Below are 282,645 nucleotides of genomic sequence, written 5' to 3'. Positions count from 1 at the left end.
GGCAACCTCGGCACCTGCAGGAGTGTACCGCCGGCCTACTGCAGGGGGCAACCTCGGCACCTGCAGGAGTGTACCGCCGGCCTACTGCAGGGGGCAACCTCGGCACCTGCAGGAGTGTACCGCCGGCCTACTGCAGGGGGCAACCTCGGCACCTGCAGGAGTGTACCGCCGGCCTACTGCAGGGGGCAACCTCGGCACCTGCAGGAGTGTACCGCCGGCCTACTGCAGGGGGCAACCTCGGCACCTGCAGGAGTGTACCGCCGGCCTACTGCAGGGGGCAACCTCGGCACCTGCAGGAGTGTACCGCCGGCCTACTGCAGGGGGCAACCTCGGCACCTGCAGGAGTGTACCGCCGGCCTACTGCAGGGGGCAACCTCGGCACCTGCAGGAGTGTACCGCCGGCCTACTGCAGGGGGCAACCTCGGCACCTGCTGGAGTGTACCGCCGGCCTACTGCAGGGGGCAACCTCGGCACCTGCAGGAGTGTACCGCCGGCCTACTGCAGGGGGCAACCTCGGCACCTGCAGGAGTGTACCGCCGGCCCGACTGCAGGGGGCAACCTCGGCACCTGCGGGCGTGTACCGCCGGCCTACTGCAGGGGGCAACCTCGGCACCTGCGGGCGTGTACCGCCGGCCTACTGCAGGGGGCAACCTCGGCACCTGCGGGCGTGTACCGCCGGCCTACTGCAGGGGGCAACCTCGGCACCTGCGGGAGTGTACGCCGGCCTACTGCAGGGGGCAACCTCGGCACCTGCGGGAGTGTACCGCCGGCCTACTGCAGGGGGCAACCTCGGCACCTGCGGGAGTGTACCGCCGGCCTACTGCAGGGGGCAACCTCGGCACCTGCGGGAGTGTAGCGCCGGCCTACTGCAGGGGGCAACCTCGGCACCTGCGGGAGTGTAGCGCCGGCCTACTGCAGGGGGCAACCTCGGCACCTGCGGGAGTGTAGCGCCGGCCTACTGCAGGGGGCAACCTCGGCACCTGCGGGAGTGTAGCGCCGGCCTACTGCAGGGGGCAACCTCGGCACCTGCGGGAGTGTAGCGCCGGCCTACTGCAGGGGGCAACCTCGGCACCTGCGGGAGTGTAGCGCCGGCCTACTGCAGGGGGCAACCTCGGCACCTGCGGGAGTGTAGCGCCGGCCTACTGCAGGGGGCAACCTCGGCACCTGCGGGAGTGTAGCCGCCGGCCTACTGCAGGGGGCAACCTCGGCACCTGCGGGAGTGTAGCGCCGGCCTACTGCAGGGGGCAACCTCGGCACCTGCGGGAGTGTAGCGCCGGCCTACTGCAGGGGGCAACCTCGGCACCTGCGGGAGTGTACCGCCGGCCTACTGCAGGGGGCAACCTCGGCACCTGCGGGAGTGTACCGCCGGCCTACTGCAGGGGGCAACCTCGGCACCTGCGGGAGTGTACCGCCGGCCTACTGCAGGGGGCAACCTCGGCACCTGCGGGAGTGTACCGCCGGCCTACTGCAGGGGGCAACCTCGGCACCTGCGGGAGTGTACCGCCGGCCTACTGCAGGGGGCAACCTCGGCACCTGCGGGAGTGTACCGCCGGCCTACTGCAGGGGGCAACCTCGGCACCTGCGGGAGTGTACCGCCGGCCTACTGCAGGGGGCAACCTCGGCACCTGCGGGAGTGTACCGCCGGCCTACTGCAGGGGGCAACCTCGGCACCTGCGGGGCGTGTACCGCCGGCCTACTGCAGGGGGCAACCTCGGCACCTGCAGGAGTGTACCGCCGGCCTACTGCAGGGGGCAACCTCGGCACCTGCAGGAGTGTACCGCCGGCCTACTGCAGGGGGCAACCTCGGCACCTGCGGGAGTGTACCGCCGGCCTACTGCAGGGGGCAACCTCGGCACCTGCGGGAGTGTACCGCCGGCCTACTGCAGGGGGCAACCTCGGCACCTGCGGGAGTGTACCGCCGGCCTACTGCAGGGGGCAACCTCGGCACCTGCGGGAGTGTACCGCCGGCCTACTGCAGGGGGCAACCTCGGCACCTGCGGGAGTGTACCGCCGGCCTACTGCAGGGGGCAACCTCGGCACCTGCGGGCGTGTCCGCCGGCCTACTGCAGGGGGCAACCTCGGCACCTGCGGGAGTGTACCGCCGGCCTACTGCAGGGGGCAACCTCGGCACCTGCGGGAGTGTACCGCCGGCCTACTGCAGGGGGGCAACCTCGGCACCTGCGGGAGTGTACCGCCGGCCTACTGCAGGGGGCAACCTCGGCACCTGCGGGAGTGTAGCGCCGGCCTACTGCAGGGGGCAACCTCGGCACCTGCGGGAGTGTAGCGCCGGCCTACTGCAGGGGGCAACCTCGGCACCTGCGGGAGTGTAGCGCCGGCCTACTGCAGGGGGCAACCTCGGCACCTGCGGGAGTGTAGCGCCGGCCTACTGCAGGGGGCAACCTCGGCACCTGCGGGAGTGTAGCGCCGGCCTACTGCAGGGGGCAACCTCGGCACCTGCGGGAGTGTAGCGCCGGCCTACTGCAGGGGGCAACCTCGGCACCTGCGGGAGTGTAGCGCCGGCCTACTGCAGGGGGCAACCTCGGCACCTGCGGGAGTGTAGCGCCGGCCTACTGCAGGGGGCAACCTCGGCACCTGCGGGAGTGTAGCGCCGGCCTACTGCAGGGGGCAACCTCGGCACCTGCGGGCGTGTAGCGCCGGCCTACTGCAGGGGGCAACCTCGGCACCTGCGGGAGGTGACCGCCGGCCTACTGCAGGGGGCAACCTCGGCACCTGCAGGAGTGTACCGCCGGCCTACTGCAGGGGGCAACCTCGGCACCTGCAGGAGTGTACCGCCGGCCTACTGCAGGGGGCAACCTCGGCACCTGCAGGAGTGTACCGCCGGCCTACTGCAGGGGGCAACCTCGGCACCTGCAGGAGTGTACCGCCGGCCTACTGCAGGGGGCAACCTCGGCACCTGCAGGAGTGTACCGCCGGCCTACTGCAGGGGGCAACCTCGGCACCTGCAGGAGTGTACCGCCGGCCTACTGCAGGGGGCAACCTCGGCACCTGCAGGAGTGTACCGCCGGCCTACTGCAGGGGGCAACCTCGGCACCTGCAGGAGTGTACCGCCGGCCTACTGCAGGGGGCAACCTCGGCACCTGCAGGAGTGTACCGCCGGCCTACTGCAGGGGGCAACCTCGGCACCTGCAGGAGTGTACCGCCGGCCTACTGCAGGGGGCAACCTCGGCACCTGCAGGAGTGTACCGCCGGCCTACTGCAGGGGGCAACCTCGGCACCTGCAGGAGTGTACCGCCGGCCTACTGCAGGGGGCAACCTCGGCACCTGCAGGAGTGTACCGCCGGCCGACTGCAGGGGGCAACCTCGGCACCTGCGGGCGTGTACCGCCGGCCTACTGCAGGGGGCAACCTCGGCACCTGCGGGCGTGTACCGCCGGCCTACTGCAGGGGGCAACCTCGGCACCTGCGGGCGTGTACCGCCGGCCTACTGCAGGGGGCAACCTCGGCACCTGCGGGCGTGTACCGCCGGCCTACTGCAGGGGGCAACCTCGGCACCTGCGGGAGTGTACCGCCGGCCTACTGCAGGGGGCAACCTCGGCACCTGCGGGAGTGTACCGCCGGCCTACTGCAGGGGGCAACCTCGGCACCTGCGGGAGTGTAGCGCCGGCCTACTGCAGGGGGCAACCTCGGCACCTGCGGGAGTGTAGCGCCGGCCTACTGCAGGGGGCAACCTCGGCACCTGCGGGAGTGTAGCGCCGGCCTACTGCAGGGGGCAACCTCGGCACCTGCGGGAGTGTAGCGCCGGCCTACTGCAGGGGGCAACCTCGGCACCTGCGGGAGTGTAGCGCCGGCCTACTGCAGGGGGCAACCTCGGCACCTGCGGGAGTGTAGCGCCGGCCTACTGCAGGGGGCAACCTCGGCACCTGCGGGAGTGTAGCGTCGGCCTACTGCAGGGGGCAACCTCGGCACCTGCGGGAGTGTAGCGCCGGCCTACTGCAGGGGGCAACCTCGGCACCTGCGGGAGTGTAGCGCCGGCCTACTGCAGGGGGCAACCTCGGCACCTGCGGGAGTGTAGCGCCGGCCTACTGCAGGGGGCAACCTCGGCACCTGCGGGAGTGTAGCGCCGGCCTACTGCAGGGGGCAACCTCGGCACCTGCGGGAGTGTAGCGCCGGCCTACTGCAGGGGGCAACCTCGGCACCTGCGGGAGTGTAGCGCCGGCCTACTGCAGGGGGCAACCTCGGCACCTGCGGAGTGTAGCGCCGGCCTACTGCAGGGGGCAACCTCGGCACCTGCGGGAGTATACCGCCGGCCTACTGCAGGGGGCAACCTCGGCACCTGCGGGAGTGTAGCGCCGGCCTACTGCAGGGGGCAACCTCGGCACCTGCGGAGTGTAGCGCCGGCCTACTGCAGGGGGCAACCTCGGCACCTGCGGGAGTGTACCGCCGGCCTACTGCAGGGGGCAACCTCGGCACCTGCGGGAGTGTACCGCCGGCCTACTGCAGGGGGCAACCTCGGCACCTGCAGGAGTGTACCGCCGGCCTACTGCAGGGGGCAACCTCGGCACCTGCAGGAGTGTACCGCCGGCCTACTGCAGGGGGCAACCTCGGCACCTGCAGGAGTGTACCGCCGGCCTACTGCAGGGGGCAACCTCGGCACCTGCAGGAGTGTACCGCCGGCCTACTGCAGGGGGCAACCTCTGCACCTGCAGGAGTGTACCGCCGGCCTACTGCAGGGGGCAACACCTGCCCCTGCAGGAGTGTACCGCCGGCCTACTGCAGGGGGCAACGTCTGCCCCTGCAGGAGTGTACCGCCGGCCTACTGCAGGGGGAAACCTCTGCCCCTGCAGGAGTGTACCGCCGGCCTACTGCAGGGGGCAACCTCGGCACCTGCAGGAGTGTACCGCCGGCCTACTGCAGGGGGCAACACCTGTACCTGCAGGAGTGTACCGCCGGCCTACTGCAGGGGGCAACCTCGGCACCTGCAGGAGTGTACCGCCGGCCTACTGCAGGGGGCAACCTCGGCACCTGCAGGAGTGTACCGCCGGCCTACTGCAGGGGGCAACCTCGGCACCTGCAGGAGTGTACCGCCGGCCTACTGCAGGGGGCAACCTCGGCACCTGCAGGAGTGTACCGCCGGCCTACTGCAGGGGGCAACCTCGGCACCTGCAGGAGTGTACCGCCGGCCTACTGCAGGGGGCAACCTCGGCACCTGCAGGAGTGTACCGCCGGCCTACTGCAGGGGGCAACCTCGGCACCTGCAGGAGTGTAAGGGGACAGGACAATACCTGGCCTGCTATCAATCAGTCAGCCTGAATGGACCAAGCCCCACCCGGTCGGGTGTCAATCACCCTCTGGGATATAAGCCTGCGCTGGCCTCCAAAAGTCTCACTCAGAATTACTGCAGCTACAGCCAGCGCCTGGCTCTGTGGAAGTCTTGGTGGATTAAAGCCTATTGTACAGTCTTTACCTTGTGTGTGTCTGATTCTGGCTAACAGCACACCACATAGAGCCAGTCCTAGATACAACTGGTCAGCCAGAATGGAGCATGGACGTATGTCGGGGAGTACCTGTGTAAACTAGTATGCTGCAATGAAGTGTAAATATCATCAAGATTATGTGCATGGTCAAGGGACTTCCACCTGTGATATTGTATCATTTTGGGAAAACATTAATTACCAAAACCTTGTAACTCCTGTCTGAATAAGCATTAAGCTGAATGTGTTAAGATGAACACACTGGAAACTTCCGTCCAGTTGGTCACCTAGCTTTAGGAAGGTGCAGGAGTGGTTTGCCAGTATGATTTCTGGTTGGAGGAATTTCAGCAATGCTGTTAGAAAGGAGAGATTGGGGTTGCCTCCTTGTTGAGGAAACTCCATACAGGTGAACAAGATCATAATTGTTTCAGATGGAGATAAGCGATTCCTATTCCTGTTAGTTTGGGGGCGGTGGGGGGGGAGGTTCAGAAAATCAGAGATGCAGGTGTTACATTTTAGGCAAGATAGTATATGAAGGGAATGTTTTTACACAGAAATAATAGTGATCTTGGATTTATGCCCAATAGAAGTGGTAAAACAGAGACAATCAGTGTATTCGCTGGGATAGTGGGGAAATGCAGGACTGAGATTGATGGGATTTCTTTGCTTGGAGGAGCCATTGTTTCCATTAGCTAACTAATTTATTTTCACATCGTAAGGATTTAGTACTTTTATCCAGAGCTTCTACCAACATTAAGTTTGCTGAATTCTAAATTTTCTTTCAGAAAAAGAAATGGATGGAAAAATAGATTTGCTTCAAGTGTCACCTCATGATCTGGACGGATATATTTTCACCTTTCTCCAACCTGACGAAAGATTTCTGAAGCAAGTGGGTGAGACCATCGACAAGATCTGTTCTTTCTTAAAGGAATTAAGAAATCCCTCCATTAAAATTGGGAAAACTGTGAAGGTGAGATCAGCAGAATCATTTGTTGGATAAAAATACACAATGGTCCTACATTGTAAACAGAGAAGGTTCTCAATTAATGGGGTGTCTGAATTGTGCAACCTCAACTAAGGAGCAGCCCGGTTAAAAAAGTGTTTTGTCCTCGCCTGGATAGGGGGGTGGAATCCTTGCTAGTAACACCTGCTAAAGTTATTCACAAAGTAATTAATCTTGGTCAAATGACCTACAAATACCTACTGCCCAGGTCTGTGTGGGATGATGATCTTTTTAGAAGGTCCATGCCACTTTGATTGTGTCAATTTCCAGCTGAGTTTCTAAATTTATGTTTCTTACATCAGCAGGAACAGGCTACCAAGTTCTAATTCTTCAGTACAATTTTGGTTAATCTGTATTTAAACATATTCAACATCCTTATGTCTTGTATTAAATATCTGTCATTCTACCAATGACCCAGCATATACTGCCTACTATGAGAGAGAACTTTAGATGTCCCTCAACTAATTTTTGTAAAGAAATATATCTTAAGTTCACTTCTAAATGAAAACTTGTAATACTTTGTCCCCACCAGGGATGGTAGAATTTCTGCAATACACAAACATGCTGGAGAAACTCAGCAGGTCACACAACATCCATAGGAAGTAAAGGGTATCTAATATTACGAGCTTGAGCCTTTAGCAAAAGCAGGCACGCATCCAAATAAAAAAGTGTGGGGGAAGGGTGGAAGGAGCAAGTTACCCTTTACTTCCTATGGATGCTGTGTGACCTGCTAAGTTTCTCCAGCATGTTTGTATTTTGCACTCTATCCCAGAATTTGCAGACCTTTTTTAACATGATAAAATTTCTGTAGCTCCATTCTTAATCCCTTACATTTGTGAAATATCTCAATCATTTCCCCGTCTAATTTAAAGCAAAATGTAAAACATAATTCCATGATCTCACCCATTTTCATCAACTTCCACCAAGACATGCATTTGATTTAAGACAGCCATTCCAAAGGAGGACATGGTCATAGGTTACCAGATATATATGTATATACACAGTGTGTTTGCATTTGTTTGTTTGTGGTTAAATGGTATTGAAAAAAACAACAAATGCAAACACAGTGTGTGTGTGTATTTTTATGTAAATGGTAACCTATGGCTATGTCCTCCATTGAATGGCCATCTTAATTTGATTCCATGTGATTAAAAAGCACGATACAAGATTATGGCCCCAGAGTATGATTTTATTTCTAAATGGAGTAGGGTTGTGCTTTCCAAACATTTATCTAAACAGTTGTGTTGCTGTTTTGCATTTTATTAAAGGGTGGCTCCCTTGGAAAAGGAACGGCTCTAAGAAATGGCTCAGATGCAGATCTAGTCATCTTTCTCAACAACTTCAAGTGTTTTGAAGACCAGAAGAGAAACCGGGTTGAGATTTTGATTACAATCCGTATGTTGTTGGAGAGCTGTGAGAAAAGACTTGGGCATGAGATCATCATGTCAGAGCCCAAAATAATTCCCCCTGGTTCTTCTCCTCGTTCCCTCAACTTCCAGTTTAGATCCACAGAATCATCTGATTCTATTGAGGTTGATGTTCTTCCAGCATTTGATGCTTTAGGTATGAGTCTGACTGCTTTGAAAACTGGTGGTTTGATGAAAAATTTGCTCTTTTTTTTGTACTTTTATCAATGATAATGCCTCTTGTGGATTCATATTGTCCCAAATTTTTTTTGAAGTGTGATCTCCCATGATAATTCAGTAAACTGCAAAAATTTACAGACAGCTGTAACGGCACTGATTTAACACAGCTAACAAACAAATAAAGTATACACTCATTAGTTTCTTTCAACATCCATTGAAGTCAGCTTTCTTTTTCCTGTGGAAAACTCACAGGCTAACATTTCACCCAGCAAGTTCCCTCAACCAGCAGCAACATAAGATAAATTTTGTTTTCTACTATGATGGGAGTTATGGAGAATGAATCTCTTGTTTTCATTAAAACAGGAATAATGAGGTCTTTTGCTCTCATTTGATATATAAAGTGAAGATCTTGCCTGAAAGATATGCGGCACACTTGGTCTTGAAATCTCTAAAGTGGGATTTAAACTTGCAATTTTTGATTCTGAGGTGAGAGTGCTCTCGGTTGAGCTAGAACCTATTTTGTGAGTAAATCCTATCTAAACCTCTCATAATCTCAGATACTTCCTTCAGGTCACCCCCTTCTCTCCAGAGAAGAAGTGAAGAAGATTTCCCCCAATATTTCCCTTAAACATTTCACCCTTTAGCCAAGTCCTCTTGTTCTTGTCTCACCCAACCTCAGTGGAAAAAAAATGTTTGCATTTATCCTATCTATGCCCCTCATAATTTTGTTTACCTCTATCAAATCTCCCCTCATTCTTCGACGCTCCAGGGAAAGAAGTCTTAACTTATTTCCCCTTTTCCTGTCATTTGTCTCAAGTCCTGGCCACATCCTTCCAAATTTTCTTTGTTTCCTTTCAAACTTATTACATTATGTTTCCGATTATCTGAAAACCACTTTACCAAAATTCTCAGTATCTGAAAAAAAATTTCAGCAGCGACATGACGTCACAAGTTGAATTTTTTTTTACCCACTGTGCTCAAGTGGAACTCTGATGCACTGTTAACATCATGTTGAATCCAACAGAGCTCTCGTGTACTCAAGGTAAGAAATAAACTTTATTTCATGCTTGAAAACCCTTCCCTTGTTCTTTATTGTTGTTTTATGCTGATGCTACTGGGCTGGGATTGGAGAGGTGACCTTGGACTTCTGGGCAGGTACGGCGACAGTGGTGGTGATGTGTCCGGGATAGGAACAGTGACTTTGGGCTCCTGGGCAGGTTCGGCAATAGCAGTGTGGAGGAGTCAGGGATCAGAGCAGAGACCTCAGGCTCCCAGGCAGATTAGCTGATGGCAGTGGGGAGGTGTTGGGGATTGGACTGGTGACCTTGGGTGCCTGGGCAGGTTCGGTGATAGTGGTAGGGAGGTGTTGTAGATCCGAGCAGGGATTTTGGGTGCCTGGGCAGTTTCGGCGATGGCGGTGGGGAGGTTTTGGAATCAGAGATAGCTGATACAAGTTTTCTTCTGCTTAAAGCCATTCCTCAAATATTCAGAAAATGCAGTTAACTGATGCATGTTCAGTCCCGAGCATTTTGAATCATCGGAAATGTACTGTAATATCTTTCCTGCAGGCAGGTGACAAACTGCACATAACACTCCAAATTCAGTCTAAATAATGTCTCATATATCGGCAGCATAATATCCCAATTCCTGTACTCAATGCATTGATTTATGAAGGCCAACGTGTGCCAAAACCTTTTTTTAATGTCTCTATCTATTGGTGACAACATTTTTAAGGAAATGTGTATATGTATTCCCAGATTCTGGTGTTCTATCACCCTCTGCAGTTCCATATCTTTAGCGTGTAAATCTACTCTGGTTTGTCTTCCCAAAGTGCATCACCTCGCACTTGTCTGCATTAAATTACATCAGCTGTTTTATGTCCCATTTTTCCAGCTGGTCCAAATCCTCCTGCAAGCTTTGAAAGCCTTCCTGCTGGCTTCTGCAAAACCAGTACCTAATCCAATTTACTACTTCATCCTGGATAACAAGTGACTGAACCTTCTTATCCAACCTCCCATGCACATTTGGCTGATGTACGGCTCAACAGTCTGTAGTTAACTTTCTTAAATAAAGGAAGACTATTAGCTGTCCTCCAGACTATTTTACGCCTTAGGCTGGGCTGAGCACAGGGGGTGGTGTTGAGCGGTGGGTGCAATACCTGATGTGATGATCGACGTGCGCCTTACTACTTCCTCCCTCTGCCTTACCAGACAAACACACATGCTTATAGCATGTTAGTCAAAATGATGCAGAGTTTCCGGATCAGTTGGCCTAATGGTAGCGCAGGCCCTGCCTCTAGTCTTCTGGTACCTTACATGTGGCTAACAAAAGGGCAAAAATTCCTGTCAGGGCCCCAGCGAACTCCTTGTTTCCCATAGGATTTTTCAATTAATCTTACTAACTCTGAGGATTTATGTGTATTTAGTGACATCTAAAATCCTCCAATATGAAATAACTATATGTTCTAAACATCAATGTATCCCTGCCAGAACTTGCTATTATCCGTGTTCCCCTTGGTGAATGCAGATGAGATGTATTTAGTTAGGACTTGCCCACATCACTTGACTCTGAGCAAAGATTACCCCTTTGTACCCGAGGGGACCTACTCTTTTGCCAGCTACCCTCTTTCTCCTAATGTAATTATATCTGACTTGGTGCTGCAATAGGACTGAACTTCTGATCCCCTTGCAAATCACCAAGTAAATCATCTCAAAATATATACATTAATTTTAAATTATATATATGTATGTACTCTATTTGATTACTATGTACTGTGTATTGTGTGTGCATCGTGGTCTGGAGAAATGCTGTTTTGACAGGTTGAGTATGTCTATTCAGTTGATAATGAACTTGAAATCACTAGAGGTCATTTTGAAAGAAGGAGAGACAATAATAGAAGTCAATTTTAAGTTCCCATAGTAACTCCTCTGCCCTTTTGTCAGTTGATATACTTCTCCATGGGATAATCCTGCATGGACATTTGCCTGAATTGGGTCAATGGCCTTTATAGGGGCATGCCAAAGATTAGACTTGTAGTTGGGACCTTGTCCTGTTGAAAATATCTGAATTTCCTCTTGATGTGATTTTTCTTTTGTTTGATGTTGTCAAACATATTGGAAAAGTATTAAATTGGGACTTTCTGTGATCGCTTGAAGAAATTTTGACAGACACTTTGAAGTACCACAAATGGATCCTCCCAAAGTGTTCAACTGAACTTCTATGAATGACCAATTTTTGTCATGTTAAATTTGATAATAAATAAATTGTTTGTACCTAACCATTAAGATTTCACCATTTTGTCCTAAAGGTCAGGAAACATGGATCCCTCCGAATCCTTGGGTCTATGATAAACTGATTAAAACTAGAGAACGTGGAGGAGAATTCTCAACATGTTTCACTGAACTTCAAAGGAACTTCGTTAAGACCTGTCCTGCTAAACTTAAAGGCCTCATCCGACTTGTGAAGTACTGGTATACTGAGGTAGATTTAGAGGCTACTGCTGAAATAGTTGCATGAAAAGGTCTTTGAAGACATTTAAATTGAATTGTTTTCAGAGGAAAATCATATTGTTAGAATACAGTTGGGCAATCAAGTCCAAGTAGAATAATGTTGTCAGTCACATATCCCTATTGTTTGCCTGTAGCTCCCTGCAAGGGCCGGATTAAGCTAGTGTGGGCTCCGTAGCATATGTTATAAAGATGCCCTAAATTTAAAAAATACACATAAATATTAAAACACATAAACCCGTGCCTGTGCGCACGATACTTAACCATGTGAAAGTACATTCTTAAAATTGATTTCTGCAAGTATAGACCAGCTGTTGTTTATAAATTTTATAAAATATATTTTCATATGATTAAATATCACGTGCACAGGCACAGGTCATCATGTGAGTAAACAGATAATTAAAATGCATTCTTAATCAGAGTGTGTACATTGGAGATACAACATAGAATTTGAAAGACAAAAATAGGTTGTATTTTAGAATTCAAAGAATTCTGTCTGCGATTTGAATTGAAATATTCACATACCCTTGACACGGGTAAATAGAACGGTGAAGATTCACTGCTTAAAGTATCGAAGATCCCGTAGTTATGCCCATTACAACAAACAAATAATCGTATTCTGTAGCAAATTCAATAAAGGGCACTACTAAAGGTGAAGTCGCTGATGGGGATGGGGGGGGGGGGGAGGGCGATAGTTCGTTGACTCACAGGGACCAGGTGGAATTTTGTTTGGGAATGCCACCCTAAGACTTTAGTGGCTTTATGAAAGGCAGCTCAACTAATTATGACAGGACCCACATTTAATATTCATCACGATCTTCTATCTTTATCATATGACAGATCCCAAGCCGAACCCTGGCTTATTCATATGCATGTAGCAGCCAGGAATTTATTCTCTTCCTTGTTTCATTTCTGCTACAACATTGATGTCACGATGGAATTAATTGACTTAAAAAAAAAAGGGTTAGGGTTAGGGTTTACAAATTTCTTCATCTAATCTATGCACACTCATGGGTTGGCTTCATTCTCTTCACACGTCACCCAGTACAGCCTCCATGAAAGGAAAACTTCATTATGAATTACTGAAAATCCCTGCAATCTTAAGTAGGGAGAGAGGTGCAAAGAGGGACTTCGTGGGGCAGACATTTACTCTAAGAGCATGGTACTACTTATTTTGTCCTGGTAAATAAATTGCAAATGACACATGCAGTTTATGCACTCGATAAGTGTACTCAATTTAAATTGTGCTGACAAAATGTGGAATTGCTTCAAGGTAATAGTAAAAGGCCTTCAGCTTCAAAGACCTTATTTATGCCTCATATATGTATCACATAGATACCACACTCCCATTAATTACAGTGTTAATAACCCCGATTAAAGATGATAATTGGCTAAAATCGCTAACCTTAAACACCCAGTCGTTCATAAAAGTTGAAGGCAGTATAGTGCAGTACTAAAGTAACAGAGCAAATATTTAGCATGGGGTCCTTGAAAATGCAGGGCCTGTAGCATATGCTACTTTTGCTACTACGTTCATCTGGCACTTCCCCCTGAAAATTATTCTCTCTGAAGTACCATCCAGTTGCTTTATGATTCATTCTGTTTCCATTATATTTACATACAGTGAGTTCCAGAATGTAACAAATATTTGCCTGAAAGGTGTATTTTTTTTGCACTCTTTATACTTTTGGGTTAAAATTTAAGTCCATCCCCTGGTCCTTGAACCAATCAGTGATGGGAGTAGCTTACTTTTTTCCATGCTATCTACACTTGATCTGAGCCAAAAGGCCGAGAAGCAATACTCTCTATACTATCTAAATGGGTCATGAATCTTGTGCCCTCTGTCAAATGGTCTGTTTTGGTGAGAAGGAAAAAGCCCTTCATTTCTGCATTCTAATCCCATAATGGAACCTCTCAACCTTGGAAAATTCCAGTGAGTATTTTGTGGTCTCTCTCAAAGTCCTTCAAACACTTCCTAAAATATGATCATCAGAATTTACACACAATTCTACTTCTGGCCTAACCAATAATTTTTACAGTTTCAGTATAACATTATTTTCCAATTATCTATTAAAATCTATTTCACTGGTTACTATTGGATTTTTTTCTAGCCCCCTCCCTCCATCAACAATGCATTCAAGATGTTCTCATTGTATCTTATAACTGAATACAAGTAATGTTTCCTTGACTTGTACCACAATCATGCAAGTATTTGGACTGGCTGTGTTACCTGCTAAGATTTTAACTTAAAGCAGGAAAGAAATAGGTCAAGGACTACAGGTGCAAAACTTGATTTCTTTTTATCCAACAGCATGTACGTCGTCAATTCAAATGCCAACTGAACAGAGGAGAGTTTCTCCCTCCAAAGTATGCTCTAGAGCTGCTAATCATCTATGCATGGGAGAGTGCTAAAATGGGCAATAAATTCAAGACAGCAGAAGGATTTCGCACAGTTTTGGAATTAATTGTCCAATACCAAAACCTGTGGATATTTTGGACCACAAACTATAACTTTAACTCACACCATGTTGCTGAGTTTCTGAAAGATAAACTTCAAGAAAAAAGGTAAGGTGTGTTTACATTGTATTTATCCTTTCTGGAATTGTAAAATGAAGCAGAACATTGGGAGCATAATTGGTCCATTATGCTTTTGAAGGAGCTGTCTTATTGTGGTCACTCTCTCCCTGTAACCCTACAGTTCGGCTTGCAGTTTGTTTTGAGAATTATTGTTGAACCTGCTCATGATAATCTGCATTTAGTAAAGGAAAATAATTCTTCTCATAGAAATTGCAGGGTCTCTGGTGGAAATATTTAAAATGTCCTTAGTCATGGGTGTGGTGCCAGAGGATTGGAGAGTAGCCCATGTTGTTCCGCAGTTTAAAAAAGGCTCCAAAGTAACCCTGGAAATTATAGGTCGGTGAGCCTGACGTCAGTAGTAGGTAAATTATTGACAGGTTTCTAAGAGATCGGATATACAATTATTTTTATAGCCAGAAATTGATTAGGGATAGCCAATATGGTTTTGTGTATAGTAAGTCGTGTTTAAACAATTTTATAGAGTTTTTCGCAAAGGTTACCAGGAAAGGATGAAGGAAAGGCTGTGGATATTGTCTACATGGACCTCAGTAAGGCCTTTGACAAGGTCCCACATGGGAGGTTAGTAAGGAAGGTTCAGACACTAAGTTTTCATGGTGAAGTAATGAACTGGATTTGACAATGGCTGGATGGGAGAAGCCAGGAAGTAATGGTGGATGATTGATTTTCAGACTTGATGCCTGTGACTAGTGGTGTGCCTCAGGGATTGATGCTGGGACCATTGTTGTTTGTCATCTATATCAATGATCTGGATGATAATGTGGTAAATTGGATATGCAAGTTTCCAGGTGACACTAAGATTGGAGGCATTATGGACAGTGAAGAAGATTTTCAAAGCTTGCAGAGGGATCTGGACCAGCTGTAAAAATGGGCTGAAAAAATTAATGCACATTAGTGTGAGGTGGTACATTTTGGAAGGACAAACCATGAAAGGACATACACGGTAAATGGTAGGGCACTGAGGAGTGCGGTAGAATGGAGGGATCTGGGAATACAGATACATAATTCCCTGAAAGTGGCTTCACAAGTGGATAGAGTTGTAAAGAGATCTTTTGGTATATTGGCCTTCATAAATCAAAGTATAGAAGTTGGGATGTTATGGTAAAGTAGTATGACATTGATGAAACTAAATTTTGGAGAATTGTGTGTAGTTCTAGTCACCTAACTACAGGAAAGATATCAATAAGGTAGAGTCCAGAGAAGATTTACTAAGATGTTGCCCGGACTTCAGGAACTGAGTGACAGGCAAAGGTTAGACAGATTAAGACTTTATTCCCTGGAGTGTAAAAGAATGAGGGGAGATTTGATAGAGATATTTAAAATTATAAGGGGGGGATAGACAGAGTAAATGTAGATAGGCTTTTTCCATTGAGGGTATGTGATATACAAACAAGAAGATATGGGTTAAGATTGAAAGGGGAAAAGTTTAGGGGGAAATTGAGGGGGATCTTCAGAGTGTTGGGAGTATGGAATGAGCTGCCAGCTGAGGTGGTGAATATGGGTTCAATTTTAACAAGAAATTGGACAAGTTCATGGATGGAAGAGGTTTGGAGGGCTATGGTCTGGGTACAGGTCAATGGGACTAAACAATAAACAAAATGGTTCAGCACAGACTAGAAGGGTCGAAGGGGCCTGTTTCTGTGCTGTAGTGTTCTATAGTTCTATCTAGCCTTTGGTTCTTTTGCCAAAAGCTGCAGACAAAATGAGTACATATTGACTATACAAGGAAGGCGATATTAAGAGACTTTCATGATGGTAGAGTGAGCCAGCAACTGGCTCAGGCTGAGAGGCATTTCAAGGCACCTTGTTCATTCAGATACTGTGGTAAATTAGAAAGAGTGTGCAGGAGACAGAGGCTGACATGTTTCAAGGCTCCTTGTTCATTCAGATACTGTGGTAAATTAGAAAGAGTGTGCAGGAGACAGAGGCTGACATGTTTCAAGGCTCCTATGATGGTGACTGATTTTGCAATCTGAGAATTGTGCATTTGAGGGCTGGTTAACTGATCAACTGGCATCATCTTGGCGGTTTTCTGCTGAGATATTGTAGGAAGAGTTTCAAGGGTTTGGGATAAGCTGCAGTCAGAGAGCTAGAATGTTGGAGTACTCAAGTGGAGAGAGAGTTGGGAATTAACAGGCAAAGAGCTGAAGGTGAGGGGTCTCCCCAGCCCTTCATTCAATGTTCCTTTTATTTTCATGTAATAATAAATAAAAACAAAATATACATGATATACTTCAACTTTTGTCTACTGTAAACAAAGAGTCACTGTGAGCAACCCTAACAATAAGAGAAAGAGAAGCAAATGAGAGTCCCTTGGCATCACTGAGTGTCCGTGGATTTGCATCCAGTGCACTCGCAGCCTATGCAGCTGCACAGAATCCTGTTCAAACCATTAGTAGCATGAGCTCCAGGTCCACACCTCCAATACATTCAGGAAGCCTTCAGCACCCATGGCCCTTCATCTTGAAGCATGCGGCTTTTTTCAGGGCTGGAGAGAGAGCGAAGGCGTGGGGAGGACTCTGGATGTGGTAAGGAAAATTGAGAGCAGAGGGCCAGGGGAAAGAGGAGGTGAGGTGTACCCATTGCAGGGAAAGATGGAGAGGACCACTTATTTAGAAAGAATAAAAGGGAAGTGGGGAGTGAGAGGAGATTGAGGGTTGGCTGGACGCTTATAGAGAAGAGATTCATGGATGGGGATGATTAGCAGGAAGGTTGGATGGAGGATATAATGGGTCAGACTCCCCTTCCCCATCTTTGTGCATGTCCGTATAGTCTCCAGTCATCAGGAACCCTAGATCACAATTTTAGGCTATTTAGCCCATTTGATAACTGGTATGCAACATCTATCCCATGTAAAAGAAGTCTCTCAAACAGCTTCCATACCTCAGTACAGAGTTCAAGATCCCTGTAGTGATGGACTCCACAAATTTATCCAGTGAATGTGATTGCTTTAACATTGCTGCTCTGAATGAGAATTTAGAAGATCAAGGCTGTTAGGTCCATCACATTCAGGAAGTGCAACTGGAAGAGGAATGTCATTTTCACAAGATGGCTCCAACATGCCTAGAGATCAGCAGGAAGGCAGAGGAAACTGGTCTTAAAACTTCCCTGGGAATGTCCAATACTAGGAATCCTTGTGCTATGATAATTCAGAAAAGATCATTTAAGATGCTATTGAGAACCCAGAATTCCTTCATTAGAAACATGCAGAAACCCAATGTAAAAGTGGAGGGATCGCACAATCTTCTGCCTGTTCCATTAAACACCTCTGCCTGACTTGTGATGAAGTTTGTAGGTCTTGCATCATCTACCTCAGAACTGGACCAGAAGTAAGTCATCATCAACTGTGAGAGAAACCTAAGCACAAACCATTCTCAGGTGGTTATCCTCCATGTAACCTCTCCTCCTGACTCACCATGGACAGTGTATCCACTGAGAGGAATGTGAATTGAATTTGATCCCATTGAAAGTTGTGTGCATCGTGTTTTAGCCTTTGTTTCTGAGGTGCATACAATAACGCTATTTCAAACTAGATTTGTATCCATTTTGCTTTATCTTTGGTTAGAAACTGATATGGCATTAGTCCTAAATACAACAATGTACACCTGAAATTGGTGTTATCCAATTGCTAGTCAATTGTCTCTTACCTGGGGGAAGTCACATGAAGGAGTAGTGGCTGGTTGGGGAAAATCAGCCCTCCACAGAGAAAAGGAAAAAAATGAAGCTGAACAAAGAAAACAGATGAAGATAAAGAAACCAAGAAGGCCCAGGAGGTGGCTCCAAAGAAGGAGAAGATCAGAGCGACAGACAAAGAAGAAGAAAGAAAAACACCAGAAAGAAAAGAGGTAGACCTTACCAGTACACTGGAGCAGGGAGCTCCTGTTGAGAAGATCGTTCGGCCCCTAAAGCCGACAGGCACCCAGCAGAGTGGCGACCTCTCCCAGAGTGGACTGCAAAAATGGCTCGCAGAGCCAGAAGAAGAAACGCAACTGCCAGCGGGAGAGGGACCCAGCAGCGGGACGTGGCCGAAGTAGCTGAGGGAGTCGGGCAAGTGACATCGAGGGAAGAAGAGGCACCAAGAAGACAAGAGAAAGAGCAAGAGATGGAAGAAAAAGAGGAAGACAAAACCTACATGGGAAAGAAGGTTAAAAAAAAGATAAGCAATTAATAGATGGGGATTATTTTGATGTGCAAATGAGGACATTAAAAGACATTTAACAACAGAATTTAATACAATGATAAAAATGGAAAAGGCATAAGATAGAATGCAGAGTATGGAGCTGACCATAGCAGAGATAGGAAAAAGAGTAGATGAAGTAGAAGAAAGTCAGGCAGCTGTGGAAATAGTGACAAATAAACTAAAAGAAAGGCTGAAAGATAAAGACAAGGAAATTAAGGAGATGCAAGATATATTAATTCAAAAAATTGATGTATTGGAAATTATAGCAGACACAACAATATAAAAATAGTGAGTGTACAAGAAGGCAAAGAAGGGACAGACATAAAGGGATTTATAAAAAGATGGATCCCACAAGTCTTGGGAGTGGAAGAATTGCAGGAGGAAATAGAAATTGAAAGAGCCCACAGAGCATTGGCACCAAAGCTGCAACCAATCCAAAAACTGCACTTCATATTAATAAAGTTACTAAGACACATGTCGAGAGAGAAAATATTGGAGTGGGCAAAGGATAAAGTGAAGGAAAAATAAACAACCACTGGAATACAAGGGACAAAAAATATTTTTCTACTTGGACATTAATTTCGAGCTCTTAAAGAAACAGAAGGAGTTCAACTTGACAACAGAGGTATTGTGGAAGAAAGGCTTATAACAGGGGTGTCAAACTCAAATTCACAGAGAGCCAAACTTAAAAACTTGGACTAAGTCGTGGGCCAAACTAAATATTTATTGAAAATTTTCAACAACATCTGCATGTTTTCTCTTCTTTCAACATATGTAATGTTAAACTTTTTCTTATTAAAATAAATGTTTAATAATAGTTTTGGTTAAACTCTTTCCAGAAGAAGCATTAACAAATGAGAAATAAAATATTCAATAAATAATATTTCTCTATAGTCGTTAAGCTCCTTTTAAATGTTTTTTTTCCATAAGCCAACAAGCCAAACAAAAAACAACTTGCTTCAATGACAAACAGGTTTGTCTTTTAAAATGATGAACATAGAGTCTGCCTCCCACCTGTCTTGAAAAGTCCTGTTTTCTGTCTTTCGTTTGGCCATTTTTCGTAAGGGATTTATTACATGTGAGTTAGGCGACAGGTCGCAGATGCTAATGAAAGTAAAGAGAGGAGGTGGGGGCGATTAGTGGGCTGAGGGGCCGGCGCCAATGCATTTGCAAAGCATTCTGGGATTTGTAGTATTAGCTGTGGATGCGCTATACTGGCACGGCGGCCAGTGGGCCAGCTCTAATACATATTTGATATGATCTTGCGGGCCAAATATAATTATATCACGGGCCAAATTTGGCCCGCAGGCCTGAGTTTGACATGTGTGGCTTATAATTTTGTGCTACAACAGCCAGCAGCACTAAAAGTATTCATTCCTGGGGAGTGGAATAGACTGTTCTCAGATCCAAAAGAACCCCATCGCTTTGCAGAACGATTGCCGAACAGACAACGAGATGAGGAATATTAAGAAAGACTGCCAAGACAATGTATAGAAATAAGTTGTAAAGATGATAATGTGAACATAGAAATTTAAGGTTGAAAAAGATAAGGGGAAAAGAAAAAAAAGGAACCTTGTTATATTTATGTGAAAATGTATAGTGTTTCTCTGGGGAGGGCTGGGGAAGGGGGAAGATCTGCTACTACAAAATCTGTTTACACTTGCGGTTATTATCGCAACCCAAGTGGATAAGTGAGTTGTGGTTGTCAGGCAAGGAGTCAAAGACAACCCAATGCGGTGGGGGGGGGGGGGGTAATGTTATTTTGGTTTGGAGTATATTATGTGTTAGTTTTTGTGGAGGTTTCTGGGGTATTTTGTTTTTTAGTCATGTCGTTGTGCATCGGGATGACTAAGAATAATTTAAAAGAGAAATATTGGAAAAAGGGAGATGGAGGAGTTGAAGAGGTGAGAGAGAACTGAAACGGAGGTATAAGATGGGTACATTGAAATATATGACCTTAAATATCAACCAAATTAAAAGGAGGAGGTTACATTACTCAAAAAGGAAAGAGTGAACATTGCATTTGTGCAAGAAACACACTTAACTGAGATAGAACATAGTAAATTGAAGAGAGACTGGGTAGGTCATGTAGTGGCATCATCATACAATTCAAAAGCCAGGGGAGTAGCTATACTAGTTAACAAGAATTTGCCATTTAATATAAAGGAAATATTAGCAGATCCAATGGGCAGATATGTAATGATGAAGTGCCAGATTTATTCAGAATTTTGGAATTTGCTAAATATTTATGCACCTAACGAAGAAGATCAAGAATTCATGCAGGACATCTTCCTAAAGATAGTGGATACACAGGGACATATTTTGGTAGGGGGGGATTTCAACTTCAACCTGGACCCAGTGATAGGTAAAACTGGGAAGACAATTAACAATAAGAATGAATTCATGCTAAACTCAATGCAGGATATGAAATGAATTGATATATGGAGAAAGCAAGACCCAAAAGAAGAAGAGTACTCATATTACTCAAATAGACAGAAAACCTACACAAGGATAGATATATTTTTCTTTATGGCCCATATCCAAGGGAGAGTTAGAAAGACCGAATGCAAAGCAAGACTATTATCTGATCATTCACCCTTGTTATTAACAATTGAATGAGAGGATATTGGACCAAAAACATATAGATGGAGGCTAAACCCTACATTGTTTAAAAAGGCAAGATTTCAGGGAATATATTGAACAGCAAATTAAAACATATTTTGAGATAAATATGGAGTCAGTAAAAGATAAATTTATATTATGGGACACAATGAAGGCCTTTATTAGAGGACAAATAATTAGCTACACAACTAAAATTAAAAAAGAATATAACTGGGAAGTAGAACAGTTGGAAAAAGAGATAGCAATTATGGAAAAGGAATTAGCAAAAAAAGAAGACATTAAAATGTGAAAACCTACATAAAGTGGAGAAATGTATAAAGTGGAGAAAAACATAATGAAAACAAAGCAAAGATATTATGAATTGGGAGAGAAAACCCACAAAATGTTGGCCTGGTAACTTAAAACAGAGCAAGCTAAAAGAACCGTACTAGTGACAAGAAAAGATGATAAATAGATCACATACAACCCATTAGAGATAAATGAAAATTTTTTAAAATTCTATAAACAATTGTGTCAAACTGAAAATACAGGAAAGAATGACAAAATTGACGCGTGTTGTTTTTATCTAATATCGAATTACCGCAACTACAAGTAGAAGATTAAAACAAACTGACAAAACCCTTTAAGATTGAAGAAGTACAGGATATATTAATGAAACTACAAACAATAAAATACCAGGTGAAGATGGATTCCCTGTAGAGTTTTATAAAGTATTGAAGAATCTATTAATCCCGCCTCTCTTATTAAATGCAGATTACAAATTAATAGCAAAACTACTAGCAAACAGATTGACTGTGACCAAAATTGGTAAAGCAGGATCAATCTCTTTAAAAAAAAAGACAAGCAGCAGATAATGTTTGTAAACTTATTAATTTAATCCATGCAGCACAAATGAATAAAATGCTAATGGTGGCTGTTACACTAGATGCAGGAAAAGCCTTCGACAGGGTAGAATGGAATTATTTGTTTAAAGTGCTACATAAATTTAAACTACTGGAAAAATTTATTAATTGGATTAGAGCACTATATAATGAACCATTAACAAAGGTAGTGGTAAATGGATATGTGTCAGATCATTTCACATTGAGCAAGTCAACAAGACAGGGATGCCCATTCTCCCCTTCACTGTTCGCTTTGGTGATAGAATCATTGGCGGAGCTGATAAGGAAGGAAACTATGATAAAAGGAATAAAAATAAAAGAGAAAGAATAAAAAGACAGCCTATTTGCAGATGACATCATAGTGTATTTAACGGAGCCAGATGGATCAATGAAAAGGCCATATATGAAACTGAAAGAGTATGGAGAAATATCAGGATACAAGGTTAACATTAACAAAAGCAAAGTGATGCCAATGAATACAGAATTTAAAAAAGAATCCCCTTCTAAATGGCAATCACAGGCGATACGTTACCTTGGTATCAGAACAGATAATAACCTAAAACATTTATATAAATTACACTATGAACCACTAATAAAAAAAATTACAGGAAGATGTAGAGAATTGGAAAGAGCTACCGTTAACCCTAATAGGGAGAGTAAACTGTGGAAACACAGGTACAATATCTGTTCCAAATGTTACCAATTCCCCTGACAGAGAAATTTTTTTACAGGACTGAAGAAAATAGTAAGGAAATTTTTATGGAAGGGTAATAAATCAAGAATAGCGCTAGAAAAATTAACATGGTGATACTAACAAAGAGGGCTGCAGCTACCAAACTTCAAAAATTATTATAGGGCAGCACAGCTAAGATATTTATCAGATTTTTTATCAGGGGGAGAAAAACCAGACTGGACTAGAATAGAATTAGATAAATTAGGAGAAAATGTCCCAGAACATGTACTTTATAAATGGGATGAGAAGCTGGTGCAATGCAACAATTCACCAGTATTACATCACATACTTAAAATATAGAAGAGAATACACTTGGAAGGAAAAAAGATAAATTATCAAATACCAAAAATGTTATTGACACAAAACCCATTAATCCCTTTTAGAATAGATAATTTATTTTTCAAGGAATGGGCTAAAAAAGGAATTAAGAAAATAGAAGACTGCTTTTTGGGAAATAATTTATTAACATTTGAGCAATTAAAAGATAAATACAGAATAACACAAGGTACAATGTTTGTGTATTACCAGTTGAAAACTTATTTAAAAGATAAATTGGGAAATAGCTTGAGATTACCAGAAAGTAGCAGCTATGAATATTTAATCACAGACACAATGATGGTAAAAAAATTTATAACCAACATGTACAACAAACTGCAATACAAGGAAGAGGATGAAACAAGGTATAAACCGAAACAAAGTTGGGAAAAAGATTTAAACAGGGATAAAGAATGAAACATGGGAGGAGTTACGTACAGGAACTATGAGGAACATAATACATACTAGGTTACGTATGATACAATATAACTGGCTACATAGACTATACATTACTCCTCAGAAATTAAAAGTGTGGGACCCAACAGCATCAGATTGATGCTTCCGCTATAAACAATAGATTGGAACAATATTACATCCAATTAGGACATGTCCAAAAGTGAAAACTTTCTGGGGAGATTTAAACCTAATATTCAACAAAAATCACAAAACAAATATACCTAAAGATCCAGAAATTTTTCTGTTAAATAATGAGACAAAAAATTAGGACTAAAATTAGACAGAGCCCGACTAAGATTTATTATGATAGCGCTGGCAGTAGCAAAAAAGTGTATTATGACAACTTGGAAAATGGAAACAAGCCTAAAAATACAATAGGGGTATACAGAAATGAACACGTTTATTCCATTAGAAAAAATTACATACAATCTAAAAGACAAGTATATATTGAACAAATTTGGGAACCATATATAAAATATGTTAGAAAATGCCGACCTCAAATCTCCATCTCTTAAAGTGATATGAATATAAACACGATAAAATTTAAATATGTAGAAGTGGGCGATACGACTTCTTTGCTTTTTCTTGTTTTCTTTGTTTTATGTGTTTTATTATTTATTGGTTTTTGAAGGGGGGAGGGATGAAAGGGGAAAAGGGAAAGAAAAGAAATGTCACTGTGTATATTTTAATGATGAACACGTAAATATTGTTATTGATATGATTCATCGTGCAATAAATAATTTTTTTTTTAAATGTCCCTTACCTGTATCACCAGTAGATCACCAAGCAGCTTTAGAAAGATGCCAAAGGGATAGTTCCCAAAGCTTTTTATAGTCCATGTGTTGAGCAAATAAAAATGTCTCTGACTGTTATTTTCATGTTGCTTGAACACTTAGGCCAGTGATTCTCGACCCTGCAGATCCAACAGGTAACGTTGCTGGAAATGCTCGGTGGGACCTAGTTGCAAGGGCAGCCTCTGAATGTTTACAGTCAAAATGTGTGGAATACGTCAAATCCTGGGATGTTCAGGTAAAAAAAAGCCATAGAAAACATGCATTATAACACCAACATTCAGGAACTCCTAAGAATAAGCACAGCATGCATTACTTGGCAATATACTCACTGTGTATTCAATGAGATTTTGTGTATCAATCCTAAAATCGTGAGGGTATAATCTGAACCATAATTCTGCAATGCTTTGTGTAATCCTCATTGAAGTTCTGATTGTTGCAGGCTGAAAATGTAAATTTTGTTGCCTGGGTATTGACTCCATTCTATTTCCAGGCAACGTAGTGAGGCTGAACCAGACAGTTTGCAACCATGCCATTTTATTTGACCTTGAGCTGAGCTTCTAAACCCATGTCCACTTCATCACCAAGACCAACTACTTCTCTCACCCGCACCCCCCCCCCCCCCACTTCTGCAGTTCATCTGCCACTGAAACCATTTCTGTGCCTGTTTTTTTCTTCCAGATTCACATTTTCCAATGCCCCACATCTCCAGCTGTGTAAAACTGGTCTCATTCAAACCTTGGTGTCTGTGTCTGTCTTGTACTAAGTTCTGTAACCTTGATTTCCCTCTTGTTCCAGCTCTGCAGAATCTCCCTGCTTCTACAATTTTGGCATTTTGTATTTCTCTACTTTCAATTGCTGCATGCTTGATATATGCAACATCTGGTTCCTTAGCTCGAGTTCCCTCCATTTAACAGCTTCTTTTCTTGGTAATCTCCTTCCAAACATAAGTCAACAAGGTGTATTGATTCTCTAATTTTGATAGCTTGATTGTCCCTGAATTTAAATTGTCCACCATTGATGGTCTTGTTTAAATGCTAAATTATCCAGTTCTCTCTCATAGCTCTTTTTGCCTCTTCATTTCCCTACTTCTTTCAAATGGGAATTGGGCCAAGTTATCTTGTGTAGATTGCTATCAAAATACCTCTCATGAAACATCTTGGGGTACTTTATTACATTAACACACTATGTAAATGCACATTATTGCTGTACTACAGTTTTATTTATGAATGTTTCCCCCTCTGTAATTCTAGTGGCATTGACGCGGAATCATGAAGAGATACAACACAATTATTGGTCCATTGTGCCTGTGCTAGTTCTTTGATAGTGGAGGATCAGTGTCTGGGGTGAGGCCTTTATCAGCAGTTTACTCTTTGGAGGAATGGAGGACTCAGACCTTTCTTTAGCCAATTTCCAGAGGATTGAGGAGCTTCCCGAATATACAAATGCGAGTTTAAATTCTCTAATGCTATCTGACATTAACCAATCTCAAAACAATCACCCCCTAGCCAGCAAGTATTATCCCATCAGCATTAAGCAATGCAATATCCATCTACAAGTTGCACCATCTTGTGGACCAATCACCCAGACATATCCAGCTCCCCTCAGGCATTTTTACAGTTTTGGTTTCCAAAATTCTTGTAAGTCACATGATTCCAGAGAGAAATGGAACTGCTGGAAATTTATCAACTGGACTAATGTTATCAGGCAACTCTCATTCTGGAGCCTCTTGCTGTCCTTGGTCAGGGCCAGTAGAATTTCAGCTTGGCTGTCATTGCCAGGCAACACACATCCTAGGCCCTCTCACTGTCCTGTTATCTGCAATCTCCAGCACAAGTACTAACCAAGTTATATTTATGCATTAATATTTTGGTTAATTAATGTCTTATTGCATTTGATGTATTCATCAACATCAATCTAAACTTAAAAAAGACCCTTACTTCTACATGAATTAGCCTGACTTGCCTGCACTTTCACCAAAGTCCTGTTTTGCTCCCAATGTTGTCTAATTCATTTTTGAAAATTACTAAGGAATTCACTTCCACCTTAGATCACAGCAATGTCTTTATTTTACAAATAAGCTATTTTCTCCTGTCTGTTTTGGTTCATTTTTCAAAAGGACCAGTAGCAGTTTCTCTTCAATTAATCTTTCATTAAAAAAAATGATCTGAGTTTAGAATGTATTTATCATGCGTACTTTTGAACTTTCCTGTCTAAGAATAATCTAAGTTTTTCTAATTTCTCTACTGAACCTTCTTAATCTCTGGTACTTTTCCAGTAAACTTCGAATGCTTGTCCTGTCAGATTTGTGCTGTGGTATGGGCCTTGGCAATTTTTTTAGTAGTAGCCCATAAGTGCACTACTTTGAATGAACCTTGACAGTGTTTCAGTAGCTCATAGGATTGTGAAGAAGGTGCATTTAGAACTGACCCAGGTGTACCTTTTTCTGATCTTCAAATGTGTCATATTCTTGCAAGGACTATAGATAGCTATCATTTGATATTTTCTTTTACATGCATAGTCTACATGCATTAAGGTCCAGATTTTTTACTGGTGTAGATGTTATGGGCATTGATGTTGCATGGACATAAATTAGTCTGATTGGCTTATAATATTTACCTGGGAAAGCATCAGAAGCCCTTTGATTCATTTTTGCATTATTACGATCCTGACTGTCTTATATAAGGCATCTAAAGCATCCTAAACTGTATTAAATAAGGTTCCTTCAACAAGAGTGAAAGACCAGCAAAGTTCAAAGTCCAGAACTGTAATACTTCTGTATATTTGAGGAAGCACCATTTGCCATATTGTGCTATATTGTACAGTATTCTTTTTGTTCTTCATTCATTTTCGGTATCTGAGCTTTGCAGCAAAGTCAGCATTTATTGCCATTGCTAATTACCCTTGAGGAATTGGCAGCTCACTGTCATAATGATGGGGAGAGAGTTGCAGGATTTGGATGCAGTGATAAAGAAGGCAGAGGAACACATAGGTGAAGTTCCCAAGTGCTGGTTTTACCTTTGTCCTCTTGGGGTAGATATCTTGGGTTGGAAGCTGCTGTTGCAGAAGCCTGGGTGAATAACTGCAATGCAATTTGTATATGGTCCACACTGCAGCCACTGCGTGTCAGTGCCAGAAGGAATATTGCGGCTGTGTTATAGATGATTAAGACCACCAGTTTACAATAACTTGATCATATGCTGTTGGCATTTAGGGACAAACTAACAAGTGATAATAGATTTATTGGCATTTTGAGTGATGGTTAGCATAGTGTTATTGCAATGCTGTCACAGCATCAGTGACTTGGGTTCAAATCCAGTGTTGTCTGTCTAATCATGTCTGCTGGGCTTCTTCTGGGGCACTTCTGTTTCCTTCCACCCTTCAAAAACATACTGGGGTTGTAGGTCAATTAGGTGTAATTGGGCAGCATGGGCTCATGGGCCGAAAGGACCTGTTACTGTGCTGTATGTCTATGTCTAAATTATGTATATTGTAGAGAGTGAAATCCTGTGTTATTTTACCTTTGTGTTTTTATAGCCTGTGAAGAGTATTTCAATTTCTGTGAACCCTGGGCTCAATCATTTTTCCATCGACCCCTTCAGCCGCATTGAAAATATTAAGCAAAAAGTTGAAACTTGCATTGGAAAACCAACGTCCCAGTTTGACCTGGAATGGAATGGCCAAATTCTGCAAGAAGCATGCACATTGTCTGATTATAGAATTTTCCATGATGTTACCCTCTTACTGAAAGAACATTCCTTTTTATGCATCTTGCTGTAATTCGTGTTTGCCCAAGGAATCAAAATGAGCTTAGGAGATAAATGTCAAAATGCCAAACAAACACAACAATACATTAGCCTGATTAGCTTATAATATTTACCTGGGAAAGCATCAGAAGCCCTTTGATTCATTTTTGCATTACTACGATCCTGACTGTCTTATATAAGGCATCTAAAGCATCCTAAACTGTATTAAATAAGGTTCCTTCAACAAGAGTGAAAGACCAGCAAAGTTCAAAGTCCAGAACTGTAATACTTCTGTATATTTGAGGAAGCACCATTTGCCATATTGTGCTATATTGTACAGTATTCTTTTTGTTCTTCATTCATTTTCGGTATCTGAGCTTTGCAGCAAAGTCAGCATTTATTGCCATTGCTAATTACCCTTGAGGAATTGGCAGCTCACTGTCATAATGATGGGGAGAGAGTTGCAGGATTTGGATTTGAATTTTTGGATGTCAATTGGATTTCTTATTGGGAATCTGGCAGAGGGAGTGATGAATATGGGGCATTCTTCCCACAGCAGAGCTGATTAACTGGAGACTTGTAAAGGTGTGTGGTTCTAATAGGATGAAACTATGGGCAGGAGGTTAGTAATCAGGGAGCATGTACCTGTTAGATGTGTCTTGGTGGAAATGCATTTAAAGACATTTCTTTAATTAATGTAATAATTGGGCAAATAGGGGAATTCTGCTCACTGATGCTAAAAAGGGTGCAGGTCTTCAGTTCTGGCTCTTGAATGATGGTTCACATGGCTTCATTATCATTTCATTTATATCCTACATAAAGAATAAACTGTTGCAAACTATATTCCTGATGTATTCAATAAACACAATTCTATGACATGAGTAGTTTGGAGGTTTGCCTCATTCACAGCCAAGGCTGCGGTGGATGGTGAGAAAACCAATATATAAAAAATAACCTATTTCCTATTTCACCTACAAGCTATTTCTCCTTGTCCCTGCCAATCCACCTAGTGCAAATCCATCTGACCATTCCACGAACTCAAGTCCTACACAATGAGATCAAGCAAACTGTTTTGTTTGGTCCAAACAAATGTTGAATCCAGAGTAGAACAAGCGATACAAAATAGAGTTGTCATTGCTGTGCTATAACCAGCATCAATTCTCGGCATCATCATGTGAAATTTCATCACTCTTTCGATGGGTAACTGTGGTGTGCTGTTAACCAGATTCAGACACACACAAGGTAAAGACTGTACAACAGGCTTTAATCCACAAAGACTTGGACAGAGCCAGGCTGGCTGTGGCTGCAGCAACTCTGAGTGAGGCCTCGGGAGGCTGGCTCCCTGAGGGTGATTGACACCCGACTGGTTGGGGCTTGATCCATTCAGGCCGACTGATTGACAGCCGGCCAGGTGTTGTCCTGGCCCTTTGCACTCCTGCAGGTACAGAGGTTGCCCCTTGCAGTAGGTCATTGGTTACCACCACAGTATCCACTGCCTCACATGATAGAACTGATTGAACACTCAGTGATAAAACATGAAATTTGTGCCAGAAATTGGTTTTAACAATTTTTATCATGTATAAACCTATTTATCATTTTTTTCCTCACATGCATAAAAAACAAATTCATGGTTAATAGCAGGCTATTATGTGTCACATAGTGCCCTCTACTGTTTGCAGTGAAACAACGAAACAAATTGGAGAAACCTTTGGAGCTGGAAGAATTTAGAGATGTCAATATCATATATTGTTTGAGAGGACAAAATAAAATAACGCACTAAACCTCCCATATTAAGAACTTGCCTTTAGATGGTAAAATGTGGCAGTACTTGTGTAAATTACCTCTTTATTTTCAAAGTCACTCTGAAATATACCAATCAAAATCCATGACTAATTTTATCACAAACATCTTTAGAGTTTTCTGAAGCACAAAATCTTTGTAAAGTTTCAGATCTTGTGGTTTTCCTTCCCACAAAGTGAATACAAATATAAGTTAATGTTGCTTGGGTTTAATTCTGTAGAACTCTGTAGTCACCATACCAGTCTGATTCTTTTGCATCTTAGTTTCATTTCAGGGATTCTGTGTAATCAGGTGATGTAATCAGGTGATGTCAATATGCATGTGTGCTGGACCCAGAAAATATTCAGACTGGTGGAGTCAGACAAGCTTGCAGTCACTACTAAACTATTCCCTTCAGAGAATAGTAACAACTTTCTGACCTGCATTTTTACTTTAGCATCACAGGAGACAGGTTTTATTGGTAATGGTCATATCAGACCATTCAACTTACATGATACTCAATATTACTTTGATTCCTGGAATTTAAAAATGTATAAATACTTAGAGCGATACTCAATATTACTTTGATTCCTGGAATTTAAAAATGTATAAATACTTAGAGCAACACTCCCTGAGATTTGTTTGCAGAAAAGGGAGAAAGCCCTATTTTGCTTTGTTCAGTTAAATGGAGAAGATACTACCCTGCCCAGAAACAATGACAGTGGAGGAGATTTGGTTTACAACATCACGCAACAATTGGCCGCTTACTTCTGATACAAAGCCAAATAATGAGTAAAGTGCATACAGTCCTTTACCTGGAAATTCTACTCTGTCCTTTGCACTAAATTCATTATATTGCAATAACCAGACATTGAACTGCCTCAGAATTTCATTCCATTGAAGTTGGGACTAAATAATGCATTTGTTGCTAAGAATTTCTATATGGGCATCTAAATGACAGTTATGGAATGTCATCCTCCTTAAGTTCCCAAGGTATTAGATCTGACCAACAATTTAAATTCAATTTAACTCTCCTGGATTGAGCTTTAAAAAGGAATTCCTTAATATATCATACATCTTGCTGGAAAGTGAATGTTGAATGTTATTGGTTCAAATGGCATTTGTATAAAGCACTGGAATATCATACCAAATGGGGGCAGTGTTCTATTGTAACCAGCAGTTGAAAGAAATGTCCAAGGTGCTGTAACAATTCCAAGAAACATGAATCGTTCAGTTTTCAGTGACAGGTATAGAAACATATTTGAATCTAAGTGCAGAAATATCTTCTTGAACATGCCTGCATGCTCTTCATTCCAGAAAAAGGGCATGTTTGAGCAGATAAATAGCAAATGATTGCCATGCCACTTCTGCCAAATGATCACTATCTCTAACAGGAGAGTCCAACTACCCCTTTTTATTTGAAAATATTATTTTTCATTTTTCAAAAAAGAGTATCAATTTTGAAAGCACAGTCATTTTTAACATGCTTGCACATTCTTAGTACAAATTGCTTCTGAGTTTCAGATACAATATCAATTTACTTGTAATTCCCCTCCCTCACCCTCCCCCCAACATCAAAGGAAAAACAAAGCAACTAAAGAGGCAGAAAATAGTAACGGAAAGAAAATAAAACTTCAGTGTACCACCAGTCTTTCTAATCTACTTCCACTCTTTGAGGTGCTTCACTGCTGGTTTTATGTTTTACCAGATTTTTCAACCTGTGAGCTGTCGTTATAACTGGGCACTGAAGTGCTCCAGATAAGGTTGCCATATTTTGGGAAAAATGTCATTTATTTCTTAAATTATATGTTATCTTCTCCATGGGCACACAGTTGTGCGTCTCCGTAGTCCATCGAGTGATGATTGGGAGTGGGGGAGGTGGGGGTAAGTCTGGCTTCCAGGTGATTGCAATACTATCTTTTGCTATTGATGGAGCAATATCTACAAACTTAATTTGGAATTTTGTTAATTTTCTGTCTACATCTTCCAAATTTCCCAATAAATACAGCTCCGTGTCCAGCGGGATGTCAAGTCCTGTAATCGTAGTTAATACGTTAGATAATACAAGCCAAAAGGGTCTCACCTTTGTGCAGGTCCATGTGGAGTGTTTAAAAGTGCTAATTTCTAACCCACTCATAAAACACATTTCCAATATCCTTGGTTTTCCTTTATGTAATTTTTGTGGAGTGAGGTAAAATTGGTGTAAGAAATTATATTGTTCTAATCTTAGTCTGGTGTTGATCACCGATGTTACACTTTCCCTACATAGATCTGACCAACACTCTTCATCAATCATTATTCCCAAGTCCAACTCCCACCTCTCCTTCGATCTTTACGGGTCCGGCTTTGGGCTCTCACTTTGAAGTACAAAGTATATTCTGGATATAAATTTGGGTGCACTTCCCAATCGAAGTAGTCTTTCCACCTCGTTCCCTTCAAATGGGGTCATAGTGGGGTCCCATTTTTCCCTAGGAAGGATCTTAATAGGAGAAAATAGTGAAAGGTTCCATTAGGCAAATTATATTTATACTTCAGTTGTTCGAAGGACATGAGCTGTCTATTTTCATAGCAGTCCTCAATAGTTCAGATCTCCTTTTGGTGCCAAATATCCAAAATTTTGTTGCCTAAGTTTCATAGGCATCAATTCATTGCGTATCAATGGTGCTTTTGGTGATATTACAATCTCTTTACCGATACAATCATTAATTTCCTTCCAGATTGTTATAAGATGTTTTAAAATGGTGTTATCCATTCTTTTACCAATTTGGTATTTGTCTTATAGATGAAATCCTTTGCCATAATTACCTCTTCTTAATACCTACAAGTAATGTCCCTTATAATATCATTGAAATTTTGCTGTGCTTTTGAATTTGCACAGTAGTGCAAACAATTTACATTTAAGGACTGAAAATGAACATTGCTATGGTTGTTGTCTCAAAATTATGGCCCGTTCCTTTGTGTCCTATTGGATTGCTTGGTGCAGTGTAAAGTGCACAGAGGATGATGAAGTAATAAGTATCACCGAGCAGGTGAGTTGATTAGAGACATACAGGAGATGAGGGGGGCATGGTGAGATGGCGTAGAGACTAGACGTGTAATCCCTGTCCTTCCTGGTCAGACTTTTAAGCACCCATTTTTTAACCCTTTATTTTCAATTTTAAAATTTTAATTTTTAGTTTGATATTTTGGTGAGGCATTATGGCTGCTAATGTAGGTAATTCACACCCAGTCTTTTTAGGGAGTTACTACCTTTTGGTAGTTTTTTGGGGGTTTTTTTGTTGTTTTTTTTTATTAACGAATATTACTTTTATTTGAAGGGGCTATATATTTTAATTTGGGGGTCCTATATATAACAATTTTTTTTTGTTATTATTAATTTTGTGATTATTTTTGGTATTTAGTAATTGTGTTAGATATGTCAAATTTGAAATTTGCTACTTTTAATGTTCAGGGATTAAACAACCCGATCAAGCGTAAGAGAGTTTTGGCTTATATCAAAAAGATGAAAATTGATATTGCTTTTCTACAGGAGATACATTTGAATGAAAAAGAAAGTATGAAATTAAAGAGGGACTGGGTTGGACATGATTTTTTTTCTTCATTTAACTCTAAAGCTAAGGGAGTAGCAATTTTGATACATAAAAATTTACCCTTTGAATTGCAATCAATGGAAATGAATGCAGGACATATTCTTAAGTTGAATTGTAAGATTTTTAATGAATTTTGGACTTTACTCAACATTTATGTGGATGATGAAGCATTTATTTCGGATGCATTTTTGCTTCTGGGACAAGCCAATGAAAATGTTCTGGTTGGAGGAGATTTTAACTGTGTTCTGGAACCTTTATTAGATAAATTTCAAAAAAATGTTAAAAAATCTAAAATGGCAATTCAAATTCGAGCTTTGATGAAAGATTTTAATTTAGTGGACATTTGGCGACGTCTTAACCCAACAGAGAAGGATTTTTCTTTTTATTCATTTAGACATGAATCTTTTTCTAGAATTGATTTTTTTTAGCATCGGCACATTTACAGGGGAAAATGCTGCAAGCAGAATATAAAAGTGGGAAATTTCAGATCATTTTTTGTTGTATTTTACTTATGAGAGTTCTGAAAAAGTTAGTGTAGCTTCTTGTTGGAGATTCAATATGATGTTGTTAAAAAAAGTGGAATTTATTGAATTTTTAAAAAAAACAAATTAATCTCTTCTTGGAAGAAAATGTTAATTCCATTCAGAGTAAATTTATATTGTGGGATGCTATGAAAACTTACTTGAGAGGTCAAATAATTAGTTATACCTCTAAGTTAAAAAGAATTATTCGACCAAGAGTCTTGAATTAGAGAAACAGATTGATGAATTAGAAAAGGAATTTCAGAGAGATGTGACAGAAAATAAAAAAATAGAATTGTCTAGATTGAAATTGAAATACAATACGTTGCACTCTTATCAATTTGAATGCTTGATTAATAGATCTAAACAATGGTATTATTAATGGGGTGAGAAAACACATAAGGTGTTAAAGAAAGAACAGGTATCAAGGGTTATAAATGCAGTTAGACAAAATTTGACTGTTACTTACAAACCTCGTGAGTTCTACTCATTTTATAAGAAATTATATACTTCTGAGGAAAAACGGGAGAGCGGATCGATTGACTTGTTTTTATTGATTTTGAAATTACCGGTATTAGAAGAAGAAGATATATTGGAGCTGGAGGCTCCTTTTACTGATTTAGAAATTAAATTGGCTATGTTGGAAATGCCGAATGGAAAATCACCTGGTGATGACGGGTTTTCGGTTGAATTTTATAAGGTATTTTATGATGATTTATCTACAGTGTTTGGAGATGTGGTACGACAGATTAATGAACATTATGATTTACCTGAATCATGCTCTGGTGCCTTAATTACTCTAATTCCTAAGAAGGATAGAGATCCGTTGAAGGTGTCTTCATATAGACTAATTTCTTTATTAAATGTAGACTATAAAATAATAGCTAAAGTATTAGTGAATCGATTGGCTAAATTTTTACCTAAGTTGATACATGTTGATCAAACAGGTTTCATAAAGAATAGATATGCTTCAGATAATATTCTTAGAATGATTAGTTAGATTAATAAATATCGACAGTGCCCTGACCATTCGATGGTGATATCTCTCGATGCAGAAAAGGCTGTTGATAGAGTTGAGTGGAACTTTTTATTTAAACTTTTAGAGAAATTTAAGTTTGTTCCTTTTATTGGTTGGATTAAAGCTTTATATAATAAACCAATAGCCAGGGTATTGACAAATGGTCAGATCTCGGAACCTTTTAAATTAACTCGTTTCACTCGACAAGGTTGTCCTTTGTCTCCAGCTTTGTTTGCGTTAGTAATTAAACCTTTAGCACAGCTGATACAACAAAATACACAGATACAAGGTATGAGAGTTTTAGATGAGGAGTATAAAATTAATCTATTTGCTGACAATGTACTGGTGTATTTAACAAATCCAGCTCAGTCACTTTTACACTTGAAGGAGTGTTTAACATAATATGGATCTTTGTCTGGATATAAAGTTAATTGGGAAAAAAGTGAAATTTTACTGATAAGTAAAGGAGATTATTCAGTTTATAAGAATATTATCAATTTGAAATGGACTGATCGAGTTAAATATTTGGGTATAAATGTGGATGTTGATTATCAATCTTTATATAAATTAAATTATGTACCGTTAATGAAAAATATCGAAGCTGATTTGATTAAGTGGAAGGATCTTCCTATAAATTTAATTGGAAGAATAAATACAATTAAAATGAATATCTTTTTCAATCTTTCTATTATTATTATAATTTATAAACACATACAGTTCAAAGAGATATGAAAAATACATAGTAAATAACGAATTAATACAGAGATATTAAACAATAATATTGCAGAATAAAAATATATCATAAAAAAAAATTTTAGATCAGTTTAGAGTATGAACTATCTCTAAAAAAAATGATATAATTAATAAAAATATATAAAAAAGAGAGAAAAAAACCCCAAAAAGGAAGAAAAAACAAATCTGAATTAAAAACTTAAAAAATAGAAAAAAAATACCTACCGATATAGCTAAACCACGCCGATCACTCCGATCTCATCTAGCAGCCCAATTATCATACATAATCATAAGAAGAAAACAGAGCCAGATCAACTCACCACAAATGAAAATATTGAATAAATGGTCGCCAGGTTAACTCAAACTTAGAAGGGGATTCATAGACAGAGTTTCTAATTTTCTCTAAATTTAAACATAGTATAGTTTGGGTAAACCATTGGAAAACAGTGGGAGGATTAACCTCTTTCCAATTCAATAGTATAGATCTTCTAGCCATTAGTGTAAGAAAAGCAATCATATGATCCGCAGGAAGAGATAAATAAGTCAAATCTATCATAGGTAATCCAAAAATTGCAGTAATGGGATGTGGTTGTAAATCAATATTCAAAACGGTAGATATAATGGAAAAAATTTCCTTCCAATAATTCTGTAAAGAGGGACAGGACCAAAACATATGTGTAAGGGAAGCTATTTCCAATTGACATTTATCACATATAGGATCGATATGAGAATAAAAGCGATGGAGTTTATCTTTAGACATATGAGCTCTATGAACAACTTTAAATTGTATCAGTGAATGTTTTGCACATAGAGAAGAGGAGTTTACCAGTCGCAGAATTTTATTCCAATTTTCATTGGAAATATGAAGGTTGGGTTCTCTTTCCCAATCATTTTTAAACTTTCCAAAAGTCCCAGAATTTATTTTTGTAATTATATTATATAATTTAGATATCACACCTTTTGGAGGGAATTTTGAATATAGTATATCCTCTAAAACAGTCGTAGTCTCCCGATTGGGAAAAGAGGGTAAAGTCGAAACTAAGAAATTCCTAATCTGCAAATATCGAAAGAAATGAGATCTAGGTAAATCATATTTCATGGATAATTGTTCAAATGACATGAAAGAGTTATCCAAGATTAAATCCGAAAAGCATGTTATACCTTTAACTTTCCAGAGTAAATAAGCTTGATCAATTAGAGAGGGATGAAAAAAGAAATTTAGTACAATAGGGGTTTCCAAGATAAAATGACTTAAGCCAAAAAATCTCCGGAATTGAAACCATATATGTAGTGTATGTTTAGCCATTGGATTATCAATTAGTTTATATAGTTTAGTAAGAGTAAAAGGGAGAGCAGCTCCCAAAATAGAACTAATTGAGAAATTTTGTACCAGTTTAATTTCTAAATTTACCCAATGGGAATTTATAGATAATTCTGAATAATTCAACCAATGCCTTAAGTAACTAATATTAATTGCCCAATAATAAATTCTAAAGTTGGGTAATGCCAATCCTCCCTCCAGTTTAGATTTCTGTAAATATTTTTTTCCCAATCTAGGATTCTTGTTTTGCCAGATATATGAAGACAATTTAGAATCGACCTTATCAAAAAAAGATTTAGGAACAAAAATAGGTATAGCTTGGAATATATATAAAAATTTAGGTAAGATCATCATCTTAATAGCATTAATTTGGCCTATCATGGATAGGGATAATGGTGACCAATTGGTAAGTAAACTACCGATCAGGTCCAATAGAGGGAGAAAATTAGTCCTAAACAAATCTTTATGTTTTTTAGTAATCTTAATCCCTAAATATATAAAATAGTCTCTAGCTATTTTAAAAGGCAAACTATCGTAAATAGGAACCCATCCATTAAAAGGGAATAATTCACTTTTACTTAAGTTCAGTTTATATCCCGAAAAATTACTAAATTGGGCTAATAAAGATAAAACTGCAGGAATAGAATTTTCAGGATTGGAAATATATAGCAATAAATCATCTGCATATAGTGATACTTTATGAATATCCCTGCAACGAATAATACCAGTAATATTGGGTGCTTCTCTGATAGCAATTGCCAAAGGTTCTAAAGCTAAGTTAAATAATAAAGGGCTAAGGGGGCACCCTTGCCTGGTGCCCCGAAGTAATCGAAAATATGGCGATCTTTGGGTATTAGTAAAAACCGAGGCAACTGGGGAATTATAAAGAAGTTTAATCCAAGATATAAATATTGGACTAAAATTAAATTTTTCAAGAACTGTAAATAAATAAGGCCATTCTACTCTATTGAAGGCCTTCTCAGCATTCTGAGGACTTATGTGAAGGGGTGTAAATAATATTTATCAATCTTCTAATATTAAAGGAGGAATAACGATTTTTAATGAATCCAGTCTGGTCTTCAGAGATAATATATGGTAATATCTTCTCTAGCCTTGTCGCTAGAATTTTAGAGAAAATCTTAGAATCAACATTCAACAAAGAAATTGGTCTATAAGAAGAACATTCAGTCGGGTCTTTATTTTTTTTCAAGATTAGAGAAATCGTAGCTCTGTAAAATGATTGTGGTAGTTTACCCAATGTGATAGATTCATCAAACATCTTAATAAGCCAGGGAGAGAGAGTAGAAGAAAAAGCTTTATAAAATTCCACAGAATATCCATCGGGACCTGGTGCTTTCCCCGAGTTCAGTGAGGAAATAGTATTATTGATCTCAGAATCTGTAATGGGTTTACTTAATTCTAAGTTATCTTGAGGTAATACTTTTGGGAGTTTCAAATGTTCTAAAAAATTAAACATATTACTAAGGTCTTGAGGGGATTCTGAACTATATAAGGATGTATAAAAATTTTGGAAAGATTGATTTATCTCTTCCTGGTTAACAGTCAGTTCTCCATTCTGTTTGCGAATCTCCACAATTTGGCGTCTAACTGAAATATTCTTCAGTTGATTAGCCAACAGTTTACCCAATTTCTCACTATGCACATAAAAATCAGATTTAGATCTAATTAACTGGTTTTCAATCGAAGATGTAAGTAACAGATGATATTCCATCTGCAGTTCAATTCTTTGTTTATAAAGTTCTTCAGTAGGATCAGTCACATATTTCTTGTCAATGTCTTTAATCTTCTCAACCAATAGATGAATCTTGTTTTTGATGCATTTCTTCAAAGCTACTGAGTAAGAAATAATTTGACCACGAATATAAGCCTTGAATGTATCCCACAATATTCCAAAAGAAATTTCCGTAGTGTAATTTGTTGAAAAAAAAGTTAATTTGTTCTTTCATAAATTTAACAGTCTAAATCTTGCAATAATGTAACATCAAAACGCCAGTGCTTAATAGTAGAAACAGAGTCTTTGAATTTAAGAGAGAGTTGTAATGGAGAGTGATCCGAAATGGCTATAATGTCATACTTACAAGCAGTTACAAGTGAAATAAAAGGTGAATCAATAAAAAAGTGATCAATTCTCGATTATGAGTGGTATACATGAGAAAAAAAGGAAAACTCTTTATCTGTCGGGTGAAGAAATCTCCAAATATCAACAGCTCCGGAGTTAGTAAGGAAAGAGTTAATATATGTAGCCGATTTATTCGGTAGGAACTGTGAAGGTTTCGACCTATTTAGCAGGGGATTCAAACAACAGTTAAAATCCCCACCCATTATTAAATGATATTCATTTAGATTGGGTAAAATAGTAAACAAAGATCTAAAAAACTCAGGGTGATCTACATTCGGGGCATAAACATTAAGCATGACAACCTTAATATTGAATAATAGCCCAGTAACCAATAAAAATCTGCCGTTAGGGTCTACAGTGATGTCATGTTGAACAAATGTAATAGAGGGATCAATAAAAATAGATACACCTCGAGTCTTAGAGCATGAGTTGGCATGAAATTGTGGGCCTTTCCAAGATTTAAAAAAACGCAGATTATCCTCCTTCCTCACATGAGTCTCCTGTAAAAAAATAATCTGTGCTTTCAGTCTCTGGAATACTTTAAAGACCTTCCTCCTTTTAAACAGGTGGTTTAAACCATTAGCATTCCAAGAGACAAAATTAATGTTTTGATCCATTACTTAGGTCAACCCTCCAGTATATAAAGGGTTAACCAAAGCAGGAACCCATGCGCCCGGAAGAAGAATTAAGATATAAGGAAGGACTGGAAATGACGACGTGTCAGCCATATTTGTAGTTCTTTAAAAAAATCAAGAAAAAACGAAAGAAAATGAAACATAAAAACCTCTGAAAGAAAAACAAAACCCACCCCCCACCCACAAAGCCCCCCATCTGACCAGAGAGCGATCAGAGAAAAAAGAAGAAATAACACTAATCCTACCCCCATGTCTTCAGACGGCAGCTCCTATTATTAAGGTAAGATCCACCACCTAAACTTATAAGAAGGATAACTTAAGCTAAAATCAAATGCTAAATATTGAAAAAAATATATTTAAAAAGAAATAAAAGAAAAATCGTAATTGTGTAGAACCTGCTGATAAAACAAAGTCATAAAGAGTTAAATCATTTTAAAATTACTTTATGGAGAAAGACAAAGAGAAAATGGCGAATGTAAAAAAAAAACTGCGAAAAGTTTTAATAAACAAAAAATTTTAAAATCGCCATTTTCAGTAACTCAGAAATAAAATAGTAAAGAATATAATCATATTATTAGTATAGATTAATATAAAATTAAACATACACTTATATATTAAAAAAAATTTCTCACAGAGGAGAAAAATATATATATAAAAATGTGTTAGAGATGAACAGGATAATTAGAGCTACAATGATCTATTACTTTTCGAATGGTCAGAAATCAGAGTCTGACTATTAACCTGAAAAAGACCGATATCTACCGCATTTTTTAATCGGTCACTCGGGCTGAGAGGTCGCGCTAGACGGGAAATTAGCCGACAGGTAGTTCCGTGCTGCAGACACAGAGTCGAATATTTGACGAGCTTGGTTCTCCGGAGAAATTCTGAGCCTCGCAGGATACAGGAGTGCAGGTTTCAGTTTCTTCTCAAAACATTCGGACATCAGATCTTTAAACAGTCTTCGAGCCCGTACTACCTCCGGACTAAAATCTTCATAGACTCTTAGACTAAAGCCACGAACAGTCACATTTCCAAGTCTTCTGGCTGTACGACTCAATCTATCCTTTGTACTCAGGTAGTGCATACGGACCATCACCACTCTGGGTTTAGAAGCTTCAGCATTTCGGTTCCAGATACGATGTACTTTATCGAGTAGCGGTGGATCAGCAGGGAATTCGGATGGGTATGCTTCTTTTAATAGCTCAGCAAAAAACGTCAGGAGATCTCCTTTCTCAATGCCTTCAGGAATTCCAACCAAATGAATATTTTGTCTTCTGGAACGGATCTCTGAATCAATGCTTTTCAGCTGGAGCGCTTCTAGCTGTTTAATTGCTTTGGAAAGTTTCTGTTCGACCTCAGCTAGTCTAATCTCTTTTTGTTGTACTTCAGTCTGAAGAGCTGCAATTAAGATATGTTGTTTTTTTGGTTTCAGCTTCTGAGGCAATTAAAGCTGTACGAAGTTCAGCTAGGTCTTTTTTGCGACAAACATCTTTGAATTCATCACAAAAAAATTTTAAAAAGTCAGTGAAGGTCATCTCACTTAGTTTAATGTCTGGTTGTTTCTTCTCTCGGCCGTCACCTTCTTCTGCCCGGGTTTTTAGCTCGTGTAGCTTTTCCTTCAGTCATTTCTTCAAAATTTTCAGACTCAAGTATAAATAGAGAAATAATAAAGATCTTTCTGACTTCTGTGAAGTTAGTTCAAAGGTGGATACAGGTTAAAATAGTATATTTTATGGAGCAAAAACCAAAACATGTTCACTCCATGAGCGCCACCTGGAGACTCCTAAAATGAATATCTTTCCACGTATACAATATTTGTTTAAGTCAATTCCATGTTTACTTTTTTTAAAAATTTTATTTAAAATTTTATGACATGAATAAAATAAAAATTACATTTAAAGAAATAATAAAATATAAGATAATAAAAATTAGAATACTACATCATTAAAATACACAAATTAACCCCCCCAATAATTATAACACAACATTAATCATCTAATTTAAAATTAGTCCAACCCTCCCCCCAAAATAAAGAGTGAAGAATTAATTAACAATATTGTAAATAAAATAGAAAGAACCCCCACTTACAAAAAAAGGATAAAACTTAACAACAAAAAAAATTACTAACAACAAAAAAAATATCAATACTAAAATAATACCCTTAAACATATATTTAAATCAAACATAATACATGTATTTAACAAATGAAATCCACTTTAAAACTAAGTTCAAATATTAAAATCATATATCAACCACATATCTGTTATACAAGAAATCATAATTAATAATACATAAATACAGAATTTCCATTAATACCAAGTTTCCTTTATAATTCATCGAGAGAACAAAAACATCCCTTAGAAAAACAATCAGATAAACTTTTTATTCCCTTCCCCTCCCCTTAAATAAAAAAAGAAAAAAAAAGAAAAAAGTTCAAACTCTTATAAAATTCTCCATATTCTTCATTTATAACATCTTCAAAATTCTCTATCGAAACTAACTTAATTTTATTAAACTCTTCTTCCTCAATGTATTTGTACTTAATTTTCTTCTTTTTCTTCTTATCACCTTTCCCCTCATCTTCCTCTTCATCTAATTCAACATCCTCAATTTTTGACTTATCTTCTGTGACATCATCCTCTTAAAAAAGAAAGAAAAAAAGAGAAAAAAAACCCAAAAAAAAGGAGAGAAAAAAAACCTCCTAATTCCCTCTCAATTACAATCAGAAAACAAAAAGAGTTTTTAAAAAAATTATTATTTTAAAAAATAATTTAAAAAAACCTTCACTTCTTAACCCAAAAATTAAAAAGAAAAAAAAACAGGTCGGAGGTCACAACTACCTCCTCCTGTTTAAACCGCCCAAAGCGGTAACTCCCCAAAATATTGGGTGTGAGATAACTCACAGGTAGCTGATGACTTCTGGAAACTAGTGCCTACCCAGTTCCCTCTCCCAACTCCCATTTCATTAAACTATCATCATTATTTAAACTCTTCTCAAAAAAAAGATAAAAGATTTATTTTTTTAAATCAACGTTACCACTTCGGTCACCATTGCTTCCATTTCTTTTAAAAAACTGGATCCCACCTTACATCTCTACTCTCTTTGGAGACCTTGAAGGACTACATCGTTCCTGAAACTGCATGATTGGTAGAGACTGAGCAAAGTCCATAACCTCTTTAGGATTGTCAAAGAACTTTGGCTAATTTCCATCCTAAAAAATCTTCAGTACCACAGAATACCTGAATGTTCCTTTATGTCTTTTTTTCCACAACCGTTCTTTCACAGAATTAAATTCGCATCATTGAAACATAATTTCTTGACTCAAATCTTGATAGAAGAAAACAGGATTATTCTGAACCATCAAAGGAGATCTATTTTGCTGGGCATTTCTAATAGCCGTACGTAAAATTGTCTCTCTGTCACAATAGTTTAAACAACGGATTAAAACAGATCTTGGATTCTGTCCTGAAAAAGAATTTCTTCTTAAAACTCTATAAGCACGTTCCAGTATTAAACCTTCAGGGAATTTATCCTGTCCTAACACTCGTGGAATCCATTCAGTAAAAAAATTTCTTGGATCTGGTCCATGCCTTCTGGCAAACCAACAATTTTCACGTTGTTCCATCTAGATTGATTCTCCAAATAATCAACCTTTTTTGCTAAATTTTTATTTTGGATCTGCAATGTTTCAATTATTCTATTTTCATCTTGCAGTTGATCCTGTGCATCGACTAAACCTTGATCACACATTTCAAATCTTTCAATGGTTTCAAGCTTAAAAGCTCCATTAATGACTTCCGCCATCGCATTAATCTTGGAAATAAACAGGTTCACAAAATTAGCTAAGTGACTCGATACAGAATATATCTTATCTTCAAGATCCTTAACAGACATTTCAACAGAAGTAGATTCAGGCATAATGGGGTCTTGCTGTTCCTTAAAGACCATGGGATCTTCTGTCCCTTCCCTTAATTTAGTATCTTTTCTAGCAGTTTGACTTCGTATAAAAATCCCTCTCAAAGTCCCCCCAGCAATGCCAGGAGACTGAAGATCAGAGTTATCTTTAAGCCAAATCTCTTTAATCATCTTCACTGAATCGATGTCTGGAAAAACCGTTGTAATTGAAGATGCATTTTGCAGCGCCACCACTACAGCAGTCGAATGACAACTCTTTAACTCTCCAGCTGGTGGCGCCCCAGCTGATTCAACTGTCAAAGCCTCAGCAACAACACCTGCAGTGGCCACTGTGTGAAATACTGGCACCCGTCCAGCCCCTTGTTCTGAAAGCTGTTGAATGCGACCTTCAGAGAGCCTCACCGGCTTAAAACGAAGCTTCAATGCCGAACTCTGCACGTCCTCCTCTGGATCCATTCTACGTTAAGTCCTGGCTTCTTGTAAACAAGTAGGCTCAGACAATTTTGGAAAATGTAGTATTTTAACAGTCTGTTGATATTTTGTTTTACCTCTTTTTTTGCATATAAACCATTAGGCACTAATCCAACACCTCTTATTATTTATAAACTTTTAAAAGAACTTTAACGGGCACTTAAAGACAAAACAATGAATCAGAGTCAGGAGAGGTCTGGAAGGCACGTCTGTCCCCTATGCCATTTTGCCACGCCCCCCCCCCCCCCCCCGTGTTTACTTAATAAGTATTTTTTTTCCAAGATTTAAATAAAATGGGTAAGGAATTTTTATGGAAGGGTAAATTTCCGAGAGTAGCTTTGAATAAGTTAACTTGGAAATATGCATTAGGAGGATTAAGTTTGCCACATTTTCAAAATTATTATGAGGTAGGTCAATTTAAATTTATTAGTTCTTTAATGGATTTGGAGCGGCCCCCTAGTTGGGCTAAAATTGATATGGTGAATATTTTTGATTTTGAAATTTTTGTTTTGGTGGAATTTAAATTTATTACAACAATATAATGTGCCTATACTAAAGCATTTAATGAAGTTATGGATGAGAAAAATAGAACGATAGGTTCTAAGGGTAAATTATTGATTTTAACACAATTATATAATAATCAACTTATTCCTTTTTCAATGCATAATCAGTGTTTAAGACATTGGAAATCTAAAGGTATAAAAAATCTGGGGGATTGTTTTAAAGAAGATGAATTTTTATCCTTTAATCAAATGAGGGAAGATTTTGGTATTAATGAGAATTCTTTATTCATTTATTATCAACTTCGATCTTTAGTAGTTGGTAGAAATATAATATTTGGTAGAGATATGACTTTACCTAAATTGACTAAATTTGAATCTTTTCTTGTGACTGTACCAAAGAAGGGATATATTTCATTGATGTACCAAATACTACAGGAGAGTATGGGAAAAAAGGGATGGGATAGATCTAAGATTAAATGGGAAAATAATATTAATTTTATTTTTTCTGAGGATGACTGGTTAGATATTTGTCATGACAGTGTTACTAGATTGATAAATGCTCGTTATGCAATGGTTAATTATAATTTTTTACATCAATTGTATTTAACACCTGAAAAGTTAAAAAAATATATATGGTTTTAGTGAATCAGACTCTTGTTTTAGATGTGGTAATTCGGTTGGAACTTTTTTTCATGCTGTTTGGTTATGTGTACATGTACAATCTTTTTGGAAAGCAATTCAATTGTTTTTGGAACATTTGTATAAGATTAAAATACTTTTAGACCCGACAATATTTTTGTTGGGTAAATTGAAGCCTTTGAAAGATTTGGGATTAGATAAATTTCAGATTGCTTTTGTATAATTAGCTTTATCTGTAGTAAAAAAAATGTAGAGCAAGTACATGGAAAAATGCTAATGTGATTGATATTAATAGATGGCATAATGAGATGAAAACTTGTTTGGTAATGGAAAAAATTACGTATGTTTTACATGATAATTATTCTTTTTTTCTTAATAAGTGGTCTTTATATTCAGAATATTTACATTTAAATTTACTTTGATTAGATTTTAGTAAATATTTTTTAGTTTATATTTTAGTTTTCTTTCTTTTTGGCTCTCCTAAAGAGAGCTGGTTGAGAGGGGGAAGGGGGGATTCTTTTTTTTTTCTTCTCTTTTTTTCTTTTTATATATAAATTTTTTTTATTGTTCACAATATGTACTTTTTCTACTGTATGTAATAACCTTGTTGAACGAATAAATAAAGTTGTGAAAAAAAAACTTACAGGAGATGACAGATGCTGAACACAATCTGCTGGAGGAGTTCAGCAGGCCGAGCCAAGCAGCATCAGTGGGAGAAAAAGAATGGCCAATGTTTTTGACCAAAACCCTTGATTGAGACTTGGAGTGGATTTATCCCCAATTACACTTTGGTCTGTCCAAATCCTTCTGATTTGGTTGCTTCACCATGTTCCTCAATGCTTACTTTCCACATTTACCTTTGCTATTAATTTACAATAAAAGGTTTCTCACAAAGATATTTAATTCTTCTCTCAACCTCTGCACCAAGAAACTTCCAATCTGGTGATTTTAATCCCATTCCATACTCATTATAAATTAAGGCCAGTCCCTTGACTTTGCCACCTTGCTATTCATACATCCGGCTACTCTTCATAAACTGAAGCTCAGCCTTCAATACCAAAATTCCTTCAGTGCTGGTCAACAAGGTCGAAACTCTGGGCCCCTGCACCCATCCCTTTGCAACTCATCTGAAGACTACAGAGGGCATGAATTGGAAACAATGTCTCCTCCTCAATGGCAATCAACACAGTCAGTAGTCACACCTCAAGGATGCACGCTTAGCCCACTGTTCTACATTCGTGACAGCAGCTCGGCACAATCCAATTGCTTACTGCACATTTGCCAATGGATACCATGATTGTCGCAGAATCATAGATGACAATGGGGAAGCATACAAAAAGGAGATCTATCAGCTAGTTGAGTGGTATCACAACAATGACCTTGCACTCAATGTTAGCAAAACCAAGAGATGATTGTAGACTTCAGGAGGAAATCAGGAAACATGAACCAGTCCTCGTCAAGGGGTCAGCAGTGGAAAGGCTCAAAAACTTCAAATTCTTCAATGTCAACATCATTAATGATCTGTATTGGAGCCTCCATGTCAATCATGTTGAAGGCTCGCCAGCCGGTATACTTCATGAGGAGTTTGAGGAGATTCAGTATGTCACCAAAGACTCTCAAAAAGTTCTACAGGGGTACTGTGGGAGAGTATTCTATCTGATTGCATCACTTATGGAAGTGCCAATGTTCAGGACAGGAAAAAACTCCAGATGGTTGTTAACTTACCCTGCAACATCACAGACACTAGATTGTACTCCATTCAGGACTCTCCAAGAGGCGGTTTATTATGAAAGCAGCCTCTATCCTCAAGGACACTCACCACCCAAGCCATGCCCACTTCACTCTGCTACCATCGGAATAAAGGCATAGGAGCCTGACGATGAACACAAGGACAGCTTCTTCCCCTCTGCCATCAGATTTCTGAATGAATAATAAACCATGGACACTATCTCTCTTTGTCTTTATCTTGCACTAGTTTATTTATTTTGAAATGTGATTTATATAAACATTTGCACTGTGATTACTGCCACAAAACAATGAATTTTATGACATGTTGATGACAATAAATTCTGATTTTTGATACTCACTTTCTCAAATGCAGACAGAGTAACTTTGCATCTTTCCATCAAGAGATCTCATACATCCCCATCAAAACTTTACTTCCTTCTGTATCCTTCCAAAGAAGATCTCTCACAAATCACTAATAACAGTACATTCAAAACTAATTTTCTTGCCTTTGGCCCCCTTCGCCCACTTAAACTTCTGCAGTGACTGAATTGCACAGCTATAAATTTACCTTCACCTTTGATAACTTTGTCCCCATTCAAATCATTGCTGTCTCACTCCCTGTGGTATCCCCATTTCTTCCCTATTATATAGAAAGCTTAAACAGAAAAGGCAGCAAGCCAGTTTACTCGTCACTGCCACATGGCATGAAGGGCTCAAGCCTGAAAGGTTGGTGATGTTGCTTTACTTTTGCTACATAAAGGCACTGTTTTACCACTGCCACATGGATCTTGCTGTCATCTTTAAAAAAAACTGTTCGCTTGTCCAAGATCTGTCTACAATGCAAATTTGACTCCTGACATCCTTTCTTTATTTTGTTTGTTTGGCTGACAGCAGGCAAAGGTTGAAGTATATCATGTATGTTACATTTTTAGTATTATTATGTGACAATAAGGAATCTTGAATCTTATTGCTGATCATCTTGTCACCTTTCTTCCCTTCACCCCCAGCAATAAATCTAAGGGCCAAATTAAATCATTCATTGCAGGTTGAAAACTGCATGATCTGTGATGCCCTCTGTCTCCAAGGTCAGTTATTCCCAATCTCTTTGAATGAAAACTGACTTGTTGATATTCAGTAAGACATTCACTCGCTACCATCATTTCCAGGCAATATCACAGCTCCTTTAAAAGGTTTGGCCTGTTCCAGTTATTTATTTTCTGTCAGGTTTCTAACTAAATTACCTTATTAATATTAAAGCCTCAAGGAACCCCACCACCCAAGCCATGCCCTCTTCACTCTGCTACCATTGGGAAAAAGGTACAGGAGCCTGAAGACAAGCACTCAGCGGCACAAAGACAGCTTCTTCCCCGCTGCCATCAGATTCCTGAATAATCAATGAACCATAGACACTGCCTCAATTTTTCTTTTTCTTGCACTATTTTTAATTATTTTGTAAGGTGGTTTATATGAATGTTTGCTCTATGATGGTGCCACAAAATAACTAATTTTGTGACATGTTCATGACAATAAATTCTGATTCTGAACTCCCGAGTGTGTCATCCCTCTCAGATTGCAATCCTTCAGTCATGACACTAAATTCCAATAGTTCACTAACTTTAGCATTGAACCCTAAAGATTTTCTCCCACTTTTTGTACTTTATGTTCTTTTTTAAATTTTTAAATTTTTCACACTGTGAACCATATCAATCAAAATATGTACAAACGTATCTCATTAAATTTACACAGTGGTCTTTTCTCCCCTTTTCCCCCCTCTTTACCTCCCTCCCCTCTACCCACCCCCCTCCAAAACCCATAAATATTCAACATATACAATACAATAAAACCATGAAATAATATTTTCACACAAAGGAAAATAAACAAGAAAAATGCATCATCTATTTATTACACATTGAATCTAGTCGTTTTGTCTTATCATTTTCATTCTCATTTTAGGGGATGGAGGTCGTAGGCAAGCCCTCTCTGTTATGTTCCATGTATTGTTCCCAAATTTGTTCAAACATTGTGACTTTATTTTTTAAATTATATGTTATTTTTTTCAATGGAATACATTTATTCATTTCCATGTACCATTGCTGTATACTTATGCTCTCTTCCATTTTCCAAGTTGATATTATACATTTTTTTTGCTATCGCTAAGGCTATCATAATGAATTTTTTTTTGCACTTTATCCAATTTGAGGCCTAATTCTCTACTTCTTATGTTACAAAAGAAATATCTCTGTTTTTTTTATGTTATTTTTTGTAATTTTATGTAGTATCTGCTTTAATTCTTCCCAAAACGTATTTACTTTCGAACATGCCCAAGTTGCATGTAATGTTGTTCCCATTTCCTTCTTACAGCGAAAACATCTATCCGATAATGTTGAATCCCATTTTTTTAATTTTTGAGGAGTGATATATACCCTGTGTAACCAATTATACTGTATCATGCATAACCTTGTGTTTATTGTATTCTTCATAGTTCCAGAACATAATTTTTCCCATACTTCATTTTTTATCTTTATGTTTAGATCTGTGAAATATAAAGTGTTCACAGTCACTACTCTGAAGACAAAGTCTTGGAGAACAGGTTCAGCTTTATTTCGAGTCTGCAGAGTTGGGTATCCCTGGTCTGGAGACGCACTGGAGGTTCAGAATCATCACTCCTTTGTACAGTCCCACGCTCAACATCACCCCACTTTCATTTACCTTCTTCCAATCAGAATTCCAATACATTACAACATTCTCCTTCTCCCTTCCATCAATCCAGGTATCACTCAGTTCCTCCCTCTTCATACATCGCATGTTATTTTAATTAGTTAATTCCCTCCTTAGGGGCGTCTGTTAATATTCATGTCTCTATTAAGCAAGTGCAGTACTAGCAATAGACTACCTTAGGTCACTGTACCAGCCTAAACCAGATCCTTGCATCCTTGGGGCTCGAGATAAGAAGGCGCCCACTAGCTAGTACTGTCTATTCTCAAACTCTAATCTACATACTTCGCATTCCATCATTTTTCACAGAATGGTGCGAGTTTAATCACATTTAACTATTTTTCACAGATCCTTTTCCCACTTCTGCTTAGGTTTATAGTTTATTTCATTTTCCTTATCTTGCAGCTTAATGTACATGTTCGTTATAAATCTTTGATTATCATTGTGTCTGTAATCACATATTCAAAACTGCTTCCTTCAGGTAATCTCAATCTGTTTCCCAATTTATCCTTTAAATTAGCTTTCAATTGATGATATACAAACATTGTACCTTGAGTCATTCCATATTTATACTTCAACCGTTCAAATGTTAATAAATTATTTCCCAAAAAACAGTTTTCTATTCTTTTGATGCCTTTTCTCTCCCATTCTCTAAAGGAAAGGTTGTCTATTGTAAAAGGGATTAGTGGATTTTGTGTCAATAGTAATTTTGGCATTTGATAATTCATTTTTTTCCTTTCTAAGTGGATCTTCTTCCATGTATTAAGTAAATGATGCAGTACTGGTGAGTTTTTATATTGTACCAGCTTTTCATCCCACTTATAAAGTATATGTTCTGGTACCTTTTCCCCTATTTTATCTAGTTCTATCTTAGTCTAGTCTGGTTTTTCCCTTGTCTGATAAAATCTGATAAATACCTTAATTGTGTGCTCTGTAATAATTTCTAAAATTTGGTAACTGTAAACCACCTTGATTATACCTCTCTGCTAATTTATCTAATGCTACCCTTGGATTCCTCCCTTTCCACAAGAATTTCCTTATTATTCTCTTAAGTTCCTTAAAGAATTTTTCTGTTAAGAGAATTGGAAATGTTTGAAATAAGTATTGAAACTTTTGTCCAGTTTTATCCAACATTGGATCCAAATTAAGGTTAAAATCCCCTCCTTTCAAAATATTTCCTTGTGTGTCTGCAATCTTCAAAAAAATATCCTGCATAAACTTTTGATCCTCCTCGTTAGGTGCATATATATTGAGCAAATTCCAAAATTCTGAGTATATATGACACTTTATCATTGCATACCTCCCTGCGGGATGTATTATTTCCTCCTCTATTTTGATTGGCATATTTCTGTTAACTAGTATGGCTACACCTCTAGCTTTTGAATTATAGGATGCTGCCATTACGTGTCCTACCCAGTCTCTCTTTAGTTTGTTATGTTCAGCTTCAGTTAGATCCTTTTCCTGCACAAATGCTATATCTATTTTTTCCTCTTCAATAATTTTAGTAGCCTCTTCTTTTTAATTTGGTTATGTATTCCATTAATGTTTATAGTCATATAGTTCAACATGGCCATCTTATATCTTGCATTCACCTCTTTTCCACCTCCATCCCCCCCTTTCCCCATTTGCATCTCTTAGTTTTCTCTTATTACACTTAATGTATGACAACACATTTAAGACATAAAGTACCCCTGCAGTTCCCACATCCACTAATACCTTAAACCCAAAAGTTCTCCCCCTCTCTGAGTTGCCCCATACCCCTTGCCGGGCAACCACAACTCCCCTTTTCATTTGGATTGTGATCTTGTTCTCAGCGTCAACTGATTTTGCAGTGACGGTTATTCTCCCTCCACCTAGCCCTCTCCAGAAAACACTTTTTTTTTACACATATAACAAAGCTCTATCTCTTATTTTCCCCCCTTACTCTCTTCCTTCCCTTCTCTTTTCCCTCTAGTTCTTTACATATACATCTTTATATATACTTTATCGCCGTTCTTCATTATTGTTACATCTCTTCATCTCTTCTCCTGTCCTGCAAATGTTCTGCGAATTCTTGTGCTTTCTCTGAATCCAAGAACAGTCTGTTTTGCTCCCCAGGTATAAATATTTAAAGCACGGCTGGATGTCTTAATATGACTTTGTAACCTTTTTTCCACAAAGTTGATTTTGCTGTATTAAATTACTTCCTCCTCTTTAAGATTTCAATACTTATGTCTGGGTAAAAAAAAATTTTTTGAGCCTTGAATTCCAATGGTTTATTATCTTCTCTAATTTTATGCCTATGCCAGTATATTTTCTCTTGTCATGTATCTCAAAAATTTTACTAAGATGGATCTTGGTTTTTGATGTGTCTGTGGTTTCAGAGCAAATGCTCTGTGTGCCCTTTCTATTTCCATTTCTTCCTGCATTTATGTCGTTCCCAGGACCTTTGGGATCCATCCTTTTATAAATTCCTTCATGTCTGCGCCTTCTTCACCCTCCTTCAGGGCCACTATTTTTATGTTGTTTCGCGTACTATAATTTTCTAACATATCAATTTTCTGAGATAACAACTCTTGTGTCTCTTTAATTTTTTTTGTCACTTTCTTCCAATTTTTCTCTTAAATCATTCACTTCCATTTCTACAGCCATTTCCTTTGGGATTTTGCATTTGCATTTTATCTTTTGTTCTTTTCATTTTCCTTTTAATTGCATTAAATTTAATGATAACCATTCTTTTAGTGATCTCATTTGTTCTTCAAAAAAGACTTTATCTATATTCTGTTCATCAGTTTTACCTTTTATTTCTCTTTGTCCATCAATTTTACCTTCTATTTCTCTGTGAAGATCTTGGTCTTCCTCTTCTTCTGTGTCTTTATCTGTGTTTGTGTCTTTTTCTTCTCTTCTTTGTCTGTGTCTCTTCTGTTTTTTCCTGCTTGTATCTCTTTGGCGGGCCTCTTCTTGCTGGGCCTCTTGTTGCTGTTCCTCCCCTCCTGGGCTGCTCATCTGTTGTGCTTCCTGACGTTGGTCTTCTTGTCGGTCTTCCCTCCATCTGTCTTCCATGTCTGTTTCGTCGCACCCTCTTCTGCTCTCTTCCTTTTTTCCTCCGGCTGTGAGCCCTGGTGTCAGGCGTCCATCAGCTGCTCGCTCTGTGACAGTCTGCTCCTCTGCTGAGCCCCCTTCCCGCTGGTGTCCTCTTTCTCCTTTGATTCCGCACTGCGCATGCACAGTTGTGCACTTTTATTTGGCTCCGAGAGCCATTTTTGGCTTGTCATGACTCTGTAGGGCAGGCACTGACCTTGAGGGTCGGGCGCTCCTCATCACCACAGTGTCCTGTTCCTTCCTGCAGGTAAGGCTTTATTCTTTCTTCTCCGGCAACTTTTTTTTAACTTTTTTTCCAGTTGTTCTTACTTTCTCCATCTTCTTTCTCTTCTCTGTATCTTTATCTTCTATTTCTTGTACTCTATTTTTGTTATGCTTTGCTTTTTCCTATTTTCCTGGAGAGGGCTGGTTTTCCTGACCGGCCACTACTCCATCACGTGACTCCTCCTGTACTTTATGTTCTTAAGGCACACTTCTATTCCCAAAACCTTATTCCAATTCAATCATTACTGTCCCTCATCCTCCCTCCGTGACTTGATATTGTTAATGGTTCTCTCCTTTCAATATTCTGTCATTACTTCTCTACTTAAACATGTTGAATCTCTCAATTCTTGCAACTTTCTCCCCCACCTTCAACCTCCCTTTGCATTTGTTGATCCATGACCATGCTGTTTCCCAAATTCATGCCCATCTTAAACTTGGCACAGCTCAGTTGCTGGAAATCTTGTGCACATCTTGGTTACCTCTGGTCAACATGTATCATTCTAGGCACAATAACGTTGAGTCTTGCCTCACTTTTGGAATCTTGGGTCCTGGTTTGCAGGGTGAAATCATTGGTCTCGAAAGTGGAGGAAAGGAAGAGGGGGAAATTATGAAATTTGGGATGCGGACTGAGTTTTCCAGAAATTTCAATCAATGTTTGAAAGGCCCTGCTCAAAGAAAAAAGGTTCACACATCAAATGTCACAACTTGTTTTGCAAACATGAATTCCTTTATTCCATCTGCTACTTTTGGATCAAATTTCATAAGGTTGAACATTGTCAGCCAATCCTTCGGAGGATGACTTATGGCATTTTGTGAATATGGGTTTGTTACCAAGTTCAAATACCGGTTTATTATCATCCAATTGTACAAGTACAACCCGACAAAACATGATTCTCTGGTCCTCAGTGCAAAAATAACCAAACACACATACAACTGTAACACACATACAGAAAGCCGCTACGTATGCAGTACATATATAAAGATATATTATTAAATAAATAGTAGAGTCATGGAGGGTTTGTATATGCAGTTATTCAGCAGTCTCTCAGCCCTTTAGAAGAAGCTGTTTCTCAGCCAGGTGGTTCTGGGTCTGATACTCCTATATCTCTTTCCCAAAGGGACTACAGGGGTAGTTGGAAGATGCTGCCTGCAGGGTGACCCCAATGTTCCTCTTTGCCCCTCATGTGGTCCTGTGGATTGACCTCTGACCCAATGCTCTACAGCAACCATATCACATTGTGATGCAGCCAGCCAGGACGTTCTCAATAGAGCTCCTATAGATACTTGTTAGGCTGGTTCCTGGTAGCCTTGCTCACCTAAGACTTCTCAGGAAGTGTCGTTGCTCTTGCACATTCCTGACAAGTGAGGATATGTGTGTCCACTTCTTAAGTGGACTCAAAGGAACTTGTTACTCTCTCCTCTCTCCACTACTGAGATATTAATGTGTAATGGAGGTTGATTGTCCCTGGTCCTTCCAAAGACAACAATCATCTTTCCTGCCATGTCCACGTTGAGACTCAGGTTGTTATTCTCACATTTCATGTGATTTTCCACCTCTTCTCTACAGTGTGACTCATAATTGTTGCTGATGTGGCCAAATACTGTTATGTGATCTGCAAACCTGATGACTCTGTTGGAGGTTGATTTTGCATTGCAGTCATGGGTCAGTAGTGTGAACAGGAGTGGGCTGAGCACACAGTCCTGAGGTTGACAAGTGCTCAGCGTGACAGTGCTCAACGTTCTGCTACTGACCTGGATAGACTTGGTCTTTCTGTTAAGAAGTCCAGAATCCAGTTACAGAGAAGGGTGTTGAATCCCAGCGAGAACAGCTTCTCCACCAGCCTCTGGGGAATGACTGTATTAAATGCCGAGGTGAAAGCAATGAACAGAAGCCCGGCATATGAGGCATCATTCTCTAGGTGGGCTAGGATGGAGCGGAGGAACAAGGCTATAGCATCATCAGTGGAACAGTTCTATCTATAGGCGAACTCATCAAAGTGTGCCTCCCAGAGACACTGGACCCATTTCATCACCAGATACTCGAAGCATTTCTTAATGGCCAAGGTCAGTGCCACTAGGCAGTAGCACAGAGTTCTGTTACTGTCACCTTTTTTGGTACTGGAATGATGTCCTGAAACCCCTGGGGATGATGTTCTGCTACAGTGACTTGTTGAAGTTGTCTGTCAGGACTTCTGTCAGTTGGTCTGCACAGCCCTTCAGCATTCGACTAGGTATGGTGTCTGATCCTGCTGCCTTGTGAGGGTTCACCCTGAATAGGGTTCTTCTCACCTTGGCTGCTGCTATGCAGGGGGCCTGTTCATCAAGGGTTATATCAAGTGATCCACAGTATTACAGTGCCAAATGATTATATACTCTTTTTTTTTATGATTAGGAGTAAATTATAAGAATGTTCTAACAATTTAGCAATGATTGAACTTGCTCTTTATTATTTCATCCTAATTATTCAAAGGATACCTATGAAGCAACAGGCAAATATTTGCTGGAGGATTATTGTTTGCCTTCTTACTGACATGTCTTTATTTGGAGCTTAATTACAACTTGGCCTCAGGTCTTTAATTCCTTTTACAGGGAAGTAGGCTGTCACAAAGCCTCTCAACAGGTTCTACCCATTTGAGTCCTTTCCTCATGATATTCTTTTCACATTTCCTCACTAAATAACCATTTGCAGTGTAGAAACAGGCCATGTCGGCCCTTCGAGTCCGCACCGGTTCACTTGAACAACTCCACTAGCTCAACCCTCCCACTCTCTGCCCATAACCCTCCAACCACCTCACATCCATGTACACATCCAACCTTCTCTTAAATGACAGAAGGAACCCTGCCACAACTATCTCTTTTAGAAGATCATTCCATTCTGCCACCACTCACTAAGTGAAAAACCATCCTCTAATATTTCTCCTAAAGCTTTGCCCCCTTACCCTTAACTCATGCCCTTTTGTTCCAACCTCTCCTGCCCTCAGGGGAAAGAGTCTGTTTATGTCTAGTCTATCTATTCCTTTCATAATTTAAAATACCTCTATCAAGTCCCCTCTCAGCCTTCTACATTCCAATGAATAAAGTCCCAGTCTCCTTAATCTCTCCCTGTAATCCAGATGCTGTAACATCCTTGTAAATCTTCTTTGCACCCTCTCCACCTTATCTATATCCTTTCTATAATTTGGAGACCAGAACTGAGCACGGTACTCCACAAACCTGGCCTCACCAATGCCTTAAACAGCCGCAGCATCACTTCCCAGCTCCTATACTCTATGCTATGATTTATGAAGGCCAGCATACCATATGCCTTCTTAACCACCCTGTCTACATGGAGGTCCACTTTCAGTGACCTCTGTACCATAACCCCTAGATCCCTCTGTTCTTCTGCGTACCTCAATGCTCTCCTTTTAACTGCATATGTCCTATTTTGGTTATTTTTACCTAAATGTAGCACCTCACACTTGTCTACATTGACTTCCATCTGTTACCTTTCAGCCCACTCTTCCAAACAAACCAAATCCTTCTGTAATCCAAGAAAACCTTCCTCACAATCCACCACTCCCCCTATTTTCATATAATCCACATATTTGCTTACCCGGTTAACCACACCCTCGTCAAAATCATTGATATAAATGATAAACAATAAGGGACCCAGTACTGATCCCTGAGGCACCCCGCTTGTCACAGGCTTCCAACCTGACAGACAGTTGTCCACCATGACTCTCTGGTGTCTATCTTCCAGCCATCTCTGAACCCATGCCACAATCTCTCTACTAATCCCTAGTGACTGAACTTTCCTTATTAACCTTCCATAAAATAATTTCTGGCTCCAATGATTTAGAACTCTGTAAAAATCATGCCCAGAACTTGGCATTTGGAAATGTTTTCTCAGTGAACTTGACCTTGGAAATCACAGATTCCTATCATAATTAGAAGAATGAGGAAAGGTAAACAGCATCAACATCAGGGTCATTGATCTATATTTCTAACATTCTATTTCCACCCCTCTGTTTCCCCTCCACTGTTTCTACCCCTCTGTTTACACAACTCTGTTTCTACCCCTCTGTTTCTGCACCTCTGTTTCTGCACCTCTGTTTCCCCTCCATTGTTTTCCCCCCTGTTTCTCCACCTCTGTTCCCATCCCTCTTATTCCACCCTTCTGTTTCCTGACCTCTTTTTATACCCCTCTTTTTCTAAACCTCTGTTTCCACCCCTAAGTTTCCAGAGCTCTGCTTCCCCACCTCTGTTTCTACTCCTCTCTTTCCAACCCTCAGTTTCCCCACCTCTGTTTCTCATCCACTGTTTCTACCTCTCTGTTTCCAATCCTCTCTTTTCACACCTCGGTTTCTAACCCTCTGTTCCTACCCTTCATTTCCACTCCACCGTTTCTACCCCTCTGTTTCTACCCCTCTGATTTCACTCCTCTGTTTCCCCACCTCTGTTTCAACCCCTCTGTTTCCACCCCTCTCTATCCATTCCTCTGTTTCTGCCCATCTGTTTCTGCCCATCTGTTTCTGCCCATCTGTTTCTGCCCATCTGTTTCTGCCCATCTGTTTCTGCCCATCTGTTTCTGCCCATCTGTTTCTGCCCATCTGTTTCTGCCCATCTGTTTCTGCCCATCTGTTTCTGCCCATCTGTTTCTGCCCATCTGTTTCTGCCCATCTGTTTCTGCCCATCTGTTTCTGCCCATCTGTTTCTGCCCATCTGTTTCTGCCCATCTGTTTCTGCCCATCTGTTTCTGCCCATCTGTTTCTGCCCATCTGTTTCTGCCCATCTGTTTCTGCCCATCTGTTTCTGCCCATCTGTTTCTGCCCATCTGTTTCTGCCCATCTGTTTCTGCCCATCTGTTTCTACCTACCTGGTTTCACCCCTCTGTTTCCCCACCAATGTTTTACCCATCTCTTTCTACCATTCTGTTTCTACCCCTCTGTTTCTAAACCTCTGTTTCCACCCATATGTTTCCAGAGCTCTGCTTCTCCACCTCTGTTTTTACCCCTCTGTTTCCCCACCTCTGTTTCCCCTGCACTGTTTCTACACCCCTGCTTAAACCATTCCATTTTCCACCCCTCTGTTTCCAACCTTCTGATTCCACCCACCTGATTCCTCACCTCTATTTCAACCCCTCTGTATCTACCCCTCTGATTCCAGCACTCTGTTCCCAACCCTCTGTCTCCAGTCCTCTGTTTCCGCACATTTGTTTCTACCCATCTGAGTTTAGCAATCTGTTTCCACCTCTCTGTTTCCCCTCCACTGTTTCTACTCCTCTGTTTCCACCCCTCTGTTTCTACCCCTGTTTCTACCCCTACATTTCCACCCCTCTGATTCCACCCCTTTGTTTAACCACCTCTGTTTCTACCTCTCTGTTTCGACCCCACGTCTTCCACACCTGTGTTTCCAATCATCTGTTTCCCCACCACTCTTTCTACACCTCTCTCTCTACCCCTCTGATTCCAACCCTCTGTTTCCAGCACTCTGTTTCCAACCCTCTGTTTCCCCACCTCTGTTTCTACCCATCTGTTTCTACCCCTCTGTTTTCCCACCTCTTTTTCTACGCCTGTTTCTATTCTTCTGTTCCACCATCTGTTTCCACCCCTACATTTCCACCCCTACATTTCCACCCCTGATTCCACCCCTACATTTCCACCCCTACATTTCCACCCCTACATTTCCACCCCTACATTTCCACCCCTCTGTTTCCCCACCTCTGTTTCTACTCCTCTTTCTACCTTTCTGTTTCGACCCCACATCTTCCACACCTGTGTTTCCAATCATTTGTTTCCCCACCACTCTTTCTACCCCTCTGTCTCTACCCATCTGTTTCCACCCCTCTGTTTCCCCTCCACTGTTTCTACCCCTCTGTTTACACAACTCTGTTTCCAACCCTCTGATTCCACCCACCTGTTTCCACACCTTTTTCAACACCTGTTTCCATCACACATTTCCCTACCTCTGTTTTTACCCCTCTGTTTCCATCCCTCTGATTCCACACCTCTGTATCCTCACCTATTTTTCCCCTCCTTCCAAGTCAGGGGCAGTGGCAGACCATGGGGCAGAAGGGACCATCAGGGCCCATTGGGGAAGCGGGAGCCATCAGCGGGGTCTGGCAGGGCAGCTAGGACCATCGGAGCTGTCAGTGGGGGCCGTCGGGGCTGCAGGAGCTGGCAGGGCAGTCGGGGGAGTGGGGCGGCCAGTGCAGTCTGGGACAGCCACACCAGGCCACTTTGGCCTTCGGGGCCATTCTCTGCAGCTCAAAAATTGACCATTGCTCTGCCGCATATTTTTGACAGGTTGTGCTACAGCACCAGTCTCCCCAACTCCGTTGGATTCGGAGAGTGCTACGAGGCGCCTCTGGATATGAATGGTACGCTGGAGGAGGCATTTAGGGCTGCTATCTGAAAAGTAAGTTTCCATTTTTCCATCCCTCCGTAGTCGGCCTCAAGGTAGAGGCCCAACATGAAATGGCCTACAGTTGCCTCACCCTCCTTTTCAAATGCTGCTTCTTTTGGATGAAACAACCCTGCATCGTTTGAATAATTCCCAGAAACTCCTGCTCTACCGTCTTCCCTGATAGGATCACTTCCAATCAACTTTGGCCAGCTCCTCTCTCATTCCTCCATAGTTACCTTTACTCAATTATTACCAATGCATCTCATTTTAGCTTTTCCCTCTCAAACTGCAGAGTGAATTCTTTCATACTGTGATTACTACCTGCAAATGATTATTTTACCTTAAGCTCCCTCACCAAATCTAGAATCCCTTTTTAACCTAGTGGGCTCAACTGCAAGTTGCTCTAAAAAGTCATATAGTGGGCATTCCATGTTTCTTAGTTTGGTCTACACATACGAATGTAGTTCCTTTCTGAGTAAGATACTAAACACTTCTGAATTTTACCTTCCAGATGTGAAAATCCATCCATTTCCACTATGGCTATTCTTTCCAAAACCAGATATCTCCAAAGGATTCTGAAAGTTTGAACCCTTGTATTTTTTTTAACCAGAGGAGCAAGAAAGAAACAAGAGTGAAACATTTAACTACACGGGCTCTCTGTAACTATATGAAAAGTGTTTACAGATGATTAGTGCTTTAACTGTGAAGGCTTAAATGCTACTTTCTGGGTTAAATGAACATGAGTTGTATTTTCACAAGATAAAGGAACAGAAGCAGGCCACTAGGCCCATCAAGTCTGTTCCGTGACTCTACACTAAGCTGAACTATGCTCACACCTAGTTCCAATTTCCAGCATTTTCCCCATATCCCTTGATACCCTTACTAATGAGATACTTATCCATTTCCTGTTTAAATACTCTCAGTGATCTGGCCTCAGATCCACAACCCTCTGACTATAGAAGTTCTTATTCCTCTCTGTTTTAATTGGATACCTTCTGATTTTAAGACTATGACCCCTTGTCCTCGAGGGAAACGTCAAGGGAAACATCTTATCTGCATTCGCTCTGTCAAAACCTTTCAATATTCAAAATGTCTCTATGAGATCCCCCCTCATTCTCCTATATTCCTACAAATACAACCCAAGAGCTCCCAAATGCTCCTCGTATGTTAGGTCCTGCATTCCAGGAATCATCCTAGTAAATCTCTGTACCCTCTCCAACAACATCACATCTTTTCTAAGGGACCCAAAACTGTACACAGTTCTCCAAATGGGGTCTCACCAGTGCCCCATAGAGTCTCATTAACATCTCTCTACTCTTATACACTTTTCCTCTTGAAATGAATGCTAGCATAGCATTAACCTTCTTCACTACCAATCCCACCTGGGCATTAACTTTTAGATTACTCTACATGAGGACACCCAGGTCTCCTTGCACCTCCGAGGATTGAATTTTCTCCCATCCAAATAGTTTCTGCCTGTTTATTTCCACTGCCAAAATGTAGAACTGAAGACTTCTCAACATTGTACTTCATCGTGCCCCATCTGTCTATATCACTCTGCAATTTTATGGTTTCTTCAACACTTCCTGTTCCACCACCTATCTTGGTGTCATCTGCAAATTTGGCCACAGAACCATACATTCCACAATCCAAATCGTTAATATAAATTCTAAACAGCAGTGGTCACAAGAACAACCAACCCCTGCAGAACACCACTTGTTACAGGCAGCCAACCTGAACGGGATCCCTTAATTTCAACCCTTTGATTTCTGCCTATCAACCAATTTTCTATCTAGTCTAATAGCGTCCCTGTAATTCCAATCGAAAGCCTTTTGAAAATCCAAATATATAACATCCACAGCCTCCCCTTTGTCTATCCAACCTGAGATTTCTTCAAAAAACTCTAATAGGTTGGTCAGGCAGGATCTACCCTTTTAAAAAACCATGCTGACTAGGACCTATCCTGTCATGCATTTCCAAGTATTTCATAACTTCATCCTTGAGGATTGACTCTAAATATTCCCAACCACCAACATCAGACTTATCGGTCTATGGTTTCCTTTTTTCTGTTTCCCACATTTCACATTTGCAACCTTCTAATCCCCTGGAACCATGCCAGAGACTATTGATTTCTGGAAGATTGTCATCAATGGATCTACAATCTCCAAAGCCACCTCTTTCAAAACCCATGGGTATACCTTGTCCAGTCTGGGAGATTTATCTATCTTTAATCCATTCAATTTACCTAGCCCAATTTCTCTAGTAATCTTAACTGTATCCAACTCTACTCCCTGAAGCCTCTGTCTGTCAGGGATATTACTAATGTCTTCCTCATTGAATACTGTCATAAAATATTGATTTAATTCTCTGCCATTTCTTTATAACCCATTATAATTTCCCCAGCATCATTTTCTATCGGTCCTATGTCAACACGTGTCTCTCTTTTATTCTTTATATATTTTTTAAAATCTATTATTTTTTATATTGTTTGCCAATCTCCTTTCATAACTCATTTGACTTTCTTTATTTCTTTCTGTAAGTTTCGAAAGGAATACCAGTCCTGAATTCTTATATTCCCTCCCCTTTGTTTTTATCTTAGCTTTCACTTCTTTTGTTAGCCACATTGGTACCATCTTTCCTTTGACTAATTTCCTTTTCCTTGGAATATATCTATTCTGCATGCCTTTTATTGTTTGCAAAAATATCCTCCAATCCTGCTCTTCTTCCGATTAGTTTGCTTTTCCAGTCGACTTGAGCCAGTTCTTTCCTCATACCACCATAATTTCCTTTATTCAACTGAAAAATCAATACATCCAATAACATTTTTACCTTTTCAAATTTGACATTGAATTCGACCATGTTGTGGTCACTACTTCCTAGAGGTTCTAAGACTTATAACTCCTTCTCATAGTCCACTTCCTGGCTGCTTTTGGGGGCCTGTATACAACTGCTAATGTGATCTTTTTACCATTGGTATTTCTTAATTCAACCCATACTGATTCTACCACTTTAGACCCCATGTCCCTTCTTTGTATTGATTTAATGTCTTTACTGATCATCAGAGCCCCCCCTCCAGCTCTACCCTCCTGCCTATCTTTCCTATAGACTGTGTATCCTCGGATATTGAGCTCCCAATCGCACGCCTCATTGAGCAGCCATGTTTCAGTAATGGCCATGATGTCATACCTTTTGAGTTGAATCTGACCAACCAGGTCATCTACTTTGTTTCTAATGCTACATGCATTTAAGTATTGTGCCCATAAGCCCATTATCGATGTCATTTGTGCTGTATTCCTGTTGAACAGCTCTTTCTCCTGTCTGCTCACCTGCCTTTCCTTCATATCGTTATTGGCCATCTCTACTATTAATTTCTACCTCTGTTGTAACTCCCTGTCTCATTGCTATCCTATTTTCTTTGCTCTCATTTTGATTTCCCTCTGCCTGCAAAGCTAGTTTAAACTCTCCCCAATGACTCTAGCAAACTTTCCTGCCAGGATATTGGTCCCTTTCCAGTTTAGGCGCAGCCCATCCTCTTTTTTTAAAAGAGGTCTGACCTTCCCCAGAAGTGATCCCAATGATCTAGGAATCTGAAACCTTTCCCCCTAGACCAACTCTTTAGCCATGCATTCATCTGCCATAACTTCCTATTTGTACCCTGTCTAGCATGTGGCACAGGCAGCAATCTGGAGATTACCACCCTCGAGGTCCTGTCTTTTAACTTTCTACCTAACTCCCTATATTCCCTCTTGAGGACATTGTCTCTACTTCTGTGTATGTCATTGGTCCCCACATGGATCACGACATCCGGCTGCTCTCCCTCCTTTCCAGAATGCTGCTGAGATTATTTGAGACATCCCTGACCCTGGCACCTGGGAGGCAACATACAATCCTGGAGTCTCTATGCATTCCAGCAAACTTCCTGTTTGCCCTCCTAACCAATGAGTCCCCTATTACTAATGTTCTCCTCTCCTCTCAGCCCTTCCCTTCTGAGCTGAGGAGTCAATCTCTGTGCTAGAGACTTGACCGTCTCGACTCGACCCTGGTAGATCATCCCCACAAACAGTATCCAAAACAGCATACATATTGTCAGCAAGAATGTCCACAGGGGTAACTCTGCATTACTGGTCCCTTCCTTTAAACTCCTCCCCTGACAGTCACCCATGTATCTGCATCCTGCCTATTTGGGGTGACTGCCTCTCTGTAATTCCTTTCTGTGACTGCCTCAGCCTCCTGATTAACCTGAAGTTTGTCCAGTTCCAGCTCCAGTTGCTGAACTCGGTAACCAAGGAGCTGGAGCTGAATGCACTTCCTGCTGGTGTGGTTGTCTGGGACACGTATACTGTCCCAGATTTCCCACATCCTGCAGCTGGAACAATCCACAGCCTTAGCTGACTCCATTAACTTGTCAAATAATACCCTTGACCAGACTTACTTTCTCCCCTTACCTTGGTTGCAGCAGTTGCTCTCCTCAGCCTCTGTTTGCCGAAGCCTCTCGAGCCAAAGCCTCAGAGCCCCACTCCTTCTCTGTGCCACTCACTCTCTGGGCCACTCCTCTCTGGCTGCTCCTTTACTTTACCCTTGATCAATTAACCCTGTCACTCTCTCCTCGCCCCTCCCCGTCTGGACATTGCCAAACTCCGACTCCTTCTACGCTGACTCCTCGCTCAAACCAACTAGTTCTGAGCCCTGGTAAGTCCCTGTATTTAAGTCCTTAAATACCTGCATGAGTCTAAGTAGAACCAGGTGACCTTGGACGTGATAAAATCTCTATTGCAATTCTGCAAGCTTAACCATTACTATATCTTGTATAGCTTATAGAGAATAATTACCTAAGATCAAAGACACTTGAACAACACCAACTCTGGCACAGTAAAGAGGAGCACTCTTGAAGGAGAAGCCCCAATATTTGACACTGCATCGGGCCTAGGAATTCTGCAAACTGCCTTCTTCTGTGATCTTTTGCCGATGGGAGAGCTGGTGCAGAGGAAACCAAAGCAGACATAGAGAGAACATACAAACTCCTTACAGACAGGTCCAAATTTGATCCTGGGTCGCTAGTACTGTAATAGTATTGTGCTAATTGACTATGTAAAGCGGGATCTTGGGGTGAAAGTTCATAGCTCTTTGAAAGTAGGGGTGGGGGCAGGTAAAGTTCAGTTTCCTTTATAGGCAAGTCACATTGTTTTATGCAGCTGTATTGATAAGGCCATATTTGAAGTATTGTGTGAAGTTCTAGTTGCTGTCTCACATGAAAAATTTAAGGACTTTGGAGAAGATGAGGAAGAGGTTTGCCTGGATTAGAGCATATTAGCTATGGGAAGATAAACAAATTTGCATTATTTTCTCTGGAGCATTCATGGCTGGTACATAATGTTTATCTTCCCTAATGCTTACCGCTACCTAATAGAAGTGAATATTGACTCTATTTCCGAGGATGAAAATGTTAAGTTCTAGATCAGTGATTTTTCAAACTTTTTCTTACCACTCAGATACCACTTTAAGTAATCCCTATGCCATCAGTGATTAGTAAGGGATTACTTAAGGTGGTATCTGAATGGGGGAAAAAGGTTGAGAATCACTGCTCCAGAACCAATTGTTACTGAAATATTTTGCTTTAGAAAAATTGTCATTGGCCCATTTCCTTTGGAGTTATGAAACCGTGCACATAACGAGTCAATTAGGTACGATTAAAACAGTGGTTTCAAACTTTTTCTTTCCACTCACATACCATCTTAAGCAATCCCTTACTAATCCTATGCCGTAGGTGCTCTTTGGAATACTTAAAGTGGTACGTGAGTGGAAATAAAACATTTGGAAACCACTGTTCTAGACATAGTGGCTTTAAAGTGAGAGGGGAAAAGTTTGAAGGGTGTTTACATGGCATTATATTTTTTTAAAGAGTGGTATGTGCTTGGAATCCAGTGTTGGGGAGAGAGTGGAAATACAATGGCAACATTTCAGAAGCATTTCAACAGGCAACAAAGATGGATGGATGGATTGTGGACTGTGTGCATGTACATGGTATTAGATTAAATTGGCATTGTATAGATATCAATGGCTGAAAAGCCTGTTCCTATTACAATATAATGTATGGTCTAACGATGATAAATCAAACAGACCCTTGTTACCAACTGTACAGAATAAAATATTCACAAACATCTCTGAAAACCAAACCCAAGCTGAAGCTTACACTCTAAACTTTATTGTTTAATCAGAATAAAACTTTTTTTAACATTCTGAGCGCATCATGTTTCACAGTTTATTTCAGGCAACAACATAGAGGGACACTTGCACGTAATGCACCCAGAGGAATTTTAGCCAGCTAGTATTTAGATCTCAAAAATATGCTGCGCCTCAAAAGCCTACAGAAAAAAGTGAATCCAGTAACTGTAAGAAATTCTTTATAGCCAATGTGTTTATGTGAAGGCTTCATGATTTTTTTTTAAAAAAATGAACAACTGTTGCATGCCTTGGTCCTAATTTGAAATCCTATCAATATTTTTACCTGTGATGTCAAGACCTCACCGTAAACAAATTAGAAAGAGGTTAACAATTTTCACAAACTCAGGGTGGAGCAAAATTACAGCTAGGGCACTGCACACAATAGGAATAAAACCCAATAATAATGTAGTTTGGACAATAGTGTATTACAGTAAGTGACTGGTGTAAAATGCCATTTTGTTGTTGATCCATCAGTGGTTTCTTTTTGTTTTGTCATCACATTCTAGATGCCAGCCCATATGTTTTCTGAATTAATTCTGATCTTTGCTAGATATATGTTCATCTTCTTCTTTGGCTTGGCTTCGCGGACAAAGATTTATGGAGGGGTAATGTCCACGTCAGCTGCAGGCTCGTTTGTGGCTGACAAGTCCGATGCGGGACAGGCAGACACAGTTGCAGCGGTTGCAAGGGAAAATTGGTTGGTTGGGGTTGGGTGTTGGGTTCTTCCTCCTTTGTCTTTTGTCAGTGAGGTGGCCTCTGCAGTCTTCTTCAAAGGAAGTTGCTGCCCGCCGAACTGTGAGGCGGCAAGATGCACGGTTTGAGACGATATCAGCCCACTGGCGGTGGTCAATGTGGCATGCACCAAGAGATTTCTTTAGGCAGTCCTTGTACCTCTTCTTTGGTGCACCTCTGTCTCAGTGGCCAGTGAAGAGCTCGCCATATAACACGATCTTGGGAAGGCGATGGTCCTCCATTCTGGAGACGTGACCCACCCAGCACAGTTCATACAAGAGACCTTTTCTACATTGAAGAATCCTTGTCCTTACTGATGAATCCTGATCAGAAGAGTTAACTTTTTCCTGACTTATTGATACTGGCAATACTCATCAATGAAATATGGCTAGCAAAGCTGAGTGTGGAAAGGCATCCAGTGCCTGGAATTATTCATTAACTAAAGCCAGAATATTCATGAGAAATAAAAGTAAAATATATTGTGCAATGGTGTCCATTCTTTCAGGCCTATTTTATTTTTTCACATCAATCAAATTTAAGTTCACATTTGCTTTTCAATAATGTTGATTATGGATGAATTTCCATAGTCAGTGCAAAGCAAACTGAACCAGAGGGTCTGCTCTTGAGAGTGTGATTAAGGAAATCACTGAATTACCCCACACCTCATCTTAGCAGCCACCCACACTCAGGCCCTGGAATTGATCAGAAAGATGAATGAGAGCCAGCTTCAATTGTTTAATCTGTGAGAGACTGTGGACAAATTGCATATGCAAATTGGAAGCCTTGGAATGCAGTCAGTTTAACTTAAATGTTAATTTATTTGGCAATCATAAATTAAATTGGCTACCACCAGCCAACTCATTTTAATTGGGAGTTGATTGTTAAACAAAACAGCTATGTTGCCTTTCTGCCATTTCTTAATGAGGTGAATTAACTCATGTTTCAGAATAGCTCAGTCACCCACCCATAAGCCAATGGGGTTCTTCACTAGGCTTCTTCAGGTGCATTCTCCATCAAGAATTCAGACCTGTGGAATGGTCATTCAAGTGGTAGCGCTGAAAGACAGCTGCATGGGAGGTGCCTCGGAGCGCACTCCAGCTCCTGTCCCTTCAGGCTGTCAGGGTTGGGGTGGCTAACTGTCAGAGCTGGGGCAGCTGGCACGGGATGTCCCCACACTGATCCCACTGCCCTGTGCTCTCCCCACAGCCCTGTGTCAGTCTACATTGTTGGGTGGCCAGCGCAGGCTGTCAGAGCTGGGGCAGCTGGCGTGGGATGTCCCCACACTGATCCCACTGCCCCGTGCTCTCCCCACAGCCCTGTGTCAGTCTACACTGTGGGGCGGCTGGCGCAGGCTGTCAGAGCTGGGGCGGCCCCTGGTGACCGACACGGGGCTGTGGGAAGAGAGTGGGGCAGTGGGATCAGTGTGAGGACTGACATGGGGCTATGGGGAGGGAGTGGGGCAGTGTGATCAGTGTGGGGATCGACATGGGGCTGTGGGGAGAGTGGGAAAGTGGGATCAGTATGGGGTCTGCCCCAGTGCTGATGACCCACGCCAGGGACAGGGGCAGCGAGAGGGGGGCTGTCAGGCGCTCACCAGCTGATTGTCATCCCCTTCGAAGCCGCTTGGATGCATTCAGGTGCCAAGGGACCTCAGTGCTCTGGTGATTATCCCCCCCTGGAGGGGGGTTACAAAGTTCGCCTCGCATGCGCCTCCTGCGCTTTCAAGTGGCGTCCCAACAGCCGCATATAGACATAATATGGGGCTTTACATCGGGTGATTTTGACCACCTGAAAGTGCCTACTGAAAATGCACATCAGGGTCCAATGATGTCATCTGCACGTGACTCAAATGTAACTCTGATCTAATTGGAGAAGGTGATGCACCATTCACGGCAGGCAGAGGTCATTTGAAGCTTGCTGGTCCAGAGAGACCAGACAGCAGGGATTCCTGACCCAGAGAGAAAAGTTTGGACCTCCTAGATTGAATACTTCAAAGGAATACAGATTCAGGAAGAATGGGAATTCAGCCAAGAAACAAAATGAGAATAAAGTGCAGGGTTCAATCGCGTCTCACGTTGTTACTCACTGTGATTAATTTGGTAACGAAATGATTGCATCAACACAACAGCTCTGGAGGCTCGGATAGGAGTTCAACTCCACATCAAAAATAAGGCTTATTGTTCTACATCCCTTTTCTCTATGAATAACAATTGTAATTTGTGCTTTGCTGAGCAATGAGAGTGGAAAGACATATTTTACTTCAGTGTGGTTTTTGGTGATGGTTGTTGAACAGGTTTCAGCTCCAGGTTTGTACTTCCTTCTTCAGATGCCAATGTAGCCGTCTTGACAACAATGCTTCTCTCTGAAGTCATTCCTGTGGTCTGGCCTCCCCTTGCCCGAGCACTGGTGCTTGGAGACCTGGAGGGATGATTTTTGCTACTGGAGAACTGTCTTACCTCATCAAGCTTCACACCAACAGCCTCGTCCTGAGAAGTTGATTGGAAGAGTTTTGGAGATGAGCAGGGATGCTGAGCATTATCACCATCATGTGCCTGCAGGACCTGGTTGCCAGGCCTCCCAATGCATCTGGTAGCTGGGTCAGTAACAGTCTGGTCTTTCCCATGAGTTTCTGAGTGTCTGATTGCAGCTATGGCTGAAGGTGAGGACACATCATTAAGGGGACCTTCAGGGCTCAGGACATTTCCCATTATGACTCTGACTTCTGGCTCTTTGAGATGTTTGTCTTTCGACAGCTGACTCCCCCGTGGCGAGGGACTACGGCTTTTGCTCTTGTGCTTGGGGCCCACCCGGAAGTTGAGGCCTTGTAGGGACCTGGCTATTGGGATGACTGGGCTCTTACTCCGACTCCTGCTCCTGCTCTTCTTCATTTTACCTGGACTGGGGCTACGGGATTTAGGGCGGATCAGCTTCAAGGTGCTCATCTCTTCTCCGTCAGAGCTGGAATCAGAGCTGTCGGACTTGCTGGAATTGGAGCTCGAGGAGGGCAGAATTATCTGGAGAGAAAACAAAAGTAAATCACCTTTGAATTAGTCACCATGCAGTTCTTGCATTACCTCTTCCTACTCGTGGTCTCTTGCTATTGGAGCAAAATCTGGTTGCTCGTCTGACTCTCTGCTGCTAAGATCAAAGTGTCACATTCTCTATTCTCCGTAGACCAGTCTCTGTCGCACACTGATCTACAGAGCACCCCCCCCCCCCATCCCAGATATTTTGGAAGATAAAGGACATACATTTCTTTAAGCCCCTTATTTTTCAATACTGAAATATTTTACAATTGAATCCTACACTGTATTGAGTGGTCAGGTAGATTTCTGGTTTTTCTATGCCTTGTAACAGCCACTATGCCAGCCCTCTCACCCCCTGAGCCAAAAATCTTACAGGGCTTGGTACAGTCTCAAAGCAAGTGCTTGGCCATTCAAGAAGATGAGAAGGCATTTTTTTTTTCCACCCACTGAGTTGTGAATGTTAGGTTCGTGGGCTCAGTTGCTGATTATCTTATTAAGCGAATCAGAGATTAGTCAGCTAAAATTTATTTGTCACAAGATACCTCGTAAAATAAGAAGGGTTCTTCTGCAATCAGACTAACCAGTTATCTCTAGCAGTCGCAAACTTTAAAGTACAATGAAAAGGAAGATCAATTAGCATCAAGCAAGGGCAGCATGAAAGCACTGTTATGAAAGGCAGGAGGCTGCAGGCAAGGAATTGTGTGTTTAAGCCTGTTGGTATGATGTGAGCTCTCACACTGTTAAGCCTTCTCCCTGATGGAAGGAGCAAGATGAAGTAAAGCGTAAAGTGTGTCCAGGATGTGATGGCTGCCTTTCCTCAGCAACAAGAGATGTAGATGGTTTCCACAGAGAGGAGGGATGTCATGTTCTGAGACACCTTTTGTTGCTTCTTCTAATCTTGAGCCAAGCAGCTTCCATCCCACGCTGTGATGCAACAAGCAAGTATGCTTTGGATGGTGCACCTGGAACGTGGGAGTTGTACAGAAAGTGGAGCTGAGACAAAAGATCAACCTTGATCTTACTGAAAAGAGCACATTGTAAAGTGGGCCAAATGGTTTACTCCTGTTTCTTATATTTTTTTATGACGGAAGTTGTGAGTTCAAGACCCATTCCAGGTACAATATGAGGTGATATTCAAACAAGATCACTCATCAGTGGAATGCTCCTGGTCAGGCTTAACCTTCGACCAATACTAAAGAAAAGATTATCTGAACCCGTGTGATATTTGTATTCGAGGAATGTACTGAGCAAAGTACTGGCTGCTGCATCTACTGTATTTAGTAAACACATAAAATGCTATATAAGTGCAAGTCTTCCATTGAAACATGTAGGAAAGAGCACGTCTCCCAATGTCTTGCAAGCTTTAAATGACAATCTCAACAAAAGTTGAATGCAGGCCATTCAGGCCCTCTTCCACATTGATAGGCCTGATAACCTCACTGCTTATTTTTAAGCAGACTGAAGCCACAGCTCCTACTTCACTGGATAAAGATGCTGAGCTGCTGTGGGTACCCTGATTGTCACTGGAAAAGCTTGCACACTAAGAATGGTCAATTGAATGAAGTATCAAAGATTTTTGGGGCTCACAGAAAAAGGAAGAGTCAGAACTTTCAGGAGAGGGAGAAAATTCAATTTTTCAAGCAAGTTTTCTTTGTAGTTGCACAGGATTTATGGGTTTCCAAAATTGGTAAGAGGGTCATCAGCTTCTTTTGAGCAACGAAGCAAGTTATTTGCCATATCACACTATTGGGTTGTAGAATCAAGGAAAGATTTGTAATGCAGAGCAAGTGTAGAGTCACCAAGCAAGTCTAACTCCTGTTTTACTATGGCATAGTAAATGCTTTATCACCATGCTAATTAGTGCTTGATTGATGCTAGCCACTACAGCACCCCGTGGATCACAAACCAGGACACTAGCGCATTTGTCTACATGCATTGTAATGCTCATTTGTGAAATACGTTCTTGCACACAGTAACACAAGCACATGCAGCAGGGACAAGTGGTGAAAAGTGGGGGCCGTTCTTGGACTGATTGTTCTGACCTGGAATGGTTCAGTCACTCCCACAATGCTGTTGAAGTTGTTGCTGTAGTAGCACAGGATGTACTCCCCGGTGCCCTTTGGCACGGAATCCTCACTGAACATGACCTGCAGAGAAATGGAAGAAATTCCGCAACAGATAATAGCATGGAATTTGACAGTCTTCAGTTTGCTTATGGTGTTTGTTGATTTTTTTTTTCTCCATTTTCAGAAGCGATCCTGACCTTCCTTTGCTTTATCCATCACTGTTTACATGGGAAAGACTGAGAGTGCAAGGACCATCAGGCAGGTCACTGTGGAGGCCAAGTTCTAGCAGTGCCACGATGACCACGTACTAGAGCCATTGAATACTGTGGTTTCCACTTCTTGAAGCCCAGGGTAATCTATAACTGGTGCTGGCCAGGCTGTGAGTCTTTATCAAGCAAAATGCTTGTTTAATTTATCTCCAAATCCTGACTCACTTTAAAGAGAGAGGCACACTGTCTTCATTTAGATTCAAACATACACGCATCAAAGCCAACTTACTAAATTCACTACCTATTATAGAACAGTTGAACATCCACACAAAAAAAATGACTTGCTGATCTCTGAAGTTACAGGGCCACAGTTAAGAGAGAGAAAACATGAGCTAGCATTTTTGTCCTTGGGCACTGACAATCTTAGAAAGAATGAGTTAGTGTCTTCCCATGTAGAGGGGCAAGAACAAAGACTGATGTTCCACAGGGACATTCTCTATCTTTTATTTGGTGCCATTTTATCATTATTATTGGAGGAGGGGTCTGCCCGGTTGTTAATGGACTTTCTCACTTTGATATAAACAGGCAAGATAGACATTTTAATAAACTAATGAGCTAATTAATCCTTGATTATAAAAAAATGAAATTATGCAAATATATTTTGATGCCCATCAAAGTATTGTCCAATTTAGATGTCGATTCTACCTTATCCCACCAAATCAAGAATAGCCCAAGTGTATTATTCAAGGTAGCTAGTTCAATACTAAATGATGCTAAGTTTGTGCAATAAACTCTCACCCATTTAAAATGGTGTGAGCTTAAGCAAAGAGTTTGGTTTGGACCATCATAGTCAGCAGAGAGAGAGGAGACTTTCATCTAGACAGGGCAACACAGATCTTCAGATTTGAAAATAACACATTCAGAAAAAAAAACCAAACACATGTCAAGGCTTACTCTGAACTGCTTAATGATACAAGATAGTTTCTTGAAACAGGATACATTACTCCAGCCAGGAAAAGGGCCATATTCAATTTTGTATTAGGAAACAAGTCTAGAAGGACCAGCTGATCGGAATTTCAGAGGGAGAATGTTTTAGGAACAATAATCACTACTCTATAAGTTTTAAGACAATTATGGATAAGAATAAGTCTGCACCTTGGGAGAAAATGCTAAATTGGGGAGAGGCATATTAAAATATTATTAGGGACTGGGGAGAGTGTATTGGGAACAGCTGTTATTGGGTAGTCATTTGAATGTGGGAGTCATTCAAAGACCAACTAGTCAGAATTTAGTACTAGCATGTTCCAGTGTGGGAAAAAAAGACCAGGAATACAAGGTTCGAGATCCTTGGCTGATGAGAGATGTTGTATAATGCAATCAGAAAGAAAAGGGAAGCATCTAAGAGCTTTGAAAGCTGAAAGCAGACAGAGTCCTTATGGAATATAAAGAAGAAAAGAATTCAAAAGATATGTCCTTGGTGCATATATTAAACATTACAGAAGCTAGGAAGATGCTAGGTCCACTCAAGGACAGAGGAAGGAACTTATACCTGGACCCAGAGAAAGTGGGTGGGGTATTAAATGAGTACTTAGCATTGGTATTCACTAGGAAGGAGAATATGGAGAGTAGTGAGATCAGTGTAGGGCATGTTAATATTCTAGGACATGTTAATCTCAAGAACAGGTGGTGTTGGGACTACTGAAGACCATTGACGTGGGAAGAGTTCCCAGAGTTTGATGGAATCTATTCCAGGTTACTGTAAGAGGAAAGAGAAAAGATTTCTGTGGCCTTGACAATAATCTTTGTATCCTATCTAGCCATAGGGGAGGTGTCAGAGGACTGGAGTGCAGGTAATATTGTTCCTGTGTTCAAGATGGGCAATAGGGAGAAACTGCCAGATTATTGACTGGTAAGCCTTACATCAATGATATGGAAGCCATTAGAGAAGATTCTTATGGATAGGAGTTTACTCACATTTGGTCTTAGAAGAGAAAGTCAGCATGAGTTTGTGTGGGGTAGGTCATTTTTGTTTTGAGGAAATTATGAAGATGATTGTTGAGGGCAGAACAATGGATGTCATTCATGTGGATTTTCGTAAGGCATTTGCCAAGGCCCCTCATGGGAGGCTGATCCATAATATTAATACACATGAGATCGATGGTGACTTGCCATTCACTGGCTGGGGCATTGAATATAAAAGTTGCCATATCACATTGCAGCTGTATAAAACCTTGATTTGGGGTGTTCTGGATGTTGCATTACAGAAAGGATGAAGAAACTTTGGAGAGTGTACACCAGGATATTGCATAAATTAGAGAGTATTAGGTATAATGTGAGGTTGGGCAAACATGGACTGTTTTCTCTGGAGAGTAGGAGACCGAGGCGTAACCTGACAGAAGTTATAAAATTATGAGAGCAATAGATAGGGTAGATAGTCAGTCTTATTCCCAAGGTGGAAATGTCATATGTCATAAACTACAGCACTTAGCTTTAAGATGAGAGGGAGAAAGGAGACATGCAAGGCTTCTTTATGAGTGGTAGATGTCTAGAACATGTTGTCAGGGTGGGCAGCAGACCATTTCAGAGGCATTTAGATAGGCACATGAACATCTGTGGAATGCAGAGTTATGTATCATGTGCAGGAAAATGCAATTCAATTTGGCATCATGGTCAGCACATACATTATGGGCTGAAGGGCCTGTTCCTGTGCTGTACTATTCGATGGTCCTTGCTCTATAACATGCACTCATATCTCATATCTCTACCTTGTATCCCATTTTTATTCATTCAATATATTTTTGAAAGCTGACAAGTTTTTTTTGCCTCAGCCACTAATCACAGTCTAGCCAATTGCTTGATCAAGAACAGGTGGTGTTGGGTCTAGGTTTCTTCTGCTTGATCAATCCATCTTGGTTTTGAACCCATCAGTGGTGGGAGGTCTGTACCAAATGCACCCCACCATTCATTTTCCTAGGAGGGCAATCACTGCTTCCAACTTTCTTGCCAATATTTACCTGATAGCACTGCTTGTCTGAATCAGCTTCATCATGCTTTGCCCATACATATGTAATGTAGTCCTTGTGATGTTTAAAGCCAACCTGTAAGTGTGGTGAGGGAAAAAAAAGCAAAACAGGTCTGTTGTTTAAAGCTACTAGTCTTTGTAATAGCTCTATCCGTGACTGAGGTGAGGCCCATACTGAATCTATACAAGGGAAAGCCTGTTCTCTGGCTCAATCCACCAACCTGGACCTTGTCCTGGTCCAAATGGTCGCAATTTCAGAATCCAATCACTGAAACGTGAATTTCACTGCAAGTTCTCCAGGTACACAAACATTCACCACTAGACATTCAGACATCACTGGGGAAAAAGTGAAAATTCAGCTGTGCACAGCTCAGAAACAGGTAAATTTAAAGAGTAGGTTGCTGTGCATCATCCCTTTAGGGCAGACCCAAAGGGCCTAGGAGTCTAGCTTACGCTCGGAGCAGAATCCATGGACCAGTCAACAGCTTGAGCTGTTGACCCAGAGTCCATCACAACAGGAGCGACAAGTGGTCCAGACACATGGGTTAGAGCACAAAACAAATAGGCATTCATGCAGTTTAGTAACAGCATTCCACAGATTGGGAGGATAAACTATTAGGGAATGGAAAGAACTGGTTCACCAGAACATTGATTAGATTAGTGAGTATTACATTTACACCTCTGAGTTGGTGGGGGGGAATGGAGGTCATAGGTTATACCTCACTCCCAAGGTGCTTTCACAGATTCCCTTTAAATACATTTAATAAACCTTTGTCTCTAATAAGTGAACACAAATGATCCCATGATGCTTTGTGGAATCTTGTCTGCAAATGGCTGCTATGTTTCTCTCAAAAACAGTGACTGTCCTCAAAGTATTTTGGGACATCGAATGTCATGAGTGGACGTTCTGTTTCTCACTCTCCATGAATGGACATCTTTGACTCAGAGACCGAGGTTGAAATGTATATATTTTAATGCAAGAAGCATAGTGAACAAGGTAAATGAGCTTAGAGCATGGACAGATACTTGGGGTCATGATATTGTGGCAATTAGTGAGACTTGGCTACAGGAGGGGCAGGACTGGCAACTTAATATTCCAGGATACATTTGTTTTCGATGTGATAGAGCAGGGGGTAAAAAAAAGGGGGGGAGTTGCTCTGCTTGTTAAGGAGGACATTACTGCCGTGAGGTGGCAGGATGGTCTGGAGGGATCGTCCAGTGAGGCTGTTTGGGTGGAATTGAGGGGTGAATGAGGCATGAGGGTGCTAATAGGGGTGTATTACAGTCCACCAAATGGGCCAAGAAAATTAGAGGAACAAATTTGTAGGGAGATAACGTATATGTGTGAGAATCATAAGGTAGTGATCATGGGAGATTTTAACTTCCCTCACATTGATTGGGATACCCATACATTTAGAGGGCTGGATGGGCTAGAGTTCGTTAAATGTGTTCAAGATTGTTTTCTAAATCAATTAGTAGAAGAACCGACGCGGGAAGGTGTAATACTAGATCTCCTGTTAGGGAATGAGCTCGGTCAGGTATCGGACATTAATGTTGGTGAACAAATTGAGTCTAGTGATCATAACTCTGTTAGTTTTCGGGTAGTTTTAGGGAAGAGCAAGGAGGGGCCTAAAGTTGAGGTTCTGGTGGATTGGAGAAGAGCAAATTTCGAAGGAATAAAAAGGGATTTGGGGAGTATTGAGTGGGACAGGATATTTTCAGGTAAGGATGTAAATGAAAAATGGAGGATATTCAAAAAAGAAATTTTGAGGGTACAGAGTAGATATGTCCCAGTGAGGATCAAGGGAAAGGCTGGAAGTCATAGGGAGGCTTGGTTTTTGAGGAATATTGAAAATTTGGTTAGGAGAAAAAGGGAGGTGTTCAAGAGGTATAAAGAGCAGGGAGCTGAGAGTTTGAAGGAGGACTACAAGGAGTGTAGAAGGAATCTTAAGAAAGAAATTAGAAAGGCCAAAAAAAGGCACGAAGAGGCTTTGGCAGACAGAGTAAAAATAAATCCAAAGGGTTTCTATAGGTACATTAAAAGTAAAAGATTAGTGAGGGATAAAATTGGACCCCTTGTAGATAGTGAGGGTAGGCTGAGTGAGAAGTCAGAGGAAATGGGGGAAATTTTGAATGATTTCTTTGCCTTGGTATTCACTAGGGAAAAAAATATTGAACCAGTTGAAGTAAAGAAAAATAGTGGGGAGGTCATGAAGCATATAAGGATAACCGAGGAGGTAGTGATGGCTGTGTTGAAAAAGATAAAGGTGGATAAATCTCCGGGACCAGACAAAATATTCCCAAGGACACTCAGGGAGGCTTGTGGACAGATAGTGGGGCCATTAACAGAGATATTTAGGATGTCACTGGTCACGGGGGTAGTGCCAAAGTATTGTAGGGTGGCACATGTGGTTCTGCTGTTTAAGAAAGGGTCCAAATGTAAACCTGGGAATTATAGGCCCGTGAGTCTGACGTCTGTGGTGGGTAAGTTGATGGGAAGTGTTCTGAGGGACGGTATTTACAAATATTTGGAGGTACAGGGATTGATAGGGAGTAATCAGCATGGTTTTGTCAGGGGTAGATCATGCTTGACAAACCTGATTGAGTTTTTCGAGGGGGTTACAAAAAAAGTTGATGAAGGGAAAGCTGTGGATGTTGTCTATTTAGACTTTAGTAAAGCTTTTGACAAAGTTCCCCACAGGAAGTTAGGAAAAAAGGTGGAGGCATTAGGTATGAATGAGAAGGTAGTGAAATGGATTCAGCAATGGTTGGATGGGAGGTGTCAGAGAGTAGTGGTAGAAAATTGTTTGTCCAATTGGAGGCCGGTGACTAGTGGTGTTCCTCAGGGATCGGTCCTGGGTCCACTATTGTTTGTTATATATATTAACAATCTGGAAGTAGGGGTGGAGAATTGGATAAGCAAGTTTGCGGATGATACAAAGATTGGTGGTGTTGTGGACAGTGAGGAAGATTACCGTAGATTAAAAGGTGATTTAGGAAGGCTGGAGGTGTGGGCTGAGAAATGGCTGATGGAATTTAATACAGATAAGTGTGAGGTGTTACATTTTGGAAAGGCAAATCTAAATAGGTTATATGCATTAAATGGTCGGCTATTGAGATGTGCAGAGCAACAAAGGGATTTAGGAGTGATGGTAAATAGTACCCTCAAGGCTGATACTCAGGTAGATGGTGTGGTGAAGAAGGCATTTGGAATGTTGGCCTTCATAAATCGGAGTATTGAATTCAAGAGTTGGGATGTTATGATGAAATTGTACAAGGCATTGGTGAGGCCAAACTTGGAGTACTGTGTACAGTTTTGGTCACCAAATTATAGGAAAGATATAAACAAAATAGAGAGAGTGCAGAGAAGGTTCACGAGAATGTTGACAGGATTTCAAGGTTTGAGTTACAGGCAAAAGTTGTGCATACTAGGGCTTTTCTCTAGAGCCTAGAAGATTGAGGGGGGACTTGATAGAGGTGTTTAAGATTTTAAAAGGGACAGACAGAGTAAATGTGGATAGGCTTTTTCAATTAAGAGTGGGGGAAATTCAAACTAGAGGGCATGGTTTAAGATTGAAGGGGGAAAATTATAAGGGGAACATGAGGGGAAATTTCTTTACGCAAAGGGTGGTAGGAATGTGGAATGAGCTTCCGGCAGATGTGGTTGAGGCGGGATCATTGGTTACATTTAAGGATAGACTGGATAGTTACATGGAGAGGAGAGGACTGGAGGGGTATGGACCGGGTGCTGGTCAGTGGGACTAGGAGGGTGGGGATTTGTTACGGCATGGACTAGTAGGGCCGAACTGGCCTGTTCTGTGCTGTAAGTGGTTATATGGTTATATGGTTATATGACTGCAAAGCCTGGAATCTTTTCTTGGCTCAGCATTCACCTCAGACCAGTTCTCAGCATGTGCTGAACTGGCTCAGAGAGACTACAACGTGTAGACTCATTTAGGCTGAACAAGGACACTTGGGTTGTCAGGGCGAAGAGTGAGGCAAAAGGAATTTTTGACCTATAGATTTGCCCACTTATAAGAGCTACAAAAAAGGGACACAATGGCAAACAGCATGAATAGTACAGTATTTATCTTACCATTGCCCTTAAATAAGATTGTAAGGTCATTATATCAGACCATTAAACATGCCACCTTTTTATTATCTCTGATATCAATTTTACACTATTGTACTGCAATTAAGATGCAAAATTCTGTATTTGTTTTTAATGGTAAAAGTCCTGTGATGTATACCTGATTCACTCAGATTTCTGCTCTCATGTGATATAGTACCCCATGTCAGAATTGAGCATGGGCTGTGAAATGTTATATTTATGGGGCAAGAGACAGCCAAAACTTCAAATATCACTTGGGGAATTGGGAGGAGTCAGTATGTGGACGGGTCCACATGTGGACTTATGGACAATTTTGCACTTTAATTAACTAAAACTGCCAGTTCATTAGAAGCTGTGTGGAGAGGAAACAGTGTAGGTTGTTACCTAAGCCACTTAAACGCTGAGGCCGTTTAGTTTAATTTTGACATACAGCACAGTAACAGGTCCCTCTGGCCCATGAGCCCATGCCACCCAATTACATCCAATTAACATACAAGAGTGGGTGGAAACCAGAGCACCTGGAGGGGAGACTGTACAAACTCCTTCCAGACAGTGCTGGGTTCGAACCCGTCCCTGTTACAGTACTGCACTAACTGCTACGCTGACCATTTATTTCCAGTCACAGACAACATTCCCTCTTTCATTTCCTGCTTCTTGCTTTCACAAATAATGAGGTAGGAAATAAAGCACTTCCACATGTAGTTAGATCACAACTCATGTTCCTTTTACCCCTAAATTTATACTTGTCTTGCATTGCTAGAATGTGGCATGAGCTTATTATTGTCTGTACAGAAACCATAACCCCATAAATGAGTGCACCTCCTATTTGTTTCAGTAATACTCAGCTGTATAAATAGGACCTATCCCTTTGTCTATTTATGTCACTGTCTCTTTTGTAATAGTTTTTCCACCATAGGCAGGACATCTATGGGAGGAGGGCAGGATGAATGCAGTGTCCTGCACATTGTCTGTGCAGGGAGAATTAGAAGCACACTCTTCTCCATCTACAATGTCCTGACCACGAAATAAAATATGCGGCAGTGAAGGTATCTATCATGTCATCATAGTACCGACTCATATAATTATTGTATTCCTGTTCAGGAGAGTAGAGCTGGAATTTATCATCCCCTTTGTTGACCTAAGGAGGTAGCAAAGTATTGAACCACAGCTTGCTTTGCTGCTTCAACCATATTCACCTGCCAATGGAGATGCACAAGAGGCAGACTGGAAAAGGAAAATAGAATTCACATGACTGAAACAATTTCCCTGCTTACTTCTTATGCTCCTATACAAAATCTTGGATCCTGGAAATACAAGACAGAAATGTAAAATGCTATCATTTCAGTCTTGATACCTTGCTCCTCACTCCCCCAGGAGTCCTGAGGATATTATCTGAACATGACGCAGCAGATCAGATGGCAGTCTGTGGCTGAGCTTTGATTTCTGATCGTACATTTCTTCCCGAACTCACACACAGTTGTGCTGTGAAGAGCTTACCCTGTACAAACCAAGCCAGTCCCACGTACTCTTAGCATAGGAGCCTGCCATCCTGTAACGCACGACAGCGTCCGATGGCTGGTTCCACTCATCCTCCACCTGTAGCTGAATTAATGGAGTCTGTAGCTTCTGAGAAAACTATAAAGAAAAAAAATGCAAAAAAAAAAAGGAAATACTCAGAGTTTTAAATACACAAGTTTAGACCAACAATAATCAGTTCCCAGGGATAATGGCCACAGTGAAAGACAACTCTTACTTTAACATTTCCAAATTGTAGTATCATGAGTTTAAATGCAAGGCAGAAATATGTCTCCTGGGGCAGAAAGAAAAACTATTCTGAGCATGACTATTTGACTATATATCAGCTCTAAGACAGATAAAGTTTTTGCATATTGTTTTCATATTCCAGTTCTCTACTCCCATACAGTTCCAATGCTGGTATCCATTTTACTTCTTTGAGCAGCAATGACTCACCTTCAAGCAGAAGATGGCACTGACAGGTTTGTGGTCACTGATGAGGTACTCCATGTGACTACGATATGCGCGCTGGAACACCTCAATGGGCCTGTGCTTGCTGGCTGAGGAGTTACTCGATGCCAACGATGTGGAATTCTGCAGTAAGTCGTAGCTACCAGACATCTTCACCCTCCAGAGAATCCGATCTGTCCAGGCAGGTTTGCGTTTCTTAGAACTAGGAACCAGTGGAAAATTGCAAGGGTGAAATTGGAGCCTTCGCTGGCCATGATGTCGCAGCGTGCAATGTCAGGCTTCATCACAAATGGTCAAGAGTCAAACACTGTGCTATGGACTGGTGTTACATATAAACCAACCTGAGTGAAAACAAATGATTTATTTCCCCTAAAGGATATGTGTGAATGAGTTAGGTTATTACATCACTATAACTTTTTTTTATTAATTCTAGATTTATCTCATTAACTGAATTTAAATCCCCCAGCTGCTATAATGAGATTGTGAACTGGTGTATCTTTTACGTTTTGTCAAACCTTTAGATGCTACTGTTCATATTTGCTGAACACAGCAATGTTGCTTTCTGGCTCCCATTCAAGTAACTCAGCATTGTGAAATTCCATTGGGAATATCTCAGAAACAGACTAAACACTGCTAGAAATTAGGACTTTCCTGTTCTTGTATAACCAGTATGGTTATTATTCTGCTAAATCTTAATTATTGCCAAGCTCCAGGACTTATTTTTCCTTAAATAGTCATTGGAGAATTATGAAACATTGCTTTTCCTTTTCCCTCCACCTCTTTCACTTTTCATCCAATCTTTCTTCCTCTAGTTACAAGATGGTGCAGTTAGTGCTGCACCAGCAACCAGTTTCAGTCCTGGTCTTGACTGCTTACGGTAAGGAGTTTTCATGTTAGACAGGTACATGAAGAGGAAAGGTTTTGAGGAATAGGGGCCAATTCAGGAAAATGGGTTTAGCTCAGATAGATAGCTTGGTTGTCATGACGACTTGGGCCGAAGGGCCAGTTTCCATCCTGTTAACTCTGAAACACCATTTTTCTCTTCTATCCCTATTTCCCATTATTTCATTCTATCAATCTCTATTTTGAATGAACCTAATGATTGAATCCTCAGAGTTCTTCAAGATAAGAGAATCTATACATCAATACAATACATCAATACAATTCTCTGCTCTTCAGTCCTAAATTACTTATTTTAATACTTTTGATACTGACCTGTGGTTCTCGTTTGCTTGGCCACATGAAGCATCAACCTACACCCACCCTGTTGAGCCTGCCATAGTTTTTTATATTTCTCTGAGATCATCTTTCAATTCTTCTTATCTCAAAAGCACATAGCTGCAGTCTTCATCATCTATACCTGTATGGTAAACCTGTCATTTTGGAACAAATTTAGTGAATCTTCACTAACGATGTGGAATTCTGCAATAAGTCGTACTTGCTATGGCAAGTATATCCCTTTGTTGGCTAGAAACACTGTACGATGTATTGCAGTATAGTCACACACTGACTCTACATAATTACCAGAAGTTCCATGTACCTATCTAATATTCTCTTAAAAGATCCTATTGTATTTGCCACCACCACCATTGCCACCCACCACTCTGTGTGAAAAACTTACTTCTTTACATCCCCCCTGACTTACTCCCAAGCACCTTAAATCTATTCCCCTTGTGTTAGCCATTTCAGCCCTGGGAAAAAAGACTCCGGCCATCTTCATAATAAATGCCTTGATGAGATGTAGTTCTATCAACCCACCCCACGTGCATTGATGCTCCAAGGACGTTTATTCATAAAGGATGATCTCTAATCCAGATAACATCCTTGTAAATCCCCTCTGCACCCTGTCTATAGTATCCACATCATACCTGTAGTGAGGTGACCAAACTGAACAGAATGTTCGAAGTGTGGTCCAACCAAGGTCTTATGTAGCTGCAACATAAGGAATAATATCTGCTTTGCCTTCCTGACTGCTGCGCCAGCATACTGGCTGTCTGTGATTCATGTAGGAGCACACCTCAGTCCTTTGGAACATTAACATTACTCAAATCTCTCAGGAATTGTTAAAAGATTGTTTTTCTATTTTGTGCACCTGCTTTCCTCATCACATGGCATCTGCTACATTCTTGCCCACTCACTCAGCTTGTTAATATTATCACACCTTCCTCCCACAACTCATGATCCATCCACAGCAAACTTGGAAATATATCATGGGTGAATAGCTGGGACCCAAGCTTCATTCCAATGGCTGCAGTTGGTTCCACTCTCTGGTTTCTATTCAATAAATAATTCTCCATCTATGTCAGCACATTATCTCCAATGTATGCTCTAAACTTGATGAACCTCCTATTTGAGAATTCCCATTGAAATATAGCTGGCATTTTTGATGAACTTCTTTTTCCAGTGGAAATGCGTGTGTCTTGGGATAATTTTATATCTGTTGATTGATGTATGAAATTTGCTATTTCCTGAGATTTCCTAATCTGTAGTAGGAATAGCCAAAGGATGTTAACTTAGACGAATGGTCAATGGGATAGGGCAACACTACATCTCCAGATGTCACAAGGAGAGAATGACTGAGTTGTCCTACCTGGTGTCAAATGTGTTTGTGCCCACGTCGTACTTGTATGTTGGCCTGAAATTGAGGGGCCCTTCTTGAAATCCATTCAATGAAGGCTCAATCACCTTTGCAATGTTCAACTGACAAAGACAAGTAGCATTGTTAATAAGGTGTGACTAACCATGGCAAACAATTTATTTAACATCAATTGCTAAACATGGCTCAATGTCAGCAATCTTGCCACTGTATCAGAAGGTCATATGTCCCAATACTTAAGCACATAATCAAGCCTGATTATCATAATTGAGAAAGGGCTGTGCTGTTGGAGATGGCAGACTGTCAGAGACATTAAACATGCCAGTGAGCAAGGAAAACAAAGCAAACATTTTAGGGCACTGAACTGTAATGTTACATGGTTCTTTCCCCGCAGATGTTGCCTGACATATTAGGTATTTCCATTTTGGTTTTCATTTGTTTTCCAAACTAAGCAGTAGTTTATTTTTGTTCCCTTTGATTTATAGTTTGTTCAGATCTGATGTGCTCAGGTTAATTGTAAAGATATTAAAATCAAAAATATTCAATCAGCAGGAGTCGACTAAAAAAAAAATAAGAATCTGCAACATCGATTCAATTTTAGTTTAATTCATGATTATCAAAAAAACACTGGATTCAAATTTTTACATCATCCAGATTTATTTTGCTGCACCACACTTTAAAACTTTGAATAAAGATAATTATTTTTATAGATCTGTCTGATTACATCTGCTAAGGGTAGCCTGCACCTCAATTATAACATCTGATTTGCTGCATTGAAACACAGTGCACTGGGAGCTCAGAACCAGCAGAGGGCACTATGGGTCACAGCATCAAACTGAAAAATCGACCCTTTGGCCCAACTTACCTATACTGACCTAAATATCCCACCCACACTTGTTCCACCTGCTTACATTTGGCCCATATCCTTCTGAACCTATTCTATTCATGTTTCTTCCCAAATATTTTTTAAACATTGCAATAATATCTGCGTCAATCACCTTCTTTACCAGCCTGTTCCATACACTAACCATCCTCTGTGTAAAATAGTTACCCCTCAGGTTCCTGTTAAATCTCCATATTCTCCTTGTTTTTTTGGTTATCAAGTCCTTACTCTTGGCAAAAGACTCTCTGTGTTCACTCAGTCTATTCCTCTATGATTTTGTTTTCTTTGGCTTGGCTTCGCGGACGAAGATTTATGGAGGGGGTAAAAAGTCCACGTCAGCTGCAGGCTCGTTTGTGGCTGACAAGTCCGATGCGGGACAGGCAGACACGATTGCAGCGGTTGCAAGGGAAAATTGGTTGGTTGGGGTTGGGTGTTGGGTTTTTCCTCCTTTGCCTTTTGTCAGTGAGGTGGGCTCTGCGGTCTTCTTCAAAGGAGGTTGCTGCCCGCCAAACTGTGAGGCGCCAAGATGCACGGTTTGAGGCGTTATCAGCCCACTGGCGGTGGTCAATGTGGCAGGCACCAAGAGATTTCTTTAGGCAGTCCTTGTACCTTTTCTTTGGTGCACCTCTGTCACGGTGGCCAGTGGAGAGCTCGCCATATAATACGATCTTGGGAAGGCGATGGTCCTCCATTCTGGAGACGTGACCCATCCAGCGCAGCTGGATCTTCATAAGCGTGGACTCGATGCTGTCGACCTCTGCCATCTCGAGTACTTCGACGTTAGGGGTGTAAGCGCTCCAATGGATGTTGAGGATGGAGCGGAGACAACGCTGGTGGAAGCGTTCTAGGAGCCGTAGGTGGTGCCGGTAGAGGACCCATGATTCGGAGCCGAACAGGAGTGTGGGAGTGTGGGTACTCCTTTATGAAATCACCCTTCATCTTCCAGCTCTCAAGGAATAAAGCCCTTGCTTGCTCAACCTCTCTCTAAAACTCAGACCCCCTCATAACCAGCAAAACTCTCTCAGAACTCAGGAACAGAAGAAAGAGCACAAAGAACAGCAGTAAATAAGAACATAAAAAAGAAGCCCATTCGGCACATCAATCTTATTCTATCACTTACAGATAACCTCCAACTTCAAAACTGTTTCCTGTCTGTTTCCCAAATCCAGAAATCTATATATTCCTGCTTTGAATGCGATCAGTGACTGAGACTTAAAGGATGCAAAGATTCACCATCTTCTTGGTGAAGAAATGTTTCTCCATGTCAGCCCAAAAAGCCTACCCTTTATTTTAAGATTGTGGACTCTAGCTCCAGGTGCATCCCAACAAGGAGGAGAAATACTTGGAAGTTATTGTGTGCAGGTCAATTAATGATACAGTTTGACTGCACCCCATAGAGTTGTCCCAGATGCACATGATGTCAGGCCAACAACCTGAAGGGAGTCATACATTAAAAAGATGAAGGAAACTATGATATTTCAAAGGGCATCTCAAACACTCCCCGAACGCTCTACACCTGAAGTACAGAACTGTTGAATCTTCCTTCACATCTGCACTGTTTTTTAGCACTAATTCTCTCTTTATTTCAACTGATGTGGCTTGTTTGTTCTTGTAAGACAGAAAGATAGAGAACTTTCTATTTAGCCACAGGGCATCTGATTTTCAAAATTTTGCATTTCCCAAAATGGACTTGCTGTCATGGCAACACACCTGGTGATCAGGCCCCATTTCCTTGGGCAATGACAAAAGGGGCAGCTGCATGTGTATGATTGATTGTACTGAGGTAAAGCTAGGCCAAGAACACAGGGAGGACAGATCAAGCAGATTGTGCTTTGAGTCTATACTAACATGTTAACTCACTGTGTAAACCCACTGATCACTGTCCTGCCCTGTTAATCGGAGGTTCCACTGCCTTAAGCAGTGCAGATGCTCTGAATACCGTGTGTGACTTGGCCAGAAATCTTCCACTATCTCACTGGCAATCAAACTCCCTTGCCAGATTTACTTGAACAAACCTTGGAACTGAGTTTGAGAGCTCGAAGAATGGCACATTGGCATGGAATTACAGCAGCTTGGGGTAACATTACTACCTGCTGAACTCTTATGCTACCTGAGTTTGCATCATGCTTCCCCCCCCCAACCATACACATTGAATACATCAGATGCTCTGTTTCCTCTGACATCCTTTAGAAGCGATTACCAAATATACTCATGTAATAGTCAAGTTTTGGGGACCAATTTTTAGGGTAAAATTTAGGGGGTCATCTATTACAAATATACTACTTTTGACTGCAGTTAAACCTGTATTGTTTGAGGCGTTGGAAGCTCAGATGGTTGGGACAAAGTCGTAAGTCCACTTTCTGAGTGTTGGGAGCTCAGATAGGGGGGTGGTCGAGGTGAGGATCTGTGGTTGGGGCATCGGGAACTCAGATGGGTGGTGATAAATCCATGTTTGGGAGTCAGGAGCTCAGATGGGAAGGCGGATGAGGCAAAGATCCGCGGTTGGGGCATTGAGTGCTCCAGTGGGTGGGTGGCCAGGGCCTAGGTGAAAGATGGCGGTAAGGTCAGGAGCTCAGATGGGCAGACAGATGGCGAATACATGTTCAGAGCGTCGGGAGCTCTGGTGGATGAGCAGTCAGGCTGCTGGGAGCTCTGGTGAGTGGGCGGTTGGGACATTGGGAACTTGGATTGGGAGACGGTCAGGGCCTAGATGAGAGATGGCGGTCGGAGCATTGGGAGCTCCAGTTATCGAGTGGTTGGGATGTCTGGAAATTGGATGGACAGGTGGTTAGGGCCTAGGCAAAAGACAGCAGTTGAGGTGTCAGGAGTTCGGATGAGCAGCCATAAATATGGGGGTTGACTTTTACACGGTATCGACTATTAAGTGGTCACTGTCAATTTTTCCTCCCCCTCCCTCCCCCTCACTTCCACCCCTAGTGTATGTGGTGAAAGGAGAATCAGGGTTTGGGTGAGACAGGGGAATTGGATTACTCCAGGAGACGGCCTGGATTGAATGGGTTGATGGCTTCCTTCATAACAAGATCTAAGAAATGTGCGTGCTATTGGTTGTACCTGGTCCTTCTCCCATAGGACACCCAACTTATTCTTTTCGATGGCATTTTTGACGAAACGAATATCATACTGCTCGATTCGAAAGTTCAGGTCACCGAACCAGAAGACAACACTGTTCAGAGACACAATAGAGCAACAGTTGATAAGGAGGATCTGTGTTTCTCCCATACGACCCTGACACCAAAAGCCTTTATTGCTTTTAAATACAACCTCTGCCTTTTCCACCCATGACTTCCACCAGCACCGCAGCTCAGGTCACTTTCTCAGCAAGTCTTAATCTGCAGGCCCTTTGCCTTCATTATCTTACCCTTGCGACACAGCAGATTTAACACTTACCCCTTCAGTCCAATTTCCTTTCCTTAAATTGACACACATGGGAGCAACTCATTATAAAAAGGCTCCAGTTTCCGTTCACCCCCTTCCCTGGTCTCTCTCTTTCTTTCTTCCTTCCTGCAGCTCCTACCCCCTTGCCTCTCCTCTCTTATCAGAGAGCTCCCCTTCTTAGCCCTTTGCTCTCTCCCCTATCATTTCTCAACTTCTTTATCTTCTTTACCCTCCCACCTAAATCCATCTATTACTTCTTCCCGTTAGTCTGTGTTCCTCTCCCTCCCCCACCTTTCTATTCGGGGTGCTGCCAGATTTCCAGCTCTTCTGTCGAAGGTGTCAGGCCCAAATCATTGACCTCCTTTCACTCCCCATGGACGCTGCATGTCCTGCTGAGTTTTCCAGCACTTTTGTGCACTGCTCCTTTAACAATCCCACTTTTAGAAAACATCTGTGTCAGGCACTCTCCTGCTCTCCTCCTAGAGGGCTGACGGCTGCTGGTAGTGAGGCCCCGAGGGTGGAGCTGATACTCACTCATGATCGAGGACTCCACTGGCGATTGGCCCATTAAACTGCTGCAACTGGAGGATGCTCTCAAAGTCGTCCATCCGCTGCTCAGAGTTCTCCATGTGAGCCGGCAAGTGGCAGTTGAGGAAACAAATCATATGCCCACACAATGCCAGCCGGACACTGACCGCTCCCTTGTTCCCCTATTGCATAACATTGGACAGAGTCACTGACATGAAGACATGGTCCCACACCTCAGTGGATACTACACCAATGCCCAGCAGGGGACAGGACCCTGGAACATCACCACCTCAACTCTTCTATTACTCAGGTCCGGGAGCTGAAAACGATGGGCAACTCTGCAAGGTTGGAGAGGCAGAAGCCTTGAGCAAGATGATAAAAATAATCGAAAGCTGACTTTCCTGAGCTATTCAGAAGGGATTGGCTCTGTCTTCACTTGCTGCCTTTGCCTTCAAGATGATTGCCTGTTCCAAACAAGTGCAGGGATCATCAGGCTTGTGAGGTGATGTTCGAGGGCTGTCTGGTCTCAGTTCCAAGTACCATAAAATAGTCTCTTAATAGATCCTAGTGAACCTACCTCCACCACTATTCCGTGCACCCACCACTCTTTGAGAAAAACCTACCTCTTACAACCCCCCCCCCCCCCCCACCCTGCACCTACTCCCAACCACCTTAAAACTATGCTCCCTCTGTGTTAGCCATTGCAAGCCTTTGGAAAATCCTTTGGCCATCCAAACCATCAATGCCTGTCATCCTGGACAAACAGATGCACAGATGAACTTGGACATAGACACAGTCAGTCATATATTGGCAGACAGATATTTAGAATAAGAGATGCATACTATTATTTCTCTCTCAGTAAATCCAGGGTCGATGACGCAGTGCTGTCAAGTATGTGTTACAGAATAGATTAACTGTCTGCAAACAGTAATTAGTGTCTAGATTCGCATTCACTTCTCTGACATAATGAGCTACTTCCATTGGCAATTGACAACAGAACAATGTGGCAGGATGTGAATGAGTGGGTACCACAAACAGCTACCGACCTTATGCACCATAAACAATGAATGGTTATCACTGAGCAGGGAGATCACTGAGGATTCTGAAGCAACTCTAACCTCTCACCAGCTTCCTCATCTTTGTGCTGGTGTGAGGATGAACATATTTCTGAGATCTATTATGGGGCTCACAGAGGTAATTTGATTATTTATTGTGACAGAGTAGGGTGGGAGGAATGGCTGTAGACTTTAGGAACTGAGGTCTTTCTGGTGATTGGTCTCTGCTTTTAGTCAGAGATAAACAGAACAGTTTACCTCTGGTAACCTATATGTGGTTTGAGTGGCTAGTAGATTCAGGTTTAGCCTTAAGTTTGGGTTTCCACAGCATTTCACATTTGGTAACTGCACATTTCATGCACAGTCCAGGGCAAGCCAGGTACAATCAGCAGTTTATGGTCACCTAATTATTTGTATAAGAGTTGACCTCAGAATCCCAGGGTTTGGAGTGGGTTAAATCAGCCAACTGCAGTCCTGAGAATAAGCTTGCCTGTGATGCCCTCAGGATATAATAGTCTACTCATCTTCATGCTCCAAACTCATGCAGGGAGTACTGCCATGAAGCCAAGATAATGGCAACCATGAAACATCTCCAAAGAATTAATCAGAGGGTCGGGGTATGGCAAGGGAAAACAGTGGTCGCCTCAACAATATTTGAATCATGATTTTAGATTGTTTGTCCTGGGAAAATAAAAATCAAATAATTCCTCCAAAGATATAGATTTTTTGAGGTTTTGACGCTTACCCAGTATCCTCCAAGTCCTGTTCTGGTGCAGTTTGTCTGGATATCCTGCAGATTTGGGAGGAGGTAGTACTTGGCAAACAGCAAGAGCAGCTGCCCCTGCATCCTCTCAGAGGTTACCTGGTCCAGAAGAAAATTGGAAGCAATTTAAAATCAAAGCAATTTGAGTCAATGTTATTGTAGCACTATCAATTAAACCTGACAGACCAGAAGTTTAGATTAATAGGCTTTAATCACTATAAACTTACAAGCATATCTTTCATGCTCTTGGCCTGATTCCAAGGCAGTATTGAGGGAGGGGATTGGGCAGTACCACTTTTATTAGAAATCCTGAGGGGATGGAGTTACAGTATCAGGGCAGGCCAACCAGTACAATACATGTATTACACTGTTCTACCACATTTTATTACAAAAATACTACTACCACTTCATTTAACATTGAAACATCACTGGAAAAGATGAAGCATTTCCAGCCCCACAAAAAGTTCCACGGTGCTTCTGCACACAGGGTTATGTGGGCTGGACAAAAAAGATGCAGAGGAGCAGGAGCAAATATTCATTCGTCGGGCTCATTTGCAAGGGAAGGGTGATTGTCTTAAAAGAGGAGGAGGAATTTGAAGTTCAGGATTTTAGGGAAGGACTTCTGAAGTGCAGGGCTGAAAGCGAGTTGAAACCAAAATAGTAAATAGTCATGTGAAGGAAGGGAATTATCATGAGAATAGTGAATCTTTTCCCAGTTTTGTCATCCCACCATTACCCTCAGATATCTCTTAAGTACCTATCCCTGGCTCTCTCATCACCTCATCTACATAGCTGTGGGATGTTTGCTTTTGGAATAAACTGATGAACTTTTTGCAATGTGGGGACTTTAGGAAAAGCTGATATGTAACACTCATCATCCAGGATGTCAGAAGGCAATAACAAGTCAACGACATAGTGTGGACTTAGAGCATACTGTATGTTCGCCAACCATATGCTATGTCATATAGTATGTTTCTGTCCCTAAAGGACATTGGTGATCATTTGGGTTTCATGATAATCTAACATCCTCAAGGCCACTTAAACTGATATCAACTTTTTATTTTCAGTTTCTTTTTAAACAAGATTCATATACTTCAAATGCCAGAGTGAGATCTGGCATTTTGGTCAATACCTCTGGATCTTGGAGAGACCCTCAGGATCTGCTTCCAACCTAGTCTGTGGGCTCTGAGGGGACTGATGGGAACCATTGACTTTGCCACAGATGTTGGGAGGTGCAGCTGGACACTGTGGGAGGTGGGAGGGTCCTTGCACTGTTCACGTTAAGCACTTGACATATGAACTCAATGTTCTCAAAATTATTCTGAATCCTCCTTCACCTGATGGGAATCTTGCATTTTTTTCCAAAAGGAATTTTTGAGTACATCCTTGAACCATTTCCTCTGCCTGCCTGCTAACCCTTTAGAATGACAAGAGCTCAAAAGAGTGTAGTTCAGAAATCTGGTGTTGGGGATGCAAATAGCATGTCCTGCCCATCAGAACTGACTGAGTCTAATGAGGGTCTCAGTACTGAGATGTTGGCCAAGGAGATGGCACAATGTTGCTTCATTTACCCTTTCAAGAGATTTGAAGGGTTTTGCACAGGCAACAATGGTAACATCCCTTCAGTACTTTGAGCTGCCTGCTGTTGGCAATCCATGCCTCTGAGCAAGAATTGTTGCTGCCTCAATACAATTTCCTCATCAACTGTACCTCACCTCAAAAACTACACAAATCTAAACCAGAAATCTCAGAAATGTGCTTTGGGTGTGGTGTGGAGATTGGAACCTTTATCCATTCAACCTGGCTGTGAGGTCTTTCTGGGAGAACCTGGGGGACATTCTGAAAAAAATTACAAAGTTGGATTTTCCACAAGATCCGGAATTGTACCTTCTGGGGAACATTATGGACATGGGTTTTAAACTGTTCAAGTACCAAATTCAGTTTATGAAGATCACCTTGTTGGTAGCTAGGAGATGTAAAGCAGTCATGTGGAAGTCCGACTAAACATTATACAATGGATATGTAAATGCAGAGTTGCCTTCCCCTGGAGAAAACCACATACAATTTAAGGAGGAAAAATGACACATTCGTTAGAGTAAGGCAACCTTATCCCCTTCAGAACAAGGGTACTAAAACAATCCATCCCAGCATTTGGATCAAGGAAATGGGATGTGCTCTGCTGGTAAATTTTTTCTTTTTATTCATTACCTTTGGTTATTCAGTTATTTTGGATTTTGTTTTCTCTCTCCTGGGGTTTTTCCTAGGTTTCTGTAGGGTCAGTGACCCCATTGGTATTTCTGTTTTTTGTATCTGTATTATGATTTTATTCTTAGTTGCATCAGGGCAAGGGGGCTGTGAGAAGGGTGTAGGGGAGGATAAAAAAAAAAGACTATGCTATACTGGTGTTGGAAGAGATTGTGTGTTTAAATTTATATGACACCGTGAAAATCAAAAATATTCAAAAAGAATTGTTGCTGCAAGATGGACTAGGAGTTTTGTGCCATGGTTGATAATATTGACTTTAAATAGTTGTTTTCTTTGAAGGATAAAAGGCTGCGCTGATTGACTGACAGCCACAAGGAGCTTCAGCACTGGAACATCTTTGCCGAGAGGTGGGACTGGGTTTCATTATGACCAGGATCTTTTAATGGGCGGTTATTGATGAAGAGTGGTGAATGTTCCCTTCAGCATTAATGACCCATAACCAGAGGTAGGTTACTGAAGTTTAGTATCCTTCAGTGAATAATTGGCTAGATATATAATCTGCCTTTTTTCTTGGCTTGCCACATTGTTGCATCCTCTGTGCCACCACTTGTTAACTCATCATGGACTTGGTCCTCTCCCCAATAATTCTAACTTTCTATCTGTAGTCTTGACTAGATACAAGCCGTTCAGAACCCTTATCCAAAATTAGCTGAAATTCCAAGCCCATATTCTCCCAATCTCAAAGATTGCCTCTGTGGAGTAAGCACCTGCTGCTGAAGCCTTCACCCCTTCTCAATTCGAATCCTCTGTCAGCTGCCACTGGTAGGAATCATGGTTATTAAACTAGGGTAAGATTCAACTCAGCTGCTGTGGCCATTATTGAACCTTGTGGGTGCGCCTCACACATAATGAAGAGGCAGAACAGTGTTTGGGGAGTTTATCCACAGTGGAGGAGGAAAGGAAAAGATCATAGATAGAAGTAAGGTCTCTCAGTATGGCAAGTATTATTAGCAAGGGTAATATCCTTGCAATACTTTTGAATATTTATTTTAAACTTACCAACACATAACCAAAGGGACTAAGAGTGTCCATAAAGATCTCACTCCATTGGTCAGTGAAGATGGCATCCTTCAGTCTTTTATTTATCATCGAATTCACTTCCTGCAAACTTCAAACACAAAAAAAATCCTTTTATATATATATATATATATATAGAATGTGTTTCCTCACCTGCAGGTGACCATCTGCTCCTACAGCACAAGGATCTGGGGCAACGGTCAGATTTCTATCTCCTCTTACCAGCAGATTTCTCCATGTGGAGGTGTTTGAATTAAGGGACTAGCATGATGCCTCCAGTCAGACTGGGAAAGGAAAGTCAGATTCCCTTCTGTTGTTCAATGGCTTGCTGGGAATTGCAGAAGTTGAGTGAGATTGGGTTCAGCTGGAATTCTATTGGTGGCTGCCAATGTCTCTCCTCCAAAAGATGTGATGGAAAGGCGCTTGGGTAAGGTTCTAGTACCCTGAAGGTTCACATGGCTTTTACACAACATTGGAATGCTTGTCTGTGGCCCCTGAATTTCAATTCCAACAACCTGCTCAATTATGGAAGTACTACTCCAGCAAGAGATTAAAGTATTAGATGGGCATATCATTTCATCAAAATAGCCAAGGGAGCAGAAGGCAGATTGAATCAATTTAGGTACCTGTGTGATATTTTGTGATACTTTTAAAGACTATCTTCACAGTGTTACAGGCAGACATGGAGCAAACTGCTGGCCCATGGAGATAGAACAAATGCCCACTTTTTAAATCATTCAAAGTTTAGATTTATTGTTCGAGTACATACATGACATCACATATGACCCTGCGATTCTTTTTCCTGTGGGTGTGGCAGAACTACCACTTATTGACATTGCAAAAAACACTGTACTCAATGTACACATGTAAACAAATAAAGAAATGAGAGTAAACTGCAATAAATAAATTTTAAAATTCAATAAAATCTAAAAGTAAGAGTTCTTAAATGGGTCTCTGATTGAGTTTGTTGTTGGGGAGTCTGAAGATGGAGGGGTAGCAGCTGTCCCTGAACCTAGTGGTGTGAGTCTTGTGGCATCTACACTTCTTTCCTGATGGTAGCAGTGAGAATAAAGCATGTGCTGGGTGATGTGGATCCTTGATGATTGCTGCTGCTCTCCAACGGCAGCATTCCCTGTAGATGTTCTTGATTGAGGAGATGGTTTTGCCTGTGATGTTCTGGGCCTTGTCCACTACCTTTTGCAGGGTTTTATACTTTTGCAACCCCTTCATTGCCTCCCTCTCTGCCATTTGGCTTTCACTATCCAGTTTTACAATCTCCGGACTTTCCCAAAAGTTGTATAAGCAGTAAGTCCTTCTTGAATTCTGTTACTTTTCTCATGTGGGCAACATGCAAATCAATTTGGACACAGCGAACTCCCCAAAATACTATCGCAACAAGTGAATTGTTCATGAGTTTAAGATTTTTACTAAGACATAAATTATTGGTCAGGACAGAAGGAGATTTTTGCTGCTTATTTTCCAACAGTGCCTTGGAATCTTTAATGCCTATCTGAAGGAGCAGATGCACTGGTTTAATCCAGGGCCCTGAGGAAAAGAGGTAAGGGAGGGATTGTGGAAGATTCACAGAGCAGAACAACTCATCAAACCAGCATTGCGGATTGACTGATTTTTACAGTATTTTGTATACTCAGTCAGATAGCCATAGACTTAATATAGCACAGAATCTGAACTTTCCACCCAACTTGTCGATGCCAACCACCAATGCCTACTTGCGTTAGTCCAATTTGCCCGCATTTGGCTCATATCCCTCAAAATCTTTCCGAGGCGATTAGGAACTTACGGGATGATTTTTTAAAAATATATATACACACATCACAGTGTTATGATCTGGAAACCTTGGAAGGAAAGGGTTTAGAAGCAGATTGGAGGTGAATTTCTAAAGGGGAGGTAAATTCCTGTTTAAATGGGGGAAGGGGTTGTTAGGCTGCAGGGAAAGAGCAAAGGAGTGGGACTGATTGAATCTGGTGGACTGAATAGCCTCATCTGCATTAAGTGATTATTGTCTCATTTTGAGATATAAAGAGCCTTTTGCAAATTAGGACTGAAGGGTGAATGTAAGGGTGACATACGGCCTATGGTTGTAACAAAATGGTCTATTGCCTTCAGAGAGAATGTAAGGTTGCAACAACATTCTCAATCAAACTGGAGATAATCCACCTTGCGATGTTTTTTAATCTGAGCACATCGTTTCCTACTGCATATTTAATAGCTAGAAGGTGTACTTCTTCACTACAGGATCACATGCCACGTAACCCACAAGCTGTTCTATAATTACTAATCTCCTGTTGTTTTGCAAAAACATATGAGAACCATATCTCTACTGTTCATCTGCTCTCCAATTCTTTTCATGATGCTGTCGTCTTTAGTCTCTGTAAACCACCACAAACCTACTCCACTGTCTCTCCCTCATTCTCTCGGGAGGCCTTTCCTTCCCTTGTAAATCTCCAGTGTGTCTGCGTGGCTGTGACACATTCCTTAATTTCTCTCCTGATTTACTCACAACTTTACTGTCTTTCAGTCCTAACTGAAAGGAATGTTTTGATCAAAGATAAGTCCACTTCATCAATTCCATAATAACAATAGGTTGTGTTTAAATAGCATCTTTAACATTATAAATGCTATAAGATACTGGTTTCACTGGGGTTGTCAGCATTGAATAAATACTTCTTTTTGCTGCTATTCTGAATCTTTCTTAGTTTATGTGGCCTTGATACTGACATGCAAACAGGAATACGTGCCGATCTTTCAATTGTGAAGATAAGTATGAAACCCATGTTGTTTCCTTATCTAACTGACAGCTCTAGAGTTCTGTCACATCAGGTCATGAATGTTGCGTAATAGACAAATATGTCACGAGGAGGTGACTTTAAGTCACAGCCAAACATTTAAAGGAGGGTCTGGGCAAGTGATCCTGAAACTCCCTTCCTGAAGGGAGTCCGGAACTGTCAAAGGGCAATAAGGGTTGGGAAATAAGAGTTTTGTCTGTATTGCCCTAACTGGAAAAAAAGAAACCACCCAAAACATTCACTGGAGGGAGCTACTGGATTACTCGATGCTTATTAAAAATTCCATTAAAATCCAGTAATGCAATTATTTCCCCTGAAGCTAAAGGCAATCAACTGGAGGGACTCAGTGGGTCAATCAGCATCAGTAGGAGTTGATGCTTAAAGTCGAGACTCTTTATCAAGACTGATAAAGGTCTTGATGAAGAGTTTCAGGTTAAACCATTGGCCATTCTTTTCCTTCCATCGATGATGCATAATCCACTGAGTTCCTCCAGTAGCTTGTGTTTCGAGTCAGATTCCAGCAAACTGCAGTCTGCTGGGCATCTTCTGTTTCTGATATTCTGCAACTGGAGAGTTTCAGAGCCAGTTGATTTACATTCTCAGCTTACAGAAGGACATCTGTGATATCTGTTGGAGGACAGTGTCATATTAGAGCAGGTGCTGAGTATGGAGTAGCAGTGGTACAGAGTAAGGGAAGGTTTATGAAATGGCAAAGGAACAGCACAAAAGTAAACATTTGCTCATAAATACAATACCTCTTGGAAAATTGAACCAGGTCAGAGAAACCTGATTGGTGGCTTCATTGACTAATTTCAGTCATCAGAACTGAGGCATCCCCACAATGTGCTGCAAATTCCAGGCTGAGGGAGGGTTCTCTGACATTAACTATTGCTCAATCCTGGAACCCAATTTTCTGAAGTTAAATTATTTAAGGAATTGTTTCAGGTATCAATATATAGAGGTACCAACAAGAGAGGATGCAATACTTGATCTATTAGGGAACCAGACAGGTCAGGTGACAGAAGTATGAGAAGGCAAACATTTTGGGTCCAGTAGCCATAATGTCATTAGTTTCAAGTTAGTTATGGATAGGTCTGGTCTTCGAGTTGAGGTTCTAAATTGGAGAAAGGCCAATGTTGTGAAAATGAGAAACAATCTAGGAAGAGTGAATTGGGACAAGTTGTTGTCTACCAAAGATGTGGTCAGTAAGGGGAAGACCTTCAAAGGCAAAATTTTTGTGGGTGAAGAGTTTGCATGATCCTTTCAAGATTAAAGGCAAAGTTAACAGGCAAAAGGAACCTTGATTTTCAAGGGATGTTAGCAATCTGATAAAAAAAGGAAGAGAGAGGTGTATAGCAGGTATAGGCAACAAGCAGCAAATGAGGTACGAGAAGAGTATAGAAAATGTAAGAAAATACTTAAGGAGGATATCAGGAAGGGGAGTCACTTGATGCTGAGAGGCTGAAAAGACGTTCCCAGAGAGTTCAAGATGAAAAAAAAACATTAGAACAGGGGGAAAACACTGTTAACAAACAATTTAAACTCACCTTCATGGAAGAAAAATGGGCAGGCTGTGGAAGAGTGGGACCCATTGGAAACAGTTGAAACATCAAGCGAAAGTTCACTCGACGCTAGCAACCTGCAGGCTCCTGCACTTTTAGTGGGGCCTAGCGCTGAAGGTGCGGGGACAACACCTGCGACATCAGGCTCCCCGATCAGGCTGTACAGGCCTTTTGTCAGTAGTGCGGTCACTAGCAGACCAGATCAGAGAGTTGGAGCAGCGACTGGACGCCAGGGTGAAAGATGAATCCGAGGTTCTGCTCAGCCTGTGGGCTCTGACTAATCGCGTCAGGGTCCTGGGAAACAAGTTGGAGGATGTCCAGGACAGACAGGAAAAGCTGTAGAATATAATTGACGCACAAGTCATCGAAAAGAAGCATCTGATGGATAAGTTGGAATATTTAGAAAACTATAACCGGTGCAACAATATTAGACTACTGGGCCTGAGAGAGGGGGAGGAGGGGAAAGACTCCAAGGAGTTCTTTGACCGCTGGATCCCTGAAGTGTTGGGAGGGGATCGATTTAGGGTCGCCATAGTCATAGAAAGGGCCCATCAAACATTTGGACCCTGCCCCTAATCAATGCCAGAGGCTGGTTCTGATTTGATCTGTTAACATCCATGACCAGTGCTGAGGGCAGCAATGGCACTATCAAGGGAGATAGGGGGACCGGTGGAATTTCAGGGGGGGGGTGGAGAAAGACTGATGTTCTTTCCCGATCTGAATCCAGTGCAGCTCAAACAGTGAAAAGAATTTGACCAGATCAAGAAAATACTGCAAGATTTAAAGAAAGACTATATGATGCTATACCTGGCCACTCTGAGAATCATATTACTGGGAAGGGAGAGAAAACACTTTTTTTTTTTTTTTTTTTTTTAAATTTTTTATTTTTCACACCATAAATCACAATAGCCATGATATACACTTTTTCTTTTCCACACATTTACAGTGACTTTTTCTCCCTCCCCCCTCCCTCCTCCCAAGCCACCCCCCCATCCCCCCCCCTCTCATCCATTTTAGTTATACAATCTAGGTTGCATTAATTCAGTTAGACAATGTTGTCATTCAACAAAAATACACCAGAAATTCTACTGAGTCCATTCTTTTCTTTTCTTCTCCTTCCATCAACTTAGGTAATGTTTGTTCCCGGTAGGTTTTCGCTATTGTATTTAATGTAAGGCTCCCATACTTGTTCGAATATTTCAATATTATTTCTTAAACTATATGTTATTTTTTCTAATGGAATACATTTATTCATTTCTATATACCATTGTTGTATTTTCAAATTATCTTCCAATTTCCAGGTTGACATAATACATTTTTTTGCTACAGCTAGGGCTATCTTAACAAATCTTTTTTGTGCATCCTCCAAGTCAATTCCAAATTCTTTATTTTTTATGTTACACTTTAAGAAGCTATGGGATGCCATGACATGTGCCCAGAAATTATCAGAAAAGGTGCAAAACCTGCAAGAATGTAGACTTGAACTGAATCTCTGAAAATAACTATGAATGGAATGCTTGAGGAGTTACCGAACGAAATTTGGGATGTTACGGACTTTATAACACTGATCTGTAGAAACAAATGATGCTGCTGTTATATATAGTTGTTGGGGTCTTGATAGAGTTTTATAATGATTGGAGGGTTGCAGCCTTTTCCTTGTTTCAAAATTGTATAAATGGGAAAAACAATGGGAGCTCAAGGCGGAAGTGGCTACACAAGGTTGTGGAGCAGACCGGGCATGGGAGAAGATGACGCACGAGGAGACTCAAAATAGGAGGGACAGTGGTGCAGGAGGAGAAAGGAGGGGCCCAAAAACAGAGGACAGGAATATTTTGCTTGTCAATCATGATATATTGGGGTTTTTAAAGGTTTATTTTACATTATATAGGTTTGCTTATTGGGAGATGGGGAAGGTTTTTTCATTTTCTTCTTTCTTTTCATTGCTGGTATGAATGTCAGCATGGAGAGACCATGGATAACAGAGAGGCGTGAAAAGGGCGCTACACAAGACAAACAGGGGTGCTATGGAGGTGAGAAGGTAAGACATAGAAATACAAATGAATAAGACTACCAAATTTATCAGTTTCAATGTAAATGGCCTAAACAATTCCATAAAGAGGATGTGGTTCCTGGCTCACCTTAAAAACTAAGAGCAGATATAGCATTTTTACAGGAAACATTTAATGAAAAAGGAGCACGATAAACTTAAAAAGGATTGAGTGGTCCAGGTGTTCTCTTCCTCCTTTAACTCTAAGGCTGGGGGAGGAAGGGGGTAGCCATTTTAATACACAAAAAAGGTTCCGTTGGTGGAGCTATAGACCAGGCTGGGATATTTGTAATGGTACTCTGCCAGATTTTATTCAGAACCATGGACATTTCTGAATCTCTATGCATCAAACTTTGATGATGAACAGTTCATGCAAAATGCATTTCTAAAGGGTGCAAGGGAAAACAGAATATTAATTGGAGGAGATCCAAATTTTTGTCTGGACCCTATTCAGATAAGACAACAAGAACTCTGATGAGGTCCAAGCCAGCAAAGACCACTCTGGCCTTTATGAAAGACCTAAATTTGATAGACATATGGAGGCATCAGAACTGGCAGGCTAAGGAATATTCCTTCTACTCTAAGCCCTATGACTCTCATACTAGAACTGATTATTTTCTGATGTTGGCCAGGTTGGAAGGCAGAGTGCTTGAGTCAGAATATCTAGCAAGGCTATTGTCAGACCACTCACCGCTGACCTTGTAAATAACAATGCCTGAAAACAAGCAAATGCCTATAGGTGGCGCCTTAATTCTACGCTGTTGAAGAACTCAGACTTTTGTATTTTTATAAGGGGCAAATTGCTCTGTTTTGTGAAACAAATTGTCCTTCAACAAACAATAACTTTTTAATCTGGAACACACTAAAGACCTATCTAAGGGGGAAAATAATTTCATATACCAAAAGTATTTTTTTAAAATTGAACTGAGCTGGAGACACTGGAACTGGAGATCACAAAATTGGAAATCCGGGATCGAATGAGAAATATCAGGAATTGGAAAATAAACAATTTAAATACAACTCTCTGCAAACATACAGAGTGGTAAAAAAATACTCTTGTGATCCAAGCAAAGATACTATGAGTTAAGTGAAAAAACACATAAAATTTTGGTATGACAAATGAGCGCAGAGGAAACTTCAAGGACGATAAATGTAGTTCAATCAGGTCCTGACTTGGTAACATATAATCCAAAAGAAATAAATTATAACTTGAAAACTTTTTACTAGAAATTATATAAAACTGAGGTGCCAGGAGACTTAGATAAAATTGATGAGTTCTTGGTTGGGTTTGAGTTGCTGAAATTGGCCCAGGAGGACCAGATGGAATTAGATGCCCCCTTCTCCAGTGAGGAAACAGAACAGGTTTTGGGAATATTACAACCCTCTCCCCCGAGTTCTAAAAGGAATTCAAAGACCTATTGCTACCTTTGTTAATGGGTGTAATGAACCAGGCAGTGGAGATGCAGACTCTACTGGAATCTTTTTCAACAGCTATTATTACGGTGATACCCAAAAAGAACAGGGACTCATTAAAGCCATCTTCTTACAAACCTATCTCACTCCTCAATACAGATTACAAAATAAAAGCCGAGGCACTGGCCAATAGGTTGGTCAGTACCTTCCCAAATTGATAGAGCCATATCAATTGGGCTTCATTAGGAAGAGGCACTCTGCTAACAACTTGAACAGACTATTCAACATTATACATTTGGAACAAGCAAAAGCAGACCCAAGCATAATAGTTTCGCTAGATGCAGAGAAGGCCTTTGATTAGTTAGAGTATCCTTTTTTGTTTAAACTAATGGAAAAATTTTGAATGGGACAAATGTTTATTAACTGGATAAGAATAAATTATGACAAACCATGAGAAAAAGTTAGTACAAATGGACAAATATCACCAACATTCCCTCTCAGTAGGTTCAGCAGGCAGGGTTGTCCTTTGTCTCCTCAGCTGTGCATCTTAGCAAAGGCCATTAGGAAAGATCCAAAGATAAAGGGATAAAGCTACAGCACAAAATAAACCTAATGGCAGATGACATGCTGCTGTACCTTTGCCCAGACTACTTACCATACTGGATGATTATGGTACAATATCGGGCTATAAAGTCAACATAGAAAAAAGTAAGATCATGCCACTGAACAAATTTGACCTCAAAGAATATCAAAGGAACAGTAATTTCAGTTGGCATGTAGGAGGGGTGAAATACCTAGGAATCAAGATTGATAGCAATCTGGAAAATTTATATAAACCTAACTACCAATCCCCCCAAGGTTGGATAAACTTGAAGGTGACTTAATAAGATGGAGGGACCTGCCCATCGCCTTAATGGGGAACATTAACTGCAAAGAGATGAAGGTGATGCTGGCATTCCAATACCTCTTCCAATCTTTACCAATTCCATTACCACAATCCTTCTTTAAAACATTGAATAATAATATATGAACATTCATCTGGAATAGGAAAGTGCCCAGGATAGCCTTGAAAAAACTGACACGGGACTACAGCTTGGGGGGGGGGGGGTTTAAGGTTACTTGATTTTAATAAATATTATCTAGCAGCTCAGTCGATGTTTCTTTCATCCTTCTTTGAGGAGGGGGAACCACCTACTTAGATGCAAATGGGATTGCATGCAATAGGGGAGAAGACAGCGAAGGATTTCATATACATATTGGAATGCCAAATTAATAGCAAAAAAATGGATAACCCCATACTGAAACATCTGACTAAAACTTGTAACAAGATCAATGAATATATTGGAGAGAACATGGAAATATAGCCAAAGGTGCCACTGACTCAATGAGTTGATGCCCATGATCTTGGGCAATAAAATCCTGGAGATTTGGCATCAGCAGGGATCTGATATATTAAGGACTGCTAGGAGGGGAGACAGCTTATGTCCTTCGAGCAGCTAAAAGGAAAATATAATTTGTCTTATGGAACCTTTCATGGTTTCCTCCAGTTAAGATCGTTTCTAAGGGATAGGTGGGGCCATTCAATGACCCCACCTACACCTGGTGAGGTTGAAGGGTTGCTTCAGCTAGGAAATGCACCAAAATTTATTTCAAGAATGTATTTGGTACTCCAAGGTGAAAGCGCTAAGCAAGGATACACGGATCAAGAGAGGGATGGGAGTCAGACTTGAGCATCGCAATTGACGAGAGATGCTGGACAGATTGGTGTAGAGACAGTGGGACAACAGTTATTAATTCTAGATACAGACTGGTTCAATACAACTTTCTACATCAGCTCTACCTCACACCACAAAAGATTCACAAGGCAAAACTGGAGGTGTTGGACACCTGTTTCAGATGTGGAGTTGGGAACATTTGTTCATGCAACCTGGTCCTGTGCAAAGGTGGCCCCATTTTGGCAGGATTTGGAAGAAATACTAACCAGGATAGCGAAAGTAACTTTTCCACCAGGCTCAAAATTGTATCAGCCAGGGAATCTCATGGACATAAACTATGAATTAACCAAATTCTAAATTCAATTGGTACTTATTGCTTTGCCTGTAACAAAAAAATGTTTAGCGATGACCTGGAAGTCTGGCTGCCCTCTTATAAGTAGGTGGACTACAGAGATGCATAGCTGTATTCCCATGGAGAAAAATCATGTATAACCTTAGAAAACAACATAGCACCTTTGTTAAAATACGGCAGCCATATCTGACATACACGGAGCATAGTTATAGCCATACCCCGACAAGAATTACCAATAAGTGGTTAATTAAAGAAATTACATAAGTGGATGACTCCATGGCCTCCCTGGATATTCATCGGATGCGGTGACACCTAGCATTCTCTTTTTCATTCTTTCTCTTTTTAAAAGGGGTAGGAGAGGAAGGGGGGAATATGACATGTACATAGATTGTTGGGGGGTGTCTGTATATTTTGAAGCAATGATGGAAAACAAAAAGTAAAATATTCAAAAAAAAGAAGGAAATCAGGAAGGCAAAAAGAAGTCATAAGGTTGCTTTGGCAGATAATGTGACGGTAAACCCGAAGGTTTTCTACAATTATGTTAAGAGTAAAAGGATACTATGAGACAAAATTGGTCAGCTAGAGGATCAAAGTAGTCATCTATATGTGGAGCCTCACAAAATGGGAGTAATCTTAAAGTTTTTTTTTCCATCAGTATTTACTCAAGAAACTGGCATGCTGTATAAGGAAGGAAGGGAAAGAAGCAATAGTGTTGTAGAACATATAGAGGTTAAAGAGGAGGAGGTGCTTGCTGACTTACAACAAATAAGGTAGATAAATCCCCCGAAGCAGATAATTCCCTTGGACCTTGAGGAGACTAGTGTAGAAATTACAGGGGCCCTGGCAGAAATATTTAAAATATTTTTAGCCACGGGTGAGATGCTGGAGGTTTGGAGGATAGTTTATGTTGTTCTGCTGTTTAAAAAATGCTCTGAAAATAAACTAGGAAATTATTGGAGGGTGTTCTGAGAGATAGGATATCCAAGTATTTGGACAGCCAAGAACTGATTAAGGATAGTCAGCATGGCTTTGTGCATAGTAAGTTGTGTTTAACCAATCTTAGATTTTTTTTTTAGGAGGTTACCTAGAAAGTAGATGAAGGAAAGGCTGCAAATGTTGTCTACATGGACTTTAGCAAGGCCTTTGACAAGGTCCCACATGGGAGGTTAGTTCAGAAGGTTCAGACACTAAGTATCCATGGAGAGGTTGTAAACTGGATTCAAAATTGGCTGAATGGGAGAAGATAGAGTGTGGTAGTGGATGATTGCTTCTGCAGCTGGAGGACTGTGATTGGGGTGTGCCTCAGGGATCAGTGCTGGGACCATTGTTGTTTGTTGTCTATATCAATGAACTGAATGATAATGTGGGTAACTGAATCATTAAGTTTGCTGATGACACTAAGATTGGAGGCATTGTTGTTAGTGAGGAAGGCTTTCAAAGCTTGCAGAGGGAGCTGGACCAACTAGAAAAATGGGCCAGAAAATGGCAGATGGAATTTAATGAGACGAGTGTGAGGTGTTGCATTTTGGAAGGACAAACCAAGGTAGGACATGCACAGTAAATGGCAAGGCACTGAGGAGTGCAGAGGAACAAAGGGATCTAGGAATACAGATAGATTATTCCCTGAAAGTGATGTCACAAGTTGACAGGGTTGTAAAGAAAGCTTTTGGTATCTTGGCCTTAATAAATCAAAGTATTGAGTGTAGGAGTTGGGATGTCATGGTGAGGTTGTACAAGACATTGGTGAGGCCAAATGTGGAGTTTTGTGTGCAGTTCTGTTAGCCAAACTACAGGAAGGATATCAGTAAGATCGAAAGTGTGCAGAGAAGATTTATTAGGATGTTGCTGGGTCTTCAGGAGTTGAGTTACAGGGAAAGATTAAACAGATTAGGGCTTTATTCCTTAGGTCATAGAAGAATGAAGGGAGATTTGATAGAGGTTTACAAAATTATGAAGGGAACAGAAAGTGTAAATGTGAGTAGGCTCTTTCCATTTAGATTGGGAGAAATAAATATGAGAGGACATGGTTTTAGGGTGAAAGGTTTAGGGGGAACATTTGGGAGAACTTCTTCACTCAGAGAGTGGTGGGAGTTTGGAATGAGCTGCCATCTGATGTGGTAAATGCACGCTCACTTAAGTTATAAGAATAAATTGGATAGATACATGGATGGGGAGGGTTAGGGAATGGGTGGAGGTCAGTGGGACTAGGGAATGATGTTTCAGCACAGACTAGAAGGTCTGAATGGCCTGTTTTGGGTACTATAATTTCCATGGTTCCTATTCATAAGGGTCCAGATCACTTTCCTGGTCTGATCCCCTGGAAAACCCTGTCACATCCTTGTGTGGATGATCACTTGCCAGAGGAATTGATCACCACTCAGGAACTGGCTGAGGATTTCTGTATGCCAGGTGCAAGTGAAGGAAATTCAACTCCTTATCAATAAATATACTTCCAAAACTGAGATTAATTGTTGGTAAGCAAGGCTTTATCATTACATTTGTCTTGCTGAAAAAAGTCATACTTGTGTTATGGAAAAATTACAAGGGTTTTTCTGAAAAAAATTTTTTTAGTCACACAAAAAGTTTCCAGATTTTGATCCAGTGAAAATCATATCACGAATGGATGGGATAGAGGCAGGTACAATAGGGACATTTAAAATCTCTTAGATAGGCACTTGGTTGTAAGAAAAAGAGGGTTTATGGTATGATGGAGGGAAAATTAGATTGTTGTAGAGTAGATTTATATAGGTTGGTGCAACATTGTGGGCTGTAACGCTCTGTGTTCTATGAATAGTGACTTGCATATGTGACCATTTACATTCTCAAAACATGGCACAATTGCAAATACGTTTATCTAGGTTTGTTGTTATGTTATCTATATAACTACGCAGAAGGAAGCCATTTAGCCCATGAGGTCCACGTTGACTCCTCAGGGAGAAATCCTATCAGCCCCATTCCTCCTCTCCTTCGTTCTCTGTAACAATGTAACTTCTCTATCACACCTGCTTTTGGACTTTCTTTGCTGTTAACCTATGCCAAAGGCAATTTACAGTAGCCAATCAATTTAATTGAACATCCTTGCACGAAAACTGGAGCACATGGAGAAAGCCCACACGTGAACAAGGAGAAATGCAAAATTCCCATGAAGAGAAATGAAAGTCAGAATTGAACCCAGGTCCCCGGAGCTGTGAAGCAAATGCCTTGAACTGCTTCATACCACCAAAATGTTGATGTTCTTTGTCGACAGTGTAATTTGAGGGTGAGTCATAACTGCTGGAATCCATGCAAGCTTTTAGGGGCTGAGTATAGACATTTGCTAAAAATACCATTTCACTTGATTATGTTTCTTTGTTCAGTGTAATGATCAGATGTGAGTGATCATGCAGGCAAGATAATGAGGGATCAGCTTGAGATCCCCAAGCTGTTTTACATAGAACAATATGACAAAGAAATAGGCTCTTCAGCCCACAATGACTGCGCTGAATACGATGCTAAATTAAATTTCTCCTGCCTGCACATGATCAATATCCAGATCCTTCCATTTCCTGCATATTCATGGGTCTATCTCAGGGATTCTTTTATGCTATTGTTTCTGCTTCCTCCCCGGTCCCCTCTCTGTGCATTCCAGGCACTTACTGTTCTTGGTGTTAAAAAAAAACTTGCCTTGTACATCTTTAAACGTCACCCTTCTCACATTAAATGCATGCTCTCTACAATTTCACACCTAGAGAAAAAAGATTTCTATTGCCTGGCCTACCTATGTCTTCTGTAATTTTACAAACTTCCTTCAGGCTCAGCCTCCAACGCTTCAGAGAAAACTCAATGTGTCCAACCTCTTCATATATTCTAAGTGCTCAACTGGTTCGAGCTGCGAGAATGTAATTCATACAAAACACAATGGTTAAAGGACAAGGTTCAAATTTTAACTGGGAAAAGCCACTTGATGGTCTCACAGGTGGAAAGGCCACCCAGAGTTTCTGCTGGAAAATGTGTGCACATAAAGCTAGCTGAACATAGTCTGAACTGTTATACACAATCATTCCCTACATCCACCTTGCTAATGATGCCAAAGCTCACAGATCTGGGGGCAGAAGAGGTGGGGGGTGTGCCGTGGTTATGCTTAGCCTCTAAATTCAATGGAAATATTGTCTGAAAGAGATTACAATTTCAAAAAGGTTCCAGAATTTTCTGGAAGGAGCAGAGCAAATGTTCTTTGGCTTGGCTTCGCGGACGAAGATTTATGGAGGGGGTAAAATGTCCACGTCAGCTGCAGGCTCGTTTGTGGCTGACCAGTCCGATGCGGGACAGGCAGACACGATTGCAGCGGTTGCAAGGGAAAATTGGTTGGTTGGGGTTGGGTGTTGGGTTTTTCCTCCTTTGCCTTTTGTCAGTGAGGTGGGCTCTGCGGTCTTCTTCAAAGGAGGCTGCTGCCCGCCAAACTGTGAGGCGCCAAGATGCACGGTTTGAGGCGTTATCAGCCCACTGGCGGTGGTCAATGTGGCAGGCACCAAGAGATTTCTTTAGGCAGTCCTTGTACCTTTTCTTTGGTGCACCTCTGTCACGGTGGCCAGTGGAGAGCTCGCCATATAATACGATCTTGGGAAGGCGATGGTCCTCCATTCTGGAGACGTGACCCATCCAGCGCAGCTGGATCTTCAGCAGCGTGGACTCGATGCTGTCGACCTCTGCCATCTCGAGTACCTCGACGTTAGGGGTGTGAGCGCTCCAATGGATGTTGAGGATGGAGCGGAGACAACGCTGGTGGAAGCGTTCTAGGAGCCGTAGGTGGTGCCGGTAGAGGACCCATGATTCGGAGCCGAACAGGAGTGTGGGTATGACAACGGCTCTGTATACGCTTATCTTTGTGAGGTTTTTCAGTTGGTTGTTTTTCCAGACTCTTTTGTGTAGTCTTCCAAAGGCGCTATTTGCCTTGGCGAGTCTGTTGTCTATCTCATTGTCGATCCTTGCATCTGATGAAATGGTGCAGCCGAGATAGGTAAACTGGTTGACCGTTTTGAGTTTTGTGTGCCCGATGGAGATGTGGGGGGGCTGGTAGTCATGGTGGGGAGCTGGCTGATGGAGGACCTCAGTTTTCTTCAGGCTGACTTCCAGGCCAAACATTTTGGCAGTTTCCGCAAAGCAGGACGTCAAGCGCTGAAGAGCTGGCTCTGAATGGGCAACTAAAGCGGCATCATCTGCAAAGAGTAGTTCACGGACAAGTTTCTCTTGTGTCTTGGTGTGAGCTTGCAGGCGCCTCAGATTGAAGAGACTGCCATCCGTGCGGTACCGGATGTAAACAGCGTCTTCATTGTTGGGGTCTTTCATGGCTTGGTTCAGCATCATGCTGAAGAAGATTGAAAAGAGGGTTGGTGCCAGAACACAGCCTTGCTTCACGCCATTGTTAATGGAGAAGGGTTCAGAGAGCTCATTGCTGTATCTGACCCGACCTTGTTGGTTTTCGTGCAGTTGGATAATCATGTTGAGGAACTTTGGGGGACATCCGATGCGCTCTAGTATTTGCCAAAGCCCTTTCCTGCTCACGGTGTCGAAGGCTTTGGTGAGGTCAACAAAGGTGATGTAGAGTCCTTTGTTTTGTTCTCTGCACTTTTCTTGGAGCTGTCTGAGGGCAAAGACCATGTCAGTGGTTCCTCTGTTTGCGCATAATCCACCAGTAAATTTGTGGAACTTTTGAAACCTGGGTAACTTACCTGGCTCTCTTCAGAACCTTTTCAGTTTGCACAGAACATCTCAAGCAAGAGGACTGGTGTCCACAGCAAGTGGAGTGAAGCATCAGTGTGAGATACCACCAATAGCCACACAATTTGGACCAGCGGGCAACAGCACGACTGATCACCAGAGAACCATGTTCATGCCGGTTTTGGGATTTGATTTCCACCTAGGCAATATAGGCAGGAGACTGCAATGTGTGGTAGAGGGTCAAAAGGGTGGCTAATGTAGAATGGAACATCAGTGTTTATATAATGACCTTTACCACTTCTAGATATTCCAGACTCCATTCCAGTTAATGATTTACCTTTTAAATGGAGTCACTATTATAATTTACAAATGTAATGGTGAGTTTAGTGAGTTTTTTTTTCCTACATGCAAGTACAATATAGAAATGTAATGGAACTCTGACTTACTGAGGTTTATCAGTTATGGAAAACACGCAATTTCCAGTTACATAAAACACACAGTTTAGAAACAAACAGCAAATTTTGCACACAAGGCATAATTTGGTCAAGGGATAAATATTGGCAAGCCCACAAGAATGTTGTGCTCCAGAGTGGGCCTTCAACCCACAGCCTTCAGACTCAAAGGTGAATGTTCTACCAGCTGAAATGCAGCTGCCACCTGGTCTGAGTGCCTCAGGTGTGGAGGACAGACCAGTAAGGATTCTTTACCAAGTTAGCCTGAGCACCTTGCACTCAATGTCACCAAAGCCAAGGAGCTGATTGTTGACTTCAGGAAGGGAAAGCCAGTGGTATACAATCCAATGATTTTTGGGGAATCGGAGGTGGAGAAGGTGAGCAAATTTAAATTCTTGGGAGTCACTACCTTGGAGGAACTTTCCTGGATCCAACACACTAATGGCATCGAGAAGAAAACTTGTCAGTGCCTCTACTTCCTCAGGAGTTTGCAGACATTTGTATGACGTTGGAACCCCTAGCAAATTTCTACAGATGTCTGGTGGAAAGTGTGCTGATAGGCTGCATCAAGGTCTGGTATGGGGACACCAATAACCCTGAAGGTAAAGCCTTGCAAATAGAAGTGGTCACAACCCAGACATCACAAGTAAACCCTCTTCACTATCAAGATCATCTACAGGGACCGCTGCAGTTGAAGAGTAACAGCAATCATCAAGGATTCACACCACTCACCACACAAGATCAGAACATATGTATCAATGAAGCCTCAAAATTTTTACTCTTTCTTTTGCACTTTATTGATTTCTCTCTCTCTCTTTTTTTTTTACACATTCAGTTTGTTTATTCTTTATTTCTTTACATGTGTACATTGAGTCTGTATTTTTCCACTGCCTATAAATAATAATTGTGTCTTGCCAACAGGATAAAGAATCTCAGGGTTGTATGTGGTGTCATGTATGCACTCTGACAAGAAATCTGAATTTGAATCTGGAAACTGGGGTTAAAGTGATCAACACACAGTTCAATAGTTGGATATCACTCATTTCAAACTAGAAAGGTCTGTTGGACAAGATATAAAACCAGCAATAAGAACCTCGAGAAGAGGATGAATATATGAAAACAATTGGAAACAGTATGCCATTCATATTGAAATTATAGCCAATTAACACAGGGGAAGAAATAGAAATGAGAGTTTAACTTTACTATATTAAGGGCTTGCTGAATTAAGTGGCAGAAAACTTTGCATAACAATCTTTGATTTGTACTTTTCATCATCAACACGTTCTTCTGAGCATCACTGGAAACAAATGTTCAGGACAGACAGAAATATTAAAAAAACCAATGATGTTACAGTTTGAATCAAATGAGTATCATCATTTATGTAATCACATAGTATTTTGCTTAATGTTCCGTATCCTCAGAGAACACCAAGTTGTGATCAGTTACACTATGCACACCCCACAGTTTCTAGTTAGAAGGTCATGGACAAAATCTATGCTTTTAGCCTAGGCAGTTCCTGAGGTTCAAGGTCCTTGCATTATTAATGCCAGGCATCAGGAATTTGCCACTGATTTGGCAAAGTTCTTAGGGAACGATGTGAGGAACTTTTGTTTCATAGGTTGTGAAACCAACACTCACCGGAATATTTGCAGCTTAAATGCTAATTATCTGGAGCTGATTTTCCAATGCATTAAACGAAGGGGTGTAATTTGCATTTAAGATCAGCTCGTTCTCCAAATAATATCCTGCTCGAGGTGTTAAATTGAATCTGTGCAAGAAACACATCAATGGTATGAGTAGAAAATTACTGATCTCGAGATCATTGGAATTGAATCTCACAAGAGATCTGAACTGAATAACATTCTATTCTAATACTGAGAGGGGAGTTGTATCAGGAAGCAATGGGGAAAATGTGAAGGAAGGAAATCAAGATGCTTACAATCAGCCTGCAGTGATGAAAGAATCAAAACCCAGGTCTTGTGAAAACAAGTTCCCACAGTTGTTGCCAAGAAGTTGTGTCAATGCCTACAGAAATATTTGGTGGGATCTCATTGCCTATAGTTAGTTGATATTTTCTACTGAGTAGATGCTACCAAACAGTGATCAGCATTTTCACCCCATCACTCTGCACAGGGTAGAAATGCTGAGGTAGACTGTCACAACTAGTGCTCTATCTGCTCAGATCAGCTAACACAGGAAAGGAATGGAATTCAACATGGATCTTTTGGTTCAGTATATGATAGCTGATGTTCAGGATTTGACCCTGACTTTCTGTAATATGCAAAGAATACACCACTCTGGGCTCTTTGCTGGAGAATCTGGGTCATCAAATCTCAGTTTTGAAAAACTGAACAGTTATCACAAGTGCACTGAGCTTGAAGAGCCAGAAAGGTTCAGGTCAGCTCACTGGAAGAGTTCATACAATTATTTTTATGTATGAATTAGTCTAATAGTATTTTATTGTATTTGCCTGAAGGGAAAATATTTATCAATAATAATGTTTATTGTCATATACCTTGTACAAATGTACATAAACACTAAAATTTTTACTTGCTGAAGCCAACAGATATTTCATGAAAAACCACTGGTATCCGACACCTATGGGGATTGGTAAATGCCAGATAAGTGTATTTTCCGGTTGTTTGAGACTTACTCCTAAAATGCCTAACTAATACATCTGCATTGATAATAAACAGTTTAAAAGACAAAAATATTACTGTATACTGTATTTACACTGAACAAACTTCACTTGCAAGAATATATCAACTTTAAAGCATTTTACTTTATTTTCAGTCACATTAATTGAAAGTGTTTAACCTTCACTTCAGCTGCAGGTTCCTCCCCCTCCATGGAGCTACCAGAAAGATGAGCAATAGCATTATAGATAATTAAACCCCAAACCCCAAATTTACAGATAAAGCCTCTGACTGGGGTGACTCTTACTGAGCAGGGATAAGAAGACCAAAAGGAGACCTCAAGGTCATCCATGCAAGCGATATAAAGATGTTGTGAAGGAAACCCTACGCTACTGTGACATCCAGCCACGAGAACGAGAAGCTATGGCTGCTTACAGATCCTGTTGGTGAGCCCAGTGCTATAAAGCCTACACCAGTTTTGAAGACAGGCGCTGCCAAAAACTGATGGAAAACCGTGAACGGCATCACAAAGCAGCAGCCACAGTTATTACAAAAAAGGACTTCCAGTGTCCCCATTGTACTAGACTGGGACTCCAAAGTCATCTTCGTGTCCACAGATGAACTGCGCAACATGTCTTCTACCAACAAAAGGACTACCAATAAAAAAAAATTAAGAGAGTCACCCCAATGGCATCCTGGGTGACTCCATTGCTGTTTCACATGACTTTTTTCAAATAGTTGCTATGAGCAAAGCATGACCAAGGCCCTCCACTGGCTGAATATTTGCTCCCATCTTCACCAAAGGTTTATGTATTACTTCAGAGCAGGGCTGGCTGTTAGCCAATTAGAACAATTGCTCCCAAATGGGCCCCACACTAGGGTAATGTCCATTCTAGCCTTGTCAATACAAACAACCACACATTACAACATACACCTAATATCACATTGCAGGTTTTAGAGAGAACAGCAACAATTTTAATTTTCTTCCGAATTCTTAGAAAGTCAGTAGTGTTTGTTTATACTGTTGATATTTTTAATTTTTTTTTTAACTGTACAGTTGAAGTCCAAAATAACTACCTCCAAAATATCGGATCGCCTGAGAAAACGAACTTTTTAAAAACTCAGTCGAAATTTAGATTTAGCACCACTGATGCTCAAGTTTTGAACACATGTGCACTCATGATGCTTAATTAACATCAACAAAAATTGCAGAACCATTTTTAGCTGTGATTCCATGCTCTGAACAATCTACGCACTATGGCAGCTCAGCCATGCAACAGGTGAACTGGCTCATGGAGCTGTGGGCAAGTCTGCAGCAGACCTGACTGTGGGGGCTCAAAGTGCAGGGCAAGCCCACAGCCTGGCAGGTTATGCAGATTCCACCCCAAAGATTGCAGGGGCTGCTGGGAGAGGGTTCTTTAGCACGCGGCGTTTGAATCAGTAAAGCAGTTGGTACAACTCACTTTCGACCCTGCGTGGTTTTTCATTTGCTGCTTAGCTAGCACAAATACATTGGTGACCCCGACGGTCCAAAAAGTATTTGGACACAATGATGACCAACCCAAGCACGTAGAATGCAGTTTCACTGAAACTGCAGACTTTCTGGACCTCACAGCCGCTGGTCTGGTTTGAACAGGCTGAAGCCCAGTTCCAGGTCAGGAAAATCATCTCAGACACCACAAGGTACTACTATGTGGTTGGTTCACGACCAGGAAACAGCAGGCCGCATCATTAACTTCTTACAACAGCCACTGGTTGTGGACAAGTATGAAACAATCAAGGTGCTCCTGATACCGGCACTAGCAGATGGTCATAAATCATGTTTACTGCTCAAACAAGTTTTTCTCGAGCAGATGCTAGAAGATATCCACTTTCTCATCGCTGACGATGATTTCAGTGATCCACGCAAAGTAGCAGTATGCGCAGATATCCTGTAACACACGAAGCAGCATGGTGGGGCCTCTTTCAACCAAGTTGCTCTGTCATGCCCTAAGACCCGAGCCTTCCCCATGCCACCAACGAAGCAGGTGACGCCTGCAGCAGGAAGCGACCCCAGTTCAGACAATTGGTGTTTTTTAACCACCAAACATGGGGTTCATGAGCCCACCCTGTTCTTTTCAAGGAAAGCCCGGGATAGCCTCCTTTAATTATGGAACTGACACTCTGGGCAAAAGTTCTTTGTAGACATAGGGGCAGAGCTTAGTGTCTTTCCCCCCTCAAGACAATAACACCCACGCAGGGCAGTCAGAACCAGTGCTCACTTCTGCCAACAACAGCAGTATTTGCACATATGCCACGCGAACCATCCCATTACAGTTCGGTTCCAGCTGTTTCACCTGGTAATGCTGACAGCAGTGTCACAGCCTTTATTGGGTGCAGATTTCCTCTGGACGCACTGTCTCCTAGTGGACTTCAAGGATGGTGCCTTGTGAACGCCAAGACCTTCCAGACCTTCTCGTTGGCAAAGCCAAGTTACCGGCCCCACACCTGAACTCTGTCAGGCAACAAATTTGCCAGAGTACCAGAGGAGTTCCCAGCCATTATTATGCCACAGTTCTCCACAGACCCCCCCCTCACTCCCTAAGCATGGTATATAGTACCACATTCCCACTCAAGGACCACTGCTACACGCCCGGGCATGCAAGCTCCCACCCAACAAACTTTGCCTCGCCAAGGAGGAGTTCAGGAAATGGAGGAGATGGGGATTGTCCAGTGCTCAGCAGCCCGTAGGCCTCTGTGCTGCATTTGGTGCCCACGTTGGCAGGAGGATGGAGGCCATGTAGCGACTAAAGAAGGGTCAATGATGGCCGAATGCTTCCCAATGCCCCACATTCAGGACTTTACAGCCAATTTGCATGGGGCACACATCTCCAAGATAGACTTGGTCTGCAGTATCACAAGATTCCCGTCCACCCCAGCAACGTCCCCAAGACAGCCCTCATCACCCTGTTTGACTTATTAGAGTTTCTGCAGATGCCTTGTGGACTCAGGAGTGTGGCACAGACGTTCCAGTGGTCCATGGACTCAGTGGGGTGTAGCTTGGATTTTGGATGTGGATTTTGTCTTCATCTACTTAGATGATATCCTGATCACCAGCTACTCATACCAAGAGCATTTGACGCACCTGGACTGACTCTGCCACCACCTGAGTGAATACAGCCTGGCCATCTACCCCATGAAGTGTCAGTTCGGGCTGTCAGACACTGATTTCTTTGGGCCCTGCATCGACCTTTGCCAGTGAAAGTTGAGGCCATATGCTAGTTTTCCAGGACAAGTACAGTCAAGGGCCTACAGGAGTTTGTGGGCATGATCAACTTTTACCACAGATTTACCACAGGCCAAGGACACCCTCACAAACACCACCTTCCTGGTACACCCACAGATAGATGCCCACATCTTTCATGATTGACACTTCCTACTCAGCAGTCAGTGGCGAGCTGGAACAATTCATGTTCATCAGCCAGAACCTGTGACCCCCGGAGCTGAAATACAGTGCCTTTGACAGGGAGCTGCTAGCCCTCTACCTCACCATCCGGAACTTTCAGTATTTCTTGGAGGGGCGAGAGTTCATGGTCTTCACTGACCACAAACCCTTCACCTTCATATTCGCCAAAGTGTCAGATCCATGGTCGGCACAGCAACAACACCACCTGTCATACATCTCAGAGTATAACACCACTGTCAAACACATCTCTGGGAAAACAACGTCATGGCCGACACACTGTCTTGCACCTCCATCCACACAGTGCATTCCAGGGTTGGATTACACAGCGCTCACTGAGGCACAGCAGCTGGATGAAGAAATGCCAGCCTACTGCACTGCATTCTCAGGCCTGCAACCTGAGGATATCCCCATCAGCCCAACAGGCAGCAAGCTCCTCTAAAACGTGTCCATCGGCCAACCCTGGCCCATCATTCCAGCCACTTGGAGGCATCGCATTTTCGAGCACTACATGCTCCATGCATTTGGGCAATCATCCGATTGTTGGCAGATAGATTTGCTTGGCATAGCCTATGAAAGCAGGTCAGCCGCTGGGCCAGGACATGCATAGATTGTCAGTCCTCCAAAGTCCAAAGGCACACAAAAGCCCCCCTTCAACTCTTCGCACAAGAGGTTTGAGCACATCCATGTGAGCATCGTCTGTCCGCTGCTGGTCTCCTGAGGGGCAAGGTACCTGTTCACCATGGTTGACAGGTTCACCAGATGACCAAAAGCCATACCGCTCACCAACACATCCATGGAGTCCTGCGCCAGAGCCCTCATCACAAACTGGGTTGCACATTTCAGCCTGCCTGATAAGGGGCCAAAGTTCACATCCAGCCTATGGTTGGCACTGGCACAGCTGCTTCGGACCCAGTTGCACCTCACCACGGCCTACCATCCGCAGTCCAATGGCCTGGTAGAGCGTTTCCACTAGCACCTGAAGTCGGCCCTGATGGTGCGCCTCTGAGGCCCAGATTGGGTGGACGAGCTTCCATGGGTGCTCCTTACCATCCACATGAATCCCAGAGAAGAGTTGGTATTCAGCACCCCACTGACAATTACAGCCGAGTTTGTGCCAGCAGCCCATGGAACAGAGGAGACATCCGTGACAGTGCTAACAAAACTCTGAGATAAGGTAGGAACACTAGCTCCTGTCCCAACATCGTGCCATGGCCCAACACCTTCCTTTGTCCCCAAGGACCTCTGGGACTCCGACTATGTCTTTGTCTACAGGGGCATGCACCGGACTCCACTCCAGCCCGGGCATGTGGACTCGAGAGTCCATGTCTGACAGCCCGAACTGACACTTCATGGGGTAGATGGCCATACGAGTGCCCATAGAAGGTGGTGCATCAGAATGGAACCACATGCATCCTCGAGAAGACTTTCACCATTGACTGCCTCAAGCTGGCACGCCTAGATCTGGAACACCCTGTGACTGTGCCACCTCCACACCGACAAGGTCAGCCACCCAAACGAACTAAAGAGGTGTTGGCTGTGGACTCCATACCTCCTAACACCAGTTCCGGTGGGTAGGGGGTTCGTTTGGCGGCTCGCCCACGGAACAGGGGAACCGGCTCACAGAATTGCAGCCAAGTCTACGGCAGATCTGACTGCAAGAGCTCCAGGTGCGGGGCGAGCCCATAGCTTGGTGGCTGATGTGAGTGCTACCTCGTAGGTTGCAACGGCTGCTGGAAGAGGGTTCTTCAGTGCACAATAAAGCAGTTGGTTTAACTCACTTTCGACTCTGTCATTTTTCCGCTCGCTGCACAGCTAGTGTGACTACATCACATATTTTTAATATTTTGCTGTAATTTTTTAGGATTTTGTGGTTCCTGTAATTGAGTAAAAGACTAAGGGACGTCGTAAGAAAATACTTAAGTGGTAGTAAGAAGAGAGCTATAGTCGAGGCAAAGAAGGCCGAAACAGAAAAGGAGAAAGGTGCATTAGATAAGTATTTCATCAAACCCATCTCAGAAAGTGCAGAAGAGCAAATGGAGCCACTACACAGTGAAGAAGATAAAACTGAAGGAAGCCAATCTGAAGAAGTTATGCAAGACAATCAAAGTGTGAATGTATTTACTACAAGTGATTTACTAAAAGAGACTAAATCGTCTGGGATTATACTCAGTCAAATTCAGAAGAATGAGAGGAGATCTTATAGAAACATATAAATTATGAAAAGGATCAATAAAATAGAGGTAGGAAATTGTTTTCATTGGTAGGTGAGACCAGAACCAGGGGACACAGCCTCAAGATTCAGGGGAGTAAATTTAAGACAGAGATGAGGAAAAACTATTTTTCCCAGAGAGTAGTGAATCTATGGAATTTTCTACCTTGGGAAGCAGTTGAGGCTACTTCATTAAACATATTTAAGGTTCAGTTAAATAGATTTTTAGATTAAAAAAAAGAAATTAAGGGATATGGGGAAAAGGCAAGTAGGTGGAGTTGAGTCAATATCTGATCAGCCATGATCTTATTGAATGGTAGCACAGGCTTGATAGGCCAGATGGCCTCCTCCTGCTCCTATTTCTTATGTTCTTATGATATCAGCCATTTTGAAAGGGTTGAATTTGACAAACAAGGAAACTTGCCTGTTGACCTGAATGGTGGATATATTCTGCATCAAGAGATAAAGTCTTCTGTTACTACTGCAAGGTATTTGATAATAACACAGTAAGTGTATTTGCAACTTGTGGTCTTAATAACTGGCTGAACATTCCAGCTGAGCATGAAAACTCCAAAAAAGCATTTGCAAGCTATGTTCGTTGCTGTGAACAGCAGCAAAGCTTATCTGCTGAAAAAAATACTATCGATCATGGGCAGCAAATTTTTGAGCTACTGGTAGCCACTGTAAACTTCCCGTCAAAAAGAAACTTGCTATTTATATTGATGTAAAGTCTATAATAAACTTTATTTATATCTCTAAGATTCTATAGGCCTTGGCCCCACAAAAAAATGTTTCCAATTGAGCCCTGCAGCTCCTAAGACTGGCCCTGCTTCAGAGAATATTTAGTTTTATAATATTTGCTGTACTTAATGAATTAAAAGTAAATAATAGACACAAAATAATATTCACAGTTAACATGGTGCAAAAAAAATAGATTACAATAGTGCACACAGACATTTTATATTGTTGGAGCAGTCCATCATTAGCGTAATGAGGGAGGATCAAGAGCCCAATAGCTGTTGGAAAAAATCTGTTCTTGAATCTAGAGCTGCTGGTCTTTAGGTAGCAGTTGGAAGAGGTTGTAACCAGGATGATGGGGTTCCTTATGAATTTGGCTCCCTACTTGAGGAAGTGTTTCACAAACATCGTCTTCAGTGGATGGGAGGTTGGAGCCTTTGATGGAGTTGACTATGCTTGCAACCTTGTGCGTTCCCGGGCATCTGAATTCCCAAACCAGCTCTGTGATGCAGTTAGTCAGTATACTTTCCATATAACCATTTACGGAGCAGAAACAGGCCATGTTGGCCTTTCGAGTCTGCACCGATTCACTAGAACAACTCCCGCTCTCCGCCAATAACCCTCCAACCCCCTCACCTCCATGTACACATCCAACCTTCTCTTAAATGACAGAAGGGACCCTGATGCAACTATTTCATTCGGAAGTTCATTCCATTCTGCCACCACTCGCTGAGTGAAAAAGCCACCTCTAATATTTCTCCTAAAGTGTTGCCCCCTTAACCTTAACTCATGGCCTGTTGTTCCAACCTCCCCTGCCCTCAGGGGAAAGAGTCTGTTTATGTCTAGTCTATCTAGTCCTTTCATGATCTTAAATACCTCTATCAAGTCCCCTTGTAGAAATTTGACAGTGTGTTCGATGACATGCCAAATTTCCTCAGACTTCTTTGAATGTACTGTGTACACGTGTGTAATAGTCAAATTTTGTGGACCAATATTTATGGTAAAATTTAGGGGTTAACTATTACACGCATACTACTTTTGACCACGGTAGGTACCTACATTGAATGAGGAATTGGGAATTCGAATTGCTGGGCTGCTGAGGTGAGAGTCTGTAGTCAGGGCATTGGGAGCTTGGATGGGTGAGCAGCTGAGGTGAGGATCCATGGTCAGGGTGTGGGGAGCTCCAGTTGGCAGATGGCTAAGGCAAGGGTCTGCAGTTGGGACCACCAACGGGCATGCAGCTGAAGTGAGGGTTCGCAGTCATGGATTTGGGAGCTTCAGTGGGTGGACAGCCTAGGCCTAAGCACAAGTCCACAGTCTGGTTATCGGGAGCTCAGTCGGGCAAGCAGCCAAGGTGCAAGTTCACAGTCTTGATATTGGGAGTTCCAATGGGTGGGCGGCTGAGGTGTGGGTTTACTGTTGGGGCATTAAGGGTTCCGGTGGGGAGGCAGTTTATGCCTAAGTGAGAGTCCTCAAATGGGTGGGTGGCAAGGGCCTCAACGAGAGACAGCAGTCAGGGTGTCGGGAGCTCAGCTGGGTGGGAAGACAACTGGCCATGGTGAAGGTCCGTGGTCAGGGAGTCGGGAGCTCTGGTGGGCCCAAGGAGAAAGTCTTCGGTTGAGACGGGAGTTCCAGTGGGCGAGTAGCCAGGACCAAAAATGGGGGGCAGAGGAGAGGGTCCATTTTTTTTACACACAATATATGGAAAATGTTGAAATTTTTGCCCAAAGATATAGGGCTGACTTTTACACAGTATTAACTATTACACACACATATATGATATAGGCATTGGTGTGTTTCTTCAAGTTTTTGCCTCGATGTACTGGCTCCTGGACAGATCTTCTGAAATATGAATCCCAAGAATTTGAAGGTATTCACCCTCTCCAGCTTCATCCCATCAATGTTGATAGGTGTCTTTGATTGATGACTTTTTCACATTTCCTCCAGTGGTAGAATCTGTGGTGATACACCACTGGCCTACTGCAGGGGACAACCTCTGTACCTGCAGAAGAGGATGGGGACAAGACAACACCTGGTCGGCTGTCAATCAGCCGACCTGAATAGACCAATCCCCACCCGGTTAGGTGTCAATCACCCTCCGGGATATAAGCCTGAGCCAGCGCTTCGAAGACATTCTCAGAGTTTACAACAGCAGTGTGGCTCTGTAGAAATTTACGTCGAATAAAGCCTGTTGTATAGTCTTTTGGTTTTGTGTGTTTGCTTCTGACCGACAGCACACACGGAATCACCAGGGGTTAATTATTTAATCTTGATGTAATGACTTGTAAAAGGTTTTGTGTTGCAAGGTTTATGCAGGCTGCCCTCGTTAAAGGACAAAGTAAGTGTTGCAGGCACGTCAGATTCTAATCGCACTAAAGTACTTTCTAACAATGAGTTTTAAATCTTTAACATGGGAAAGTACACTAAAATATGTGGAAATATGGATTTTGGGGGATAATTTCAGGAATTAGGCATTTCAAGTGTTCTAAGCTTTTCTTTAAACCTACTGTTTTGCAAAAAAAAACATTGCTTTTGATTTCTGCCTTCTGACAGGTGCAGGGCACTAATGCAACATGAAAACGGATTATCATTACCGGAACAGAGTACAGGAAAGGTCACAAATACCTATAGTCATAAATCTCATCTCCTTCTGTGCTTCCCTCTGCATCTGTGTGAAATGTTATAAGTTTGCTGGTGAAATTAGATCCAAGAATAACTCTAATCACAAAACTTGCTTGTTTGTAGTTTAATTGTGTTACTGCCATGAATGTAAGCTTTATTCATCTGATCAGGTTAAAGTCTGGTTAGATTCATAATTACGATTAAATACAAGTCAAGGTCTTTGGTTGGCAAAAGAGAGGAACAGTAATTCCCATTTATACCTCTTGAACTGGCATGGTAAATGTTGTGTGTTGGGGAATTTGGGGATTTTGACCTTGCAAAAAAAAGGAATGGCAATACATTTCCATGTCAGGAGTAATCACGTCAACTCTGAGGAATTCAAAGAATGTGGCTAATGTGGTTTTGGATCAGCCAAGAACATTGACTTTGCAGTTTGAGTTCAAATGGCCTTTTGGAATCTCCGTGTTTCAATTTTTCACATTGGAAAGGTCTAATTAGAAGTGATTTTCTCTCAGTCTTGGACTGGAAAACTAAAGCCATTCGTAGTATCATTGCAGCCATAAAATTAATATACCTCTGGCGGTCAGGAATCAAATCAAAACACCTTATACTTCATGAAGCTAGGTACACTGGCTTTATCAAATGCTACTGTGGAATTAAGAAGATTGGCCTAAAGAAGTCACGACCCAGAACTGGTAAAGAGAAGCAATGGAGATTCTGGTTTTCGTGTTAAAGCCAAAACTTACAGGCAGTTAAATGCAGCACTTTACATTAGATCAGATACTGTGACTGTCATGTAATAATACATGTAATATTACATGTGCAGATGTTTTCTCTGCCTTCAACTTATTTTCATCCAGATTGGCAGCTTTGGCACAGAAAATGTCTTCATTCAGCTGTTAATTGAAACTCCCTGGGAAACTCCGTGGCTGAATGGTGCACCAACAACAACGTGGCACTCATTGTCACCAAAACCAAAGAACTGATTGTTGACATCGGGAAAGGAAAGCCAGAGGTGTACAATCCAGTGATCATTGGGGGATCAGAGGTAGAGAGGGTGAGCAAATTTAAGTTTTTGGGAGTCACTATCTTGGAGGATATTTCCTGGTCCCAACACACCAATGGCACCGTGAAGAAAGCTCATCACACCTCTACTTCATCAGGAGTTTGCAGATGTTTGGTGATACCAGAACCACTGGCAAATTTCTACAGAGGCGTGGTGGAAAGTATGCTGACTGACTGCATCACCATCTGGTATGTGGTCGGAGAGCAGCAGCAATCATCAATGACCCACACCACCCAGCACACGCTCTATTCTCAATGCTCCCATCAGGAAAGAGGTATTTTAGGTGCCACAAGACTCACCACCAGGTTCAAGAACAGCTGCTACCCCTCCACCATCAGAATCCTCAATGACAAACTCATTTAAGAACTCTTTATTGGAGTTTATTGATTTTCTTTTTTTCTCTCTGTCTTGCACAGTCAGTTTGCTTACATCCGTTATCCATTTATAGTTCTTCTATTTATATGTTTACACCGTGTACAGTTTATTCTTTGCACTACCAATTCATGGTAATTCTTCTGCACCCGCAGAAAAAAGGAATCTCGGTTGTATGCGATGTCACGTATGTACTCTAACAATAAATCTGAAGGGAACTGAAAGGAGCAACGAGTAACCAACAAGGATTTTGGCATCAAAATTTTCAAAAAGGAATTATATAAATTTATTCTCTTAAGTATTTGTAACTGTTCTACCAATAATGTTTTGATGATAGATAGTTTATATTAAATTTGAAATATATTTTTGACTTTTGAAGAAGAAAAATGGAAATCCAAAGGAAAACTGTGAGAGAAAGTTCAGGTAAGGAAGGCTAGCCAGACATTTGAATAATGATTTGTCAGGATATTTAAAAGGTAGGATTGATAGCAATATAAAATGCACTTGATAGCTTGACTTCAACCAAACGGAAGAACACACAAAGAACAAAGTACTTGTTGTAATAAAAATCCATTTTTATTGCGCTTTCTCCTCCATCTCAAAATGTTGAGTCATAGATCAATGATTCATTTTACTAATTAATTATTTACTCCATTGAAGTTTTCACTGAATCATGGATAATCTAATCCACAGAATCCAAACCATTATCTTCCTCTTGTCCTCTCCTGGGCCCTGTCTTACAGCCTTGCATTTCTTTTTTAAATTTGTCAAAGTATAACATTGTTGTACCCTATCCATAGCTACTTTAGTTGGAAGAACAAGGGTATACAAAACATGGCTCTGCATATCCCCCAAGGCAGAGTCCAATTACACAGATCCACATTTTTGAGAACAGATTTCTTTCCCATTGTCATTGCTTCAAAGAACTTGACAAAGGATCTTCAAAATGAAAAGTTAACTTTGTTTCTCTCTCCACAGTTGCAGCCAGATCTCCCAAATGTTAAAAAAAAACTTTCTTTTTTTAAAATTTCAATTGTCTGCATTTTTTATTTCCTATTTTTCATTTAATGTGAATTTCACATTCCTTTTTGGTCATCAGGAAGTGTCAGACTCGTGGAGTTTATTGGGGCAAAGACACCAGCAGGAATTAGGAAAGCATCTGCTGCAAAATAAAAGTTGAAGTTAAAAACAGAAAAGAGTGGAAATATTCAACAGGTAAATCATTTTCTGTGGAGAGAGAAGCAATGAATTCTTAAAAGTAAGAAAAGAAATAATTTTAATTTGCAGGGAGGGGAATGGTAAAGATAACATAAATCAAAGCAAATTGTGTGGAGGATATGGAGAGTTTGCAGGGAGCTATAGATAGGTTAAGTGAGTGGGCAAGGGTCTGGCAGATAGAGTACAATTTTGGTAAATGTGAGATTATCCATTTCAGAAGGAAAATGGAAGATCAGAATTTTATTTAAATGTCAAGCGATGACAGCATGCTGGCATGCAGAAGGATTTGGAAGTGCTTGTGCATGAATCACAAAAGGTTGGTTTGCAGGTGCAGTCGGCTATCAAGAAGACAAAGGGAATAATGGTCCATTGCGAGAGGGATTGAATTTAAGAGCGGGGAGGTTATGCTGCCATTGTACTAGGTACTCTGTGGCCGCATCTGGAGTACTGCATCTCCTTACTTGAGGAAGGATACACTGGTTTTGGAGATGGTACAGAGGAGGTTTGCCAGGTCAATTCCAGAGATTAAGTGGTTAGCCTAGGAGGAGAGATTGAGTCATCTAGGACTATAGTTGCTGGGATTTGAATGGCGTAGATAAGATAGAGGACTGTAAATGATTTCCATTGATGGGGGAGATCAGAACTAGTGGCAATAGTTTTAAGATTCAGGCTAGTAGATTTAGGATGGAGATGAAGAGGAACTGCTTTTCCCAGATGGTAGTGAAACTGTGGAATTCGCTGCCCATTGAAGAGGAGGAGGCTATTTCAGTAAATATATTTAAGACAAGATTGGATAGGTTTTTACATATTAAAGGAATTAAGGAATATGGGGAAAAGGCAGGTAGGCGGAGATGAGCCCTTCAGATCAGCCATGATTTCATTGAATGGTAGAGCAGGCTCAATGGGCCAAAAGGCTGACTCCTGCTCCTATTTTTTATGTTCTTATGTCTGTGATAGGGTGCAGACCAAGAGATCTTATAGTGGTTTACAAAATCATGTGGTGCATGAAAAAGGTGAGAACACATACACTTTTTCCCAGGGTGGATGATCTTCAAACAAAAAGGCATAGGTTTCAGGTGAGAACTACAGAATCATAGAACATTACAGCATGGAAAAAAGGCCCTTTGGCCCTTCTACTCTGTGCCAAACTGTTATTTTGGTTAGTCCCACTGACCTGCACCCAGCCCATCCATGTACCTGTCCGAATTTTGCTTAAATTTTAAAATTGAGCCCGCATTCACCACTTCAGCTGGCAGCTCATTCCATATTCTCATCACTCTCTGTGTGAAGAAACCTCCTGAATATTCCTCCTAAACATCTCTCCTTTCACCTTTGACCCATGTCCTCTGGTTTGTATCTCACCTACCCTCAGTAGAAAAAGCCTACTTGCATTTCCCACATCTTCACCCATCATAAATCTCTATTCATTCTTCTACCCTCCAGGGAATAACATTTAACATTTCCCTGTAACTCAGTTCTTCAAGTTCCAGCAACATCCTAGTAAATATTCTCTACACCCTTTCAATTTTATTGATATCTTTCCTGTAGTTAGGTGACCAAAACTGCACACAATACTCTAAATTTGGCCTCACCAATGTCATATACAATTTTATCATAACATTCCAATTTCTATGCTCAATATTTTGATTTATGAAGCCCAATGTACTGAAAGTACACCACTTTCAGGTAATTGTGTATCTGTATTTGTAGATCCCTCTGCTCTACTGCATTCCTCAGTACCCTACCATTTACCGTGCATGTCCTATCTTAATTTGCCCTTCCAAAATGCAACACCTCACACTTAACTGCATTAAATTCCATCTGTCATTTTACAGCTAATTTTTCCAGCAGGTTCATATCCCTCTGCAAGCCTCGAAAGCCTTCCTCACTGTCCACTGCACCTCCAATCTTTGTGTCATCTGCAAACTTGCTGATCCAATTTACCACTTATCATCTAGATGGCAAACAACAATCCTTGAGGCTCATCACTAGTCACAGACTAATTTTTAGGTGCCAGGGATCACCTAAAAATTTTTAGGTGCCAGAGTGGTGCTCCAGTGAGGTCTGGCAGCACTGCACCCCTAGTCACAGGTCTTCAGTCAGAGATATGATCATCCACTACCATTTTCTGATGAATCCAGTTCACTATTTCACCATAAATACAAATTAACTGAACCTTCCTGATTAATCTCCCATGTGGGACCTTGTAAAAGTGCTTATTTAAAGTCCTTTCCTTCATCAACCTTCCTGAAAACCTCCTTGAAAACCTACCATGCACAAAGCCATGATGACTAACCATAATCAATCCCTGACTATCCAAATACTTCCATACCTGATCTCTTAGAACACCTTCCCATAACTTTCCTTATACTGATGTCAGGCTCACTATCTTATAATTTACTGGGTTATTTTTCCTGCCTATTTTACACAACAGAACAATATGAGCTACCCTCTAATCCTCTATCATCTCACCTGTGGCAAAGAACATTTTCAATATATCTGCCAGGCTCCCTGCAATTTCCGCACTAGACTCCCTCAAAGTCTATGGGGATTTATCCACCTTTATTCGCTTTAAGGCAGCAAGCTCCTCCTTCTCTTTAATATGTATAGGTTCCATGACCTTAAGAGGGGAAAGATTTAGGAGGGACCTGAAAGGCAATGCTTTCACTCAGATGGTGGTCTGTATCTAAAATTAGTGGCAAGAGGAAACTGTAAAATTGGGTACAATAGCAATGTTCAAAATGATTTGGACAGATTTATAGATATGAGGGGCTTGAAGGTACATGGACCAAGTACAGACAAATGGGATTAGCCCAGAATACCATGTTGGTCAACATGGTCCAGATGGCCAAAAAGCCTGTTCTAAATGACTCTAAGTCATAAAGTTTATATGGACCCTGGCAGTTCTCGTGCCAAGATGAGTGAAATCGAAAACAATACTGCAAAACTTAAACTTTTGCAAGCTCATTATTGGTTCTGGGCAGTTTAAATTGATGCAACAAATTTATAACTGCTTGATTTTGAGTTGTAAATGCAGAATCAAAGGTGCTGAATGTAGGCAACATGAAACTGTATTAGGCTCCTTAAAAATGCAGACCTCAAGGTATCTTTGGCTTGGCTTCGCGGACGAAGATTTATGGAGGGGGTAAATGTCCACGTCAGCTGCAGGCTCGTTTGTGGCTGACAAGTCCAATGCGGGACAGGCAGACTCGGTTGCAGCGGTTGCAGGGGAAAATTGGTTGGTTGGGGTTGGGTGTTGGGTTTTTCCTCCTTCAGGTTGTAAAGAACGAAGGAAGGATTTTGGTTCTGGAACCTTACCACATGCTTTGATACAAGGATTGTTTATTTCAGTTAACACAGAGAATAGAATCTCTACGTTTTTAGCATGGAAGATCATAGCAAAGGCCCAGTGGAGGAAACACTGCCAACTTTAATGAAGTATTGAGAGAAGGTTTTGAACGACTCTCTAATTCACAAATCCCAGATCTCAGCCACACATTTATAAATAATCTTGGGGTCTCAAATTCAGATATGAAAATGAAACAACATCCTTCCCCTTAATTCCAAAGGAGCAAAATATTTTACTTTATGTATGACAGGTTCAAAGGTCAGGAGATTTGAAAGATGAGATCAGTAACTGTAGATTGATGTACTCCACATTTAATAGCCTGCTGCACACATATATAATCCATGGATGTCTTCGATAGTGGAGCATTAACAAAAGCTCTTGGTTTAAGGCATTAATCTCATTGATCTGACTGCACAGCCACATACTAATGGATTCTGTTCAAAATAGCGATCTAATGCATAAAATGTGTTGCTATGGTTACACCTGCAATTTAAACCAAACAAAAATCAAGTTACTCAAGCAGCCCAAAATGGAGCTCTTTGGTGTACAATAAGAAAAAAACATATGACTGTTTAATACATTTTGATGTTTATCATGAATTCATCTTCAGCAGGACCTCAAAATCTCAGGGCTTAGACCCTCTTGATTCAAAAAATATTATTGCCAGAGAGATAATGATCACGTGTAAATTGTTGGTCTGGTCCAGGTCAACATTGAAGCATCATCATTCAATGCACACGTTAAAAAGGGGTTGTAACCAAACCATGGATTCTTTCCACTCTATTCTAATCCTCTTCAATAAAGAACAATTCCAGCAAATGGAATATTGTGCAGTCCAAAACCAGCTTTTATATAACCATTAATAGCTAACCTAAACTGAACAGTATCGTTCCTTCAATGCCTTCATTTTCCCCCTTCAATAACCCTTCTTCCAATACGGTCCCAGCATCATCACCTCACTCCCTCCACTTTACCTCAGGGGCCATTGTTCAAGTTTAGTACCAACAAGATAATTTAGGCATCACATTAGAACTCAAGCTAACCATTTTTGTCTCCCTTTTACTCATGGTAATAAGGAGAATTGCAATACTTGCCTTTTAACCTCAACAGGAATTAAATAGCTCAAGATTCACTGATCATCAAATCTCAGATTTTCTACACAACAAACAGGGAACATTGGAAAAGACAACCATGAACAATTCTGGGAGCCATTCAGACCGAAGCTTTAAGGGTTGGTAGCCAACAGCATCATTCATCCTCTCATACAAGCACAACATTGCCAATAGCCAATGAAAAGGCCTTTACTTACCCAATGACATACATGTCAATTCTTCCATCAATCGAATTTAACCCCAAAAGTGAAGTAACATCATCAGGTGGAACAGCAGTGCCCACATTCCAAGTGATTATTTGCATACTGTCAAAATTAGAAGGGAAAAATATTATATTGAAGAGAAATAAATATTGATACAGCCAGATATACAGTAGACTGAGATCAGTTACTCTCACTTTATACCCCATTCAAATGGCAGGTACAGGGGAGCTGGTAGTTAACATACACAAGGGAGCAGGCAATGAAGAATTTTCAGTGTTCTGAAAACATACAAAACCTTTGGTCTTGGGGAGTATTTATTTGTAACTTTTATTCAAGAATTTAAACAAGTGAGCAGAGCCTGCAAGAAGATGCATGTATTTGAATGGTGAAATAGCCTTTATCATTTCAAGGTTTTTTTTAAATATCATATATAACTGGACCTTATTCTAGAAAAGTTCTCTATTGATTCTCAGCTTGTCATTTTTTAACCTTAAATTAAATCTAAATAATTTTGAAACATCAGCCACTTTCTATAATTTGGATAGAATGTGTATTTTTTTCCAATGGCATTTAATTTTGCTCTGGAAATTCTTAAACATCAAGTTACAAATACACTAACTGTCTTTAATATAAGATTTTGGAATTAAAGCATAATGGGGCAGACCTTTCACGGATTCCATATCCCAGCTATCTAACTAATCAAGCTGTTAGTATTTTCTATCCAGACAGTGAATGCTAAATTTAAAAAAGTCAAAACACAATGTTGGAGAAACTCAACAGGCCAGACAGTGTCCTTTATATAGCAAAGGTAAAAATACAGAACCGACGGTTTAGGCTTGAGCCTTTCTTCACGCCCTTTATATACCTTGAAGAAGGACTCAAGCCCAAAACATCAGTTCTGTATTTTTACCTTTGCTATATAAAGGACACTGTTTGACCTGCTGAGTTTCTCCAGCATTGTGTTTTGACTTCAACCTCGGTGTCTATAGATTTTTGTGTTTTACTAGTGAATGCTAAATGCTATTTCAGTAAATTAGAAATTGGAATATTTAATGGTGATGGTCTTCCTGGTAAAGATTACCTACCAGTTTTAATTTTTAAAGACCCACTTAAGATTTCACATCAAAAATACTTTATTATCTGAAATGAGCAGTTCTGAGAGTATGAATGGTGTCCAATAAATGTAATTTTTCATTCTAATTAGAAGAGGTATAGAAGAGATCTTTAGGATCTCAGGCACATGAGTCAACACGTTCAGAATAATGGAACTCTTGGATAAATGATCATTCCCAGGATAAAGACATATCATTTGTGAACATCCTATTCATCTGCTGCAAACATAATTAAACACAACCTCCACCTCCAAAACCAACACAAGGTTAGAAATAATTCCATTAATGCAACCAAAGAGAAGTAGAAATTAATTTATGTATGAAAAGTTAATTTTCATTTGATGCTAAAACATGAAAAAATTGCAACCTGCATTTTCTCTGGATTGAATTCCTCTAGTGTTTTTTTTAAACTTTGGACGCCTGGCAACATTTTTCCATAACTTAATGAAGGCCTCAAGCCCAAAATATTGGTGATGCATTTTTATCTTTGGTCTATAAAGGATACTGTTTAACCTGCTGAGTTTCTCCAGCAGTGTATTTTTGTCGAATTCCTCTAATGGTGGCACACGTTTGATCAAATATTAAGACATGTGCAGTAACAGTCCACAGTATCCTATCCACAAATGTTCAGGGAATTCAGGAGTCTGGAATTGCCCAATCTAGACATAAAGGGGTGAGTGCTGCGGTACCTCCTACCAGATGGCAGAAGGGAGAAAATCTTATGTGGGGTGTGTGGAGTCCTTCACAATGTTTATTGCCTTTCACCTGCATTGAGTGTTGTAGATGTTCTTCATAGTAGGAAGGGAGCCCCAATGATCTTTTCCGTTGACTTCACTATCTTCTGCAGGGTCTTGTGGTCCGAGGAGTTAGAGCTTCCAAACCAGAAGGAGATGCAGTTGTACAGGATGCTCTCAATAAATCCTCTGTAGAATGTAGTGAGGATGGAGGGTGGGAGATGAACTTCCCTCAGCTTTTGCAGGAACTAGAGATGCTGCTGGACTTTCTTGGCTATGGAGTTGGTATTAAGGGACCAGGTGAGATTCTCCACCAAGTGCATTCACAGGATCTTTATACTCTTGATGACCTCAACGCTGGAGCTGTCAATGGTCAGCAGAGCGTGGTCCCCCCCAAAAGTCAACAACCATCTCTCTTGGGTTTTTTTCAACATTCAAATACAGGTTGTTGGCTCTGTACCAGTCCATTAGCGACTGGACCTCATCTCTATACGCTAAATTGTCATTCTTACTAATCACGCTCACCACGGTCGTGTCATCAGCAAACTTGATGATGCAGTTCGAGCTGTGTTTAGCTGCACAGTCGTGGATCAGCAGAATGAATAGCAGTAAACTAAACACACAGCCCTGGGTGCCCCTGTGTTCAGTGCAATGGTCTTGATGGTGCTTTTTCTGATCTGGACTGCCCGAGTTCTCCCTGACAGGGTGTCGAGAAGTCAATTGCAGAGGGAGGTGTTCAGACCCAGCAGGCTCAACTTCCCTATCAGGTAATGAGGTATGATTGTGTTGAAAGCTGAACTGAAGTCAATAAACAGCATTCGAACATACATATCCTTATGAGGGCTAGATGGAGGATAGTGGTGATGGCACCTGGTCACTTGGTTGGGTCTGTATGTGAACTGCAGGGAGTCTAGTAATGGGGGGAGCAGGAGCTTGATACACCCCATGATGAGCCTCTTGAAGCACCTCATGATGGACATGAGTGCGACAGGGTGGTATTCATTGAGGCAGGATACAGATGACTATTTCAGCACAGGGACAATGGTGGTGGCTTTGAGGCATGTTGGGACCATGGCACTTCTCAGGGGGATGTTAAAGATGTCAGTGAGAACATCTGCTAACTGAGCTGCACATGCCCTAAATGCTCTGCCGGGAATGTTATTCAGTCCAGCAGCTTTCCGCAGGTTGACCTTGCTGAGATCCTCTTGTCGGCCACAGCAAGACACAGCACTTAAAGGAGAGGCAGTCACCACTGCAATGTCATTTTTCGCCTCAAAACCCGCTTAGCAGCTGTTCAATGCACCTGGGAGGAAGACCTCACCAGCATAGGCAGACGGTGTAGTCTTGTGGTTGGTGATAACTTGAATGCATTTTCACGTGAGCCACATGTCCCAGGCATGTTTTCACAATAAGGGGTGTCATCTATTTCAGATAGAAATAAGGAGGAATTCTACACCCAAATCTCTGAATATATTCAAGCCAGGGACTGAATGACGATTGAGTTCCAAGGTACTTGAAGGAAATGGAAAGAGCAGAAAAGTAATATCGAGCCCAAAATGAGAGATTTTATTGAGAGGTAGAGCTTGAGAAGCCAATTGACCTCCCACCATTATATCAGATATTATTGAATGACAGAGCAGGTTACAGAAACCACACAACCGACTCTGTTCTTGTTTCTTAAATTGATTGCATATGATGTGAAAGCAACCCATCAGACTTTAGGGTTGATGTCAGAAAATTCTCTCAAGCTGCACACATGTTACCACATCCATCCCCTCTCCTTCATGCCCTGGGCCAGTTGTACCTCCTCGTGGATTTCAACCCGCCATCACAAGGCTCAAATCCAACTTCTTCGTGGAGCTGACGGTTAATCATTTCCTTGTCAAAATGTTTTACTGAACACACCTCATCAGCACTCAGCACACATAACAGGTTATTCAAATCTGGAGTGAATTATCAACAATACAGTTCAACGACTCTAATCCCTTTTTAGTCCTGGTGAACACTGTTCATTGTAAACCAGGGAAGTCAATTTACATACTTCTTTGCTTTTCATGAATAATAACAGAATATCAGTGGCTGAGTGTCTTGAGTCTGATTTGTTTGCAAATGAAATTGAAAGTAACCCCAGTTATTTTTTTTCACTCCTTTTGTTAAGATACTGTCCTTGGCTGAGCAACAAGTCTGTTAATGGAAATACCATAAGATCTAAACCAATGATTCTATCAGTCATTATTGAATAGCAGGGCAGGATATAGGAGCCATTCAACTCACTCTTCTTCCTTTCATTTTGCTTCCAGGCTCTGCAAGAATTGAGAAGCTATTTTACCTATTGTCCAATTTACATCCTGTCTTCAGTTCCTCATGATCTTTTAGATATTCCTCTGAGGGGGTGGTGGGGTGGGGGGGGGGGGGGGAGAAACAGTGCTCAGTGGATGGGAGAGAGCTGTGTGAGAGGAGTTGGGATGGATGGCTGTACCAGTTTTGTCCACTTGTGATCCAAGGCATGTGTGCAATGGCAGAGTTAGCAGAAGAAATTGGGTAGATCACAGATCACATGGAGAGAAAAGGGCAGGTCTCTTTATTGACAAACTGGCAAGTGAGGAACAAGCAGATGATTGTATCTTCTTCAGGGTCAAAAATACAAATGAATGGCTGTGTGGGTCATCAGAGCTGTGATCAGATGACATCTTGAAGGAAAACTTTGATAGCCCAACCAACTGGACAGATTGTTTACACTTGATTCCCACAACAGAGAGGTTAGTGCCCTCCAGTAAGGTGGAAGCAAGGTTTGACTCCTGGAACAACCTTCCCCTGTAAAGCTTTCAGGTGTGTCAATATACTGAGAATGAATAACATCATAGAACATGATCCTCACCTGTTCAGTGGCATTTGGTAATCAGATTTTATTACATCGCAATCAGAAATCCTCCACTAAACAAATATATTGCCATCCCTTGGACCAACCTTTGGACACAGGTCTGCTACACATAGCAAGCATGAGGTAGAAATCTACTTGACCCCATCCAATCTATCTGTTGCAGATATCACAGGTAGTAATGGTTATTACACAGGAATATCACAGGTGAAATCAAATTTATCTTAAAGAAAAGCTTCTTTAGTCACAAAATCCTGTTTTCCTAGCCTTGTGTGTGTGGCTATGATCATACAAAAAAAGAGAAAGACCCAGAAAAGATATGGCAACTTCAATCTAGTCAAATGTGTTGTGTCTGGGCCAAAAATTGAGGTTGAATTGTCACCACCAAAATATGTAATTTCACAGCTAGGATATCGCTTGTTTTACCATTACAACCAATCCAGGGGAGTTTATTCCATTTCCCTCTCTGGAATTCCATTTATCTAGTGTTACATAATGCAAGAATATAGGAGATAAGAGCAGGAATAGGCCATCTTGCCTATTGAGCTTGCTCCGCCATTGAATGTGATCATGGCTGATCTGGCTTGGACTCAACTCCACTTACTTGCTGATTCCATATAATCTTTAATTCTCTTCTATTCAAACATCTCTCTGTGTCTCAAATACATTCAATGAAACAATTGCTACCGCTTCCTTGGGCAGAGAATTCTGCAGTTTCACTACTCTCTGAGAAGCAGTTCTTCTTCATCTGTGAATTAAATCTACTTCCCTGAACCTTCAGGCTATGCCCCCTGGTTTTATTCTCACCTGCCAGTGGAAACAAACTCCCTGCTTCTACCTTATCTATTGCTTTCATAATTTTATTTGATTGTATAATTCAAACCAGCTATTATTCTGGTGTTGATACTAGTTCACACTGAGCAATGCATTAAACACTGGGAAATTTTTATTCTTTTTGAAAATAAACTGCACATGAATGATATTGAGGGCAATATTCCAATTCTGAACAAAAATTAATGTCATTAGTAATCTGTAATGCATCTAAATAATTTCAAAACACACCCCCTCGTATATCTTTATATACTTGTACTAAATTCAAAAAATTGTTGATGCTTGCTGCCAATCATACTGGCCTGGGGTAAATTCACTGATTCACCACCACTGGCCTGGGGTAAATTCACTGATTCACCACCACTGGCCTGGGGTAAATTCACTGATTCACCACCACTGACCTGGTAAATTCAGAGCAAAGGCCACAACAACAACTTGCATTTATTAGCTTCTCTAAAGTAGCTCTCATCCAATGTGACCCAATTTGAGGCATGAATATTTGTGGAAAGTGATCCCTAAACTAGAATCAGAGTCAGACCTGGATCAAAAGAAGCCTGGTTAAGAAGCATGACTCAGAGCTGATCATATACAATGGAAGAGCAGCACCCATCCACTTGAGACTCCATCCAGGCTTAGCCCCTTCTCAGTTGATGGCGTGAGACCATTCTTAGTTTCTACCTATCAGGCGTTACTGCCAGGAAACTGACAAGACTACTTGGTTAATTATAGAATTGCATTTTCAAAAGTTGTATTCAGAATGAGTTAGCTTCCACTTCCTGAGAAAGATAATGTTGATAACCAATAGGTGGCTCTCCAATTTTCCCAGACAACATATGCCAACTTCTGCAAAATACCAAGGCCCCTTGTGATCCCAGCCTCCAACCATACCCAGGCCCTGTTAAGCAGCATGGAGTGCACACAGTTGTTGATACTGTGCAGTGCCAGATGGTACTTGAATTATTCATTGCACAGAATCCTCCTTTAGCACAAACAGTGACAACAGGATGCTGGAGTCCAAGAATAATTGACAATGATGAAAGCAGATCAATATTTTTTTTTTTAGAAAGCAATATTAAATGGTTTTCCCACCTTTTATTGATAGACTCAAAGTATATCCCTGCACTAGCAGATCTCTGTGATCATCATTCATCTGTGAAACCTGTCAATGTCAGTCTACTTCAGTAATGAATGCAGCATTAACCTACCTAATTTGCCTTTCAACCTTACAGACTCTAGTCAAAGAATCACAGGCTTTATGTGGAGGAGATGGCTGAGGCAGTGATCAGCAGGAACTTCCCAGATTTGAGATCTATACCAAAGCCCATCACAGTTGAACAATGTGATAACAGGCAGAATGAATCAGGAATGCAGACAGAGGTAAAATAGGAGGAATAAACAGAAGCAAGAGGCACTCAGTAAATTATAGGCAAATGTAGCACACAGACAGGCCCAGAGAGAAATTCAAAGGAGTGCAAATACTGGCAGAAGACACAAATGCACACAAAAATGCAAATAAACAGTGGACAGACTGAAAAGGAACAGAACATTACATGTAGAACATAATGTTAAAGACGTTGAGAATTGATTTTGAAAGTGATCTTTAACACGTTGAATGTAAAGAAACAAAATCTTAAGCAAATGGAGAATGAATCTTGTGAAAAGACAACAATTAAGTCAAGCAATGATGCAGTAAGATTGCACCCTAATGCAATGACTGAGATATCTAAGCAGTGATGATAGTTCAGCCAACAACAGTGAAGGTTGTTTTTGATGGACCATTTAGTTTAGTGGAAGGGATGGGCAAAATTCATCTCCAGTCTTGGCAGGAAGAGAATCCAAAGACCATTTGGTCCATTATAGGAATGTTTGACTGGAATAATAGAGGAGGACTACATTTCAATGACAGGACACCTCATGCCAGTGAAAAATCCAGAAACTATGGAAAACTTTGACTGCAGGACTCACTGCAGTCTCCACAAGGTGTATCTGTCTGAAACTGGCTGAAGGTAATTTATGCGGATCCAACTTCCAATCTTGAGTGTGGCTCAACAAAAGTGTGGTAACCTACCTAAATTACTACCATCCAGTGACACACACATCCACAGTGATGAAGTGTTTTGAGAGACCGGTGTTGAAGTTATGGAGTACTTGGAAGCACACGTTAAGATAGGCCAAAGCCAGCATGGTTTCCTTAAGGGAAAATCTTACTTGACAAACCTATTGGAATTCATTGAAGAAGTGACAAGTAGGCTGGATAAGGGAGATCTACTGGATATTATGTATTTATATTTTCAGAAGGCATTTGACAAGATGCTGTACATGAGGCTACTTAGCAAGATAAGAGCTCATGGTATAACAAAAAACATAGGATCCTGGATGGAGAATTGGCTGATTGACATGAAGCAGAGAGTCAGAATATAGCTTCATATTCTGGTTGGCTGCCAATTGCTAGTGGGATTCCACAGGGGTCGGTGTTGGGCTGCTTCTTTTTATGTTGTATATTCATGATTTAGATTATGGAATGAATGGCTTTGTGGCCAAGTTTGCAGATGATACAAAGGTAGGTGGAGGAACAGGTAGTGTTGAGGAAACAGGGAAGCTGCAGAAGGACTTAGACAGATTAGGAGAATGGGGAGAGAAGAGACAAATTAAATACAATGTTGGAAAGTGTATGGTCATACACATTGGAAGAAAAAAAATAAATGGGCAGACTAATTCTTAAATGGGTAGAAAATTGAAAATGCCCAGATGCAAAGGGTCCTGGGAGTCCTCGTACAGGATAATGTGAAGATAAACTTGCATATTGAGTCGATGGTGAAGACGACAAATGCAATGCTGACAGTCATTTCAAAAAATACAAGTGCAGCTTTTAAGACACTGGTGTGACCTCACTTGGATCACTGTGAGCAGTTTTGGGCTTCTCATTTAAGAAAGAATGTTTGGAGATGGTCAGAGGAGGTTCACAAGGATGATTCCAGGAACAAGGAGCATTTTCCAGCTCTTGGCATGCACTCATTGGAATTTAGGAAAATGAGGGGAGAGCTCATCAAGGCATTTTGAATGTTGATAGGCATAGACCAAGCAAACATAAAAAGGTTGTTTCCCATTGTGGGAGAGTCTAGTATAAGAGGGCGCAACTTTGGGATTGAAGGGCATCCATTTAGATCAGAGATGCAGAGGAATTTATTTAGCCAGAGGGTGATAAATTTAAGGAATTTGTGCCACAGGTGGTTGTGGAGGCCGAGTCATTGGGTTTATTTAAGGGAGAGATTGATAGATTCTTGATTAGCCAGCCATGGCATCAAATGTTATGGGGAAGAAGCCAGGCATTTAGGCTGAGTGGGAAAATGGGTCACCTCATGATTGAATGACAGGGCAGACTCAATGGGCTGAATAGCCTACTTCTGCTCCGATGTCTTCTGGTCTGACCAGCAACATGGATCCATTCCAATTTGCCTACCGCAGCAACAAGTCTATGGCAGATGTCATCTCACTGGCTCTAAATAAAACCCTGGAACACCAGGACAGCAAAGATGCACACATCAGGATGTACTTTATTGACTACAGTTCAACATTCAACACCATCATCTCCTCAAAACTGATCAGCAAACTCAAGACCCTCTGTGCAATTAAATCCTGGATTTCCTCAGCTCCAATCTCAAATCAGTGTGGATTGGCAAGAAAACCTCCTTCACAACCTCCATCCACACTAGAGTAACACAGGCTGCATATTTCGAACTCTGCTCTACTCACTTTGCACCTACGACTGTGTGACTCGGAACGACAACACCATTTACAAATTTGTTGATGATACTACAGTGGTGGGTTCTATAAAAAAAGGGAAATTAATCAGTATACAGGAGGGAGATTGAAAACCTGTCTGAATGTTGTATCAACAATAACCTCTCACTCAATGTCACCAAACCAGGATGGAAAACCAGAGGTGTACAATCCAGTGATCATTGGGGATCAGAGGTGGAGAGTGCAAGCAAATTTAAATTCCTGGGAGACACTCTAATGGAGGACCTTTCCTGGACCAAACACACTAATAGCATCATAAAGAAAGCACATCAGTGCCTCTACTTCCTCAGGATTTTGCAGAGGGTCGGCATGATATCAGAAACCTTCTACAGATGTGTCGTGGAAAGTGGGGTGACTGGCTGGATCGCAGCTTGCTACAGGAGCACCTCTGAGCAGAAAGCCCTGCAAAAGATAGCAGACACAGCCCGGTACATCACAGTCAAATGTCTCCTCACCATTGAGAACATCAACATGGAATGTTGCTATCTGAGAACAGCAACAATAAATAAGGATTAACACTACCCAGGACATGTATAGTTCTCGGTGCTTCCATCAGGAATGAGGAATGAGGAATAGGTGCGAGAAAATTCATACCACCAGGTTCAGGAACAGTTGTTGCCCTCCACCATCAGACTCCTAAATAACAAACTCAATCAGAGACTCATTTAAGGTCTCTTACTTTGCACATTATTTATTACTGAATAGTTATTTTTTCAGTATTTGCACAGTCAGTTTGTTTACATTTTGTTCTTTGTTTATACTACCAACAAATAGAAGTCTGCCTTCCCAATAAATTTGAACTTGAATTTGAACTTGTGACTTGCAAGAGAAAGGGAATAACGTGGAAAAACACAGAAAGTGAGAGAAATGCAAAGAAAATGACATTTCATTTGTGGAATATTCTTACTGTGCTCTAAAATATTCACAAACTCCTGTGCCACCAATAAATTACTTTGAGGTGACATCCTCACTGCAATCTATACAAATACCCTAATGAGCACGGTCTTAAATAGCAAGGAACTAAATGATTAATTCATCTGCCTTTGTAATTATGGAAAGAATGACATTTGGAACACCGAAAGATCTCTATTTTTTTCCCCCAAATATAATCTAAAAAGGCAGATATATCATCTGCGAGATATGAACCCTGAGTTGTGCCCTGTGGTCTCAGTTTCGATTATATGTTCCATTCTTGGAAAATGATTTACCATCCAAAACTATCATAACTATGTAAAAATAATTCAACTGTTAAACCCATATAAATCACAAATTCAAATCAAATGGAATATTCTGACGAATCAATGATCAATCTGAGACGAGCAAATACACAGGTTTTCAGCTGATAGTGGTTACACTCTCTTGGTGTGCACACACACACACACGGTCTTTTACCTTATTCTCTTCCAGATGAAATAGAGTGGGATTTTTTAAAATCCTCATACTTGATAAATTTAAAGTGACATTCCTGAGACAAATCTTCGACAACCATATTAGAATTTAGTTTACCATAATTATTTTAAAGATATTCCAAGCAAGCAGCTGCTCAGTTTGTACTTTCACACAATCATAATTTAGAATTACATTTATCGCTAAGCAATTTAATGAAAAATATTATTGGAAGAGACATTTCTTCTGGATGCAATTTCCAGCATAATTCCAATAAATTCCTTGGAGATCCAATTCAATGTCATTATTACTTGACACAATTCTCTCTGCTCTGTGTAAAAATGCTTCAGACTAAGGAAACTAATAAAAATATTTAAAAAGAAAGAAAATAAATTATGGAATGAATCACATTTAAAAAGTATTTAGATGAGCACTTGAATATTCATAGCCTGTATGAATTTGCACTGAGCTGGGAAATAGAATTAATCTATGGTTGATTTTTAGCTAGCATATACATGATTATAACTTTGTGTCATAATTTTCATTGAGTCAGCTAATCAGGCCTGAATTTGCCTGATTTAGCTTTATTATTCCTTGTCACATTTGGGTGGTTTGGTTAGATCTGGAAGTAACACTATTGGCTTGTGACTTGTTGGCTCATCATCACACTGGATGAATTTACACTCCAAAACATTAGAGGAAGTGAGTGATCTTAAGATACTCTGGGTTATGTAACAGTTCTATTCTTGAAAACTGTGAGTAAGCAGGCCCTCCCAATGTTAGAAACATCATATTCCATTTGGTAATTCAGGTGACCCACACCACCACCCCCCCCACCCCCCCACACCATCCTGTCCATCTTGCTTTCTTCTCCCTTTGTTGTTCCCTTTCAATCCAGCTGGTTCCATCTCTCCCTCAGCCTCCCCAGCTGGTTCCATTTATGATCCTGCTCCTCACTTCCTATGTACTGGTACTTTCCCATTCTCTCAGCCCTGATGCAGGGTCAGGACCTAGATATTTACATGCTGTTTCACCTGCTGAGTTTTTCCAGTGTTCTGTATTTTTATTATAATACTGGCATATTCTGTATTTTCTTTTGTTTTCAGACTAGATTATAGAACCTAGATACTCTAGTACCTTTTCTTCTCCACTTTTACCAGTATATTTCTGGACAGAAAAGATGCAGTTCTTGGGATTTTCTATCCAGACAGAACAGGCAGGGATAGGTGGATAGAGAGGTAATGGAGCTTGACATGCAAAGAAATGATGGGCGTGTGGTATTCATTCAGGAAAAGACATAATTGGTGGAGTTTTGTGTGAAGTGATGAAGGATGGAGGGGGGTGGGGGGCAGAGTGGTGTGATCAGGTCCATGGGCATATACTGTAGAAGTCATAACTGGATACATTTTAAGATTTAAGCAGCATTGGGTTCAGATGTGGGAGGTGTTAATTCAGAGATGAACCAGTGGAAGCAAATATGGTGATGGTGAAATCCAGGCTAGGGTTAAGCAGGAAGCACAAAATGTATTACTTTGTAATTGTGTTTGCATGTGAACTTGAAGTTGTAAGCGAGAGCACTGTGCCTTCAGTCAAAGTTGAACTGGCAATCTCAGTCATGTTCCAGAAAGCACCAAAACATCTCTAATGAAAGGAGATAAAGTGATGAAGAAACAGAGCTGGCTACTGGCAACATATGAATGGGAGCGTGGCCACAAGCCCCGGCTAATGTCCATGGGGAGCTGTCCAAGTGTGATAAAGGCAAGAGGGAAGGTTGTTGTTCCCCATGGACAGAGGAGGATGCCCCTGAGGTGACCTTACAAAGATCAGCTGCAGGTGAACTGATTACTGTGACTATAGGGAAAAGACAGTGCAGAGGAATGGCGTTGGCAACCGTGTTGGATTGAACTAAAGGGGCAGAAGGCTTGGTAAAGTCACATTCAATGAAATACAGTTCCAGCTTATTTCATGCAGTCACATGCAGGAAGGAGGAAGTGCCCTTAATATGGTATGAGACAGTTTTGCGGACCCATTCTCACCTGAAACCGTCGTCTCCCGCATGAACTGCTTCAGGCACGGAAGGGGGGCTGAAACTCAGCCCGGGCTGTTCCTGGACCACAGCACCGCTCATCCTAGGAGAGCGAGAGGTAACAGATTGAAATGACAACCAGGAAGAAGCAACATTACACAATCAATCAGAGGCCAACTATTCATGGAAGACATACACTATATTATCTATGCACGATAACTGTAATGCTGTATCGCAGAAGGTCACACACTCTGTGTCCTCGGTTCGAATCGCACTGTGCCGTCGACTCCTGCGAGAAGGAGCTGTTCCCTCGGCGGGGTTCGGACTCAGGGATGGTGCTGGTGCCCGGGTTTCGAGTGGCGACTTTTGCCTGCCTTCAGCCCTCGATCCGCTACCGGGATTCCGGGTGCGCTGCCGGGACTCCGGGTGCGCCGCCCCTCGCCGGGCTGCTACACGCCCTGACGTCAGTGCACAACATTGCACGAAGAGCCATTTAAAGGGGCCACGCTGAGAAATGGGGGTTAGTACCTCGAGACATCGGTCATGGCCAACCCTGCCCTCAGACACACACTCCCACAATATTCAGCATTCCATCTTGCACGTTGGAAGGGCACCACACTACTATATCCCACTCCCCCCAAGGCTGATCAAATCTTCCTAGATTGCATACTGTTCTCCTCCAGGCAGCACTCCACTTGACCACAGCCCTGAGCTTGCACCTTATGTGTTTCACCAAGCATTATTGAATTGTGAGCTGAACATATTGGCTTAATCCTTTTGCCACAGAAAAATATAGAATGTCAGGTCAGATGAATATTTTAAGACTTTTGTTTATCCTACCTCTGAAGAGGAGGATCATTTTCTGGGAGTACGTGCAGTAAATGTTAGCAGGATCTGGACATCGTATGTGGCTTGTTCCATCCTCTGTCCTGCATAGATTACAGTTTGTCCAGGATGCGCTCATTTCCTAACTCACCTTCCACCCATTATCCCTATTCTCACTGAATTGCTTTTGAGTGAGGATTCCTACAATTTAAAAATTCTCGTCTTTGTTTTCCATTAGACTCACAGTCTTATCCTTCCCATTTTCTCCACTCTCCTCCAGCCCCATCAGATATCAGATCCCTTACATATCAAAATGCATTAAAGAAGAGTGAAAGTAAACATGAGTTGACTACTTAGAGTCAGAAGCAGGAGAGATTATAGTGGGGAAGAGGCCGAAATATTAGCAAATAGTTTGCAGCTGTCTGGAAAACACAAAACAATATGCTGGTTAATGTGGGAAACAAAGGGCGTAGGAGGGCAGGATAGAGAAAGGAATCAAATATTATGAAAGGAAAAATATTGTGAAAACTGAGGGGACAGGAACCAGGAAATTCCCTGGGCCCCACAAGCAAAGATTTAGAAGAAATTGGAGATAATGGAGATCTTCCAGACTTCCACTAATTCTAAACAGTCCTGGTGTATTTGGAAACATAAAAATGCTGTTCACAATGAAGAGAATGAGAAAATAAGGACGTTCAGATTAATTAGCCTGCTTTCAGATTTTGGGAGTTTTCCGGAATCCTTTACTAAAAGTATGTGAGGATTTGGCAGTTTCAGCATGGTTTTATGATCAAAACAAACCCAGTAGACTATTTTGATGTAACTTGCTGGGCAGATAAGAAATAATCATTCAAAGTAATTTATGTGGATTTTCAAAAGGCATTTGCTAAGGTGCCTTACAAAATACCATGATTTAAAATAAAAGTACACGTAGTTTGGAATGACATACTAGGATGGACAAAGAAATCAAAATCAGACTTATTGCCGTGAACATGTGACACAAAATTTGTAATTTTGCAGCAACATTATTGTGCTGAGTGTAAAAATCGCAATAAATTATATCAATAAATACACTATTTAAAAAATGGGCAAAAGAAGAGAAACAGGTGAGGTGGCATCTGTGGTGATTGAGTGTCCATTCGGAAATCTGATGGAGGATGGGAGGAAGCTATTTCTGTAATGTTGGGTGTTCATCTTCAGGCTCCTGAACTTCCTTCCTCTTGGTAGCAGTGAGAAGATGGCATGGCTGAATGGTGAGGGTCTTTGATGATAGAGGTTGCTTTCTTGAGACACCACCTCGAAAAGAGGTCCTCATGATGGTACTGGCTGAGTTTACAACCTTCTGTTACCTTTTCAAACCAGTTAATGATGCAACCCGAGAGTATACAGCTGAATTCCTCCTTAATTCCACAATTAGTTCCTTGGTTTTGCTAACCTTGAGTTCAAGGTTGTTGTGGTTGCACCATTCAACGAGCTGATCTATCTCACTCCTGTATGGTTCCTCATTGCTGACTGTCAACCGTGGTGTCATAGGCATATTTGTAGATGGCCTTTTGAATTGTGTCTGCCACACAGTCATGAGTGTAGAAAGAGAAGAGCAGTGGGCTAAGCCCACATCCTTGAGGTGCACCTGTGTTGATTGTCAATGAGGAGGAGACATTGGTACCAATCTGCAATGACGTGGTCTTCTCATGAGGGGAAGTCCATGATCCAGTTGCAAAGGGAGGTGAAGAGGCCCAGGATTTGAAGCTTGCTGACCAGTACTGAGGGGATAATTGTGCTGAAAGCTGAGCTGTAATCGAGATGAAAAATAGCCTGATGTAGGTATTGTTGTTGTCTAGGTGATCAGAGCTGAGTGGAAAGTCAGTGAGATTGCATCTGCTGTGGAATGATTGTGGCGAAAGGCAAATTGCAGTCCAGGACTTTACATAGGAATAAGTCAATCCTGGTATTAGAGGCCCAGAGGACCCAAAACCCAGCAGTAATAGATATTCACCAAGATAAATGGTTACTTAATCAAAAGTTGCTTCTAATTATCTTTGAACATGAAAATAGAATCAAACTTTAACTTATTACTATTAACATAACTAACCTAACCCCCTTCTAATTCCAACCACACGCATATGTAATGTGTGTGTAAGTTCAGAAAAGTTCTTTAATTCCCGTCCAATCTCTCTTCTCATTCCTCCAAGTTCACTGGTTACAGGCAATTCTTATACTGTGCACAGAATTTAACATTTATGAAGTTCATCAGGCTTTGGTGCTTGAAAGGTAAATGGTTACCACTCAGGAAGGTTCTTGTCAGTTTTCAGAGAGAGATTTGTTGTTCCTGAACACAAACTGATCCCTTTCAGCCATGTCAGTATCTTGCCGAAGAAACTTGCCCCCTCAGGGTTTTCCATCTGATAACCTCTTCCTTTCAGCTCACCACAGTGTTCTTTTTTGTTTCTCTTATTCCAAGCAGCCAGTCCTCTCCTCTTGTATGAACAACAAGGGCTTTGACCAGGTTGAACTAAGCACTCACAACCCGTCTTTCAAATGGGGTTTTCCCCAAGCTTGCCAGCTTGTCCTGTTCCAGCCCCAGTTGCTGCTGCTGAATTGAATTTTTTTTCCTCTCTCTCAGAGAAAAATCTGTTTTACTTTCTCTGCTTAAAAAACCACCCGACCCTCTTAGAACAGCAAACAGCACTCCCAGACAGCCTGCGACTCCGAACCGACTCCTCCGAGTTCTTTCATCTGTTGCTTTTCAAAAGAACAATCCATTAGTGAAGTCCCTTGGGCACTCTCCAAAGCTTTTGCAAAGATATTTGGAGCTGGCCTGTCTGGCTTGAGCAGAGCTCCTGTATTTTAAATGAGATATGTTTTGAAGTGTTTGTATGCGACCTACACTTAAAAAAAATTTGCCACACTTTATCTCCCAAAATCATATCTATATACAACATAAAACACAACATATTCTGTCACACTGGCCATGACCAATATGGATTTCAGGGTGATTGAGGCGCTGTCCAGTGAGCGAGGGGCTTGCAATCGGCAATGGGATAGCAGCTCCCTGAGGCAGGCCTTGGCCACATTGGCTCAATGCTGGAACCTAGCATGTCCTTCCCTTTCTCCCCGCTCCCTCCCCTCCCCAGTTTCTGTTCCCATTCCCCTCTCCCTCATTCTCCCTCTGCAGTCCCCTCTCCCACCCCCCCCCCCCCCGGTCCCTGCTCTCCCTCCTCTCTGGTCCCCATTTTCCCTCCCTCCTCCCCAGTCCCCATTCCCCTTCCCCCCCTCACTTATTCCCCCCCCCACACAGTCTCGGCTTCCCCCTCCCCAATTCCCCCCTCGAAGCTCCTGTTCAATGCTAAACTCTGGGTGGATGGTTCCAGGAGGTATTATTCTTTCTTAATGACTCATAACTCATAACATGACTTCTGTTATCAGCAGAAAAGATATCAGTGTAAAAGATAAGCCAGGGTTCTGGATCTAGCCTCAGTGCTATATCTCTTCTAGCCTTATTGAATTTGCAGCAAAGATACTGGGTATTCAGCCCAAATGCTTGGCAGTGAAGTTTCTGTTCAAATCAAGTCCTTCCCCACTCTCTTCATTTCATTTTAACAGCATCACTTTCCTTCCTTATTTCTTTTCCTGTTAACATGTTTTGCTAATTGATTCAACAAACCCTTATGGGAGCAAGTTCTCTATTTTCATCACTGGAAAGGTGTGTGAAGTAAAAGGTTTTAATGTTGTGTTGCCCTTGGCGGAGGGATGCATTCTACCGAGCACCCTTAAGTTCAAAATGATTTGTGCGCCAAAATATTTTCTTTTGTATTTGAGAAAGATAATCAAAGATTGCACATACTTGCAATTTACAATAAATTTAGCAGTTTCAAGTTCTGTGCTTTTCATTTTTATCTTCAAATCATTTCTTTTTGAAAATGGAAATTGACATTTTTTTGTGTTGCAAGTAGTTGGCCTTGCCTAGAGTGCAAAATAGTCTTGCACCGGCCCTGAAAATATCATAGGTTCCTTAGCTTCTGAAGGGATTCTCACGGGTACAGCTGAATTCTCCTTTTCAAAGCGAGCATAAAAGACGTTCAGCCCTTCGAGGAGTGAAGCATCGCACCCATTTCTGATGTTAACCTTCGCCTTGTAGGATGTAATGGCCTGCGAGCCCTGTCATAGCTGACGAGTATCTGACTCTTGTTTTTAGCTTCACTCAGAATTGCCTCTTTGTTGTTAAGATAGCCTTCTGTAGGTCGTTCCTGGACTTCCTGTCGAGATCTGGAGCACTGGTCTTAACATCATCAACTTAGCCCTCAGCAGGTTGCGAATCCTTTGATTCATACACGGTTTTTGGTCGGGGCTACTCATGGTATGTGCAGGTGGACAAATTGGTCACAAAATAGGAAGTATAGGGAAGGAATAAATGGGTTGTTTTCAAATTGGCAGATTAATACTCGTGGCGGGCCACAGGGATCGCTACGGAACCTGAAATGTCCAAAACATTTTCATTGTAACGACTAAGTCTGGATGTTCTGATGATAGAACTAGGTTCCAAATGGATTGTCAGAGCGAGGCAAAAGAGGAAACAGACAGGTTGGCAAGAAGATGACAAAGGATTTTCAAGTGTGAGGTTTTTCATTTTGATAGGAAGACTAGAAAACAGAATATATTTGAATTGATAAGTCTTGATGCCCTTGAATCATGAAACAGAGAGTTGACATACAGTGAAGGAAGTAATTTGGAGGGCAATAAAAAAACCAAACTGTAGTTCAAGCAGCATCTGTGGAAGCAAAGGGATGGCTGACAGATCCAAACTGTAAAACAATTTTTGGTCTTCACAGATGCTGCCTGTCTGCAGTTTTGCTCTAAGTTTCAGTAGCTGCAGCCACTCGTGTCTCCAGCTTGGAAGGTAAATAGCTTTTGGCTTTTGGTGCAAAAGGGTAGGAGGGTGAGGGCAAATGAACCTCACTGCAACTAAAATGCTAAAATGCAAAATGCTGCAAGTGTTGGAAACCTGAAGTAAGAACAGAAAATCCTAAGGGAAATGAAAGTGTTGAGTGAACACAAACTGAGGTTCTGCCTATAGATTAGCCTGTTGGCCTTTTGATAATTCATGATGGTAACAGGCCATTTCAGCCCACATGTCCGTGCCACCCAATTTATACCCAATTATCCTACATCCCCGGTACATTTTGAATGGTGGGAGGATACCAGAGCCCCCGGGGAAAACCCATGCAGACAGCACGAGATTCAAACCCCGGTCCGGACCTGATCGCTAGCACTGTAAAGCCAACTGTGCTGCCCCATAGATAGATAGACATATTATCATTTGAAAATAGTGTAAGTATTTAGACATACAGCACGGTAATAGGCCCTTTTGGCCCACGAGCCCATGCCATCCAACGGAAGGCCTTTTCAAAAGATAATAAATCTATTGAAGATCAGAAACATTTAGAAACAATTGAAAAAGAACATTAAAAAACTTATTTAAAATCTTAAAAAGTAATAAGTAATCTAATACACAATTAATAGCTGCAAATTAACATTTTAATATCAATGACAATGAAGTAAGAATAATCCTTTCACTTCTTAATGAAGCTGGGTACTCTTGCCATTTGAACAGCCTGTTCTGGATGCTCCTGCTATGACTGAGGTAAACCTGATGGGTCAGACATGGAGGTCAGATTGTTATGAATTCCCAGAGACAACTGTAAGTCTAGGAACATGGCAGGAAGTCAGATACACCCGCACCTGCTTTCCAACGCATTTTGCACTTCGGTGTTTCAGTGGTTGAAGGCCCAACGACAGTGATGAACACACTGCACTTAGTTAGCAGTTCACAATGGGGCTACTGACTAGTATTCAGTGTGATCTACCACAATATCTCACTGTAACCCCTTTTCCACTGGCACCCTGTCCCAGGAATTAACTGGGAACTTACTGGGACAAGATTCAGTGGAAAAGGAACACTGTCTGAATGCCGGCGTCAAATGATGTCATTTCACGTCAGTTATTAACCGCCTCTACTCCTACTTTATCCCTGGCATTTGCTGACACCTGCATGCTGATAAAACCAGTGGAAAAAGGACAGCAGAAAGTCGCCTGCTTCCAGTTGAAGGTAGAACACTCTGATCCCCAGGGGATGAGTTGTGTTCCGTGGAAAAGCAATTAGAGTCCCAGTTAAGGGTGGCCCAATGGAAACAGCACAAAGAGCTTCCTATCCTGGGACACTGCACAGCCAGTCAACTGGGATGCCAGAGGAAAAGGGCCATGTGACTCACTGTCCAATTCTGTGAAGAGCCTGGGTTATTTTAGTAAATTAAAGGCTTATATGAATGAATGTTGTTGCTATTTTTACAAAGTGTTTAATTTGCCTGAGTTCAATTGAACACCGTGTTTCTCCACTATAAATAGTACTAATTATCCTGCTGTTCAAATTTCATTGGCTTGTTTAATTTCTCATAATTAATCTAAATGGATTTTGATTTATACTTGATGTTTATCTTTAATTACATGTACTTTCTTCTCTTTTGGCTGTAAAGCAGCAGCAGCAAATGCTTGATGACCTTTTGGAAGCATTAATAATTATTGTAAATGCTTACGGTGAAATTTCATTGTGATCAATATCTTGAGTCTCAGTTTCACAGAGGAAATGTGACCCATCTGGCAGCAAGGTGCAGGGGTGCAGTTAGTTAGTAGAAGCTCTACTTTTTGTCTTCTTCAGCCTTTTTAACACCATTGGTTTTGAACTCTACGCCAAGGTATGGACCATCAAATAATTGTAAATTGGTCTCTGATGAGGCATTGGGATTTAACCAATCCTGTGAAGCTCCCTCCTCCGATGGGTATTCAGTGTCGCTCACTTTCCTCAGTGAGGCCAGGGGCTACAGGGATGCAGTAGAGGAATGTTCCACACAGACTGTAGCTCAGACTTCACAGGCGGAGCTCAGGGTATCACAGCATCTGTCCTTGCAGTGTAACCCAATAACAAGCATTCTTTCTACAACACAGTGATAGCTCACCTTGATGAGCTCAAAACCAGCAATAAACCAGATAAATAATAGAGAAACCTTCACATTGATTGTTCATTTGTTACTGTTTTACGACAATGCATATTAATGAATGCACATGATATTAAAGTGTCTTGTACAAATTTGAATGTGACTGAAATGAATCCAATAAATAGATCTGAGGAAGTCATGGGGATCCTTTGTCTGCTCTGCCTATTAGGTTCAGTCTGCCCTTGGCACGTGTGGCTTTCTGGAAAAGCTCTGAACTGATTGAGATTGATCCATCATTTTCACTAATCATTGCTGGCTCTTCTACAGATGCCTGGCCAAGCTACATTCCTGCTAGATATAAACGTGTTGAAATGTTCCATTTCAATCTTTACTCACGATAGTTATTGTTTTGACAGCAAATCGGTTGCAAATAATTTGCACAATAGATAAATGTGTGTGAGGATGCATTAATGTGTGCATGTGTTTGTGGGTTTATGTGTGAGGGAGTGTGTGTGTGCGTGAGAGTGTGTGTGTGAGTGTGTGTGTGTGAGTGTGTGTGTGTGTGTGTGTGAGGGAGTGTGTGTGTGCGTGAGAGTGTGTGTGTGAGTGTGTGTGTGTGAGTGTGTGTGTGTGTGTGTGTGTGTGTGTGTGTGTGTGTGTGTGAGAGAGTGTGTGTGAGTGTAAGTGTGGGTGTGTGTGTGTGTGTGTGTGTGTGTGTGTGTGTGTGTGTGCGTGCGTGCGTGTGGGGGGGGGTCTTAGATGAGGTTTGGTACTGCAGCTGCTGCTACTGTGTCTGCCACCATCTCAGAAGCACAACATAAGAAACAGGAGCAGGAGGAGCCCAATCATCTCTGCTTGACACTGCTCCACCATTCACTAAGGCCACGTTTGATCCAATATTGACCTCAGCACCACATTCCCACTCTCTCCACTTGGTTAAATGGCTATCAAAATCTACCTCTAGGGCAGACCATTTCGAAGATTCACAGCTCTGAGAGAATAAATTCCTCATCATTTCATTAAAAAAAGATGACCGCATGTTTTTCTCTCAGAGGGTGGTGGGAGTGTGGAATGAGCTGCTGTCTGATATGGTGAATGCAGGGTCAGTCATGTGTTTTAAGAGTAAATTGGATAGGTACGTGGATATGAGAGGACTGGAGGGTTATGGTATGAGAGTAGGTCAGTGAGACTAGGGAGATGATGGTTGACACAGACTAAAGGGGCCAAATGGCCTGTTTTCTGTGCTGTGGTGTTCTATGGTTCTCTATCCCTGAGCTCAGAACTTGTTTCATAAAGATCAGCTTCCATTTTTCTAAATTCCAATGAGAATGGTTTCAACTTGCTCAATCTTTCTCCATACTTCACCACCATTCCCAGCCCTCATTCATCCCAGGAATCAACAGTAAAACTTCTCTGCACTTCCTTCAATGCATGTGGCCTTTTCTTTAATTATAGAGCCCACATTACCTCCCATCCCCCATCTAGGCAGCCCATCTTTGGTCCTAAACTCCTCCAATGTGTTCCTAGTTCCTGATTTCTATGCCCTCTGAGGATTTGCTAATTCTGATTCTCCTCTCCCTCAACATCACCACTGACAAATGCCTGCCTCTGAATCCCCATTCCCCAAAGGTACCAGTCTGCTGATTGCTGATCCAATTCCACCCTCTCTGTCAATCATCACCCAATGGTGTGCTCCTATACATTGCCCCATCCTTAGCACAGCACACCGTCGGATAGGTTTGCTGCTGCCGTTGAGCTTATGACCCCGGACTTTGAAATGAGTATTGTGTAACCCCCACCCAATCTTCGTAAGTCTTGGGCCTCTACTGCAAGCTTTGATTTCCAAGGAAGGCCAACAACAAATTGGTCATTATCACCAATGAGGGGAGCTCTAGAATATCTAAATATTGTTTGTGATCATGTTGCCATACTAAACTGGATGTCCAATGCGACGTCCAAGTGACAAGCTCTAAAATATATAAGACACACAGGAGACTGCAAATACTTCAGTCTGAAGCTAAAAGGAATCTGCTGGAGGAACTCAGAGGGTCGCGCAGCATTAGTGGAAGAAAGAGAATGGTCTGGAGCTCCTTCATCAAAACTTTCTCCATTGATGCTGCTTGACACACTAAGTTTAGCTCTAAGATACTTAGAGTCTTCATGTCATAAGACGAACCAAAGTAACAAAGGAATTTTTTTTATATGTCTATTCATTAGTTGGCTAGTGGTCACACAGCAATCTCCCACAAGCAGCAGATGACTGCAACCAGATAGTGGTGTTAAACAAGAAAGTCTGTGGACGCTGCATTCAAATGCAATGCAGAAATGTGTTGGTCTAGACAGAGGTGTTGCTGGAGGTCAGAATATTGGCCAGGACATGATGTATTCTCTGCTCATTTTTAAATAGCTTCATGAACTTGCTTAATTACAACTCCTGTGGGAAAGTATCTCATGCTTTTAATGGAGATTAAAAACAAGCATTAGTGCAGCTTAAGGATCTCTGGAGGGGGAAATAGTGTTTTAATTGAGGCATCTATGGCAAATATCCTTAAGCTAGATCAGGAGTCATAATACAATTTAGTCACTTTAAAAAAAAAGTGAGAGTGATTTGAACTGGTTATGAAATTAGAGTGGAACTGAAATAAATTAGAAAATTCTGGAAACAGCCAGAAAGAAAAACTACATAAAATTTAGAGGTAGAAGTCTCTTTAGCAGTACTAGAATTATTACTAAACAGGGGAGCAGTGCTAATTGTTTAGGGGCCGGAGGTCACCCAAAACAGTGACGAGGAGGTGCCAGAGCGGCACTCTGGTGAGCTCCGGCAGCACTGCACCCCTGCTGCTAAATGTACAGAGAAAGCCCCCAAGTGTAAACTTAACCAACCATCCAAAACATTTTACTGTAAGACACAGAAAGGATTAATGAGGATCCTCGACTTCCTGACTGGAAGACCTCAGTCAAAAGCAGCATGTCCAATACTATCACAATGAGCACGGGGGCCACCCCATGGTTCAGCCCACTGCTGACCCACGACTGAGCAGCGAGATACATTTCTAATCACGTCATCAAGTTCACTGACAACACGACCGTGATGGGGCTCATAAGCAAGAATGATGAGTCAGCTTACAGAGAGGAGGTGCAAACACTAATGGACTGGTGCAGAGACAACAACCTACAGCTGAACCTAAACAAAACAAAGGAGATGGTGGTTGATTTCTGGAGAGCCCAGGTGGATCGCTCTCTGCTGACCATCGGCAGCTCCACTATTGAGGAAGTCAAGAGCACCAAATTCATTGGCGTGCACCTGGCAGAGAATCTCTCCATTGCCAAGAAGGCCCAATAATGCCGTTAATTCCTGTGGAGGTTGAGGAAAGTTCAGCTTCCACCCTCCACCCTCACTACATTCTACAGGGGATACATTGAGAGCATCCTATGTAACTGCATCACTGCCTGATTCAGGAACTGCTCCATCTCAAAACATGAGTCCATGCAGCGGATAATAAAGACTGAGGGGATTATTGGAGTATCTCTCCTTGCCACGATGGACATTTCTAATGGCTGTTGTTTGCGGAAAGCCATAAACATTGTGAAGGACTCCACACGCCCTTCCTGCAATCTGTTCTCCTTCCTGCCATCTGGGAAGAGGTACCGAAGCATTCGGGGCCTCATGACCAGATTGCGAAAGTTTTTCACCCCAAGTCATGAGGCTTCTAAACTCCAGGGACACAGGGCTATCATATGTAACATGATATTTATGTGATATGTTACTTATAAAAAAGTTTCTGATGTAATTAATCCACGTAAATAACCAGCTACATGGTCTGGAAAAACGCTCTTTTTTTCACTGTACACTCCAATGGTTATAGTACGAATGACAAATAAGCGCGACTTGACTTGATTAGATGTGGGAATTATAGTTGATGATCCCATAGGGATTTGAGAAAGCACCACATAGATTTTCATCAAGATTGAACACTCAGGGATAAGATGGAATATAAATTGGGATGAAAGGTATGCAATCTGAAATCTGATCCTTGTGCCCTCTTGCAGACGCTATTGACCTACTAGATCGTATCTAACTGAGATTGACTGGGAGGCCATAATTGAATAGAATAGAATCTGCAATGCTTCACAAACTGGAATATTATACATATCAGGAATGATGTGTTAAGAATAAGCTGCTATCTCATGCTCAAAAAGTTGTAGTTAAGAGTTTGTTTCAGCCTGGAGATTGTCAGCAATGGTTTAACCCTGGATTAGCCTCAGGTCTGGCCTTGGCTTCTGGCTGTTTGTGCCCCGATCTGATTAAATAGTGGAGAAGGCTTGAAGAGCTGAGGGACCTGCTATTTTTCCTAATTTACATGTTCATATGTACTCATTACAATCTTTATTAAATATCAGCAGTGGTATAAGAAATGTGACAAGTTTCAGATGGTTCAAAACTCTACATAATGGTTAACGCATCCAAGATATGCAGTCAAAGCATTAACAAAAAAATCAGGTGAAAACCATATAATGTCCAAAAAAAAATGCCTTGCAATGGGGCCAACAATGCGTATCAGGAACAGTAATGAAGGAGGAATGTGTGTGTGTGTGTGTGTGTACGAGAGAGAGAGAATTGTTGTTAAACTCTGAAGGTTCAGGACCAGTATTGAGAAACTAATTGGGTATTCTGATGGACCCATCGGTATATTTCAGAAGATACCATTTTGGCATCATGTAGACTGCTGGTCAGGTTGTACCTAGTACCTCATTCAGGACCCTCACCATGGCAGGTAATACAGTGGATGGTGGAGCTGTGTGAACAGACCTTAGCTTCAAGACTTCAAGATCTCAGAGGTAACCAGGTGGAAAGTGACAAAAGAACCTACCCCTGTGACTGCAAGAAGTAATGCACTTGTGCCAATACCTTTCTCCCTCACCACCATTTTGGGCCCAAAACAGTTCTTCCAAGCAAAGCAATGCTCCACTTGTAAATCTGTTGGATTCATCTACTCCATCTGGTGCTCCCATTGTGGTTTCATCTACATTGGAGAAATTGACACAGACTGGGAGACCACTTCGTCAACACCTTAGCTCTGTCAAGCACAATAGCAGGGATCTCCCAGCGGAAACCCATGTCAATTCCCCGCCCATTCCCTTGCCAACAGATCTGTCCGTGGCCTCATGCACTACCAGACTGAGACCACATGCACATTGGAGGAACACCATCTCATATTCAGTCTGTGCACCCTCCAATGAGATATCATGAAAATCAACTTCTCCGGATTCCATTAGCCAACATCACCCCACCCCCCCCCCCAGCCTGTCTCTCTCCTTCCCCTAACCCTATTTCTCCTTTCCTCGTGCTAGACCTCTCTCTCTATTTTCCTTTCCCTCTGTTTCCTTTCCTCCAGCTCTGCATTCAGAGTCATCCCTTCCCTAATCAATTATCACCTTTGTTCTCCTGTCCTCCTATCCATGTCCAATCATCACCTTTTTCTGTTGGGCTGTGCTCCTCCCCCTGCCCTTTAGCCCTTCTCCCACAGCCTTTTTTTATTCAGACTCCTACCCTGCTTTTAGTTTTTATTTTAAAGAAGGGCTCGGGCCTGATTATATATTATTTATTCTTTACGCTCCATGCATGCTGCAAGACCTGCTGAGTTCCTCCAGCATTCTTTTACTTTTACTCCCAGAGAGCGGGCAGCTTTGGAATACACTACTAACTGGTGTGTATATGTGAATAAAAATTGCATTATATAAAAGGATGGAATCTTTATAGTTAGCCCCTGATTCAGACTGCAGAATTGGAGCAGGTGGTAATCATTAAAACGGCTTTAACACTATGGCCATTGTGATCAAAGGGCCGAGGCTGTAATCTGCTGCCCTCTGGTGTTCACACTGAATATTACAAATTTGCTGCGGACGCTCCACATTGACACAATTACATTTCTTTCATTTTCAGTTACAGCAAGAACAATTAATGAAAAAAGTATCATCTACATCCGTTTGGTAAAATGTTGGAAAGTTGGGCAGTATTCAGAAAATTTCTAATTTGAAAGTATTTAAAATAAAATGGCTTAGGTATATTATATTTATTAGATATCCGTTCAAAAGACATTAAACAAATCTGAAAAAGAAACAATTCCATTAACTTTTCAAAAAGAGGCTTGATCAATTATAGACAGTTGAAAAAAATTAATTAAGAGAAATGGTACTAGATAAAATTAAAATTTTCATGTTAAAGAACTTCTGAAATTGAAACCAAATCCGTAATGTATGTTTAAGTATTGGATTGATGATATGCCTACTAATCTTGGAAAGTGTAGAAGAAAGAGCCTGCTCCCGATAAAGAGGCTACTGAATACCTCTGAACGGAATTCAATTCCAAATCTATCCAATAAGGGCATTCAAATTTATCAGAATAGTAGATCCGGAAAATAATATATCAGATGTTAACTGCCCAATAATAGAGTTTAAGATCATGTAAAGCCGTATCATTATCTTTTAATTTCTGCAAATGCAATTTACTCAATCTGGGATTCTTTTTATTCCAAATATAAGAAGATATTTTAGAGTCAATATTGTCAAAAAAAAAGGTAGAAAAAAACTGGGACTGCTTGAAATAAATTCAACAATTTAGGTAAGATTATCATCTTTATAATTCAGCCTATTAAAAGTTGATGGAGACCATTTAGAAAGAGATTGTTTCACATCATCTATCAAAGGAAGTAAGTTTAATTTATATAGATCTTTAAATGTTTTGGTAATTTTAACCCCAAGATAGGTAAAATTGTCTTTAACCACTCTAAAGGATATATGATTAGTTGATTTAGTTGATACTTTTTTTCATTTGAACCCTTCTCATAAGGGTCTAATAGGTAACACTTTTATTAAGATTGAAATAAAATTCTAATAACAAAATTAAAATGGCCTGGGAAGAGGAACTTCAGTTACATCTTCTACAGGAACCATGGGAGCAGATCTTTGGATTGGTTAATACCTCTTCAATATGTGCTCATCATTCTTTGATTCAGTTTAAAGTGGTACATCAGGCTCATATGTCAAAAGACAAATTGGCCCATATTTTTTCTAATGTTAGTCCTATTTGTAAATAGATGTAAATCAGAAGTGGCTTCTCTAACTCGTATGTTTTGGTCATGCCCTGTTTTGGAGAGGTATTAGATATTTTTAAGGCTTTGTCAGCTACACTGGATATTAGTTTGCAACCTGACTCATTAACCTCTAATTTTGGAATTATAGTTCCAGAAGTGGGACGAGCTCCCACTTCCACATTGTAGCCTTTTCTACATTGCTGGCTGGAAGAGCTATCTTATTGAAATGGAAAGATTCTAATCCACCTACTTTGACTCAGTGATTCTCTCAAATGATGTCAGTTTAAGTTTAGAGAAAGTTAGGAGTCATATATTTGATACTTCTGCTAAAGTTGAAGAGACGGTGACCTTGTATAAATTACTTCCACATTATTATTATCCCTTCAGAACTATATTTTATTTCTTTACTTTTAAGTTTTATTAATAAATTCTCAGGATAGGCTGCCCAATCTTTTTCTTTTTTTTTAAATTAGGTGGGGTTTAATATAATTTAAAAAAATTTTTTTGAAGATTTCAGTTTGAGGAGATAAGAACATATTCATCAATTGTGGTGTAAATGGAATATGTAATATCATATGTAATCTCCGTGGATTGTCACCTTATTGTGGTGGGGAAGTTTGTGTGGTCCTGAAATCCCAAGAGTGATGCCGTCTGGAGCTATGCTCCTGGTAGGGTCACCCATGGCGGAAAGGTCAAGGGTGATGTCCCTGACAAAGAACAAGACTTCAACGGTGGAACAGGTGGTTGAAGTTACTCTGAACTAAACGGCTGTGAAGGCAGATGAAGGCTGCAACAAATCCATCAGCTCCAATCGTTTCCGTGCCATTGGAATTAGTTGATTGATTTGTGCTTGATTTGTTCATGATCATGTGCTTCTTGGAGTGCAACATCAAGTACACGTTAAACAAATACACACACGGGCATCTTCGCTCTGTGGATCAACAGAACAAAGGCCATCATCCTCGACTACGAGGGACAGTCATGGTGATATCATATGTCATACAGTGAATTTTTTTTCCCTGTTTGATTATGTACTCCTATTCTCCTTATGTATTGTTTACCTACAATATGAATAATAAAAACATTGAAAAAGAAAGCAAGAACAATTAAAATTCAGCTAATGAACAAGTGAGTGAAGTTTCTGCGAGGAACTCCACTTTTGTGCGTGTGTGACTGAGAAACAAATTCTAAACCTTACGACATTTCAGTTGATTTTAACTCTGTTCTCTCTCATTGTCCAAATTCATAGTCTGAAAGAACCCTCCTAAACTTAAACCATTAAACTGAGACAAAAACAAATGATGTGGCAAGGAACCCAGAATAATTCAATGAAAATGAGGAGGAAATCAGGTCTCTCACAAACCATGAAGTACACCAGGGTGTTCATAAAGGATGCTGTTCCAACATTCACAGAACTGTCCAAAAAAAAACATTTTGCATGATGCAGGATCTGTACCTCAGTAATAAGGCCAATGGAATAGAAGGGCAGAAAGACTCCAAAAATGTCCGTGCTGCTCCATAAAATCTGTACATGACCCTCAGTGCTTGATGGTTCATCACTAATCCCTGAAGATGGACTGATTTTTAACACCAAAAATATTTAGATTTTATAGAGTATTTCAACTCTGTCTTAGATAGAACATCTACAATAGATTGCATGCTGCAGCTTACTAAAACCTTCCTTTTGCTGAACCCCCAGACCCAGTAGAAATTCTAATTCAGTGTCACAAGTTAGTGGAGGAGCTTTAGAAGCAGAAACTATTTCACCTCTTATGGGACAAAGGAAAGGCACCTCAGAACTCCATTAAGACCTGTGTAAACATAAGGGAACAGTCAAGACTGCAATAAGCACAGAGGAATCTCTTCACTCTTGACTGCTGGTAAAATGCTCACTGGAATCAGGTAAAACAGATCACTCACTCACCTTGAAGGTGGCTTACTTCCAGAAAGACAAGATGGTGTCCACGAAGAATGTGGAATTGTAGACATGCTCTTTGTAGCAAGAAGAGCCAAGAACACAACTACAGCTTGTTCACCATCTTTGTTCACCTCACTAAAGCCTTTGACACTTTTTGATAAAATCATGGCAAGGTATAACTGCCCGACAATTGTCTGACAACTCTGTAACAGAATGATGGCCATTTCAAGACTGTTTTGTGTGATGTTCTCTGACATGCTGTCTAATGTCTATCCTGATAAAGAAGATGGAATCAAGCTTAGAGAAAGGACTGACTTTCCAACCCAAGAAGACTCTCAGTTAACACTGAAATAAACCTCCTGAAATTGGTTGACGACTGTACACTCAACATAAGCTCAGAAGCAGAAAAGTTTGAGCAGATTTGCCAGTTCCTCTAAAAACTTTGGTGCACCAACCTGCACTAAAGCACCCCATACACAGAACTAAATATCTGGTGAATGGTCAAAACCTTTCAGTCCTGAACAATTTCACACAAGTCCTCAAGATCAGTCAGTGTTGATTGCAATAGGATAGCAAAAGCCAGCTCTCTTTGGAAGGCTGCGATCTAAAGTGTTGGAACAAAAAGGAATCAGGCAAAAGACCAAGCTGACGGTGTATCGGGCTGTTGTCACACCTACTTTATTTACTCCCTCCTTACAAGGCAAGGACAGTACGCAACGGACATGGCAGACACCTTAACCCCTATCACATGACCTGTGAGTTTCAAACGGAAGACAAGATTCCGGACACACGGATACTGCCCCAGGCATCTGCACACCATCAAAAGAATCACAGATCAGATGGGCAGAACATATTAGGAGAATATCTGATATCAGAATACCAAAGCAGCTATGTTTTCGAGTACAGACTGAGAGCAAACAATTACATGGCAGAGAGGAAAAAAAAGTTCAAAGAACAACACTGATGCATCTCTGGGAACAACAACCATATGCTCGTCCTGTTTGGTGGACCAACTTACAATGCAGCGCTCATTCATATGAGGAAGTTAGAATGAAGGAAGCAAAGAGAAAAGGAAAATCTTGAAAATCATGAACTATTGCTACTACTGCAATCCTGCACCTCTGTCACCTGTGTGAAAGGAACTTTTGACCCTAGATTGGTCAATAAGTCTCCTTCATTCACACTGCAGCACTAAAGACTATATGTCATGGTCTTACTCGAGGAGTGGTGAACAACAGCCAAATTACACAATAAATGTAAGATCATGATGTAAGATCACTGGAAGTTTATTCATTGTTTCTAGTCAAACTGCACATTATCTTCAAGTCCCTGACCTGAACTCTTCCTCTTTCATTCCCCACATTTAAACTTACAGATCTTCATTGTCTGCAAAATCTATTGCCTTTTCAGTTGCTCTAATTTAATATCATTACTGTACATCTTGTTCTGCCTTGAATTTTAACACCAATTTTTTTTATTTAAAAACTGAAAAAGTTCAAAATATTCAGCACATGAGACATAATCTAGAGAGAGAAACAGTGAGTTAAATTTATCAGCTCCGATACAAACTGGGAAGGCTGATATTCCAGTCTCTGAACTTTAAATAGTGGAAAACAATTGCTTGTTACATGGCTTCTGTTAATGCAGAGTAGCCACTGCATACCGCTCCCACAAGCTTCACAGGCCCAGGCCTTCATCCGGTGGACCAATTGCTCAGGGTGTTAATATTAATGCTCACAGAATGGCAGTTGTGAGGAAACATGGTATTGCAGGCATGTATCCCACCGAGCTGGGCAGGCTGGCCCTCCTGTGGAACCAGTAGACCCCCACCTTAAGACCCCTAATAAAGGCTGAGAGCCCTAGTCTCCTCCCTCATACCTGCCCTTAGACTTGAGCCAGCAGCATGCTGAGGCATGCTTGGATCTTTAGATCAATAAAGCCTTTGGCCCTTCATGTTTGTGAGTGGTAATTGATTGTGCCTCAATTTATTGATCTAAAAGTTGGAGAAGCTGGAGATCGATCCCAAAGACCCAGAGGCCTCCATGAAATTCAACATGTGGCTAGAGTGCTTGAAGGCCTACATGAGGTGCTACGAGATCACAGCAACCAACGACGAGTATGACCTTCTATTCACAACGGTTGACCATCATGCATACCTACTGATCCATGATTGCACGGGGTATGAAGAGGTGATGGCCCTGCTCCGGCAACAATATGAAGCACCAAGGAACACCATGAACGTGCACTTCCAGCTTGGCCCTCCACTAGCTTGGCCCTCCACCAGGGCCCAGGTGAGTCAGTTGACGAGTTCATGCAGCCACGTGGGAGCTGGGACAAGACTGCGGGTGCCAGGACATGACGGAGGCAGAGTACCAGAAGGAGCTTATCCATGACCGGCTGGTCATTGGGTTCCACTTCAAACACATCCAAGATTGGCTCCTGGAGAAGGGCGATTGGTCACTACAGGAGGTTGTGCAATGGCCCACGCCATGGAGACAGCCCAAAAGAATGGGGAGACCTATGCTGTGGGTCACACGGCCCCCAGATATGCAGAACAGGCAGCGCCATCTTGGGATTTGGGGCCCCTGTCGGCCATCGCGACTGCCAAACACACGAGGTGCAATTACTGAGGCCAGACCAAGCATCCCTGAAAGTACTGTCCTGTACATAGCGCGTCCTGCTTGAACTGCCAGCGGGAAGGGCACTATGCAAGGGTATGCTAATTGAAGCCACCTGTGAGCAATGACACAGGCGGATAGCAACCCGCATTGCCATTTTGGACCAAGCAGCTCCAGTCATCACTTCCATTTGCGGAGCACCAAAATTCCAGGCCCACATCACTGCCGGCTTCACTTCTGGGCTGCACCGCATGCGATCCATGGGGGAGACTATCTTTACAATCTCCTGGGTGGTCATCTTGGTGGCCGCCAACTCAACAACATGGCAGCAGTCGGTCAGACTGCGAACCAATGTTAGCCTCAATCATCTTGGACGAGAGTCAACCACACCAGCTAGGACATTCCATGATGGACATAGAGGTAAACGGTCACACCACAGGTTGCCTGTTCGACACGGGGAGCACTGAGAGTTACATACATCCAACCTCCGCCTAACGCTACCCCTGACCGTGGCCCCTGCGAAGTGCCAGTTAGCACTAGCCTCTAAGTCCCTCTCAACAGAAATCCACGGGAAGTGCTACGTGAACCTAACCGTAGGGGGATCAAAATACAAAAATTTCAGACTGTTGGTGATGCCCCATCTCTGTGCCTCTATCACTGGATTTCCAGTGCCAGCAAAAAGGGGAGCTGATGCAGCTTGACGGCCCCCATCCCCCGCTCGCAGTCAGGTACAACCAGTTCTGGGAGGTCCCACCCCCTTTCCTGGAGAGGCCCAATAACACACCTAAAGGCCGGGCAGCACTATCAACCTGTGGCCTGGCCACCCTATGGGACCCTCCATCCCTGCTGTTCCAAAACCTCACCCCAGACTGTGGGCCAGTGGCCATTAAGAGTAGACGGTACAGCCCAGAGGACAGGGGATTCATGAAATGTGGGGTGATGGAGGGCAACATAGAACCCAGTAATAGTCCATGGAGGGCACAAGTGTTGGTGGTAAAGGGAGCTGAGAAGAACCAGATGGTGATTGACTACAGTCAAACCATCAGCCGGTTCACCCTATTGGATGCCTACCCCTGCCCCAAATTGACGATATGGTGAAGGAGATCACAAAATACAGGATCTCTTCGACCATAGATCTCAAGTCAGCATACCATCAGATTCCTATCCACCCAAAGGTCTGGCCACACAGCATTTGAAGCTAACAGTCGACTGTATCAATTTTTACGGGTCCTTTTCGGCCTCACTAACAGGGTGTCAATGTTCCAAAAGGAAATGGACCGCTTGGTGGATGACAATGGGTTAAAAACCACTTACTCACACTTGGATAATGTCACCATATGCCACATTGACCGGAAAGAACATGACGACAATCTGTGGAGGTTCCTGGCCACTGTAAAAGCCCTCAACCTAACATACAACCAGAAGAAGTAGTGCGTGTTTGGCACGGAGCAGTTGTCGATCCTGGGGAATGTAGTGGAGCATGGTGTGATTGCCCCCGACCCTGAGTGCATGCGCTCCCTCCTGGAGAACCCCAAGGCTTTCAAAAGGTGCCTGGGACTCTTTTCTTATTATGCACAATGGGTCCCTAACTATGGCAACAAGGCCTCCCCTGGTGAAAACCACGATCTTTCCCTTTATGGTGGAGGCCCGTAAGGCTTTCCAGAGCATCAGGAACAAGATTGTCAAGGCAGGAATGCACGCCATCGACGAGTTGGTCCCGTTCCAAATGGAGAGTGATGCCTCCTATTCGCCCTGGCCACCACGCTGAACCAGACAGGCAGGCCAGTGGCATTTTTTTTGCGCAGCCGACAGGGCCCTGAGTGCAGACACTCCGCCGTGGAGAAGGAGGCACAGGCTATAGTGGGGAGACACTATTTGGCCAGCAGGCCATTCACCCTGCTGACAGACCAGAGAGCCGTCGCCATTATGTTTAATAACAAACAGTGGGGCAAAATTAAGAATGACAAGATCACGCAGTGGAGAATTGAGCTGTCCACCTATAATTACAAGATCTTGTACTGGCTGGGTAAGCTCAACAAGCCGCTGAACGCTTTATCCAGGGGTACCTGCGCCAGGCCCTTCATGATAGCCTCTTCCACCCTGTGGTCACAAGACTCTACCACTTCATGAGGGCCCGTAATGTTTCCTACTTGGTGGAAGAAGTCAGAGTGTTGACATGCAATTGCCCAGTCTGTGCAGAATGCAAGCTGCAGTTTTACAGGCCAGAAAGAGCCCATCTCATTAAGGCTACTCACCCCTTTGAACGTCTCAGCATAGACTTCAAGGGGCCCCTCCCATCCACAAACCAGAACAGCTATTTCCTGAACATTATGGACGAATACTCACGCTTCCCATTCACCATTCCCTGCCCAGACATGACCACAACCACGGTCATTAAAGCACTCTGCACCATATTCAGCCTGTTCAGGTACATCACGTACATGCATAGTAACTGGGGTTCAGAGTTCATAAGTGAGGAGCTGCGGTGTTACTTCCTCTCCAGGGGCATAGCAACAAATAGACCCACCAGCGAGGGAATGGCCAGGTAGGGAGGGAAAACGGCACCATTTGTTGGCCTAAAGTCGAGGAGGGATGAATATGACAAAGTGGCAAGAGGTACTTCCGGAAACACTGCATGCCACCAGGTCCCTACTCTGTACGAAAGCAATGCCCCATGAAAGATTGTTCTCCTTCCCTAGGAGGTTGGAGTCAGGAACCATGCTATTGGTCTGGCTGATGGTCCCTGGGCCGGTGCTCCTCCAGAAGCATGTTAGGACCCACAAGGCAGACCCACTGGTGGAGGAAGTGCACCTCCTGCATGCAAACCTTTAGTATGTGCTGGTAAGGTACCCAGAGACAGATGGGACAACACAGTATCCATCCAGGACCTAGCACAAGCGGGAATCCCAGTGTGGGAGATGCGTCCAATACCTTTGCCAGCCCTGGGACCACCTGGGTTGATGACTTAGATATCCACACTCCCAGCATGGCCCTCCAAATGTTTCCCCCCACTGGAGGGTTCCCTTCTTCGGTTACTGACTAACCCCCTCCCACTCCCATGGACCTGGAAGACACTGACACAGTTCAGCCCAACAGCCAGCCCAGTGACCAAGCCATCGAGCTGCCAGAGCAAGAAACACAGCCAGCGGGACTGCGGAGGTCCCAACGATGGGTAAAACCACTGGACGTCTGAACATTTCTGTGGAACTCTTGGAACGTGGTATTGCGGGCACATTCCCCACTGAGCTGGGCAGGCTGGCCCGCTTGCTGAACCAGTAGCTCTTCCCCATAGACCCCTAATAAAGGCAGAGAGCCCTCATCTCCTCCCTCATGACCACATGGATACTTGCCCTTGGATTTGAGCCAACAGCATGTTGAGGCATGCTTGGATCTTTAGATCAATAAAGCCTTTGGCCCTTATATCATGTCTGTGAGTGGTCATTGATTGCTCAACAGTGCCCAATGCATACACATTCCCTCAGTTTCAGGCAGACACACCTCACACATGTATACACACACACATACATACATACACCCTTTCCTCATACACATACACCACACTACACCCACTTTACACCCCACTCACATACACACACCCACAGACATTCATATACACACACCATACCTTCATGTACTAGCATGGACACACAGGATGAAGATCTTGCCCTGGCAACACAAGTTCGCAATAACAAAGATTTGAGCTGGTGGTGAAGGAGTTGAGTTTTTAGGGTGGGTGAATGAACAGCCTTCATTGCTCTGGAGAGGTGGAGTTACACTCTCGCAGGTAAGTGGAGTGTATTCTTTCACATCCTGATGTGGGTCTTGTGGGTGGTAAGTAAGGAACTGGGAAGTCAAGAGGTGAGCCACTGGTGGCCACAGCATCTTGCAAAGCTTCAGGCCAATGGTCTCCCTCAAGAACATTGTAGAAAACCCAAACCAAACTTTATCATCATCAAGGGGCCATTTAACTCTGCGTTCAGAAGTTGTTCTGTCCTGAAGAGGGTCAAATCATCTATTGGCTGAGGAATGGGGATGGGGGGGGAGGGGGAGGAGACGACTGTAGAGGTGGATGGGGGCGAAGCGTGGAGGGGGGAAAAGCGTGGAAGGGGAGCACAGAGGGGCAGAGGAGTGATGGAAGAGGGTGAACAAGGAGGGGGAAGTGTGGAGGGAGAGCCAGAGGGGGGAGGAGTGGTGGAAGGGGAGCAGGGAGGGGTGGAGGAGTGATGGAAGGGGGAGAGTGAAGGGGGTGTGGAGGGAGAGCCAGAGGGGGAGGAGCAATGGAGGGGGCGGGATGTGGAGGAGTGATGGAAGGGGGAGACTGAGGAGGGGGAGGAGTGAGGAGGGTGGAGGGAGAGCCGGATGGGGGAGGAGCGAAGGGGGAATGTGGAGGAGTGATGGAAGGGGGAGATTAAGGAGTGGGGGAGCGAGGAGTGATGAAAGGGGGAGACCGAGGAGGGGTGGAGGAGTGAGGAGGGGAAAGTGTGGAGGCTGTTCCTCACAGCCTCTCTGCTCTGACTTTGATCCCAATTTCATGCTGTCTCCGCCGCAACCCATCTCCCTCCAAAAGCACCGCCACCCCCATCCCCCACCCTCATCCCCCACCCTAGCCCCCGCCGCCCAGCGCCTGTCCCCCTCCCCTCCCCAACGCATCTCCCTTCCCCCTCCTCGTCACCTCCCCTTTCTCCTCCCTTCCCACCCCAGCAGCAGTGACTGACGTGGCAACCAACCATAAAGCGGTGGGGAGGCGCTGAGCTGGCGGGACGGGCAGTGGTTCGTGAATCGGTCGCTACCATGTTCATCGTGGCGCTCCTCGGGCTCCTTCAGGCCGTGTCCTGTTCCAAGCTCGGTGTGGAGAGGCCGTCGGGGCTGGCTCGGGGCCGAGTGGAGGTAAAGGAGGCGGGGGATGGTGGTGGGAGAGATGGCCCCGGGGGATGGTGGTGGGAGAGATGGCCCCGGGGGATGGTGGTGGGAGAGATGGCCCCGGGGGATGGTGGTGGGAGAGATGGCCCCGGGGGAGCCCCGGGATGTCCCTTGTGTTGCTACAGTGCCAGAGTCCGGCTTCTTTGTGTATAAATGCTGTTTCTTTCTCCGTTTTCTAGACGTGCGGCGGGTGACAACTGGCCGTCCTCACCGAGGTAAGCGTCTGGTCCCAAGCCGCCTCCCCTCTCGCCCGGCGCCTCTGGCATCGCGTCTGTGCACATAGCGGGGGTTCCGACCTTTCACTCTTTGTGGTCCTGGGCAAACGCGTCTTCGTCTCTTTATTTTGCCCAAACCGGGCGAAGATGTGGGAGACGATGGAGTTGAACAGAAAAGTTTGCTGGAGAAAGTCAGCAGGACACGCAGCGTCTGTAGCAAGTGAAGGAGAAATCACCTCCTATTGCGTCTGGGTACTCAGTGGCGGATTAACTACCACCCGGACCCCTAGACCTTGCCCCCACCCCACCCCACCCCACCCTTCGTTGAATAGAAAAAAGTGACATTAAAGAACTTGCATTCGAGGTCGCCGAAGTGGTCGATATTGACCCCCTTGGGAATGAAGAGGTTGAAAATGCCAGGGTGCTGATAAACGGTGGGGGTGGAGGGGTTGGTTTGAACTTTTGGGGTCGAAAGAATTGTAGAGCCCGCAGTCCCCGCTCCTGCCAGGAGCCCAATAGTTACTGTCTGCATTATCATCAACTTTGCCAGTTTTTGTTCAACCCATCCCAGAATCTATCTCTACCCCTGTGCTTTTGTCCAGATCTCTGTCTCTTCCCACCCCATCAGAGAGCTGCCCACTCCCCTATTGCTTCTCAGCTTTCATCTTCTATCCTTCCACCCATATCCATATGACACTGCCCCTACTCCCTTCTCCTCTCTCCTCGCCCACTTTTTTTTAAATTTGGGTGCCTGACTGCTTTTTGTCCAAGGCCCAGGGGCCAATTAATTACCACCTGGGCCCAAGGCTGAGCTTTAGTAAGCACCCCCCCCCCCCCCAACCTTTCCCCATGGCCCCCACCCTTTGTTGAATAGAATAAAGTGAAATGGTTCCATTGGTTAGCCTTTGGATGTGATGCCCTCACATGTTCTAAATTTATCCACCAGGTATGTGCTGGGAATACACCAGTTGGTGTTTGGTTGGAGGAGGGGAGGAAAAACTTCATTAAAATCAAACAAAACTTTTCTTGCAGAAGCTGTCTGCTAGCCCAGAATAATTTGAAAAGTCTTTTAGTTACAAAAGGATAAATAAAATCCATTCTGAAAAAATAGTCTCGATACATAATAACACAGGAGAAGGGAGTTTTTTTTTAAAAGTAAACTTTAACTCGACAGAAATATAGTGGTAGTTATGAGTCTTTATCTCCTGTGGATGCAGCGAGACCTGATGAATTCTTCCAGCATTTCCATGATTTTTTTTTACTTTGCAAAATAAGTGCAGCCCTCCTCCCCTCAGGATGCCCAGTGTGCAGGTGCGAGGGAGCACGATTGACAGTTTTCATTGCCGAATCCAATGAGGGAAATGAGACACGTGGTGATGATTGGCCTGGAGGTGAGAGAGTGACAGGTTTCCAAAGTCAAGCATTGGTGGAAGATGGGGAGCAGAGATGAGTGGGCAGGTGCTTTGCATGATAATGTCATTACAGAAAATCATGTTGTTTAGTTGCAGTTTGTATTCTTTTTAAGGTGGGCGAAATGGAATAGTTTCTGCACTGCTCTGCATTGTGGGTAAAAATGCTGACATCTCTCCTGCTGTACCCCATGTTAAGAATTCTGATTCAGCCACATTGCACCCAGGAATAACACGAGCCCATATTGTTAAATGGTTACATCGGTGTACCAGAGGTTGTAATGGGCTCCCTTACCTTCCGGGCCCCTAGGCTTCAGCCTAGTCATTAATCCACCACTGCCAAGGGCTTTGGTCTGAAACATTGGTTGCCCCTCACTTCCACTGGATGCTGCGTGACCTGCTGAGTTTATCCAACACTTGTGTGTATTGTGAAAGACAATGGGCTATCACACTTGGATGTGAGTGAAGCATTGCATGGCTGAATTAGACCAGAAATGCAACTACTCACATGAATGCATTATCTGATTTAGAAATTATAGTAAATATAATGTCAATGAGGTAACGAGCTTTGACAAACCTGCTACTTACTGGCTTACCTTTGGACGGGGAGTGGTGGGGGGGGTGGGGGGGTGGTTGGAATGAAATCAAGAAATGTACAAACTGTACCCAAGGAACAAATAGTTACTCATGACCTCTAATCTGGGCAACATCCTGGTCAATTTCTTTGGTATCCTTTTCAAAGCCTCTGCATCCTTCCTGTAACCAGAATGGTACACAATACGCCATGTGCAGCCTAACCAAAGTTTTAAATAGCTTGGGTACTGTTGGAGATTGGAAAGCCACCTTTACAGAACTGAGGTAACCACACTCCTGGATCCAGACTTTTAAACCAGGTTTGGCCCCAGCTGGTTCAATAAATCATTAGCGCACATTGTCCTCACATTGTCTCATTTGAAAAGTCTTTGGAAGTTGGCCTCTGAGCTTATTAATATTTTGTATCCCAATTCTTTTAATTTGCATCAAAATAAAAAAGGACAAATTTCTTGCATTGGGAGGGAGGTTATGCTGCTACTTTTTAAGATACTGGTGAGGCTGGATCTTAGGATCAGAATTTATTTCATGAACAAGCTATGAAATTTGTTTTGTTTTTTTTGCAGCAACATCATGGAGCAAACATTCATATTATAACCATCTTACGACATTACTATTAAAATTTTTTTAAATGGTGCATGAAAAGTAAGGCAGTGTCTTTGATTCATTCATTATTCAGGAATCTGATAGCAGCGGGGGAGAAGGTGTCCTTGTGCCACTGAGGGCTCGTCTTCAGGCTCCTGTACCTTTTTACCGACGGTAGCAGAGTGAAGAGGGCATGGCCTGGGTGATTAGGGTCTTTGAGGATAGAGGCTGCTTTTTTAAGATACTGCCTTATGTAAATGTCCTTGATGGAGTGAAGTCTGGTGCCTGTGATGTTGCAGGCTGAGTTAACAACTCTCTGGTTTATTTTTGTCCTGAGAGTTGGTGTCTCCATTCCAGACAGTGATGCAACCAGCCAGAATGTTCTCCACGATACACCTGGAGTACTGCATTCATTTCTGGTCTTACTTGAGGAAGGATGTAGTACTGGCCTTGGAGATGGTGCAGAGGAGGTTTACCAGGTTGAATCAAGAGTTAAGGGGGTTACCCTATGAGGAGAAACTGAGTTGCCTGGGTCTGTAATTGCTGGAATGGAGAAGAATGAGAGGGGATCTTATGGAAATAATGAAAAGCATAGATAAGATAGAGGTAGCTAAGTTGTTTCCCCTGGGGAGACCAGAGCTAGGGGACATAGCCACAAGATTCAGGGTGGTAGATTTAAGACAGATGAGAATGCATTACTTTACCCAGAGAGTGGTGAATCTATGGAATTTTCAGCCCATTGAAACAGTGGAGGTGACCTCAGTAAATATATTTAATGCAAGGTTGGATAAAATTTTATATAGTAGGGGAATTGAGGGTTATGAGAAAAAGGCAGGTAGGTGGGGATGAACCTATCATCAGATCAGCTATGATATTATTGAATGGCAGGGTAGGCTCGATGGGCCAGATGGTCTACTGTTTCATATGATGATCTCTTGCTCGCTCACTTATATATTCAAGAAAGTATCCTCAGTGAGAAAATTCAAAAAAGAAGCAGGAAGATCTCAAGCATCTTCCAACATTTATTTCAATCATGGCCTTCCTTCAGTTCCACTTCCCTGCACTAACCCCCATTTCCTTTGATTTCCTTCATATCCATATATATCAATCTCTCTCTTGAACATACTTAGTGACTGAGTCTTTAGCTGAGTCAGTTGCAAGGATTCACCGATCTCTGAGTGAAGAAGTTTCTTCTGATCTTGCTCCTGAGTGACAATGTCTAATTTTGAGACAGTGGCCTTTGGTTCCAGATGTCCAAGGTAGGAAAAACATCAACTCCACATCTACTCTCAGGATCGTTAAGAATTTTGCAAGTCTTAATGGGATCAGCTCTCTTTTTTTAAACTCAAGAAAGTGCAGGTAAGTTGTGCTTAATAGTACAAATTCCCCATCTTGCAAATCAATCTGATGAATTTCCCTACAGTCCTTGTGTCTCAAGTATATCCTTCTCTTGGTAGGGAGACCAGACCTGGACACCGTATTCTAGGTGCAGTCTCACCAGGGCCCTTTATAATTGGAGCAAGGCATCCTGACTCTTGTATTCATTGTCTCTTTTGTTGGGTATGTGAGATGCATTGTTGAATCAAGATTCTATGACCACTACTTCAGTGAGAATCATTACAGCCAAAACTTCCTATACCTTTGAATTTCATCTTAAGTTCCTGTTCATTGGTGACTTCTATGCCACAAAGTAAATCAAATTTGAATCTGCCAGTCTGCATTTTGAGATTCGTAGCAACTCGGTAAGAACTTGAGAGCATTATTTTTATGGTGGGTTTGTCGTGCCTGTGCTCTTTTAGAGACCTTTAGAATAAGAAGCTGACGTTCCAGCAGAAGCCTCCAGCAACAACATTACTCTTTATTTATTCCAGGGTCAAAAATTGGTTGCCTCTGGATACAATTGTTGCAGTGTAGGGAGCAATTTATCGCTGTGTTTAAAAGAGGGCAACTTTAAAGTCATAATTTTCCAGCCAATACTTCATGTGCAACACTGTATCCCTTCTTTAAACCGGAGAAGTTTATATGAATCAGATACAACCACATCCGGGATATTCTCATTCTTCATAAAAGTGCTGGGCGACCAAAGATTCACATGCTGCCACAGAACATAGAATGCACAGGGACAGGCCCTTCAGCCCATGTCACTGCACTGAATGTGATCCTCAACTTAAACTAGACCATTGCTGCTTGTACATGATAGATATCCATCCGTTGCCTTCATGTGTTTCTCTAGAAATGCCTGAGAAACAATGTGTAAAAAGTTTACCTTGCGCATCTCCCTAGAACTTCTTCCTCCTCACCCAAGCACGTCCTCTTGTGTGCATAAAATTATCTCCCTGGGAGAAAGATTCTGGCTGGAGAGAACCACGAAAATCTGCAGACGCTGTGATTGTGGTCAAAACAGCGAAGTGGTAGAGGAATGCGGCATCCATAAAAGGTAATGATGTAGTACTGACACTTTGGGCCTTTAGGCATTCCTCAAGATATGAGTGAAAAAAGGTCTCTGAATTAAAGGCTGAGGAAAGAAAGGGGGAGAGAAATGGGTGGAGGGAGGAGTGCAGACCAACAGACAAAATGTGTTAATTGGATATAAGAGGAAAGTGAGAATTGGTTTTGGCTCTTTGAAAGGAGACGGAGGAAAAAAGGAAGAGAGAGAGACAGCTAGAGAGAAAGGTGACGAGAAAGAAGATTGGGGGTGGGGTTTAACAGAAGCTGGAGATATCAATGTTAATGCCATCTGGTTGGAGGGTGCCCGACAGAAGATGGGGTGTTGTTCCTCCCAAGTTGTAGGTGGTCTCAGTTTGATAGTGCATGAGGCCATGGACAGATATGTCAGCAAGGGAATGGGCTGACCAATTGAAATGGGTGGCTGCTGGGAGACCACAATGGGAGCAGTAGATGACCCTGCAGGTTCACAAATGTTGCTTCTCTTGGAAGGACTGTTTGTGGCCCTGAATAATGGTGAAGAGGAGGTGTGCACGCAAGTGGAATATGTCCTGTGGTCACAAGGGAAGGTGCAAAGAAGATGATTGGTGGGGAGGGAGGAGTAGACTAGGGAGTCATGGAAGGTCCACAGAAGGTGGAAAGGGGAATATGTAGTGGTGGGATTACATAGGAAATGGTGGAGGAGATGTTGGATGCAGACACTGGTGGGGTGGTAGGTGAGGACAATGGAATTTCTGTAATTGTTACATATTGGGGCAGAGGGGGCCAGGGCAGATGTATGGGTAATGGAGAATGTGTAGGTGAGGACTGAGTTGATCGGGTGGTAGAAGGGAAACTATGTATCAATGCCTCTCAAAATTTTGTAAACTTCAAAATTGAGGTTACCCCTCAGCTTCTGACACTCCAGAGAAAACAACCCATTTGTCTAACCTCCCCTTATAGTTCATACTTCCTAATCCAGGCAACATTGTGGAAAAAAACTTTTTGTAGCCTTTCCAAAGCCTCCATATCCCTCCTGTAACCAGAATGGCACACAATACACCAAGTGCAGCCTAACCAAAGTTTTACATAGCTTCAACATGACTTCCCTTTTGTTATAGTCAACAGCCCACCCAATGAGGGCAAGCATATTGCTCACCTTCTTTACCACCCTATCTACATCTGTGGCCACTTTCACTAAAGATGATTGCTAGACCAGGGAGGTTCTCAACTTTTTTCCTTTCCACTCACATACCACTTTTAAGTATTCCCTATGCTATAGGTGCTCTGTGATTAGTAAGGGATTGCTTATGGTGGTATGTGGGTGGAAAGAAAAAGTTTGAAAAACACTGTTTTAAATCGTCTCTAATTGACTCGTTATGTGCACAGTTTTATAACTCCAAAGGAAATGGGCCAATGACAATTTTTCTCAAGAAAAATATTTCAATAACAATTGGGTCTAGAGCAGTGGTTCTCAACCTTCCCTTCCCACTCACGTATCACCTTAAGCAAACCCTACTAATCACAGAGCACCGATGGCATAGGGATTCTTTAAAGTGGGATGTGAGTTGGAAAGAAAAAGGTGTTTTTTAAAGTCTTCTCAAACTATAGAAAACTATATCCAGAAGTAAAAACAGTGACATCTGGTGGGTGAGTTAAAAAACTGCATAGAGAAACCGACTGGCCAGGATATACATTTAACAAGGAAACTTTGTACCTGTAGAAAGCAGGTACAAACATTAATTGCCTTTTTTTTTCATCCTTTCTGCACCTTTGCTCCTAATCAGGCAAAATAACAGAATTTATACGATGAAATCTCAGCAATGCTGCACGAGTTTCATGGCAATGGCACTAAAACACAAGTTAGATCAAAAGTCCATAAAACTTGCATTAATGGTCAAAACAATACAAAACCAACTGTAAAACATAATAATATTAGCAATGAACAATATACATAAACAAATTCATTTCCCAAAGAAAACAATAAAATAGCCCAGCAGTCATTTTTCCTTACACTTCCCTCTAGCAATGTAACTGGAACAGGAAGCGGGGCAGGGTGCTTAGGAGGTGCAGGAGAGGTATGCACTGCAAAAATTGTTCCCACCAGAAACATTATTAAAATAACAGTATACAAATAAAATTCACATACAGAATTGAGAATAAAAATTATTAAAACATTTTTAACTCTGTTACATACATCATATACTATATGTAATGTTGGTTGTAAACAATTACTGTTTGGAAATTTTGAGAATATAACTCTTAAATTATCTTTGTCAGATTTTCAATTGAAATTTGTTGTTAGTTTTCATAATAGCAAGGAAATGTATCAATGTTACGTGGAAATCAGATGTTTCATTAACATTAGAAAGATGGCATACAGAGATTCAAAGTTGTATTCGTTTATAAAAAAAATTACATATAATTTATGGGGTAAATATTCTGTACTTTTTTTACAAGTTTGGAGCCCTTAAGCTGGAATAATGAGATTAAAATTATAATCTTTTTCTTTGTTTTGAATTCACCAAACCAGTGAAATTTTCACTAAATGAGTAATAATTTTTTGGGATCCCTGAGCATCATCTGAAGCAATCCAAATTAATATATAGTTATGCTATTATGTATTTTAGATTTAGACTTTAGTTATTGGGATTAGTTTAGGTTGGTTTAGTTGGTTTTTAGGGTTTTTTTAGTTTTGGTAGTTTATTTTTAGTACACTATTTTTTTCCTTTCTTTGCTTTGTTATATATTTGTAAACACTGTAACATTGTGATTCGATACTAATTGTTATAATTGTGTTGATTTAAATAAAATATTCAAAAAAATCAATGATTGTTACTTTAATACTGCTACCCCTCCAAGCATTGTATCATGTCACCAACTGTTCTGTAGATTATAATAATGTATTATAGAAATGTTCCAGACATTACTTTGCTAACCTCATAAGAGAGAAGAATCAAGTGGAACAGAATTACTTGAATTTTGAAAGTTGTTTCCTTGTGCAAAGAAGGGCTTGCGGTGACAACTACTTAATTTGCTAGAAACTAATATGTTCTATTTTGCTTCTACGGTTGACAGGTGAAGGCTTTCATTCAGGAAGACTTGCCTCTTTAGTATCCTTTTGAGAAAATAAGAGTAATAATGAGGTCCACAGTAGAAAGATTTTAATACCAGTGCAAAATCTAAAGGGAATGTATCTATCCTCATGAACCACCTTTCCCAATGAATAAAGAGATGCTATTTATTAAGCCACCCACCTGCAATAATTTCCCAGATCTGGTACTTTCTGAGCTATCAGGTTTGGGTAGCAGATTGTTAGTCGGCAAGAGGAGATGAGCTGTGGATTGAAGAGAAAGTATCCATTTGTGATTGAGGGTGAGAAAGCTGATTATTGCCTTTGGAGGGTTGTCACTGGCCTTCCTGAGATTAAACAGTTTGTTTATGATAGAGTAGATAAATTCTTGATGAGTGAGAGAATCAATTTGGGCACAGGATATCCTGGCACATGTTGGGCAGACATGTTTAGGCACTGCAGTTTTTGTGCTGATGGCTCAGGACTTCCACAGCTCACAGTTAGTTTGTTCAACTGCCAAGATGAGATCCCCACCTGCTGCGATTTAAACTGGCCAGGGTGTAGTGAAGCAGTCAACATTTAGGGAACCTTTTCTAGCCCTTCCTCATGTTACAGAGGTGAGCAGTGCGTTCCTGAAGAGGACGGCTCAGTTGCCCAGGTACACGCTGAGTTTCACTGCTGCTTCGGTCAGCAAGAAATGATCATTAGACCTGAGCCACCTGTGTGCAGGTCTGTGACTACAGCTCACAGTGTATCCGTACCTGCTGTTTCATCACTTGCCCATCGCCACAGGACTTCAATGGTTGAACAAGATGGTGTTGGTATCAAGAGCAGCGCTTGATTTGGATTAAAGTGAGGGAGAGTTGCGCAGCATTAGCCTCACTCTCCCTTCCCAATTCCCATCTGGATCTAGTGGCAAGATGCAAGTCGAGATGGCTGGAGATAGGACTAGGCGCAGTGGATGACCAGTGTCTTGTCATTCTTTTTGCATTCCATGATGCTTGCAGAGACCTCTTTCTTGACCGTTGGACCTTCCATTGGTCTCATTTGCTCAGTCTGCCAGAGTCTGTCTTCACATTGGTTAGTGGAGTAGCACAGAAATAGGTGCTGGGTCCTCAAGTCTTCACAATGATTTGGGTGGGGTGGAGTGTGGGGAAGGAACAAGTATAGAGTATCTAGGTTTGCTGATGACACTAAAATGAGAAACAGACAAATTGTGTGGAGAACACAGAAAGTCTATAGAGAGATCCAGATGGGTTAAGTAAGGGTAAATGTCTGCCAGATGGAGTACAATGTCCGAAAATGTAAGGAAGGAAAAATAGTAAATCAGACTACTAATTAAATGGTGAAAATTACCAGATGCTGTTGTGCAGTGAGATGCAGGAGTACTTGAAGATGAATCACAAAAGGTTCATTTGCAGGTGCAACAGGGATTCAGGAAGGCAAATGGGATGTTGGCCTTCATTGCTAGAGGGTTTGAATTTAAGAGCAGGGAGATTTTGCTGCAACTGTACAGGGTACTGATGAAGCTACATGAGGCAAACAGTGTGCAATCCTAGCCTCCTGACTTGAGAAAGGACATACTGGTTTTAAAGGTAGTCCAGAGGAGGTTCAGCAGAGTTGATTTTGGAAATGTAGGCATTGAGTAGCCTGGGAGTATGCTCATTTGAAGTTTAGAAGAATGAGCGAGGATCTTGTTAAAATATATAAAGTTATGAAAGGAAAAGCAAGATAGAACCAGGGAGGTTGTTTCCACTAGCAAGTGAGACTAGAACCAGGCAACATTGCCTTAAGATTCAGGGGAATAGATTTAAGATGGAAATAAAAAGGAACTGCTTCTCCACAAGAGTAGTGAATCTGTGAAACTCTCTGCCCAAGCAAGCAGTGGAGGCTGCCTCATTTAATATGTATTTAATGTACAAACAGAGCTTTTTGAATAGTTGGGGAATTAAGGGTAATGGGAAGTGGGCTTCACAGCCAGATCAGCCACAATCTTATCGCATGGATGGGCCACATGGTCAAACTGCTCTAATTTCTCCTGCTTTTAATGCACGTTTCCCCTACCTTGCATAATAGTAAGCCACAGCTACTCACCACAGATCAGGATCAATCCCAGTTTCCTTCCCATGAGGACTGATCAATCCAAGTGTGCAGAGCACAGCCCCTCCCTCAGTAAACTTCAGGGGAAGACAATGAATTCTCTCTCATCTGCATTGGCTGAGCAAACATCCCATTGACCATATATTGGTGGACGTAAATGCTATAATAATTATAGAGGGGGGCTATGGGGTAGAGACAGCAGGCCAGGAAAAGGGAAAATGAAGAGAGTTGAAGCATTGGGGAATGCAATTTGAACAAAATCAAGCTGTTGGAGGCAGGTATTGAATGAATTATCAGCTTGAGATAGGAGGATCTCCCTGCACATTGTGGGTCTGAAAGATATTTCTTGACCAATTACCACATTCACAACCTGGCATTGAATTACTTCCCTGGAGTGGATCCTGAGCTCATCCTCATGAACTACGCTTACCAGGAACTGGACGTAAGAAATCAATTACTTATCTAATTACTTTTTTGGTGGTGGGGGGGGGGGGCCTCATTTAAGCGAGAAATGCTCATGACTGAAAGGCTTTTATATTTGCAAACTAATGCTAGATTTGTGCACACCTGCGGAGGGCAGTGGTTAAACACAAAACAAGGCCCACACTCTGCTCAAGCAGTGTGCTGCTTAAGGCAAACATCATTAGAGGGGAATGAAGATCAAAGGACTGAAATTCTTAGCCCTGGAGTAGGATCCTGTGACTCCTCTGTGTAGTGGCTTGCATGTGCACAAATGCGTTGTGTTCTCCTTTCTTTAAATTCAAACCTTTTTCTTTGTCTCCGCAGCGAGTTAACCTCATGCCTATGACCAGGAAAGAGATCAATGAATTACTACTAAAACTGGGATTTTACAAGAAGGAGAGCCCCAATGCTTCAGTGCCTCTTGAATTTTACTACGCACCAATGGGAGGAAAACCTGTCAGCCAGATTGTGGCCAATCCCTTTCAAGAAGTTGCCACTGAGAAATTGGAAGAGTCTGATGAGTTAAAGCAAGACCTCTAATCTAATGTTGAGATGCTATTGCTTTACCTCCTAATGAGAGGGCAGGTACAAGTGGGTCGTAAATCTAATGGTCACTGTTTTGGTTTGAGGCTTTAGCTTTCTTATCATCATGTTGCTCTCATTAGCTCTCTATCAGTCTGCATTCAAAACCTTATTCCTCTATATTCCCTGAAAATTGGACCAGTCCACTGATGGAAAATAATAGGATCTTTGGGCAGGTGAATGTTAAGGCAAATTGAAATAAGTCTTCTGCTCATGTGGATATTATGTGTTTGAAACCTTGATCTTGGTCTCTTGATGGAAGGTGGACCATATTTGGCTGATGTCGTAGAGCCAGTTGATGTTGGTGGATTTTTGAGAGGCTGATTAATTGCTCCAAAGAGTCTTCCTGGGACCCTGCCTTAATCTGCTGTGTCCATTCAAACCTAAATATCCCACAATGGCTCACTCTGTTGGCTAAATGTACCACTCAGAGTGTTGCAAACCAGCAATGTCCCAGCTTCTGTCCTGATGTGGGTAAATTTAGTTGGCAGTGGGAATGTTACACCTGTGGCTAATCTCTCTGCTTTCCTGATTCTGAACACCACCTTGAAAAATAACCTTGTCTGCACACTGGGCAACAATTGAATTTGCGAAGTTCTCCCTGTCAAAACGCACTGGCCAGGAAAGAAGGAGATTGAGGTAGAAAATTAAACTTGGGATATCTCACAGTGAGCGTCTGACTAAGGGTATGAAGAGAGGGAGGGGTCTACTAATTATTCCTGCTGCTAGCTTTTTATTAAATGGGTTTTTCCACTACCAGGTCTAATGCAACCAGTTGTTGGTTTTTTGCAGTTGACAGGGGTGCTGGATTTATACATTTCTTCCTCACCCACTCCACGCCTTTTATCCTGAGTGATCTACAGTAAAGGATTGTAGTTGCCAGTGGACAGAACATCTGGGATCCTTTGTTCAGAAGATGGTTTTATTGCATCTTTACAGGGATTTATTGTTTCACTTCCTGGTGCTGGGGATAGGCAGTTGAGAAAAAGAGGTGAGACATTTCATAACTTTAGTATCTGTACTATCAGCTGCAATGATTTACTTTGCTTCTCAGTTTTCAGCTTCACCTTCCATGTAAGGAAAGGGAAATGGACAAATATTTTAAGTTACAACCTGTAATTTTGTGACTATCTACCTAATTGTGGCTGAGATATGTACAAGGATTATGTCTCCACCTTACTGACCTGGCTGACCTCTGGTTCTGCCAAGGAGATGATTTCCTGCCTTGTCTCAGATATTCATGATCTATTCAAAGCATTTTAACACGAGCAGAATAATGTTTGAAGTTCTCAACAGGTCAGGCAATATCTGTGGGAAGAAAAATGGAGTATATTGCCAACATTCTCATTTGCTTTGTATTTCCAGCAGCTATGGTACTTTGGTTTTGTTCTTTTAACTTGTAACTTTTTATACTCTGTAGCACTTTGAGGTTCCAGAACAAGAGCGCTATATTCCACAGTTCATTCTAAGCCTGTCCAGATTAACTAAGATCAGCAGGCATCCAAGCTGGGAGTGCACTGTTTGTGGGTGAGCACCAAGAGTCCTCAGAGAAATTAAATGAAGTTCTCAGCTGAAACGCAATCTTGCTGAGAGCAGAGGTGAAACATTCCTTGAGGACTGAAGGCACCATGTACAGGGCACCACCAGTCCGACATCTGTTTCTAGTTCCTGAATTACAATAAAATCCAACAATTCCTACACAAACTGTCTGGTTATTCTGCTGTAGATGGATGGCTGACTCAGTGCCAACTGTGTGAATTTTTGGATCAGGGAATGCAGTTTCTGCACCATGTGCTTAAACTTTGGCCTTCTCTCTTACAGCAGACGTTTGAGTTAGCCAGGGGAGACTGCTTTAATGCCCTCTATTTGAGGGTCTGAGAGGTGAGATAATATGTTAGTGGAGATGGTTCAGAAAGGTTTGACACTTGATTGGTATTAAGTGAAACCACTCATGACGCCGTTGCTGAGCTCAGAAAGAAAAAGTAAATTGAGAGTCCTTGTTATGTATTGGTGAGACCCAATTTGAACAATATTACACCAGAAAATGTAACAGTGCAGGAATATTGCATTGTGTACATGAACAGAATTGAGTTTAGTTGTGTAAGCTCCAAAGTCACTTAACTGTTCTGAATCGCCATGCTTTGGATGGCACATTGGAGACAGGCACATAAAGAACAACATGTTATCAACATCTGAGGCATGTTGATACACAAATAGTCACACCACACATAAACAGGCCATTCAGCCCTCTAGACCAATTCTAACCATCAGGTACCTATCAAAATGAATCCAATTTACCCCCACTTAATAAGTGGTTAAAGTGCTCACCTGGATAAGTGCTGTGAGGGTCTGTTTCCATCAGCCACACAGAAAAGGATAATGGAAGGCTGTTTGAGAGGCAAAACATTGGCGTGACAGGTAACAGTTGTCTTTCTACTGAAACTGGATCTGGATGGTGATCGATTCTTCCAGCCACATCAAGCAGGCCTACTGAAGAGTGATCCTATCAATGCTCCTACAAGGGAACAGGACTTTTCTCTGACCCTGATGTTCTTCACCAAGATTTTCAGAGACAGGTGAAAAGCTGAAAACAGTCCTTTGATAGATCAAACTTATCTATTTCTAATGTTTCATGAAATGTGAAGGCAAGCAATGCAGCCTTGTCTTAATAAGTGTATTTCTACTTTAAATTGATATAGAATTATACAGACTTATGTCAACCCCTTCAGATCACAAAATCTGGGCTCATTAAGCACCACTTTATACTCATCCTACTTTAATCTTATTTCATTTTCCTTAAGTTCCCAGTAACTTCACCCAGATTCTACTATTGATCCAACATGAGGACTAGCTTCCCAATTAACTTACTAACTTTTACATTCTTGGGAAACCAGATCAGCCAATAGGAAACCCATAGGTTAACTGGGCGAAGATACAGCCTCCATGCGGGTAACACCAGATGTCAAAGTCACAGTTCATTCTTAGCCCATCCAGGTCAGCTAAGGTCGGCAGATATCTCAGGCTGGAAGTGTGCTGTTTGTGGGTGAGTACCTACAGTGCTTGGAGGAACTGAATGAAGCTCTTAGCTGAAAGGCAACCTTGTTGAGAGCGGAGGTGAAACATTCCTTGAGGACTGAAGGCACCATGTGCAGGGCACCACCAGTTCGAGGTCAGTTTCTAGTTCTGTGAGACCAAAAACAAAACTGCTGGTGAAACTCAGCAGGCTTAAGCAGCATTTGTGGGAGGAAAGGAATTGTCATTGAGACCTGCTTCAGAACTTGAAACTCACTTGCTGCACCACTGGGGTATCTCTCTAGAGATCTGACAAATGAAAGATTTAAGCTCCATTAGTAATAGTTTATTGAAAGCAGACATGGAAGTCAGCATTACTGATAACTCCATGCCAGCTGATTAACCACAAGGTAAAATTGCCATACGAATTTTTAGTGGATTGTGGCAGTGCTCTGCACGTAATTACCACTGGAGGGCGCTGGTTGACTGGTGTGTGATTTTTGTGTTAATTGCAGCTACCCAGTATTTCAATACAATCGTGTGTCCGCTAACGTCCATGATACGTTCTGTGAAATAGGATGTTATGTCATTTGGATGTTCTGCAAACACTATATAATAATATGGGTGTTTATTATGACTATCAAGACATATTGTAGGAACATAGGAAGTAGGAACAGGAGTAGGCCAAAAATGGCCCATCGAGCCTGCTCCGCCATTCAATACGATCATGGCTGATCTAATTTATGACCTAACTCCACCTACCTGCCTTCTCCCCATATCCCCTAATTCCTCAATCATGTAAAAATTTATCTAACCAAATTTTAAATATGTTTAATGAGGCAGCTTCAACCACTTCCCTGGTTAGAGAATTCCAAACATTCACTACTCTCTGGGAAAAACTATTTTTCCTCATCTCTGTCCTAAATCTACTCCCCCGAATCTTGAGACTGTGTCCTCCTGTTTTAGTTTCCCCGGACAGCTCAAAAAACCTTCCTACATCTATCCTATCCATACCCTTCATAATCCTATGTTTCTATAAGATCTCCTCTCATTCTTCTGAACTCGAGCGAATACAATCCTAGATGATTTAATCTTTCATCATAAGTCAACCCCTTCATCCCAGGGATCAACCTAGTAAACCTCCTCTGGACTGTCTCCAAAGCCAGTATATCCTTCCTCAAATATGGAGACCAGAACTGGACACAGTACTCCAGGTGCGGTCTCACCAGTACCTTATACAGTTGCAACATTACCTCCTTACTCCTGAATTCAATTCCTCTAGCGATGAAGGCCAACATTCCATTTGCCTTCTTAATAACCTGCTGCACCTACAACCTAACTTTTTGCGATTCATGCACAAGCACTCCCAAGTCCCTCTGCACAACAGCATGCTGTAGTTTTTCACCCTTTAAATAATATTCAGCTCTTTTATTTTTCTTGCCAAAGTGGATAACCTCACACTTACTAACATTGTACTCCATCTGCCAGACCTTTGCCCACTCATTCAGCTTAACTATATCCCTCTGCAGACTCTCCACATCCTCATTACAATTTGCTCTTCCACTCAATTTGGAGTCATCCGCAAACTTGGCTACGCCACATTTTGTCCCCTCCTCCAAGTCATCAATGTAAATGATGAACAGTTGTGGGCCCAACACTGACCCCTGCGGCACCCACTTACCACTCTCTGCCAACCTGAAAAACTCCCATTTATCCCAACTCTCTGCCTCCTGTCAGACAACCAATTTTCAATCCGAAAATAGGTTATATATGTACTATACCATTATATGCCTGGCAACACAATTGCTTTGTATCCAAGAGACGGGAGATACACGTGTTGCGTGCAGAAGGCCGCTACGTTCCGTTCTCCAATTGGGATGTTTGAACTCTATTACAACCTTAAGGGACTACAGGTGTTGCCCGAATGGACGTTATGTGGCGCATGACTTGTAGTTTAACACAGGCCCCTTGCCTGCTCTTTGCTTACACCTTGAGGAAGGGCTCAGGCCCAAAACGTCAGTAATATATCCTTACCTCATGCGCGTCCTGCTGAGTTCCTCCAGCATCTCTCTGTTTTCAATAGTTCAACCAAGTATTTGTCAAGGAATGACCCACAGGAAATGTGTGTCAGGCTTTAAATTTACTATACATAAGTCAAATAGCATAGAATCTTAGCCTTGCAGCAAAAACGATTTTAAGCCAAGAATGTAAAGTGAATTGAAAATTTTAAAGTTTAAATTTAAAAAAAGCATAGCAGTTACATTTGTTTCTGTTATAAATGGATAATGTTTGCCAGGCTGGCTGTATTATTTCCTCCATGTGCTAGTTCAATGTAATTGAGCATTAGGCTTTAGATGGCATTTTGCTTCAGCTACAGCAAGCAGTGCATCAAAGAGTCAGGTTGATATTTAAGAGAGGTTTTAAAGACAATGCTGAATCAGTGAATTGGAGGCAGGAAAGTCTATTGAGAAACAAGCAAAGTCAGTTTCTACTCCAAAGCAGCAGAAGGAACAAACTACGGCAACTTATCTAGAACATTGAACTGAATAAAGGGCAGTTGCATATTGATGGTATAAAGTTGACCTCACTCCTTAAACCTGTGGTCATTCAACTTGACCATAGATTGTCAATAGAGGAAGCCATTTTAAAAAACAAATGTTGAATGCCTGGGAGAAGAATATAGGAAGTGGAAGGGAATATACAGCAGGTTTAGACTAAAATTTGAAGATCAATTTAAGTTTTGGAAATGTGTCTTCGCTTTGAATTTTTTTAAATTGATCAGTGAGTTGTTTCACTAACAGAGATGGGAAGTGATGAGTTTAATAAGATGTGGATATAGAGGAGAAGCACAATATATTGTGGATGCTGGAAATCTGGAATAAAAGCAGAGAATGCAGGGTAAATTCAGGAGTTAGGCAGCATCTAAACATGCAGAGTTTATGCTTCAGGTTGACGATCCTTCTTTCTCAACCCGTGTGGCATGATAATGCAGCTCGTAGAGGCATTGCCTTGGGCGATGTCTACGTAGAGTTTGCACATTCTCTTTGTGTCCATGCAAGTTTTCTCCCTTGAACAAATGTCTTGTGGATTGGTGGTAAGATGGGTGCTGTAAATTGCCCTCGTATGTTGGTGAGTGGTAGAATCTGGTGGAAGAAAATGGGAGGTTGGGGAGGATAGAAATGGCTTAGAATTATTGTAAATGGGCGCTTGATGGTGAGCATGTATTCAGTGAGCCAAAGGCTCACTGTTTTTCCTGTTATTTCTTCTACGATCCAGTTTTGGACGACCAGCATTGAATTATGGAATATTTCCTGCATATCTTAACATGTACGTTTCTAAAAATGTTATTCTTTTAATTTGTCCCAGTTTCAACTTTCCTGTCCTAATTGTGCAGCTTACATCATAGCTGTACTTCAGTAAGTTATTCCAGATGCCTTTGAAGGGTCTTAACTTAATTATGGCATCTGAATGTGTGTTGTTCGGTGAGACTGACAAGGTGGTGCACTTTGCAGAATTGAAAACTATTTGGTTCTTTAATGGAGATTAGCCACATTTGCTTCTAAAACTGTGAAGATAGCTAGAATGCTTGCAAGGGAAATTATTGCCAAAAACTGTCACAAATTATATTTGTAAAACAGTAAAATTATTTAAGTTATAATGTTGTTGAATGGTGGTTTAGGGCTAGATTCCAAAAATGGGCCTTGCCAGGAAAGAAGATTCTTTCATTAAAAGTAGGGCCAGATTGGACAGCTGAAATACCTTTTTTTTGGTCAGTTTTAAACTGGATTGGATATTACACATCTTCCTCCCATGCTCAATGCCATTAAGGCCAATTTGAACTCACTCAAGTTGAGTTTAAGAAGTTGCAAACCTCCAGAGAATATCTGGACCCACTTTTTATCGACTACAGCTCAGCTTTCAACACCATCATACCCTCAGTACTGGTCAACAAGCTCCAAAACCTGGATATCTGCATCCCCCCCCCCCCAGCCACTGGAACCTTGACTTCCTCATTGAAAGACCACAGTCAGTACAAATCAGAAACAATGTCTCCCCCCTCACTGATGATCAACACAGATGGACCTCAAGGATGTGTGCTTAGCCCACAACTCTATTCACTTTACACCCATGACTGTGTGGCCAGGCACAATTCCAATGCTATCTACAAATTTGCCAATGCCACCACAGTCATTGGTAGAATCACAGATGGCCATGAGGAAGCGTACAGAGGTGAAATAGGCCAGTTAGTTGAGTGGTGTCACAACCACAACCTTGCACTCACTGTTAGCAAAACTATGAAACTGATTGTGGACTTCAGGAGGGGGCTATCTGGGGAACATGAGCCATTCCTCATTTGAAGGAGGCAGCAGTGGAGAGAGTCAAAAACTTCAAACTACTGGGGATGTCAAAATCTCTAAAGATCCATCCTGGGGCTTCCATGTCAATGCAATTATGAAGACTTGCCAGCAGCTATACTTCCTGAGGAGTTGGAAGAAATTTGATATGTCACCAAAGACACTTTCAAATTTCTACAGGTGTACTGTGGAGAGCATTCAAACAGGTTGCATCCCTGTCTAGTATGGAGGTGCCAATGCACAGGACTGGAAAAGAGAGAGTTGTGAACTCAGTCAGTGGCATCATGGGCATCAGTCTTCATTCCAACAAGGGCATCCTCAAGAGATGGCATCTTAAAATGCAGCCTCTATCCACAAGGAACCCCATCACCCAGGCCATGCCCTCTTCTCGCTGCTACCAGGAGCCCAAAGACAATCGCCCAATGGTACAGAAACAGCTTCTTCCCCTCTGCCATCAGCTTTCTGAATGGACAATGGACTAAAGACTACCTCACTTTCTCTTCTTTACGTTTATTTATTTATGTTTTTAAAATGTAATTTATAACAATATTTGCACTGTAATGCTGCCATAAAACAACAAATTTTGTGACGTGTTCATGGCCATAAAATTTTGATTCTGAAGAGCAGTGCCGAGAGTGAAGTTTTATCTTTTCAGCAAACTTTTGGAAATGACTGACAATTCAGCAAATGTTTGGGACACCTCTTTACATCGAAGCAAGAAACCTCAGTGCTCTTTGAACTGAAAATGATTGGTAGGTAGAAGGAGGCTTGCAGAAGAATTCTAGCAAATTGCATTTCATGGGGTAAAAGGTGTAAAAGTCCCTCTCTAAGCTGCACCAAAAAAAAATAAGCCATTTCCAGTGGAATCTCCAGCATATTTCAGAAGAGATTTTTTTTAAAGGGACTCTTGAACCTGATAAAAACCTATAAACCACTGCAGAACCACCAAAAAGATGTCTGCACAATTGAAAAGCTACTTTTTCTTTCTTGCACCAACTGTAACTGTGAATAATTATTCATAAATATAAAGGGTAAATTAATAATCTTTTTCCATAATGGGGTACTTTAAAATATACAATTGTACTTGGTGTATCTTAAATACCTGTTTGGCTGCAGCAAGTACGAATTGCAGTTATGATCTACATTATCCATGTATCTGACAATAAACTCATTACAGGTATACCCCTTTATGAAGGTAGACCATTCCTGAGAAACTGTAAACCAAACATTCAAAAAGCGAAGACCCATTGACTACTATTGGAGGCAATTTTCATAAAAGCGAGAACTCATTAAAAACCCATAATAATTCCTTTGTAAAAGTGAACATGGGTTTCTCATATAAGCAAATTTTCATAATTTGAGTATTCATAAAGGGGGGTTTACCTATATCATTAACCTGTTTAAAGCATCCTGATGGTTTGGAGGGAAGGAGGGATGTTGCCGACAGCACTCCTGTTTCAGAGACCTGGAGTGAACCTCTGCCTTTCCCACTGCTGCCTGTCATGTTTGGCCTGCATCCTTTCCTCTTGCAAGCAATCCCATTGCAATAAATAATCCAAAGTCTAGTTTGTAGAGGCTGCCTGTGAAGGCTTGCATTGGGTGATCTGGGGTGGTGAACACAAAGGGATGGAGGAGGGGGAAGGGAGAAGGGGCAGAGGAAAAGGAGAATAGGAAGGTAGATATGGAGAGAGAAAAGGTTTTTTATGGAACAAAAGCATCAAAAATTCAATTTGGAAATGAATAAATAAAACCAAAACAACATTGATTGCAAATAATTTTATTTTGTGCTTTAGTGCATATCCATGTAAACTGTATAAAACAGGCAGTTCAAAATACATACTGAAATCTGTTAACTATTTAAAACAGTATAGTGATCTGAAGAAGACAGGCACAACAAGGTAAAACAAGGCTAATTCCACATGTAATTGAATTCTAGTGCAAGCAGGAATATAGCCATGTTGTGAGCTCTCCAAACAACAAAAATTAAATAGCATAATAGAGGGATGAACTCCAAAAGAGGAAAGGAGTTAAGTTTACCTGCTCCACAAACTATGGAAGAATGTACTTCAAGCTTTGAGTAAAAGTGTGTGTTTGTGTAACCTTGTTTGTGCACTACATCTGCACATCTGAGTGTCGAGTGAAAGCAATGGTAAAATATTAAGATTATTATCATTCAGTAAAGGTACTGGCTGTTACGTCTCCTGAATTGTTGATGATTAACTATATTAAACAAATGAGGGGCATAAACCAGGTGACAACCTGTGTCTGGCAGCAATGTTCTGAAATTGAATTTTCTAACAAATGTATTTGAACAGATCAAAGGGATTGATTCTGCACTGGAAAAATAGTTAGTGACAATGGCCTGAATTCAAGCAGATTACTGAGCTCATGTCAAGAGCTTAATTAACAAAAACTATGGAATGAAAACTGAACCTATTAAATGAAATTCACCCAGTCTTGTTTGAGGGGAAACCAATCAAGCAGGTAGTAAAATCACACTGCTAGAGAAACTTAGCAGGTCAGTGTACTTTATATAGCAAAGATAGATACATCACCAACGTATCAAGCTTGAGCTCTTCATCAAGGTATGAGAAGCAGGTAGGCCATTTAAATATTATAATGAGATTGTCTGCTTCAGTTTGACAGTCATTCCACGTGAATAAGAGGCACCCAAGTTTCCTCTCCCCTCTTTTCTCAGTGCCTGGGCAACCCAGAAATTGAAAGAAGGCAAGAAACCTCATGAAGAATGAATTTGCTTATGGACGGGAAGACTGGGAGTGTTTCTGACTCTTGGAACTAGAGGGTCCAAACTACCCAATAACCCTCTGCCTCTCATTAGTGTTGAGACCTCCAGGCTACCATCTGTTTCCGGGCACTATTGGACTGAACATAATTTGGGCCACTCTCATGTGATATCTACTCCACCCCACAGTAGCTCTCAATTTCCCTAACAATTCAACGTAACTTTAAAAACTCTGCGTTAAGTTCTGTTTGATCCTCAGGCCTCATGGTTTCACAAATATGCATCCATCCCCTTGTTCCTCATCCCACAAACTCCTGGCACAAAACTGGTCTCGAGACTCAAATCTATACCAATATATCTCAATTTAACCCATGTTATACTTGTCCAGATAATAAATAAAATGTGCACTCTCAAACACTGGTATTGCATATTGAGCTGAAATATTTTAAAATAATTAAAATATTAAATACCTTCTTGCAACGGGGTCAAGGTCCTTCCTGTTATCCATCATTACCTCATGAACATTACTCTTTTATCATCTGCTTGATAGGTATTCCCTCAGATCTTGAGGGAGGCTAATGTGGAAATTGCAGGGAGCCCGGCAAATATATTTAAAACATCCTTAGCCACAGGTGAGATGCCGGAGGATTGGAGTGTACCTCATATTGTTCTGTTGTTTAAAAAGGTACCAAAACTAACCCAGGAAATTATAGGCCAGTGAGGCTGATTATCAGTAGTTAGTTAGTTTTTGGAAGGTGTCCTAAGAGAGCAGATATACAAGTATTTGGATAATCGGGTAATGATAGTCAACATGGCTTTATGCGTGGTAGGTTGTGTTTCAAGGAGGTTACCATGAAAGTTGACAAAGGAAAGGCTGTGGATGTTGTCCTCAAGGACTTTAGTAAGGCCTTTGACCAGGTCGTACATGGGAGATTAATCAGGAAGGTTCAGTTGCTCAGTATTCATGGTGAGAAAGTATACTGGAATCGACATTGGCTTCATGAGGGAAGCCAGAGACAGGTATTAGATAATTGCCTCTCTACCTGGAGGCCTGGACTAGTGGTGATAGATCTATTGTTGTTTGTCATCTATATTAATGATTTAGATGATAATATGGTAAAATGGTATGGCAAATTTGCAGATGACACAAAGATTAGAGCTGTAGTGGACAGCGAGGAACCCTTTCAAAGCTTCCAGAGGGATCTAGGCCAGCTGGAAAAATGGGCTGCAAAATGGCAGATGGAATTTAATGCTGACAATTGTGAGGTGCTGCATTTTGGAAGGACAAACCAATTGAGGACATGCATGGTAAAGGAGTGCAATAGAACAGAGGGATCTGTGAATACAGATGCACAATTCCCTGAAACTGGCATTACAGATAGATATAGTCTTGAAGAGAATTTTTGGCATGTTGACATTTATAAATCAAAGTATTGAGTATAGGTGTTGGGATTTTATGGTAAAATTGTACGAGACATTGGTGAGGCCAAATTTGGAGCATTATGTCAGCTACCTATAGGAAAGATGTCAAGATTGAAAGAGTGCAGAGATGGTTTATTAGAATGTTGGAGGGACTTGAGGAACTGAGTTATAGGACAAGGTTAAATGGGTTAGGACTTGATTCCCTGGAGTGTAGAAGAATGGGGAGAGATTTGATGGAGGTATACAAAATTTAATAGGAATAGATAGAGTAAATACAAGTAAGATTTTTCCATTGCATTGAGGGAAGGTGAGGTACAAACCAGAGGACATGGGTTAAGAATGAAGGGGGAAATGTTTAGGGGCAAATTCACACGAGAGTGGTGGGAGTGTGGAATGAGTTGCCACCTGAAGTGGTGAACATGGGCTCAATTTTAACATTTAAGAAGAATTTGGACAGATATATGGATGGGAAGTGTATGGAAGGATACGGAATTAATGCAGTTCAAGGGACTTGGCAAAATAATAGCTTGGCATAGACTAGAAGGGCCAAAGGGCCTGCTTTCTGTGCTGTTATGTTCTATGCTTTTTTTGCACTGTGCATTGGACTGGGGAAAGTCAGTGGTCTTGATTTTGTGCTTAAGATTGACAGCAAGATCATTAGGCATTCAGATGGTTACTCTGTGAAATTGGCAGAAACTTCAGGAGAACATAGAACATTCCAGTACAGGCCCTTTGGCCCACAATGCTGTGCTGACCTATATATCCCAGAAAAAGCAAACTAAACCCTCTCTACCTCATAACAATCTATTTTTCTCTCATCCATGTGCCTGTCTAAGAATCTCTTAAATGCCCCTATTGATCCAGCCTCCACCACTACCCTTGGCAATGGATTCCAAGTACCCACAACTCTCTGGGTGTAAAATGAAAACAGCCCTGATGTCTCCCCTAAGCATTCTTCCCTTCACTTTGTACTAATGTCCTTTTGTGTTTGCTAATCTCACCTTGGGAAAAGGGTGCTTTGAGATGTCTACCACATCTATGCATTCATAATTTTGTAGACCTGTATTAATTCACCTCGCATCCTTCTTCATTCCAAAAAGAAACGCCCTATCTCTGCTAACCTTGTCTCATGAGACATATTTTCCAATCCAGCCAACATCCTGATAAGACTCCCTTGCACACCCTTCATAGCTTCCACATCTTTTCTGTAATGAGGTGATCAGAACTGAACATGATATTCTACATGTGGACTCACCAGAGATTTATAGATTTGCAACATGACTCCTGAACTCAATCCCCTGACTAATAAAGCCCAGCAATACCGTAGGCCTTCTTAACTATCCTATCAATCGGCGTGGCAACCTTGAAAGATATATGGATTTGTACCCCAAGGTCCCTCTGTTCTTCCTCATTGTTAAATATCCTATCATTAACCATATACTCTGCCTTCAAGTTTGACCTTCCAAAATGCATCACCTCATATTTAAACGGATGGAACTCCATCTGCCACTTTTCTGCCCATCTTTGCATCCTCTCTATATGCTGTTGTAACCTACGATATACGCTATCCATAGCACCTCCAACATTTGTATTGTCTGCAAACTTACTGAGCCATACGTGTGGACAAAATTTGGATAGTCATAGCTGCAAATTTCCACTTGTTATACCTGGGGTGGCCAACCTCTGGCTACCAGGCAAACTGCGGCCCGTTGACCATTCGTAAAAAAAAATGGCGGCGCGGCTGGAGCTGCTGCAATGGCAGCGTTGCTGCTGATGCAGACCCGCAGGGTACAAAGTCTCAGTACATTCTGACTGCTGTCCGCTCTGTACAGGCTTTAAACAGTTTGTTAAAAGAGCCATGCTTAATAGTGTTTGGCTCATGACTCCTTATATTTGTCTGCATATGGTTCACAACCAAAACTGTTTGGCCACCCTTGTGTTATACTATTTCTCCAGTGCATTCTCCGAAAATCATTGAATTGAGGTTTCTGCAGCAAAATACCATAAAAAAGGTGGTGTGAGGGAACCAAAATCAAACAGAAACCAAAGTCAATAAAAAGACAATATTTGCTTGATTTTTGAAGGCAACTTTCTTTGACACCAGCAGTGAACTTGGTGTCACCTCCCTACCAAGAACAAAACTCAGAAGAGCAGGAAGTATTTGTTTTGCAGTTGCTGGAGCAGGGGTTAAACTAAATCACTACCTGGATGGAATAGTTACAACCAGTACTGAAGCCTGTATACATACAAGCCTTTTACTCAGGTCTCTTTATTATCTATGATCCATGAGCATTGCACTAAACATAATTTAGCTGTAAAATATAGTAATATGGCAGTGTATTTGTTTGCTGAACATTTCATTATGAAACCTTCCTTCTTTGGCTTGGCTTCGCGGACGAAGAAACCTTAGCCTTTTACAAAACAAAGAATAATTAATTGGCACAAGTTCCCAAACTGATCATAGTGGGGCAGGAATTATACCCATCTTTCAAAACAATGTATAAATGTGTAGTAGATTCTGCAGATACATTTGTGACTGTAGATTTATATGCTGCTTGCAAAGAATCAGGTCCTAGAACTCTTTCTCCTTCATGCAGTTCAGACACACCAGTGACCTTCAGCAGGTCTTCCTTACAGATATTATTATCCTCCATGTACTAAGAACTAAAATTCATGGCTTAAAAATTAATTAATCCACCACCAATGGTAAACAACCTTACAAGAATCGCATCCTAAATTTCCAAATTCAAGTTTAATTCAGACTTATTCATTGTACTTTATCTACAGAATATGGAAGACATTGGCTAAATGTGAATGGACACGGTCAACACTTAAAGGTATTGTGAGGCCATGCAACTCACGAAATACCATCCAGCAGGACTACAAGAAAAATATGTTTCTACAATCAAAAATGGTGTGGACCAAGACAAGTTGTTGCATTGTCAACATTCTAAATGGCAACTATAAAACTATTTTCAGAATAGAGAAATAAATGCAAAGCAGATATTGTATGTTTTAATCAAAATTTTACCCACTCAGTTGGTTGGCTGGTATTTGATAGTTGAAAAGTTATATCTGAGGCACTAAAGAATATATCTAAATTATTAGCATTTTTGTCAATGTCAATTACTGTTTAGAATTTAGTTTTTTACCTCAAAGCAGCATATTCATTTTTTTATATAAGACAAATTTCAGCTGACGTGAGTAGGCAAATGCAACATATTCTTGTGAATGCAATTTTACATTCGAAGTTGGGATCTTGGCTTGTTAGCATTTAGACACATGCTGGTCTCCTTTTATAAAGTAAGTTTAATGCTGCCACTTCAAATTACAGCCTGATGGAATCATTCTTAAACATGAACATGCATTTTCCACGTAAATGTGATTTTCATGATTCTATGTGCTTTTATTAAACAATTTTCTCAGTTGTGCTGGGGTTAGTCCCTGCACGTTAGCCTTCTTGCATGGTTGCATCAGAATGTGCCCTTAGCAAGTTAAAAATATTTGGAAAGCTCACAAAAATCTGGTTAATATGGATCTAGAGTGCTGTCAGATTTCTCAAATTGTATTCTTTACATTATGGCAAACTATCAATTAACAGGACAGCTATATTTCTACTCTTCCATTTATCCCCCGAGGTAAAAAGATCTTGAAATTGATTACTCAATAACTGCAAGTGGGTTAGCAAATGCCTGGGAAAACTGGACAAAGGCCAACAATTCTTCTCCCCCCACCCCCCGTGTCCAGTAAATAACTGATTTATAAGCCAAGAATTTCACCACTTTGACTGCAAGGAGGATAATGGACAAAGATAAATCTGTACTTCTAGAAACAAATCTTAAACTGTAGCAAGCTTAATGCTAACTCTAATAAGAAAACATTGTCCAAATGGATAATGGAACTATTTACAGACATACACATGCTTGTGGCAGTTTTCTTCACACAGTTGGATTTAGAAATGCAGTTTTTTTTACTTAAAATGTGGCAGTAATAGCTATAGTGATATGTACATGGTTTATAAAGGTCAGTTTCCCCTAGATTATTTAATAAACACACATACAAAATCCTTGACAGAAACACTGAGCAGTTTTCAAGTCATTTGAAAATTGAAGCCTGTGGCATTTGAGCTTGCATAAACAATTCCAGGGATTTGAACCCTTGGCTATCGTGCGACAGAGAACTTATTATTTGAAACATATGAGTGTAATTATTCAGTTATGATGCTGTGATTATTCTTCAGTGATTAAAAAAATACTATGGAGAACAATTTTTTTTCTTTTTGTTAATGTAATTGAAAATGTTGAGTAGTGAAGCATTTTGTCCAGAATATACTACCATTGACTTTGAAATAACTGAAGTTCAGAGGCAAGGCGGAATGCACTAGTGCACTGACATATTGTTCTTAAGCAACTTGGGGATCAAGGATGATTTCATTTTTTGTACTATAGTTCAATGGGTTCTGGGATGACTGAGGAGGGCAATATGGGAAATGCAGACTCTTCAGCAGATGAAGCAGGAAGATCTTGGCAGGATGGGGAGGTAAGTTGTTTGTGAGGTGTGTGCTCCTTCTGCCTATATGCAGCTTGTCACACTATCAATGGGTAATAAATATCTCATCTTTTACATTACTTCTATTTCAGTATGAGCATACCACAAGAAATATATTCATGGCTTTAAAATGTCACCAACCATAATTAGCAACTGTTTTACAACATATAATTTCAAGTTTACAGAATCAATAGCTATAGTTGAACTGGGCAAATCTTCTCAGTCTCTCTCAGCCCAAGAGTTAACAGGCAATGTGTGAGTGGTGGCAGCGTATGGGTAGGACAATATGTTTCAAGTGTGTGTCTCATTAATATTTTGGATGTACTTGATGTCAGAGCTCATTCAGATGTCAGTTGGTGCATGTCCATAATTTTTTGTTTCCATTTTACCATATTTGGATGCTTTTTTTTAACCATATACTGTATATGAAAAACTTCCTAAATTAAGTGTAATACTCCTTATTTGTGAAGACATGAAAGGGCTCTTAACCAAGACACAATACTGGTTTACAACAGTTGCAATATTAATTATTTACCTGGGGTGATCATTTGTCCTTTTCACTCGCATCAGTTCTAAACAGAGTTAAAATCAAGTGCAATACAGAAAGATGAGAAATAGAAGCAGACAATGAGGAAGCTTGCACCTCATCCACTATGGTTAATCTTTTACCTCAGTGTAACTTTGTTGCATTTATCCCATATACCCTAATTCCTGAAGCTCCTGCATTTTATTCATCTCCAACTTGAATCTGAGTGACTGAACCTCCACACCTCTCTTGGAAGAATTCCAAAGACTCAACAGTGTCTGGATGTAGAAATTCCTTCTAATCTCAGTCCTGAATCCCCTTGTTTTAAGACCTGATTCGAGACATACTAGCCATGGAATGAGCAATATTGTCTCCATTGCCCACACTAGTGGTTTTCAAACTTTTTCTTTTCACTTACATACCACCTTAAGTTATCCCATTGCCATGGGTGCTCTGTGATTAGTAAGGGATTGCTTAATGTGGTATGTGGGTGGAAAGAAAAAGTTTGCAAACCTCTGTTTTGATCGTACCTAATTGACTCGTTATGTGCACAGCTTCATAACTCCAAAGGAAATGGGCCAATGACAGTTTTTCTCAAGTAAAATATTTCAGAAACAATTGGATCTGGAGCAGAGATTCTCAACCTTTTTTTCCCAACTCACATACCCCTTACTAATCACAAAGCACGTATGACATAGGGATTACTTAAGGTGGTATGTAAGTGGAAAGAAAAAGGTTGATTACCGCTGGATTTGCCTATTCCACAGCAAATTAGTCCTCTAGCACTAACATTAAAATTCAAACATTACTTATTGATAACCAACACCTGGTGAACCACAGATTAGTTAGCACATCACCATCAAGAACAGAGTGTAGAAAAATTAGGAATAGAGATTAGAAAAAAATGAAAAGAATAGGGTAGAATTTCAATGAGCCCTTCCTGATTTTCCACACCATAACCACGGCAACAGATATTCATATCGGCAGTAATGCAGACACTATGGTTGAAGTGAAAACACAATGTTGGAGAAATTCAGCAGGTCAAAACAATATACTTTATAGGGCAAAGTTAAAGATATGTAACCCACACTTTAGGGTTGAGAGGGCTCAACCTGTTTAACCTGCTGAGTTTCTCCAGCATTTTGGTTTTACTTCATACCAGCAGGGACTCTTCTGGATTTCCAACCGTTGCTTTTGGTGAAACTGAATTAGGGATGCAATGGAAATTGATACTTCCAAAATAAGGATAATTTTGCTAATTGAGTCAAGTAAATTTGAGGATAGAAAACCACTATGTGAGTGGAAGTGAGTGAATGGCTCAATAATCATTAATTCAACCTATGGAGTCTACATTTATTGTACAGAAAGCTCTTTACGTGCTACAAAATAGTGACATTCTTCATTCTGGTCTGGTCTTTAGCTATAAATTTATTTTACCAAGTACTGTAGCATACAGTCTGCTGCATTAAAGCAATGGAGAGAACTAATTTTTCATCTTGTTACATGTGAAGTATCAATGGTTGATTTGAGTTCTATCTGCATTTAGTGATCTAGTGAGGTTAATGGAACTCAATGGAGGTGATACATGTATATAGATGCTCTCGTACACAATTTGTGCTAATGACCTAAGAGGAATTCCATTCCAAATAGCTAACAAATTAGCCATTATTTTTATTGCTGATAGGAATACTGAAATAACTAAATGATATTTGTGTTTCCCTTTATCTCACCAAAGGGCCATCATTTTATTCTGCAGATGGGAACCATGAAAATATAATTTGCAAATAAATTTCAATTGCATAATATAGAAGTTTCCTTACAAATTACTGCACATTGTACTGGAAGACAGATATATCAGAGTAATGAAATAATATGCCATTTTATTTGAAATTCCCTTCTTTTAGATCTGGCTGTTGGGGATGGGCAATGCTGTGAAGAGTAAGAGGTGAAAGGAAAGGATGTGCTGCATGGTTCAAAACCACTATAATATATAAATTTCCTTTCCCTTATACTAAAAGCAATTGTGCAGCTTTTTTAAAAATCTAAAATCAGTGCAGCAATACTCTGAAAATATGTATGTGGATGATTATTCAATATAAAGATTCTTTCTCAATACATATAAAAGATTTTTTTCTTGATTTGGAAATAAAAAGTCATGTGCTAGAATACTTTAATACACAAAAGACAGACAATACAGCATCCTAGTATCTTCATCCTTGTCTGTGTGCATGAAAAGAAAGAAAATCCAAGCGTGCAAATACAGTACATAGTGACTCATGTCTGTACGTCTATTGAAAAATGGCTGAAACCACAGACAAGCTGTGGATTTTTTAAACCAAACTGAAAGACAAGGCACTCTGCCTTCCATCTCCCAGGTCCAGTTACTCATACCTTCGTAGATGATTATACAAGGACTGGACATAGGTGAAGATGCACTTAGGATCAGGTCTTTTGCGCATTATCATCATATCTTCTACGTCAATCAGAGGATCACAAGAAGCTACCCGTCTGCAATGAGAAAATAGTAATGTAAAATAAATTTTCAACTATGCAATTCTGTAAATATTAAGTTGTAAGAAAAGTATTTTCTTTACTCCTGTTCAGGTAATCAGGCTGTTGGGAAATGAGCAAAGATACTCCACAATGATACTTAATAATTCCATAGCTGTCTCTTTGTAATAATAAATATAAGAAATATAGATTTTGACTCACGTAGAATGTATTCTATGGCAGAAGCAAATAGATTTTTAAAACTTCTGTTAACTAAGCTTCAATTAATAGAAGCTAGGTAACTGAGGCACCTCTTACTTGAGCATAAATAATAAAACTTTTCATTTATAAAGCACTGTTCCTTTCCACATATATTGCCTGAATTGCTGAGTACATCTGGAATTTGTTTTTATTTCTGATATACAGTGCCCTCCACAATGTTTTGGACAGAGGCACTTGTTCCCTTTATTTGTCCCTCTGCTCCAGTTTTAAATTTGAAATCTGTGGCAGTTGCGTAAGTACCTGCGTCAGGAGCGGTGTCAGTCACCTCTGATGACAAAAGCGAAGCTATGTGCTAGAGTAACAGCGTACATGCACGGTTGTATTCAGCATTAGTATAGGGTGAAGGATCTTGGACACAGGAGGAGAGTGAAAGCGTCAGGATCACCCGTGTGGCAGTGAGCCAAATGGAAGGTCAGAGGTGTTTGGCTGGGTGGTGTTTGGGGAGTTGAAGAATGCAATGTTGTGTCTGAAGAGAATAAAGAAAGACAACTCCATGGTATGCTGAAAGAAATGAGTGAGTGTATTCTTTATTTGTTTGTAAATTGGGGTAAATCAATGTCATTACAAATCAAACAATTCACGTGGAATTAATGTGTACATTCCAGATTTTATTCAAGGTTATTTATATATATCTTTTGGTTTGACCATATAGAAATTACAGAACTTTTTATACATAGTCCCCTCAATTCAGTACACCATAATGTTTGGGACATTTGGCTTCATAGGTGTTTGTGAGCATTCAGGTATGTTTAATTGCTTCATTGGTGCAGGTATAAGAAAGCTCGTCTTGCTTCTAAGCTTTTGATCAACTTTGGAGTCTATAGTTGCCATTTTCAACATGAGGACCAGAGTTGTGCCAATGAAAGTCAAAGAAGCCAATATGAGGCTGAAAACCAAGAATAAAACAGTAAGAGACATCGCCCAAACCATAGGATTACTAAAAGCAACATTTTGGAACATCATTAAGAAGAAAGAATGTACTGGTGAGCTCAGTAATCAGAAAAAGGGACAGGAATTTCAAGGAAGACTTCCACTGTTGATGACAGAATCATTCTCATCATAATGAAGAAAAATCCTCAAATGTATTTCCGACAGATAAGAAACTCTCTCCAGGATGCAGGTGTGCATATATCAATGACTACTGTCCACAGAAGACTTCATGAACAGAAATGTGGAGGCTCTACTGCAAGATGCAAACCATGGCAAAGATGGAATGCTTTGGATCTTGGGCAGTTCCCAGACACCTCCAAATTTTACTCTTGCCATCACTCTGATATAGGTTAATCTTGGTCTCATCTGTCCACAAGACCTTTCTCCAGAATTTTGCAGACTCTTTTAAATACTTCTTGGTAAATTTTAATCTGGTCATCCTTTCTATGGCTAACTAATGGTTTGCATCTTGCTGTGTAGCCTCTATATTTCTGTTCATGGTCTTTTTAAAATTTTAACTTTCGACATACGGCACAGGAACAGGCCCTTTTTTCCCACGAGCCCCTGCTGCTCAATTACACCCTATTGACCTATACTTCGTACGTTTTTGAATGGTGAGAGGAAACCAGAGCACCCAGATGAAATTCTCACAGACACAGGGAGAACGTACAAACTCTTTACAGACAGAGCCGGATTCGAACCTGGGTCACTGACACTGTAACAGCATTGCTAATCGTGCTGCCCCAAATCTTCTGCGGACAGTAGTCATTGCCTCTTGAAGAGTGTTTCTCACCTGTTGGACATACATTTGGGGATTTTTCTTCATTATGATGAGAATTCTTCTGTCATCAGCAGTGGAGGTTTTCCTTGGAATACCAGTCCCTTTGTGATTACCAAGCTTACCAGTACGCTCTTTCTTCTTAATGATGTTCCAAACTTTAATTTGGTAATCCTACAGTTTGAGTGATGTCTCTTAACAGTTTTACTCTTGTTTTTCAGCCTTATAATGGCTTCTTTGATTTTCATTGGCACATCTCTGGTCCTCATTTTGGAAAATGACAACTACAGACTCCAAAGTTGATCAAAGATTAAAAGAATATGGAATAGTATCTGGTTATAAAATAAATTGTGATAAAAGTGAAATTATGCCTCTTACTAGAGGTGATTATACTCAGTGTCAAAGAGATACCCAATTTAAATAGCCGATAAATGAAATAAAATATTTAGGAAAAAGGGTAGATAATCATTTAAATAATCTATTTAAATTAAAATTATACCCCTTTACTTAATAACATTGATGATGATTTGAAAAAAAAATGGATGGAATTGCCAAAAAAATTATTGGGAAGATTTAATTGTATTAAAATGAATATATTTCCTAGAGAGCAGTACCTTTTTCAAACATTGCCTATATCCTTACCACAATTTTGCCACCCAGAAATTAAATAAATATATTGAGGAGATTACTTTGAAAGGGCAGATGTTGAGGGTTTCTTTAGAAAAATTAACATGGAAATATGAACTAGGAGGTCTACAACTTCCAAACGTTAAAAATTATTATAAGACAACACAATTGAGATATCTCTTTTTTTTTGAAGAGGAAGAGAAATCAGCATGGATAAAGACAGAGATGGAAAAGTTAGGAGAGAAGACACTAGAAGATTTTATATATAAATGGGAAAAGAGATTAATATTTGGTGAAGGGAAACTCCATTGTTGAATCATTTGATTAATATATGGCAGTGGTTCCCAACCTTTTACTTTCCACTCACATACCACTTTAAGTATTCCTTATGCCATTAGTGTTCTGTGATTAGTAAGTGATTGCTTAAGATGGTATGTGAGTAGGAAGGGGAGGTTGAGAATCACTGCTCTAGACCTTATTATTACTGAAATATTTTGCTTGAGAAAAATTGTCATTGGCCCATTTCCTTTGGAGTTATGAAACTGTGCAAATAACAAATCAATTTGGAATATTTAAAACAGTGGTTTTCAAACTTTTTCTTTCCACCCACATACCACCTTAAGCAATGCCTTATTAATCACAGAACATTTATGGCATAGGGAATACTTAAAGTGGTATGTGAGTGGGAAGTAAAAGGTTGGGAACCACTGATATATGGTTAAAGTAAATACTGAAATGGGAACGAGGAATCCTGGTTCAGCTAAAATGCCTTTGAAATAAAATAGGCATCCCATTTACAAAGAATAATCGACTTTTGGATATTTGGTTCTTTAAGGGAATATAGAAATGTAGAAGATTGTTATGAAGGAGGAAATTTAATGTCATTTGAACAATTAAAAAATAAATAAATATAGGATACAAAATAATACAATATTTTGTTAGTTTTAAATAAAAAGATTTACAAGATAAACTAGGTCCAACAATGTTATTACCTAAAAGTAGTGAAATAGAAGTTCTGATTTGTAATAGATCTATTAAGAAATTTCTATCAGCCATGTATATATTATTGCAAAAGGGAATTCAAAAGCAGGAAATTCATAGATCTAGACAGAGATAGAAGACAAATTTAAATACTATTACTGGTAAGAAAAAATTGGTCAGAATTATGTCTAGACAGTATGACAAACACAATAAATGTTAGATATAGATTGGTTCAATATAATTTTTTACATCAACTATATCTTACTCCACAGAAATTAAATAGATTGAAGTCAGATATTTCAGATCAATGTTTTAGATGTAACCAAGAGATTGGTACTGTTTTACATTCTACATGGTCATGTCTAAAATTGAGATCATTTTGGATAGAATTAGGAACTGTTTTGGAGAAGTTACAGGAGTTAAATTTCCACAGGATCCAATGTTACTTTTACTAGGCAATATTTCAGGGATAAGACCAAAATTAAAACTGAATTTATATCAAAAAGAATTTGTAAAAATTGCATTAACAGTTGCAAGAAAATGTATAGCAGTGACATGGAAATCAGATTCTCGTTTACATTTGGAAAGATGGCATGCAGAAATTCATAACTGTATACCTGTTTGAAAGATTGCATACAATTTGAGAAATTAATATACTTTTTTTGAAAATCTAGTGCCCATATTTACATATTGTAGGTATAAATTTATTAATGGTTTCTCTATGCCTTGTGAAACCTCATTAACTCCTTGGAATAAATAAACGAATAAAATTGACAAAGGTTGGAATCAAGTGAAAGGCAACTAGGTCTGCTTGTTTTTTTCTTTCTTTACTAACTGTAGTCTTCCTTCTCTTTCCAATTTCTTTCTTTTCTATCCTTATTGGGTTATTATTTTGGGGGGAGCGGTTTTTTATTTCTTTTTGGGAGTTTTATAAAACCATCAAGTATATTGGATTTGATATGATTATTTTTTTATTTGGACTTTGAAATGAATACATGCATGGAAAATGTAAATAAAATATTCAAAACATAGAAACATGTTGTGCATCAACATGTGTTCAATCTATAATCAATATAATGCACAGCATCTGTATATGTGAGCTGCTTTTACAACCTGTCTGGATCTATCCTGACTAAGCATGCCCAGGCCTAAGACAACATTTGCATAGCACCTGCACTGAGTGCATGCCCAGGCATGCTTTGACTGACCAAAACAGCTTGCTTTATGGATAGTATAAGAGTAGACTTAAAATATGACACAATATCACAAAAATAGGTTATATATAAAAAAATGATATGTGATAGAAAAGTCTTAAGGTGATTTTATTGAGTAGCAGCCCAAAATCCATAAAATACACACAAAAGTGTTCAGGAACCAAAATCTTCATTATCCAGTGTTATCTGACCTGTTTTCCATTTTGTGTTTATATTCAACTATGATTTTAAACAGATGATGATTTTTCACAGATTTAATTACATTTCTGTAATCCTTCAGTAATTTTAGCGTTTATACCTTCCTTATCTAACAAAATTATGAGTTCTATACTGAAAAAATTACTACAGTCATTACTGCAGTAATTTGTAAGACAAATCTTTGCGGAAATCACTCCAAGATCTTTGAGTTTGTTTTCCAGTCCTCCATAGCTAAACTTCAGCATGCCCCTCTGTATTTTCTCTTATTTGTCCTATTTGCATCTTCAACCACTCCAACCTTTAAAGCCTTCTTGAAACCTTAGTGGATTTGTTAATTTTTATTGTGTTTTGTATATTTATGTGTCTGCATCTATCCCTTATAAAATATTGCAAGGTTTGGTATAAATCTATAAAATTTCAAATATTTTATAATTATAATGATTTATTTCCTCTAGAATAAATTCAAAGTTAATTTGAAAGTTTTTCTATTGGTATTTTTGCATAAAGACTGTCATGACTTTCATTACATTTTATCATACATTGGTCTTTTTTTTGTAGCATTTTGAATTTATTTTACTTAAGAGACTTGATAAAGGTTTCAGAAAGCTGGAATAACATGGAAAATGATTGATGAGAGCTAATGTTTGCCATCTGTTTTTATCTACCAATCTTTAAGTGCAATGGAATATTAAAATATTGGAACAATTTGTCTCCTTAACATTTCTGTAACTAAAACACATTCCAGTACATCACATGTTAATCAACAACTTAGCTAATTAAATTACATTGATGCTCAACCTTTTCTTCAGAGGAAGATGAGACTGACAATTCAATCGCTTCTGAGGGATACTTATTTGCATCCAAGTTCTTGAATAATTGTTGCTGACCATACTCTGACATTGAGGAACTCACAATGCCTGACAATTGAGCTTCAGCTTTCATAAATTTACCTAGATTATTTTGGGAATTCTGTGTGTTGAAATTGAGTGAGGTTAGATCTGGCGTAAATTCAGTGACATCAGTCATGTCAGTAGAGTGGAATGGCTTCAGAGCAATGGGAAGTTTTGGGAATTTCTGCCTTTTGAATTAGTTGAGCTCAGATAACAGTATTTGATCATTAACCTAAATGTACATAATTATTTACAAAATAAAAATAAAAAACTAGAGTATAATTACTCTTTCATATTTTTCAATATTTGTGAAAATCACAGACATGCAAATACACATTGAGATTTTTGAGAATTGGTAAACATGAGGATGTTTTCTAACCAGCTCATGTCTTGGGATAGAGGCTTGCATTTTTGACAGGATCACTGTGTATTCACTCCTCAGATCATTGCTGATCATAAGCCAGGTCTGGTGTCCAAGTAGCCAGCACAGACTTTGCTTTTTGCTCAGGTGGACTAAGACATCCTTCAGATAACAAGATTATGCATCACTGAAATATACAGGTCGAGTACCCCTTATCCAAAATGCATGGGACCAGAAATGTTTCAGATTTTGGAATACCATTTAAAAAATGCACTAACTGACTCTGACTTAAAGATACATGCATTCACATTACAATACAAATATTTACATATGAAGTATATATACTGTGTATTGAAAATCTACACTCAATAATACACTACTTAAGTCTGCTAGGTCCATTCTCTGATCGGGATTTCTGAACTCTATCACGTATTACCTTATGGGACCATGGATAGTTTCAGATTTTGGATCATTTTGGATATTCTGATAAGGGGTACTCAACCTGTATAATGAAAGCTTTTTTGTTTCAAATAGATCAGAGCCAAACATGGGCATTATCTGACTTATATGATGTAGTGGAACAATGGGAAATGCAAATACTGTACTACCAAAGTAATTGGGACATACAGTTCATACATTATTGTTTAATGATACATTTTAACATGCATCAGTATTCCACTCTATAGACTAACATTTCTATAAGCTATCCCTATTCAGACAGTTTTCTCCATTTATAAAATTATTATTTTATACAAAATACATAAATGGGAATTTGGTTAATTGTGCATTCATTGGCACCAGTGTCAGATCAAGAGCTGAGAAACATATATATTTAAAACTTACCACTTTATTACTACATTATCTGACAATTAATTTTGATGCAAATCCTTGCAGTGAATAATTCTGCAATCAAAGTCAGTTTGAGTAAAGAAATATCATGGACTGACATTTCTATCAATGCACCATCTGTAATGTATTCAGTTTTCTTCTAGACAAATAATGCAATCAAAGTCAGTTTGAGTAAAGAAATATCATGGACTGACATTTCTATCAATGCACCATCTGTAATGTATTCAGTTTTCTTCTAGACAAATAATGCAATCAAAGTCAGTTTGAGTAAAGAAATATCATGGACTGATATTTCTATCAATGCACCATCTGTAATGTATTCAGTTTTCTTCTAGAGAAATAATGCTCAATACAAATGAGATAAGATGGAGTCCACCTTGGAGTTAAAATTAAGTCCTTACCTGAATCCAATCACATTCAATCTGAACTTGACCTGAATCTAAAGATATTTTGCTTTGATACCCAAACTAATCAAAAGACAAGTGGTCTCATCGGCATTCAGACTGTACAACTGGGAATCCATTCCAAAAGGGAAGGTGGAATATTTCTCTTTGGAAAGGCGTAGACGTCAATGGACCTAACATGGTGTCGTGCGTGTTGAAAGAACCAAAGACTTGTTGATCCAAACCAAGGCTTTTATTAACTAAAAAACTGGAGCATATCACAAGTAAGTCGACCAGTCCAGAATTACCTGGTCTGGCTAGGAGCAATCCTTTAAGACCTGCCAGTAGGTGTGGCTACACTCTCAGCCAATCACAGTCATCCTACACTACCATCTGTACATATGTACATATACACATTGGTGATAGAATCTGTACTTTCACACATGGATAAATGGGATTAGAAATGGATAGCATGGTGGGCCAAAGGGCTTGCTTCTGCACTGTGTTACTTTATCTGCTGCTTGCTTACATATTATCTTACTCCAAATTGAACCTTAAGCCAAGTAATTGAGTTATTTTCAGGAATAATCAACTCTGACTATTTGTCGACAGCCATATGGCAAAAAGAACTAAAATGTCATTCTCAAAACATTTATGAAATTATCTGCAGTTTAAGTGTGCCAGGTTGCACGTTAATTTGAAATAATGGATATTTCAGAAATAGACAACAATTCATTTCTAAACACGAGTCAATTATTCCCATCATATCAGACACTGGATTTTACTTCATGAGTTCAATGTCTCATTTTCTGTCAACAGTTTCTATGCCACTATAACCAGTATCTAACAAATTAACAACATTTCTTCAAGTTATGAGCAAAATACAGACAGGCACCTGAATAAAAAGGGCGGGGGAGAGGGGAAGAAAAAACACAGAGGGGAAGGAGCACAGGCAACATGCAAAAGGAAATAATTCAACATGTTCTCCTCCCGCTGTCCTTTCTTCCCTCCTTCCCCAGCCTATTTATTCAGGCATTTGCCTGCTTTTTTCTCAAACCTTAAAGAAGAGTTCAGGCTGGAAACATTGGTTATATATTCCTTACTCTTAAGGATGCTGCAAGACCAGTTGGGCCAATGAGAGAATTGCAGACTTGCACACATAGGTAGTAAGTAATGAGAGGGAAGTTTGTGAGGTGTTGTGATCCTTCTGGCATCAATACAGAGCTTCTGTGAGCTCCCAATGCATGGCCTTGAAAGTTCTCAGCACCATCACAAATGCTTCTTTTCAATTTTGAATGATCATGGGCCAGAGACACAGGGTCAGTGGCAATATCGATGTTGTACTTCTTCACAGATACTTTGAGAACACTCTTGAATCTTTTTTTCTGTTCACCTACTAAACCTCCTTTCACAAAAGTTCTATTGCAAAAGGCATGATTATAATCATAGAGTCATGAAGCAATACAGCATGCAATCAAGCCTTTCACCCTATTAAGTCTGTGCTGGACATCAACTGCCAATTTACATCAATCCTATATTAATTTCATTTTATTCTCCTCACATTCTCCTCAACTTGTCCCAGATTCTTCACAATTTAGGTTTTCCCAAAGTAGCCAGCTGAGAATAACTCGTGGTTCAATGGTGGAGATGATGGCCTGGGAGAAGATGATGCCTTCTGCTTATTCAACCACTGAATTTGGAAAGTTTTGCAGAAATAGCAATGGTGGTATTTTTCATGTCTGGTTTCAGGAGGATATAAAAGGAAGGGATTCCTGTTGCCCACTGGGCCATTGAGTTTTATGCCACATTTGAGGACTTGAATTGTCAGAATCCCTTTTCCTCAATTGAAGAAAGAGTGTTTTTGTCCAATTTTAACAGAATTACCCTAGAATCCAGAATAATTGAACATGATCCTTTACTGTCGGAGTGCAGTATAGTGCAGTTGCACAGGTTGGTTGAGGATTTAGGGATACTAAACTCGTCCAAATATCCTGGAGCTTGGCATTCAAATGGACACAAAGGAAGAATTAAAATTTTCCTTGCTTTCTACATATTATGTGATAACTTTTTATTGATTCAGCATCTCTTTGAATTGCATTGTTGTATAGCCCAAGGTAATGTTTTAGGTGGATGATCTTTCATCAGAACATTTTCATAAAAAGTCATCTGTCTAAAGTATTCCCTTTTATCCCCCATAGATGTGTGATTTACTGAATAGAACATAGAGCATTACAGCAGAGTACAGGCCCTTCAGCCCATGATGTTGTATTGACCTCTATAAACCTACTCAAAAAACTAAACCTTCCATACCTCGTAACTCTCTATTTTTCTTTCATCCACGTGCCTGTCCAAGAGTTTTTTAAATGTCCAAATTGTACCAGCCTCCACCACCACCCCCTGGGAATGCATTCCAGACACCCACTGCTCTCTGTGTAAAAAACAAATACTGTTGATGTCTCTCCTCACTCTGTACAGATTTCCTCTGCTGTTTGCTACCCTTGTCCTGGAAATAAAGGTGCTGGATGTCCATCCTATCTAACCCTCTCATACTCTTGTAGACCTCTACTAAGTCACTTCTTCGCTCCGAAACTTTAAGCATTTTCTCTTTTTATTTCAGATCTCCAGGTTCTGCAGTTTTTTTCCTTTGGAATTATCTCTATGCTCATGACTGCAAAATCTGGACCATTAATACAACATTCCTTTTAAAGTCATAATGTTCAGGACACAAAGGCACACTGTGACCATTTCCTCCTACGAATATCACCATCTAAAGTCAGTGTATACAGCTGACAAATCCAGCGAACTTCAAAAGGTTGGATCCATTTACACATGCTCATTAATTTATTTGACAGAAAAACTGAACTTGTAATTTTTAGAGAAACGCACATAACATACACCCTCATTAATCCCAGTAATAACAAGATGTCAGTGGCTGTGGAAAATCTTTTCAATAACAAGTCTTCAGTTTGGCACTTAGTTTAGTAGCCAAGGAGACAGATGCTGCTTTAGAAACAGACTGCTAAGTTAATGTAAACCTCATTTCAACACTTCCCCGATAGCTATTTTCTAATTCAAGCCAAGATATGATGTAACTGTTGTTTCGTTGACTGCCTGCATTGTCTGGCAAGGAAATTATATCATGTAACAAAATGACCTAATAAACACATTCTGGGGGAAAATCAGTAAAACATATTTTGTTTCCACCATCTTTGAAAGAGGTGCTCTTGAATCATTTAACTTTAATGTAAACATATAATGTTTACATTATAATGTGCTATAAGATTTTCTTTTCTAGATGCTCTGCTCTATCTTCCAAGTAAAAACCTTGGACCCTCTGTGTCACCAATTTCATGAAGAGTAAGAAACACTTAACACTAACAAAATGATTTTCACAACATTGAATTTTCTGCCCAAACAACTTATCTGAAATGTCAACATCATGATGGCAAAAAATGTTTAAAATGGCAGATTTTTCTTTGTTAATGTCCTTTACAGCTGATTTGAGCTTATTTTCGGCATTTCTGATGTAAAAAAAAATCCTGACTTGATTAGGGTTTGACTCGTAACTTAAACATACCTAAATTGTATGCCTAAAGGAATTCCAGAGAGTCCATAATAATCCATTACTTCATGGATATTTTAAAAATGAATTTTTTTTTTGGCATTTGCAAATATCTTAGAATATGAGTTTCTTATACAAGAAAATAAAAGTCAAAATGGATGACAGAGAGAGAAATATCTCTATTTTCTCCATTGGTAATAGTTCACAAATGTCAATCAATTAAACATATACAAATAATGAAGCCTGGTTAACAGCCCGAAGATACAAGAAATGTAAATTATTTAAGATTCATTGCCATGGTGTCATTTAGCTCTTGCTGTTTTTAAGCTCTTCTAACAGTTTGAATTTTGCTCGGGAGATTGCTGTTGTTTTCACTGTGTAACAACAATGTTACGCTGTCAAATTTACTATTATTTGCACAAATTGCAGGCTATTCGGTTTCAATATAAGCTTTTGCTAATGTTGGGATGTCTTTTCCAAGATTTTTTAAAAACTTGTAAATGTCAATAATTCAACCATATATAAAAATGTTAATACAGTTAAATTTAAAAGATAAAATACATACATTTTCAATACTACTCTGACCAAAAGAGTAAGTTGCATGAAAATTGAAAAGCATGACTTAGACAAGTTTTATGATTCCATTCAGGAAGCTAATTTGGAAAGAATGACTTGGAGAACAGCAGACAGCAACTCTTCAAGCCATGACAGGCTGGAGAATATGCCTGGCAGCAAATGTTGAAATTAAAAAGGTTTTAAAAAGTTCAGAATTTATCATGTTAGTTGGGAAATGTGATTACAGTTTAATTACAATAATCTGGAATTATTAAAAAATAGGAATGGTTTTCATAAATCTGGAAATTTATTACTATTACCTGGCTTGGCCTATAAGTGTATCTACTCCCAGGCCATCCGTTTGGTTTATAGCACTGTCTTTGGAACGGTGAACGATTGTATGAGTGCAGCTTTGTTGGAATTATAGAAGACTGGGTAATGAATATGTTGGTACAGATTTCATCATTTCAGAAATGCAAAGCAATATTTTTACTGCTTATTGACTTTTATGAAAAAGTGAATGCATGTACAAAGAGATGCACAATGCTTTATAGTCACCTCTACTTTTTTTTCACCTAAAATAAAGATGATGGTTAGGTATGTGAGCAGTGACTGGTATCTGTGATTTTCTGTTCCAACTTTTTTCCCCTTCTGCATTAATCAGGATTCCACTGGGATATTTGTTTTATATTAGTCTTTACTGAACTAATTTCTTTAGCATCTTTTGATATTGACAAAACACTTCATCACGCAACTCTTTTGTGAGAAGATATGTCACTGCTTGATTTCAATGACTTCTTGATTTTTGGGAATGCCTTCATTTTCAAATGGTACCAACATCTAAATGGAGAAATCAAAATAAGGAAATGCTGAAAATCCAAAATTAAACAGAAGGAACCCAGTCCTGAAATGTGAACTGTTACAACTGCTGATTGTTTCCAGGGTCTTCTGTTACTATGTAACATAGGAATTGATGACCAGAATCAGTGATTTATTGATGCAATCAATAATTAGGAAAAAGTTCAGGTGATGAAACACATGGATGGTAGGGGTATGGAGGGATATGGTCCAGCAGCAAGTTAGTGGATCTAGGCAGAAAAATAGTTTGGCATAATATAAACTAGAAGGACCAATGACACACACTGTTAGTCAATCAAGTAAGTTTTTATCATTGATATCTAATTATATTCTAAGAAATTATAACATAGCATCAGAAGTACCGGTACATGTGCGACACAAACCAATTGAGTACAGTCAAATTACCTTTCTTAATTTCCTTCATATCATTCCAAACTGGAAGAATTACAAAGAATAATTAAAGTTGACAAATACTGAATAGGATATAAAGATAAAATCTCAATTTTACCACATTCTGCTAGGACCCCGTTGCTATATCAGGAAAGGTCTCTCACCCTTCTCTCCGTAAATCTCTAGGAGGAGGTTTTGGTTTTAACCAGACCCTTCTGCACCAGACAGCGATAATATTCCTGAATGTATGTGTAAACACATTTCCAGTCCGGCTCCTTCATTCGCACCATATCTTCCACGTCGAGTAGCTGCGGACAGTCTGCATGCTTCCTATTGGACCACAGAAAGGGTCAAACAAGAAAGGAGACGGGACACAACAGGGTTCAGTAGGAGAGAGGGAGAGAAAAAGCAAGGAAACAAAAGAAAACATATATTACATTCATTCAGTGACATACAATGAACAAAAAGAAAAAAACATGTTTCATGATACACAACGGCAATAACATTGTGCTCAATACAAATTGACTGAACATGAATGTTACATGACAGAACAAAGTAACTACATCAAAAGCAGTGATTCCAATGGGGAAAGTGTAACTCATTGATGAACATGTATAACATTTAAGTGTATTAGCAATGATAGTGTACAAAAGACCAACAAAGAAGATTAAATAATTAAAAGTTTTGGACACTAAAGAAAACAAAGAAAAAAAACAAGAGAAATTGAAATCTATTCCATCTCCATAGGTTGCTCAGATTTGTATCCAATGGGAATGTCTAAGGGCAAAAGAATTGCCCAAATTGACATGTTGCTGTGACCTAATAATTCAACATGTGATATTGCATCTGCATTATTTCCAGGGTACCTCATACTTTTCTTTAAACTAGATTAATATATCTCATTGCTTAAGGAGACACATAATTATGGTGAAGCAGAATTAGATGTGCACCATGCCATTGTTTAACTATGGAAAGCCAAGTACAAGTGTGCATATTTTATTTTCTTAGAGGAAGAAACGAGGAAAACCTTGAACAGAGAACATATTGACAATGCAGAAACAAGACAAAGATATAAAAGAGAGATAGAGAGAGGGAAGTTGGGGAAAAGGTAGAAAGTGATTTTGGATCCCAAAGGCTCTAATGTGTTTTCATCCATGGCCTTTAAAAGTTAGGTTTCCTGGGAAAATAAAACTGCAATAGAAACGATGCTGATCCTAAAAATCAATTATTTCACTGTCAAGTAAGATACAAGCAATAACATTTTCTGCTAATAGCAGGTTATCCTGTAAAAATCATCTTGGTGGATGGCAAGAAGCTGGATTAAAATTTCAGAAGCAAACTTCCATTTTCTGTACTTTTTAATCAAAGCAATTTTAGATGAGCATTTTTTACATTCAAGTATAGCTTTCAATATTTTGAAGCTTTTTAGAATGATGAGAAATAAATTGTAGACAAAATAAGAAATATCTCCTGATATAATACATTTGGGGAGATGATCAGGAAGAATGTTCTAATTGATACATTATGCAGATTTATAGCATTCATAATCTCTTCTCACTCTTACTTTTCATGAATATTTCTAGGTACTTGTGCCTCTTCCCCGTCTGAGAATCAACAATGCATACAGGTGGCATAAATCTATATCTTTACCTCCAATGTTAAAAGTTGCAACAAGAATTTCAAAAATCTATTTAATGTTATACTTTCAAAATCAAGATAAATGATGATTAATAATTGAAATCCTACACAGAACTAAGTTAAAATTAGACGATGAGATCACCAAGTAGGCTAATAGTTAAGTTATTGCTCACAACATTTGCAATAAACTTAAAACCTACACTCTTTACCACCAATAAAGGTAACTGATTGCCACTATTTACAAGTTCTTCTAGCCAGATACCATACTGTCTTAGAAAGACATATCCATTGTTTTACTGTCACTGTTTGAAAAACTGGAACAACCATCTAACAGCATCACAGAAATACCTTTATCACAAGGAGGCAGGTCACCACTACATTTTACTTATAGAACACAGGAGGGAATCAGCTCATCAGGACCATAATGGTTCTCAACAGAGCAATTCATTCAGCCCCATTCTCCTCTCCTTATTTCCCCGTAGCCCTTGGTAATTAACAGTAAGCATTTAACCTGCCAGCATATCTTTGAAACACCTAATTGAAACATGCAATCACAGGGGGAATATATACATTCAACCCCGCATCTGAGATCTGGATCCAGCCCAGCTCCCTGGAGCCATGAAACAGCAGTGTCACCTCTTTGTCCTTTTCCAGTAAATCAATGATGGGTTCTAATAGCTGGTCTTGAATATGATTTCATACATCCAATTAATGATTGAAATAAAACAGAGAAACTCTCCAAGTCTAGTCAATATTCAAGCCATGCTTTTATAAAGGTTAGCTATTAGATATATTGTGTTCGTTATTTAGACAATAGGGTATTGAGGTGGGCTGAGCCACTCTGCAAGTGAACCAGAACTGAGGATTTGTGGGGTCAGAGAGCCCTGATGTACCAGGTGCGGTTCTAGCCCTTGGCGCTGACATCATTTCCATCCCGTGGTCGGCAAGGCAACAGAGACATCTATATTATGGAGTACACAACTTCCATTCAACACATTGCGGGCAAGAACAATCTCATGGCGGAAGCACTATCTCAGTCATCCATTCAATCCATTTTTTGTCTCCAGGGATTGACTATGCAGCTCTTGCAGCAGTGCAGCAGCAAGACAGTGAGATACCAGCCTATTGTACCGCTATTTCAGGCCTCAAGCTAGAAGACATGAGGTTCAGACCTTCCAGGGCTACGTTTCTCTCCAATGTATCCATGGGTCAACTTCGACCCATTGAACCTGCCACTTGGAGTCACCGTGTGTTTGACGTAATTCTTGGCCTGGCACACCCATCTATCTGAGCAACCGTGCAGCTCGTCGCAGACAAGTTTATGTGGCATGGCCTGCGGAAACAGGACAGCCACTGGGACAGAACTTGTGTACACTATTGGGCTTCCAAGATACAGAGGCACATGAAAGCCCCTCTCCAGTCCGACACACAGGCATTTTGACCATGTTCACATGGACATCGTTGAACCACTGCTACCTTTGAGAAACACCAAGTAGCTGTTCATGATGGTCGACAGATTCACAAGATGGCCGGAGGCTGTCCCACAACTGAACACCTCCTTGACATCCTGCGCCAGGGCTCTCATTGTGAACCGGGTAGCTCCTTTCAGATTACTGGCTGACATAACTTCAGACAGGGGAGCGCAATTCATGTCAACATTATGGACAGCACTAGCCCAGCTCCTTGGCACCATACCATAGCCTACCAGCCACTGTCCAAAGGCCTCATGGAGAGATTCCACCATCATTTGAAGTCAGCCCTAATAGTGTGCCTCAAATTGGGTAGTCGAGTTGCCTAAGGTGCTAAGACGCATACTCATGGCACTGAAGGAAGATTTGGGCACATCCTCTACTGAGCTTGTGTATGGTCTCCACTTTATTCTCCCAGGCGAGTTCGTGCCAGCAGCTTGGGGACAGGAAGACTCGTCCATAGCACTCCTGATGTGACTACAGCCTCTTAGCCCCTATCCCAACTTCATGACATGGTCTAACTGCCTCCTATGTCCCGACTGCTAGTACGTTTCCATGAGGAGAGGAATGCACCAAACTCCACTTCTGCACTCATACGTGGGTCCATATAAGGTGCTTCAACACAATGGCATGATGTGTGTCCTGCACATTGAGGGCAGGCAAGAAACCTTCACAGTCAACTGCCTCAAGCCGGCACACGTCAACTTAGGGCAACCAATGACAGTCGCGTTCCCGTGGCAGAGGGGTTGCCCGTCTAAATGTACAAAATGTGTACTGTCAGATGGCTCTCCATCTCCGAACACTGGTTCTGGGGGCTGGAGGGGTCCTGTGGTGGGCTGAACCACTCTGCAAGCGAACCTGGTTACGGAGCTGAGGACTCGTGAGAGGCAGAGAGCCCCGATGTACTGGGCGCAGTTCCACCCCTCAGGCTGACATAATTTCTGTCCTGGGAGTTGTAAGCATCGATGGGAGCTGGGAGATATAAGTGCACGTACAAAATTGATTAAAATCAGTTGGTCTAGTTGCCGGTGTGGTTTGTTCACTGCACTTCCTCACAATCACAGTATTTTGGTAGTAAAACATACTTTAGAATTCAGTAAAAATTATTTTATGTGTAATTTCTGGTATCAGTTATACAAGTAACTCCACCCTCTCATTGTTCATAACATAAAATAAATGACATCTCACCACTAAAGCTGTTTCTTCTAATTAAGCCATGTTCATACCAGACTAAGCTCCATAGACAATAGGAGTGCAGCAATATCAAATGGTGCAACTTGTAGATTAGTGCAAAAATCAAATCAGAATGGACACAAAACCTGCATTAAAGTTATGTCATTACAAAAATCAAAGATATTGACATAAAGGCTACATTTCATCAAGGTACAAATCAAAAATGGAGTAGAATCTTTGAGGAGTTTGTTAAAAAACATGTTGTTGCGCACACACTCATCCAATATCTCTATGAATGCAGCAACTGAACACTAGTTTTTTATATATATACATACACACACACACACACACATATATATATAATATATATAAATATATATGTGTGTGTGTGTGTAAAATTTATAGATTATTCACTCAGTAACAGGATAGATAGCACAACTTGGCTGACACATATTAAGCCTTTATTAGCATTCACTAACATTCAGCATTACCGGTAATTATTGAAAGTTAACTTAATACAGAATGCTTAGTGGTTATTAACTCAACAGAAATCATTACTGATAATGTCTGGCAGAATGATTGTTTAATTAGAAGATATTTGCATGGGAATATGCAGCTCCTTGTGTGAACAAGGCTAATATATCCATTACAAAAGAAAGTGGCTATCTAGTATTTTGATTTCCAGATACTTAAATGGAGCTTTTTTTTTCCACAATGTTACAGTCCTTCCTTTTTTGCAATATTTGTTATTGTGCTTTCAAAATATACACAGGCCCTTGATAATCACTGTCAAAATTGTCATTCTAAAAGTTGTTAATATAATGCATGAAGTAATCAAAGAATGGTACCTACTCTGCCATTGTGAATGCCACCTCAAAGTTGTGCCTGGGGTTGTTGGGTTTCAATTCTGAGTAATCAAAGGCCTCAGGGAAGAAGTTATGAACCAAAGCACAGAAAGCCATCCCATCGCTCCAGCTGGAGGAGAAGTTCTGTATGGTCACGTGCTGATGAACAAGATGAACAAGGTTCTGTTATGAGATTCAATATTAATGCATACAGTTAAATCAGAACACAAATGCCCAACAAAGATAAAAACTTTGTTTTGCTCTCTAAAGTTATTGCCTGATCTACTGAATATTTGAAGCATTTCTGTTTTTGTGACAAACTATAGTTAAATTTGCAGCAATTTTTCTCTTTGTTGTCTATGTATACAACCCCATCCTGTTAAGATATGGATAGGAAGGAATAAAAGCAAGAATTCAGAATGAAATGCAAGTAACAAAACAACTGCAATGAAAGTTATCAATAGTGTTTACATTTCTCCTTCACCAGAGTTCATATTCACTTTCAGTATCTTTCTCCAAAACATAATTTTTTCAAACAAAGTATACTAAAACAATAATTTTAAAGAATAAATTGTAGCTTTTATGATCACTGATGATCAAGCTCTTGTGCAGAATCAATGTTATGGATGTAAGAATAATTTTCAGTACGATTTTTGCCTTTATTTTCAAGTCACAGTGCTGATCTCATTATCATTCTTAAATGGTGCAAAGGATATTACAAATAGAAAAATCTAAGTACAATTTTACTTACAAACATGATTTTGAAATAGGACTCAGTGAAGTTTCATGACATTCCTTTGCTATTTAATTAAAGATGCTGTCAAAGCACATCAATGGGTGAAACAGAAGAATCACTATGAATCTGTCAGCTCATCACCAATAAAATACAACATTTTACTTGATTGAAATTCTAAGAGAATGCAAAAAAGAAACTATTTCTTCTGACAATGGACAAATGAGGTTAGTAAGAAGTAAAATCATTCAGGAAGACTAAAATTTATAGATCGGTTTATTTAGAAATAAAAGACAAAAGCTGGCAATTAAGTTACTGAGCTATCATGATCTATCCGAATTACAAAACAGGGTGTAGGTGTTGAATGGCCAATTCCTTTTCTATATCCAATCTCAAACTTTAAAAAAAATCTTTCCTTTGGTAGAAATTGTGTATTTTCTTTTGCATTGTTCATTAACTTTTGTTTTCACATTTACAAGCTCTGATGAGGTGGAGTTCAAGCAAGCCTACCTCATAACCACGTGTCTTGGCTCTACACCAGTCGAGTAGCATCTGCTTAATACTATTAGCATTTGGTACGCCACAGCTTGAAGATCTCTGTACTTTTACTTTGGCAATGGCTGGATTTCCAGGACTGAAATATAGAGATGAACATTAATTATTAATGTAAACTAATAGTTAACTTTCTGATATCCCCCACCTTCCCAGTCATATTTACTGGGGACAATACTTCAAATCATCAAACATTATCTCTTCACACAAGTAACACTTCATTTACAAACAAAAAAAAGCTGAAGATCAACTAAAAATTAGGACAATGCCATTTAGAATCAGAGACAGAAATCATCATTTCATACAAAGGGTGGTAAAAGAGGGGAACATTTTTTCCAAGTCGGCTGTGTTTTTCACAAGGAGTTCTCAACTCCAATGCAGTAGGATGTCCTACCTTCCACTTTCTTTTTCTAGTTTCTCGATCAACGCCTTCCGTGCCTGCGATCCTGATGTCTTTGGTAACGTCTGTGACCTCAACACCTCTTTCCGCTTCTCAGCCTGTTTTCTCTCAAGTGCTAATACACTGCTAGACCTTGTACTGTCTTCTCTGTCAAAAACACTGAAAAGCAACCCATAAAATTATTGAATTTGCATTCCATAAAATTATTGAATTTGCATTTTAGCAATAGTTGGATTTCAGGCACTGAAATGAAAAGATGATATTTCATAATTATTCTGTTACTCTACTTAGCATCACCCTGCAGAGCATTGAATCCTTTAACACTCTCCTGTCTGAACACACAAAGGAAACTATCTACTGAACTTCAAAAAAAGACATTCTTTTTGCCTACTGATGTGCTGAGAACCTAGCAAAAATCCACATACCTGCTGTTACTTGCTGCTCTGCTTTGGGGGTCAGGATGCAGGGATGCTGGTGTGAATCCCTGACAGCAACTGGCATGCCTGCAGCAATGAATTATTTATGATTCATTGTGGGGAGACTACTTGTGGGGGCTGTGTTGAGCGGGGGAGGGCAAGTGGTGCAGCTGCACTGACTTACGAGGCGGGCTGCACTCTTGCACTCTCCAGCCAGATGGCCTTAACATTGATTTTACTACTTTCCACTAAACCTACTTGCCTTTTCTTTCCCCTCCCCCTTTCCTGCCTGCCCAGTTCTTTCACCCACCCAGCCATCCCTCCTCCCCCTCATTGCTGCTGTCCCTTCCCTCCTTTCTCCACCTATCAACTCCTCTCTCTGCCAACCCCCTCCCCCACTCTTTAGTTTGGACTTCTGCCAGTATTTTCTCATACTTTGATGAAGGGCTCAAGCCCAAAACATCAGTTATGCATCTTTACCTTTGCTACATAAAGTACTTCTCCAGCACTTTGTGCTTTTACTACCCTTGCCAGAGTGGTGAGCATGAATTATTGCTAGGGGACTGGCAACACCAGAGAGAGATCAATGAATGGGCTGGGGAGAGTTGTTCATGCAAAGAGAAAGAAGACAGCAGCTTCCAACACATTCAGGTGCTGTCCATATTTGGCAATAATACAGCCTCACAAGTGCAATGCAGGGTGCAGCCCTGAGACTCATAGCTCAGTGTTGAGCAGCAACAATCTATCCAACTTATCCCACATCAGGTCTCACTGGCAGACTTTCTACACTGAATCATAGATAATTCATTGCTGCAGGAGCACCAGAAGATTTGTGCCAGGTTGATGGTACCCAGGTTCCTGACAGAGCAGTGCACAGCAGTAAGTAGATCAGGGATTTACTCCAGATACCCAGCATTTTGGTTCTCCAGTAGCAGTGAACAGGGCTGGTTTTTGCGCTGGGTTCCTGGTTCAGCAACACTGACTATAGTGTTATTATAAGTGAAATGTGATCATGATTTCTTTTACTCCTGATACTAATAGTGGTCTTGTTCTTGGGAATGCATCCTGAGGGCTAAAGAAGAAAAGGTCCATGATAAATTATGGCTATTGAGGGTAAGACTCCAGTGTATATTAACTAAAGGGTAAGTGATATACATAGTATACGGGATTTCTTGGCTTGGATCCAGTCACCACTTACCTGCCAACCTTTTTTGCTGAAGTGCTGCTGGAACTGAAGGAGGTCTTGGTTTGGATCACAGATGTTCCACCTGTCAAATAGGATATTAAAGAGATCAATTTTTTTCCCCACAATACACCAATAAGACACCTCAGTAAACTGGCATAAATTAAGCAGAATGGTAATATAATATCTTCCTGTTTCATTTGTGAAATGGAACTAAACCTCTCATTGTGGGAGATGGTAGCACATTACTTACATTACCTCACTGACAAAAGGCAAAGGAGGAAAAACCCAACACCCAACCCCAACCAACCAATTTTCCCCTGCAACCGCTGCAACCGTGTCTGCCTGTCCCGCATCGGACTTGTCAGCCACAAACGAGCCTGCAGCTGACGTGGACTTTTTACCCCCTCCATAAATCTTCGTCCGCGAAGCCAAGCCAAAGAGAAGAGACTTACATTACTGGATTGGTATCCAGAGACCTGGCCTGTGATTGGAGACATGAGTTTGAAACCCATCATTCGCCTGGTAATTTGAAGTCAAATAACTAAATATATGACTTCAGATGCACATCAATGGGGATTGATTCAGCAATAGTTATGAATAGGCACAAAATCCCATTCCTGCAATTAATACTGACCTTGCCAAAACCATCCAAATCTTTTGAGCAAATAATAAAAAATCATTCAACTCAATTAGCTAATCCCAGATCTTTTTTTCAATTCCCCACACCCACTTGGTGCAGTATTCTGGGTCTACTTCGCCTAACATTTTCTTCAGTTTGCCAGGCTCATTCTTGGCCTGAATGAAATTCTGAAGTGGAAGCATAAAATCTTGAACAAAGTACAAGATTCTATCTTAATCCAATTTATGTTGCTTACCATCAACTTTCTTTACAACACTGGATTCCACAGTAGCTGTTTGCAAAGTTCTGTTGCCACCATCTGAAAGACCAGAGTGGAGTAAAACATTCCATACATTTTAGACAGTAAGAAATAATCTATCAGACAAGATGGGGTGAAGATTTTTTATTTCAGTGAAGATAATAGGAAGATGGTCTTTTTTAATATTTCCTTTGATAAATTCGATGGTATCCATAAGTTCTGTTTATGCAAATATGAATTCATATCTGCAATGCACATTGAATTGATCAGAGAAATTTCTAATGTAAAAATAACCTGAAACATCAACTCTGTTTTCCTTTCAACAGATGTTTGCAATGCTGAATGCTTACGGCATTTTCTGTTTTTAATATAAATTCATTTATTTGCACCAAATTTCAATTGTCATTGATGAAAATGTGTAAATTTGTTCAGCCAAAACCAGGTCAGCATCTAACTGACTTCAAACATGCCACTCTAAACATTGAGCGATGTCAAATTTTGCATAGGTTTCAGAAGACATATGGAAGATACTGTGAAAGTCAAGCTTTTCTTCATATGAATTGTCCACAAATATGTTAGCTGATTGTTTTATCTTTATCAGGGCATAGGTTCCATCACCTAGAAGACAAGAAAATGGAAAAAGGCCCCTCAGTCCATGGGTGACCTAAGCTGGCCTCAACTCTTCTGTGCCAAATCCACAATTGCCTAATGTTTCTAAAATGTATCTCCCTCCACCTTTACTATCTTTAATGATCTAACCTCCAGAACATTATTGGGTGGAGAATTACTGAAATTCATCACTCTCTTTGTGAAAAGAAATTTCTATGCATATCCATTTAAATAACTGGCCCTTGTCTTGTAATCATGTGCCCTCAAAATGAAAATCTTCCTCAAATAATTTTTTTTTTAAACAGCCACTAAAAACAATACCCCCATACTAGGGATGAAAAGAATTTAAGGTACTTTGTGATAATATGCAGCAAGCCCTGATCTAATACTGATTAATGACACAGAATTTCTGCACTGGTGATGAGCTTGTCAACTTCATTCATTTCGCAGCCAATTTCCACCCTGATGTCAAACTCACCTGGTCCTTCTCTGACAACACTTTCCATTCCTGGATCTCTCTATCTCCAACTCAGAAGACAAGCTTTTCACCGACATATATTACAAACTCACTACCACAACTACCTTGACTACACTTCCTCACAGCCTGTCCCCTGCAAAGATTCTATCCCCTTCTCTCAATTTCTCAATCTCTGCCATATCTGCTCCCAAGATGAGGTCTTCCAGTCCAGATCTTCCAAAATATCTGCTTCTCCCACCACCATCAACTCAGCCCTCACCCACATCTCCTCCATTTCCTGCTCATCTGCCCTGGCCGCCTCTGCCCCCACACATAACAAACATAGAACCCTCCCTCCACATCCAACACATTATCCTCCTGAATTTCTAGCACTTATAACAGGATCCCACCACTAGATAAATCTTCCCCTTTCCTCCCCTCTCTGCCTTCTGTAGGGACCGCTCCCTCCGTGACTCCCTCATGCACTCATCCCTCTCATCAATCTCCTCCCACCACCTTTCTCTATGGCCACAGGAGGTGCAAAACTTGCGCCCACACCTCCCCCCTCATTTCAGACCGGGGCCCCAAACAGGCCTTTCAAGTGAAGCAACACTTTACTTTTGTATCCACAGGACTGATTTACTGCATCCAGTGCTCCCTTTGTGGCCTTCTCTACATTGGAGAGATGAGGCACAAATATCGTTATATTACCTACTGTATGCTTTGTTTATTCATCATTATGAAAATCTCAATGCAAACTTATGCCAATGGTTTATTTATTTTATCATCAAATTAAAACCACTTACAGCTGAAACTATGAAGTTTGATCTTTTGTATTAATAAGATAGTAATTCGGAATATTGTCGCTATGTTTCCTAGAAGGTAACATGTTTCAAAACTGCGTTTGGAAGAAAGGCTCGTAAAATTTGTCTGAAAGAGCTCAATTTGTTAAAAGCAGTTAAGCATTAAAAAAGTCTAGTTTTCTGTTAGAATATTCCAGAAGTTTCTATGAGGATGTCTGTCTGACTGCAGACACCTATAATCTTGGAGAATCTGGCAGGAAGCCTAGAAGAATGTTTTGAAAAGTTGTAAAAACAACTGATATGCAAGCCTGTGTGCAGAACACAGAGGCAAGCCAGCCAGAGAAATCCTCTTAAAGGGACCGTGCAATATACAAATCTGTTTACAGTTATGAGGAACCAGGTTAAGCCAGGAGAAGAAAGGCTGCCGTGTGAAGAAACCAAAATGGAGAAGAAGAAGTCTCGAGCAAACAGCTCTTCTCAAAGAGCCATTTGGTTGTGAGTTGAGCCAGCAAGGTGGACTGACACCGCTTGGCAGGAGATTGGAGCCTGCCACCATTGAAGAAATGGCTTAAGAGTCACGTGATGGAGTAGTGGCCGGTAGGGGAACTTCAGCCCTCTCCAGAAAAGTTAAAAAAAGATAGAGAAAAAGCAAAGGCACAAACTTAAAAACCAAAACAAAGTGAAAGTAAAAGTGTGAAGAAAATGGCAGCGAAGAAAGAAAAACCAAAAACGGGAAGAAAAGAAGAAGGAAAGACGTCGGAAGAAGAAGGTGAAGGCATTACCTGTCTGAAGAGGCCCGCTGCGGAGAGAGAGGCCCGCTCCCACAGGTTAGTGGAGGTCCCGGGCTCGGGACTACAAAAATGGCTCGCAGAGCCGAGTAAAAGTGCGCAACCGCGCATGCGTGACTCCTCGCGCATGCGCGATGCGCATAAAAAAAACACACTAACGGGAGGGGGGAACAGCTGCGGAGTCGATCTCCACAGCTGAGAGAGACACCTGGAGCACAGCAGCAGGTGCAGAACACAGACAATAACGACAACAAGAAAGAAGAGGGTAAAAAGAAAACAAGGAAACAACAGATGGTCAACCCAGAGGAAGAAGAAGAAGAACAGAAAGAAGTGGAAGAAGAAGAGAAAAGCAAGACAATGGATGTATCTTTTTTTAAAGAATATATGGAATCAGTGAAAGAATGGCAATTACAAGATTTGATGAGATAAAAAGAAGAATTAAGAATGCAGAAGAAAGAATGAATAAAATGGAAGTGACCATATCAGAATTGGCAAAAAGAGTGGAAAATATGGAAAAACGAGAAACATTTGTAGATATGGAAGTAAAAGACTTAAAAGAGAAATTAGAAGAATCTAATAAAAAAGCTAAAGAGGCACAGGAGCTGTTAGCTCAGAAGATAGATATAATAGAAAACTCTAATAGAAGAAATAATATAAAGATAGTGGGCCTTAAGGAAGATGAAGAAGGCAAGAATATGAGAGAATTTATAAAAGATTGGATCCCCAGGGTCCTGGGAAGACCAGAATTACAGGAAGAAATGGAAATAGAGAGGGCACATAGAACTTTAGCCCCGAAACCACAACCGCAGCAAAAACCAAGATCCATTTTAGTAAAATTCTTAAATTATACAACAAGAGAAAATATATTGGAGAAAGCAATGAAGAAAGAGAGGACAAAAAGCCACTGGAATATAAAGGTCAAAAAAATTTTTTCTATCCAGACATAAGTTTTGAACTCCTGAAGAAGAGGAAGGAGTTCAATACAGCGAAAACGATCTTATGGAAAAAAGGATATAAATTTATGTTATGGTACCCAGCGGTACTTAAAATAATTATTCCAGCGCAACAAAACAGACTATTCTCGGATTCAGAGGAAGCAAGGAAATTTGCAGAACAACTACAAAACAAGCAGAGAGATGAAGACATGTAATAAGAGTAAAAATGACCACGATCTATATGTATATGTGTAAACACATATACATATGTATATATATATGTATATATATATATATATATATATATATAGTGTGCATACATGAATGTATCCGTATTTAGAGGAAAATATATAGAGTATAGACAAGAATTAATAAGGGAGGGAAATGGAAAAGAGGGAATAAGGAGGGAATTAAAAGAGTGACCTTTGTTACATATGAAAATTGAAATCTTTTCTGGGGGGGGCTGGGTGGGGAGGAGTTACGGTCACTGCAAAATCAGCTGACGTTTGCGAGTGAATTCGCAAATCCAAATGGAGAGGGGAGATGTGGTTGCCCGACAAGGGATAAAGGACAACTCAGGAGGGGGAGGGGAGAATGGGGTTAAAGAAGTTTTAAATAGGAGAATAGGGAAAATGTTTGATGTTTTAGAAATGTTGTCTTATGAAGTGTTCAAAACAAGAAAGCAGAAATGGATAAGAAGGAAAGATAATGATGGAGAAACAGAAAGGGAAGATAAACAAAGTATAAAATGGCTATGCTGAACGAAATGACTTTAAATATTAACGGAATACATAACCATATTAAAAGGAAGAAACTGCTAAATTTACTGAAAAAAGAAAAAATTGATATAGCATTTGTGCAAGAAACACATTTAACTGAATTGGAGCACAAGAAATTAAAGAGAGATTGGGTAGGACACGTAACAGCAGCGTCGTATACTTCAAAAGCAAGAGGAGTAGTTATATTAATTAGTAAAAATGTGCCAATTAAAATAGAAGAGGAAATAATAGATCCAGCAGGGAGATATGTAATGATAAAATGTCAGATATATTCGGAGTTTTGGAATCTACTCAATGTATATTCACCTAACGAAGAAGATCAAAAGTTTACGCAAGATATTTTTTTGAAGATAGCAGATACGCAAGGGAACATATTAATAGGAGGGGATTTCAACCTGAATTTGGATTCAAATCTGGACAAAACTGGGAAAAAAATTAACAGAAAGAACAAAGTAACCAAATTTATAATTAAATCGATGGAAGAAATGCAACTTTTGGATATATGGAGGAAACAACACCCAAAGGAAAAGGAATATTCATATTACTCGGCTAGACATAAAACATACTCAAGAAAAGACCTATTTTTGTTATCAGCTCGTATGCAAGATAGAGTAAGAAAAATAGAATATAAAGCTAGAATATTATCGGACCATTCACCCTTAATATTGACAATAAAGTTAGAGGACATCCCTCCAAGAATGTATAGAAGGAGATTAAACTCCATGTTACTCAAAAGGCAGGATTTTAGAGAATTAATTGAAAGACAAATTAAAATGTATTTTGAAATAAACACGGAATCAGTGAAAGATAAGTTTATACTATGGGAATCAATGAAAGCGTTCATTAGAGGGCAAATAATAAGTTATGTAACCAAGATGAAGAAGGACTATAATCAGGAAACAGAGCAGTTGGAAAGGGAAATAGTAAATATAGAAAAAGAATTAGCAATGAAGGAAGATACAACTAAAAGAAGAGAATTGGCATATAAAAAAATAAAATATGAAACACTACAAACATATAAGGTGGAGAAGAATGTAATGAAGACAAAACAGAAATATTATGAACTAGGGGAAAAAACGCACAAAATTCTAGCATGGCAGCTTAAGACAGAACAAGCTAAGAAAATGGTATTGGCAACAAGGAAAAAAGACAAACAAATCACATATAATCCAAAGGAGATCAAGGAAAACTTTAGAGAATTCTATGAACAATTATACCAAACTGAAAAACGAAGGGAAAGAAGGGAAAATAGATGAATTTCTAACTAAAATTGAACTACCAAAACTACAAATAGAGGAACAAAATAAATTAACAGAACCATTTGGAATAGTAGAAATACAAGAGATAATAAAAAAATTACCAAATAATAAAACACCAGGAGAGGATGGATTCCCAATAGAATTCTATAAAACATTTAAAGATTTATTAATTCCTCCCCTCCTGGAAGTAATCAATCAGATTGATAAAACACAAAGCTTACCAGATTCATGTAAAACAGCAATAATTACAGTAATACTAAAGCAAGGGAAAGATCCACTCGCACCAGCGTCATATAGAGCAATATTTTTACTTAACACAGATTATAAGATAATAGCTAAACTATTAGCAAACAGATTAGCAGAGTCTGTACCGAAAATGGTAAATCTAGACCAAACTGGATTTATTAAAAAAAGACGCACAACAGACAATATTTGTAAATTTATTAACTTAATTCATGCAGTAGAAGGGAGTAAAGCGCCAACAGTAGCAGTTGCTTTAGACGCAGAGAAGGCCTTTGACAGAGTAGAATGGAATTATTTATTCAAAGTTTTGCAAAAATTCAGTTTACCAGAGAAGTATATTAATTGGATTAAAGCATTATATAAGGGGCCATTGGCGAAGGTGACAGTAAATGGATATATATCAAAGCAATTTAACTTAAGCAGGTCAACACGGCAGGGATGCCCACTATCACCTTTATTGTTCGCATTAGCTATAGAACCACTTGCAGAATTGATAAGAACAGAAAATAATATAAAAGGGATAAAAATAAAAGACAAGGAATATAAAATCAGTTTATTTGCGGATGATGTTATAGTATACTTAACAGAACCAGAACTATCAATAAAAGAATTATATAAGAAATTGAAGGAATATGGAGTTACAAGATTAACGTAAATAAAAGAGAAGCAATGCCTATGAATAATGCGGATTTCTCAAAATTTAAGAAGGAATCACCATTCAGATGGCAAATGCAAGCAATAAGATACCTAGGTATACAAATAAATAAAAATCTCGGCCAACTATATAAACTCAATTATTATCCACTAATGAAAAAATTACAGGACGATTTAGAGCATTGGAAGGATTTACCACTAACACTAATAGGAAGGATAAACTGTATTAAAATGAACATTTTTCCAAGGATATTATACCTATTTCAGGCATTGCCAATACACTTGACAGAGAAATTCTTCAAGGAGTTAAAGAAAACAATAAGGACATTTTTATGGAAAGGGGGGAAACGAGGATAGCACTAGATAAATTAACAGAATGGTATAAACAAGGAGGCTTACAACTGCCAAACTTTAAAAATTATTATAGAGCCGCACAATTAAGATACCTATCAGATTTTTATCAAACAAGGGAAAAGCCAGATTGGACTAGATTAGAATTAGATAAAATAGGGGAAAAGATACCTGAACACATATTATATAAATGGGGTGAAAAATTGGTACAACATAGAAGTTCTCCAGTATTACATCATCTACTCAATATTTGGAAGAAGGTTCATGTAGAAAGAAAGAAATAAAACAAATGATCAATTACCAAAACTAATATTGACGCAAAATAAGTTACTCCCTTTTACAATAGATAACCTTTCCTTTAGAGAATGGGAGAAAAAAGGGATCAAAAGAATAGAAAATTGTTTTTCAGGAAATAGATTATTATCCTTTGAACAAATGAAAGATAAATACAATATAACTCAAGATTCTTCTTCTTTGGCTTGGCTTCGCGGATGAAGATTTATGGAGGGGGTAAATGTCCACGTCAGCTGCAGGCTCGTTTGTGGCTGACAAGTCCGATGCGGGACAGATACAGTGCTGGCATATCACCAATTGAGATCCTACTTGAAGGACAAATTAGGAAGCAGTCTGAGTTTACCAGAGGGAAGTAACTTTGAATATGTGATTACAGATACAATGATAATCAAAAGATTTATAACAAATATGTAAATTAAACTGCAAGAAAAGGGGAATGAGGAAACAAATGGTAAAACTAAACAAAAATGGGAACAAGATTTAAATATAAAGATAAAAAAGGAAACATGGGAGAAGTTATGTTCTGGAACGATGAGAAATACAATAAATACGAGGTTACATATGATACAATATAACTGGATACACAGGCTATACATTACACCTCAAAAGTTAAATAAATGGGACCCAACAGTATCTGATAGATGTTTTCGATGTAAAAAAGAAATGGGAACAACAATTCATGCAATGTGGACATGTGAGAAAGTAGAAAACTTTTGGGAAGATCTGAACCAAATATTAAATAACATTACAGAAAACAATATACCAAAGAATCCAGAGATCTTCCTCCTAAGTAACATAAAAAACAAAGAATTTGGAATTGATTTGGATGATGTACAAAAAAGATTTGTTAAGATAGCTCTAGCCGTAGCAAAAAAATGTATTATGTCAACCTGGAAATCGGAAGATAATTTGAAAATACAACAATGGTATATAGAAATGAATAAATGTATTCCATTAGAAAAAATAACATATACTTTAGGAAATAATATTGAAATATTTGAACAAATATGGGAGCCCTACATGAAACACAATAGCGAAAACCTACTGGGGACATTCACTACCTAAATTAATGAAAGGAGAAGGAAATGAAAAGAATTGACTCAGTGGAATTTCTTGTTTATTTTTATTGAATGACAACATTGTTTGACTGGTTTAATGTATCCTAGATGTTGTACTTTAAATGGACGGGAGGGGGGAGGTAGGGTGGGTGGGATGGGAGGGGGGGGGGAGAAAATGGCACTGTATATATTTGAAAAGGAAAAAGTATGTATCATGGTTAATGTGGTTTATGGTGTGAAAAATAAAAAAAATAAAAAAAAAATTTAAAAAAAAGAAGTGGCTTGTGTCATGATAATGAATATGTATGAGATGTACCGGAAGTCACGTGGTATGAGAGGGAGATAAGAACACAAGCAGGAGAACAAAGGAAACGGGAAAATAAAGCCACTGAGAAGTTTACCTGATAAAACTTGTGTTTAATGTTTTATTAACTTCACATTTCGGGCCACAAATGTGACATTGGCGACGAGGATGAAAGAAGCTTGAAGAAAATTAAAGACTAAACAAGATTACAGAGGATTACAGACAACTTCAAGGTGATAACAATTTTCTCTGTGACTCAGTACTTTTGGGGCTGGAATATTTCCTCATGGCTGGTGCAGACAGTGACTTTCTAACACATAGTGGAATTGCTAATTTTGACCCAACGGGTGATGCAAGCACTGTAAGTGTGAAGTGGAAGGCATGGCTGGAAGAATTTTAATCCTATGCCGACAGTCGTGGCCTATTTCTAGATACCGGTACAGTTGAACAAAAAGCGCAGAGAAGGGCGTTACTTCTTTTCACTGCTGGAGCTGCAGTTCAGGAAACATTTAAGACACTTTTGAATACTGGAAGAAAGGATGAGTACCGGAAAGCGGTAGATGCATTAAATGCACACTATGTAGTGACACCGAATGCTACATTTCAACGTCATTTGTTTCGGAGAACGAGACAAGAAGATGGCCAGACAATTGCTCAGTACGTGACGAGACTACGCCAGCTAGCTGTTGGATGCAATTACATGCCAGCTGATTTGGACAACCAATTATTGGATCAAGTTTCATAGCACTGCAGATCAGATAAACTCAGAAGACGTCTACTGGAAAGAGGGAGTGAGTTGGAACTCACTGATGCTTTAACCATTGCTGCTGCATTAGAGGCTGTTGAAGGGCAATTTCATACCATGACCCTGAAAGACAACTCAAGCCAGCAAATTAAGAGGCTCTCACATCGCCATAATCAGCCAAGATATACGTCGACACAGGACGTGGAGTGTTATCGATGTGGAAACCGAGGTCACTTTGGAAAAGACCCATATTGCCCGGCCAAAGGCAAAGTTTGCAGAAAGTGTGGAGGTAAGGACCACTTTGCAAAGAAGTGCAAAAGCAAGTCCAATGCAGACCAGAAGAGGAAGAGTACAACTTCCAAAGGCAAAGCCTGGGGGAAAGGAAAGTATCCTGGAAAGAAAGATACCATTCGCCAGATAGACGGTGACGATGATGATACCCAGGAGGAACAGAGTTGTTACCAATTTACGTTGAATGAAGTACGTCATGAGAAGGTCCCAGTGATCATTGGTGGAGTGACAGTTCAGGTCATTGTAGACTCAGGCAGTGACAGTAATGTGATTGATCGACATTTATGGGAGAAGTTGAAAAGGAAAAAGATCATCTGTACCTCAAAGAAGTGTTCCAAGAAACTGTATCCATACACAGCAACAAAGCCATTGCAGACCATTGGATGTTTTACTGCAACTGTTGAAGCTGGAGATAAGTACACCGAAGCAGAGTTTATGGTCATAGAAGAGAGGGGAGAACCATTGCTGAGTAGAAGCACAGTGCAAGACCTGGCAATACTTCATATTGGAGCTTGTGTCAATTCAATTCAGTCATACGAGGATATGAAGCAAGAATTCCGCGCAGTCTTCCAAGGAGTAGGAAAGCTGAAAGGTCGACAATTGAAGCTAGCGGTAGATGAAACGGTCAAACCTAAGGCACAACCAATGCGCCGAACTCCGTTTGGACTTCGTGGGAAAGTCGAAGCCAAAATTAAAGAATTGATCGAACAAGACATTATTGAACCGGTGGAACATTTGACACAATGGGTCAGTCCCGTAGTGATTGTGCCCAAACCAAAGGGTGACATAAGACTATATGTTGACATGAGAATGGCCAATGAAGCTATAATTAGAGAACGACACCCTATACCAACAGTGGAGGAAATACTTCAAGAACTAACTACCAGCAAGGTATTCTCAAAAATTGATCTGAAATGGGGCTATCATCAATTAGAGCTGGATCCAGGTTCCCGAGATGTAACAACATTTGTGACTCACTGTGGATTGTATTGTTACAAGAGACTATCATTTGGAATTAATGCAGCTTCGGAGATCTATCAGAATGAAATCCATCGAGTGATTCAAGCCATTCCTGGAGTTGCCAACATTTCTGACGACATCATAGTCCATGCACCAACGAAGGAAGGGCATGACAAACGGTTGAGGCGTGTACTATCTAGACTACAGGAGGCAGGCCTTACCGTGAATTGAAACAAGTGCCAGTTCGGTGTGTCAGAAATGGACTTCATGGGACACAGACTTACACGGGAAGGACTAAACCCTGCAGAGGCCAAGGTGAAAGCTATTGCAGATGCACGTGCACCTCAGAACGCAACAGAGGTGAGGAGTTTCCTGGGATTGGTCAATTTTTGTGCAAAGTTCATTCCTAATTTCGCTACAGTGGCAGAACCACTAAGGAAACTAACCAGGAAAGGTGTACCATTTCATTTTGGATCTGAGCATAAGAAAGCGTTCACAGCGCTGAAGCAAAGCCTGACAGATGCAAAAACTCTTGGATATTACGATCCAGCGGCATCAACCAAAGTCATAGCGGATGCCAGCCCGGTTGGTTTAGGAGCCGTGTTGGTCCAGATGCATGATGGAGGACCACGAATCATTGCCTGTGCCAGCAGATCGTTATCAGATGTGGAAAGAAGATACTCTCAGACAGAGAAAGAAGCACTCGGACTTGTATGGGCCTGTGAGAGGTTCCATGCATATTTATATGGCATTGAATTTGAACTCATCACAGATCATAAGCCATTAGAGGTGATCTATGCACCTAGATCCAAACCATGTGCCAGAATAGAGAGATGGGTACTCAGACTACAACCCTACAAATATAAAGTAATCCACATTGCAGGGAAAGCAAACATTGCTGATCTGCTGTCCAGATTGGTGAAGAATGGAGGTCCACAATCCAAGTCAGAATTGGGAACAGAAACAGAGAGCTTTGTACGCTTTGTAGCTATTCAGTCGACACCGAAAGCTGTGACTACGAAGGAAGTCGAGAGAGAATCCGAAAGTGATCCAGAACTCATGAAAGTAAGAGAATGCATACAGAGTGGACAATGGGACAAGTGTACTCACAAGGCTTACATTCCCATTAGAGACGAACTTTGTTGCATCGGACAGTGTGTATTGAGAGGTTCCAGATTGGTGATTCCGCAAAGATTGAGACCGAAGATCGTATCCTTAGCGCATGAAGGACACCTAGGTATTGTTGGTACCAAGCAAAACCTCAGGACCAAGGTATGGTGGCCAAGTTGTGATAAGGATGCAGAGAAATTTGTTAAAACTTGTCACGGATGTCAAATCACAAGTAAGAGTAATCCGCCAGAACCGATCCGGAGTACGCAACTCCCGACAGGACCATGGATCGATGTAGCTGTTGATTTTCTTGGACCTTTACCGACGGGTGAATCAATTATGGTAGTGATAGATTACTACAGCAGATACTATGAGTACGTGGTGTTGAAGTCCATAACCACTGAAAAAAACAATACAAGCGTTAGCAGAGATATTCGCAAGATATGGATTACCTGTTACATTATACTCTGACAATGGTCCACAATTCATTTCAGAGACATTTGCGGAATACATGAGGACCACAGGTATCCACCATCATAAAGTAACTCCGAAATGGCCGCAAGCCAACGGAGAAGTAGAGAGATAAAATCAGTCCATTGAAAAACGATTGAGGATTGCACACGCTGAAGGACAAAATTGGCGAGAAACATTGCTATCTTATGTGGCTGTCTATCGAGCAACGCCTCATGCAACCACTGGAAAAAGTCCAGCAGAAGCATTTTTTGGGAGAAAAATCCGCACTAAAATGCCAGAAATAAAGGAAATCCGAGACGACCAGGAGATGAGGGACCACGATGCTGAAAAGAAAGGTGCAGCAAAGCTGTACACAGATTCGAAACGTGGAGCCAAGTACTCAGACATCATGCCAGGAGATAATGTTCTAGTGAGGCATGAAACTGGTGGTAAGCTAGACACACCTTATTACCATCAACCCTATACTGTCGTATCCAGAAGTGGCTGTATGGTGACAGTCAAGTCTCCGACTGGTCCTGTATAAGAGAAATGTATCAGGTGTAAAAAGGTACCAGTCCAGAGATACATCGAGCAAAGAGGTTGAAAGGCCAATACGAGATGCTGAAACTGAGAGACCTGATGTTGTTCCAGAGGCAGTTACCAGCACTCCTGATGAAGTGACTAGAGCGCCAGAAACACCCGAAGCCGAGGCGAGCAGTATTTCCGACACTGAGAGTGAACAACCGAGAAGCGATGACAATATCGCAGGCAGGCCGAAACGAAACCGGAAAGTGCCCAAACGATACGAAGGCTTTGTGCCATAGTTTTAATAAGAACTTTGGGACAGTATTTTAATCTTATATCATAAAGTGCATGTATGAGTGCTGTAGGAAGTAAATTTTATGTAGTTGAGTTATAGTATTACCATTAGTTACGATGTTTGTATGTTTCATAGGGATATTGGTAAGTGAAGGTAAAGTTTATTTCTGATTAAAAGAGGGATGTCATGATAATGAATATGTATGAGATGTACCAGAAGTCACGTGGTATGAGAGGGAGATAAGAACACAAGCAGGAGAACAAAGGAAACGGGAAAATAAAGCCACTGAGAAGTTTACCTGATAAAACTTGTGTTTAATGTTTCATTAACTTCACATTTCGGGCCACAAATGTGACAGCTTGAACTACCAAGTAAGAAGACACTGCATACCTCAATAGCTGACTTAAAAGTTAGTGAAACTGAAACAGATGAATGTACTTTGCCAAGCACCATGGATGCTGAACTGAGCGAATTACTGAAGATAGAGACTCAATCAGCAGTATCTGAAAGTTCAGACGTGAATCCTGACGATAGTATTTCCAAGGTTATGAGTGTAGGAAAATCTTCAAAGTCTTTAAAGGCATCTAGAGCAAATAAAACTTTGCGTGCTTCAAGCGTATCAGCTATGCATGCTAAGGTGCAAGCAGACTTGGCTTCTATCTATACACAACATGATTGGTTGGAGAAAAGATGTGCTTTCGAAGATTTGGAAGCTAAAATTAAGAATCAGCAATTAAAGCAAGAAGCTGAATACCCAAAGGGCTATCACCTAGCATTCCAGCATATCAAAAGGTACCACAGCCACAAGAATCGAGTATACTCCAGCAAGGAGCTACGGGTGGCATTGATAATGCGCAAATTTCCTCAACCAACCCTGAGGAAAGAGCGAGCTACATTCAATCTCTTCTGAGAGCACAATTTATGTATCTTCCCAAATGGAGAGTATTTCAAAAAGGTTCAACCATGCGAGTTGATCATACTCAACAGTTGATGTCTCTTCATGTTGCTGAAGAACCAGTGACAAGTCAAGGATCTCCATTAAATACCAAAGATATCACTTAAATACCAAAGATCCCCATCAATGGCATCAATTACAGCTCAAGGTCCTTCACCAGTTCAAGTTCGTTATGCTCCATTCACAACAAGACAATCAGTTGCAAGCCATGGTGAACAAGGCACTATATTATCACTCATAGCAAAACAAAATGAAATTTCTAGTATGTTAGCACAGCAACAAGGTTGATATGGTTTACCTAAGAAGGAAATTCCAATTTTTAATGGAGATCCATTGCAATATCTGACATGCATGAAATCCTTTGAACATCATATTGAAAGCAATACCATAAAAGGCCAAAGATTGTCGATATTACCTGGAACAGTATATTGGAGGACAGGTGAAGGAGTTAATCAAAAGTTGCCAATATATGGACCAAGGTTTTAAAAGGGCAAAAGAATTATTGCATCATCATTATGGCAATGAACAAGGGCCCATATAGACAAGATTCTTTCTTGGTCAGCAATAAAATCAGAGGACACAAAGGCTTTACAAGCATATGCACTCTTTCTGAGAGGATGTTGTAACACAATGGGAATTAGTGTACATCTGCAAGAGCTGAATTTGCTTGCCAATTTGTCAATTATTGTCAATAAATTACCTTATAAACTGAGGGAGTTATGGAGAAACAAAGCTGCAGAGCTTAAGATGCTTTCCGGAAGGGACACCACTTTTGAGGATGTTGTACAATTCTTGGAATGGCATGTGTATGTTAACACTGTACCAACATTTGGAAATATTAAGGATACTTCAATAGTTCCTGAAGATCAGACTATTCAGTAAAGATGTTTGTATTGCAAAGGTAAGCATGCTTTAGAAAAATGTTCACAATTGGAAAAAAATTGTATGATGAGAAATTAATTTTTTAGAGGAGAATGGAATATGTTTTGATTGTTTGTGTAAAGGACACATCAGCAAAACTTGTAACAAGCAACTCAGTTGTGATATATGCAGTTTAAAACATCCCAAGTTACTGCATACTCAACGAAGTAAAGTTGAGGAGGATGTCGAACAATCTGAATCCAAGACTAAAGACACAGCTTCGGTTCAGACAAACAGTCTCACTGGGGCCAGTAACAAAGCTCTCTCAGTAGTTCTTGTGTAGGTTAAAGCTAAAAAAGGAAGCTTCATACTGAAGACTTACGCATTTCTTAATCCAGGAAGTACCGCATCATTTTGTACTGTTGAATTGATGAATAAACTTAATCCTCATGGAAAAGATTACAAACCCTGAAGACAATGAATGATGAAAGGAACATTGAAACTAATGTAGATTGCTGGATTGAATAGCAATTAATTTTGTGATCTTCAAAGTGTATATACTCAGAAGATTATGCCTGTGAATAAGGAGAATATTCCCTATCAGGATGATATCAAACAGTGAGATCATCTAAAAGATATTTGCTTACCCAAAATTGATGCTAAAATCGAGATGTTAATTGGATTAGATGTACCAAAGGCTCTTGAATCTCTAAAATTAATAATAGTCAAAATGACGGACCTTATGCCATGAGAACGTTGCTTGGATATATAATTAATGGGCCATTAGGAGGAAAAATGAATAATGATCAGGAGTCATCGAGTGTAAATGTCAACAGAATTTCAGTTGTCAAACTTAATGATCTGTGGGAACAACAGTTTAAAATTTATTTCCTTGAATGTCTTAAAGAATTCAAGAACTTTTGAAGGAGGATAAACAGTTTCTGGAGTTAGTTTCAAACTCTGTTAAACATGTTGATGGTCATTACTGCATAGTGTTACCTTTGAAGAAAAGAGAAATTTGTATGCCAAATAATAAAATAATTGTAGAACAGCATATGCTGAATGTGAAGAGAAAATTCAAGAGAAATTCTTCCTTTCAATTGAAATATACCAATGTCATGTCAGATATAATAACCAAGGATTATGTGGATAAGGTATCAGAAGATATCTTGGAATGTAAAGATGGTAAAAAATGGTATTTACCTCATCATGGAGTTATGCATGCACTAAAGGGGAAACTATGTGTAGAATTTGATAGTGGAGTATCATTTCAAGGAGTTTCATTGAATTCTCAGCTTTTACAAGGTCCATACTTAACCAGTACTTTAATTGGCATTCTAATAAGATTTTATAAAGAGCCTATTGTAATTGCTGCAGATATTGAAGCGATGTTTCATCAAGTGTAAATACCATCAGAAGATAGTGATTTTCTACGATTGATATGGTGGCCTAATGATGATTACAGTAAAGATATAATTGAATAAAGAATGACAATTCATTTTTTTGGAGCAAGTTCATCACTGCGTTGTGCAAATTTTGCTCTCAGGAAATGTGCTGAAGATAATGAAGAGCAATTTCGTTCTCAACCTATAAACATCATCAGAAATCATTTCTATGTTGATTATTGTCTCACTTCAGTAGTTTCAGGAAAAAAAAGCAATAGATCTTTATCACAAGTTAAAAGAGATCTGTAATAAAGGAGGCCTCTTCCTTACGAAATGGATTAGTAACAGTCGAGATCTGTTGGTTGTTATTCCTGAGGGAGAAAGAGCAAAGGAGATAAAACATCTTGACTTGGATTGTGATGTTCTACCTGACGAAAGAATTCTAGGGATGCAATGGTGTGTTCAATCTGATGTTATCAAATTCAAAATTGTTTTGAAAGAGGTATTCTTTCAATCGTAAGCTCAATATACGATCCTTTGGGAATATTGGCACCAGTAGTATTAATAGCCAAGAAAATTCTGCAAGAATTGTGCAGAAGAAAATTTGATGGGATGAAACAATACCAGATTCCATCGCACAAGATTGGATAAATTGGATTGAGAGTCTTGAAATGTACAAAGTTTTGAAGTCAACAGATATTTTAAACTTACAGACTTTGGAATTGCCACATTTGCTCAGTTACACCATTTTGCTGATGCAAGCGGAGGTGGTTATGGTACTGTCAGTTATTTAGCACTGCAAAATAACCAAGAATGAGTTCATTGTGGATTTGTAACGGGAAGGGCTAGAGTGGCTCCATAAAGCCAGTCATCATACCTTGTATGGAATTGACTGCCGTTACTACGGTGAGCAAAATAGACACTGTGTTAAGAAGAGAATTACGGATGGAGTTAGCAGATTCAATGTTCTGGTCTGATAGTACATCAGTGCTTAAATACATTAATAACAAAACCATGAGGTTTCATATCTTTGTGACTAATAGAATTAATGAGATCAAAAAAGTTTGCATGCTAATCAATGGAGATATGTTAAAGCAGTGGATAATCCAGTTGACATGGCTTCATGAGGCTCAAAGGTACAATCATTTCTGAACAGAGCCAACACTTGGGTGTTCGGTTCTCAATTTCTTTTGCAATCTCAAGAAGATTGGCCTCAAAATCCAGAAGCAATAAAAGGATTTTCAATGGAGGATCCAGAAATCCAAAACACTAATGTGAATACTATTCAAATATCTCATGAGAATGATTCAATTATTGAATTAATTTTCTATTATTCTTCATGGTTTTGCTTGAAAAGGGCAGTAGCATGGATTCTTAGATTAAAAACTATGTTTTTACATTGTATCAAAAATGAGAATTTGAAGTCTAAAAAGAACTGTTACCTAACAGTTGATGAATTGGCAAATGCTGAAGAGATAATTCATTTTTGTCAGAAAAAGGTTTTTGATAATGAGATATCAAAGTTGAAGAAGAATCTGAATGTTACAAAAGCAAGTTGTGTTTACAAGCTAAATCTTATTCTTGTAAATGATGTATTGAGAGTAAGAGGAAGACAGGAAAAAGCAATAATGCCAGAAGAAGTGAAACATATTATATTAGCTGAGGAATTTCCTATTTCTGAAATGATTGTTTGACATAAACATGAGAAAACAGGTCATGGTGGTTGTAATCACATGTTATCAGAATTATGCCAGAAATATTGGATACTTGGTGCTTTAACATTGATCAAAAGAATTATATCAAAATGTGTTAATTGTCGACGAGCAAATGCTAAACCTGGACAACAACAAATGGCGGATTTACCATAAGACAGAGTTTCACCTGATAAACCCCCATTTACATATGCGAGAGCTGATTATATGGGTCACCTGCAAGTAAAATGAGGAAGAAGTGTGGAAAAACGATATGGAGCTATTTTTACTTGTTTAACTATGCGAGCAATTTATATTGAAGTAGCGTCATCGCTTGATACAGTCTCTTTTATCAATGTTCTTCAATGTTTTATTGCCAGACTTGATCAAGTAAAGGAATTACGTTCTGATAATGGATCTAACTTTACAGGAGCTCAACTAGAGTTCTGAAAAGCAATTCAAAATTGGAATCAACATCAAATTCATGATGCATTACTTCAGAAAGAAATTAGTTGGATATTTAACCCACCCACAGGATCACATCATGGACGTGTGTGGGAAAGAATGATGAGATCAATCAAGAAAATTCTTAATCCCAATTTGAATAGTCAAATACTCAATAATGACAATCTTCAGACAGTATTGCATGAGATCGAAGCTATTTTAAATAGTTGTCCAATAATGAAAATTTCTGTCGATTCAAATGACATCAAGGCACTTATACTGAATCATCTCTCACTTATTAAATCTAAAACTTTAAAGCCTCCAGGTCAATTTCAGAAAGAAGATACTTATGCAAGATGCAGATGGAGATAAGTGCAGTTTATTGCGGATTTATTTTGGAAAAGATGGATTAAGCAATATCTTTCATTATTACAAGAAAGACAAAAATGGTCAAAATCAAAACACAATTTTGTATGCGAAGACATTGTAATTATCATGGATGATTCTGCACCAAGAAATTCTTGGTTGTTGGGGAAAATCGTGGAAACAGTTCCAGACAAAAAAGGGGTTCGTTCAGCAAGTGCGGATTAAAACCAAGACTGGCTACTTAAATCGACCTACTGATAAAATGTGTCTTTTAAAAGAAGCAGAAAGTTTTGATTTCTAATCTTATACTTACAATACTTACTTTTTTATCTGTAATAATAATTATTATATATTCACAAGATTACAAGACAAAGGAACAAAAGCAGGCCACTAGGCCCATCAAGTCTGTTCCATAAATCTACACTAAGCTACTCTACACTAGTTCCAATTTCTGGCATTTTCTCCATATCTCTTGATGCCCTCACTAATGAGATACTTGTCTATTTCTTGTTTAAATACTCCCAGTGATCTGGCTTGCACTGCTGTATGCAACAGTGAGTTCCACAGATCCATGACCTTCTGGCTAAAGTTCTTTCTAATCTCTGTTTGATATGGATAACCTCTAATTTTCAGACTATGACCCCTTATTCTCGATTCACCCACCAAGGGAAACATCTTACCTGCATCCACTCTATCTAAACCTTTAAAAATACGAAATGCCTCTATGAGATCTCCTCTCAATTTTCTAGACTCCAATGAATACAACCCAAGAGCTGCCAAACGCTCCTCGTAAGTTAACCCTTGCATTCCGGGAATCATCCTAGTAAATCTCCTCTGCACCCTCTCCAACAACATCACATCCTTTCTAAGATAGGGGGCCCAAAACTGCACACGGTACTCCAAATGAGGTCTCACCAGTGCCCCATAGAGACTCATCAACACCTCATTAATGTCTATTATAATAATTATGAGCCGGAATATAAAGATTAAACCCTTGTTTTTTTACTTCTTCATTAATTTTGTGCCTATCCCTTTAAGAAATTGTTGTTTGTAGTGTTACTATAGTTACTATGATGTCATATGTCATGATTTCTGGGTGTACGGTTAGCTTGCATCTCATTTTTTGAAGAATTATGGAGGAGACGTAAGCTTGAGACACTTTTCTTTGAATTCATCTTATCTTATTTCATCTTATTTTTAAAAAATCTGTTTAAAGTTGAATATCGTTATATTATCTACAGTATGCTTTGTTCATTCATCATTATGAAAATCTCAATGCAAAGTTATGCAAAATGTTTATTTGTTTTATCAATGAATTAAAGCTACTTACAACTGCAACTACGAAGATTGATTTATTGGATTAATAAGATAGTAATTCGGAATATCGTCATTCACGTTTCCTAGAAGATGACATGTTTTGAAATTGAGAAATATTAGAACTTGGAAAGTGTCATCTATTGAAGGTATCTCATCCAAGTGTCAATTTAGTTACACTTTAACTCATGCTCAACATTTTATTGTAATTTTGTATGAAGCTTTTGTATTTTAAATCTTTAGCTGAACTAAGAAAGATTGTTTGGTGAGTTGTTAATTTGTTCTCTGCAAGATTGATCAGTTACACATTTGATCAGTAGTAGAGAGTAGAGAGCACCAAATTTCTCAGAGTCCTATTAAGAAGTGACCTAACCTGGACATAAAAAATCTGTTCACGTAAGAGGAAGACACAAAAGCGATTGCACTTCGAGAGAAAACAGGACCATTAGAGTGGCAGAGAGAATCAATGGGTTCTCCCTTTCCTTCCTCCTCACCCCCTCATTGATGGGATTTATTAAAATCATTGTCTAAAGAGGGCTTGCAAAATCATTGAGGTCCCCTACCATCCAACACACAGCATCCTCCAGCTACTCCCATGAGGAAGGAGATAAAGGATTATCAGAGCTAGAACCATGAGGTTGAGAAAGAGTTTCTTCCCACAAACAGTGAGACTAATGAATAACTGATAAAGTGCTCATACAAATCCTCAGTGCCTCGACTATTTATTTAACAAAATATTTATGTTTTTAATAATTGTATATAACTACTGTGCATATGTATCATTTTGTTCTATATGGTTATGTTTGTATGTTCTTGCAGTGTGTTGCATCAAGGACCGGAGAACACTGTTTCTGAACTTGTATCCAAATAATTCTTCAGTAGGTCAATAAACTCTGTCACGTCTTGTACTTCAGTAAATAATAATGATCCATTACCTGAGTGAGTGATTCTCTCAGTCTTTGACATTGAGGTAACAGTCTTCCCGTCCGCAGATTTTTCTGTTTTGGATATAGTCATTTCAGCAGTATTTGAAGATTTTGCTTTCTTTGCCTCCTCTGTTTTTTGTTTTAGTTCTTGTAATCTCATTTCACGCTCTCTTTCTCGTTCATCTAAAGAGAGGTTAAAAAAAAACTCAACCATCATAAATCAAAACACAAGAGTTTTTCCTAAATCCGATGAGAATTGTTTATTCTCACATGTACTGAGGCACAATGAAATATGTTATTTTCCATACTATCAAGCAAGTCAACCTATACTTGTGAGGAAATACAAAATACAACAAAAGGACAGTATAGTATTACAGAGAAGCTCAATTACGACAGTGCAAAGACAGCCTAATTTTACCAATGAGACATCCGTTCAATAGTCTGATATCAGCAGGGAAGAAACCGTTCTTGAATATGATTATATGAATTTTCAAATTAGTTTCTGCCCAACAGGAGGGGAGAGAAGAGAGTGTGATAGGGATGGATGGCCTTTTAATATATTGCTGGATTTCCTGAGGTAGTGGAGAATTCAGGTGGTCAATGGAAAGGAGGTTGGTTTCTATGAGAGTCTGAGTTGTATTCACAACTCTGCCACCAAGCTATGATCCATTTGGACAGGATCACTTTTAATGATACATCTATAAGATGCATCACAAGTCTCCATAAAATTCATTTCATTTAGTTGATAATAATTTAATTTAGTGATACAGCACAGTAACAGGTTCTTCTGGCCTAAGACCCCATGCTGTTCAAATACACCAATTATCCTACAAAATCCGTACATTTTTGGAGCATGGGAAGAAACGAGAGCACCTGGAGAAATCCCATGCAGTCACAGGGAGAATATATGAATTCATTACAGAGAGTGATGGATTTGAATCAAGGTCGCTGGCACTATAATAGCCTGGTACTAACCACTATGCTAACCATGCCCCCCATTTCAAGGTCAATTCATGGGTGCTTCTGCTCCACATATCTTTGGTATCAAGCTATATAAATTTAAGACGTGCCTCTTATTTCTACTCCCAAACAGAATTCTAATTTGCTGTGCAAACCTAGAAAAATGATATCTAGCAACCTTTAAGAACCAGCAATTTTTTTGGAAAGGAAATATATTAATGGTTGTATTAAGTCATAATTCTTATACATTTGTGGATGATGAAGTTAATGCTTTCAACTCTTGCAGCATTAGTGGGAGAAAAATAAAGGTTAATTTTTCAACCTGTAAATCTTCATCAAAACTGAGGAAAGTAGTATTTAAGCCAGTGTAAAGAAGACAGGTTGGCAGGGATAAGATAGGAGCTTCACATGAGATTGGTGAACCAGAAAAAGGGGAAGTGACAGACAGGGCTAGAGGACTGGCAGATGCCAAAGGGAGAAAGAGGCAAGAAGAACAAACAGGTCCATTGGATGAAGATGAGCCATACAGATTACAAGGCAAAGGTTGTCAGTGCAGGAATCTAATAAAGTACAGAAGGAAATGGTAGTGAAAAGAGAGACCAGATGGAAAGGAGGAAGAGGGAGTTAGGGCTCACTCTAGCAGTGGAGAAGGTCCAAGGCAGATCGGTTGATGTGGGAATGGGAAGAGGAATTAAAATGGCATTCAACTAGGAGGAAACAGCTGCTCGTTGCATGGGACTTCTAATTCACTTGTTTATTTTACTGTGGCATATGCTGCCAATATATCTTGAAAATAAAAAGCACCCACAAAAAGCAGAAAAGCAAATTCTGTAATCAGGAAACTTTAAGACAAACTGATGTCCACAGCAAATTACAGAGTTTGCAAAAATTAGCAAACATACAGGACAACTAACAAATTATCGTCCTTCTGATATGTTCCTTTGTGAGCATTCTGGATGTGAATATATAATTGTAGCTGACATCTACAATCATAGATGAAGTTGCAGCAGTAATGTAGTTGTCAATGTAGCAAAGGAAGATTTGAGGTGCCTTGCCTGCTTAGGCTTGTAGCATGGATTGCTCCACATAATCATGAGATGAAACAGAGGCCATTATGGTCTGCAATCTGAAATGTTCAGATTGTCTGAATTCCCATCTTTCAAACCAGATACTGTACAGAGCCCCATTCTATTTTACCAAAAGGTTTTAGAGAACCTTACATCACATAACAACAGCAAAATATTTGACAGTGATATGCAGTGGTGACATCCTGAGGACAAAAAAACTACTATTGCGCGTTTGTCACATTCAGGATCTTGACAAAATCCACCACAGTACCTAGGATTACCTTACACATCATGTGGCATATATTTTAAGAAACCAAGACTATTAGCATTAAAGCTATGTTAAAATGATATACTGGTCGTTATCATGGTCAGTATAGGCATCTTCAAAGGAAGATTTTAGCATGCTCAAGAGATTGTTTCTCAAGCTGTACTAAATCCAACAGTTAAAGTGAGCCAATAAAAATGATACGAGGGGGTACCTCAAGCTTTCTAACATCCATAATGTAAGCTGAGGAATCCTTCTAGTTAATAAAACAAACACTTGTATTGAGGAGCACCAAAATGTATATCTGATGTAAGAGATCAGCCATGATTTGAATGGCAGAGTAGACTCAATGGGCCAAGTGGCCTAATTCTGCTTCTAAGACTTACAGACTAAATAGGAAGATCATGAACATCTTACATCAGTACCTTGTTGGATTCAGACAAGTTGTTTATGTTTACAGATCATGCAGAAGACTGTACTTCTCTCATTTGGTTGTAATAGTCAAAGGTATATTTATCAAAGATTCTTTAAAAGAAGAAAATGTAGGAATGTAGCCACCAGCTTTCATATTAACAAAATAAGTATGTTCCCTGGACTGATATTAATTGAAAAATTAATTTAGGCCAGCCACACCATCTACTTAAGACCCAATTTGATTATAAATGAGACCTTCATTCTATCTATCAGGAAAGTGTTAAAATCTAGATATGAACAATATCTTCAAAATAAAGTTGCCTTGGGTTCCATTTAAGAGTTCTCCATATAGTCCAGACATATCACGTTCATTTGACCTGGGATATCCATTGTTTCTATGTATTCCTGCCCTACTGAACTGGTACCTGCCTACCTTGACTCAGTTGGTGTCCCTTTAGACGAATCCCTCCCCACCTACATCCATAACACCTCACTTGCCTTCCATCACTCCATCAGTTCCCTGAACTCGACCACCTTATCGTCACAATGGAGATCCAACCTCTGTTCACCTCCATTCCCCCATACTGAAGGCTTCAAAGCCCTCCATTTCTTCCTCAACAAAAGACCCAACCAGACTCATTCCACCACCATCCTCTGGCTGGCAGAACTTGTTGTCACCCTCAACAACTTCTCCTCTGACTCAATCCTCTTTCTCCAGGTCAAAGGCATAGCCATGGCTACCCACAGGCATTTTGTTGGCCATGAAGAGCAATCCATGCTACAAGTCAACACAGACAAGGCTTCTCAACTTTTCCTCTGCTATATTGATGACTACATTGAAGCTGTGTCATGCACTTATGATGTGCTTGTCAACTTCATCCATTTTTCTGCCAACTTCCATCCTAACTTTAAATTCACTCTCCAGCAACACTCTTTTTAGATCTATCTATCTCCCTCTTGGGAGACAAACTCTTGAGAGACATTTTCTACAAATCCACCAACTCTTACAGTTACCGCTTCACAGCCTATCCCCTGTAAGGATTCTAGGCCTTCTTCACAATTCCACGATCACCATCCCACCTATTCACAGGATGAAGTCTTTCATGCAAGATCATCTGAGATGTACAATTTCTTCAAAAAAAAAAGCAACTTCCCTTCCGCTATCATCAATTCGGCCCTCACCCCCATATCCTTCATTTCACATTTACCATGGCCCCCTCCGCCCTCAGTTGCATCAAGGACAGGATTCACCTACCACCAAACACTCCACAATTTCACCACATACAACATGATCCTACTACCAGACATATATTCTCCTTCCCTCCACTTTCAACCTTCCACAGGGACCACTCCCTCCATGACTCCCTCACCCATTTATCCCTTCCCACCAATTGCCCTCTTAGCACCTACCCCTATGACCATAGAAAATGCTACACTTGCACCCATACCTCCTCCCTCATCACTATTCTAGGCCCCAAACATCACTATTCCAGGCCCCAAACAGTCCTTTGCCTCCCTATGGACACTGAGGGACCTGATGAGTTTCTCCATTCACAGCATCTGCAGACTTTCTTATTTCACTTAGGGACATCGACTCTTCATTTGCAAGATCACATCAATTAATAACATTGTTTGTGCAGTATTAGCATTCCTTCTCATTGAAACCACCTACCTCTTTTCTTTTTCCGGAGCTCCCTCATTGCAGTTCGAATCATCTTTCTTTTCTCAAAGTCCATTGTTACATCAAGCTTCAGAATATAGTTGGAAAGTAAGATATTAAAAAGTAGTAATATTTAAATTAAACATATTTGTTCCTTTATCCTGCTAAAATTATAAGGCTTAACTTTATAGAGCATCTCAAATACCTTGAAGGTACTCAGGCCCAAAATGTCAGTTATATATCTTTACCTCCTATGGACTCTGTGAGACCTGATGAGTTCTCCAGCATTTTTGTTTTACAGCATCTGCAGACTTACGTATTTCACCTCATCTCAAATAGTTAATCAACTGGGAAAGATCATAGATTTTATTGTCAATAGATTTGGATGATTCTAAACAAGGGAAAACTGATTATTATAATCTGGATCATTATCCATAAACCTCTAGAAATACATTTGGATGCATAGAATGGTCAGATTGCAACTTGCTGTACAATAGAATAAATACTTTGGGGAGGACATGGAAGGTGCTTAGCATCAAAAGAATCACTCCCATGCACCATTTTGGCATGAATTCTCAATCCATGCTAATATATTAACCTTAAATAACAATCCCTAATTTTGTATCATTTATGTAGCACTTTATTGACTGCTATTGGAATACCAAGCATGTTATACCCAAAGGTTCTCTTTAAACATCCTCAACAAACTGATAATTTTGTCATTTCTTTTTATATTTTCTGTTTCATCACTTGATGATTTTTCTTACTATTCTAAAATTTCTTTCTTAATAATAAATTCCAGCATTTTCCCACAGCTGATTTTAGTCTAGCTGGCCCAGAGTTCTATTTTTCTGCCGATAATAGCAGCGATACATCTGGTGTTTTCCAAATTGTTGACATTGTCATAAAAATCATGTTTTACCATAAAAGTTATCATTCATTTTTAAAATGACAATATAAGATATCCTTATGTCGTAGAGAATCAAATAAAATTTGTTAATGGTTTTTGTCAGCCATTTGAAAGTTCTATATTATCTGGTCAAATTTTAGTTTAACATTGACCATTGAGCTGATCAACTGCAGAGGGGTGCATTAAGAAATTGATCTGTCTAATGCTCACATAAACAAATCACTTAAAATCAATGACAATTAAGGAACCTTTCTCTCTCAACAATTTATGAAACCATTATGATTTCTTCAATGAAAAAATACCATTTTGTCCAGGACTTCTTCATCTTCAATAGCACTCAGATCTTCTTGAATGGCTTTGCTTTTTTTCTCTTTGGCATTCTCTTTTTCTTTCTCTTCTACCCCATTGGGAACAGTACCCTCAAACTGTAGTGACTGGGCTGCTTCTGTCATTGCTGGTTTTGTCTCCGTCTGCCAAAATAAATAAATGGAAATCATTTGATTGAATTTTGTCTAATCTACACATCAATGCATTTTCAATAAACATTTTAAGCAGATTTACAACTCTTTTAAAGACAATAGATTAACAATGAATTGATGATCTATCAATAAACACTAAAATTGTGGATTTAAACTTGATCACATTGAACAAAACCTGCTTTACCGATTTAATCAAGGAAAATGAGAATGCCTGCCCAACTATAATTTACACCCATGTGGAAACATTAGTGGTTTGGATCAAATTAAATCTTCTGTATTATTGCCTTTCCAATAATTACTCTATTGGAGGCTATTGCTTCCCATATTCAAGATTCCTTTGTTGTCATGTGATAAAGACAGTGCAATATTACACAGTATTTGCTTCTGTCTGCCATAAGGCAGATAGATTTGTCCTTGGTAGAAATTGCCTGAAGCATCTCTTACATTCAGAGAAAGAGAAGCAGGTGTTATGGTGATGTTGTATAAGACATTTGTAAGTATTATGTGTGCAGTTCTGATTGCCAAACTACAGGAAAGATATCAGTAAAATTGAAAGAGTGCAGAGAAGATTTACTAGGATGTTGCCAGGTCTTCAGGAGTTGAGTTACAGGGGAAAGATTTAACAGGTTAGGATGTTATTCCTTGGAGCGAAGAATAATGAGGGGAGTTTTGATAGAGGCTTACAAAATGAAGAGGTATAGAGAGAGTAAATGCAAGCAGGCTCTTTTCACTTCCATTAGGAGGGATAAATACAAGAGGAGATGGCTTTAGGGTAGAAGGGGAAAGATTTAGTTGGAACATTAAGGGGAACTTCACTCAGAGAGTGGTGGGACACCAGGCCCACTATTCCAAAGTTCAATTGATAAATTCTATTCTAATCTCTCTTCTAAATGTGATCAATGTATAAATGAAGAAGATGCACTGTATCATATGTTTGGTTATGCCCTTCACTTTCCAATTTTTGGGAAGAGGTATTTCGTACCTTGTCTTTAGTTCTTAATATTAATTTGACTCTAAATCCTTTTACTACTCTCTTTGGAATAAGTGGGTCATCTGGTTTAATTCTGACTGCTTCACAATCCCTCATAGTTGCCCTCACTTCCTTTATCACAAGAAGGCTCATTTTAATGAGATAGAAAGATGCTGTTCCCCCAACTTATGATCAATGGTTGTCCGATATGATGGCACGTCTACTTTGGAAAAAATTAGATGTTCCACGACTGAAATGAATCTTAACTTTGTTTCTTTCTTAATTACTTTCAAACTTTGTAAGATTAACTAGTATTTGGTTTCTGAACCCAATGTTTATCTTCATTTTTAAAAAATTATTAGTAATGAACTGTTTATGTTAGTCAGTTGCCTCCAAAAATAAAACCAATAAAAATATTGAAAAAGAAGAGAGTAGAGGGAGTGTGGAACGAGCTGCCATCTGACATGATAAATGCGGCTCACTCTTAAGTTTTAAGAATACATGAATAGGAGAGGTCTGGAGGGTTATGGAATGGGTGCAGGTCAGTGGGACTAGCAAAATGCTATTTCAGAACAGACTAGAAGGGGCAAATGGCTGTTTTCTGTGCTGTAGTGTTCTATGGTTCTGTGGATATAAAAAAGAGTCCCATCCCCCAGAGTCACCGAGTGTCTGTGTATTTGCCTCCAGTGCTGCCACAGCTGCCACAGCCACACAGAGTCCAGTTCAAGCCATCAGCAGCCCAAGCTCCAGATTCAAACCTCCAACATTATCAGGAAGCCTTGGCACTTTCTCACATCCCGGTTCTGATACTTGGTTCCCCTCTCAGCCAGACTCGAGCCAGTCTCCAGCTGTCTGCCTGCTAGGGTGAATCCCTCGACTGCAGTAGGCAGCAGTCCACAGCCTGTGTGGGTTCCTCGTCTCGAGTCCTGTGTGTTCTTTAGGCGCCCAACCCCTTACTGGTCTGCCACCTTGGTCACTGTCCTGGGAGTCATCTCCTCTGCTTCTCTTTCAAGTCTTCTGCCTCCCCAGAATCTGCAACCCCTCGTGGCTATTGCTGATCATAGGGGCTGCCATCTTGGGCGCAGACCACACAGTGGCAGAATTTTTAAAGCCTATACAGAGCTGTTGGATTGGGCAGCTGGGCCCCACGAGAGTGCTATATCTCCACTCCTTGCTTTCCGCGGGTCTGCACCAGTGACAGCACTGCTGTTACAGCAACTCCAGCAAGTGCCGCCATAACCGTATCATTTCCATAGCTTAAAAATCAGAGATCATACTCTGCACAAAGGTGAAAAACAATGTACAGCCAGTCTGAGAGGAAACTTGATCTATTGATTACAACACAAATGCAAAATATTTGCAAATGTTAATGCAACACATATCAAACATTTTTTCTAAATTTTGACATGGCATTGAGTCTCATATGCTGCCCAACTGGCTAAGCTATTCCACCAGCTGTTTTATTTCAGATTTGTAGCATCTTCAGTATTTTTGAATTACATACTTAGATTAATTCATTTTGCTTCTTTAATTTAATTTTAATTTAGAGATTCATCTCAGTAACAGGTCCTCCTGTCCACAGCCTGCAGTGCCCCAATTAAACCCATGCAACCAATTAATCTACTAACCCATTCTTCATTCGAAAGTGGGAGGAAAGCAGGGCACCCAGAGGACACAAACTCCTTACAGACAGTGGCAGGTTCAAACCCAGGTATCTGACACTGTAATAGCATTGCACAAAATGCTATGCTAACCATGGTGCCCAAACAACTCTTCAGGAATGGCTACTTCAAAGGAGTTCTCTTTAATGTGACTCTCTCGCCAATATTGCTTGATTTACTGATTTTTCTATTATTGGTTTAATTTCCCGCAGTTGCTTTGGTTTTCACAAACTATTGTTGCTTATGAATATATTAATGAAAGATTACTTTAATTGTTAAAAGTTCAATATTTAATGTAAACAGTATAACAAAAAACATGCCGCTTTACTTGTGAGTCTGTGCACAAAGCTAAATGTCACAGTATGACCTTTCAACAATGTTTGCTGATTTTCTGCCAGTATTAAAATAGTCCACAGAAGTGAAGGAATATATATTTAGTATGACAGGACATTCCCTTGGCTTCGGTTCACTGAAAACAGCTGCTATGCCTTTCCTCATACTGTCTTAGTCAAAGAGAGTAGTCATAAAGTGGGATTCTCTTTCTACAGGATAAGGGACATTGCGAATATTTCCAATGTCCTTGATGACTATACCTGCAGATTCTATCAGATCACCTTGAGTAGATAGAGCTGTGGATGGACTTGCTATGGAGTATTCAGGATGCAGAGAATGTAATACGCAGTACATTTAGTGAGTTGAACACTGTAGGTACAGTAAGAGAGGCAATAGGTAACCACCAGGAATGGCAGTCAGAGCAAGTTGGTTGTGTAGGAATCCCTGGGTGGACATTCTCCTCTCCAAGAAATAGATCATGTTGGATTATGTTTTGGGTGGGGGGAGGGGGTTCTGACAGAAATAGGAGAGCAATGGTGGTCAGGTAAAAGGGGCAGAGAATGCAGATAAGCATTTTTGTGGCTGTGAAAGATACTCCACATTGGTATTTTGCTTTCTTGGTACAGGATCAAGGATGCATTGGAGCTGCTGCCTAATATTCTGAAAGGGGGAATGTTGAAATATATGTAGTTCCAATGACATAGATAGGAGAACGAATGAGGACTTGTATCATGAGTTTAGGGAGGGGTAGCAGTTTCAAGAGCAGGACCTTAAAAGTTGTAATCTTTGGATTGCTTCCAGTGCCATGAACTAGTAAATATATGAATAGGTTGGTCAGATGAAAGGATGTTGAAAATGATGAGCTTTATGTTTCCAGATCATTGAGACTGTTTCAGGGGACCCCTGTTATAACGCTACGGTTTGGGTCCAAAAAAATCGCATCGTGAAAAAAGTGAGGTCACGCGAAATTGAGGTTTCACTGTATAAGCATGATCATGTCTAAGATCAGGATAGTCGCCAAGGGGAGGCATTCATGGACATTGCCTCCTCCCCTCCTAATCGAGGTACTATTGTGATCCCTCACCTGACCTATTTGTAGGCTGTTGTCTTTCTTATTCTAGGGACAATGCCATCTCCCCATTTATCTCTGGCCGGCGATGTATTTTGACGGTGCTCATAAGGTACCTGTCTCAGCTCATGTTCGCCATTAATGCCTTCACATATATGGTCATTTTTTGGGGGTTGTTGTAAGCATTATGCTTGATCCAAATTGCTGGTCCCTCGGTCTTGTGTGGTGCTCTCCTGCTCGTCTCCTTTCCAGCTCTGAGATCCCCCTGCCGCGCTTATGTGCAGGTGGATAGTCCCTGGATTCCCCCCAGAGCTGCCTCCCTCCGCCACCTGATGTGGTAACCTCGGAACAAAGCTTGGATCTTCATCGCAGCCCGTGCCTGGCTGGCAAATTCTTGCTAACCTTGTGATCTCTCCAAGCCGCTTGGATGATGGTGGCAGCGCTGGTTCTCTCTTGATGCTGCCGCCTGTTTCGTATCAACCATTGAGCCCAATGGTTGATGTGCTTCAAATAACAGTCCCTGCAGCCAGGGGTTGTGGAAACTACTGGGACTCTAAGGCTGCAGGAAAGCGCAAGGACAAATTGTTCCTGTTCATATACTCCTGTGGCAGGGGGAACCTGGTCATGTTACCTGCCCTCTCCCGCTGCCTCAGCGCTGTGACAGCTTCTGGACTGGGTGGAGAGGCGCACAGCTTGTCTGGCACAGAGGCATTGTAACTTGTATCTCACACCACCACTTGTCCATTCTTTGTAGTTAATACATGGACATCCTGCTCCCGCCGATGAGTCCAATGACTCCAATATCCGAATTTGCATTAAAATGGGTCATGTTAAATTGGGGTTCCACTGAACAAGGTTTTACTGTCCCAGATAAAGCTGTTCTTTTGAGATTGAAGTTGTCGAGTGGTCCTTTTTCCAAGTAGAAGTTATTATATATTTTTGGGAACGAGGTGAACTAGTTTTGTGGAAGTGTCTACCTGTTTCGGATGTGTTCGGATGGCTACGTTTGGGATTATCAATGAATTTGTGGAAGGAAATTAGGATTGGTCAGAGTATGAGGAAAGGTTGGGATACTTTTTCTGTGCCACTGGAATTACTGAGGGGGCTAAGAAGTGCTCTATTCTCTTGAGTGTGTGTGAGGGGAAATTCCATTTGACAAACTGGTCAAGCTGTAGGAAACCACCACAATCCATAACCTTCTGTGATAATCCAATGGTTGAAGTTTCACAGCCTTTTCAGGAAGCCATGTCAGTCTGTGGCCAAGCTTTGGGAGCTATCGGGGTATTGTGATTTTGGGGCAGTGTTGGATGATTTGCTCCGTGATAGATTGGCATGCAGTATTAATAATGAAGCCATACAACACCACTTGTTGGGGGAAACCCCACCTTTGACTTTCAAGAAAGACCTAGAGATTGCCCAAGGCATGGAGATGGCTGCTAGTAATGTCAAGGATATCCAGAAAGGACATGGGTGTTCGCAGTCAGTGGCAGTGTACCAAGTCAGGAGAGACTGGTATACAGCCAAAGCTGGTGGAATGTTTTCAGGGTGGAGGGACGCACTATGCACATATTTGTAAATTCAAAGACACTGTCTGCTATGGATGTAGCAAAAAGGGACATTTAGCTAAGAAGTGCAGGAGTTCAAAGGGTAAGGTTAAGCCTGGGCAGGGGAAAGCTCAACGGGCTCCAGCAGCCACACACTACCTAGAAGAGCAGATGAAGAGACATGTGTGCTTACAATATGTTTGGAGTTGAGGAACCACCTGAACAATATTCTGCCACAGTCACTGTCAGGGGAAAGGACATTGCTTGAGATTGATTCCAGGGCCATAGCATCAGTCATTAGTGAGGAGACCTACAGGAGGACATGAGGGTCCAACCTGCCTCCCATTAAACAGTTAAAACTCAAACTCAAGACCTATTTGGGGCAGCCCATATCTCATTTAGGGGTGTTATATGTGGATATTTTAGCTGGGAGTCAGAAGGCTGAAGCCAGGCTGGTGATAGCTAATGGTAGTAGACCCAGTCTTTTGGACCACGATTGGCTTCACAAAATCCGGTTCAAATGGCATGAAACTAAATATGCATACACAGCAGAGGACATTCTGCAGCGGTACAGTAATGTTTTCATGGATGAGCCGGGCACATTGAAGGGTGTGACAGTGAAACAATGTTGACCCTTAGGCCACATCACATTTTTTTAAGACCAGGGCAGTGCCCTACGCCATGAAAGGCAAGGTCGAGGAGGGGCTGAAACATTTACAGTGATTGGGGATCGAGTCCATCCAGTTTTCAAGGTGGGTGGTTCCCATTGTTCCAGTTTTTAAGGCAGACAAAACGGTGAGGTTATGAGGGGACTATAAGCTTATGGTGAATCAGGTCTCTAAGCTGGAGGAGTACATATTACCATGGGTGGATGACCTGTTTGAAACCCCGTGAAAGGGTAAGCTATTCACAAAGCTGGACAAGAGCCAAGCTTACCAATAGCTGCTGCTCGATGAGGATTCAAAGGAGTACATCACAAATAACACGCATAAGAAATATAGAAACATAGAAAATTGTAGGCAGGAGTAGGCCATTTGGCCCTTCACGCCTACACCGCCATTAATTTTGATCATGTCTACTCAGAACCCAGTACCTGCCTTCTCCCCATACCCCTGATCCCCTTAGCCACAAGGGCCAAATCTAACTCCCTCTTAAATATAGATAAAGAACTGGCTTCAATACTTCCTGTGGCAAAGAATTTCACAGATTCACCACTCTCTGAGAGAATTTTTTTTTCTCATCCCAGTCTTAAAAGACTCCCCCCCCCCCCCACCCCATCCTTAAACTGTGACCCCCGGTTCTGGTTTTCCTCAATATCGGGAACAACCTTCCTGCATCTACCCTGTCCAATCCCTTAATAATTTTATATCTTCTAAATTTCAGTGAGTATAAGCCTAGTCGATCCAGCCTTTCTTCATATGTAAGTCCTGCCATCCCTGGTATCAATCTATTGAACCTTCTTTGTATTCCCTCCATGGCAAGGATGTCTTTCCTCAGATAAGGAGACCAAAACTGTACACAATACTCCAGGTGTTGTCTCACCAAGGCCCTGTACAGCTGCAGTAGAACCTCTCTGCTCTTGTACTCGAATCCTCTTGCTATGAAATGCCAACATACCATTTGCTTTCCTCACTGCCTGCTGTACCTGCATGTCCCTTTCAATGACTGGTGCACAGTGACATCGAGGTCTCATTGCATCTCTCCTTTTAGGTAATAACCTTCTCTCTTGTTCTTGCCTCCAAAGTGGATAACCTCACATTTATCCACATTATATTGCATTTGCTATGCCTTGGCCCACTCACTTAACTTGTCCAAGTCACCTTGTGTCCTCTTAATATCTTGCCACCCAGCTTCATGTCGTCTGGTGTTTGGAGTGGCGTCCAGCCCCGCCATTTTCCAAAGGACAACAGACACCTTGCTGCAGGGGATTCTGCATGTAGCAGTGTATCTGATTTTGATCATGGGGGCCACGAAGGTGGAGCATCTGGCTAACTTAGAACAGGTGTTGAAAAGGCTCTCATATGCAGGGCTGCGATTGAAAAGCAGCAAATAAGTGTTCCTGGAACTGAGTGTGACCTATCTGGGACACAAGATCATGGCTGAGGGGCACTACCCAGTGGAGGTCAAAGTGAGAGCTATCAAGGAGGCCCCAAGCCCAAAGAGTGTAACAGAATCTAGACCATTTTTGGGCATGGTGAATTATTATGACAAGATTCTTTCTGATCTCTCAAGGGTTTTGGCCCTACTGTACAAGTTGTTTCACAATAACACCAAGTGGCAGTGGAGTGAAGAGCAGGAGGAAGCTTTCAAGGATGAGAAACAACTCCTCCACTCAGCAAGGCTGCTAGTTCACTATGACCCAGATAAGGAGATCACTCTTCCATGTGAAGCCTCGCCCTATGGAGTATGGGCAGTTTTCTCACATGTAACGAAGGACCATTCAGCAAAGCCTATTGGTTTTGCTTCACATACCCTGATGACTGCGAGAAGGGATATTCACAGCTAGACAAGGAAGGTCCGGCCATTGTTTCTGCAGTCAAACATTTTCATCAGTATCTTTATGGGCATGCATTCACAATTAATACGGATCATAAACCAATGATGATCCTATTCAGTGAGACTAGATGCGTCTCACTGCTAGCCTCAGCTCGGATACAGCATTGGGCTCTCACATTGTCAGCCTACCAGTACACTATTGTGTACCGAGGAAGTGGGGATAATGCAAATGCTGATGTGCTGACTTGTCTACCTTTACCTGAGACACCAGATACTACATATGTGCCTCCAGAGAAGGTGCTTTCATTGTAGAGGCTGTCAGAGACACCTGAAAAGGCGAAGCAGATTAAGCAGTGGACAGAGAGGGTCCCAGTCCGGTCTCAAGTCAAGACTTTCCTTTTACAAGGATGGCCCAGTAACGTGGAAGGAGAGGAACTGAAGCCTTATGCCAAATATAAGACAGAATTGAGTGTGCAGGATGGCTGCACTTTCTGGGGGGGGGGGGGGGGGGGGCAAGGGTCATCGTGCCTCCCCCTGGCCATTCAAAGATTGTGGAGGTAGTTCATGAGACTCATCCAGGGGTGTCTTGAATGGAAATAAGCGACAAATTGACCAAATATTAAATATCATTTATAAAAATAGCCACTGGCGGTAGCGAAAAAATATATCGTGATTACTTAGAAGTCTGACTCCCCTCTACTTGTAGCATGATGGACTAAGGAAATGAACAGCTGTATACCTATGAAAAAAAAAATCACATATAACTTAAAGAATAAATATGAAATGTTGTTGTAAAGGTCTGGCAGCCATGCCTGGACCACATAGGGGCCCAGATACAGTAATAAAAAGGGGGGAAAAGGGTATAAAGTAACTTTAAAATATAGTTTCCCCAACTGTACTCTATATACTTAAAATATATGTAAGATTTGACAGTGAAGGGATCTGTATGTATGGAAGGGGAGGGGGGAGGGAAAGACTGTCTTGTTTTTGTTTTTGTTTGTTGTGTTTGTAAGAAAAGGTTTAATATATTGTATATTTAAAATGTCACTATGCATAATTTTTGAAAAAAAAATTTAAAAAAGGATCCACACCACCCAGGACATGCTCTGTTCTCGCTGCTACCACCAAGAAAGAGATACAGATACCACAAGACTCATGCCTGCAAGTTGAGGAATAGCTGATACCCCTCAACCATCAGAGTTATTCAGAGTCTCATTTAAGGACTTTTACTTTGCTCATTATTTATTACTGAATATTTATTTTCTGTATTTTCACTTGTCAGTTTGTTTACATTTCTTTCATTTGTTTACATTTCATTCTTTTGCATACATCTCTTTCCTCTTGAGTAGAGTTCACAGTTACTGGTAATTAGAAATTATGACTGGGACTGCAGGAAAAAAGAATCTTGGGGGTTTTATGTGATGTCATGTTTGAATTCAGAGTGGAAGATGGGATCTATATAAGCAAGGATAGATTGCACCTTAACCAGAACAGCACCAACATCTTTTATGGGAGGTTTGCTAGCGCTGTATGGAAAGGTTTAAAATGGGGAATTTCAATTTCCTTAATAGCAACTGGGATTGCCTTAGAATTAAAGGCTCATAGGGCACAGAATTTTTAAAGTGAATCTAGGAGAGAAGAGCTTCTCTTGGGGAATGTAGCTAGTTATGTGTCACTGGGGGATCAGTTTAAAGATAGCAACCACACCTCTGCATTTTAAAGTGGCTATTGAAAAGAATTGGGATGATAAGTAATCAAAATGCAAAACTGGGAGGTCAACTTTATTAACATAAGGGAGGACTGGACAAAGGTATACTGGAAGCATCTACTTGCAGATAATTCTTCATCTGCATAATGAAAACTTTCAAAGTAGAAAGAATAAGAGTTCAAGGCCAAAATGATTCTTTAAGCTGAAAAGATGGGGATAACAAGTATAGGGAACTGCTGATATCAAGGAATATAGTGAGGGATGGATAAATGAGGAAAAAATCTATGATAGGTACAGGGAACTACATTTTTATGATCTTATGTTTACCTGCAAGGGAGGCCCGCTGATAGTATAAAAAGTGTAGGGAGGCACTTAAAAAAGGAAAGTATTACGTACTCAAGACAGCAGCAATAGAAATATAACACCTTATCTAACTTATATAAACAAAACCCCAAACTATGTGCAAATATACCTATGTGTGTGTGTGGAAATACCATTGCAGTTTAGTCTCAATTTTGGAACATCAGTTCAAAGGCCTATCTCAGAAATCCAGAGTTGACATGAAGACACTTAAATTGATGCAAAGAAGTGTTTTCAAATAAAGTGGGAGAGACCAGGTGACAGATTAAACTCACGAAATCCTTGTTGAGTTGATTCCTGAGAAATGTCCTTCCAGACACGTGGTAGTCAAAACTCCCCTTTTCCCGTAAGGAAAATGAAGCGAGTGACTTTCGTGGGTCAGCCAAAATAGTGATCTTCCCTTTTGGTCATGGTGTGACACACTAATCCCCCTTCAAAAGTGATTGTTCCTTTGGCCACGCTCAGGTATACTCATTCTCTTTATAGAGAGAAATCAAAGAAATTGTCTATTACCATGGGATACCATTCCAAAACTCCAATGTGATCAGGAATCTTCCGCAATCCTCAGCCACATCAGCACAGTATCCCTTCAAAGAGATGCTTCTCCTTAAAAGTGGCCCCTGATCAAAGTGTACCGTTTCTTTAATATGCTGGTCACATGGTCTCTTCATCTGGGTTCCTCTCGCTTCAGAAGTAGCAAATTTGAGTACACACAATCCCCAGCCCGTCAGCTCAGTCAGTCTCCAAAGTTTGCAAGGTTTGCAGCTTGATCTGTTCTCTAAAAGGCGACAGCCCCACTCAAATGAAAATGAACTGGGTGCACATAATAAAAGAAAAAAGGAAAAGTAAGAGGGGTCATGAAAAATCATTGGCAGACAGGATGAAGGTAAATCCAAAGGCGTTCTATAAGAACAAACCTGAGAAAATGTAAAGCCCTTGAGGGACAACACGAGCAATCTGTGCATGGACCCAGAAGGTATAGGTGAAGTCAGAAATGAATACTTTTCATTCGTATTCACGAAACAAATAGACTTTGTAGTTAGAGAATTCAGGAAAGGTAGGTGAAAGATTAGTCCAAGTCTCCATAAATAGTGAGAAGATACTCAATGGTCTCAATCAAGTTCAAGTTTTAGTTTACTGCCATCCGATTGAACATTCATACAATTAAACAAAACAACATTTTTCCAGACCATGGTGCATTCACAAATCAGTAAAATCCCTGTAATCCAAAATTCAAGCAATCTGACATTTTTTTAAAGTAAAATAAATAGCTAAAATAATACAGATATAAAATTGTCAAGCCTCATTGTTAGTTCACCAATCAATGCAACACACTACCTGAAGCAACCGATAAATTTGCTTTTGTCTGCTGTAAGGCAGGCAGAATCACCATCAGCCAAAATTGCCAGGCGCCTCAAAGTTAGGGAAAGAAAAGCAAAAGAGGGTGTCCCCCCCAGAGTCACCAAGTGCACATGGATTCACCTCCAGTGCTCTCAGAGCCTCCACAGCCACACAGACTCCAGTCCAAACCATCAGAAACCCAAGCTCCAGATTCAAAACTTCAACATGATCAGGAATCTTCCACAATCCTCAACACCCTCTCGCATCCCGGTACCGATACCTGGTATCCCTTTAGCCAGTCTCTAGCAGTCCGTAGCCTGCTGTGAGTCTCTTGACTGCAGTCGCCAGAAGCCTGCAGCCTATGTGGGTTCCTTGCCTCAAGTTGCCAACTGCCTGCCTCCTGGGCCACAGAGCCCCACACTGGTACGTTGTCATGGTCACCGTCCTGTGGGTCGTCGCCTCTGCTTCTTTTCAAATGGGAGATGGTCTTCCTGTTTTCTGGTGCCCTGCACCAATCCTCTGCTTCCCTTGAGTCTGCAACCCCTTTTGGCCGCTGCTAATCATAGGCACCGCCATATTGGATCCAGATCCTGTCATCCTTTAACAGGCTATTTAAAGCCTATACTGAGCCGGTGATAGTTGGACTGGATGGTAGAACCCTGCGAAGGAGCACTGTATCTTGCTCAACAGCAGCTCTGGGAGTGTCACCAATTTTTTTTATGGAGAATAGGCTGTCAATAGTGAATAATTAAGAGATAAAGACCAGGAAAAGAATTCCATGCATTCACTTTTAGAAGCAAAGGGATTTTTTTATTTGTTTGTTTTCAAAATCACATTGCTTTTGTTCCATTAAATAATGTTGCCTGAGTGTAACATATGCATCCATCTACTTGTGAAACCAAATTAATATGTACAATTAGCAACCAAGAGACATTAGATGCAAATCAAACAAAAAACCAGATATGTTTCAATTACCATGATGAAGGGCTCAGGCCTGAAACATTGGTTACTTATCTTCACTACATAAGAAATGCTGCATGACTTGTTGAGTTTCATTAGCACTTATGTGAATTGAAAAATATTCAGATTCTGGGAATCTGAAATAAAAGTATTGAAAGCAAAAGATTCTGAAAATACTCATCAGGTCAACAGTATAGAACAACATAGCACAAGACAGCAAACTTCCCCCCCCAACCCACCAAAAAAAAATCATTAAATACCCACAAGGTAAAATTTTGTCAAATTAGAAGTTACACTAACAGGTGCTGCAGTGAATGTCCATCCACCATTTCACCACATGCAACAGATGCACAGATTTAATCATCAATCACAAGTTGCTAAGAATGGTCTCTTATATGAGAAGGCAAACTGTAGTTCTCTTCTCAACACAATGAATTCCATGACGCAGAAAATGGAAATTGAATCTATCCCATGGTAATACATAGTGCATTTCACCTTCAACAGATGCAGTGTCAAATTGATTTCTGTTTGTTCAGCAATCTACAAACTAGGTGGGGGGGGGGGTGGGGGGGGAATCTTTTTCAGTCCTGTTCATAATTTTACCTTCATTAATATTTTGTGATGATACAGTAAAAAACACAATTGACTAAAAAAATCCATATTTTAAATGCATTTGGAAAGGGGAAATATTTTAAATCAACTTGCCTTAGGCAGGGCAACATTTCAACCATAAATTCGTTTCCAGTAAAATTCATATCAATTTAAATGTTCACTCTGAAATTGCAGTGGCTTAGCTAAATGCACTATTATTGCCTGAAAAAAAAACCACTTAGAAGGTCAAATAGTTGCACAATTATCAGTCCAGAAGTTTCAGGCCCAAAACTACTTAATCCTTCTTTGGATTTGTTTGGAATGTGATTTTAATTGTCACCTCAAGTTTAGTATAAACGTGGTGAACAGGGTTTATTTCACTTTCTCTGGATTTGATTGTTACAATAACAAGATTGCAATTGTTGAAACAAATATAAATAACAGAAAAAGTTTATTTTTAAAAATACAGATGTTGGAAATCTGAAATGAAAACAGAAAATACTCAAAATACTCAGATCAGGCAGCATCTGTAGAGAAAAAAGATATTGCTCAAAGTATTCAGGAGTCAGACAGGTTCTGCAAAGAAAGAAGCAGTTACCCATTCACGTTAGCTAACTCTGATTCTTTATGCAAATAGAAAATATAATTTATAATACTTCCCGTTTTTCTAGTGACTCATGAGATGCTGAAAGACAACCAAGGAGTGAATGACAAAAAAATTTCAGTTCCAATCATGACTTCCCGTCCCTCATTTTTTTGTGATTATACCCTACAACATAAAGGAGACTAAAAACATCATTCATATTTCTCATAATATTTCAGACAAATGACCTGAATAATAAAAGAAGAAAATTTAAGGCCAATCTGCATTAATTACTATCTTTAAAATGCAAATAGCCCTAATGTGTATGAATCCTAAATCAAGGTAATTTGCCATTCAAGTAACAATTTCATTGGTGAAGTTTGCAGAATCATTTCACTCATAAATCATACTAAGCCACGACTTTCTGAATGTGTACAAAACTTTTTATATAGTTATGCACAATTTGTTTGATGATCACTAATATATTCCCCACACCGTCACTCTCATTATCAGTTACAAGACACACATCATATGATCAGAAGGGTTTCATTAATAAGTATGGAAGCTCTTCTATTACACCCATAATTGCATTGTAGTGCAAATCATTTCAAAATACTTTGGCAAATATTTGCCACGTGGCTGTATCCATTTGATTCAATACTGTGATCCCCAATTACACAATTTCCTGAAAAAAATCATCATTCATTCATTTAATCTTAGCTATTCTTTTTATTTCTATTCGTGATATACATACTGCTCAAAAAGTTGAGACTGGATTTTTAAATAATTACATCTTGAATACTATGAAATTCAACAGGCAGCATTATCAGAAACCACAGAAATGACAGACAACTCTGTTGTATCAGGAAGCAGCTTCAGGTCTTTCCTTAATTACTTCTTCCACAAAATGTTTTTTTTGACAAAGAAATTGCTCATGCAAAGTCTCTTGGCATTACAACTGCAGAACAGGTCTACTGACAGTTCAATAAAATTGCTTCAAAGTCTCTAAAGGCAATCATCTACAAATATCTATGATCTATACAACGAATACCAATAGACTCATTTAATTGCTGAATGAGATATCATTGCTATGTTTGATTCTGTATGGTCTGGTATGGGAGGATATCCATGGTGGGGGGTGGTGTGACACCAAGAGTTACCGCTCCGATTGACACCATCTCAAATGACGCCACTGAGTGTGTTGGAGCATAGATCAAACAATAATAGCTTTAGGGTCAATTAGTCTCTGCGATGATTATGCAGATTCAAATCAAACTAACATCTTGATGAAAGTTTTACATGAAGAATTTTCTTAAAAATGTAAAGCATTTGTTTGGCTTTGCTCCAATCATTCTTTGGGGATACACAAATTCAATATCATAGTAGAGCCACTGGGGAAAACCAAAGCATTACTCTAAAGGAAAATCAAAGATAATTTATTATTCTTGGCAAATTCCTAGCAATTAAGTGAAGCTGGTAAAGAGTAGCATTATTATAGATTAGGAAGCAATCACATTTGCTTTCAGACATTTTGATCTTGGCCATGTTGTGCTGTAGAACTTTTTAAAAAAATTAAAAAGGTTAATAATAGAGATAAATTATCAACTCAATTCAAGGAAAGTACCCTTTCATTTTAATTGACTGGAAAGTACTGAGTGCAATAGTGTTGCCTTGCTGGAAAGTATGCAATGTTTGTTTTTTATTACTTATTTTCAATTTAAAAAGTTGGTACAATTTATTGAGAATGTGAGAAAGCATATATGACTAGCACATTTTGGCACTGAACAGTTTGCTGGCATTTTTTTCTGCTATACTATACACACAAATTCTTCCCTGCAGGGATCATTATACACAATCATCAGGATTTGTTATTTTGCTTTCCATAGCTTACAAAAGTCAAAGACTTTGAAGTATGACAATTGTTATTTTCCATCACCTCAGTAAAGGCTGTATGAGTGAGTACTCTGTATTGTTAGTTTCAAGATCCTAGATGTTGGAAACAACAATCATTATATTCCATGCAAAAAGCATCATATTAGATCCAGAGCAAACAGTGAGAGCAAGTATTTTGAAACTGGCTGAGGCAATGAGATTAAGTAATTCTGTTGCAAAATATTGAACAGAGTTGTTAAATTCATTTTTTCACTATTTCCTTGGTACGGTGAAAGTCACCTGACTGCTATTGCTGGGACAGTTTAAAGGTAGAGATTATTATATTTTGTAGGTACAACCCAAATCTTTCTCCATTCATAAGCAAGAATCTGGTGGTTTTAATTGTTATAAGAATATAGAAAACAAACAGGAATGGGCCATCAACAAGAGAATGGCTAATTAATTGCATCAATAAAATCCTTTTCGACAGAAACATAATTTTTCATCATCACGTTTGCATCTTTGCTAAGCAAAATAATAATTGTTGCCAATCAGCCTGACATAGAATGGCTTCTCTTCTGTTTAAATTTTACAAGTAGACAGCAATAAAAAAATTCAGTTTGATTTTGCACTGACCAAACTGTTGCTTCGAGAGAGATAAGTTGTTTCTGATGAGGATGATCTTCGTGTACTTGCAAAGGTTGGAGGATGTGGTATCAAATCTTCATTTGTTTCCACTCTGACAAGTTTGGACAATGCTTCAACCTGCTGCACCAAGCTCTGCTGTTCCATCTTGAGTTGTAGGTTCTCCTCTTGCAGAACATTTACAGTGGTAGCCAGTGGCAAAATTTGGTTTCTGACCTCTTCCACCTGTTCATTTACCACTTGCCTGAAAACTTGTAGATCAACATGGATCTCTTTTACTGCATTGCATAGTGCATCTTCAAAGTCCCTAACCACAGTCGAAAGGGTATGGAAGTTTTCATTCTTTAAATTCCCAATGTTGACACCAGGCATGCTGACATAGAGGTAGAGGCTTCCGGGCTTCCCTTCATATGCAAGATCTTCTAATGTGATTTGTTGACAGAGGTACAAATTCGGATATTACCACCAAGCTTCTCTGACCTTCTGCAAATCCAGTTACATAATAATATTCAGTTTTAAGACCAATCAATGTCTTCAAAGTGCAAGAGCTGCTAGGGTCACTTTGCAGCAAATCTACGAGTAGCTCTATATCAAAACACTTTGTTTTGACAGAAAGCAATCTAATTTTAGGATGCTATGTGACAAATAAATGCTATTGGCTTCCAGGGTTGGTATGCCAGCCAATTAGTACAAAAGTATAGGAGGAGACAAAAGGATGACAGCTGCACTGCCTTGTATGTACAGTAGAATTATTCGTAAGAAGCATGAAACAAACACCTCTTTCAGTCTGTGCATCCTAGCTCTCTTCTTTGGCTTGGCTTCGCGGACGAAGATTTATGGAGGGGGTAAAAAGTCCACGTCAGCTGCAGGCTCTACACATGCACATAAGACAAAGGATTTAGCCCTGATTTTTGCTTTGACCTGAAAATGGCCTTTTAAACCAAAAGGTTTAAGCCCTTTGTTCTAATGAAAGACAGAGCTGTGTTGGAATACTTGATTTTACCAAATGATAGGGTCTCTAATTGCCAGATCCACTTTCATAGACACCTCCCATCCATGATTCCTTGATCTAATCAGCATACAATTTTCATGTTTAATTTTATTCTTGTTTAAAATAAAATAAATGCTTTTAAATTTTACTTGCTACTGTATGTCCAAACATGCTGGTTACAAAGCAATAATTGTATAATAAATAGCGGATGATGGATGAGAAAATAATTCATCACACAATAATATTGTTTTGCTACTCTATTTTCATTTTGTACAGAATATTTTCATGAGTTACAAAAGCTTCAAATTGGGAGTACTGTTAAGGCTGGAAGCTACACAGGAAGTATTTGATCCAATTCGTGACAGACAACCTGCAAATTATCACTAATGTACTTCACTCGTGGAAATATAAATCAGTTTTTAATTGCACAGCACCTAAAATCAAAAAGTTCACTTGTGAAGCTATTAATCAAATATGAAGAATGGAGGATAAATATTGGAAATAGATAAGAAACTAACTAAAGGATAGAAAATGTTGAGGGAGTCACGTGATGCAGTAGTGGCTTGTTGGGTGGAAACAGCCCTCTCCAAAGAAAATAAAAGTGTGAAAAAGCAGAGCTCAATAAACATAAAATATAGGAAGAGAAAGATAAAGATACAGAGAAGAGACAGAAGATGGCATCCAAAAGAGAAAATGTAAGAATAACAGAGAAAAGGGAAGAAGGAAAATCACCGGAGAAGAAAGAAGGCCTTACCTGCACGTCGGAGCAGAGAGCCACAGTGGAGAGGAGCAACCGATCTCCAGTGTTGGTGAGTCCCCAGAGGAGTGGTGTCCTCCCGATCGGTGGACTCCAAAATTGCTCTCAGAGCCAAGAAGAGGTGCGCAACTGCGCATGTGCGAAGAGTTGCGCAACTGCGCAGTGCACAAGCAAAAGAAAAGGTTAACGCTGGGAGGAGGGGGAATCAGCTGAGGAGCGGCCAGTATCGGGGCGTTCGGCTGGGGGAAGTAAGCAAGAAAGGAGAAAAGAAGAGTGGTGAGAATGAAGGGCTGGAAGAGGGTGAGTGGCAACGGGGCGACCGACAGGGAGACGACCTGCGGCAGGAGACCCAGCAGCAGGTCGACCTGCAGCAGGGGGCCCAGCAGCGAGTCGACCTGCAGCAGGAAGCCCAACAACAGGAGACACAGCAGCTGGAGATCCAGCAAGGATACAGAAACAGCTCACCAGAGAAGGATGAAGATACAAAGAAACAGAGAAGAGAAGAAGATGACACAGACATAGATATAGATACAGAAGAAGAGAAGGAAGACCAAGAACTTCAAAGGAAAGAAGAAGGTAAAATAGAAGGACAAAGTTTAGGTAAAGCCTTTTTCGAAGAACAAATGAGGTCATTAAAAGAATGGCTATAATTTGAATTTAGTTCAATCAAAGGAAAAATGAAAAGAGCTGAAGACAGAATGCAAAGCTTAGAGTTGGTCATGACTGAAAAAGGGAAAAGAGTAGAAAATGTGGAGGAATGAGAAGCTGCTGTAGAAATGGAGATAAATGGTTTAAGAGGGAAGTTGGAAGAGAGCGGAAAAAAATTTAAAGAGACACAAGATTTATTGTCACAAAAAAATGATGTATTGGAAAACTACAGTAGGCGAAACAACATAAAAATAGTGGCCTGAAAGAAGGCAAAGAAGGATCAGATATGAAGGAATTTATAAAAGGATGGACCTCGAAGGTGCTAGGAACGACAGATTCACATGAAGAAATAGAAATCGAAAGGGCACATAGAGTGCTAGTACCGAAACCGCCACCACATCAAAAACCGAGATCCATAGTGGTAAAATTTAAAAGATATATGACAAGAGAAAACATACTGGAGCAGGCAAGAAAGAAGGTTAGAGAAGACAATAAGCTGTTGGAATATAAGGGACAAAATTTTTTTTTTAACCTGGACATAAGCTTCGTACTTTTAAAGAGATTCAACACAGCGAAAACAATCTTATGGAAGAAAGGGTATAACTTTATATTAAGACATCCGGCAGTACTCAAAGTATTCATTCCTGGGGAACAGAATTGACTGTTTTCAGACCCAAAGAAAGCCCAAGAATTTGCAGGACAGGAGAAGAGAGGAGGAGTGACAAGAAGGAAGAGCGGCAAGAAAATATACAAAAATATGTAAACATATAAAGATAATGTATACATAAAGATTTAAAGATGGATAAGAGAAAGGGAAGAAGGGAAAAAAAAAGAGAGAGCTTTGTTATAAGTATAGGAAAATAGTGTTCTCGGGGGGGGCTGGGGGGGAAGAATAATGGTCACTGCAAAATCGGTTGATGCTTGCGAGTAAGTTTGCAAACCGAATGGAAAGGGGAGTTGTGATTGCCGTCAAGGGACAAGAGGCAATCCAAGGAGGGGAGTTCATTTGGGGTTAAAGGGTTATTGATTGTGGGGATTGTTGGGGTATTTCATGTCTTAAATGCGTTGTCATGTATTGAGATTAAAAAGGAAAACTTAAAAAACAGTAATGGAAAAAAAAGGATGGAGGTGGTGAAGGGGCAGAAAGGAAGTGAAAATAAGGATACAAGATGGTCACATTGGACCACGTGACTATAAACATTAATGGAATATATAACCAAGTTTAAGTGTATCCCACAGGGAAAAAAAAAACACATACAATTTAAGACAAAGTTACAATGATTGAAGAAACCTGGGAACCATATATGGAACACGGCAGAAAGAGGAGGCCGAGGACCTCCACCATCTAAAATGATAAGATAAACACGATCAGATTTAATGCGAATAAGTAGATGATACGTCTTTTTTGTTTGTATTCCTTTTGTATAAAGATATTGTTTTATTGTATTTTATATGTCTAATAATCACTTTTTTTGAGGGGGGTGGGAAGGGGGAAGGGAGGGATGGGGGAAAAAAGAGAAAATGTCACTGTGAATATTTAAAGAGATACATCTGTAAATATATTGGTTGATATGGTTCATAGTGCGATAAATAAAGAATTTCATAAAAAAGGATAGAAAATGTTGTCTACATAGATTTTAGTACGGCCTTTGACAAAATCCCACATGGGAGATTAGTTCAGAAAGTTCAAACACTAGGTATCCATGCAGGGGTTGTAAACTGGATTCAAAATTGCCTGAATGGGAGAAGACAGAGCGCAGTAGTGATGACTGCTTCTCAGACTGGAGGCCTGTGATTAGTGGTGTTCCTCAGGGATCAGTGCTGGGACCATTGTTGTTTGTTGCCTATTTCAAAGATCTGGATGATAATGTGGTAAATTAAACCAGCAAGTTTCCAGATGATACTAAAAATAGAGGCATTGCGGACAGTAAGAATGGCTTTCAAAGCATGCAGAAGGATCTGGATCAAATGAAAAAATGGGCCAGAAAATGGCAGATGGAATATAATGCAGACAAGTGTGAGGTGTTGCTTTTTGGATGAACAAACCAAGGTAGGACATACACAGTAAGTGGCAGGACACTGAGGAGTGCGAAGCAATGAAGGGAATATAGATACATAGTTCCCTGAAAGTGGCGACACAGGTCGACAGGGTGGTGAAGAAAGCTTTTGGCATCTTGACCTTCATAAATCAAAGTATTGAGTACAGGAGTTGGGATGTTATGGTGAGATTGTATAAGACATTGGTGAGGTCAAATGTGGAGTATTGTGTGCAGTTCTAGTCATCAAACTATCAATAAGATTGAAAGAATGCATAGAAGATTTACTAGGATGTTTCTGGGTCTTCAGAAGTTGAGTTACAGGGAAAGATTAAGCAAGTTAGGACTTTATTCCTTGAAGCATAGAAGAATGAGGGGAGATTTGATAGAGGTTTACAAAATTATGAGAGTGTAGACAGAGTAAATGTGACCAGGCTCTTTCCATTTAAATTAGGAGAGATAAATACAAGAGGAGGTGGCTTTAGGATGAATGGAGAAAGGTTTAGAGATAGCATTAGATGGAACTTCTTCATTCAGAGAGTGGTGGGAGTGTGGAATGAGCTGCCATGTGACGTGGCAAATGCAGGCTCACTCTTAAGTTTTAAGACTAAATTTGATAAATACATGGATGGAAGAGGTCTGGAAGGTTATGGAATGGATGCAAGTTAGTGGGACTAGCGGAATGTTGTTTCAGCACAGACTAGAAGGGCTGAATGGCCTGTTTTCTATGCTTTAGTGTTCTATGATTCTAAAATACAAATTAAAGAATTATGATATGATGACATTAAAGGAGGTGGCAGAGGATGGGTATGCTAGAGAATGGAGAGATCAGTGAAATGAAAAGTAGAATTTTCAGACTTTAATGTTAGAACTGCTACTGATTTTCACTTACATAATCTGCATAAGTGACACAGAAATTTAATGCTGATAACACTAAACTACAAGGATCAGATGAATTTGAGGAAACCATTCAGCAATACAGAACAGGAAAAAAAAGAAATTTAATTCAAGTTGCACAGCCCCAAACTTTAGAATGCAACATATTCTAAGGATTCTAATCATTCCAAGGATGATTCTGAAAACAATTAAGAGGTCTTAGCAGACTTATAGGACTAACATTACAACACAACTATCAACAAAGCTGTTGAAATGTTAACTATATAAACCAAAACTGCCAACTAGATTGGGTCAAAGTGAAGGTATAGATGTCTTCTTTTTCTTCATCTTCTCTAGGAATCTCTCAGGTTGGGGAAAGGTTTATCTTCACTTCAGTTTTGGTGTTTTTAAGATGATTTAAAAGGTCAATGTAGGAGCCATGCACTCTTCCGTAGATGGGGTAGCTGGACAATGACAGGACAGATAATAGGTAGTCTGATCCTACACCTACTTAAGCAGGGCATCTAAATGCTCTAAATACCATCCCAACTGCAAGGAGTTTTTACGTTCTCCCTGGATCTCTGTTTCCCCCGGGTGCTCCGGTTTCCTCCCACCTTTCAAAATGTATGGGTGTTGTAGGTTCATTGTTGTATTTGGCGGGCACGTGCACGTGAGCCAGAAGGGCTTGTAACTGTGCTGTACATCAAAATTTAAAAATACTCCTCTAATTGAGTAGTGATGGGCCAAACACTACCTGGAGTTCTGAGGATGTTGCATTTCTTCATAAAGCCTTTAAACATATTTTTGAATCTTTTTCTGTGTCCACCTAGTAATCACTTCCCATGATAAGCTTGAATGTGGGCAAAAGCAATTCAATTGTTGAAGTTAAGACATAGATTCTGTAAAATACTGGAGTAACATCTTTACAGTTGAGAAATGTGGTATTCAAGAGGTGGTCTTACAGAACTATGCAAATTAGTTAAGAATGTGGAGAATCTAAATTGAAAATATTACTTTGAAGTAAATTACAATAGTACAGGTGACACAGGTTCAAACTAATAAAGCAAGTTACATTTATATAGAACCTTTAACACTGAAAATTTTTTTTGTGCTTGCTTTGAAACCAAAGAAAACATTTGCAAAGTTGACAAAAACTTGATTGGGATTGATTTTCAAGAAGATTTGAACAATTGAGAGATGGGGTTGCAGAGAGATTTTGATAGGGAAATCTAGAGTTAATGTCTAGACAGCTGTCAACAGTTGGTTATGGGAGTGGTATAAATGTCATAAAGAACAATAAAGGAGAAAGATCTGAGAAACTGTGGAGCAGTAGATAGTAAGAGTGATAAAGCAATATGGAAACTTGAACCATTTAAATCAGTGGTGGATCAGCACCTAACTCTTAATATCACAACAAAAGATACATTTTCTAAGGTTGAGATGCACAGGGTAAGACTTTTTCTCTTTTTCTTGCCATATCCCACAAGACCTATATTTTATTTTGTATCTATAAATAAAGCACAGTATTTATATGAAGTGCTTCAGGTAAAAAGATTTTTAAAAATCACAAATCTAAAACGAAAGATATATAAATAGAAGACTGGCATGCCTTGTAGATTAAGGGCAATCTAGGTGATTAATTAGACAATAGAAGCTTGTTCACAAAATATCCCCATACAATTTATCATTGATATTATTCATTACATTATAAAGAATTGAAAAGAAATGTGTATGAAAAAGGGAAAGGATTTTTATGGTATTAAAATATATTATTTGCACTACTTTTAAATATACAATAAAATAACAAATGTGGAACATTAGCCAAGTTATAAATAATTCTGGGAGACCAGAAATGATTCAGAATGTGATCTTGATATGCCAGAATAGAAAAATCCTTTCTTGATTTGTATGTATTACTTTCCAAAGAGGACTATTTTATGGTGCCCAGGACCACATTAAACAAGCATGCTTGGTGAGGGAGCCTTGAAAAAGTGCTTCATGGAATTGCTGCAAGGCTCAAGTGAGGAAAAATCCATGAACCTAAGTTTGTATCTGTGAACTAGTAGGGAAAAGCACAATGAGCTTAAAGTGGTTCAAATGTGCGCTTTTGGATGTTTTATATACCTTGCATCAGAAGGGCTAAATCTTGGCATGTCATAGAGAAAAGTAAAATACCTTGGATACTAGTTACAGGAGAGAATGCTGGAAATATTCAGTATATCAGACAGAATCTGTTGAGTGAAAAGCTGATGGTGATGATTAAAAGTATTGGGTAATTTAACTGCAATATTAAATCTGTTTCAATCTCTATTGATGCAGTCTGACCTACTGAGTAATTCCAGTGTTCTCTATTTTTATAATATAAAGTGTCTAAATCATATTCTCTTCTGTTGAAGGGCAGATTATAATAAGTTAAAAATTGTTGGAGGTGATAACATATGGGACTGAGGAAACAAAGTAATTCAGCTCTTCAAAGAATAGCAGTTTGTGGAGGTCCCTGTTAGTTTATCAATGAGATATAGAGTGCTGTGTATTTGTGGCATCAGCAGCTGACCAAATTTTTAAAAATCTTTACATATTTTCATGCCACACTGTGTGAACAATATGACATTTCTGCAGACAGAGATCAGTATTTGTGCCACTTTAATAGGGATGGTACAATAATTGTACATGAATAGAAAAAATTACATTATCTAATTAACCAGCTGCCTGTTATACAATGACCAAAATTCAACTGTATCAATGTGTCTTTCTCGTAACCAAGTTAAATTTTTGTTGAAAAAGTTCAAACAAATAACTATTAAAAACTAACACTAATTTAAAATAAACTCATTTTTAAATTTTACATTTACATTTAAACGTACAGCACGGTAACAGGCCATTTCAGCCCTCGAGCCCATGCCACCCAATTACACCAAATTAACCTTATCCCCTTTTCGATAATTAATTATCAGTATCACTTTTTCAAAAGGAACTATCAAAGCAGCCTTGATATTGACACAGGAAGCTTTTAATGGACGTACGTTTCAAACGATGGGAGGAAACTGGAGCCCCCGGGGAAAACCCACGCAGACACAGGGAGAATGTACCATCTCCTTACAGACAGTGCAGGATTCAAACCCTGGTCCCAATTGTTGGCCCTGTAACTGCTACGCTAACTGTGCTGCCCTAAATTGTAGGGATTGCCATTCTTTTGGGAAGTCAAATAATTTGGAAAATGTTAGCAATTTTGGACAACGTTCAATTGATGTGGGAGCAAAGGAATTTAATCAATGTCCAATTGAAACAGCATTTGGTCCACAATTTCTAATTTAAAAATACAACTGAACATAAGCATTATTTGACTCGAGTTGTTTTTATATCGTTAATCAATGGGTTACAGTTTATTTTGAATCTTGCCCATTCTCACTTGGCTCGCCACAAAAATACTGTTTAATGTGTACCATCACAAATAATCCTCTTTTCTGTAATTAATTATCAGTATCATTTTTTCAAAATGAACTATCAAAACAGGCTTGATGTTAACATAAGAAGCTTTTAAAGAATGTACAACTCAGATTTATGAATGCTAAACAACTTTTTAAATATTATGTCAGTACAGTGATAAAAACATTATTCCTCTGTTTTCATTTACTACAATGCCTGGAATGTAGCTGGTCGTACTTCCCCACAGCTTTTTTTTCTTTCAAGTACTGGTCCATTGGGGTGTCTTATCTAAAAATTGATTGGATCACGTTTTTTTCTGGTAATGCAACTTGGGATAATTGAATATGGAGGCTGGTGGGTACCAGGGGAACTCTATCCTTGTTCTATGCAAATCCAGCAATTTTAATTCTGATTTCCCTATTGTTATTGCTCAAGGTATTAGATATTTCTTTTCTTGGGCACAGCATATTTTTGCATAACATTAATGTTATATTAATGGATGTCCACCAACATCGATCCCTCATATACACTAACTCTATATTAACTTATCTAAAAAAAAACTTTCTCCCTACATTCTCCTCAACTCCCGCAGATTCTATTATTCACCCTCACTCTAGGGGAAATTTACAGCAGCCAATTGACCTACCAACCTGTTTGTCTTTATGATGAGGAAGGACACCTGGAGAAAATGGGAACATCTGAATGAATCCTACACTCACTGGGAGAATGTGCAAAAATATGGAGATGTTGTTAATGCAAATGTGCAAAGTGCAAATGAACAGCACTTGAAGTCAGGATTGAACTTTCTCTAGCAATGTGTGACAATGACTCTACTAACTGCACTACTGTGCCACCTCTTGTTCTTTTGAGAGATAGATAGTATTTCCAACTTACCACTAACCACTACGTCTCTGTGCCATTCACATTGAAGCAAACATTGCACAATCAATTAGAGTAATATACTTATGCACAATTACCTTCTCAGAACTTTCTTGGTCCTCTCCTGCCTTAACATCATTGAACCCTGCTTACATTAAACACCCAGTGAGGAAGAAAAAGTGAGGATCTCCCAGCAAAATAAGGAAGAATTTAAATAATTTGATATCAGACAGAAATTCAATGACATTGGGTTATCGTCATGGATCCTTTCTACCCCTGACTAAAATGAGAAAACTTAAGTGATAAAATATTTCAAAGCATGCAATCCACAATTAATTTTAATTCTGATAACTCATAATGCAACAAATATAAGGCTTAGGAAAAACATTTCCAGAAGAAATGGACAATGAATTTATTTCTAATTACATCATATGAAAATATACACACTAATATTGTAAAATAATGACAGGTGATTTTAATCAGTAAAGACAATAACTTGACACTATAATAATGCTGTTTGAACATGTCATAAACATAAGAAATAGGAGACACTATTCAGCTCTTTGTATTTAACCTTCCATTCTATGTGATCATGTTTCATCTTTTACCTTAGCATCACTTTTCTGCACTACCCCAAAACTTCATGTTCCCGTAAATGTGTAAATCTCTCAATTTCTGCCAAAATATACTCGATGACTGAGGCACTGAAGGAGCTCCAAGAATTCACTACCCTTTGAATAAATCTTTTTTCATCTCATCCTGAATGACTTATCCTTAATTTTAGGACTATGACCCCAGGTTGCGGATACCCAGCAGCACAAGATGCATCAAATTTAGATCTAACCTGTCCAGCCACATCTTCAGGATGTGGAAGGAAACCCATGCAATCATAGAATAACTATGCAAACTCCACACCAGTGGATCTTGAGGTTGGTATTGAATCTGGATCTTTCAAAGCTGCACTGTTTAAAAATACTTTTCCTTTCTATTTTTCAATAAATACACGACAGAAACATAGGGAAAGAGAAAGCTGAATTTTAGAAAATTCTATCCGTTGCCAAACTTAGAGATATTACCTTTATGTAGTTGGCTGCTTCCAACTTAGATTGCTGAAGCTCTCTCTTGTAATATAGACAGTGGATTATATTTTAACTTTAGCCTATGCAATGTGAAACTCTAAGTTCCTTGCCAGCCACTGAATCAGTGACTCAATGATCCCACGTCTTTCAACATTTCACTATCTTCGACTGTCCTTCTTTATTCCTGTGGCAACCAAAGCAGCAAAAACATTTTATTAACTACAAGAAAAACAGGTGGGAGTTAAAGTTCAGAATGAGGTCAAGATCCTCTGCCAAAAAAACTCAGCAGTTTCAAAAATGGAACAATGGTTATCCGTTTCTTTTTATAAGAGTGGAATTTTGTTTCCTGCCTTGGGACAACATGAATTAGTTGGAGGAGGGATCATAAATAAAGTCTGATATCTGTTTGTTGATTTGAGGCAAATCACCATTTCTATGAGGCCTAAAGGTATGAATTTCCCACAGTTCAAATACATTAATTTCCAGCAAACTAAATTTCTTGTAGATCTTTTCCCTTCAATTAGTCCCATTCCTCTTCCTTTAAAGATTGAACTATTATTACACAAGTTGGATACTTATTTGCTTTTTATGAACAAACTTAACAGGAATGAATGTGTTGAGACAGCCATCAGAGATTAAGTTGATCCTATTCAGAACTGTACACTTCAATAAAAGACGTCTAATTAACAGTCAAAAATCAGAATTCTCATAGATCTCCCTTTCATTGACTTTGAAAATATTCAATTAGTGAATGAATAATGTGGCAAGGTCATAACTCATATGAAGGGAATAAGTGATCACTAGAACCAGTGATCTAAAGAGATTTATTTTGTGGTTTAAATTCTTTTAATCTATTTAGTGACTAAAATATTAAAAAGTAGATCAGTTCTCAAATCATGTGTAAGCAAAATAAATATTCAGCAGATCAGGCACCATCTATGATGATTGAAATAACATTAATATTTTAAGTTTAAAAAAAACAATAAAAACTACATGGAGAATGCCAGAAATACTCAGTAGGTCAAGCAGCATCTGTGGAGACCGAAACAGAGTTAATATTTCAGGTGGAAGATATTTCATCAAAACTCGGTAGAGTTAGAAATAAAAGGTTTGATTTAAGATGCAAGAAGAATGGGGAGAGGTGAGAAAAAACACACATGAATATGAATGGCCTGGATCCCTCTTGTTTCTTCCACTCCTCTCCCTTCTTTATAACTCAAACATGACTGTTTTCTAACTGTCATTGCTTTGTAGGAGGATAATTGATCTGACATTAATCAACTAAGTTTCATTCTCCACTGGTGCTGCCTTATCTGGAGAGTATAACTAGCTTTTTCTGTTTTTAATTTTTTTAAAAATCACAGCTTTCATTAGTTCACAAAAAAGGTCATTAAATCTAAACCAAAGGTGTGGTGAAGGGGGTCAAGAGGGACAATCTACCCAGACCTCCTTGCTGCCCCACTAATCATCTTAACAAAAAAAAAACAAGGTCATGGAATGACTGCACAAATTCATTCACAATATCATCTCCCAATTTCAATTCTTTTCAAATAGCTATCTAAAATATTAAATTTCTTTTCACTGTGCACATGCGACCTGAAATGTGTTTTTTTTTCATTTTTATTTTATTTTCTATGTTAATGCATCAAAGGCATTTGTCATGTTGTCTACTCCCTATTAATACTTTAAGTTCTCTTTCTACCTCATCCATAGTGACTTGAAAGCTATGCTGACTGCTTTTTTTCTACTTGTATTTCTTTCCACTTGTGTGACTACATTTCACCTGTCTTTGATTCATTCAGTTAATTTCACTCAACATATTTAATACTTCCCAAACTACAAACTACTTTAAAAGTTTGGTTATCATTCATAATTTTAAAAATTCACTTATAGGCTAAAGGAAGTGATTCAAAACTTTGATTCAAATTACCAATTATCCTCAAGAAGTGAGTGGAAATTTTTTTCTGAAATGTTGAGTTTATTATGAAAGTATTGCCATAACATTGTAGGATAGGTAGTTTCAGTATCCAGCAATGATATAAGACTGATGCCACATGCTAACATTTGTTATGTGGATATGCACCTGCTCCCGTTGCACTTCACAGCAGTAGTAGTTGTGAGTTTGGGAAGTTTAGTCAAATTATCCATGGCAAGTCAGTGCATTTTGTAAATGCTGCACAATGCAACCAAAATATTGATGTAACAGAGGGAATGAATGTTTATGATGATGGATATTTATCAGTAGAAGAATTATTCTGTTGTCAAGTTTTTTTTAGTGCTTTTGTGTTCCCGCAGGAAAAAGAATCTCAGGGTTGTATGTGATGTCATGTCTGTATTCTGACAATAATTCTAAACTCTGAGTATTTCAAGACTATCCAGTCTTCTGCCTTGTAGATAGAGGATTGGCTTTGAAAAGGAGGGAAGGGAAGAATTAAAGAAAATTAATGTTACAAAAATGGCTAGAGAAGGAAATGATACTATAGTGGGTGGTGCTGGAAGTGGTGCTGTCCTGGTTTGCCACCCCCATGGTGGCCAAGCCATTTCCAGCAACCGGAAGGATGCCGGAGGTGAAGTCAGAAATGGTGCAGTCCAAGATGGTGGTGGTTGCCAGCCACACGCAGCGCTGCTGGAAGAGGGTTGAGACCTATATACCTTCTCATAGTGTCCCTTCTTCCTGCAGGCGAAGCATGTAGCGTTTCGGGCCGGGAGCTCTTTTAGGGATGTTTCACGTGGCCGCAGAAGTAGCACTGCGGATTCTCAGTGGCAGCAGTGGTGTCTTGGGACCATGTCCAAAAATGGCAACACCCGTGCTTCCCACCTGGCGGCCACGTTTCCAGAGGAGAAGACCTCCGCGTTCAGGTGTACTGTCTCAAGTGCTTTAGCCAGGTCGACAACTTCATGCAGGCTTCAATCGCCCTTTTCCAAGAATCTCAGTCTGATGTGATCAGACTTGAATCCAGCCACACATCCATCAAGTATCAGTTCTTCTAAGTGGACAGCACCAGAGACATCTCGGCAGCCACAGGCTTGCCCCAGCTCCCATAGGACCTGCATGTATTCAACCACCGACTCATCAGGCGCTTGACTATGACTGCCCAGAAGGTACCTGACAATAGATAACATTTGTCAGGGTCCAATATCTGTAGGAGCTCCATTGAGGCTGAGTAAGTAATGCAGTCCCTTATCATCTGAAAAACATGGTGGCTGACCTAAGCGAAGAGTAGATCTCATTTTCCTTCTTCACTCTGCACGTCATTGCGTCTCATGAGAGCGTTTAGGCAGTGTAGCCATTGATCTAATTTGATGGAGGTCTCCAGATCTTTCGGGTCAGTGTCCAGTTTATCTGCCCATATTTCCTTATTAAGGTTGTGAGAGATGAGTAAACTTGACATAAAAATATGAAAGATGGGGAAACTAGCACAGACACATGGAGTGATGGATTAAACCAGTATGAACAGGCTAAGCATGGAAATTAGGATACAGGAAGCAGAGTCAGCCTATGTAAGATAAGAACCTTCTAGTCCTTTCGACAGGATTAGTGAGCCCACCGTATGAATAAGATAAGGAGAGGTAAGGAATAAATAGAATGTAGGAAGTTGAGATAGTCTGGATGAGATAAGGGTCTCCTAGCCCTAGACAGAAGTACCAAGTTCTACATATATAATTAGTAAGCCATACACAGATTTATCAAGTTATGCATATTTAATTAGTAAACCCTAGACAAGATTAGCAAACTCTGCATATGAAGGGACTGTAGCTCTGAGAGTTGGAAAGGTGTGAATGGGGACAAGGGCAAGGTTATGAATAAGGACAATGGGGATAATGACATGAGAAGACACCGACAGGATACCCCTGGTCCTTCAAGTCCACTGAAACTGCACGTAGTCAGGAAGGATTGCCTATGCCAAACCCATCCAGGCGGCAGAAGAATGTAAGGGGGAGGGTATTCTGATACTGAAATTCACTGTATAAAAGTTGGGTGAGCCCCAGTGTATGTGTGTATTCCCAGGGTAAGGGGAAGCACCCAACTTTGCATTGTTGTTATAATAAATGTTCTTTGTTCTCAATTTTTGTCTCGAGCAATTTCTGTTAAGGTACTTCTATTTCTAACAAGGTGATTAAATTGCCTTAAGGCAAAATTAAGATGATTAAATTGTCGCGCTATCGATCAACTACATTAGACAGAGAATCGAGATTAATAGGCTTTAATCACCTTAAGACATCAACACATCTCACACATTGCTGGCCCAGTTCGAAGGCGGGTACTAAGGGAAGAGTTTGGTCATAATGTCCTTTATGGGGATTTCTGGTGGGGGAGGATTCACAGGTGCAGGGGCGGGCCAGCTCATATAGTACACACATACACAGTGCTAATAGCTATACAGTGGCTGCACCACAGCTACTCAAAGCCAATAAATATCCATGGCCTCATAATCTGCATCTCAGAGTACAAAAAGGGACAACTATGGAAAGAGTCGATGTATTGGTCTTTTAAAATTCTGTAACTTATGGAATGGTTCCTTCAGATTGGAGAGTAGTAAATATAACCTTTATGATGCCATGCGTTTCTGTCTAAACCAGAGCAGGCTTTTGCCTAAAAATTGATTTGATCACTAGGCCTGCTTTCATGATAGTTCAGATGAGAGTAGGTTTCATTGTGATGTACAAAACTCTAATATGTCTGGATAGATTGGACGCAGAGAAAATTACTTCCCTGGATTCGGTGTCTAGAAGCACAGATCAGAAGATTAGACATTTAGAACTGAGTTGATGAAAAATGTCTACTCAGAAAGTGTTGAACTTGTGGAATTCTCTACTGCTGAAGGAAGTGGAGGCTGTCTTAGAATGCACTTGAGAAGGATGTAGATAGATTTTTAGATACAGGCATTTAGCAATATAAGCGGAGAACAGGAATGCGGTGGTGAGATCGGAGATCAGCTACAGTCATGTTAACAGAGGGTCTTTCCTGAAACAGCAAATAATACGATGTGGCACAGATCAAAACAGCAGCCTAGAATAATTCTAAAACTAGGAAAGTGAAAGTGACCATGTGTTTGATCCCTGCAGACAAAGCAATCCAGGTACATCTATAAGACCGTGTTTGAGTTTGCAGGAGTTCACAGATCATGAGGAGGTCAAAAATTTATTCTTCATACCAATAATTTTTAGGCCATCATTGGATTAGCCATAATCTTACTGAATGGTGGAACAAACTCAAAGGGCTACTCCTAATTATGCTTCTTATGTTCTTAAATTGCTATAATCTGTAATACAATGCTTGAAAGAATGGTGATAACAGGTTAAACACTATAGTTTCAGACAGAATTTGATATATTTGTTAAAAAAGGGTTAAAATGAATTAATAGATAAGTGAAATCAAATGAGCCTATACATCTTGTTTTCTATGAATCCTTGCAAGCAATTAGCATATACAAGTCAAGCAATTTCCACAGAAACAAGAAAAATAAAATCTTCAGTACCAAATGATTCATTACAATAGGTTATTTCATTTTCTGCCAATGCTGGAATAAAGTAACCTTACCCCTTTAGCTAAGAAGCTGGAAGGTTCCTCCCTCAAGCATTCACCATCCATCTGCCTTCACTCTTATTCAATAAAGGATGAGCTGATCTGTGTTATCTCACTCACAGGTAGAAATATAAATTTATATCTTGTACAGGCGTTTATTGTTACGCTTCTTATTGAGTCAAGCCTTGTAGTATAGTCCACCCCATCCTGCCCCATTTCTAAAGCAGTTAATTAATTAACCACTGTAGTGTTTATTATCTATCCAAAAAACCCTTAGTTCTCATTTTCATTTCCCTCTCTCTTAACACAATCTGTCCCTCTTGTTTATCACATCCTACAGTATATCAGATTTGACTTAATTTCCTTTTCTCTCTTTAGACCTTCTTGGTTCTTCCCCAATCTTTTAGTTAAGGAGATGGTAAATTACAGGATATACAGGTTATGACCAGAGATGTTGCTTTGTTCTTGACATACTGTTACGGACTGTCAGAAAATTACTGGATGAAAAAGATAAGAAAAAAATTGTAATAAGATACACAACAAGAACCCTCACTCTATCAAACTCTGCATTACATTTAAAACTATTGGAAGATTTGACACATTTAAATATCCTCAAACTTTTTCAAGCTCAGGGTCGTACATCTCCTGTACAAATAACAACTAAGCTACAATATTTTTAAAAAGCACCAATGGATTCAGAGTGATAAGCTCCAAGATCATTTCAGCTGAGGCCATGTGATCTGGCCACAAGATCCTGCCATCTGTTATGTCTGTTATATAAAGGAAGAATGCTGAAGTTCATTCTCAAGGGCAAAACTTAAGCTCTTAACTCCTTGATGACTAAGACACTCAAAACACCTCTTCAATAAGTTGCATAAATGTAGTTTGTTTCTATATTTTACTAATTTTTGTGGGGTTTTCAGTTAGCACTGGTTATCTTAAAATTGGTGAACATCGGTTTACTATAATTGAATTATGACATCTGAATTTAATTACCATTCACTGCTGCTCTTAGCTATAATTGAACTACTTCATTTGAACTAACGCCACAAAAGGATTACATTTTCTCCACATTAGTGAAAAGATTATAGACTTTTGAAGATTGGCAATGTACCACATATAAATTATTACCAAATTGCTGTGTAATCAAGCCTGCATTTATTATTTAGAATCATGCTGAGGAAATGAATCTGTTAATACGTTCTTTAAGCAGAAATTTAATCCATCATCAACAAATATTATTTGTTAATATAATGCTCCAGTCAATAAAATAATCAATGAAAATAGTCAAAGGAGGAGAGACATATCTTAAATCTTTAGATCTTTCACAGTATAGTATCACAATTCCCCAACATATATTGATTTTTTTTTAAAAAGAGATTAATTTTCTTTCAAAGTTATTTATTTGCTTGGAAACTTGGAACTAATTTCATGTGGAAATGGCAGTACTCACTCCAATAGTCATAGTTAAATGAGGGTTGCATTGAGTGAAATGGACTTTAAATAATGAAGCAGATATTGCATATGATCATATTGTTATTTAACTGTTAAAGGTAGCCATCACGAATTTCATTCTTAAAATTGTGCATGTTTGGATTTCAAGAAAGCAATACATACAACTGTAGTGACAAAGCTCTCTCAATAGTTCCTGTACAGGTTAAAGCTAAAAAAGGAAGCTTCATTCTCAGAAGACTATGCCTGTGAATAGGGAGAACATTCCATCTCAGGATGATATCAAATAATGGGATCATCTAAAAGACATTTATATACCGACATCTAAAGAAAGAACAAGCAAGTATCTCAACCCCATGGCATTAAAATTACTTCTGGTAGGGTATTTAATAGGGTAAGTGGTGGTTATGGGGGCAGAAATAGCTTTACAGGATGATTCACCTCATGAATAAATTAGGGGGGGAAAGATGAAAAATTAAGGTTTTAGTGCAAAGGATCAATCCATACAGAATAATGACAAACCGTAACCAAAAAAAAAAATCTTTTTAAATACGACTCTACATTTTCTTTAATTAAATTGTTTAGATTTTTGGGATAGTGTATAATCCAAACATTAAAATTCTTAACACACGAAAGTCTGCAGATACTGTAGTTGAAGTAAAAACACAATGCTTGAAAAATTCAGCAGGTCAAACAGTGGCAAAGATAAAAGTACATAAATGACATTTCGGGCTTGAGCCCTTCAATATATTTTTGTTATATAAAATACACTGTGTGACCTGCTGAGTTTCTCCAGCATTGTGTTTTTACATTAAAATTCTTATAAAACTGATTCATATTTTAACATTTATTCATAAAATGTTAAAGTTTTCCTTCAGATCATAAATCAGCCGACTACCTATAGTTAACTATAAATTCAAACTGTCCGAAATTTGTTCCCTTTGGATTAGAATTCTCACCCTAAATTACAATTACACAAAACCATTTCATTTAATTTGTATTCCAATCATATACAAATAAGGCTCTTAACAATGCTCTTTTAAATAAAGCACATTACCTCTTTTCTTCTTTACGTGAAAGCTCTAACGCGACTTTGCAATGAACTGAAGACACACAAAACCTGTGTGGAAATCTGACAGTCCAAAATGAAGCACTGATAATTTAATGAGTTAACAAGATTATACTCAGAACACAGATGACTGAGAAGCCATCCAGCCATCAACTCGTCTTTAATAAACTAAGGACATAGTGTAAAATCTCTCTTTGCCTTGTTGATTATTCTGAGTCTCAAATTTATACTTAATTCATCAACCAACATCAATAAAGTAAATAATCTGGTTAATTTTCTTCTGGTCAAAATTTTACTTTGCATACCTACTGCTATTCTCTGTGTGAAAATAGTGTTTGGCTCATAGGGAATATGCTGTCAAAAGCTTTGTGATTTTCTGAGGCCATGAGAAACACTACATGAATGGAGGTGTGTTACTGTAACAATTCAATGCAGACACTAATGGGTAAGGATAACTAATCAAATGGATTTAAAAGGCCTGGGAGAGGCATGATCAACTCACAAAATATCATGTGTTCACTACTAGATATCCCGTGGCATTACATTTTGGAAACTTATTAAATGTTGTATTTAGAAGAAACAACTAAAGTATCAAGTCAGATAATCTAGTCATATTTCATTGTGAAAAAAATCAAAGGAAATCACTAATCTCTCTGAAGTTAACTTCAGAGAATTGCATCATAATGTATGAGTTTCAGTAAATTTACGATGTCAGAAGAAAAAAAAACTTTCTTGTGAGCATTAGCAGGGCATTCACAGATTAAAGATATGTCAACTTAGAGGTAAAGAAACAAAAAAGATAAACACAGCCACAAAATCCGTCTTAACAAGGTTCCAGGTTGTATCGGCCACTGAATATCAAAAATGTTTTTGAAAATCAATAATCTTCCAATTGTTGTAAGTTGAACTGTATTTCAACTATCTATAAAATTTGAATTATTACTGGCATTACTGCAATGCATAGACTTCCAGCTGCACCCTGCAGTGTCTTGGAGCCATTTGCAGCACTGGAGTTGAATGGGTCAGATCATTGAGTTGGAGTGGGAATGGAATGCTCAGATATGATGGAGAGTTCCATGACACCCGGTTTTCCTAAACTCTATAGAAGCCTTTTCTGCTCTGACTTCCATGGTGACTGTCCTTTAATCACTAACTTGTTGCCCAGTGGTCACTATGACAACTGACTTAGCAGCTGTAAATGATGGGAATTGCCAAGGTACTGTTTCTGTTCATGAAACAGGATGCTAAACACTATAAAAAATACTTCTCATTTATTTTTGGACAATATCACAATTTTTTTCAGTAGAGTATGGGCATTAGCTTATTTTGTTTCAAGGAGGTGAATTCTAATTTCTATGTATCAGATTGTGAAATGATCCAAGTGGCCTACAGTTCAATATCAAGACCTTTGTTTTGAAACTAAACACATCTAATATTTATTTGAAGTAAATATCCTCAAATTGATACTTCACAGCATTATTAGCCAAGCATATTAGCCAAGATTATATGATCCAGATCTATGTAAAAGTCTCATTTAAATAAAGCAAAGAGCTTTTCACATATTATATTGAGCAATAATACACCCTCAACAATTAAAATAGATAAGATGGTCGTACATTTGTAGGTCTAGACAATTACTACATAGCTGCAGTATGATGCATAATATTCCTTGCATTCCAAAACAAAGTGCTGTGAAATGCTTTTACTGTAAGGCCACTCCGATATAAAACCTACGACCCAAGGACCTCGCTGCCACGTCCCAGCTTGCTTGGCCACGGCACACGAACCATGGGTGTAAAGGGTGGGGCCAGTACTGCGCACACTGCACTCCACCTAAAAGCTCCTTTGTGCAGGCCCGAGGACAGGTCCACGTCCTCCCCCTCCACATCCTCCCCCTCCACGTCCTCCCCCTCCACGTCCTCCCCCTCAAAAGGTGCTCACAAACTCAAGCTTCACAAACGAGCCTGCAGCTGACGTGGACATTTACCCCCTCCATAAATCTTTGTCCGCGAAGCCAAGCCAAAGAATAGTAAGGTGGCCACCGTGAGCAGGAAAGGGCTTTGGCAAATACTAGAGCGCATCGGATGACCCCCAAAGTTCCTCAACATGGTTATCCAACTGCACGAAAACCAACAAGGTCGGGTCAGATACAGCAATGAGCTCTCTGAACCCTTCTCCATTAACAATGGCGTGAAGCAAGGCTGTGTTCTCGCACCAACCCTCTTTTCAATCTTCTTCAGCATGATGCTGAACCAAGCCATGAAAAACCTCAACAATGAAGACGCTGTTTACATCCGGTACCGCACGGATGGCAGTCTCTTCAATCTGAGGCGCCTGCAAGCTCACACCAAGACACAAGAGAAACTTGTCCGTGAACTACTCTTTGCAGACGATGCCGCTTTAGTTGCCCATTCAGAGCCAGCTCTTCAGCGCTTGACGTCCTGCTTTGCGGAAACTGCCAAAATGTTTGGCCTGGAAGTCAGCCTGAAGAAAACTGAGGTCCTCCATCAGCCAGCTCCCCACCATGACTACCAGCCCCCCCACATCTCCATCGGGAACACAAAACTCAAAACGGTCAACCAGTTTACCTATCTCGGCTGCACCATTTCATCAGATGCAAGGATCGACAACGAGATAGACAACAGACTCGCCAAGGTAAATAGCGCCTTTGGAAGACTACACAAAAGAGTCTGGAAAAACAACCAACTGAAAAACCTCACAAAGATAAGCGTATACAGAGCTGTTGTCATACCCACACTCCTGTTCGGCTCCGAATCATGGGTCATCTACCGGCATCACCTACGGCTCCTAGAACGCTTCCACCAGCGTTGTCTCCGCTCCATCCTCAACATTCATTGGAGCGCCTTCATCCCTAACGTCGAAGTACTCGAGATGGCAGAGGCCGACAGCATCGAGTCCATGCTGCTGAAGATCCAGCTGCACTGGGTGGGTCACGTCTCCAGAATGGAGGACCATTGCCTTCCCAAGATCATGCTATATGGCGAGCTCTCCACTGGCCACCGTGACAGAGGTGCACCAAAGAAGAGGTACAAGGACTGCCTAAAGAAATCTCTTGGTGCCTGCCACATTGACCACCGCCAGTGGGCTGATATCGCCTCAAACTGTGCATCTTGGCACCTCACAGTTCGGCGGGCAGCAACCTCCTTTGAA

General features: G+C 40.5%; 4 protein-coding genes and 1 long non-coding RNA gene across 11 annotated transcripts in view; 3 read left to right on the top strand and 2 right to left on the bottom strand.

The window, feature by feature from the left end:
- Nucleotides 1-28,726, top strand: part of LOC138762390 (uncharacterized) — a 63,724-nt gene extending 34,998 nt beyond the window's left edge. Inside the window, exons 25-30 of the mRNA XM_069936156.1 lie at nt 6,217-6,401; nt 7,703-7,997; nt 11,328-11,500; nt 13,838-14,091; nt 24,205-24,337; nt 27,637-28,726. Of these exons, the coding sequence (XP_069792257.1) occupies nt 6,217-6,401; nt 7,703-7,997; nt 11,328-11,500; nt 13,838-14,091; nt 24,205-24,337; nt 27,637-27,879 (1,283 nt within the window). The 3' untranslated portion in view covers nt 27,880-28,726. The remainder of the gene's footprint in view (nt 1-6,216; nt 6,402-7,702; nt 7,998-11,327; nt 11,501-13,837; nt 14,092-24,204; nt 24,338-27,636) is intronic.
- Nucleotides 28,727-39,452: 10,726 nt separating this feature from the next.
- On the top strand, nt 39,453-122,587 carry LOC138761145 (uncharacterized). 2 transcript variants are annotated; one of them, XR_011356142.1, is made up of 5 exons: nt 39,453-39,861; nt 59,183-59,294; nt 92,422-92,587; nt 99,488-99,566; nt 120,786-122,587. It is a non-coding gene; the product is annotated as an uncharacterized lncRNA (long non-coding RNA). The 2 variants fall into 2 exon arrangements; XR_011356143.1 differs by lacking the exons at nt 92,422-92,587; nt 99,488-99,566; nt 120,786-122,587 and adding an exon at nt 59,794-65,539.
- Nucleotides 65,463-141,433, bottom strand: inpp5jb (inositol polyphosphate-5-phosphatase Jb). Of its 4 annotated transcripts, none has more exons than XM_069932821.1 (13): nt 141,139-141,431; nt 140,953-141,045; nt 128,169-128,276; nt 93,142-93,250; nt 89,860-89,976; nt 88,066-88,241; nt 87,208-87,319; nt 83,247-83,356; nt 80,642-80,858; nt 80,168-80,305; nt 74,552-74,635; nt 71,305-71,409; nt 65,463-69,250 (listed from the first exon to the last, which is right to left on the bottom strand). In XM_069932821.1, exons 2-13 carry the CDS (start codon nt 141,042-141,044, stop codon nt 68,492-68,494), a joined length of 2,127 nt encoding a protein of 708 aa, XP_069788922.1. In that variant the 5' UTR covers nt 141,045; nt 141,139-141,431; the 3' UTR covers nt 65,463-68,491. The 4 variants fall into 4 exon arrangements, with proteins under 4 accessions (XP_069788922.1, XP_069788923.1, XP_069788924.1 ...); XM_069932822.1 differs by having other exon boundaries at nt 141,193-141,431; XM_069932823.1 differs by lacking the exon at nt 71,305-71,409 and having other exon boundaries at nt 141,139-141,433.
- Nucleotides 141,434-161,658: 20,225 nt separating this feature from the next.
- Nucleotides 161,659-178,451, top strand: selenom (selenoprotein M). The gene is made up of 6 exons (XM_069936155.1): nt 161,659-161,778; nt 165,165-165,273; nt 165,486-165,521; nt 173,609-173,643; nt 176,065-176,145; nt 176,490-178,451. Exons 1-6 carry the CDS (start codon nt 161,659-161,661, stop codon nt 176,703-176,705), a joined length of 597 nt encoding a protein of 198 aa, XP_069792256.1. The 3' UTR covers nt 176,706-178,451.
- Nucleotides 178,452-185,875: 7,424 nt separating this feature from the next.
- The window catches only part of smtnb (smoothelin b), a 322,821-nt gene continuing 226,051 nt past the window's right edge, over nt 185,876-282,645 (bottom strand). For 2 of the 3 annotated variants that reach the window (XM_069932808.1, XM_069932807.1), the window contains exons 11-20: nt 244,425-244,592; nt 243,225-243,300; nt 238,856-239,029; nt 217,989-218,051; nt 217,126-217,195; nt 215,506-215,670; nt 215,070-215,193; nt 213,834-213,985; nt 208,866-209,031; nt 195,772-195,861 (exon numbers count right to left, since the gene is read on the bottom strand). In XM_069932808.1, coding sequence (XP_069788909.1) covers nt 208,884-209,031; nt 213,834-213,985; nt 215,070-215,193; nt 215,506-215,670; nt 217,126-217,195; nt 217,989-218,051; nt 238,856-239,029; nt 243,225-243,300; nt 244,425-244,592 — 1,140 coding nt within the window. In that variant the 3' untranslated portion in view covers nt 195,772-195,861; nt 208,866-208,883. Of the gene's footprint in view, nt 195,862-208,865; nt 209,032-213,833; nt 213,986-215,069; nt 215,194-215,505; nt 215,671-217,125; nt 217,196-217,988; nt 218,052-238,855; nt 239,030-243,224; nt 243,301-244,424; nt 244,593-282,645 lie in introns of all 3 variants that reach the window. The other variant, XM_069932809.1, reaches the window with a different exon arrangement.

The sequence above is a fragment of the Narcine bancroftii genome, chromosome 4 (assembly GCF_036971445.1).
Source record: "Narcine bancroftii isolate sNarBan1 chromosome 4, sNarBan1.hap1, whole genome shotgun sequence".
Lineage (NCBI taxonomy): Eukaryota > Metazoa > Chordata > Chondrichthyes > Torpediniformes > Narcinidae > Narcine > Narcine bancroftii.
Note: the sequence above shows the minus strand (reverse complement) of the source record. Positions and strands in the feature narration are given on the sequence as shown.

Coding starts and splice junctions, on each gene's coding strand:
- selenom (XM_069936155.1), top strand. CDS start 161,659: ATGGACCGCTTGGTGGATGACAATGGGTTAAAAACCACTTACTCACAC. Junction 165,274..165,485: donor TGGCTCGGGGCCGAGTGGAG/GTAAAGGAGGCG, acceptor TCCGTTTTCTAG/ACGTGCGGCGGGTGACAACT. Junction 173,644..176,064: donor CAGGAAGACTTGCCTCTTTA/GTATCCTTTTGA, acceptor ACCAATTACCAC/ATTCACAACCTGGCATTGAA.
- inpp5jb (XM_069932821.1), bottom strand. CDS start 141,044: ATGAGCGGTGCTGTGGTCCAGGAACAGCCCGGGCTGAGTTTCAGCCCC. Junction 88,242..89,859: donor CAGGACTTGGAGGATACTGG/GTAAGCGTCAAA, acceptor GTTATGCAATAG/GGGAACAAGGGAGCGGTCAG. Junction 80,859..83,246: donor ACAAACACATTTGACACCAG/GTAGGACAACTC, acceptor ACTGGTTCCTAG/TTCTAAGAAACGCAAACCTG.